At 46.6% G+C, this 209572-nt stretch overlaps 2 protein-coding genes and 1 long non-coding RNA gene across 5 annotated transcripts; all 3 read left to right on the top strand.

The window, feature by feature from the left end:
- Positions 1-30306: 30306 nt before the first annotated feature.
- Positions 30307-33687, top strand: LOC137423997 (myeloid-associated differentiation marker-like protein 2). Its single transcript, XM_068111495.2, has one exon. The coding sequence runs from the start codon at positions 30438-30440 to the stop codon at positions 31431-31433; it is 996 nt and encodes a 331-aa protein (XP_067967596.1). The 5' UTR covers positions 30307-30437; the 3' UTR covers positions 31434-33687.
- A 43436-nt stretch (positions 33688-77123) lies between these two features.
- LOC144891144 (uncharacterized) lies at positions 77124-77559 on the top strand. Its single transcript, XR_013622739.1, has 2 exons — positions 77124-77158; positions 77383-77559. It is a non-coding gene; the product is annotated as an uncharacterized LOC144891144 (long non-coding RNA).
- Positions 77560-89809: 12250 nt separating this feature from the next.
- On the top strand, positions 89810-205562 carry ARHGDIA (Rho GDP dissociation inhibitor alpha). Of its 3 annotated transcripts, none has more exons than XM_068110484.2 (6): positions 89810-89971; positions 175924-176121; positions 187694-187777; positions 199502-199578; positions 199757-199820; positions 204472-205562. In XM_068110484.2, exons 2-6 carry the CDS (start codon positions 175929-175931, stop codon positions 204666-204668), a joined length of 615 nt encoding a protein of 204 aa, XP_067966585.1. In that variant the 5' UTR covers positions 89810-89971; positions 175924-175928; the 3' UTR covers positions 204669-205562. The 3 variants fall into 3 exon arrangements, with proteins under 3 accessions (XP_067966585.1, XP_067966584.1, XP_078630385.1); XM_068110483.2 differs by lacking the exon at positions 89810-89971 and adding an exon at positions 148142-148507; XM_078774259.1 differs by lacking the exon at positions 89810-89971 and adding an exon at positions 155726-155832.
- The last annotated feature ends 4010 nt before the right edge of the window (positions 205563-209572 follow it).

Raw genomic sequence — 209572 nt, forward strand, 5'->3', positions numbered from 1 at the left:
TGGCCACCCAGCGAACCGAAAGGACGAGATGATCTCACATGGCGACAACCTAACCAAGGAGGAGTTTTTTTTTTTTTTTTTTTTTTTTTTTTTTTTTGTATACAGAATCGAGGCTCGTGAAAGAGCTAACATTTACTTCACAAACAAATCAACCAGACAAACAAAATATATAAAAAGAGGGAGCGGAAGACAAGATGGGGAGAGATGGGGAAGCACACAAACACAACATTTGAGAGCAGGGAGATGTGTGATCTCTCTTGGAGAGATCATTATGAGTTGGAGGCCATTATGACGGTTTCCGTTGAGCAGGAGGAGGAGGTGGGGAGTGATTAGGAGGAGGTGCCGAGGTCTAACCTTCCAGTCCAGTTCCTGGGTGAGTTGCTGCATAGCATGCGGGCACTTGTCGACAAGTTGGAAGATGCTGACCCAGTCATGGAGAGGTACCTCACGTTCAAGAGGGGTTTGGATGATTTGCCTCTCCCCTACAAAGAGCTGCATCAAAACCTGTGGCAATCTGCCAGGCAGCTCTCCATTACCCATTTCTTTCACCCTGCTCCCTCCACCTCAACACTACCAGCATCCTCCTCTCCTGCCGCCCTCTCAGTGTCCTCACCAACAACCTCAACTGCTGCCTCTCCCTCAGTGCACGACGTTGCAGGACTATCATTTGGGTCATCCTCGGAGTTCGAGGAATTCATGGGATTTTAATTCATCACCATCATCATCATCACCATCACCATCATCATTTGAAAGTTGTGTGTGTTTGTAAAATAAACAAGTCAGGAGACGACTATGGTTCACGAGCGAGCGGTATTCAATGACAAAGGTCAAAACCGACATTGAAAAAATATAAATAGGAATGTATTATCTGTTATGAGACTAGTTAGCTAAACAATACCGAAAATTTGGTTCGATTCCGACAACTTTGAAAATTTGACCTTTGTGACCTTGAAATGTCAAAACGAAGGTTACTGACCTTGAAATGAGATAGAAAATAATGTATAATCAGTTATGAGGTTAGTTAGCTACACAATACCGAAAATTGGGTTCGATTCTGACAACTTTGAAAATTTTACCTTTGTGTCCTTCAAAGGTCAAAGGTCGAAGATTCTGAAATTTGTTGGAAAACTTGTATTTCATGATGTATGTGATAATATAAGATTATGTACGACATTTCAACCTATCAGGAAGCGAACAATATAATAAAACCATCATAAATCGACTTTGCTAAATTTTGTGACCTTGTGACCTTGACCTTGAGGCGAAAATGAAAAATCGAGCTCAGTGGGGCTAGACACATGACATTGGCCTAACCAAATACCGAAACCGCTGTCAGATTCCACCAAACCCCTCGAAGAAGATGTGGCTTGAAATCGATTACCCCCTAAAAATACATCTTTTTCGGGCGTGGCTCCACCCACGATGGGCGCAATACGCCCACTCTAGGCAGGACACAACTAGATCATGATATCAACCTCCCACCCAAGTTTCATCAAGATCAGATGATATCATCGGGTAGTTATGCTGCGGACAGACAGACACACAGACACACACCCATGACGAATATAGTGGTCACTCTGTTTGATAACTCGTGAACCAAAATTTTTAACGGTACAGGATGGTGTTGTGTTTTTTTTTTACTTTCACGGTACGGTATGCTTAAACACTTTTAATAAACTGTAAGCGCATTCCTTCAATAAATTGGAAATGGTACCTGGTGTTGGTTTTTTTTTTTTGTAGGCATTTTTTGTGAAACTGTAATCATGTGCATTTGCAGTTGCAAACATTTTAATCGTTAAAACTTTCCTCTATGAATCAGGAACCGCTGGGAACCTATAAAGTATCCCCCTTTTCCCCATTGAAACAATGCCGCGGCATTCATTAGCGGGATTTCCATCGACCTTGGTGGGATTTTCATCGACCTTCGCGGGTTTTCATCGACATTCGTGGGTTTTGTCTCGTCATTTCCGGGACTTTCATAGACCTTTGCGGATTATTGTCGACATTCTCGCGATTTGCGTCACCACTCGCGGATTTTGCCTCGCCGTTCGTGGTTTGGTCCTCTCCATTTGTGGATTTTCGCGACTCGGGAACCTATCTCCCCTTTTTCCATTGAAACAATGCCCCGCTATTCCCGGGTTTCGCTATTCGCGGATTTTCCAGGAACGTATCCCCCACATATAGTGGGGTCCGACTGTATATATATTTGCTGTGAAGAAATATGCCACGATATATTTTCTGTAAAGAGATATGCTAATTTTGGAATTTCACAATACTCCATACAGTGTATTTAATAGGCTAATGTTGTCTGTTCCTCCCTGAAACCAGAAATTATCATTGGAGACAATAAATTATGTAAAATTTGCTTCTAATTAATCCACACTTAGGGTAAATTTCTAATTATTAAGTCAAGGATGCTTCAAATTAATCCGCACCTACGGGAAATTTATAAAACTGCCTCAATTTGGCAAACGGTAAAAAGGAAGTAAAGGCAGAATGGTATTTGGACCACGTGACTCAACATTCTTCTGCATTCAAAATCGTCAGTTGAACACCTGTATGAAGATTGCCAAGGTTTATGACGATCGCGTCATGGGCCTTTGTAACAGTATGGGCCTCATTCTTCAGGGAGACATCTGGTTTGAAGTGCATTTGGAATTTATCCGAGCTGGATAATATAACCACCATGATCGATACATTATATAATTTTAAACAGTGAAAGTGTTTTTGCTTCAAACATTAAGCTGTCAGTTTCCGACTATTTTCTCTTTAAAATCTCGACAGGGACCACACCAGAAAACCCGTCATTAATGATTATATGGTCTTTGTCCATGTAATTCAGGGAATCTCGCGACTGCTCTTAATAAACCTCTTATTATTTACTTTTAACGACGTGTATAAAGAAAGTTTCTGAGGCAGGCCCCACTGTGCTTCGGGCAATTTCTGAGCCGGCTATGTGACGTTCTGGCACTCCCTCGCAACACGCAAATGGCAGTTCAAGCACGAGTGAGCACAGCACCGAATGCGGTGTGCAATCCATGCGCACACTCACTGTTCTGATTAAGCCGTTTGCATAGTCGTCAACATTGAGAGAAGACAATGCGTGGGAATTGAAGGGACCCGTAATGTGAGGGAGGGGGCGGCAGAGGGGAGTGGGGTCTGTGTGATGTGGGGAGTGGGGTGGCAGATGGGGTGTGGGTTCTGGCACAACAGGGAGATGGTCTGGGAAGGGGGGTTGAGGGTCTGGGAGGGGACAGATGGGGTGTGGGGGCAAATTGGGTGTGGGGGCGGATGTGGTGTGTGGGTCTGGGAGCACAGGGTGACGGTCTGGGGAGGGGGATTGAGGGTCTGGGACAACGGGGTGATGGTCTGGGGAGGGAGGTTGAGGGTCTGGGAGGGAACAGATGGGGTGTGAGGGCAAATGGGGTGTGGGGGTGAATGGGGTGTGTGGGTCTTGGAGGATGGTGAGATGGCCTGGGGAGGGCTTGGAAGGCCTGGGAGGGGGTGGATGTGGTGTGTGGGTCTGGGAGCACAGGGTGACGGTCTGGGGAGGGGTGTTAAGGGTCTAGGAGGGGATGAATGGTTGGGGACGAGTTGGAAGTTCTGGGAGGGGCGGATAGGGTCTGGGAGCTCAGGGTGATGGTCTGGGACAGGGGGAGGGGGGGGGGGGGGGTTGAGAGCAAGAAAAATAAATTTCAATCAGTGCAAGAATAAAAAAAAGTGTCCTTTTTTTCTATCGTCACATTTTACCATGGGCTTCCAGCTAGTTTATCTATAATTTACTAATAATGGCAGCATATATACGAGTACAGAGATTTAGTGTCCATATGGATTTGGAGATTAGGATTAGCAAGCAAATCTATGAATGGGGAATAGGATATTTTTTTTTTTTTTTTTTGGGAAACCTATCAATGGGAATAGGATGTACCAGCTAAATAAATCGAACCAATCACAGGTGCATTAATGTCACCACTGTCTGAGAAAATGGTGCCGAGGTAGTAATCATTGTCTGTAAGGTCTCTATAAGGTCTCTATAAGGTAAGGTAAGGTCTCTATAAGGTCTCTGTAAGGTCTGGGCTTCAATCCCACCACAACTACAAATTGTCAGATTGGTTCTTTGCAGACAGGGTGTCGCAGTGAAAAGTGTGTCATCCTTTGGATGGAAGTTAAACTAGGTGTCCTGTCTGCTACCGTTATCTTGGCAGGGCGACCCATGAAATATTTGGGCCAAAAACGTTCGCAGGTCAATCCCCAAAAGAAGGTGGGATATTAGGTAGGGTCATTGAAGTAGAAGTAAGAGTAGCAGTTGTAGTCGAGGCAACTCTGAACGAATTTGGATCAAGGTGAGTAGTTTGCATAGCGCTCAGAGGCAGTGATGGAAAGATACCTGTGCGCACCTGATGGGCTAATAGATTAATGAATTCTCACTTTTCCAGAATACAGTAAAGCTTTCTTTGCGATCACACTTTTTCCGGTAAAGATTGCATCAATAACCAGATGATTTACAATGCAACACATGATTTTTTTATGTCTCCGCAGACAAAGTCGCCGGAGGTAATATGTTTTCTGGTTGTCCGTCCGTCCGTCCTTCCTTCCACCCAGGCTAAACCTCGTTTTTCTCAGCAACCATATGTCCGATTGAGACGAAACTTTCAGGGTGACACCCATGCAGAATGTTTTTATGGTAATTGTGACGTCATAGGTAACGTGGTATGGCAGCCATCTTGGATTAAAAGCAAATAATTAAAAAATTCTTTCTCGGAAACCACTGAATGGAAAAATTTGAAATTTAACACATTGTCAAGTACTCCCAATGGAGAACAAAATCATGACAATTATATCATAGGTGATGTGGTATACCAGCTAAAAATGTATTAATCGAATTCCTTATCCTAAAAATCTGAAATTGCATGCACATTATCTATGACCCATTTGTATTGAAATATTAAATTTATGACATCATAGGTCACATGGTTTGGCAGCCATGTTTGATTGAAGGAAAATATTAAATAATTATATCTCTGAAACCGCTCAACGTATCGATGCAAAATTTTACAAACATCATCTAACAGCATTGTTGCATATAGTTTGAAAATGATGATGTCATAGGTCACGTGGTTTTGCAGCCATCTTGGATAGAAAAATGAACCTTATCCGATCAACACGAAACTTCACAAACGTGATCCCCTACCCACACATATGCAGAGTGATGGCATCCACCCGTTGAGGGACTATGCGGAGGAATATTGGCGACACAATCGCATTGTTCTAGTTTTCTGCATATGATCAAGTTTGTCTACCTATAAGAATCTCGTACCACGAAGGGCATCACATTTTCAAATCATTTAATTATTCGTAGTGGTGAGAATACGGCAATCGATTTTCATTTTGAGTCATTGAACCTGTTTATCATCCCAGCCACTGCCACCATGCAATGGACGCGACGTTACGTAATGCCAAGGAGGCTTCGCATCGACTCGTGTGACAAGAGCAACAAGTCCTCGGAATGTCACCATACTTTCGATAAACCACTAAGACTCACCAACTTACAAAAACATTTATGCCACACAGTAACGCCTTGAAGACTCCTTTGGCAAAAGGTTTGCTTTGTCTTTGATTCATCACTTATCCGATACATCACATCGTTAGCCCGCTCCATGGACATTCCAAAAGGAATCTGTGAATCCATACCTGCGTGTACGCCATGCTCAGCGTCCACTCGAACCCCTCTTGTTAGTATTCATGACGGCTCTGAGCTTGTGCGCTGTACTGAGGGCATCAATGCTGGGCTGCTGGCCAGGGCAAACGGAATCCCGTGGCGCCTCAGAAGCCCTGCGGGGAATTCTCGGGCACGCGCATCGTCTCCCCCTCCGGGCTCTGGGAGCGCGCACGAGGCGCCGCCGCGTGGGGCGAATGAGATTCGCTCGCAGTTTGGGGTAGGTCCTGCCCACAGGTTGTGTCTCGATGCCAGGAAGAGTTTTTGACTCCGTTTGACCCAAACATCCTCAACCCACGGGTTTCGTGAAATTCTATATAGTATACATCCTTGCTTTAGTTGCATGCAGGATGTTGTACGGGGCACTCCTTTTCTCCTAAAGGATTTAAAAGGTGTCACTTTGGAGATTACTTTGGAGAATTAGTGCTCACTGCTGATATGGAGTGCGAGCGGGAGAAAGTGAGATGTTGTGATGATGTACCATGCCTAATATACTACACCTACCAGACTGCAGCTGCCAGCTGGTGAACCTTCAATTACAATTAGGCCTAAAACAGTATCCAAAAGAAAATATTAATTTATCCCCAATGAAACCCATTTCACTATATTTGATCTTGGTGTTGTTCGGGTTAGGGTTAGGGTTGTTAATGTGGTTAATGATTGCTTATTTCTCCACTCATGCCCAGTGTTGGCTCCATTCTTACGGTTGATCACTCTTGCCAACCTGTTCTGAGCAACCATCCCTCAACATGACCCAAAGGAGACCTTCTTCCTACAGTGAACAAAATTAGTTGGTATTTAATTACATAAAAATTATTTATGCCAATAGCATAATTACTGTGCAGTCTCAAGACAATCATACTTGAATACTCAGATGATTATTTAAATAGTGGCGTTTGCTCAAAAGAAAGAAGAGTAAAATATGTTGTTTCCAATATCTATCTGAAAGCAAAGGTTGTTAATTCTCCTTGCTTGTGCTAAGTCGGAGATATGGTCTTATTGTGGAAAATAAAAATGTTCTGAGCCGACTGTACCAGGTGCTTGATGAGCAACGTGGGCAGAGTAGCGGAAAATCGGGCAGAGCACTAATGCTTTGAGATCTTCGCTTGAGCGGAACAGCCAGAACAAACAGGGCTTTTTTCGACAGTCTCTGGTCAAAATGACAAGGTATAAAGATGACTGATGTAACAGGTGAAAAATTGTAATTAAAGAGGCTTATGTAGTTGTAAAGTGGGCAATGTGTCCACACCTTGATTTTGTAAATTGATCTGACAGGATAATGCAGAGGTAGCATACTTACAGCACAGCTGTCTAGTCTGAGTTGGATTGCTGATCTGACTGTGAATTGTCAGATTGGCCCTTTCTCACATGGATAAGCTCAGTGTCCCACGATGTCTTTTGTGTAGAGTAGTTGAGACATCGCAGGCACCTTTAACAAATTCTAAGTTCCTGCTGAAATAACCTTCAGTCGACTGCCAGATCTGGCCAGCTGGTTCATGAAAGATTTGAGCTGAAAACTTTCTCTAGTCGACCTAGGGAAAAGGTAGGTTTAAAGGAAGAGAAGGAGGGATTGCAGGAAAGAGAAAGGAGTGTAGGTAAGTCTGGGAAGCGTTAGACAGAAGGGAAGGGTGTTTGAGAGGAGATAGGAAGTGAGCAGGCCAGTTTACAATGGTGCCAGGGCATCAAGCCCACACTCAGAACGGGCCCATAATGACCAAAATTGTACACATCGCGATCCATTTTAATATATCTATTAGCAAGGTACCATCACTGACAGATTTGTAGATGTCTCACCTGAAATGAGCAATGTTTTTGGATTGTGTATTGGTAGAAACAGGAATTAAGTGTAAATATTCAGTGAACAGATAATGTAATGGGTACAGTTGGTAACCTTGGCAACCTCGTTGCATTCCACCAGCGAAGATTTCCAATCCATGCTTGTTGTACCTCATAAATACTGCTTGGGAAGAAGGATGATATTATGAAAGCTTGGCTGGGAAACAGATTTAGGCACATTTTGGGCCTACTGCCTGATGGAAGATCACCCAAGTTGTTTCCATTCCAACCGACCACCTCCAGGCACCTATCCCTCTGCACATCACTTATTCAGTCCCCAACTGCTTATCTGAGGCATAAAGCTTATCTCAATAATAATAATAAATCTTTATTGTCCCATTTTTATTCTTTGATGACACCGTAAGTTGACCATCATTAAAACATGAAACACAAAGGGAATAAGAAAATAATATAAAAAGATCTAAAATATAAAATAAATATAAAATATGAAGATTGACTACACAGCAAAATGTCTAGGAATTTGAATTTAGCATTTGAATTGCACATGGTACAAATGACCTTTTGAAAATGTTCTTCTTCATCTTCCTTACACGAAAACGTCTCCCTGATGGCAGTATTTCAAAAAGCCCGTTCAAGAAATGACTTTCATCAGTACACACCTGCACCGCCTTCCTTTTCAATGCTCGCAAGTATAGAGACTCCAGACTGGTTGAAGGCCCACCTACAGCTTTAAATGCCAGTGTAATGACCTTTCTCAATCGTGACTTATTCCGCACATTAAGATAACTGTACCAGGAAATCAAATTAAATGATAAAACACTGATCAGTAAGGAATTTGTTAACATCCGCATCACACGAGAGTTAACACCAAATGAATTCAACTTCCTGAGAAGATACAATCTTTGCATTGATTTCTTGTACACAGCATCAGTATTTCCATCAAAAGTTAGCTTGTTATCAATGAAGGTACCCAGGTATTTAAATTTGTTAACAATTTCCACCTTATCACCATTTATGGTTACAGGCTCATGATTGTGACCTTTCCGAAAGTCCAAAATCATCTCTTTAGTTTTGTCCACATTCAGAGGAAGACAAAAGTCCCCACACTACTTATTCAATGTGTCAATCTCGTCGAGGTACGATATAAAAGATGATTGATCGGAAAGACAGCCAACAATGGCGATATGGTCTGCATACTTAATAAAGTTACAAACTTCGTTAAGAGCCACACATCCATTGGTGTACAAACTGAACAGTAGAGGTGACAATACACAGCCTTGTGGATCTCTATACTCCCCATAGCTTTCCTTTTGGCAATTTCTATTTGTTATTTCTCACAGCATTTCATTCTGGTTTCCCATTCGATGATCCATAGATCAGTAGTTTCAGTTTCACTTTTCAACATCAGTTTTGCTTTGGGATATCAGTTTTGATTCGTCATTGCAACTTGTAGTTGATGCGAATAGTGCATGAAAAATATCGTCTAAAATTATTTTTGGGGAATTTTTTCGATTTTCTAAGGGTCTAAAGTGGCTTAAAGGTCTTAAAAGGTCAAAAAGTGTCAAAAGGTCTGACGGGTCGAAGGGATCTAAGTAGCATAAAGGGTCTAAGGGGTCTGAGGTGTTTTAAGGGTCTTTTAATGATCTAATGGTCTTTCAAGGCCCTAAGAGTCTAAAGGTCTGAAAGGGTCTAAGAGCGAAAGAGGAAAGGTGTTTAAAGTGTCCAAATGGTCATCAATGTGTCCAAACGGTCTTGAATTGTCTAAAAAGATTATAGGTCTGAAAAGTGTCAAAACGATCGAAGAAGATGTTTAGGTCTCAAAAGAGTCTAAATGGGCATGAAGGGGTCTAAAGGGTTTTTAAATGGTCTAGATGGGTATCAAGAAGGTTTAAACGGTTTAAAGGAGTGAAGCTGTAGTAAATAAATAACCTCGGGTTCATAAATAAATTAACTTGGGAGTGCAACACGGCAATAACGGGCCAAATGACCTCCTTGTGACTGTTTCAAACCCCTATTCAGAAGATGTTTTACAATTCGGCTCCGAGGGTCTCAAGATTTGGTTCAATAACAATTATAAGTCTGACGGACTGCTGGGTCTAGTTTCACACCCTCCCCCCATCCTCCCCCCTAAGATATTATGTAACACTTGCAGACACTCTTCCCCCAACCTCTTCCAATAAAGACTGGACCCAAACAAAGCCAATGAGAATCTAACGCAACAAACCCTGGCAGTGTATAATTAGTAGACACAAACAGGCCTCATGTCTTACCACCAGAAAACCAAGATGGCGGCCATATTATTTAATTTGAGTGCCATGGTGGGTGGAGTCAAGGGACCAATGTGGGTGGGGTCCGGCAGCGGTCCGACCAAGGGGTGCACATTTCAAAAATCGACCCCCAACAAGAACCACAACAACTCTGTGGAGTTCTTGTAGACCCGTGACACATCGCAGGTAAAATATATTAATGACACAAAGATAAAACATACACCATTGGGCAGACGAAAGCTAAAATTTTGTTTTATGTAACAGGGTATTCCAAAACGACCTGTACAACCTTGGTTGTTAATATATTTAGAACCACATATGATACCCTTTAGTTTATAATACACAGAAACTCATAAAGTTTTGTGCACGCCATCAATACACTTAAATGTGCGCTCCATTTGTCGCACACAGGACATCAATGTGGTACACGAGTTCTTGCCATGTTCGGCTCAGCAGGCCCGCATCCACTAGTGCACATGCAGCTGGTTTGTGCACACGAAGATCCTGCAGGTTTGCCACCTTGGTGTTGTAGATAACATCTTTGACAAACCCCCTACAGAAAAAAATCAAGGAGGGTTATGTCTAGTGGTCGTGGGGGCCAGGCGGTTGGTCTGTCTCGACCAATCCAGCGACCTGGAAAATTTTCATTAAGGACCGCTTGAACGAATAAGGCCCAATGAAGGGGACTGCTGTCCTGTTGAAAAATGATATTGGGTTGCAGGTCTTCAATCTGTGGGAAGGCGAATCCTTCCAACATGTTCATGTAAATTGTTGAGGTCACTGGATCCTCCGCAAAGGAAAACGGATCCACCAGATGGCCATTGAGAAGGCCACACCACACATTGACCTTTGGACTGTTGTGTATGTGTTCAATGACCACATGGGGGTTTTCAGAGCCCCAGGTCCTCACATTGTGCCGGTTGACCCTCACCGATACTTGAAAGCAAGCTTTGTCTGTGAACATGACCTTTTTCACGTAATCTTCATCATCCTCTATGCGATTGAGCATTTCCAAGGCAAATGCCTTGCATTTTTGTCCGTCATTTGGTTTGAGTTCCTGAAGAATCTGCACCTTATATGCATAAAGCTTCAGTCTTTTATGCAAAATCCTGTGTACAGTGGTGGTTGGTCGTCTCGGGTCTCTGGAAGCACGTCGGATTGATTTTCTGAGTTTGGCTTCTGACCAAGATTTTCTGAGTCTTGAATTTGGCACAAGATGCCGGTGTAGCAGGATTCTCTCACTCCCCTAAAATCTCACTCTAGAGTGATTCTGTCCTAGGATAAAATCACTCTAGAGTGAACTATTCCTAGGACTGGCACACTCTAGAGTGTAATTATCCTTGGACAGAATCACTCCCCCTGTCAGGATCAACACACTCCCTCCAGGATCAAAGCACTCCCCTTTAGGATAAAGTCAATCCCCCAGAAATAATGGAAAGATATTGTTACAGATTTGGGAACCCCCCCTTCACTTGTAAATATCCCCCTTTGTAATATAATCCCCTTTTATTAATTATTAAATATCGCACCCTAGGCCATCGCAACACGCAGCCAATCTTAGAATCATCTTGCTAATTATTTCCTATTCTATGTTTAATTAAGGCTCTGTATCCACTAGATTGACACCACGTTGCATTAACAAATAAGGATAGCTCCCCTTCAATGATTCCATACCCCAGCAAACTCTCTCTCTCTGCAAAGCAGCTCGACAAGCATGGGGTGCGCGCCCTCTCAACTGGCCTGGGTTTGAAAGCGGCCGCCATTTTGCCGCCATTTTGAACATGTGCTCCATGCTCTGTTTGAACAAGAAGGGCGGGGTCGCCGAGAAGAGGCATGACCGTGGCTCGCTACGAGGACGGATAGGCCTAATACCCTATTCAGCGCTGACCGGGCGTGACGTCATACCCCCAGGATCGACGACGGCCAGTATACAGGACAAGGGGTTAACCCCCCTTGGCAAGGGGAGCGCCGTCATCCCAGATCCGTAACAATTGGTGTCAAGGAGTTGGGATTTGGACCTGAACCAAATTTTGAACATCTAAGAAATTTGGTCAAAAATTACGAGTGGCCGAAATTTTATTTTAAAAAAAAATCCAAATTAAAATCGTGCCATGGATAATCAAGGCGACCGGATGCCGGTAGGGGAGCTAGAAGAAGGGGTAGAGTCGACCCAGGACCCCAGGGAGGAGATGGGAGAGAGAGAGGAGGAGCGCAATACGCATTGGGTAGCGGAGGTTTCAGGTGCACAAGATGGCGGCCTCGCGCACGAGGTTTCAGGCACACAAAATGGCACCTCGCGCGTGGCTGCTGCAGCCGCGCCTGCGCAGCCGATGGACTGGGGCCTATTTATGGAGCAAATAAGGGCCTTTATGGTCAAGTCGGGTGAATACATGGAAAATAACAGGGAGCAGATGGGAAACCAAATTGAAGGGATGGAAAACAGAATGGGGGAGCGATTGGAAAACCAAATTGGGGGATTGGGAGACGGGTTAAGTAATATGGGAAATCAAATCGGGGGGCTCGAAGCCAAATGTGAGGGATTAAACAGCAAATTGGGAGGAGTAGGAAGCAAGTTGGGAAGCAAATTGGAGGGATTCGGAAGCAGATTAGGGGACAAACTGGGGGGCATAATTGGCCAAGCCAAATAAATTAATGAGGGGTTGGCGAGGGGGCAAGCCGCACATGAGGTAAGGGAAGCCGAGAGGGAGGTTAACCGCAGGTTGAGCGAAGAGGTCGCACGGGTGCATGACGAGGTAACGCGAGTTGAGAAGCGCGGGGTGAGCGAGTGTGAGCAAAGCACGGCCGGGTGGACCGGGGTAGAAATCGCGACCCGGGGTGTGGGGAAGCCGGCGACCGCTGAGGTGGAAGAGGGAATTTTAATAAAGCCAGCGGTCGTCGAGGTGAACAAAGAAAAATAAATAATGGGTATAGTTGAAATTGAAAAGACGATGGAGGTAGCCCAGGAATTGAAGGGAGAAATGGATTGTGCACAAAGTCTAAGCTCACATCATGATGTCGTGCTGCATAATCCTTATAAAGATTTGCAGGTGCGTGTGGAGCGAAGAAGAAGAACCCCGAAGGTGAGACGGGCTGTGTATGATGCTAAGAGGTTTTTCGGCAGAGTGTTTGGCGCGAAAAGAGTTGTCGCGCGATTGGGGTCGACATGGCACCCGGGCGTTTGTGGAAGGTCCGTGGTGCATGGTGTGAGAGGAAATGGCGCGCGTGTAAGGAAAAAGTGTGCGTCGGAGAGTGAATGTGTCACAGAGTGTGGAAGTGAGAATGAATGTGACACAGAGAGTGAGAGCGATACAGAGTGTACGTGCGGTGATGAGAGTGATACCGAGTGCGAGCGAGAAGGCACATCGGAGCGTAAGTGTACGGAGTGTGACACGGAGAGTGAGTTGGTGGTGGAGCGGGTGCGAGAATGCACATCTGGAATGGTCGAGCGTGTGCGGGAATGTACACCTGAGTTGGTGGTGGCGCGAGTGCGGGAGAGCACATCGGAGCGCGTGATGGTGAGTGTTACAGAGGATGTAACAGGAGAGTGTGCGCAAGAGGGTGCGCGAGAGGTGTGGTGTGTAACAGGGAGTGCAGTGGTGGAATGGATGGAGTGTGTGGGATGCACGGGAGGTGCCGAGACGCTGGGTTTTGTGAGTGTGAAAAGGGTCGCGTATGCGTGTGAGCCTGCAAGTGAAGCATCGACGTTAAACGGGATAGCGGTTAGACCAACGGATAAAAAATGATTGGCAGATGATTGACAAAGTGATGGGCAGAATTGGAATTTGATGGCAAAATTGATAGTAGAAGATGCCCGATGTGGAGGGATGGCAAGTCCACCATCCCTCTCATCCCGGGCACATGAGCACTAGTTATGGGGTTATGGCAGTGTAAGTTCGCCGAGGGAGGGTTTGGATAATGTATAGGGATGTAGAGAAATGACCATAGGTGACATGAGAGTTAAGTAGCGACATGATACCTGTAGTAGGGGACGTAGGTAGATTAGTTGGATGATAATGACAAGGGGGCGCAATAATATAAGGGGCGACTGGGAAGCGCAAGTTTTAGAAGGGAGTAGTCAGCTTAGATGATGCAGTGTGTTTGTGGTTTATCGAATGAGGAATTGGTATGGAAGTTTTTGCGGGTGAGCATGTTGAGCAAATGAGGAATTGAGGGGCAATGCTCGGGAGAGATGTGTGTATGAGCGTGGGAGAATTTGGGTGCCTGAGGCAATGGTTTGGAGAGTTGGAAGTGTATGGTGATAAGTGCGATTGTGGGTTGTATTGAGCGTGAAAGTGATGCAGCAGTGTATGAGTGAATAATTGTGATTGTGCATTGTATTGAATGAATGAAGAAGCCTGGGAGGAAGGAGGGTGCAGGAGGCACCAGGTGTGATTGCACAGGTGTGCAAGTGAACAGGTGTATGGAGAATGGTTGAATAAATGGTCTGGGATACATGGAGTATGGAATGGATGGTGTGGAGTGAGTATGGTGGAAAATGTGGAGTGGAGTGGTTGGTGTGAAGGGAGTGTATGGGGAGGATGGACCCCTATCACGAATACCCGGGGAGGGTAGTTTAAGAGTTAGGTAGCGGGTATAGGTAAATTGTGGTTGGATATTGGTATCAGTGGTGCAGGTAGTGGCAAGGAAGTGCTTATATGGGTGCACGAGTCTGTGGAAATGGCTGGGCGTGTGGGCTTAATTGGTACGTATGGTTATTCGGGCACTCCGCCACTGGTAGTATGTCGGCCAGGTGAGGCTGCAGGTAGGCTCTGGGAGCTAGTCAGAGTAGTGTTCAGCGGAGCCCGAGGATCCAGGAGAAGGACCCGTGTAGCCCAATGCCAGAGAGGGCATCAGAGGGGTGAGAGAGCCAGGAGCGGCCTTCCCCAATTTAGGGGAGTGGTAAGGAGCATGGTAAGCTCGGGTGGCAACTTCAGTGGCGGAGGTGCGCAGGTAGGTAGACCTGCTGGTAGAGCCACACGACCCAGCTCCGAAATTGTGCGAAGGCACAGTAGTGAAAACTTGGGGGAGTGAGACCCCAAATTGAATGGCATCACAGTTTGGTCAATGGGAATTGGTTTTTAGAACCGCATAGAGTAAGATGGCCAATAGATTGGCAGGGAAAGACCCCGGCTAGTGTAAAGTGTGTTAAAGTCATTTAGAAGGTAGATAGGATTGAAATCTCCTCACACCATCTGCATCCACTCACCTGGGGTGACAGAACTCCACGCCATGCCATGGGTTGTTATTGTTGTTTTTTTTGTGCAAATGTTTTGGATTGTGAGACGCATCATGACGTGGGTGTGACATTGTGCTTAATGTTCCATCTCTTCCTCCTTATGAGGAATTGATGAGGAATTTGGATGATGGCAAATTTGGTTAGAGGGATTGTGACGAATTTGGTATTAGGAGATATGGGGAAGACGTGACGGTAGTGACGAATTTGTAAATTGTTTTGTAAATATGGGGTAAGGGCAAGGGTAGAGTAGGTGACAGGGAGGGGGGGGGGGGTGACGTATGGTAGGGACGAGCTTTCTCACTTCACTCTCCGTGCGCACCTCGTTCTGCATTACATGTGTTGATGTGTACCCTTGCGCCCTTGCCCTCGCTAACTCTGCGGCTTTGTCTTCCTTCCCCGACCCATGGATCGTGCTCTCTGGGCACTGAGGGGGAGCGTGCGGGAGGCCGCGTCTGTGTGCCCGGATCCCCGCAACTAGCTGCCTGCATCGATGCACCACTTTATGGACCACCGTTTTGCGGCCAAGCACCACAATATGGACCACGGTACTGTGTCCGAGCACCCCTCATGGACCCCAAGTTTTGGGGCCTGGCCCCTCTGCTGGGACCGGCCATTGTGGCCAAAAGCCTTGCTTGCGGACCTCGGTGAGGTGGCACCAAGCCATACAGGTGAACCACCCATAGTCGGCCCCTGTTGGCCATAAATAAACACATGGACGCATTTTGAGCCTTTTTATTGTGTCCAAACAGGCCGCAAGCAAAGAAGACCAAGAGGAACAACAACATCAAGAACATCGGCCAGCAGAGCAGGAGCTGAGAAGATCCAGATCATCAGTGTGTTTGTTTTATTATTGTGATGACTGTGCACTGGTTGGTGCGTGACTTTGCTCTTTATTGGTGCTTTGGTGTTTATTGGTGCTGGTGCGTCGATGCAGTGCATGCTGTCTCTCTCCTCCCTCCCACAGGATTTTCCTTTTGTTTCCCAAAAGAACAGGTCCTGGGTTGGTGTTGCAAATACCAAATAGTGTAGTCTCTTGTAAATAAGCTCCCCACCGTTAATGTGTAGTTTGAAATTAATTCCGCAATTCGGTTAGTTTGTGGGTGTCAGTCTGTTAGACAGAATGCAATGTGGCAGGGGGACATATTTAATTCCCTGGTAAAACTGTCACACTCAGGGTCAGTGTAATATCAGAGGGTTTTACATCTAAGTGCCACACTAAAAGTAAAGTTGTCGGGCCAGGGTCGGCCCTGGGAAAGAGAAGGGTGCAGTGTTACAGATTTTGGAACCCCCCTTCACTTGTAAATATCCCTCTTTGCAATATAATCCCCTTTTATTAATTATTAAATATCGCACCCGAGGCCATCGCAACACGCAGCCAATCTTAGAATCATCTTGCTAATTATTTCCTATTCTATGTTTAATTAAGGCTCTGTATCCACTAGATTGACACCACGTTGCATTAACAAATAAGGATAGCTCCCCTTAAATGATTCCATACCCCAGTAAACTCTCTCTCTCTGCAAAGCAGCTCGACAAGCGTGGGGTGCGCGCCCTCTCAACTGGCCTGGGTTTGAAAGCGGCGCTCGCCGCCATTTTGAACATGTGCTCCGTGCTCTGTTTGAACAAGAAGGGCGGGGTCGCCGAGAAGAGGCGTGACCGTGGCTCGCCACGAGGGCGGAGCTGTTCAGCTCCATTGCCTAATAAGGCTACAAACAGAGCACGGGGGCGGGACCCAAACGGCCAAGGGCGTGTCACGACCCCGCTTAATATATGCGTTTGAGGATCGCGCAAGAAGAGAGAGAAGGGTTGAGACCAGCAGAGGTGACGAGCGCGCAGCAAAAAGAGATCGTGCCTTGCCTGCGAGGGAAAATCCCAGTATAATTCCCAGAGAGAGAGAGAGAGAGAGAGAGTCGTGGCGTCGACGCAACCACATTCGTTCCAGCGGTTGGCGGGTTCGCTCCAAACCAACGGCGCGAGGTCGGTGCGGCACCTCGACGGCTGAATGAGCCAAACCGGCCGCTTTTGCCAGCTGAACGGACCTTCTCCTGCCATTCCTGTCATCATCCCCGTGTGAGTCTGTCTTTGTTTGTTCTGTCCTGGGTATAAGTAAGACTGTATAGATAAGGCTGCCCTGTGTCTTTTTACATCCATCTATCTTTGTACAGCTTTGATCTTTCTTTTCCTCTGGTGTTGTTATAATAAATGTGTGTTCCTTCTCCAAGCTTTGGTTTCATCTTCATCCAGTTGCTTTAGTCTTTTCTTTCCATTGGTCTACATGGCACGATTAAAACCGCTATAATCGGGTTAGTCATTGTTAACGGCCTGGGTCGTGACTCGCTTCGCTCGGCGTGTCCATTACCGTCGCGACTCGGGCGGGACTGTCTCCTCACTGGTTGGGAGGTCACGGTAAGCAGGTATTCGGGGGGTCTTTTTGGGGGTCTCTGGCCCGATTACCCTGGTCGTGGCTGACCACCAGTGACGTCACACCCCCAGGATCGGTGACGGCCAGTATAACGGACAAGGGGTTAACCCCCCTTGGCAAGGGGAGCGCCGTCGTCCCAGATCCATAACAATATATTTAGTTACTTTGGAAATATAACTCACAGGATGTTAGATATCGTTGCAATGATCAACAGAGCTTTTACTATGTATTTTAGTGTATACCGTGTGAGCATGTGCATCATATTGTGGGATCAGAAGATGAAGACCAGAAAAAGCACAGGGCCCAGAACACTGCCGTGGGGAACTCCAGCCTGAACAGGAAGGGGGAGATGAGAGAAACCCATTCAGGGCCACACGTTGACTACGACCAGAGAGGAAGTCCGCCAGCCATGCATGGAGATTTCCATGGATACCAAAGGAGGAGAGTTTGGTGAGCAGAGCAGGGTGCCAGACTGTATCGAAGGCACGTGAAATGTCAAGGGAGACAGCTCTAATTTCATGTTTGGCGTTGAGGACCTCCATCCATTGTTGAGAAAGCAGAAGCAACATGTCCAGAGTAGAATGACCTGGTCTGAAACCAAATTGATGATCGGAGATCAAGCCATTGGAGAAGACGAAGGATTTGATATCCGAAGCAATGATGGATTCCATGACTTTGCTGATAATTGGGAGAAGGACGATTGGTCTATAGTTGCAAGGATCTGTTTTTGCACCTTTTTGTGTAAAGCGGTGATGTTGGCTGATTTCCAAGCTTTCCATAAACAAGATGGACACTGTACGGACGCTTTATGGTTCACGAGTTATCAAGTGACCACTATATTCGTCGTGTGTGTGTGTGTTTGTGTGTGTGTGTGTGTGTGTGTGCGTGCGTGCGTGTGTGTGTGTCCGCAGCATAACTACCCGATGATATCATCCGATCTTGATGAAACTTGGGTGGGAGGTTGATATCATGATCGAGTTGTGTCCTGCGTAGAGTGGGTGTATTGCGCCCATAATGGGCGGAGCGGCGCCCGAAAAAGATGTCTTATTAGGGGGTAATCTAGTTCAAGCGACATCTTCTCCGAGGGAGCTGGTGGAATCTGACAGGGGTTTCGATATTTGGGTAGGCCAATGTCATATGTCTAGCCCGGAGCTCGAATTTTCATTTTTTTTTCATTTCATTTTTCACCGAATTTTCGGTGTTGTGTAGCTAACTAACCTCATAACTGATTATTTTCTATCTCATTTCAAGGTCAGTAACCTTCGTTTTGCCATTTCCAGGCCTGGCCTGTCCGGGCCTGTTACGGTTATAGTCCGTCCTTTGTCATTGAATACCGCTCGCTCGTGAACCATCGTTGTCTCCTGACTTATTCTTTTTTTCATTTATGGCCATTATTGTCATATTTATTTCACAGTTTACAGTTATAGAAATTAAAATTTTCAAATGATAGGTATTGCTTGACGTTTTTATTTACAAATGCGTTTTCGGTTTTTTATGAAAGATTTCATTGAAGGACACTTTCTGACGGTTCTGTGATTTTTCCCAGAGTACCAGCTTCAATATCCGTTCTTTCTTGTATTTATTAGTCATAAAGTTCGAAACCTGTCTGCCACCTGCCGTTTGACCCATTAAACTCTAATATGAACCTAGACCCCTGTACAGTAGAAAATAGCCTTTCTTCATTGTCTTTCAAAATTCAAACTGACAAGGTTATCTTCTTCGTTCGTATGCAGCACAAGTTGCGGGGTAGCATCATTGACTGAGGGTGTGACTGTGCTGCCATGTTTATGCAATACCCTCTTGCTGGTTAGGGCAGGAATTTGGAATTTGGCCATGGTACTGGCGATAGCTCGCCGACTCTTTGCGAAGGACACCATGGGATCTTTAACATCCACCAACGAATACTGACAGATGGACACCCGGTTAACGTCCATCTGAGGGACGGCACATTGATGAATCACCCTGCCTAGGAAACACCAGGATGACAGTTTAGAGCTGGGTCGGGATTCAAACACACGCTAGACAGCTTAGAGGTGACCTTCTTGACAGCACCGGCAAAGTTATGAAGCAGATCTATTTGGATAATATTGGTGGAAGAAAATGTTAATGTTCGGATAATGTCATGCAAAGTACTTTGTTGAATATTAACTACATACATACAGAGCATTCAGAAAGTATTCAGACTCCTTCACTTTTTCATATTTTGTCATGTTGCAGCCTTATGCTGAAATCGTTTAAATTCATTTTTTCCCTCATCAATCTACACTCAATACTCCATAATGACAAAGAGAAAACAGGATTTTAGAAAGTTTTGCAAAGTTATTAAAAAGAAAAAACTGAAATATCACATTGACATAAGTATTCAGACCCTTATCTTAGTACTTAGTTGAAGCACCTTTGGCAGCGATTACAGCCTCAAGTCTGCATGGGTATGACGCGACAAGCGTTGCACACCTGGATTTGGGGATTTTCTGCCATTCTTCTCTGCAGATCCTCTCAAGCTCTGTCAGGTTGGATGGGGACCGTTGGTGGACAGCCATTTTTAAGGTCTCTCCAGAGATGTTCGATTGGGATCAAGTCAGGGCTCTGGATGGGCCACTCAAGGACCTTCACAGAGTTGTCCCGAAGCCACTCCTGCGTTGTCTTGGCTTGCGCTTCGGGTCATTGTCCTGTTGGAAAGTGAACCCTCCGGCCCAGTCTGAGGTCCTGAGCGCTCTGTTTCAGGTTTTCAATAAGGATATCTCTGTACTTTGCTCCGTTCATTGTTCCCTCAACCCTGACCAGTCCCCCAGTCCCTGCTGCTGAAAAACACACCCACAGTATGATGCTGCCACCACCATGCTTCACTGTTGGGATGGTATTGGGCAGGTGATGAGCGGTGCCTGGTTTCCTGCAGACATGACACTTAGAATTGAGGCCAAACAGTTCAATGTTGGTTTCATCAGACCACAGAATCTTGTTTCTCACATTCTGAGAGTCCTTCGGGTGCTTTTTTGCAAACTCCAAGTGGGCTTTCATGTGTCTTTCACTGAGGAAAGGCTCCGTCTGGCCACTCTGCCATAAAGCCCAGATCGGTGGAGTGTTGCAGTGATGGTGGTCCTTCTGGAAGATTCTCCCATCTCCATACAGGATCTCTGGTGCTCAGCCAGAGTGACCATCGGGTTCTTGGTCACCTCTCTTACCAAGGCCTTTCTCACCCGATTGCTCAGTTTGGCCGGGCGGCCAGCTCTAGGAAGAGTCCTGGTTGTTCCAAACTTCTTCCATTTAAGAATTATGGAGGCCGCTGTGCTCTTGGGAACCTTCAATGCAGCAGAGATTCTTTTGTGGGCTTCCCCAGATCTGTGCCTCGACACAATCCTGTCTCTGAGCTCTGCAAGCAGTTCCTTTGACCTCATTGCTTGGTTTTTGCTCTGATATACATTGTCAGTTGTGAGACCTTATATAGACAGGTGTGTGCCTTTCCAAATCATGTCCAATCAATTGAATTTACCACAGGTGGACTCCAATCAAGGTGTGGAAACATCTTTAAAATGATCAAGAGAAATGGGAGGCACCTGAGCTAAATTTCAAGTGTCATAGCAAAGGGTCTGAATACTTTTGTCAATGTGATATTTCAGTATTTTCTTTTTAATAAATTTGCAAAACTTTCTAAAATCCTTTTTTCTCTTTGTCATTATGGGGTATTGAGTGTAGATTGTTGAGGGAAAAAATGAATTTAAACGATTTCAGCATAAAGCTGCAACATAACAAAATGTGAAAAAAGTGAAGGGGTCTGAATACTTTCTGAATGCACTGTATATATACAGTTCAGTCTACCACCATGAGTTATTGCACATTAAAGATCCCAGTGTTCTCAGTGAGGCTATTGCCTGGACCATTATTCATGGTCCAGGCAATTTCAGCAAAACAATTTTCAGCTTTCTACGACACCCGGAAGGTACCGAACATTAATATCATTTATATATAAATATATATAAATATATATATATATATATATATATATATATTTATATATAAATATATATATATATATATATATATATATTGTTACGGATACGGAGTACGGCTCTTCCCTCTTAGCAAGGGGTGGTTAGTCCCTTGTCTTGTTAAGCTGACCGTCTCTGCTCCTGGCACTTGTAACGCTATCCCGCGGGATGGAATGGATCAGGGTTATGGGTCCAGGGTTTATCCCGAATACCTTTATCCGTCCCTCCGCAGACTAGGGAGACAAGCACCGCTCGAACCCCGATTTGGATAGTCTAGTTGCCGAGCGGTTTTTTAGCAACCCGAAGTTCGAGTCATTAGCCTTCACTAAACCCGATCCTGAACGTTGGCCGAATCGCGCCACGTACACTCAATATTGAAACCACTAAAGCGACCGAACGAGAATGAAGAAGAAGAAGAAGACGTACGGAGGAATAACAGGATTTATTAATTATTTACACAAGCCAAAGCAAAAAGAGCAGTCCACGTTAAATACAGGGAAATGGAAGGAGCAGGAGACACAGTGAAATCATTAGCTTACCTATACAAGCTTAATTAATAAACCCCAGGACAACGTGGAAGACGGACGAACATTCACACTTACACGGGGAAATGCAGGCAGGAACGAATGGCTTGGAGATGGATGGCTTTGAGAGGCAAGGAAGGTTCAGCGGGGACTGGGCACAGTCGGGCCAGAAGGCACCGCCGTCAAGAAGCCGAGCCGCGGTCGTGCGAACTCCCGCGGTCCCAAACTGCGCGGGCGAAGTTCCTTTCTCCGCCTGCTGCGTCGCGCACTCCTTGCGTTGCCTCGGTCCGTTTTTCCTGCAGCGCGGCACGTATCACGGCGGTTTGGACACCCCTGCTCTTCTCCAGCGCATCTCTTGGACTCAGAACTCATCTGAGGTGGGGGAGTCTCCCGCGGGTTTTATAAGCCCCACCCTTGAACCTTTGCGAACCTCCCCCAAGTGTTCTCTCTCCGCCCTCTCAAGCCAAACCCCTCATTCTGGGTTGGATGAGCGGGGCCGACTCACTCCTCCCCTCTATGACGAGGTGGAGACCCGCCTTTCTTCTTCGTGGTTACCTCGTGCGTAATGGAGTCAATTGCAGCAAAGTGGACAGGAGATGAAAATGCAGCAGCAAAGTGGCTAAAGGAGTCAATTGCAGCAAACCTGGCACTTGGAAGATGCCATGGGGCGTCGGAGGGACCTACTCTTATTTAATTCGGTGCAATGAAGAGTCAAACTATTGGGAAACACATCCTTAAACTACATAGAATAAGGGACTAACTATTTAAAAGGATATATGGTGCCCTGTGTGTAGGTTTATGGAATTAACTAAGAGGACGAGCTTCGACCTTTCTTTACATTACGGAGGTTGACAGTTACACACAACAAAACCATAATTCTCACATTCTTTACACTTTCTCAAATTCGTTATACTGCACCCTCCGTCCTTCAGGCCCGTTCTCGGGCCTATAAAACTTTACTTTTAGTGTGACACGTAGGTGTAATTCCCTCTACAATTAACCTGACCCTGAGTGCGACAATTTTAAAACACAAATAAATATGTCCCCCTGCTGCATTGCACCCTGCCTAACAGATTTGTGCCCACAGGATAACCGAATTGCGGAATTGTTTTCAAACTATACATTTATGGTGGGGAGCATTATTTACAGTGACCTTATTTCTTATTTACAACGCAACCCAGGACCTGTGTTTTTTTTCTTTTTAGGGAAACAAAGAGAAGGAAATTCCTGTTGGGAGGGAGGAGACAGCACGCATTGCATCGATGCACCAGTACCAATAACATCAAAGCACCCAAAAGCACCCAAAAGCACCAACCAGTGCAGTCATTACAGTTTGTAATAAACACAAAAAAAAACAACTGGGGTGGTCTTCTCCTTCTCTGCTGGGCTGATGTTCTTCCCGATGTCTTCTTGCTTCATGCGGCCTACTTGGAAATAAAAACCACAAAGTGTCCATTTTTTATTTAGGGCCACAGGGGCCAACTAAGGATGGTCCACCTGTTGGGCATAGGTGCCACTTTACCGAGGTCCGCAAGCAAGATTACCTGGCCACTATGGCCGGTCTCCAACAGAGGTGCCCTGCCCCAGAACCTGGGGTCCATTAAGTGGTACTTGGCCGCAGGACAGCGGTCCATAAAGTGGTACATCAATGCAATGCATGCTGGTTGCGAGGGTCCTGACACACAAGGCGACCTCCGCACGCTCCCCTCGATGCCCAGTGGCGCACAGTCCTCGGGTGGGAGACAAGGGGGGCGGGGGGGAAAGACAGGTGAGTGAGGGGGTAGGGTCACAAGGGTACACATCAAACAAGGTAATGCAGGACGAGGTGCGTACGGAGAGCGAAGTGAGAAATGCTGGTCCCTACCGTACGCCCCCCACATGTGACCTACACTACCCCCCCTTGCCCCTCCCCAAATTTACAAAAACCTACACATTTACAAATTTGTCACTACTGTCACGTCTCCCCCATATTTCCCCTATACCAAATTCGTCACCACAATCCCTCTAACCAAAATTTGCCATCACCAATTCATCATCAATCCTCATAAGGAGGGAGAGATGGAACAACAAAGCACAATGTCACACCCACGTCATGATGCATCTCACATTCCAGACATTTGCACCACAAAAATAATAAAAACCAACAAACCACGGCATGGTGTGGAGCTTTGTCACCTCAGGTGAGTGGATGTAGATGGTGCGAGGAGATTCTTAATCCTAACTACTTCCTAAATGACCTTAACACACTTTACACTACCCGGGGTCTTTCCCTGCCAATCCATTGGCCAACTTACACTATGGGTCCTAAAAACCAATTCCCATTGACCAAACTGTGGTGCTTATCAATTTGGGGTCTCACTCCCCCGATTCATCTCCCGGTGCCCTTGCACAATTTCCGGGCTGAGTCGTGTAGCTCTCCCAGCAGGTCTACCCACCTGCACACCTCCACCACTGTAGTTGCCACCCGAGCTTACCTAGCTCCTCACCCTAACCTATCTAACTGGGGAAGGCCCCTCCTGGCTCTGTCACCCCTCGGTGACCTCTGGCACTGGGCTACCCGGGTCCGTCCTCCGGATCCTCGGGCCCCATCCACAACACTACCGGCTCCCAGAGCCCACCTGCGGCCTCACCTGGACGACATCCTCACAGTGGTGGAGTGCCCATTCAACTACACACACTAACAGGCTACACGCCCAGCCATTTCCACGACACTAATGCACCCATTCAACCATCATTCTTCCACCACGCACCACAGATGCCAATATCCAACCACAATTTACCTGTACCCTCTACCTAACACTTACACTACCCTCCCCGGGTATTCGTGATGGGGGTCCATTCTTCCCCCATTCACACCTTTGCACCATCCACTCCACTCCAGTTTCCACCATACTCACTCCACGACCATCCATTCCATACTCCATATATTCCACACTCCATGTAATCCACACAACCATTCTCCATTCACCTGTAGTTGCACACCTGTGCAATCACCTGGTGCCACCTGCACCCTCCTTCCTTCCTGGACCATTTGGTCAACACAGCACACATCACCATCACTCACTTATACACTGCTCCATACACCTGTTCAGTTGCACACCTGTGCAATCTCAATCGTTCCTCACCCTCTGCTCCATACACTTCCACGCTCAATACACTTTCGATCCTCAAAACCATTGCCTCAGGCACCGAAATTCTCCCACGGTCACACACACATCTCTCCCGAGCATTGCCCCGCAATTCCTCATTTGCTCGATATCAACACTCACTCATACACTTTTCACAATATACTTCTGAATACACCTCCAACACTCACACGGCATCATCTAATCTACCTGGTGCCCTGCTAAAACTCGCGCTTCCCGGTCGCCCCTTACATTATTGCGCTCCCTCGTCATTATCATCCAACTACCCTCTCTATGTCCCCACTACCGGTTCAATGTTGCTAACTAACCTTAACGTTACCTATGGTCATCTTCTCTAGATCCCTACACACTATATCCTAACCCTCCCGGGCTAGTTTTCACTGCCAAACCCCATAAGACTAGTGCTCCTTTGCCCCCGTTGTGAGGGACGGCAGAGTTGCCATCCCACCACATCGGGTATCTCTCACTACCAATTTGGCACATCAAATTTCAGCCAATTAAAAATTTGCCAATCACTACCAATCATCTCTCTGCCAATCCTTGCCAATCATCAAATTGTGTTTTTCAATTTCGGGTCCAAAACACTATCCTCATCACACGTCTACTAACTTGAGCCTCTCGGTGCGCCAATTCATTTCCAAAGCTCGGCTTTATGAATGCGGGTGGTTTGGTGCCGGCAGTTGGATGCGTCCGGCACTCGGTGCAGGGAAGGAGGTTTACCCGGGCCGAGATCCCACGCACCATCTCGGCACGGAGCCGTCCAATGGCCCGATCTCGCCCTGCCGGAACGCCTCACCAAAAAGGGGTGGCCATGACGACCCTTCTTACTGGGCCGCCCGTTCCGCCTAGCGGAGCACGGACGCGGCCGTTCAGAGCGCGGCCCGGTGTGGATCGCATATGGCGGTTCTTTCGAAACCGCCGCGGTCACGATCCCCGCGGGTCCCCGCAGCACACGAAGCTGCCCGGCATGCACCGAAGGCCCGCTTCGGCTATAAGTCGCTCTAACCGCTAACCCGGTTAGCGTCGATGCTCCACTTGCATGCTTACACCCCGCAGCCCGTTCCTTGCTCATACATCTAGCCGTTCCCATACTCTTTGTCATTGCACCTTCCCTGACACACCCTCCAGGTTCACTCATACCGCTCACAGACTTGGTCACACACCTGACCACCGCACACCTTTGCACACACTCGTCGTTCGCACACCTCACCAACACACCTCTTCGCGCTCCCTCCTCGGTCACCTCCTCTGTGACAACCACAGGTGTGCTCTCCTCCGTACACCCAACCATGTGCCTCACTACCAACTCCAGTGTGCATTCCCATACACGCTCTACCATTCCAGGTGTGCATCCTTCCATTCCAGGTGTACATCCTCTCTCACCTGCCACAACCAACTCACGCTCCATGTCACTCTCACTACTCTCACCTCCACTCTCAGTCGCGCATTCACCCTCACTCTTGACAGCGCACTCTGTACTCATGCACCCGTCCGTTACACACCTTTCTTGCGCATCCTCTTGCGCACACTCTCCCGTTACACCCTCCGTAACACTCACCACAGGTGTGCATGCTTCCGTCACATCCCCTGTAACACTCCCCATCCCGCGCTTCCATGTGCCCCCCCGCACACGCGCTACGACCAACTCACTCTCGACAGCACACTCACTCCTTGGCGTACACCTTTTCCTCACACACCCCATAGTCGGACATTCTCGCACACCTCCTCTGTCCATACACTCCGTACCTGTCGCACACTTCACCAGCAGCCTCTCACGAACACCCGGGTCAAAACCAACCCCCAAGCCGACTGAATCTCCTCTCACACCATATACATTTCCGCGTATATCGCCACTCACCTTGGCACCTCGTCTCCGCACCTCCTTCGCCACCTGCAAACTCTTTATTTGGTTAGCAAGCACACCATCACGATTTGAGCACCGACCTTGTACATATTCCATCACCTCCTCCTTTATCTCCCTCTTAGTTTCCCTCCGTCTCTTCTTAATTTCACTCACCCCCTCTTCCACTTCCTCTAAATTTTGCTTCACCTCTTTTATTTCCCGGTGCGTCTCCTCAATTTCGTCCTCTAAGGCCACCTTGACCGTTTCTATGTGCGTCCTCACCTCCCGGTCCTTCGTCTCCATTACTTCTGTCACCTCGTCCAACCTCGTTGTCAGTCCCTCACGTACCATCTGACATTCCCTCTTCGTCGCTATCAAGTCATTTTTGATTTCGTTTTGTGTCGCTTTCAACCCTCCTAGTACCGCAGTGTTCTTTTCTACTTGATCCACTAGTTCTTTTTGTCCCACCGTCAGCTGCTCTACTTCCCGTGTCAACTCCTCTATGCCCCCCTGTAACCTAGCCGTATTATTCCTCACCTCTTTCTCCATACGCTTCTCACCTCGCTTTACGTCCTCGCGTACACCCGAGACCTCCTCGCTTACACCTCGTCTGATCTCCTCTCCCATTTCTCCCATCTCTTTGGTAGATGCCACCCTCATCTGTTCCAACTCATCCCTCTGGGCATCCAATTTGGTTTCTACCCCGATTTTCACCTCCTTTATCTGCTCTCCCATTTGTTTAATTTCCCGGGCCGATTGCTCCCCTATTTCCCGCAATTTGTTTTCCATCTTGTTTTCTAACCCCCCTAACCCATTCTTCATTCCTTCCATCTGGTTCTCCTGGGCAGCCATTCTATTTTCCAACCCCGTTAACCCATTCTTCACCTCTTTTATTCCGTTGTCTAACCCTTCAAATTTCTTGTCTAAACCCTCAAATTTACCCTCAAATTTAGCTTCTAGTCCCCCGATTTGATTTCCTAGTCACTCCCCCATTCTGTTTTCCATTTTCTCACTATCAGCCCTCGCTCTGTCTTACATTTCTTTCATTTCCCTGCTAAATTTATTCCATTCTTCACTCTGCTCTGTCATGTACGCCAGGCATTGTGTCATGAACTGCTGCATGTTAAATGGCTGCATGTTAAAGCCCGCTGGTACAGCGGGCTCGGCTGCCGCGCGCTTGTGCGAGGCGCCATTTTGCGCCTCTCCAACCACCATGTGCGAGGGCGCCATTTTGTGCACCTGAAACTCCCTCAACCACCTCCTCATTGCTCTGCTCCATTTCTTCCCTGTGGTCCTGGGTTACCCCTAACCCCTCTTCTAGTTCACCCACCTGCATCCGATTGCCTTGATTGTCCATGGCACGACTCAATTTGGGATGTTAAACAAAATTTCGCCCAGGTTCGAATCCCAACTCCTGACTACCAATTGTTACGGATACGGAGTACGGCTCTTCCCTCTTAGCAAGGGGTGGTTAGTCCCTTGTCTTGTTAAGCTGACCGTCTCCGCTCCTGGCACTTGTAACGCTATCCCGCGGGATGGAACGGATCAGGGTTATGGGTCCAGGGTTTATCCCGAATACCTTTATCCATCCCTCCGCAGACTAGGGAGACAAGTACTGCTCGAACCCCGGTTTGGATGGTCTAGTTGCCGAGCGGTTTTTAGCAACCCGAAGTTCGAGTCATTAGCCTTCACTAAACCCGATCCTGAACGTTGGCCGAATCGCGCCACGTACACTCAATATTGAAACCACTAAAGCGACCGAACGAGAATGAAGAAGAAGAAGAAGTACGGAGGAATAACAGGATTTATTAATTATTTACACAAGCCAAAGCAAAAAGAGCAGTCAAGGTTATATACAGGGAAATGGAAGGAGCAGGAGACACAGTGAAATCATTAGCTTACCTATACAAGCTTAATTAATAAACCCCAGGACAACGTGGAAGATGGACGAACATTCACACTTACATGGGGAAATGCAGGCAGGAACGAATGGCTTGGAGATGGATGGCTTTGAGAGGCAAGGAAGGTTCAGCGGGGACTGGGCACGGTCGGGCCAGAAGGCACCGCCGTCAAGAAGCCGAGTCGCGGTCGTGCGAACTCCCGCGGTCCCAAACTGCGTGGGCGAAGTTCCTTTGTCCGCCTGCTGCGTCGCGCACTCCTTGCGTTGCCTCGGTCCGTTTTTCCTGCAGCGCGGCACGTATCACGGCGGCTTGGACACCCCTGCTCATCTCCAGCGCATCTCTTGGACTCAGAACTCATCTGAGGTGGGGGCGTCTCCCGCGGGTTTTATAAGCCCCACCCTTGAACCTTTGCGAACCTCCCCCAAGTGTTCTCTCTCTGCCCTCTCAAGCCAAACCCCTCGTTCTGGGTTGGATGAGTGGAGCCGACTCACTCCTCCCCTCTATGACGAGGTGGAGACCCGCCTTTCTTCTTCGTGGTTACCTCGTGCGTAATGGAGTCAATTGCAGCAAAGTGGACGGGAGATGAAAATGCAGCAGCAAAGTGGCTAAAGGAGTCAATTGCAGCAAACCTGGCACTTGGAAGATGCCATGGGGGCGTCGGACGGACCTACTCTTATTTAATTCGGTGCAATGAAGAGTCAAACTATTTGGAAACACATCCTTAAACTACATAGAATAAGGGACTAACTATTTAAAAGGATATATGGTGCCCTGTGTGTAGGTTTATGGAATTAACTAAGAGGACGAGCTTCGACCTTTCTTTACATTACGGAGGGTGACAGTTACACACAACAAAACCATAATTCTCACATTCTTTACACTTTCTCAAATTCGTTACAATATATATATAAATAAACACAGACAATTCCTGTTGATATCCGTTTCCCTTAAAAGGTGTTAAAAAAGGGGTGATGTCAATAACTTTTGAACCTCTTTCCTTCTCCACAGATCTATCTATATCATACACATTTATCAGATTGTTTATGTACAAGTAACTATAGACTGAAAAGAGAGTAGGTTTTTAACTTCAATAATTTTTTGCTTGTCTGGAAAACCGGAATGGGTAAACCGTCACTACTTCTCACAATGCTCCTCTGTTTCATTAGCAGCCTCACAAGCCAGCTATACCGACCGACTTGGCAGCATCTCGACGTACAATCTATGAGACCCACAGTATCTGGATTTGAATAAATGTCTTTGTCTATTGTATATTTATTGATTGTTTAAATAAAATGCGACTTTGGGATTTGAAAGTATTATCGTAACATAACGTTTTCTATGATTCAGAATCTTTCTTCTCGTGTAATGGAAAAAAGTATAAACAAAGTACAAGTTGCACAAGTGTGAATATATATATATATATATATTTCTATTCATAGCTCCTGGAAGGCTGTTGGTGTGCCAGAAATGAAAGCCAAAGCGAGTTTGTCATTGAACCCCCAACCCTTCGCGAAGAAGCAGTGAAGGGAAATGTGAACGCATTAGTTCATCGGAAAGCGTGACTTTAAGATTCATCCAGGCGGTGAAACTCCTGATACCATGAGGGTGATGAGTGGTGGTGATGGAAGATCGAATGTTGAGTCTAGCCACTTGGACTGCAACGCCATTTGCTCAGTCGTGGGTATTGCTCGGCTGCTCCAACTGGCTCTGGGTTGTGTGACCCTGAGCCTCATGGCACACATGGAGGAATGGGTTTCCTCGCATTACGGCCATTGGTGCATGTTCGTTTCGAGCTTCTGTTTTGCGGTAACCCTGCTTATTGTGCTCATCGAAGTGTCGCGACTTTCCACAGGGGTCTTTCTCACCTTTTGGAGCAACATCACCGTATCATTCTGCACACTCGCCTGGCTCATGTACATCACGGTAAGCATTCTGTATCCACTTGAGTACCTCCATCTCGAGTGTCACCAAAATGCGTTTTGTCCACATTGGCGATTTCGCCTTGCAGCCTCTGTGCTGTCTGCAATCAATTGCTTCGCGTATGGCTTTGAGCTGTTGCTCTCACATCTGTATCATCCAGAGCCACCTTCCTTCATGGCTACCATTCCTGGTCTTCTCAAGATGTTGCAGGTTTTTGTAGCATGCATCATTTTTGGTGCTCTCAATAAAGGCAGCCATTATGAGCGCTATGCTGCCACACAATGGTGCGTGGCTGTATACAGCCTTTGCTTCGCCTTCAGTACGTTTGTGTTGGTGCTCAACCTCAGCGGACTGAAAGTTTCAAGGTGGACCAATGTTCAGCGAGTCCTAGCAATGTGCTCACTACTCGCAGTGCTTTTATATGCCTGTGCAGCTGTTGTCTGGCCAGTGTTTTCCTTTGACCATAAATATGGCAATCCAGAAAGGAATATGAGCTGCGTATATAGAGAAACCTCATGTCCCTGGGACAACCAACTTGCTGTGGCCACTCTCACATTTGTCAATTTGGTCTTGTACACTGCCGACCTCCTAATTCTGGGTCGTAAAGGATCTATGGACTTCCACAATGTACAGACAGCACCAGTGGCACCGGATTATGTCACAAATGCTTTGTGATGGAAGGAAATCAACAACTCTACTCTCCAGGCAGCTACAGTGAGAGAAACCTGTTTTGTTAATATACAAAAGTATCAAACCTGCAAAGATAGAGTGGTGATCTGTCCAAAATTGGTTTTATCCTTCAAACGTTCACTTTTTTTTTCCTGTTTAGCATCACCGCCCACCACTCCGGGTAGTATGATTTGTCGTGATACTCTCCGGAGTTTTTTTTTTTTTTAATAGCTCGGATTAAATTAGGAAGTTTTGCTCTGATATACATACGTCCAGTCGATTAGCCAACTTAGCCAACTCATACTCTTTACGTCCAGTTGATTAGCCTACTCGAAATTCAACATTGTTTGTTATAATTTTCAATTTTACATTTGTGTTGTTTTGATCCATCCAGGTGGACAAACTCCTGATACCTGATATTTATTAAGATAAATTCAAATTTTTAACGATCTCACAGATAATATGTAGTTCAGTGATTTTGTATTGATACTCATACGTCTTAAATTCAATATTTAAAAGTTTATGGCACTTTGTAGCAATTTTGGCGGCCATTTTTTAAAAACAATGGCCGCCATGTTGAATTTTGATTGGGCTAACTGATTGGATTTTAAGACTATCTGCATAAGAACATCCCTCCTAAGTTCCAGGCTTGTATCACAATGTGAATGGTTATTTGTGTTGGCCACCTTGCTCTTTTAGCTTAGGGTTAGGGTTAGGGTTAGGATTCGGGTTGTGAGGGTTAGGGTTTGGGTTTGGGTCTTTTAAGAGTATGGGCTTAATGCATTATTATGAAGTATCAAAAATAAATATAATGCTATTTGGGTCGAAAGTTATTCATACAATCATATTAAAGAAAGTGTAACTTTACGCAATGTGTCCGTTATATGCACAACCTATGAACTAGGCTATAGTATTCAAAGTATGTGCTCTTTATTTTTGTGTTTGGGACAAATGATTTACCAGAGGTTGTATTTATGAGTCATAAAGTTCGAAACCTGTCTGCCACCTGCCGTTTGACCCATTAAACTCTAATATGAACCTAGACCCCTGTACAGTAGAAAATAGCCTTTCTTCAGGGTCTTGCAAAATTCAAACTGACAAGGTTATCTTCTTCGTTCGTATGCAGCACAAGTTGCGGGGTAGCATCATTGACTGAGGGTGTGACTGTGCGTGGCTGCCATGTTTATGCCATACCCTCTTGCTGGTTAGGGCAGGAATTTTGAATTTGGCCATGGTACTGGCGATAGCTCGCCGACTCTTTGCGAAGGACACCATGGCATCTTTAACATCCACCAAAGAATGCTGACAGATGGGACACACGGTTAACGTCCATTGATGTATCACCCTGCCTAGGAAACACCAGGATGACAGTTTAGAGCTGGGTCGGGATTCAAACACACGCTAGACAGCTTAGAGTGGCCTTCTTGACAGCCCCGGCAAAGTTATGAAGCAGATTTATTTGGATAATATTGGTGGAAGAAAATGTTAATGTTGGGATAATGTCATGCAAAGTACTTTGTTGAATATTGTCGCGTGACTCCCCTTGGTTAATACCGGGAGAGTCACGGATAGCCAACAGCAAGCTATAACTCGGAGGCGATGTCCAAATGCGGATTTTATATACGCGGGGGAAGAAAGGGGAAGAGGAAGCTGAAGCTTACCTGTTGCGATTGCCGGCAGTCCCAACCTGTAGGAAATAAACTCACACGAAAACGGATTTAGAATGTACAGAAAATAATGAAAGGATTTATTCAAAAGAAATGCCGATGCCGTTCAGTCTACCACCATGAGTTATTGCACATTAAAGATTTAAGTCTCATCAGTGAAGCTATTACCTGGACCATGAATAAATTCCAAAATCCTGCCCTAATTTCTGCTGGGAAGGCAATGGCAAACCACCCAATATAACACTTGCCAAGAAACTGCTTCGGCTACACCGACTCTCTGTCACGGACTATGGTACATCAAAATCAGGATATGTGCAAGAATATACTGTAAAACAAAAGGCTTTGCCAACGTTGCCTTTGTATTGACTATAAATGGTGAAAGACACTTTGGATTTCTTACCTTTGTTCCGATTAGGATAAATTATTTTGCAACAGCTTAAAAGTGTAATTTTAGGAGATAAATCCATTATATTATCCTGAAAAGTTCCATGGTTGATATATTTGTGTTTCACCAAAATGAACCATCGGTGATGTTCTTGGATTAGTTGGATCGTTTTGCTTTCCATCCAATCAAGATTAAAGTTAAATGTATATTTCTGCCTCTTTTTCCACCTCTTTTCACAGAAAATAGTTATCTTGCAGTCCTGTTTAACAATATGATTAATGTTGCCTCACCTCAGAAGAAATAATTTTAAAAATAATTTCAAATTTATGTTCATAGAATGTTAGAACATAACATCTTGAATAGGTCAAACCACAATATTGTCGCGTGAATCCCTCGGTTAATACCGTAGGATCGCGGATGACCAAACGGCTTTAACTCCGAGGCGGTGATCAATTGCGGATTCGACTATAAAAGCACGGGGGGAAGAAGGAAGAGGAAGAAGCGGTGAGCCCTTACCTGTAGCGATCTGACGGCAGCTCCAATCCTGGAGGAAATGAACTCAAACGGGAATCCGGGGTAAAATGTGCAAAAATAAACAGGTTTATTATACGGAGCCCGAGAGCAATGGACGCGACGGAAGAAACGAAATCCTAAGTTGGGACGTCCCCACACCAGACTTAAAAACAGGACAAAGGAGGAATCAATAAAATAAAATGGTCATTATGTGGGAGCTGTGCTCGTACGATAAAATCGGACAAAATGGACGACGCCAGGAATTAGGTTTCTCTGAGCTATTTATTCCCAGCTCACTCAAACGAACTCCAAAGCACTGAATCAGCCCATCAAAAGGGCGGCAATATATACACAAAGAATTAAGTTAAGCACCCCCCCCCCCCCCCGTTTTTTTACAACCTCGCACATTACAAGTTTGTTGTCGTCAAAACAGTGTAATATACCCATGATATTGCTATATTTTCTGGAGAAGTGATATTATGGTCACATAAAAACATAACAATCATGCCGTTTTCAATATTTTATTCTGAATAATTTAAGGTGAAATTTTTTGGGAATTTTAGGCATATTTTCACCTCAATTTAAGTATGGAGCTATAGGTCCATCACGGACAGTGTGGATGACGTTTATGTTTTCTAACGTACAGTCATTGTTCTGAGAAGACCTCTAGCGATCTTTGCGTCAATAACGTGTGTAGGACCCACGTGATCGGATCACTGACTCAACCAATCACTTTTTTTCACTTTGATCACTCAATTTCATCAATGGATAATTGCTAATGTCATACCTATCATTATTTGATCTCACATACCTTAGAATATATGCCAATGTATACATATACACAAAGAATATATATTAGGGGGTGCTTACCTTAATTCGTTGTGAAGGGGTGCTTAACTTAATTCTTTGTGTATATATCAGAAACTCAACACACAAAAGCCACGCCTCTCAGGCGGGGCGTGGTATACAAATAGATAAGCCACGCCTCTCAACGGGGCGTGGTATGCAAGGCAAGCGTTCACCCGGTAAAGGCAAGTCTCAACACGCCCGGGCGAGTCCGGACACGTGACCGCTCGCCGGTTGCGTCGCGGCCGGTGCAGGGTAATTGTGTCATGCTACCGGTAACCGCTACACGAGCCCCCCCAGAATTAACATGCACCGGGAGAGTCAGTTTGAGGGGGGTCTTGATGACCCGGCCGAAACGACCCCTGACGATTCGTGTGGGGGTGGTAGGTGGCGGGGCGGTGGATGGTCGGGCGGGGGGCCTGGTTGACGGGGGCAGCCCCGACATGGAGGAAGGGCCAACCGTGGAGGTTGGTCGATGTCCAAATGGGCCGGCTTGAGGCGGTCCACGGAGATGCGGTCCGCCTTGCCGCCGATGTCGATGGTGAACGACTTGTCATCCCTCTTCAGGACCCGGAAATGTCCATCGTACGGCGGCCGGAGTGGTCCCCGGTGTGCGTCGTGCCGGATAAAAATGTACTCCGCAGTGCGAAGTGCTGGGGGGACATGGGGTTGGGGGCAGCTGTGGTGGGACGTGGGCACGGGGGCAAATCTCCTGGTGGCCTACTGGAGGACCGAGCATTGGCGAGCCGCGGACCAGGGGCCAGTGGCATCAGGGATGAATTCGCCCGGCAAGCGCAGTGGCTGTCCGTAGACCAGCTCAGCGGTGGAAGCCTGGAGGTCCTCTTTAGGGGCCGTTCGGAGGCCCAATAGGACCCACGGGAGCCTGTCGGCCCAACCGTCGTCCTGGAGGCTGACCCTGAGAGCGGCCTTCATCGAGCGGTGGAACCGCTCGCACAAGCCGTTGGCTTGGGGGTGGTAGGCCGTGGTGCGGTGAAGCTTGACCCCCAGGGCCTGGGTGACCGCGCCCCAAAGCTCGGAGGTGAATTGCGGGCCTCTATCGGAGGAGATGTCCGAGGGGGCGCCGAAACGGGCAATCCAGGTGCCAATGAAGGCCTGCGCCACATCGGCGGATGTTGTTGATGCCAGCGGGCCGGCCTCCGGCCACCTGGTGGTCCTGTCCACCATTGTGAGGAGGTGGGTGAAGCCCCGCGAGGAGGGAAGGGGTCCCACCAGGTCCATATTGACGTGGTCGAAGCGCCACACGGGCACGTCGAATGGTGCCAACGGGGCCTGGGTGTGCCGGTGGACCTTCGCGCGCTGGCAGGCGACACAGCCATCGGCCCAGTCGCGGACGTCTTTACGGAGCCCGTGCCAGACGAATTTCGCTGCCACGAGCTTCTGTGATGCTTTCCAGCCCGGATGGGAAAGGCCATGGAGGGCATCAAAAATGTGCCGCCGCCATCCGGGGGGCACGATGGGGCGAGGTTGGTCCAGGGAGACGTCGCACAGGAGAACTGTGCCTGTGTCCTCGAAGTGGACGTCGGCCAACCGCAGGCCTGTGTCCGCTGTCCGGAGGGCTTGCACTGTGGGGTCGGCGGTCTGGTCGGCTGCCATGCGGGCGAAGTCCACACCCAGGTGGACGGCGTTTGCGCCGGACCGGGAGAGGCAATCGGCCACAGCATTGTACTTGCCCGTGACGTGCCGGATGTCCGTCATAAATTCGGACATGGCGGAGAGGTGGCGCTGCTGGCGGGCCGACCACGGCTCCGTAACCATGGCCATGGCGAAGACCAGGGGTTTGTGGTCCACAAACGCCATGAACGGGCGGCCCTCCAAAAGATGGCGGAAGTGGCGAACAGCCAGGTAAAGGCCGAGGAGCTCGCGTCGAAAGCGCTATACTTGCGCTCGTTAGGGCGAAGCTGCCGGCTGAAGAAGGCCAGCGGTTGCCAAGCTCCGTTCACCCACTGTTCATGCACGGCGCCCACCGCATAGTCGGAAGCCTCCGTGGCGAGGGCGATGGGTGCGTCGAGCGCCGGGTGCGCCAGCATGGTCGCGTTGGCGAGGGCCAGCTTAGCGCCCGTGAACGCCGCATCCATCTCTGTGGTCCAGGCGATGACGTGCTTGGCCGGCTTGCCCCGGAGGGCTTCGTATAGGGGGCGCATGAGTTGGGCGGCGCAAGGCACGAACCGGTGGTAGAAATTTACCATCCCCAAAAATTCCTGTAGGGCCTTGATGGAGCGAGGGCGCGGGAAACTTGTGACTGCCTCCACCTTGGTAGGCAGCGGGATGGCCCCGCGCTTCGTGATGCGGTGCCCCAGGAAGTCGACGGGCGTTACGCCAAACTGGCATTTCGTTGGGTTGATGATGAGGCCGTGCTGGCCGAGGCGCTCAAAAAGCGTGCGCAGGTGGATGAGGTGCTTCACCCGGGAAGTGCTGGCAATGAGAATGTCATCCAGGTAGATGAACAGAAAGGTGAGATCACGCAGCACGTACAGCGGAGAGGTACTGCACAAGTAAGATGGTGGGGGCGCTTCAGGTTGTGGTGCCCGCAGCCCAAAAACAAGTCACTTGACTTACAAATTAATTTACCCCCCCCCCCCCCCCTTTACCTCTTGGCCCCGTGACAGTCAAACAGCCCTTTCCGCCGTTACCCCGCCGGTGGGGGTCTCCACACACCAGGCTCCGTGGCCTCCTGCTTCAGCGCAGCTACACGGGTCGCCGGGAGTCTCCCTTACCCCAAGGCACCCGACGAGCTCCAATGTCCAGATACCACTGGCTGCCAGGGGTAATTGTCACAGAGGGGGGCCGCGGGCATCGCTCCTCAGAGCTTGATCTGTACCTGCGGACACACACATCTTCCCCACCCACAAAATCCCAAAACACATTTCCTCCCCCGCTGCCATTCAATTTTCCAACACATTTCCAGAGAATATGTTACAAAGAGTTGCCATGGCCTGCCATTGTGTGAAATCCCATTTCACATTTAAATCACATATTTCCCAAAAAAAACCAATAGTCATCACTCACACTCCAGTTCATTTCCATTCTCACGACCACATGGAAACACAACACCTCTACACATAAACACACGCCACCCACAAGACGCTGTGTGGGACACATTCCATCCCCCTCACCGGCCATGTCATCTCGCTCACCTGCCCCAACTCCAAATTACATGTCCCCACTTTCTATAAGCAAGTCCTGAAGCCGGGGACAGTAAACATCAAGGCCTTACCCCTACCTTGATGTGCAGGTAATTGCGGGTTGGTCAGGTCCAAAGTGCCATCCACCCGACAGAATCCCCAAATTTATCATTGGGCCTGCAAAATTTTCACCAAATTTCACTTTTGTCCCTACTATACTGGCAGTTATGTGGATTCGCATCCAACGGTGAACTGTTCGAAACTACTACATGTGGCTATGACAGCTCCGCACCTCCACCGTGGCAAGGGTCATCGGGACAAGCTGAGCAGCAGAAACGCCAACAATGCCCATGAGCATCCATAAGGGTGCGACCCACCATCCATCCTTTGGCCCCCCTGTGAGGAACATGGCTGCACCAGCCCCAGCTGGCCAATGTGGTGAGCACCTGCTGCCAACAAACACTACCATACCCACAACCTCGGCCCTGGGGGAGACGGTTGCAGTGCGTGGCATTCCCCTCACGTCACCTACGCCGCCCTCATCCCCCAGTCCACACAACTGCAGCCCCCAGTGCCCACCCACACTTGACCACACCAAAGTCCAGTCGACAGCCATGCTCCACCAGAAGACCCACACAGAACACAAGGTCCACACACCTCGGACACCCATAGCACCACGTTGACCCGCAGACCCCCAACTCCATCCCCATGACCCCGCGTCCCAAATATTGGCGCAGTCGCCCCCGTAACCAGTTGAAGGCTGTGTCCTGCTACCCTATGAATTTTTATTCCAGCCTCCAACACTTTGGTCTAACACACCTGGACCAATAATGGTGCCACTGATGTCAGTGACTACCATAGCATTTCAAAATTCACCCTTAAATTTGCATCTAACCCTCAGATTACCAGTGCCAATTATTTTTCACATTTCACTAATCTCACCAAAGGATGCTTTGCCATACACATGCCAGCCGAGCATGGCTCATATGCTCGGCACGTTACCAATTCCCGATTCATCAATCCCATGGCTCTCTTCCCAAACCGAGAGTCCACGAATCATAACGAGACATCTGTGGAAGATCATTCTCACACCATCATGTTCCACAGATGCCCGAATGGTTGTCCAGTAGGCTATGTCCATCCCTGGCCATTCGGTTCCACCCGCGGCCATAGACCAGCACAGCATGGCAGGTCACCACATGCTGGCTGTCCCGGAATCTTAGGGAGAGGGTGTCAGGCCGCATGCCCGGGCGGTCACCACATCAGGCCCAAGTTTGCCGTCCATGATGCCACCACCAAAGCGCGACCCACAACACCTCCCCTTAGTGGTCCTCATAATACGCCATCCCAGGCCTAAGGAACCATCTCGGACCCCCTGGAGGTCTTAACCCCCCACCAGGGTCTGGTGACCCTGCCAGCCCGAGCCACCCGCTTGGGCAGCGCCGTGACGGACAAGGGACGCCACACTCCACCAGACCCCCCGTGGGGCCCAGGTCGTACCATGACACCCATGGCTGGACCCCACATCCAAATCTCGACAGCACAGCTCCTCAGCTGGCTGGCATAACAACATTTTGAAAGGGGCAACTTTTCCCCGAGGCCATCCCCAATGACCTCTCCTGGTCCACATTCCGCAGCCCGGGGATCAACTCCCTCCATGGCTGCTCCACATCAAATTCCCATTTCCATTTAATTTTAAATTTCCTTTTAACAATTTTAGCCTCGTGCATCCAATAACCGCAGCTACAAGTAACAACCCCCTCAGGTTGTTCTGCCCCTCCCTGCAGCTGTTCCACATTCCCTACTGAGACCAAATTCTCCGAGGCTCTATCTCCCGACTCTCCAAAGTCCAAATCCAGCTCGGAGCCAACACACTCCCCCAACTGGGTATTCAATTTCGGAGCCTCCTGTACCCAATTATTGTGCACGGTGAGGGTCCCCTCGGTCACCTCAACCGCCTCCTCAGACCGACTCACCGCCTCCCCAAATCTCCTTTGGGACTGGTCAACCTTTACCTCGCTGGTATTGTCCCAGGTCTACAACTGCTGTGTCACATCATGCTCATCCCCATCACCAATCAGTTCTGGCCCCGACAGGCCTTCCCCAATAAATACCCGGTCCGGCTCCATTACTCGGACCCCCCCCCCCTATTGTTACCCCCTCTTGCACTGCACAACTGCCCTTGTGCTGCACCATTCCAAATTCATCCCCCTGTTGAGGTGTTGTGACATCCACCCGGCCCCGATAGCCTTCCAGGTCTCCATTTGCTTTGTCAATTCGGGCATTTGTGGCACTAATCCTATCCTCCAACTTTTCCCCCATTCGGACAGCCTGAGTCGTGCCCTCTTCTATCCTTGACATTAATTCTTCCCGTTTAAGTTCAATTTGTACCCGCATGGAGTTTTCCATCTCCCCCACTTTAGTTTCTACTTTAGCCTCAAATTCCCCCAGTCTGTCCGTAATTTGGTTCTGCACTCTCCCTTCTATGCCATCAATTCGTTCCCCCAGCTGCTGTGCCATTTCTCCAATTTTTACTTCCAATTGTTCAATCCTTTCCTTTATTTCATTCCCTTGTTCATTCATTTGCTAATTCATCCCCTCCATTTACCCCTCCAATCCATCAATTTGCCCCTCCAATTCTCCTTTTAATCCCTCAATTTTGTTTTCCATTCGCTCACTCTGAGCATCCATTTTGTTTTCCATTCGCTCACTCTGAGCATCCATTTTGTTTTCCAGCCCCTTCATGTCTCCTTTCAATTCATTTCTCATTCCCTCCATCTTTCCTTCCAACCGATCAATTTTATCACGAATGCTGTTATTCAATCGCTCATTCTTAGCATCCATTAATTCCTTCATAAATTTCATCAAGGCATGGTTGGGTATCGCGGCCGTCCCTACGGCGGGGGAAGTTCCATCACTATGCTCAACCCCCCTCCCCCAACTACCTCCGACCCACTTCCAAATGCTATCCACACCTTCCACCCTTTCTTCCATATCGCGTACCTCTTCCATCTGTGGAGAAGAGGTAGCTTTCCCGCGCGGATTTTACCTCAGGAACCGATTTAGATTTAATGACGCGCCGTTCGCGCCTCGCTCACCAATCGACCATCACAATTTTAATCGCCTCCAACTACGAAAATTTTGCGTCCAAATTCTCGACACTCCTTGACACCAGTTTATAATAGGGTTCAAATCCCACTCCTTGACAACACTTGTTGCGCGAATCCTTCGGTTAATACCGTAGGATCGCGGATGACCAAACGGCTTTAACTCCGAGGCGACGATCAATTGCGGATTCAACTATAAAAGCATGGGTGGAAGAAGGAAGAGGAAGAAGCGGCGAGCTTCTTGTATCCTGTAGCGATCTGTAGCGATCCGACGGCAGCTCCGATCCTAGAGGAAATGAACTCAAACGGGAATCCGGGGTAAAATGTACAAAAATAAACAGGTGTAGCAGTTACCGGAAGCATGACACAATTACCTTGCACCGGCCGATGATGCAACCGGCGAACGGTCACTTGTCCGGACTCGCCCGGGCGTGTCCAGACTTGCCTTTCCCGGGTGAACACTTGGCTTACCTATTTTCATACCACGCCCCACCTGAGAGGCGTGGCTTTTGTGTGTTGAGCTTTACTTATAAATTGCCACCCGTTCGATGAGCTGATTCAGTGCTTTTGAGTTCTTTCGAGTGAGCTGGAAATAAATAGCTCAGTGAAACTTCATTCCTGGCGTCGTTCATTTTGTCCGGTTTTATCGTGCGAGCATAGCTCCCACAATTGGTGACCCCTTTTCAAGAACATGGCGATGGAGTCATCTGTCGCTTTGAAGCTCCCGGGCTTTTGGGAATCGCACGAGGCCATCTGGTTCGCCCAAGCGGATTCTCTCTTCGCCCTGCGGAACATCACGGAGGCCACGACGCGCTACCACCATGTGGTCTCCGCGCTCAACGCCTCCACCACGGCCCGGGTCCTGAGCTTCCTACAGAACCCGCCGAACGCCGACAAATACGGCACGCTCAAAGGCCTACTCCTCAGTGCGTTTGGACTCACGGAGACCGAACGCGCGCGACAACTACTCGACCTCCCGGAGCTGGGTGAGGCCCGTCCATCCGAGCGCATGGACCACATGCTGGCTCTACTCGGCGACCACAGCCCGGATTTCCTCTTCCGCGAGCTGTTCCTCCGGCAGCTACCTGGGCAGGTACGGTTAGCTTTGGCTAACTCACCCATCACGGATCCTCGCGCCCTGGCCAAGGAGGCCGATAAATTTTTCTCGGCCAGGCGACACGTCGGAGCGGCCGCCTGGAACCCTGGGCCGACCGAGGCAATGCCCGCGCCATGACCGGCGCCACCACTGGCCGAGTCAGCACCTCTGGCGGCAGCGGCCGCCGCGACGCCCCGTCGACCGAACCCGACGCGACCGCCGGAGCCTCCACCAGAGCGGACCATGTGCTATTACCACGCCAGGTTCGGGCAGAAGGCCAGAACGTGCCGCCCACCGTGCACTTTCGGCAGGTCGGGAAACGACCAGGCCGGCGCTCGCTGCCTGCCATGAGCGTCGGCCATTCAGGCAGCCTTCTGTTTATCACGGACACAGCGTCCGGGCGGCGTTTTTTGTGCAACACCGGCGCTCAGCTGAGCGTGATACCCGCCTCGGTGCAGGACAAACAGGCCGTGCTTTGCGGCCCCGCCTTGGTCGCCGCAAACGGCTCCTCCATCCGCACCTTTGGTTCACGCAGCGTCGCATTCTGCTTCGGGGGCCAGCGCTTCAGGTGGGACTTCATCACGGCGAACGTGCCCATGGCCTTGCTGGGTGCAGATATTCTTTGCGTGGATGGGCTTTTGGTCGACGTCAAATGGCGTCGGCTCATCAATGCGGAGACCTTCAGCTCGCTCGCTTGCTCATTGAGCGGCTCCGCTCCGACCAAGCCAGCCTGCGCGCTCCCGGCCGTGGACGATTTCACGCGCCTACTTGCCGAGTTTCCCGCCCTCACGCAGCCGACGTTTTTGGCTGTCGCCGTCAAGCACGGCGTCGAACACCACATCCCGACCACAGGTCCACCGGTCTATGCCAGGGCTCGCCGCCTCGACCCGGCCAAACTCGCCGTGGCGAAGGCGGAATTCGACGCGCAGGAACGATTGGGCATTGTGCGGCGCTCGAATAGCACGTGGGCCTCACCCCTGCACATCGTTCCCAAACCGGGTGGCGGATGGCGACCATGCGGTGATTACCGCCGCCTCAACGACGCCATCACCCCCGACCGGTACCCGATACCACACATACAGTACTTTTCCACCCGTTTGGCGGGGCGGGTGATCTTTTCCAAGGTCGACCTCATTCGGGGCTACCACCAGGTACCCGTCCAGCCGGCCGACATGCCGAAGACGGCGGTAATTACACCTTTTGGCCTCTTCGAGTTCCTTCGCATGCCGTTCGGCCTTAAGAACGCGGCCCAGGCCTTCCAACGGCTGATGCACAGTGTGCTGCGTGACCTCACCTTCCTTTTCGTCTACTTGGAGGACATTCTCGTCGCCAGCACTTCCCGGGCGGAGCACCTCATCCACCTGCGCACGCTTTTTGAGCGCCTCGGCCAGAAAGGCCTCATCATCAACCTGGCGAAATGCCAGTTTGGCGTAACGGCCGTCGACTTTCTGGGGCACCGCAGCACGAAGCGTGGGGCCGTCCCGCTGCCTACCAAGGTGGAGGCAGTCACAAGTTTCCCGCGCCCCCACTCCATCAAGGCCCTACAGGAATTTTTGGGGATGGTAAATTTCTACCACCGGTTCGTGCCTCGCGCCGCCCAACTCATGCGCCCCCTGTACGAAGCCCTCCGGGGCAAGCCGGCCAAGCACGACGTCACCTGGACTACAGAGATGGATGCGGCGTTCACGGGCGCTAAGCTGGCCCTTGCCAACGTGACCATGCTGGCGCACCCGGCGCTCGACGCACCCATCGCCCTCACCACGGACCCTTCCGACTACGCGGTGGGCGCCGTGAATGAACAGTGGGTGAACGGGGCTTGGCAACCGCTGGCCTTCTTCAGCCGGCAGCTTCGCCCTAACGAGCGCAAGTATAGCACTTTCGACCGCAAGCTCCTCGGCCTTTACCTGGCCATTCGCCACTTCCGCCATCTTTTAGAGGGCCGCCCGTTCACGGCATTTGTGGACCACAAACCCCTGGTCTTCGCCATGGCCAAGGTTATGGAGCCGTGGTCGGCCCGCCAGCAGCGCCACCTGTCCGCCGTGTCCGAATTCACGACGGACATCCGGCACATCGCGGGCAAGGACAACGCTGTGGCCGATTGCCTCTCCCGGTCCGGCGCAAACGCCGTCCACCTGGGTGTGGACTTCACCCACATGGCGGCCGACCAGACCGCCGACCCCACAGTGCAAGCCCTCCGGACAGCGGACACAGGCCTGCGGTTGGCCGACGTCCCCTTCGAGGACACAGGCACGATTCTCCTGTGCGACGTTTGCCTGGGCCAACCTCGCCCCATCGTGCCCACTGGATGGCAGCGGCACATTTTTGACGCCCTCCACGGCCTTTCCCACCCGGGCCGGAAAGCATCACAGAAGCTCATGGCCGCAAAGTTTGTCTGGCATGGGCTCCGTAAGGACGTCCGCGACTGGGCCAACGCCTGTGTCGCCTGCCAGCGCGCGAAGGTCCACCGGCACACCCAGGCCCCGTTGGCACCATTCGACGTGCCCGCGCGGTGCTTTGACCACGTCAATGTGGACCTGGTGGGACCCCTTCCCTCCTCGCGGGGCTTCACCCACCTCCTCACGATGGTGGACAGGATGACCAGGTGGCCAGAGGCATCCCGCTGGCATCAACAACATCCGCCGACGTGGCGCAGGCCTTCATTGGCACCTGGATTGCCCGTTTCGGCACGCCCTTGGACATCTCCTATGACAGAGGCCCGCAATTCGCCTCCGAGCTTTGGGGCACGGTCACCCAGGCCTTGGGGGTCAAGCTACACCGCACCAGGGCCTACCACCCCCAAGCCAACGGCTTGTGTGAGCGGTTCCACCGCTCGATGAAGGCCGCTCTCAGGGCCAGCCTCCAGGACGACGGTTGGGCCGACAGGCTCCCGTGGGTCCTATTGGGCCTCCGAACGGCCCCTAAAGAGGACCTCCAGGCTTCCACCGCCGAGCTGGTCTATGGCCAGCCACTGCGCGTGCCGGGCAAATTCATCCCTGACGCCACCGGCCCCTGGTCCGCGGCTCGCCAACGCTCGGTCCTCCAGGAGGCCGCCAGGAGATTTGCCCCCGTGCCCACGTCCCACCACGGCTGCCCCCAACCCCACGTCCCCCCAGCACTTCGCACTGCGGAGTATGTTTTTATCCGGCATGACGCACACCGGGGACCGCTCCGGCCACCGTACGATGGACCTTTCCGGGTCCTGAAGAGGGACGACAAGTCGTTCATCATCGACATCGGCGGCAAGCCGGACCGTATTTCCGTGGACCGCCTCAAGCCGGCCCATTTGGACCTCGACCAACCTCCACGGTTGGCACTTCCTCCACAACGGGGCCGTCCCCTGTCAACCAAGCCCCCCGCCCGACCATCCACCGCCACATGACCTACCACCCCCACACGAATCGCCAGGGGTCGTTTCGGCCGGGTCATCAAGACCCCCCTCAAACTGACTCTCCCGGTGCATGTTAATTCTGAGGGGGCGCATGTAGCGGTTACCGGAAGCATGACACAATTACCTTGCACCGGCCCATGACGCAACCGGCGAGCGGTCACTTGTCCGGACTCGCCCGGGCGTGTCCAGATTTGCTTTTCCCGGGTGAACACTTGGCTTACCTATTTGCATACCACGCCCCGGCTGAGAGGCGTGGCTTTTGTGTGTTGAGCTTTACTTATAAATTGCCACCCGTTCGATGGGCTGATTCAGTGCTTTTGAGTTCTTTCAAGTGAGCTGGAAATAAATAGCTCAGTGAAACTTCATTCCTGGCGTCGTTCATTTTGTCCGGTTTTATCGTGCGAGCATAGCTCCCAGACAGGTTTATTATATGGAGCCCGGGAGCAATGGACACGACGGAAGAAACTAAATCCTAAGTTGGGATGTCCCCACACCAGACTTAACAACAGGACAAAGGAGGATTCAATAAAATAAAACGTTTGTTGTTTATTTGTGTATGCATCTTATCTGTCTCTGTCGTCCAGGCCCCAAGCTTGTGTCCGAACGCGGCTCCATGCTTGGTGGAAAGGAGGCCTCAGTCTGCCTCATTCGTGCGCTCCGCTAGTCCAGCGCACGCCGTCAGGTAGGCCCCCCTCGCACCTCGGCACCAGCCTCGCCTCAAGCACCACTCCAAGCACCAAGCCTCAAGAGCACCAAGAGCACCAAGCACCAAGAAGAACCCAGGAAGCGAGCGCAAAGGAAAACCAGGGAAGAAGCCAGCCAAGAGCTCCGAGCGCCAAGAGATCTCGAAGAGTCCAGCGCAGAGATTTCAAAAATGCCCGCGAGCCCGTCGTTTTGTCACTCGCCCTGTGACATCAGTTCTCTCCCTCTACCAATCCGTGCCTCGTATCTTATTGGTCTTTCGCGCCTTCCGCACTGATTGGCCGAATGTTCGTGCCTTTCACACTGATTGGCCGAGGTGTCACCGGTTGGTGGCCAATCAGTGTGCCACTCCTTCCACCTTCCTTTCCTGGCTCCGATGTTTGTCGCCCATGGTGGCGTTCTGCGCAGCTGCTGCCCGCTTGTCTTTCCGGTTTATTTTATTGTAAGGGAGGGGATTTAATTATTGTGGTGCACTAAGGGCCTATCTAAGTGTCTATGGGAGTGTGTTGCCATAAGGGACACTGGGTTGGCGACAGAGGGAACGACAAACGAGGGAATTTTACCCGTAAACCCTGTACTAATTAGCACGCCCCACCCCATCGCAGCGGGGACACAGATACACACTTATTCTGACATTCGGGCTAAACATAGAACTTATTACAGGTGGATTCCCTATCAAGACAGTCTTGTACCTACCTATGCATATCTACCTGGATCTAGATATTCCTCTACCCACCTACCGACATAATAATATTGAAGGGGGTTTGGGAATGTACCTGATTGGCACAATTCACTAACGTGCCTTCAGCAACGCTTAACAAGGAACAAGGGCCCCTTGGGTATGGAAGGCAACAAGGGCCCCTTGGGTATGGAAAGCAACAAGGGCCCCTTGGGTATGGAAAGCAACAAAGCCCCCTTGGGTATGGAAAGCAACAAGGACCCCTTGGGTATGAAAAGCAACAAGGACCCCTTGGGTATGAAAAGCAACAAGGGCCCCTTGGGTATGGAAAGCAACAAAGGCCCTTTGGGTATGGAAAGCAACAAAGCCCCCTTGGGTATGGAAAGCAACAAGGACCCCTTGGGTATGAAAAGCAACAAGGACCCCTTGGGTATGGAAAGCAACAAGGACCCCTTGGGTATGGAGGGCAAGAAGGACCCCTTGGGTATGAAAAGCAACAAGGACCCCTTGGGTATGAAAAGCAACAAGGACCCCTTGGGTATGAAAAGCAACAAGGGCCCCTTGGGTATGGAAAGCAACAAAGCCCCCTTGGGTATGGAAAGCAACAAGGACCCCTTGGGTATGAAAAGCAACAAGGGCCCCTTGGGTATGGAAAGCAACAAGGGCCCCTTGGGTATGGAAAGCAACAAAGGCCCCTTGGGTATGGAAAGCAACAAGGGCCCCTTGGGTATGGAAAACAACAAAGGCCCCTTGGGTATGGAAAGCAACTAAGGCCCCTTGGGTATGTAAAGCAACAATGGCCCCTTGGGGGAGGCCATACTGCTGGCTTCAACTCAAAAATACTCAATAATGACTGTAAACAGTTACAAAATGACAACGAAGGGACGGACACAGTCCCTTCTAAAGCTCAAACGTAAGTTTATGTGCTAGCAAAGAGCAGCTGGAGCATGTACCAAAATAATCAAGACAACTCCTTCCCTAGAGAGAAGGAAGATCTCAATCTCACGATGAGACATATATAGCTACACATCAAATTAAAAAGCTGAAGAAGTTCCGTTGACAAAAAAAGTAAGCTCCAGAGATACAAAAAGGGATTTGGAGCTATAGAGGTGGAGATCGTTTTCTTGCAAATACTATTCCATGCATGAGCAATGGGGGATAGAAAAGGAAAGCATTACGGACATGTATGGGCAACCCATTGGCAAATGTCCATTTGTGGCTATTTCACAAAAATGTGGCCAACTTGTACAATCATCAATAGGGTGTTCCTTTAGTTGGATTTCAAGGTTTTACTGTGTTGTATGCCTTTCAGTGAAACTTTTTATGTTGCTAAAGGCAAAGTAGATTGAAGAAACTGGTGACGTTTGCTAGCTATAAAGCTGCAGTCATCCTGGCCAAAAAGAAAAGAAAAGAAACCGTTTGTGGATGCAGAATTGGTGGAGGCGTCATCTCAGTCATGGAAATTTTGCTGCAGGAAAATGAACCAAAAGTGAGAGCTAGCATCATGCAGAAGGTGCAAAACCTTCAAGTAAGTCGGAAGGTGCAAGACCTTCAATAATTCAGGATTTGGATAGAAATTTGGAAAATTCGTTGCGTGATCGATTGAAAGCGTGTCGTTGTTATTCGTTTGCGTTGGACGAATCGACCGATATTAGCGACACTGTGCAGCTTGTTTTCTGGATTCGATATGCGTCAAGTGATCTTACGATACGTGAAGAAATGCCGGTGATTTATGCTCTGAGAGGACAAACATGTTTGGTTGGTTTGGTCAACACTTTCCTGGAGGTAGCGAAAATTTTTGGCCTGGATTTGACCAAGTTGGTTTCAATCGCAAAAGATGGGGCTCCAGCAATGATTGGCAAAAAATAGGGGTTTGTTGTGCTTTTGTACAAGTACTTGAAAGATCTTGGCACCATCGTTTCCAGTATTCTGTTGTCCTTCCACTGCATACTTAACCAGGAAAGTCTGTGCTCAAGTGACGGGCAATGACACGTTGCTCGACTTGATGAACACAGTAATTAAAATCATGAATTACCTGTGCAGCAACAGTGCTCTTGTTCATCGGCAGTTCGTTGAATCCCTCAAGGATTTGGATGACTGCGATTTTGATGGCTGAGTCATGGAAAGGTTCTGGAATGTTTCACTGTCTAGTATCCACAAATTCATGAGTTTAGGGTGGAAAAAGGGCAGGCTGAAAAGTTTTCAGGTATTGAGAGTGAAGGATGGCAATGCGATTTGGGGTTTTTACCCTGCGCTCGTGAAGCAAATTTTCGGGGTTAAGCATTCATCTGCGTATGTACATACGTATGCCGTGTGCCGTACGTGTCTGCATTTAAAAAATGATTTTTCTCGGCAACCGTTGGTCTGATTGACATGAAATTTTCACCATAGGAGCACCTCCTGTTGAGTATTTTGATGATTATTATGACGTCATAGGTCACGTGGTACAGGCGCCATCTTGAAAAAACTTCGCACCTCTATATCTCTGAAGCAACTCCATGGAAAAAACATTGAGACCTGGCTCATTGTCAAGTACTCCCCATGCGGAATAAGATATTGTTACGGATCTCACCGTTGGCCCTTTCCCCCCTACCAAGGGGGGATTAGTCCCCTTGTGTGTGACTGACCGACGTGAGTCCTGAAGTTGCCCAGCTCCCTCCTGGGGAGGCAGGTGAGCAACCTCGTTCGCGACCGCGGACAAGATGTTAATTGCCGAGCGGATTAGCAGCCACGGCAAGAACCATTAGCAAGTACTAGACCCGATTCTTGAACGTTGGCCAAATCGTGCCACAGGTATTCAATTGGGAAAAGACAAGGACGAACGGATGTGAGGAAACCAGAAGGTAAGGAAGAACAAATATAATTTATTACTACTATTTACAAGACCAAAGGAACGAAGGAGAAGGAAAGAAACGAAAATAATTTACAGAAGGATGGAAGGATCAGAAGACACAGCGCAATACTAACTTATCTAAACAGGCTTAACTTATACCCCAGGACAACACAGAAGACGGACGACAATCAGACTTACACAAATGGGGAATGAAGGCAGGAACAAATGGCTGGAAGGGGAGGAAGGTTCAGTTGGAGCTTGCTCCCGCAAGAGGACGTCGGGCTCGACCTCGACGGCCACCGATGCCACCGATCCCACAGCTCTCTGGTTCCCGCGTAGCAGCGGGTCGAAGCTGCGTGTCACAGGGGGGCTGGACTACAGTTGGTGTCAAAACCTGCGGTTTGTTCAGCTGCGGTAGACGCCTTCCACTGAACTCTCTCACAGCTCCTCCTCCACTGAACTCAATTTCCCTGCTCCTCCTCCACTGAACTGAACAACTCCACTCAACTCTCTCCCAGTGGACTGCCTGGTTGGAGGCTCCGGGCGACGGGTTATATATCGCCACACCCTGGAACGTTCGCGAAACTGCCCGATCGTTCTTTCTCCGCCCTCTCAAGCCAAACCCCTCGTGCTTGGTTGGTTGATCGGGGCTGGCTCACTCCTCCTTCCTGTGACGAGGTGGAGACACGCCCTTCTTCTCCGAACTGACCGCGTGCTCAATGGACGGCGAATGCAGTTGGCAATGCAGTTGGCAATGGAGGTTTTTGGCAATGAAAGGGAATCTATCTTATTTCAATTCGGTGCAATGCAGAGTCAATTAATGGGAGACAGAGCCTTATACTGACATAGAATAAAGAGATAACTATCGAGGGAAGCCTATTATTTGCTATGTGCATGCGATGGACTAGCTACGGTGCACTCATATCAATTAACAGCCAATTAGAGGGGAAATGTACATAGGAAATTTTAATACTAAATTTACAAAGTGAAGGTTCTAAAAACCGTAACACAGCACCTTCATTCCTCACGGCACGTCTCGGGCCGACAAAACTTTAACTTAGTGTGGCACGTAGGTGTAGTTCCATCTACAATTAACCTGACCCTGAGTGCGACAGTTTTAAAACACAAATAAGTATGTCCCCCTGCTGCATTGCACCTTGCCTAACAGATTCACGCCCACAGGATAAACGAATTGCGGAATTGTTTTCAATCTAAACATGAACGGTGGGGAGCATTATTTACAAGTGACGCTACTTGGTCTATTTACAAAACACAACCCAGGACCTGCGATTGTTCTTTCTGGGGGGGGGGGGGGGAAGACAGAGCCTGCGCTGCATCGACGCACCAGCACCACAAAGAGCACCATAAAGCACCAGAGTGCACAGTCACCACAGTTCATAATAAAAAAAACAAAACCCTGTTGGTGTCTTGTTCTTCGGCTCCCTCTGCTGGCCAATGTTCTTCCAGATGTTGTCTTTCTTCGTCTTCTTGCTGGCGGCCTATTTGGACATAAAAAGCACAAAACGTGTCCACTTTTTATTTATGGCCCACAGGGGCCGATTAGGGGTGGTTCACCTGTGGTGTGGCATAGGTGCCACGTCACCGAGGTCCGCAAGCAAGATCCTGGGCCACCGTGGCCAGTTCCAGCAGAGGGGTCATGCCCCAACCCGTGGGGTCCATGAGTGGTGCTCAGCCACAGACATGTGGTCCATAAGTGGTGCATCGATGCAGGCAGCTGGTTGCGGGGGTTCGGGCACACAATGATGGACTCCCGCACGCTCCCCTCAGTGCCCAGAGAGCACGATCCATGGGTCGGGGAAGGAAGACAGAGAGGGCAGGTTAGCGAGGGGTAAGGTCACAAGGGTACACATCAATAAAGGCAATGCAAGGTGAGGTGCGCCTGGAGACCGAGCGGAGAAAAGCTCGTCCCTATTGTACGTCACCCCCCCTGTTACCTACTCTGCCCTTGCCCTTACCCATATTTACAACAATCTACACATTACAAATCCGTCACTACGTCTCGTCCTCCCCATATCTCCCCTATACCAAATTCGTCACCACAATCCCTCTAATCCAAAATTTGCCATCAGCAATTCATCATCAATCCTCATTAGGAGGAAAAGATGGAATATCAAAGCACAATGTCTCACCCACGTCATGATGCGTCTCACATTCCAAACATTTGCACAAAAATAATAAAAACAACAAACCATGGCATGGCGTGGAGCACCGTCGTCACCTCAGGTGAGTGGATGTAGATGGTGCAAGGAGATTTCATCCTATCTACCTTCTAAATGACATTAACACACTTTACACTACCCGGGGTCTTTCCCTGCCAATCCATTGGCAATCTTACTCTATGCGGTTTTAAGAACCAAATTCCCATTGACCAAACTGTGGTGCTTCATCAATTTTGGGTCTCACTCCCCCGATTCAACTCCCTGTGCCTTTGCACAATTTCAAGACTGGGTCGTGTGGCTCTCCCAGCAGGTCTACCCACCTGCGCACCTCCACCACTGCAGTTGCCTCCGAGCTTACCTGCTCCTTACCCTACCCTATCTCCCTGGGGAAGGCCCTCTGGCGCTCTCCCCACTCGGTGCCCTCTCTGGCACTGGGCTACCCAGGTCCGTCCTCCGGATACTCGGGCCCCATCCACAACTCTAACGGCTCCCAGAGCCCACCTGTGGCCTCACCTGGCCGACATCTTAACAGTGGCGGAGTGCCCATTTAACTACACACACTAACAGGCCACACGCCCAGCCATTTCCACGACACTAATGCACCCATCCAAACACCATTCTTCCACACGCACCACAGATGCCAATATCCAACCACAGTTTACCTACTCCCTCTACCTAACTCTTAAACTACCCTCCCCGGCTATTCGTGATAGGGGTCCACTTTTCCCCCATTCACACCTTCGCACCATCCACTCCACTCCACAGTTTCCACCATACTCACTCCACACCATCCATTCCATACTCCATATATTCCATACTCCATGTATTCCACACTCCATGTATTCCACACAACCATCCTCCATACACCTGCATTTGCACACCTGTGCCATCACACCTGGTGCTTCCTGCACCCCCTTCCTCCCAGGCTTCTTTAATCATTCAATACAACACACAATCACTATTGCTCACTCATACACTGCTCCATACACCTGTTCACTTGCACACCTGTGCAATCACACCTGGTGCCACCTGCACCCTCCTTCCTCCCAGGCTTCTTCATTCAATACAATACACTCACCCACACATTTCACAATACGCTACTGAGTACACTTTCAACACACACACACGGCACTATTCACGAGCATTGCCTCATTTGCTCAACATGCTCACCCGCAAAAACTTCCATACCAATTCCTCATCCCATAAACCACAAACACACGGCATCATCTAAGCTGACTACTCCCTTCTGAAATTCGCGCTTCCCAGTCACCCCTTACATTATTGCGCTCCCTCGTCATTATAATCCAACTACCCTACCTACGTCCCCACTACCTGTATAATGCTGCTACTTACCTCTACCGTTACCTATGGTCATCTCTAGGTCCCTATACATTATCCTAACCCTCCCTCAGCGAGCTTTCACTGCCATAAACCCCATAGCTAGCGCTCATGTGCCCCATGTTGTGAGGGATGGCAGAGTTGCCATCCCACCACATCGGGCATCTCCCACTATCAATTTGGCCCTCAAATTTCAACCGAATCACAAGTTCCCTATCCCAAAATTTCGAATCCAAAACACGATCATCATCACAGTCCGCTATATCTGAGCCTCGGTGCGTCGTCACATCATTAAAACTCGGCTTCGCAAAGCCGAGCAATGAATTCGGGTCGTTTGTTTGCCTGCAGGTTGAATCCGTCCGGCATTCAGTGCAGGGAAGGGGGCTTACTCGGGCCGAGATTCCACGCACCATCTCGGCACGGAGCCGTCCGATGGCCCGATCTCGCCCTGCCGGAACGCCTCGACCACAAGGGGTCGCCGTGCCGACCCTTCCTACCGGGCCGCCCGCTCCGCTTAGCGGAGCACGGACGCGACCGTTTAGAGCGAGGCCCGGCGTGGATCCCGCATGGCGGTTCTTTCGAAACCGCCGTGGTTACGATCCCCGCTGGTTCCCGCTGCACACAAAGCCCGGCACGAACCAAGGGCTCGCTTCGGCTCAAAGTCGATCGAACCGCTATCCTGTTTAGCGTCGATGCTTCACTTGCATGCCCACACCCCGCGTTCCGTCCCTTATTCACACATCCAGGTGTCTCCATACACTCCGTCATTGCACCTTCTCTTACACACCCCCTAGGTACACTCATTATGCTCACAGCCTTCATCACACACCTGGCCCCCGCACACCTCGGCACACACTCGTCGTTCGCGCACCTCATCACCACACCTCTTTGTGCCCACTCCTCGGTCACATCCTCTGTGACAACCATGGGTGTGCACTCATCGGCACACCCAATCACGTGCTTCACTACCAACTCAAGTGTGCATTCCCACACGCGCTCGACCATTCCAGGTGTGCATCCTTTCATTCCAGGTGTACATTCTCTCTCACCTGCTGCAACCAACTCGTGCTCTGTGTCACTCTCACTACTCTCACCACCACACTCGGTCGTGCACTTTTTCCTCACACACCCCATCGTCGGACCTCCTCGCACAACTCCTCTTTCCATACACTCCAGACCAGTCATACACCTCACCATTGGTCCCTCACGAACACCCGGGTCTAAACCAACACCCAAGCCGACTGAATCTCCCCTCACACCATATACATTTCCGAGTATATCGCCACTCACCTCGGCACCTCGTCTTCGCTCCTCCTCCGCCACCTGCAAACTCTTTATTTGGTTAGTTAGCACATATCCACGATTTGAGCACAGACCTTGTACATATTCCATCACCTCCTGATTTATCTCCCTCTTAGTTTCCCTCCGTCTCTTCTTAATTTCACTCACCCCCTCTTCCACATCCTCTAATTTTTGCTTCACCTCTTTCATTTCCCGGTGCGCCCCTTCAATTTCTTCCTCTAAGGCCACCTTGGTCGTTTCTATGTGCGTCCTCACTTCCCGTTCTTTCGTCTCCATTGCTTCTGTCACCTCATCCCACCTCTTTGTCAACCCCTCATGTACCATCTGACATTCCCTCTTCGTCGCTACCAGTTCCTTTTTTATTTCTTTCTGCGTCGCCTTTAACACCCCGATTATCGCAGTGTTCTTTTCCACTTGCTCCACTAATTCCTTTTGTCCAACCGTCAGCTGCTCTACTCCCCTCGTAAGATCCTCTATGCCCCCCTGTAACCTAGCCGTACTATTTCTCACCTCTTTCTCCATACCCCCTCACCTCGCTTTACCTCCTCGCGTACCCCCGCGAACTCCTCGCCCACACCTCGTCTTATCTCCTCCCCCATTTCTCCAATCTCTTTGGTAGATGCTGCCCTCATCTGTTCCAAATCATTCCTCTGGGCATCCAATTTGGTTTCTAACCCGATTTTCACCTCCTCTATCTGATCTCCCATCTGTTTAATTTCCCGGGCGGATTGCTCCCCTATTTCCCTCAATTTGCCTTCCATAGTGTTTTCTAACCCCGTTGACCCATTCTTCACCCCTTCCATCTGGTTCTCCTGGGCAGCCATTCTATTTTCCAACCCCGTTAACCCCTCCTTCATTTCCCCCATTTGATTACCCATGTCCTTCAGTTGTCCCTCTAATTTACCTTCTAGCCCTTCCAACCTGTTGTCTAACCCTTCAAATTTATTGTCTAACCCCTCAAATTTGGCTTCTAGCCCCCCGATTTTGCCGTCGAGCCCCCCGATTTGGCTTCCCATATCATTCCTCAATTCCCCTATTTGATTTTCTAATCCCCCAAATTTACTGTCTAAACCCTCAAATTTAGCTTCTAGCGCCCCTATTTGATTTCCCAATCGCTCCCCCATTCTGTTTTCCAATCCTATATTCCCCATTAGTATGGCTGCATTAATCTGCGCCATGAGGTCCCGCACATCAATTCCCCCTATTTGTGCAGCGGGCGCGGCCGCCGCAGCCATATGCGAGCCGCCATTTTGTGCGCCTCCCACCTCATGCGAGGTGCCGCCATCTCGTGTGCCTGGACCTCCGCTACCACATCCTCATTGCTCTCCTCCTCAATTTCTCCCACATACATTTCCCTGGGGTCCTGGGTCGACTCTACCCCCCCCCCCCCTTCTAACTCACCCACCAGCACCCGATCGCATTGACTATCCATGGCACAATTTTAAATTTGGGATATAAAATAAAATTTTGGCCACTCGTAATTTGAGTGCGTTAAGCGCACTTCAGGTCCGAATCTCGCTCCTGACACCAATTGTTACAGATCTCACCGTCGGCCCTTTTCCCCTTACCAAGGGGGGATTAGTCCCCTTGTGTGTGACTGACCGACGTGAGTCCTGAAGTTGCCCAGCTCCCTCCTGGGGAGGCAGGTGAGCAACCTCGTTCGCGACCGCGGACAAGATGTTAATTGCCGAGCGGATTAGCAGCCGCGGCACGAACCATTAGCAAGTACTAGACCCGATTCTCGAACGTTGGCCAAATCGTGCCACAGATATTCAATTGGGAAAAGACAAGGATGAACGGATGTGAGGAAACCAGAAGGTAAGGAAGAACAAATATAATTTATTACTACTATTTACAAGACCAAAGGAACCAAGGAGAAGGAAAGAAACGAAAATAATTTACAGAAGGATGGAAGGATCAGAAGATACAGCGCAATACTAACTTATCTAAACAGGCTCAACTTATACCCCAGGACAACACAGAAGACGGACGACAATCAGACTTACACAAATGGGGAATGAAGGCAGGAACGAATGGCTGGAAGCGGAGGAAGGTTCAGTTGGAGCTTGCTCCGCACGGGACGTCGGGCTCGACCTCGACGGCCACCGATGTCACCGATCCCACAGCACTCTGGTTCATGTGTAGCAGCGGGTCGAAGCTGCGTGTCACAGGGGGGCTGGACTACGGTTGGTGTCAAAAGCTGCGGTTTGTTCAGCTGCGGTAGACCCCTTCCACTGAACCCTCTCACAGCTCCTCCTCCACTGAACTCAATTTCACTGCTCCTCCTCCACTGAACTGAACAACTCCACTCAACTCTCTCCCGGTGGTCTGCCTGGTTGGAGGCTCCGGGCGACGGGTTATATATCGCCACGCCCTGGAACGTTCGCGAAACTGCCCGATCATTCTTTCTCCGCCCTCTCAAGCCAAACCCCTCGTGCTTGGTTGGTTGATCGGGGCTGGCTCACTCCTCCTTCCTGTGACGAGGTGGAGACACGCCCTTCTTCTCCGAACTGACCGCATGCTCAATGGAGGGCGAATGCAGTTGGCAATGCAGTTGGCAATGGAGGTTTTTGGCAATGAAAGGGAATCTATCTTATTTCAATTCGGTGCAATGCAGAGTCAATTAATGGGAGACAGAGCCTTATACTGACATAGAATAAAGAGATAACTATCGAGGGAAGCCTATTATTTGCTACGTGCATGCGATGGACTAGCTACGGTGCACTCATTTCAAGTAACAGCTAATTAGAGGGGAAATGTACATAGGAAATTTTAATACTAAATTTACAAAGTGAAGGTTCTAAAAACCGTAACAATATGTTAATGATGAGGTCATCGGTGCCTTCGTTATGACGTCATAATTCGACAAGTACAACACTTATCCAATCATTATTTTTTTTAAATCAGCAACTATTGGTCTGATGGACACTAAATTTTCACCATAGGAGCGATAGGTTTCATGAACTTTCACTGTCATTGGTGCAATAATTATGACGTTGAAGGAACTGCGCTCCAACGCGAGTCGAAAGAATTGACGCGACCAAAGACGGAATTCGTCCGAGTTGCTTTATTGAAACAAAACAGCTCAGGTATTCTGACAAGCCCGTTTTTCGGGCAACAATATATATACACATTTATGTCGGGAAGTTTGCCCGGCAAAAGCTATACCGGGCATGCCCAGGTATCAAGGGCGAGCCTTGGAAAGGCGAGTCTGGACCTGCCCGGGCGTGTTTGGCTGCGGCCTGGCAAGTCGAGGCTGGGCGTGCCCGGGCGCTCTGGGCGAGCACTTGAAAGGCAATAGCGGGCATGCCCGGACGCTCTGGGCGAGCCCTGAAAAGGCGATAGTGGGCATGCCCGGACGCTCTGGGCGAGCCTTGGAAAGGCGATAGCGGGCATGCCCGGACGCTCTGGGCGAGCCCTGGAAAGGCGAGAGCGGGCATGCCCGGGAAAGACAAGACCGGGCGTGCCCGGGAGGTTCGGGCGTGCCCGGGAACAGTGAGTCCGGGCATGCCCGGGAGAGGCGCGTCTGGCCGTGTTCTGGCCGGTGCAAGGCGATTATGTACATCCAGCGGTAACCGCTACACACGCCCCTCCAGAATCGACCTGCACCGGCAGGGTCAATTTAAGGGGGGTCCGGATGACCCGGCCGAAGCGACCCCTGGAGGGTCGTGGGGAGGGGTCTGACGTGGTGGTGGGTGGTCGAGCGGGGGGAACTGTGGACGGGGGGCGGCCTCGCCGCGGAGGAAGGGCCAACCGTGGTGGTCGGTCGACGTCCATGTGCGCCGGTTTGAGGCGGTCCACAGAAATCCGGTCCGGCCGCCCGCCGAAGTCGACGATGAAAGACTTGTCGCCCCGTCGCAGGACCCGGAAGGGCCCGTCGTACGGCGGCCGGAGTGGCCCCCGGTGCGCGTCATGACGCACATAGACGTACTCCACTGTGCGAAGCGCCGGGGGGACGTAGGACTGGGGGCCACCGTGGCGGGACGTCGGCACGGGGGCAAATCGTCGGGCGGCCTCCTGGAGGTCCGAGCGCTGGCGAGCGGCGGACCAGGGACTGGTAGCGTCAGGCACGAATTCGCCCGGGACGCGGAGTGGCTGGCCATAGACGAGCTCGGCGGCGGACGCCTGGAGGTCTTCCTTGGGGGCCGTGCGAAGGCCCAAAAGGACCCACGGCAGCCGGTCGGCCCAACCGTCGTCCTGAAGGCCGGCCATGAGTGCGGCCTTCATGGAGCGGTGAAACCGCTCGCACAACCCATTGGCTTGGGGGTGGTAGGCCGTGGTGCGGTGCAGCGTGACCCCCAACGAACGGGCGACCGCGCCCCAAAGCTCAGACGTGAACTGTGGGCCGCGGTCGGACGAGATGTCCGCTGGTGCGCCGAAGCGCGCGACCCAGGTGGCGATGAACGCCTGCGCCACGTCGGCGGTGGTGGTGGAGGTGAGGGGCACGGCCTCCGGCCACCTGGTGGTCCTGTCCACCATGGTGAGCAGGTGGGTGAACCCCCGCGAGGGGGGCAGGGGACCCACCAGGTCCACGTGGACGTGGTCGAAACGCCGTTCAGGCACGGCGAAAGGTGCCAGCGGGGCCTGGGTGTGGCGGTGGACCTTGGCTCGCTGGCAGGCCGTGCAGGCGTTGGCCCAGTCGCGGATGTTTCGTCGAAGGCCGTGCCAGACGAAACGCGCCGACACCAGCTTCTGAGAAGCTTTCCGGCCCGGGTGAGAAAGGCCGTGGATGGAGGCGAAGATGCGGCGCTGCCAGGAAACGGGCACGATGGGGCGAGGCTGGCCCTGGGAGACGTCGCAGAGCAGGACGGTGCCCGCGAAGGGGATGCCGGCCAGGCGGAGGCCCGTGTCCGCCACGCGGAGTGCCTGCACCGAGGCGTCGGTGGTCTGGTCGGCTGCTATGAGCGTGAAGTCCAGGCCGAGGTGGACCGCGTTCGCGCTGGCCCGCGAAAGGCAGTCGGCCACGGCGTTGTCTTTGCCGGCGACGTGCTGGATGTCCGTGGTGAACTCCGACACGGCGGAGAGGTGGCGCTGCTGGCGGGCCGACCACGGCTCTGTGACCTTAGCCATTGCGTAGACCAACGGCTTGTGGTCGACGAAAGCCGTGAACGGGCGGCCCTCCAGGAGGTGTCGGAAATGGCGAACGGCCAGGAATAGCCCGAGCAGCTCGCGGTCGAACGTGCTGTAGTTTAACTCGTTCGGCCGGAGTTGCCGGCTGAAAAAAGCGAGTGGCTGCCAAACCCCGTCCACCCATTGCTCATGGACGGCGCCCACCGCGTAGTTGGAGGCGTCTGTAGTGAGGGCGATGGGCGCGTTGAGCACCGGGTGAGCCAGCAGCGTTGCATCGGCGAGGGCCCGTTTGGCACTGGCGAAGGCCGCGTCCATGGCCGCGGACCAAACAATGTCATACTTGGCCGGCTTGCCCCGGAGGGCCTCGTAAAGGGGCCGCATGAGCTGAGCAGCGCGGGGCACGAATCGGTGATAAAAATTCACCATGCCGAGGAACTCTTGGAGGGCCTTGATGGAACGGGGACGCGGGAACGTGGTGATGGCCTCGACCTTGGTCGGCAGCGGCACGGCCCCGGTCTTGGTGATGCGGTGGCCCAAAAAGTCAACGGTCGTCGCGCCGAAGTGGCATTTGACCGGGTTGACAATTAAGCCGTGCTCGCTGAGGCGACCGAACAGTGTTCGGAGGTGGAGGAGGTGCTCGGCGCGGGACGTGCTGGCGACGAGGATGTTGTCCAGATAGACGAGAAGAAACGGCAGGTCGCGCAGCACGCCGTCCATCAAGCGCTGGAACGCTTGGGCCGCGTTCTTGAGGCCAAACGGCATCCGCAAAAATTCGAACAGGCCGAACGGCGTGATGACGGCCGTCTTCAGGACGTCGGCCGCCCGGACAGGTACCTGGTGGTAGCCCCGTATCAGGTCAATTTTCGAAAAGATGACCCGTCCCGCCAAACGGGCGGAAAAGTCCTGAATATGCGGGATCGGGTACCTGTCGGGGGTGGTAGCGTCATTGAGACGGCGGTAGTCGCCACACGGGCGCCATCCACCCCCCGGCTTTGGCACGATGTGCAGTGGCGAGGCCCACGCGCTATCGGAGCGCCGCACGATGCCGAGGTGCTCCAACGCGTCGAATTCGGCCTTTGCCACGGCGAGCTTGGCTGGGTCGAGGCGGCGGGCCCTGGAGTAGACCGGCGGGCCCGTAGTGGGTATGTGGTGCTCGATCCCGTGCCGCACCGCGACGGCCGAAAACGTCGGCCGCGTGAGGGCCGGGAATTCCACGAGCAGGCGAGCGAACTCGTTCGTTGCCGGGAGGGCGCACGCCAGTTCGGTCGGCGCGGAGCTGCTCATTGTGCACGCCAGGGAGCTGAAGGTCTCGGCGTGGACAAGGCGACGTCGTTCGACGTCGACCAGCAGCCCGTGCGCGCAGAGGAAGTCGGCGCCCAGCAAAGCCACGGGGACGCTGGCGGTAACAAAAGTCCATTGAAAGCGCTGGCTGCCGAAGCAGAGGGTGACGACGCGTGGGCCGAAAGTGCGTATGGCCGAGCCATTAGCAGCGACCAAAGAGGGGCCGCAAACTGCGTCCAGCCTGTTCTGCTCGGAGGCAGGTATGACGCTCAGTTGGGCGCCGGTGTCGCACAGGAAACGCCGTCCAGACGCTTTGTCCCGAATAAACAGCAAGTTGCCCGAGTGGCCGGCGCTCATGGCTGGGAATGAACGCCGGCCCGGCCGTTTCCCGACCTGCCGAAAGTGCACGGGGGCCGGCACGTCCGAGCCTTGTGTCCGAACCTGGCGTGGTAATAACACCACGCCCGGTCAGGTGGAGGCTCCGGCCGTCGTGTCGGAAGCGGGCGGTGCGGCGTGGCGGCCGCCAGTTGCACCGGCAGTTCGGCCTCCAACCGCGCAGGGCGCTCGGGCATTGTGGGCGTCGCCTCGGACGGCGGCGGGCTCCAGGTAACCGCGCCGATGTGCTGGCCCGCCGAGGAGATCTTATCGGCTTCCCTGGCGAGGGCGCGGGAATCCGTGATCAACGTGCCAGCCAGGGCGAGGCGTACCGGGTTAGGCAGCTGACGGAGGAACAGCTCCCGGAACAGGAATGCCGGAGAGTGCTCGCCGAGCAACGAGAGCATATAGTCCATGCGCTCGGACGGGCGCGTGTCGCTGAGCTCGGGCAGGTCAAGCAGGCGCCGTGCGCGTGCTGCCGGTGAGAGGGCGAAAGCGCCGAGGAGGAGCGTCTTCAGCGCGTCGTATTTGTCAGCAGCCGGCGGGTGCTGGAGGAGGCTCAAGGCGCAGGCCGCGGTGGCGGAACCGAGCGCCGCCACAACATGGTGGAAGCGGGTGTCGTCCGCGGTGATGCCTCGCAGGGCGAACTGGGAGTCCGCCTGGGCGAACCAAACAGCCGCGTGAGTCTCCCAGAAGGTAGGCAGTTTAAGCGTCACTGCCGTATCCATGTCGGTAGGTCACCAATGAAGGAACTGCGCTCCAACACGAGTCGAAAGAATTGACGTGACCAAAGACGGAATTCGTCCGAGTTGCTTTATTGAAACAAAACAGCTCAGGTATTCTGACAAGCCCGTTTTTCGGGCAACAATATATATACACATTTATGTCGGGAAGTTTGCCCGGCAAAAGCTATACCGGGCATGCCCGGGTATCAAGGGCGAGCCTTGGAAAGGCGAGTCTGGACCTGCCCGGGCGTGTTTGGCTGCGGCCTGGCAAGTCGAGGCTGGGTGTGCCCGGGCGCTCTGGGCGAGCACTTGAAAGGCGATAGCGGGCATGCCCGGACGCTCTGGGCGAGCCCTGAAAAGGCGATAGCGGGCATGCCCGGACGCTCTGGGCGAGCCCTGGAAAGGCGAGAGCGGGCATGCCCGGGAAAGACGAGACCGGGCGTGCCCGGGAGGTTCGGGCGTGCCCGGGAACAGTGAGTCCGGGCATGCCCGGGAGAGGCGCGTCTGGCCGTGTTCTGGCCGGTGCAAGGCGATTATGTACATCCAGCGGTAACCGCTACAACGTCATAATTTGACAGGGTCAACGCTTAGTCTGATCAGTTTGAAATGTATTGAGCGTGATCTATGCAACAATTATATTAGAGAATATAACTGTATGATGTCATCGCTCACGTGGTCTGGCAGCCATATTGGATCAAAGAAAAAAATGTTCAAAAACAGAAGAGTTGACTCGCAATAAGTTGACTGCGCAGGGTAAGTATTCTATGAATACCATCTAGTTGACTGATGTAATGGGTCACTTGAATGAGCTAAAGAAGAAACTGCAGGGAAAAGGAAAACGCATTTGCGATCAAGCTCAAATCATTGGAGAGTTCAAATCAAAACTGAATCTGCTGCTGGTACATGTCCAGAAACAGGAATTTAACCCACTTTCCATACCTGGAAGGATGTCTGGAAAAGACTGAAGAGATCGATTTTGAACTGGAGAAAATGCAGCAATATGTGGATTGACTCAGGAATTTGATGCTAAAATGTGAACAGCGCTTCGCTCACTTTGACGGTTTCAACCTCACACTTCAGTTCTTAAAAGATCAATTTAGTATCAGTGTTGAAAAGTCATCCGAAGAACTTAACGTGAACAAGCGAAAGTTCGAGACTGACATTCTGTTTCTACAGAGCCAGCAGCTCCATCCACAAATTCGCAATGAAATCTCTGGCAGAAATGTGGTAAAACCTCTTGGAAGATGAATTGTATCCTTCCCTGAAAGCCGTTGTTGCCAAACTGTTCGAGTCTACATGGCTGTGCGAGTCAACGTTTTCTTCTGTGACACAGATAAAGTCGAAGAACCGATCTCGCCTCGTCGATATGAATCTGGAAGTAAAACTGAGATGTGCGTTGTGTTCGAATTTTGAGACGCAGTTTCTTCAATTGGTACGAGGTAAAGAATGCCAAACCTCTCATTGACATTTCACGCTTTTGTAATTTTGAAAAAGTATTTTGTGTACTTTTGCGTTGTGTTTATAATTGACCTTGACTGTCATTAGAATCGTGAAATAAATTTATTCAGTGAAATTTTTCTGTTTTATTAAAAGTGTGTCCATTTCTGTGATCGACTGGCCACATCCAGGGCCAGGAATTTTTTTTGGCTCAAATCGAATCCATGCCCACCCGAATTATGAGAACCAACTGAAAACTTCAAAAGATCCACAAAACATCACCTGAGTTGCAATGCAGAGTTATCAGAGTCAACAGATATCAGGATCGACACAGTAAGTTCCCAGGCAAAAATAGCGTCTCTTTTCCATCTGCAGGTTTGAGCTTTCGTTCAGTTTTGTTACATTGGATGGGTGCTACTTATCTACACTTGAATAAGTTTCAGAAACATTTTCTCATTAAAGTAAAAAGTTTGCATGGTGACACTAAGTAGTTACCCTGTGCTCGCGAAGCAAGAAGCAGGGTTAAGCATTCGGGTACGGACGTGTGCCGTGTGCGGTATGCCGTGTGTCGTACTTGTGCCGTGTCTACATTTTTAAAATTCATTTTCTCGGCAACCGTTGGTCCGATTGACACGAAATTTTACCATAGGAGTGCCTTCGCCTGTATAATTTTTTTATTCATAATTATGACGTCATAGGTCACGTGGTACAGACGCTATCTTGGAAAAAAGTTACACCTCTATATCTCCCAAACTGCTCAATGGAAAAAATGGAAACATGGCTCATTGTCAAGTACTCCCCATGGGGAATAAGATATGTTGATGATGATGTCATCGGTGCCTTAATTATGACGTCATAATTCAACAAGTATAACGCTTGACCTGATCAGTATGAAAAAAAAAAATCCTCTGCAACTGTTAGTCCGATTGGCATGAACTTTTCAGAATGTGAGCGGCTCCTCCTGTGGCATTTGAAAAATAATAATTATGACGTCATAGGTCACGTGGTACAGGTGCCATCTTGGAAAAATCGAAAAAACGTTCCACCTCTATATCTCAAACAGCTCCATGGAAAAAAATTTAAACATGGCCCATTGTCAAGTACTCCACTTGGGGAATAAGATATGTTAATAATGATGTCATCGGCACCTTAATTATGACGTCATAATTCGACAAGTACAACGCTTGATTCGATCAGTATGAATTTTCTTCTTTGCAATTCTTGGTCCGATTGACACGAAATTTTCACCAGAGGAGCGCCTCCTCCTGCAGAATATTTTAATGATAATTATGACGTTATAGGTCATGTTTTACAGGCGCCATATTGGAAAAACCGAAAAACGTTGCACCTCAATATCTCCAAAACCACTCTATGGAAAAAATTGAAACGTGGCTCATTGTAAATAACTCCATATGGGGTATAGGTGTTGTTAACGATGACGTCATTGGTGCCATAATTATGATGTCATAATTTGACAGGGACAACGCTTTGTCTGATCAGTTTGAAATTTATTGAGCATGATCTATGCAACAATTATATTAGAGAATATAAATTTATGATGTCATCGCTCACGTGGTCTGGCAGCCATATTGGATCAAAAAAGAAAGAAACGCTCAAAAACAGAAGAGTTGGCTCGCACCAAGTTGACTGCGCAGGGTAAGTATTCTATGAATACCATCTAGTTGGCGTTAGTGATCAGCACTATTTTCTTATGGCGTAGCCGCTCATGGGTGCAGTGAGTTGGTCACATGCCATAGTAGTATTGACACTCACTCAATCAACCAGTACTGTCATATCAAGCGCTATGTTTATTCAGCAATGGCCGACCTCCATGAAAGGGGTGCATTGCGACATTGTCCTTAGAAAAGGCGTCAAAAATCGCACAAGTATACAATATATAGACAGACTTCCGGGTTCGGTTGCGAGAGGACGCTGGCGTTGCATATTCGCCGCTTCTCCGACTGGATGGATGTACAGGGTCTGCTTCTACTTTTCTGACCTGACATCTCACACCTGTCCTGCCTTTTCACACCCGCACGTGCCGCGTGTTCTCCGGCTGGATAACGGAATCTGCTTTTGATGGTACGGAATACGGAATCGAAAGGCCCGCTCCCGTTGTTTGTGGCCGTGGCCTTGTTTGCCGGTGGCCTTGTGGTCTTTGTGGCCTTGTTTGCCGCTGTGGTCTTGATTAGCGGCTGCAGTCGTTTGCCGCTGCGTTTGCCGCTGCGTTTGCCGCTTTGCCTCCTCGACCTTGGCCTCGTACTCGTCCCTTCGCTCCTGCCTGGCATGGCTCTGAAGTACTCCGCCGCAAGGCTTCTTCTGCTCAATACCCGCTCCACCCCATCATGCATCTCTGCCATCAAATCAAATGGACTCCTCCGACGACCCAGGTACATTCACCGTGGCTCCGGTCGCAAGTTTGTTTATTTGCAATCAGGTCACTCCATCCCCGTCCTCTGGTCGGCTCAGCGCACTCTCACTCTTCGTCCCAGCGCACCTGGTCACAGCAACCCACACGATCGCACCTCTTGCCTACGAACCCTGGCTAAATCACCTGAATTCATCCCTGCTGTTCAAAACAACATCAAGCTCACCCTGTTCAACACCCGGTCCCTCAACAATAAATGCCTCATCCTGAACGAATACATCCTGGATAACAAACTGGACTTTCTCTGTCTCACCGAAACCTGGCAACAACCTCTGGACTACTACACACTCAACCTCACCACACCCAATGGATATTCCTACGTCAATAAACCACGCTCGGAGGGCCGAGGTGGTGGAATTGCCGTTATCCACCGTCAAGACATCAAGACCAACCTCATCTCCATCTCATCTGCTCCATCATTTGAACACCTGGCTTTAAAACTCTCTGGTCACACGCAGTCAGTCATGGCTGTCGTCTACCGCCCTCCCAAACCCCACCCATCATTCCTGTCTGACTTCTCCTACTTTCTGACCCAGCTATGTTCCCTCTCCCCCTCAATCCTCCTCCTTGGTGATTTCAATATCCACATGGACTCCACTGACTCCACAATAACCACTGACTTCACTGATTTACTCACCTGCTTTAACCTCACTCAACATGTCGACTTTCCTACCCATATCCGTGGTCACATTTTGGACCTTGTCTGCTCCACTGGATTAAATTTGCACCATCTCTATGGCTCCGACCTCACCCTCTCTGACCACTTAGCCATCACTCTGACCATCAACATCCCCGCCCCAACACCAAGGCATTATCGCACAATCAACTTCCGTAAGCTAAACGCTCTTTCACCTACCTCATTCTCATCCACCCTCTCTGAAAAAATGTCCACTTCTCCCTTCATTGACCTCCACACCCCTTCCGACCTCACTGACTACTACAACCACACTCTCTCCTCCTGCCTTGACCAGCTTGCGCCTGTAAAAACCAAAACAGTTTCTTTCACCCATTCTGCTCCCTGGTTTACCCCTGAACTCCACCTGATGAAAACTCGTGCTCGCCAACTTGAAAGACTCCGCAATAAAACGGGTCTCACAGTTCACTCCCAAGCCTACAAGGACCACATACAACACTACAAAGATGCCCTCTCCCGCGCCCGCTCTGCCTACTACTCTCAAATTATCCACTCTGGCTCCGGAAACCCAAAAGCACTCTTCTCGACAATAAACAAACTCCTCCGCCCCCTGAACACCACCACCCAGTCATTCACAGTAGACAACTGCATCTCCTTCCTCTCTTTCTTCCAACGCAAAATTGACAACATCTACAACAGCTTGACCACCGCCGCACCCGCTCCCCCTCCAACCACCTGCCCCCCCTTGTCCTGCCATCCCCTGTCTCGGTTCTCCCCAATCTCTCCTACTGACCTCTCTGAACTCCTCATAGGAATGAAAACTGCCACCTGCACTCTTGACCCCATCCCCTCCAGCTTTGTCAAAGCCTCCCTCCCTGCTCTCTCTCCACTTATCATTGCAACAATAAACTCCTCCCTGTCTACAGGCATCGTCCCACCTTCCCTCAAAATTGCTGCTGTTACCCCCATTCTAAAAAAACCTGGTCTAAACCCTGACACCCTAAACAACTTCAGACCCATCTCCAACCTACCCTTTCTGTCAAAAGTTTTGGAACGCGCTGTAGCCACTCAACTCAAACATCATCTCTCTGCCAATAACTTGTATGAAACATTCCAATCCGGATTCCGCTCCAACCACAGTACTGAAACTGCTCTCCTCAAAATCACCAACGACCTTCTCCTCTCCTCTGACGCTGGCAACCTCAACATTCTCGTCCTCCTCGACCTCAGTGCTGCCTTTGACACCATCGATCACACTATCCTCCTCACCCGACTTGAATCCACCTTTAACGTCACCGGCACTGCCCTCTCTTGGATTAAATCATACCTCTCTGACAGATGCCAGTTCATCTCCATCAATAACTGCAAATCCCCCACTGCTCCCCTCCCCCAAGGTGTCCCCCAAGGTTCAGTTCTTGGCCCCCTCCTCTTCATCCTTTACCTGTCCCCGCTCGGTCACTTAATCCGCCGTCATGGTCTCCAATTCCACTGCTTCGCCGATGACATCCAGCTTTTCATCTCCACCAAGTCCGTCTCCACCGACACCCACTCTATCCTGACAAACTGCATCACTGAAATAAAATCCTGGCTTCAAATCAACTTCCTCAAGCTTAACTGTGATAAATCTGAAATAATCATCATTGGCCCAAAAACGCTCACAAAATCCACCCATAACTTTGCCCTCAACATCGACGGTATCCCAGTATCCACCTCCCCTCACATCCGGAATCTTGGCGTCATCTTTGACCAAACCCTTTCCTTCGACAAATACACTAAACAGATCACAAAGTCAGCCTTCTTTCACCTGAAAAACATTGCCCGTCTCCGCTCATCCCTCTCCTCCACGGCTGCAGAAACCCTCATCCACGCCTTCATCACCTCCCGTCTGGACTACTGCAATAGCCTCCTCTATGGTTCACCCTCAAAAATCACCAATAAACTCCAATACATTCAGAACTCCGCTGCCCGTCTACTCACTCATTCCCGGACCCGTGACCACATCACCCCCGTCCTTTACAAGCTTCACTGGCTCCCCATCCCCCAGAGAATCCAGTACAAAATCCTCCTCTTGACATACAAAGCCCTCCATAACCTGGCCCCATCCTACCTGGCTGACCTCCTCTCCAGACACACTCCCACCCGCAACCTCCGCTCTGCTGGTACCAACCTCCTGACCCCCTCCATCCGGACCAAATTCAGATCCTGGGGGGACAGGGCCTTCTCCATCGCTGCTCCCACCCTCTGGAACTCACTACCTCACACCATCAGAGACTCCTCCTCACTCACCACATTCAAAACATCACTAAAGACCCACCTGTTCAACGCTGCATTCAACATTCAACCCACAGCATTTAACCCCTGACTATCTCTTCTCCTTCTCCCTCCTTTTGCTTTAAATATTTCCCTATTGATTCTTGTCTTGTCTTTTTGATTCTTGTCTTATATATATGCCGTATATCGCTGCTGTTTGTTTTCTTGATTCTTGTCTTTTTGCAATTGTTGTTTTCATGTATTGTTATGCATTATGTTTTCCACTCTGTCAAAGCGCCTTTGGGCTTCTGGAAAAGCGCTATACAAAATAAATGAATTATTATTATTATTATTATTAAGTGTCATTCTCATATAATCTGTTAAGAAACAAGATATTCGTACCTTCACACAGATTGGGTTGGATAAGTACCATGAATATATCTACTATAAATGGATGAGGTGTGTGTGTGTGTGTGTGTGTGTGTGTGTGTGTGTGTGTGTGTGTGTGTGTGTGTGTGTGTGTGTGTGTGTGTGTGTGTGGGGCACACTTTTTGGGTCTATTAATTACCAATGTCTATTAATTACATACATACTATTGAAATGTACCTTTTAAACCTTGAGACTGCTGAGACCCCTTCCACCTTTGAAGACCCTTTTAAGACCCCCAATATCCTTAAGATCCCAAAGACCCATAAATACCCTTAAGACCCCAAATCCCCAAAGGACCCAAAGGACCAAAATGTCCCTGAGGAACCAACAGACCCCAGCGTACGGCAAGCAGGTATGCAACAACGAGGTGAGGACCAATGGAAATTTCGTCCAACAGACCAACAAGCCCACAAATAAATAGAAAGTGTGGCAGATAATGATCCCTTGAATAAATTGCAATACTCCAGACATAATTATTCCCTCCGTAATTGACGGTCGACATTCTTGCCTCCTCTTTGAAAACCCTGTTCAGACAACTCTCAGAAACCACAGTTTAGACTGTCTAACTTGTTTAGACTTGAAGCAATGGGTGCATGGAAAAGGCTGAAAATGGAAAATGTATATGAAAATGTCAAGGCTCTCCAACCTGGCCAAACGCAGTAACACTGCCATCAGGACGACTCATGACTGCAGCGACGACTCATGACCTCTTGCAGTGCAAATATGCCAACATCAAATTTTGTCACAAAGCACTTGAAAGGGAAAGCTTTTGACTAGTTTTGCCCTTTTTGGGGCTCGTCAGGGCAACATATCGCTGTTCCATCCACATAGTGACTTTGAAGCTCTCAACTGAACAATCACCCCAAGTGGCTAGGATTTCCATAATTAACCCCCATGCTCTTCCAATCAAAGAATTATCCCTAAAGCAAGCAATAAAAGCTATACAATGTAAGACAGTTGCTGTTTCAAACTCTACTAGGTTTCCTCTACAGCTGCAGACATTCACAAGGAGCACATACATGAGAATCCCAATCCTACATGAACTGGTTTTATCACTTATTGTTGAGTCATCAGCAACAGCGAACCCAGAAATGAGCAACACCGAAGCTCACAAGCAGTACCATGTGCAATAATAATAGCAGTTAACATGTGACAATCCCAATGCTACATGGACTGGTTTCATCACTTGTTGAGGCATCAGCAACAGTGTATGCAGAAATGAGCAATATCGAAGTTCCCAAGCTGTACCATGTGCAATACTAATAGCAGTTAACATACAAATATCAAGCCCCAATCACGCCCTTCATCAGCGAATTGGGCTGAAATGCCGTGCTTCTTTAGGTAGACATTTTAAAAAAGTTTGACCCGATCGATAGAAGACCTGTGTCCTTCGTGGCACTATCGCTGAATGATAATAATTCAGCATGAATATATTAAGGCATTTGGGATGCTTGAGTATCCCAATAAATTTTCAATAAGATATGCAACCACAGATACTTTTGAAAGAAAATATCACAACTGTATTTCATAGTCAGTTTTTCTCCGTTGGGAATGGAATTTCGTTTTGTCCCTCATATGCTGGACCAGAGTCACCAACTAAAAAAGTAAGGATTGATTGTATTACACTGACATCTAGCGTCAGAACCTGACACTAACTAAATTCTATTTTCTCTCACGATTTCACATGATTATAGAAATAAATTTCATATTTTCAAAATACTATTTTATTTATACTAGGGCATGCCCGTACTATATATAAGCTAGGACGTGCCCGTACGTGGGTGCCCGTTCCTTGCCAAAAAAAAAAAAAAAAAAAAATTTGTGTAGGGGTGTGTGTGTGTAAACATCCTAGGGCGTGCCCGTACGTGGGTGCAAAAAAACATGCGTGCAAACAACAACAACAAAAAAAAACTTTGAAACCACGTGGCAGTAACGACCACAGAACCCCCCCCCCTCTATTTACATGAATGGTTTGGTCCATTCGCAACGACCACAGAACCCCCCCCCCCTCTATTTACATGCAATGGTTTGGTCCAAAGCGAACGGTTTGGTCCATTCGATGTGATTCGATGATTCGATGTGAATGGTTTGGTCCATTCGCAACGACCACAGAACCCCCCCCCTCTATTTACATGAATGGTTTGGTCCATTCGCAAAGCCCTCTGCAAGCTCTCTGATTGGTTGAATCGTTTTTTGGACATAGCTCGGTAAGTAATTGTCCGATTAATATGAAACCTTGAAAAGGCACATCCTCGGGTCCCCAGCAATATACCTGGCAAGTTTAAAGTATATCGGACCCGTGGTTGTCGAGAAACAGCGGTCACAGACAAACGTACAAACGTACAGACAGAGATTACTGGAATTATAGATAGATATATATATACAGACTTGGCATTTAATATGGAATATTTTTTTTGTGGGGGTGAACTTACTTTTCAAGATGTCTTAGAACCAAAAGTTCATTGGAATTATGAGGAAATTATTCTAGATTTTGTTAATGTGACCTTTAAAAGAAACAAAAACCACATTTGACATTTCGAAACAAATAAATTGATCCTTGAAAGTGATGTAAACTGTTATCGAACTCAATTCATGGACAGTACTGTGTTAAACTTCTGTACGTTTTCCAGAAGTATCTCTTTATTTTGCACATTAGCCAATTTTTTTTTTAACAAAACAAAAGTTAAATTACGACTGGGATTACGGACAGTAAAATTACAGTTCAGTACTTCGTGTAACCCCCACGAGCATTCAGGAGAGCACGTACACGTTGAGGCATGCTGCTCACGAGATTTGCCAAGGTTTGGACAGGAATCGCTTGCCATGCAGTGACAATAGCCTGCTGCAATTCACGCACAGAGGTCGGCTGCTGGTCCAAGTGGTCGATTTGATGCGTTAATTCTGCCCACAAGTTCTCTATCGGATTCATATCCGGGGACATGGCAGGCCACTCCATATGCTCTACACCACGGTCAGCAAGAAAATGTTGGATCATGCGAGCACGATGAGGCTGTCTGTCATCTTGGAAGACAAAGTTTCCTCGAAAGTCTGCACGAGCAAATGGAAGCAATGTTTCTTCCAGAATCGCCCTGTACTTGAACTGGTTCAGGTTTCCATTCAGAACAACCAGGTCAGTTTTGCCCCCTGCATGAAAAGCAGCCCAAACAGTCACCCCACCACCTCCAGCTTGGGCTCTTGGCATGATACAATCTTTGTTGTAGGCTTCATGCACTTGTCTGCGCACTCGGACGCGGCCATCTTGACTATATACCAGAAATCTAGACTCGTCACTGAAGGTCACGTGATTCCAGTGTCCTGGCTGCCATTGACGGTGCTCTCTGGCCCACTGCAATCGGCGCTGGCGGTGTTGTCTGGTCAGGCGTGGCTTTCTCAGGGGACGCCTGGCAAGATAGCCTGCTTGAACCAGTCGTTGGTTGACTAGCCTTCTGGATACAGGCACATTTGTCAGTTGCTGCCACTCAGCCCTAAGCCAATTAGCTGACTTGGTACGGCCATTGCGGACTAACCGGTGCAGCTGGCGATCATCCCTCCTTGTGGTTCTGCGGGGACGTCCTAGCCTTGGTATTGGAGTAGGGACATCCCTCTGAGCATTTCGTTTCGGGATCTTTGACACCTGACCTTGAGTGATGCCATACTGCCGAGCAATAGCACGCTGTTTCATGTCGTAATTTCGTAAAGCCACCACTCCATGACAAACAGCATTGTCGAGTTGACGGACCATCTCCAGAGTAGGGCTGTCAACCGAGCCGAGACCGGGACGAAATCCCGGCGGTTTAGGCTTTCGAGACGTTCTCGGGACGGTCCCGAGATAAATTGATTGACGCAATTTCTCGGTAAAAAAATCCCGGTTAAAATTCCAACTTCTTGCAGATCTTTTCCATAATAGAGGCATTTATTGAGCCTTGCTTTCATTACTCTGCTTCTGCACAAGCATCATTTTTCGCAAGTGCAGCTGAACTGACACAAACGATGATAGATAAAGTAAACTCACTGTTCCAGGATTTTCCCCTCGTCAACAAACAATGCACTGCAAACGAATCCGAATTCCGAATCCGGATCTTCACCAACATCTAATCATGTCGTCCTTGTCACACACGCTGCATCTCCACAAAATTTCGTCCGAATCCGTCCACAACTTTTTGAGATATTGTGTTCACAAACAAACGGACAAACAGACAGGAGTGAAAACATATCCTCCATCTACCTTTGGTGGCGGAAGTAACGAAATCAGGATAAAGGTCCCAATGAAAATCCCCCGCATCGCGACTTTATTTAAACCGTCGAATCCTTCCGCTGTATCACTCCGCCTCGCCCCGCCCCGCTGCGGTCACGTGTCCGTCCTTGGAGACGAGTTACAGGATGTGGTTGCTATGGTCTTTTGCACATTAATATCGAGGGACTCGCTCGAGGCTCCGTGATTGGAGGGACGATGTTTATTTAGATTAAAAACACGTTTATAACGGATTATTCTACACACAATGTATTAATACAAGTACAATACATTATGTAGTTTTATGAAATGAGTTTTTGATGAACGTTTATGTTTAATTGCAACGCTAAATCTATAAATTGTAAGAATCCCTCGGGGTTTGGTGTGACGGTTTGAATGTGAAAGTATTTTGGTTATCTTATCTCCACTTTAGGCCTGATAAGTTGATTACGTTTACTTTAGTCACAGAGTCAAAATAAGGAGGGGGGGGGGGATCACTACACCGCCTGCTTTATAATTTACTAGCAGAAGTACCCGGCATTCCCGGGCGGGGAACGGGGGGGGAGCGAGCCCCTTGGCGATCACAACTCACAAAATGATAATGAAACTCCAACCTGGACTCAAATATGCCTGGGCAGAAACATTTTCTCCCTCTCTCTGACATTCCGAGCAAGAAATTACACGACAATACAAACTGTAATGAGATAACCCGGTCCCAACGGTGGCCGATCATCTGCATGTAGGCGGTGTATTTTATTTCATCCCGGTAAATGGAAGCTAAGTCGGAATTTAAGTACTCAACATCAGAAATGAATTTTTTTCATTGTTGTTTATATATTGTAATGAAATTCCATTATTTTTGAAGCCTTATTATTTATTTATTTATTTTTTAATTTTTTTTAATTTTTTTTTATTTTTTACTTTGCCGGGAACCGAGCCGATCCGAGATCCCGTTATGAAAATTGAAAATTTATCGAGACGGTTCCGAGACGGGATTTTGAATCTAGCTAACAGCACTACTCCAGAGGAAGCGGCAATAACTTTTGGAGACGTGCAGCAGTTGTTTTCCACTAATACAGAACGCAACAACCCTTGTATACCCGACTGTGAAGCCAATCATCAAATGCACCTGTCTGTACATTTTGCCATGCCACCTGTGATATAATCCTGTTGTTGACTTCTTGCTGCGACAGACAATCAGTGACATGGTTCTTTGAACAAATAAATCATCAAAGTGTAAAAGAAACTCACCAGATTGATATACTGAGTTAAGAAAGTAAACCCAAGTCAAGAAAAAAAAAATATTGCATATTAAATGCCAAGTCTGTATATATATATATATACACAAAGAATTAAGTTAAGCACCCCTACACAACGAATTAAGGTAAGCACCCCCTAATATATATTCTTTGTGTATATGTATACATTGGCATATATTCTAAGGTATGTGAGATCAAATAATGATTGGTATGACATTAGCAATTATCCATTGATGAAATGCAGATGAGTGCACTCATCTGTGACGCCCATCGCTCGTGCAGCACGTGTTATCATCCACGTGGTCGTGATTTTCTGTAAATGCACTATCATCACGGGTTATTGCAAGTCACGCCTGAGCTCGTGTGGGGGTTACATGGTCATTTTCTCGTAATGGTGGCTCGTAGACGGTTGTCGGACGGAGAACGATGGCGGATAATAGGCATGATCGAGTCCGGAATGTCCAGAAAAGCTGTAGCTCGAACGTTTGGTTACCACCATTCGGTGATCAGTCGGTTGGTGCAGAAACACCAGGAAACGGATGCGGTGAAGGACCGCCCAAGGTCTGGAAGACCTCGCGTGACAACAGTCCGCCAAGATAGAGCGCTTTCGAGACTGGTGTGACGATATCCCTTCGCCTCGAGCCATTTCCTGAAGGACAACTGGCTGCCCAACAGAAGGCTATGTCACCGTACCGTGAGGAACCGCCTGAAATCGGCCGGTTTAAGGTCAAGACGAGTGATCAAGCGTCCAAGGCTACTCGAACGACATCAGAGGGAGCGTTTGGCATGGTGCCTAGCGCGACGTGGATGGAACATCCGGTCTTGGAGGCGAGTTCATTGGTCGGATGAAAGCCGGTTCTTGCTGTACGTGACAGATGGGTGTGTTCGGGTGTGGCGCCACAAAAACACCGCGTATGCACCTAAAAACATTCAACCAACGGTACCCTTTGGTGGTGGCTCGATTATGGTCTGGGGATGCTTCTCCCATGACTGTAAGTTGGACCTGATAACTGTGCGAGGTAACCTCAACGGAGAGCGATATGCCGAGGAAATCCTGAATACCACCGTAATCCCGCACTTCGATGACCACACCCTCGCCAGCAGACCCATCTTCATGGATGACAACGCCAGGCCTCACCGTGCGAGACGCGTCCGAGCCTTGCTGGAGCAAGGTGCTGTGACAACCATCCCCTGGCCTGCGTACAGTCCTGACCTGAACCCCCTCGAGCACGTTTGGGACATGTTGGGACGACAAATTGCGAAGATGGTCCCTCCAATAGCCAATCTGGATGAATTGGAACGTGCATTACATCGGGAATGGAACAACCTGCCACAGCAACGCATACGACGGCTTACAGGGTCTATGAGACGTAGGGTTGAGTCAGTGATCCGATCACGTGGGTCCTACACACGTTATTGACGCAAAGATCGCTAGAGGTCTTCTCAGAACAATGACTGTACGTTAGAAAACATAAACGTCATCCACACTGTCCGTGATGGACCTATAGCTCCATACTTAAATTGAGGTGAAAATATGCCTAAAATTCCCAAAAAATTTCACCTTAAATTATTCAGAATAAAATATTGAAAACGGCATGATTGTTATGTTTTTATGTGACCATAATATCACTTCTCCAGAAAATATAGCAATATCATGGGTATATTACACTGTTTTGACGACAACAAACTTGTAATGTGCGAGGTTGTAAAAAAACGGGGGGGGTGCTTAACTTAATTCTTTGTGTATATATATATATATATATATATATATATATATATATATATATATATATATATATATATATATATATATATATATATATATATATATATTGTAACGGTTTTGAGAAGTGGGTAACGAATTTGAGAAGTGTAACGGTTTTTAAGAAGTGTAACAATTTTGGAGGAAGTGTAACGAATGTAAAAAAAGTATGGTTTTGTTATGTGTAAACACCCTCGTAATGTAAATAATGGTCGCAGCCGTCCTCCTAGTTAATTCCATGAAACTTACACGCAGGTCACGATATATCTTTTTAAATAGTGTATTTCCTTATTCCATGTAGGCTAAATATGTGTTTCCCACTAGATTGACTTTGCATTGTATCAAACAAAATAAGCGTAGGCCCTTGCAATTTCCCCAAACATCTCCGCTCTCCAAAGTTCCTTTCAAAAGGGTGCGAGTTGTGTTCAATCCCGCAAGCCGCCATTGCCCATGTGCTAATCTCGGAGAAGAAAGGCGTGTCTCCACCTCGTCATAGAGGGGAGGAGTGAGCCAGAGGGTCGCATGTCCAATCAGCACCGCGGTGAGCGACCCGGTAGGCGTGCCCTCGCACCCGGCGGCTTGATTCCGCCCCGAGTTATAAAAGCGACTGTAAGGGACTGCTTTACCAGATGACCTGGGAGATGAGCGAAGAGGCGACACCAAGAGGAGTGGTGAGATGCGAAACGCTCCAAGCCAAAGAGGAGAGGTACTCAGAAAGGGAACCAGCTTTGGAGAGACGCGCTGAAAGGAGGGAGACGGCTCCACCAGAAGGAGAGGAGCAGGTGTGCCGAGCCAGCGCGTGACGTCTACAGCAGCGGATACGCGACGGAGGGTTTTCCCGCCAAAACCGCAAGGAATTGAGAGCTGCTGCCTCCGACCTTGCCTCCCTCTCCAGCAATCCACCTCAAGCCCTACCTGCCTGCAATATCCCCTGTGTAAGTGTGAACGTCGTCTGTCCTACTCGTTGTCTTGGGGTTAAGTAAAATGAATAGTGTAAGTTAACGATTCGCTGTGTGACTGCTTCTTCCATCCATTGCTTGTGTGTGTATAATAAATCTGTTCTTCCTCCGTACTCTGTCTTCTCTTTTCATTCTCTTTCGGTCGCTTTAGAGGTTTCCCGATTGAATATCTGCGGTGCGATCTGGTCAACGTCGGGTGGAATCGGGTTCTAATCGGGGAGTAACTGTTCGGACGCGGTAATACCAACCGCTCGGTAAAATAACATCTAAAACCGCGTCTGCAAAAATTGGTTGTCAGGAGTTGGATTCGGACCTGGGACTAAATTTGTTAGGCCCAAATTTTGGGACACCAATTGTGTTATATCAGTAACAATTGGTGTTGAGGAGTGAGATCGGACCCGAAGCGCGCTTAACGCGCTCAAAATTACAAGCTGCCGAAATTTATTTTGTTTTATAAAACCCGAATTTTGAGATCGCGCCATGGACAATCAAGGCGATTGGATGTCGGTGGGAGAGATAGACAGGGTGGAATCGACCCAGGACCTCGGGGAAATGTATGTGGAGGAAAGGGAGGAGGAGAAAAATAGCAATGTGGTTGCGGAAGTATCAGACGCGCAAAGTGGCGTCCTCGCGCACGTGGGTGTAGCGGCACCAAATTTTGCCGCGCCCGCGACCGTAGCAGCGCCGTTGGTGGATTTGAACCTTTTTTTTATACAAATGAAGGCCCTTATGGACAAGAATAGCGAAGAAATGGAAAGCAGAATGATGGGGGTAATGGGGAACCGGATGGATGCTCAGAGTGAGCAATTGGGGGTAATGAGGGACGAAGTGAGGAGTACCGGTGAGAAGTTAGACAATAATTTTGAGGAGTTAGACAAGAAATTTGGGAAGTTAGACAATAATTTTGAGGGGTTAGACAACGGGATAAAAGAGGTGAAAAATGGGTTAATGGGGTTAGAAAATAGGATGGAGGACAAATTGCGGGAAATAGGGGAACAATCTGCCCGGGAAATCAAACGAATGGGGAACCAGATAGAGGAGGTGCAAATCGGGTTAGAAATTAAACTGGATGCTCAGAGGGATGAATTGGGACAGATGAGGGTGGCATCTACAAAAGAGATGGAGGAAATACGACGAGGGGTAAGTGAGGAGGTTTCGGGGCTACGCGAGGAGGTAAAGCGAGGTGAGAAGCGTATGGAGAAAGAGGTGAGAAATAATACGGCTAGGTTACAAGGGGGAATAGAAGATCTGACGGAGGAGGTGGAACAGCTGACGGAGGGACAAAAAGAACTAGTGGAGCAGGTTCAAAAGAACACTGCGGTACTAGGAGGGTTAAAGGCGACACAAAAAGAAATTAAAAACGAATTAATAGCGACACAGAGGCAATGTCAGATGGTACGTGAGGAACTGACAATGAGGGTGGACGAGGTGACAGAGATAATGGAGACAAAGGACCGGCAGGTGAGGATGCACATAGAGACGGTCACGGTAGCCTTAGAGGACGAACTTGAGGAGACGCACCGAGAAATAAAAGAGGTTAAACAAAAATTAGAGGAAGTGGAAGAAGAGGTGAGTGAAATTAAGAAGAGACGGACAGAAACTAAGAGAGAAATCCAGGAGGAGGTAATGGAATTGGTACAAGGTCGGTGCTCAACTCATAATGTGATGCTCACTAACCAAATAAAGAGTTTGCAGGTGGCAAAAGAGGTGCGACGACGAGGTACGGAGGTGAGTGGCAATGTATATGATGTGAGGAAAGCTTCAGTCGGCTTGGGGATTGGTTTGGATCCGGGTGTTCGTGAGAGGCTGTTGGTGAGGTGTGCGAGCGACGAATGTGTGCCAAGGTGTTCGGTGGTCAGGTGTGTGACCAAGGCTGTGAGTGGAATGAGTGTACCGAGGTGTGTGAGGAAAGGTACGAGGAGCCTGGAAACGGCTGGAGGTATGAGCAAGAAGGGGGTAGCGTATGCATGTAAGCATGCAGGTGAAGCATCGACGGTAACCGGGTTAAAGGTTAGAACGACTTATAGCCGAATCGGGCCCTCGGTGCGCGTCGGGCAGCTTCGCGTGCCGCGAGGACCAGCGGGGATCCGAGCCGCGGCGGGTTCGAAAGGACCGCCGTACGCGATCCATGCTGGGCCTCGCTTGGAACGGCCGTGTCCGGGCTCCACTAGGCGGAGCGGGCAGCCCGATAGGAAGGGTCGTCATGGCGACCACTTTCTATTGAGACGTGCTGGCAGGTCGAGATCAGGACATTGGATGGCTCCACGCCGAGGTGGTGTGTGGGATCTCGGCCCGGGTAAGCCCCCGTCCCTGCCCCGAATGCGGGACGTATCCAGCCGCTGGCACAAAACGACCCGCGTTCATTGCTCGGCTGTACGAAGCCGAGCTTTGGAAGGGAATTGGCGCACCGAGAGGATGTAATAAGTAGACGGGTGATGAGGATAGTGTTTTGGCCCCGAAATAAAAAAAAAGCAAAATTTGATGATGGTATGGTGTTAAGCAGTAAATGGCAAGTTTTTGATTTGTTGGAATTTGGTAAGCAAAATTGATAGTAAGATATGCCCCATGTGATGGGATGGCCAATCCACCATCCCTCACAGTGGGGGCAAATGCGCAATAGTTTATGGGGTGGCTATGACAACCGAGCCAGGGAGGGTTTGGTTATATTGATAGGGATCTAGCGAAGATGACATTAAGTAACGTTAAAGTTTAGTTAGTGACTGATACCTGTAATGGGGACGCAGGTAGTTTAGTGTGGTTGATAATGACGTGGGAGCGCAATAGTTTAAAGGGACGACTGGGAAGCGCAAGTTTCAGAGGGGAGTAGTTAGCTGAGATGATGCCGTGTGTGTGAAGATTGAACAGGTGAGAATTGAACAGGTGTGATTGCACAGGTGTGCAACTGAACAGGTGAATGGAGCAGTGTATGAGGGAGTAGTGGTGATTGCGTGTTGTGCTGACCAAATGGTCCAGGAAGAAAGGAGGGTGCAGGTGGCACCAGGTGTGAGGGCACAGGTGTGCAACAGCAGGTATGGAGAATGGTAGTGTGGAATAAATGGAGTATTGGAATGGATGGTCGTGGAGTGAGTATGGTGGAAATTGTGGAGTGGAGTGGATGGTGCGAAGGTGTGAATGGGGGAAGAGTGGACCCCCATCACGGATACCCGGGGCGGGTAGTGTAAGTGTTAGGTAGAGGGTACAGGTAAATTGTGGTTGGATATTGGCAACTGTGGTGCGGGTGAAAGAATGGTCTGTGGATGGGTGCATTAGTGTTGTGGAAATGGCTGGGCGTGTAGCCTGTTAGTGTGTGTAGTTGGTTGGGCGCTCCACCACTGTGAGGATGTCGGCCAGGTGAGGCCGCAGGTGGGCTCTGGGAGCCGGTAGTAGTTGTTGTGGATGGGGCCCGAGGATCCGGTGGACGGACCCGGGTAGCCCAGTGCCAGAGGGCACCGAGTGGGGTGACAGAGCCAGGAGAGGGCCTTCCCCAGTTAGTTAGGTTAGGGTGAGGAGCTAGGTAAGCTCGGGTGGCAACTACAGTGGTGGAGGTGTGCAGGTGGGTAGACCTGCTGGGAGAGCTCCACGTCACAGCCCAGAAATTGTGCGAGGGCACCGGGAGATGAATCGGGGGAGTGAGACCCCAAATTGAGAAGCACCACAGTTTGGTCAATGGGAATTTGGTTGTTAGAACCCATAGTGTAAGTTGGCCAATGGATTGGCAGGGAGAGACCCCGGGTAGTGTAAAGTGTGTTAAAGTCATTTAGAGGATAGTTAGGATTGAAGTCTCCTCACACCATCTGCATCCACTCACCTGAGGTGACAGGTACTCCGCACCATGCCATGTTTAATTATTTTTGATGCAAATGTTTTGGATTGTGAGACGCATCATGACGTGGGTGTGACATTGTGCGTAATTCCATCTCTCCCTCCTTATGAGGATTGATGATGAATTGGTGATGGCAAATTTTGAAGTCGAGGGATTGTGGAGACGAATTTGGTATAGGGGAAATATGGGGAAGACGTGACAGTAGTGACGAATTGGTAATGTGTAGATTTTGTACATATGGGGTAAGGGCAAGGGTAGTGTAGGTGACAGGGGGGTGACGTACGGTAGGGACGAGCTTTCTCACTTTGCCCTCCGTACGCATTTCGCCTTGCATTGCCTTATTGATGTGTACCCTTGTGACCTTACCCCTCGCTCAATTGTCTCTTTTGTCTCCCACATGACCTGTGCGCCATTGGGTGCCGAGGGGAGCGTGCGTGAGGTGGCCATTGTGCGCCCGAGATTCCCAGAACCAGCATGCATTGCGTTGATGTACCACTTTATGGACCGCTGTTCTGCGGCCAAGTACCACTTGATGGACCCCAGGTTCTGGGGCAGGCACCTCTGTTGGAGACCGGCCATAGTGGCCAGGGAATCTTGCTTGCGGACCTCGTAGGCCGCATGAAGCCAGAAGACGTCGGGAAGAACATCGGCCCAGCAGAGAAAGAGAAGACCACCACCAGTTGTTTTGTTGTGTTTATTATGAACCATGGTGACTGCGCACCGAGTGGTGCTTTTGGTGCTTTGTGGTGCTTGTGGTGCTTTTGGGTGCTTCGGTGGTATTGGTACTGGTGCATCGATGCAATGCGTGCTGTCTCCTCCCTCCCAACAGGAATTTCTTTTTCTTGTTCCCTAAAAAGAAACAAAAAAACACAGGTCCTGGGTTGCGTTGTAAATAAGAAATAACGTCATTGTAAATAATGCTCCCCACCGTAAATGTAAAGTTTGAGAATAATTCCGTAATTCGGTTAGCTGTGGGCTTGAGTCTGTTAGACAGGGTGCAATGCAATAGGGGGACATACTTATTTGTGTTTTAAGATTGTCACACTCAGGGTCAGGTTAATTGTAGAGGGAATTACACCTACGTGTCACACTAAGTTAAAGTTTAGTAGGCCCGAGCACGGGCCTGAAGAAAGGAGGGTGCAGTGTAACGGTTTTGAGAAGTGGGTAACGAATTTGAGAAGTGTAACGGTTTTTAAGAAGTGTAACAATTTTGGAGGAAGTGTAACGAATGTAAAAAAGTATGGTTTTGTTATGTGTAAACACCCTCGTAATGTAAATAATGGTCGCAGCCGTCCTCCTAGTTAATTCCATGAAACTTACACGCAGGTCACGATATATCTTTTTAAATAGTGTATTTCCTTATTCCATGTAGGCTAAATATGTGTTTCCCACTAGATTGACTTTGCATTGTATCAAACAAAATAAGCGTAGGCCCTTGCAATTTCCCCAAACATCTCCGCTCTCCAAAGTTCCTTTCAAAAGGGTGCGAGTTGTGTTCAATCCCGCAAGCCGCCATTGCCCATGTGCTAATCTCGGAGAAGAAAGGCGTGTCTCCACCTCGTCATAGAGGGGAGGAGTGAGCCAGAGGGTCGCATGTCCAATCAGCACCGCGGTGAGCGACCCGGTAGGCGTGCCCTCGCAGCCGGCGGCTTGATTCCGCCCCGAGTTATAAAAGCGACTGTAAGGGACTGCTTTACCAGATGACCTGGGAGATGAGCGAAGAGGCGACACCAAGAGGAGCGGTGAGATGCGAAACGCTCCATGCCAAAGAGGAGAGGTACTCGGAAAGGGAACCAGCTTTGGAGAGACGCGCTGAAAGGAGGGAGACGGCTCCACCAGAAGGAGAGGAGCAGGTGTGCCGAGCCAGCGCGTGACGTCTACAGCAGCGGATACGCGACGGAGGGTTTTCCCGCCAAAACCGCAAGGAATTGAGAGCTGCTGCCTCCGACCTTGCCTCCCTCTCCAGCAATCCACATCAAGCCCTACCTGCCTGCAATATCCCCTGTGTAAGTGTGAACGTCGTCTGTCCTACTCGTTGTCTTGGGGTTAAGTAAAATGAATAGTGTAAGTTAACGATTCGCTGTGTGACTGCTTCTTCCATCCATTGCTTGTGTGTGTATAATAAATCTGTTCTTCCTCCGTACTCTGTCTTCTCTTTTCATTCTCTTTCGGTCGCTTTAGAGGTTTCCCGATTGAATATCTGCGGTGCGATCTGGTCAACGTCGGGTGGAATCGGGTTCTAAACGGGGAGTAACTGTTCGGACGCGGTAATACCAACCGCTCGGTAAAATAACATCTAAAACCGCGTCTGCAACAATATATATATATATATATATATATATATATATATATATATATATATATATATATATATATATATATATATATATATATATATATATTGTTACGGAACCCAACGTTGGCCTCTTTCCCCCTTATCGAGGGGGGATTAATCCCCTCGTCTATGACTGACCGACGTGGTCCTCAAAGTTACTCGGCTCCCTCCGGAGAGGCAGGTGAGCAACCCCGTTCGCGACCGTGGACAAAATGTTAATTGCCGAGCGGATTAGCAGCCGCGGCACGAACCATTAGCAGAAACTAGACCTGATTCCTATTGCGTTGGCCAAATCGTGCCACAGGTATTCAATTGGGAAAAGACAAGGACAAACAGATGTGAGGAAACCAGAAGGTAAGGAAGAACAAATATAATTTATTCCTAATATTTACACAATTAAAGGAACCAAGGAGAAGGAAACATACGAAAATAATTTACAGAAGGATGGAAGGACCAGAAGACACAGTGCAAATACTAACTTATCTAAACAGGCTTAACTTATACCCCAGGACAACACAGAAGACAGACGACAATCAGACTTACACGAGTGGGGGAGGAAGGCAGGAACGAATGGCTGGAAGGAGAGGAAGGTTCAGCTGGAGCAGGAGAATGGTCAGGCCGGGAGTGAGCAGCCGCCGCCCCTCCGCAGGCGTGTTCGCACGGCGGCGTCGCTTTGTAGCCGCGGCCGAAACCGCTGTCGACGCTCAAAGCTGCTGTGGTCAAAACTGCGGTTGGTTCAGCTCCGGTTTGTTCAAAGCTGCGGTTTGTTCAAAGCTGCGGTTTGTTCAAAGCTCCAGTGGACTCCTTTTTGGTGAACTCATCCCTTCTCTGAACTGCGGTGGGGGGCGCCGCGTGACGGGTTTTATAGCGCCACACCCTGGAATCTTCGCGAACCTGCCCCATCGTTCTTTCTCCGCCCTCTCAAGCCAAACCCCTCGTGCTTGGTTGGTTGATCGGCAAGGGCTCACTCCTCCTTCCTATGATGATGGGCGGGCTACGCCCTTCTTCCCCGAGTTAGAGCACATGGCAATGGCGGCGATGCAGTTGGCAATACAAACTTACAAACACAAATCTCACACTCTTACGATGTCTCTCCGAAAAGACCGACTGGACAACCCTCCCATCCACTTTCTGAATAATCCTCTCCAAGAAGTTCTGTCACTCAAGCTTTTGGGTCTCACTATCTGCCATGATCTTTCCTGGGAAAACCACATTTCAAATCTGGCCTCCAAAGCCAGTCGCCGACTGGGCATCCTCCATCGTGCGAAGTCCTTCCTTGGCACACCTGAGCTCCTCACCACATACAAGGCTTTTATCCACAGCTCAATGGAATACTGCTCTCCCCTCTGGGCTGGTGCTCCTGCCTCACACCTAGCTCGCCTTCACGCTGTTGAAACCAAAGCATTCAGAATCATTGGAATCTCCCGCGATGAAGCTAACTCCAAGGGCCTCTCACTCACTCACCGCAGGCAGGTTGGTGGTCTTTCCGTCTGCTACCGACTCCTCTCTGGCCTTGCCCCCCAGCTCTCTCTGGGCTCTGTCCCGCAAATATTCCGACAGGTCGCACAAGATCTGCCTGCAACCCTCTTATGGTTAAACTGCCAAAATCAAGACTCTCTGCTCACCTTCACTCCTTCATTCCTCTTTTCTCCTGCCTCTGGAACAAACTCCCTCACTCTCTTCAATCCCACTCCACCCTCCAAGTCTTTAAAACAGCTGTTCACCACCATCTCTTATCTTCCCCCATCCAAAACCTTGATCTTTTCTACCCCCGCTAATTTCACCCCAATTCCACTTATTTGAAATACCAACTTCTGTCCAGGAAGTCGTTGGTGTCCTTGTGTTTTATACTTCTCCCTCCTCCCCCCCCCCCTTCCCATGCTTCCTGCCCCCGGGCCCTCTCCCTTCCACACATCTCCCTGCTCTCGGATGTTGTGCTTGTGTGCTTCCCCTTCTCTCCCCATCTTGTCTTCCGCTCCCTCTTTTTGGGTATTTTGTTTGGCTGGTTGATTTGTTTGTGAAGTAAATGTTAGCTCTTTCACGAGCCTCGATTCAGTATACAAAAAAATAATAATAATAATTATAATCCTCTTTTCTCCCGCCTCTGGAACAAACTCCCTCACTCTCTCAATCACACTCCTCCCTCCAGGTCTTTAAACAGCTGTTCACCACCATCCCTTATCTTCCCCCATCCAAAATCTTGATCTTTTCTGCCCCTGTTAATTCACCCCAGAACCACTTTTATTTTTGAAATACCGACTTCTTTCCTGGAAGTCCTGGCAGTGTCCATGTGTTTTATACATCTCCTTCCCCCTTCCCACGCCTCCTCCCCCCAAGCCCTCTCCTTCCTGCAGATCTCCCGTTGTCCCTCTTCTCTGCTGTTGTAGTTGTGTGCTTCCCTCTCTCTCTCCATATTGTCCCGCTCCTTTTATTGTATGTTTTGTGTCCGTTTTTTTTTTGTGATTAATGTTAGCTCTTACACGAGCCTCGATCTTGTATACAAAAAAATATATAAAAAAAATAGAGGCTTTGAGGGAATTTAAAGGGGATTCTAACTTATTTCAATTCGGTGCAATGCAGAGTCAATTAATGGGAAACACAGCCTTAAACGAATACACATAATAAGGAAATAACTATTTAGAAGGGTATATGGTGACCTACGTGCATGTATATGGACTAACTAAGAGGACGACCTTTGACCTTTACACACAAAACGGAGATATTTACAAGAATTCATTACACTACTTAGAGGGTGATATTTACACACAAAATTCTCAAATCCAGAACAATATATATATAATTTATATAGCTTCTTTGCCAAGGGATACAAGACACTGATATATACAGTGCCCTCCATAAGTATTGGAACAGTGAGGTCAAATTTGTTATTATTGCTATACAATCAAGAAATCTGGATTGGAGATAAATAAAAAAAAGAATATGAGACAAAAGTACAGAAGGTTAGCTTTTATTTGTTGGTATTTATATGTATATATGTTTTACCACCGTAGAACAATAGCACTTTTTATGTTCAGTTCCCCCATTTTAGGTAAGTATCAGACCCACCCCAGTGCCGTCGCGTGATGGATTTGGGCCGAACCCGGTCCCACTCTATGCCGAGTAAGCCGGAGACCCAGCCCCTCTACCCCCCACCCCATCTCCCCGTAGATCCTATCTTCCCCCGCAGCAGTGCCACGCCGCCGCGATGCAGCACCGACTTGCCAGGTGACAGCATCCAGATGGCCACCTGGGACAAGATCTCCTTGTGCCGCCGGAGGAGCTTGAGGATGGGGACATTGGCATTGTTGCCACGCTCCCACTTCCACTTGCCCCAAAGGCAGTTTAGGTATTCCTTTACCTGCTTGGCCACCATTCACGGGAACATCTTCCAACAGTGCCCAGTGTCCGGATCGTCAACAGATCGCCCTCATAAGAGGGTAACCCCAGACCGCTGGAGAGGGAAAGGTGATCAATGAGATCGTCATACGTCCTAGCGAACTTGTGTGCCCTCCCCCAAACAGTCTGGATGTCTGGATGTACCGCCGCCTAAACAGCTCCTTGGTACTTGCATTAGTTGCCTGGTGGTGGGATCTACTGGCCATCACTTCGTACGACTTGGACAAAACTGCCAAATAGGCTGCCCAATGGGACCCAAAGAGAAGCGATGCCAAGCTGCACTGAACATATGGAACCAGCCCCATTCCCTGCAATTCCCTTGGCACGTAGGGAGCATGTCCTCTTTTGTGCGCCCACATGGGTAATCCTGGGTGGATGGTGGGGAGGACCTCCGCTATGTGTGTCTCACACACGGGATGCCTCACGGCGAGGTTCCAGGCAGCAGGGCTGAGCACAACCCACCAGGGTCGGAACTGTCCCGAGACCAGCTCCCTGAAGGGAAAGGCTCGAGCCCAATGCCCGAAGACCATCACTCTGTGAAGTGTGTCTCTGTGGAGGCCCACAACAGCAGGAAGCTCTGGTGGAAGCTCGTCAGATGACTAGTCGAGCTTAGCTGGGAAACGGGGAGGCTGAATCCGGACAGGCACCCCCACCCAGGGAGGCCTGAGGTACCCAGCGCACAATAAAGCTCTCCTTTAGGAAGATCCTATAGTGTGCTGAGATAAAGTGCTCACCCTTCGAGAAGCAGCCACCGCACGTGGTGACCAGCTCATGGTAGGCCTGCATGATGCTCGGGTGCGAGAGCATGGTATGATAATCGCCACAAATCCGGAACGACTGCGGGTCAGAACAGTATTTATGCATATTGTCGTGTCGTTGGTGATTAAGATCATGGGCAGCAGATAGCCGAACAATTTGCTTTAACCGTGAATGTGAAAGTTGAATAAGCCAAAAATTGGAGGTCAGTCCGTCATGCGCAGGCAAAGAAAACCAGGGTGCTTACCTCAGACGGTCGCCACACGGGTTTTATTCCTCGAACCCACAAACACAGAAACGAGACAAGGAAAATCAACAATACAACAATGAAATGCAACAAATAATGGTTTATGAAAATAAATGCAATACGATAAAAAAAAGTGAGGTAAAAGAAATATCCGCTACTTTGAGGGATACCCCATACTGACACAAATACAAACAGGGGAATGATAAAGAAAAACAAATGTTTTAAAAGCCGGCCAGCTTTATCTGTCTCCAAAGGGGTCTCTTCAGTGAATTCGCAGAATGACGTCGGCAGCACAGGTGGGCCGAAACCGCTCGCGTGGGAACCACACAAGATGGCGCAAAGCTCCTCTTCACTGTGCCACAAATGTGTGGCAATCCATGTGGCTGGTCCCCTTTCGCTCTTGTCTCCCTCTGAAACGCAATGCGGCTCCACAAAGTTCTCCTCACGATCCACCCGAGACAGGAGCCGCCAAGCCAGAAACAAATAGTTCCAACAAAAGCTCCAACGACGTTCCTCATGAGTCAAACGAGCCAAAATGCGACCGCCCATGACCAAGCCAGCACGAGAGAGAGAGAGAGAGAGAGAGAGAGAGAGAGAGAGAGAGAGAGAGAGAGAGAGAGAGAGACAGATTCTTCCTCTTCGTTATCGAACCTTCTCGCTCTGACATCACCTATCGCTCCATGGTCGGCTCGACAAATAACGAAGCTCGGGGCGTGGTCTGCCTGCTAAAAATGAACGAAATGTATGAGTTTAGAAACTTCACCTATGTTGACCTTTTGACCTATGTTGATCTCAAAAACACTTGGCGGTTGAATTTATTGACCAGATATGCAAATCCACTTCAAATTTCAAGTCAATAGGATGAAAATTGAGAATTTTAGAAAGTTGACAAAGTTGACGACCTTTGGCCCATGTTGACCTATTAATCTTTTGACCCCAAAAACAATAGGCTTATTGCTTATGATTAACTCTACCATTTGGTGACGTTTCGTGAAGATCGGTTGAAAATTGTGACCTGTACACATGAAACAGAATGTGCCCTCCATAAGACCTATTGGCCTATGTTGATTTCAAAAATTGTTGGTGGTTGAATTCATTTAGCCGATATGAAAATCACATTCAAATTCCAAGTCAATTGGATGAAAATTGAGGATTTTAGAAATTTGAAAAAAGTGGTTGACATTTGGCCTATGTTGACCTTTTGACCTCAAAAATATATAGGATTTTGTCGGACCACGAACTCTACCATATGGTGAAGTTTCGTCAAGATCGGTTTCAAATTGTGACCTGTAGGCAAGTGAGCGGACAGACAAACACACACACACACACACACACACACACACACACTGGAGTGATCAACATACTTGCAATCAATTTTCATGCAGTTGACTTGAAATTTGAAGAATTTGCATATTGGGTCACTGAATTGGTTCACCAATCAAAAACTACAAGCCAACTATTTTTTTCTAGATCAAAAGGTCAAAGGTCAAGGCTGCATAAAATCAATTTTTGTTTTTTAAAACTGTTTTCGTTATTTTGGGAATACGGAAGGAGAAGATGCCTGCGTACAAACGGATGCGGACGGGTGGGGCGTTTGCATTATTTTTCAGATGCTTTCTAGTTGATTTTTAAATAGTGTATGGCGTCCACAGCAGTATAGTTCGCAGCAATGCACATACTACATTAAATATATTTTCGTGATGTGTTGCTTCATTGCAAGGATATTTGTGGTATTCAGGCGTTGCATAATTGGTTGTGCACATGGTGTACATGTATTCTTCGTATCATTTCATTTATCGTCCAAGTGTACACCACCCTCCCAAAATTCTGGAGGACAGGCAAAATAGCGGCAGCATTCTCATGACGCAATTTCCGGGTAGCTCGCGGAGGCGATTGGTCGCGCGACAGGACCTGCAGGGACCGTGTGAGAGTTGAATCTGCGAAGCTGAACGAGGCACGAAGCACGAGGTACGAGAACGAGACAAGCGGCATAAATGGGTTTGATTTTTATTTCGAATGAATTGTAAGTCGTTGAATGCAGCTTACGCGGAAGTTGTCGACAGTGTTCCCACCGCTGGCTCTTGTGCGATTCCGTGTTACGGGAGTCGGTCGCCGCCCATCCGGCTTCTGCTCCTGCTCTATGACTATGAGAGGCGCGCCCCGCGCTTTCTTTACTTCAATTGCTCTACGGCTCTTGGAATGTCCACCTCGATTAACTTTTCGTCCTTCTACCCGTTTGTTGAACTTTATTTATATTCCGATTAATTTATTTATTTTTTCAATCCACTCGTTCCTTGACATTTTTCATTAATTCTGATTCTTAGTTCTTCCCCCAAGTATTTATCCCTCCGTGATTTTGTTTTATCCCCCAACCCCCTTATCGACCCACCATCGTCACGTGATTCACATTTCGCCCCTTTCCGTTGGCCGTGGAGGTTGTGAAAGTTTTCCACACTTCCTTGTCACTTGTGCTAATGCCGAAAGGGTTGACTTCCCTCACTCTCTGTGGTTTCTCGAACACTAAACCACTGGAAACTTGTGGTGCTGCGTTTTTAACAACCTGCTCCTGCGCTTTCGATTCATTTATTTTCTTCCACAAGTAAAAAAAAAAAAATGGCGTTGGTGACATTTGCATGGAGGTTTTCACCTCTGTCTGTTTGTGAGCAGAATATCTCAAAAATGAGCTCTGTCTGACCGACCGATTAATCCGTCCATGTACTCTTTGCGTACGCGATATTTCAAAAACAGTTGAACATTTTGACTTTCATGTTGCAGATTTCTATTCCTGGTGACATTGGCTCAACCTGATTAGATCACGACGGTGATTGGCTGAATTATGTTGCCGTGGCAACCATCCCGTGTCCCCGGGTGTTGGTTACCGTCTGTCCGGTGTTACGTGTTCCTCCCCGACCTCATGGTCTCGGTATACCTCCGAACCCCGGGAGGAGCCACGGCAGAAAAAATATATGTTATTCCGTGTTGAAATCAATATGGAAACCACACCAAGAGTTATCCAAAACCAAAGAATATATTAAAGAGCACACAGGAATCACGATACAACAATAATAGCAATCGACCATACAATGAATATCTTAAGATGGTACCATCTTATCTAGTAACTTAACTCAAACTCACGGCACTCCCAGGGAATGGAACCGAGCACTCCGCAATGTCTCTATAACTCTCCAAGGCGAAGTTGATTCGCTCCAGCGATCGTTGGAACAATGTCCGATCAAGATCAATCGAGGCGTAGGCGGTCGAAGCGACACAGAAGTCACGTGGTCCAACACCCAGCAAACTCGCGGTAGAATGGAAAATCCCCAAAGACGCGCCGACGTACACGTTCGCCGTTCAATCAGCGAACCGCCGTGTAATCTTCAAACGCCGCTTTAGTGCACAGCCCTCCCCGGCAGACCACCGGAGGGTCAGACCAGCCGACGCGACAAAAACCTTGTCCGATGAACGCAGCGCGCGGGGCAAAATGGCGGATGGCTCTCACTCGAGCCGGAGCCTCTAGGCAAGGATTCTCTGGAACCTCAATGCCGATACCTGACTACGCAGGTTCCTCAATACTCCGGCGATAACACCTATCGCACGAACTTCCTTTCAAGGTCTCAAAGTTCACTCGCGACGTTCGCTCGACCACGCCCGTTACAGAGCTTCGACATGCGTCTTCCCCGACCTTTTCCTCACGACCTCTTCTTCCTCGCTCGACGTCTTCCGGTGCACCATCCGATTTCCTGTTTCATTTTTTTCATGAGCGCTTTTAACCTTTTAATCACAATAACCATTTCCTTTGAACAACAATAATCGCCATTTCCTTCCAACCCCGATAAGAATAATAATACCTAACCAGAAATGTTTCACGTGGATGAAAACCACCACCACGGAAGGGCTGAATCCGTAACACCGGGCAGCGACCAACACTCATCCACCAAGTTTTATTACAAACTCAACATAAAAATTTGACTTGTGTACGCGATATTTCAAAAACCGTTCAAGATTCAGCTTTAACATTCGGCACAGATCTGTTCCACATGCCACCTACAAGGTGGTTGGACTTGGAGTCATGCACATACCCATGAGGGCAGGGCGGCATGGGGAGGGGGATTGCCTCTCCTTGCTATAATTTCACCCCCTTTAGAATCTGACCGACCAACAATAATAGCTTGAGCCTTTCACATGAACTAAGGCCAGACCATGGTATAAAACCTAAACTTCATTAATCTGATAGTAATTTAACACGAAAAATAGGGCCAGTATTGGATGATATTTCAGTTACGGACGGATTGTAATGAAACTAGGTGGGTGAGTTTGGTAAGGTGACAAGAACAACCTGATTAGATTTTGCTTCAGGTCCGAATCCAGATCTGGCCTATCGGTGGATACAAAACGTAAACTGTTTAAGGTCCGGTCCGCGTGTCGTTCTAGTTCAACAATGTTATCTCCAGTCGGTGGGAGAGAATAAGAAGAGTTTCCTTACAAGGAGTTTCAATGTCGGAGGAAGCCATTTGGGCCCATGAAGCCTACACAATGTTTAAGTCTTTAGTGTGACTGCCGGGGTCGGGCTCGAACCGCTGATCTCCCAGATCGATTTGGAGCAGGCGCTTAACCTTTGCCCCACCGAGTCTGCTTGAAATAACAGGATCTTATTTTATTGTGAAAAGCAATTTACATGGTCGGTGATTTCAACTTGTGTTAGCTGTCTTAGCAATGCACGTTCAGGTTCGACTGCATTAGATGACTAAAAATGGTTGGGGGGGGGGAGGAGGGGGGGGGGGGGGGGTAATGAAATGTCATCTTTAATATGTTCGGCTAAATGTGAAGCTCCCCTCATCCCTGTACCACACCTCCACTCCTTTGTTCCTCTTTGTTTCACGTTTGTGGAGCTGCTTTCCAGAGGCTGTGATACTCTTTCCTCAACGGCTTTACGTGTACTGTACTGCCATCTCCCATCCATACCCGCAATGCTTATTACCCACATTAACACTTCCTAATCCAATGCTTGCAGGTTACTGTTTCCTCCCCATCTCCGCTTTTCCTGTTCATCCATTACCTTGCTTATAGCCTGGTGTTTGCTTAGCGGTTATTGTGCTGGCTTGGGATCCTAGGATCCTGGGTTCGAATCCCGATTGATCGCTGAATTAACGCCAAGGGGGTTGACTCAGCGTGTCATCCTTCAGGGGTCTGGAAATTGAGTACCAGTTCACTGGTAATTCCCTGTGTGTCGCAAGAGGCTACTAACAGGGTTGGTGGCAAGAAGGGCATCCGGCCATAAAACATTGCTTCAAAAATGGGACCACGTTGCCCGAAAAAGGCCAACCCCTACTCTGCGGGGAAAATGGCCTCTGAAGGTGGTTCCATTACATTGCTCGTGTCCAAGAGTTGCTTTAAGCCCTATTGTTAATTCATACCCTACAGCCTAGGTCACCTCGCTTTTCAATGAGCCTCGATATTTTACAAGGAGGAGAAATAAGGCTGTATGCGGAAGCACTTGCTGTTAAATAATGGGTGAGATAAGTTTGTCTGATGTTTGGAAATGTGTTTTACAATCAGATTAATTGTTGTTCTCAGAGTTATCAGAGTAATTGCTTCTGCCACCAAAGGTGAAACGTGGTTGTCTTCACCCCTGCCTGTTTGTCTGTCTGTGAACAAGATTTATCAAAAGATCATGGACAGATTCGGACGAAACCTGGTGGACAGGTTGGTTGTGCGAAAAGGACGAATTGATTATATTTTGGTGAATATTCAGATCTGAGAATAAAAAATTTTTTTCCCGTGATTCTTCATAAATAAGAGATGTGGTCCAAAACAATATATAGCATGATATCTCAAAAAGTTGTGGATGAGTGATGACAAAACTAGGTGGACGAGTTGGGTAGGTAAGAAGACCAAGCCGATTGGATTTTGGTTCAGGTCCGAATCCAGATCCGGCCTATCCGTGGGATACAAAACGTAAACTGTTCAGCCTGGCGGAGGTATGCGCTCTACCGAGTGCCGTTCTAGTTTGAATTGGAATCGCATGCATTCACACGCGAATACTTAACCAATGTCAAATCAAAGGGAAAACACCAGACCCATGTCTATTTGCTTTCGACTGAAAGGAGTGTGGAAATGTATGTTTGGACCAAACGCTGCCTGGATTGATTGAAATATAGAGGCATAGCAAGCCAAAAGCATTAATATTTCAAGCGATTTTAAATTTTCATACCATTCCTTCGTTTCTGAGCCAATCTTCTCCAAACCTGGCATTGAGGTACCTTGGGCCCAATACATCCAAACACATTTTTAATTTTTCCATTTAGGGCCCGGTCTGATTTCCAGGTGTCGAAGGTGAAACCTGAAAAGTGATGAATTTTTATTTTGCCATTCCCTTGTATTTGAGTTGATAGAGATGAAAGGACTTTTGTGCCAATTTTTCAAGTACAACCTGTGGTGGTAATTTGTACTGTTTCATATTGGTCTGTTTCAGAATTATACAGGGTCAAAAGATAAAATTTGTTGCAAAATGGATGTTTTTTTACTTGCCATGTCTCCGTGTTTCCATTAATCTCGACAGGAATTGGGAAAATGACACCTTATCACAGACCATATAGATCAAAATAGACCTGAAAACCTTGAGTATTCTGCTGCACACTTGGTGTGACGACCTTCTGCTTGGTGTAACACTGATGCATGCATCACGTCTGGAGTCAACGGCCAAGAAAATGAAGAAAGAGGAAGGCTTAAACATTGTGGTACAAAGTTGTGAACACTGATAGGCAGAGATGAGGAATGAAAAATTAAGCCACAACAGAACGGACCATCTCACCTGTCAGGTTGACCCAGCTTGTTCATGACTTGATTGTCACCAACACCATTTGTTTGTTTGTTTCTGATAATTTGGTGGCCTTGCCAATTCCCTCGCCAAATTGTAATCTGTATGTGAGTCAGCTGCACATCTACTTTGGTGTATATAGTTAATTCTCAGATCTGCTGTAATCTATATGTACCCTGATGAGGCTCTGTATTGTGAAAGCTTTTTAATAAGTACCATGTCATTCGAGACAATGATTTGGATGTTCTAACTAAAGAAACACATTTTGTCAACTTGTATTATTGTTTGCTTCTATTTTTATTACCTCATTACCTCATTACCGAAGGTAGATGGAGGTTGTTTTCACCTATGTCTGTCTGTGAGCATGATATCTCAAAGTTTGGACAGAACTTGATGGACAGGTAGGGTGGGCGACAAGGAATAATTGATTCGAATTTGGTAAAGATTTGAATATGGATACGAGAATATTTTAATTTTTATCGTGATTCTTCACCATTGGAAAATGGGGCCTAAAACAATATGCAGTGTGACATCTCAAAGTTGTGGATGAGTTACAGTGCATTCAGAAAGTATTCAGACCCTTTCACCTTTTTCACCTTTTGTTATGGTGCAGCTTTATGCTGAAATCGTTTAATTCATTTTTTCCCTCATCAATCTACACTCAATACCCCATAATAACACAGAGAAAACAGGGTTTTAGAAAGTTTTGCAAATTTATTAAAAAGAAAAAACTGAAATATCACATTGACATAAGTATTCATACCCTGTGCTATGACACTTGAAATTTAGCTCAGGTGCCTCCCATTTCTCTTGATCATCTTTGAGATGTTTCTACACCTTGATTGAAGTCCACCTGTTGTAAATTCAATTGATTGGACATGATTTGGAAAGGCACACACCTGTCTATATAAGGTCTCACAGCTGACGATGCATATCAGAGCAAAAACCAAGCCATGAGGTCAAAGGAACTGCCTGCAGAGCTCAGAGACAGGATTGTGTCGAGGCACAGATCTGAGGAGGCCTACGAAAAAAATTCTGCTGCATTGAAGGTTCCCAAGAGCGCAATGGCCTCCATAATTCTTAAATGGAAGAAGTTTGGAACAACCAGGACCCTTCCTAGAGCTGGCCGCCCGGCCAAACTGAGCAATCGGGGGAGAAGGGCCTTGTTAAGAGAGGTGACCAAGAACCTGATGGTCACTCTGGCTGAGCTCCAGAGATCCTGTGTTTAGATGGGAGAAACTTCCAGAAGGACAACCATCACTGCAACACTCCACCGATCTGGGCTTTATGGCAGAGTGGCCAGACGGAAGCCTCTCCTCAGTGAAAGACGCATGAAAGCCCGCTTGCAGTTTACAAAAAAGCACCTAAAGGACTCTCAGACTGTGAGAAACAAGATTCTTTTGGCTTGCATGTGTCTTTCACTGAGGAGAGGCTTCCGTCTGGCCACTCTGCCATAACGCCCAGATCGATGAAGTGTTGCAGTGATGGTTGTCCTTCTGGAAGTTTTTCCCATCTCTACACAGGATCTCTGGAGCTCAGCCAGAGTAACAATCCGGTACTTTGTCACCTCTCTTACCAATGCCCTTCTCCCGCAATTGCTCAATTTGGCCGGGCAGCCAGCTCAAGGAAGAGTCCTGGTTGTTCCAAACTTCTTCCATTTAAGAATTACTAGGGCATGCCCGTACTATATATATATCTAAAATTATATCCCCCCCCCTCTATTTACATGCAATGGTTTGGTCCAAAGCGAACGGCTTGCGAGTACGGTGACAATCCCCCCCCTCTATTTACATGAAATGGTTTGGTCCAAAGCGAACGGCTTCCGGAGTTTGGTAAAGAAATCGCCATCGCGTGCACAAATGCGCAGGAAAGCGAATGAATCGCAAATTCGTTTTTATTAGTTTTAAAACATAGTTTAACGCCAACATAGTTTGCAAACGTGAAATAAATGAATACGCTCTCAAATGTGCCATCCGAGGCAGAGTGTGTCCGCCACGTTCGGCACACGCGATAGTTCGCTGCTCTCTGATTGGTTGAATCGTTTTTTGGACATAGCTCGGTAAGTAATTGTCCGATTAATATGAAACCTTGAAAAGGCACATCCTCGGGTCCCCAGCAATATACCTGGCAAGTTAAAAGTATATCGGACCCGTGGTTGTCGAGAAACAGCGGTCACAGACAAACAGACGTACAGACGTACAGACGTACAGACGTACAAACGTACAGAGATTACTGGAATTATAGATAGATGGAGGCCACGGTGCTCTTGGGAACCTTCAATGCAGCAGAAAATGTTTTGTAGGCTTCCCCAGATCTGTGGCTCGACACAATCCTGTCTCTGAGCTCTGCAGGCAGTTCCTTCGACCTCATGGCTTGGTTTTTGCTCTGATATGCATTGTCAGCTGTGAGACCTTATATAGACAGGTGTGTGCCTTTCCAAATCATGTCCAATCAATTGAATTTACCACAGGTGGACTTCAATCAAGGTGTAGAAATATCTCAAAGATGATCAAGAGAAATGGGAGGCACCTGAGCTAAATTTCAAGTGTCATAGCACAGGGTATGAATACTTATGTCAATGTGATATTTCAGTTTTTTCTTTTTAATAAATTTGCAAAACTTTCTAAAATCCTGTTTTCTCTTTGTCATTATGGGGTATTGAGTGTAGATTGATTTAGGAAAAAATGAATTAAAACGATTTCAGTATAAGGCTGCAACATAACAAAATGTGAAAAAGTGAAGGGGTCTGAATACTTTCTGAATGCACTGTATGAAAAAACTTGGTGGATGAGTTGGTTAGGTGACAAGAAAAACTGATTAAATTTTGGTTCATGTCTGAATCGAGATCCAGCTTGTTCGTGGGATACAATGTGTAAATTAATTAGCCTGTGGCGGAGGGATGTGCTCCAACCGAGTGCCCTTCTAGTTTTATGCTGTCATAACAATTGGCTAGTTTTGTTAACTGTAGTTGAGACCAACAATGTTCATAACTGAAGTCTCCACCAACTTGATTTGCATATCTGCCCATCACACAAGCCCATGCGGAATATCGGGGAGAAAGGTAAGAGGAGGGGTTGGATGGTGTCTGCTATCCCCCAAGGCCCTTTTGGACTTTCCTGAAGACGACCGGTTTATCCAGTTGCATTGTTAGCTAGTTACATGGAGGCTAAGTTGTATTATCCTTTCACTAAATTGCTTACCAAACTTATCATTAATCAATAAAGGACCGGTGGAATCGAGCAATGTATTTCCATTGCAAAAATCGAGCAAAAATCGATTGATTCTGACTTGAAATCAAAGGATCATTCATAAAATCTTTAATAAGTGTATGGTGCATGAATGCAGGGGACATCAGTCATCATTTCATATTTGAATCGTGCAAAAAAACTAAAATATATTTTCATTTCAATTGGTACAGTGGTCAATTACTTGCAGTGAAACATTGGAAGAGAAACACAAAACAAAGTACCAGACTGCCCCAGAACTCACTATAAAGAACTTAGGGACCTCTTTCTTTCTAGATGCTTCTGTGCAAACACGGCCTTTAACTTATGGTTAAACTAACGTCTCCATGACAAGCAGGGACAATGTTTCTCGCTCAGATTGCTTGGGACTCGTATAATGTGTGGTGGACTGTCCAATGCAATATTAATCTCTGAGGAAGGCATCATCTGAGTTGGAAATCTTACACAGGTTCACAATGTAGGCTTGTTAAGCCTTTCCTCTCGAGGGTTCTCACTGCCTCATCTACGCTGCTTCTCTGCATGCAAAAAGCAAACTTCACCTTGTTGTCCCTCTCATCAGGGCTAAGTTTACTCGTGTTGCTTCTCTCTCCAAACCAAGGCAATGTTTTCCATTGTGCTGCCTCTTATCCAGCATTGAAGGAAGACAATCACAGCCACATAGTTGGATCGAGTGATCAACAAACACAACGGCCTATGGGATCCACTTTGCCAGATGAATTCCCTGGTCGTCAGGTTTTTATTTGCTTAATTTTTTTCAGTTCACACCCACATTCCGAAGGGGTGTTTGTCGAGGAACACCCGGTGATGAACACCCGGCGATGAACACCCAGCGATGAACACCCGACGTTCGAAGTCTACAATTCGAACCAACAATACTGCAGACTACAATTCATATTATATCCTTTTTTTTTTTTTGTCTCCTGAATCGAGGCTCGTGAAAGAGCTAACATTTACTTCACAAACAAATCAACCAGACAAACAAAATATATAAAAAGAGGGAGCGGAAGACAAGATGGGGAGAGAAGGGGAAGCACACAAACATAACATTTGAGAGCAGGGAGATGTGTGGGAGGGAGAGGGCTTGGGGGGAGGAGGCGTGGGAAGGGGTGTGGGGGGGGGGGGCAGAAGTATAAAACACAAGGACACCAAGGACTTCCAGGACAGAAGTTGGTATTTCAAAAAAGTGGATTTGGGGTGAAATTAGCAGGGGTAGAAAAGATCAAGGTTTTGGATGGGGGAAGATAAGAGATGGTGGTGAACAGCTGTTTTAAAGACCTGGAGGGTGGAGTGGGATTGCAGAGAGTGAGGGAGATTGTTCCAGAGGTGTGAGAAAAGAGGAATGAAGGAGTGAAGGTGAGCAGAGAGTCTTGATTTTGGCAGTTTAACCATAAATAGGCTAGTGGCCAAATGAGGTTTTGGGTGGCATACCCCTACCCAAGGTAGAACAAGTCACAACCTATTTTTTCTTGAAGAGGGATGTTTGGGGAGTTAGAAAATCATGGTTGTGAACCTGAGATCATTGCACAACATTTTGAAAATCACGTTTACATATGTACCACTGCAGACTGCAAAAATGGATTTAATCGCCACAGATTTTGGCTCATATTGGCTCATATATTTGTTAATACTGGTGCTACAAACACAAATTTGGTACCAAAATGTGTGGAATGATGACATATATATCTGTAAAAACCATTTGTGATGTAACAAAGGCTTTTGTGTGACCTACAGGCAAAAATAGTGGAATTTTACTCAACAAATCAGCTTCGGGTTTACCAATAAATATCAACAAAAACATTAATTACTTCAAAAATATTGGACTTGCAGTCATACTTGTTCCATCAACATAATCCAAGTTTATTTACCCTTTGAAAAATATATCTAATGATATAATTGTCACTGAAATGATATAGTTATAACTGAAATCATATGTCACCCCACTAATGCTGACCGATAGAAATCCCGAAGCAGATATGCAACATGAAGAATTGACTTAAGATTCTGACACAATTGTGAAAGTGACTTTTATAGACATCATGTTGATATAAGCTATTTCACATATGACGATAATGAATTCATAACATGCACTGTAACTTATGTACATCTATTACATGAAGTAATACATGTAATACATTTAAAAGTTCAGTCACGCTCTTCATCAGTGCTGTCGTCAAAGACAACAGAATCATCAACATTTGGACAATCGTCTGCACTACACGAGCAGAATTCAGTGCAGGTCAGTCCTGCAGAGATACAATGACATGTTCTGCTCTGCATACAGTCATCGTCGGTTCAGTAGAGATGCGTGAGATCTCGAACCTCCCTTGGGGCTGCATCCTTTTGGAACATGACAGGCTCAAGTTTGTTGTCTCTGACCTGCCATCCATTACCATCGGGGTTCCAAAGTACAGGCTTCGCTACATGGCTGTGGGTCCATATCGCCACCTGGTAATTTGCTCGCTTCAGATGTTGTTCGAAAGCATCGTCTGTTGGTGGGCAGAGAGATGCTGGTTTGTCACTTGTGCAGGCATAAACATAACGAAGTTGGTCGAGTGTGTGACTTGACTTTGAACCATACAACGACAGAGCATATTTTGTGGCAGTGCTGACTGTTGTGAAAATCAAGATACAACAGCAACCCAAAGTAGGTTTAATCGTAATTCGTTCTCAACATCATCTAGAGAGAAACCAATAAACATGGTATTAATAATACATACAGGTGAATACAGGTGCGGACAGGCTGTATGACTATAAAAGCTTTGATACATATTGCAGACACGTTACCTTTCTAAGGGAAGCCCAGAGAAGCTCTAGAGGTACATCGCTAGGGTTACATCGTGGTGACGGATCTACATCGCCTGTCCGCGCTGATATATATATAGGAACCGAGAAAGGGTCGCGTAGCGGCCATGAGGCGAATAACATCAGTGTCGTAATTTGGATGACGATTTCATTACATTCTCCCCGCGCTTAGATCCAAACTCGGCGGTGAAGAACAGCAGACACATACAGAGGAATACATAGGAATGCAAAGAACGAAATACATTGGAAAGATGTCACTGCCGGTCGAACGTCCAAGGGGCCATCAATCCCGATGGCAGGGTTACTGCATTTCAGCCAGTTAGCCCGGTTAGCAATCAATCTCCAGCTATAGATATAGCCCTCATGATAATTAGAGATGATGGATGAATTGTATGTATACATCTACCTCTGCAATCGAATAGAAAACTATTATTATGTATGGTACTTTAATGTTTATGGCGTAGCCCATTGGGCAATGCTGTCAAGAACAGTGCTGGTCCATCTGTATGTATGTATGTATGTATGTATGTATGTCCCCTCAAACGTATACCAATCAGAACTGAGGATCTGGTCACATGACATGGCGATGTGTTACATCTGGAGGAAGTCCCAGTCAAGAAGATATCGGACCGAGCATGCAGTGGTCATCCCAGGGAGAAGACGTTGAGCCGTGGGTAGTAGTAGTCTTCCTGTGGGGTAGTCTGAGTAGATAAGTGTACCTCGTTGAACAGTGAGAAACGGCTCAGTAGCTAGATGGATAAGGTGTACCTTTGAGATTCGCAACTCATTACATAAGGTGTGCCATGACGAAGAGCGACTGGCCATACGACGCAAAGCAACGCATTACAGGCAGATGTCGGTGTGGCAGATGTGTAATTCAGTAAACCATAACAGTAAGTAAGAAGACCATTACAGTAGGTCTGTACCCGCCCTGGCTCCCAAGGGTACATACGCAGTACAAGCGCATGTAGCGGCACGCGAATCTACCGTTGGCAGCGATCGCACGAGTCACGAGCGGCCTCTGAAGGCTGCCTGGACGACCGGCATGGCCGATTACGACGACGCACAAACGGTCGAAACGCGCCTCTCCAGCGAAGCGCGCAGGACTGCCGGGATGCATATGGCAAGCTTGTCCATCTGCACCACGCGCGGAGGATCGGAGAAGATCGGCAGACCGAGAGAGTCCCGGCTGGACAAACCATGTTTGTCCCAGCGTCGTCCCGGATCGTTATGATTGATTGTCATGATTGTCACGCGGATCGGAGAAGATCGGCAGACCGAGAGAGTTCCGGCTGGACAAACCATGTTTGTCCCAGCGTCGTCCCGGATCGTTATGATTGATTGCCATGATTGTCACGCCAGATGACCCGGATGGATTGGCCATCCCGGATGTCCGACCGATCCATCCAGTTGACGCCATCGTTGCATGGCACGGATCCAGCCGGACCGCGGATGGATCGACCATCCACGGACGCAATGGCACAGAGAAGGCCCGGATGGATTGGCCATCCCGGATGTCCGACCGATCCATCCAGTTGACGCCATCGTTGCATGGCACGGATCCAGCCGGACCGCGGATGGATCGACCATCCACGGACGCAATGGCACAGAGAAGGCCCGGATGGATTGGCCATCCCGGATGTCCGACCGATCCATCCAGGTAACGCCAACGTGGCATGGCACGGATCCAGCCGGACCGCGGTTGGATCGTCCATCCACGGACGCAATACCGCAGTGCAGCTCATTGAGGCTGCATTGGGAGGGAGAGGTGTACTCTATTTGATTGATTAATTGTATATTTAAAATCAATAAAAGATTATCACAAAATATTGTCTAATCAATTGGCGCATCGCATAACTAACCCACAAGGGGCGAGGAGGGAGTCGCCACCCGGGCGAGCAACAAGAACCTCCCGGGTCCCCACAAGAGTCGAGGTGGCCCGATCACAGGGATGGGCCATGTCGAGAAAACAAAAGGTCGCAGGGGCCATGGGTCACGGTGTACCCAGTGAGACCAGCGCGACCTCACGGGAGCGCGGCAGATTAGCAACATGGTCATATCCCTAGGACATACTATCCACAAACCGCAAGAATAACGAGGTAGACAAAACATCTGTTAAAGAGGTGGCTGCAGTGCGCTGCATACCGAAGACAGACGACCTTCACAGTCTGGGTCAGGCTGAGTCACAGTCAGACTGGGGCATAGGGAAACGGAATCAGACGAGGCGTCTCGCAGTCTCGACTGTACGAGGCAAGAGCTCTGTCCGATAACAACGAGCCCAGAGTCAAGGACGAGCACGCAGTACGGTGTCCTCGTTACATGCGCAGGCGACGAGGGAGTCGGGCGCGACGCTCAATGTCACGAGGTCACCGTGTACTCCCACCGCGGTGACCCTGAGGGAGCGCCGCGGTACGTTGTACACGTCGTTACGTAAAGGACAATTAGTACATAGAAAGGTAACGAATCCCCGATGAGACCGCGGGAAGCACGCCATTACGCAAATGACGCCGCGAAGCGAACGCGTCTAAGATGCTGTAAAGCGTACGCGTGATACAGTCGATGACGTCATCAAGTAGGCCGGGCGGGTTTGACGGCGAGCTCCAGCCGAGCGGCATCCCCAGACGGAGCAAAGCAGCACACCGAAATCCAACGTCTCGCGCGCAGCAGCACCCGAGCGAGCCCGAGATCGGCACACGGCACACGAACCCGGCCGACGGCGAAAGCATCATCTAGGGCGCACCGCGTACGAGGGAAACCGAAAGCCGCGTCTCGGCCCGTTCCCGTTGATCCAGAGCGGGCGAGCCCGCCGAGCCGAGGGGCGAGCACGCCGAGTCGAGATGGCGAGCAAGCCCGGCAGCGACAGACCGCACGACCCGAAGCAGCGCCCCGCCTGCCTGGCTGTCGGGTCTAAGGAGCGATCACATACAACGCCCTGAAGTAGCATCTCATATGAGGTGCATCGAGCATGAAGGATGAAGAGGAGGCCTTTCAGTCCGACAAGCCTGCTCTACACCAACACTACATAAACGCAATATAACGCAATCCAACAGCTTATCAAATTAAATAATTGGGTGAAACGCGGGGTGTAAAAAAAAAATGAAAGCATTCGGTCCACATACATTCCATGCACAGCATTTTTACAATGGTCGCAGGTGGTTAACGCATACGCCGTTTGATCAAGTAAAACAAAGGACGAAGAAGAACGATCACTTATAGAATACACATGGTAGTCAGGTATACGATCAACCATTAGAAGCATATGCCCGTGTGTCGTGAAAGGCTATGAAGGTCCCGCTCGACGTCCATAGAAACTCATCCGTGCTGCGACGAGTCGTCGCATGGTGCCAAGCGAGCCTCCATTGAGGCGAATCCGGGCAGCGGAGTCGCCGGCCTCGGGGGAGCAGCTGCTATCGCAGGTGGGATTGCGACGGCCGCGATCAGAATCGCCGGCCTCACAGAGTGCCCGCGAGAGGAACCGCATGCAAAGGGGTCCATCCAGTGAAGAGGCGGCGCGCGCAACTGGCGCGTCGTGCATTTGTAGTGATTCCTTCCAGCGACGGTGCGGTGCCACGCGAAGGGTGCCACGTGTAGGAGGTGATCGGAATCAGGATGGGATCGCGGGCCTCCCAGAGTAGTAGCACGCGATGGGAGCAGTGCACGTCGATTCGCGTGGAGGAGGTGGTTCCACCGAGTATCGAGTGGTCGGGGTGAGCCGGTCGTGAGAGGCACGGCGTGCTTCCGACGAGCAGCGCGCGTTCGCGCGGAGGAGATGGGCCACAGAGTAGCGAGTGGTCGGTGTGGAGCCGGTCGTGAGAGGCACGGCGTGATTCCGACGAGCAGCGCGCGTTCGCGCGGAGGAGATGGGCCACAGAGTAGCGAGTGGTCGGAGTGGAGCCGGTCGTGAGAGAGAGATGTGACTCGGAGTAGATGGGCCACTGAGTAGCGAGTGGTCGGAGTGTGCCGTCCGTGTGGAGGCATAGCCGACATGGGAGACGTGATCACTCGCGTAGGAATCTCAACTCGGGCCGAGGCACGCATATCTAGGATGAATCCCTCGGACGGAGCCGTTAGTGCTTCCGAGCTGCGATCGGACGGGTAGGCCGGCGGCTCCAAGCGGGTCCGTCGTTCCGACGGGGTCTCAACCGCGGGACATTGCCCAGTAGCATCGTGCTCCAGGCATCGAGCCGGAGTCCGTCACGCCTGCTCTGGCGTTCGGGTCTCATGAGAGCAGGTCGCTTTTTGTCGACGCGGTCCCGCGAAAAGGCTTGCGACGTCCCGTCTTTCGAGGCAGGCCGGCAGCGAGAGTAGTCGGAGCTCCGTTGCTGGAGCTAGCTCGACGGGTCCTCCGCTGGGCATTCTTCTCCGAGGCGAGCAGTGCAGGAGCGATGTCAGGAGAGGAATTACGATTAAGTGTTGTGAAAATCAAGATACAACAGCAACCCAAAGTAGGTTTAATCGTAATTCGTTCTCAACATCATCTAGAGAGAAACCAATAAACATGGTATTAATTAATACATACAGGTGAATACAGGTGCGGACAGGCTGTATGACTATAAAAGCTTTGATACATATTGCAGACACGTTACCTTTCTAAGGGAAGCCCAGAGAAGCTCTAGAGGTACATCGCTAGGGTTACATCATGGTGACGGATCTACATCGCCTGTCCGCGCTGATATATATATATAGGAACCGAGAAAGGGTCGCGTAGCGGCCATGAGGCGAATAACATCAGTGTCGTAATTTGGATGACGATTTCATTACACTGACGACATTGGTTGTATCTCTGGTTTGGCCTAACCGTGACAGTGGTGCCAAGTGTGCAATGTTTTGCTTGAGTTTCGAATATGCAGTGCGTTTCCCGACTTTGAACAGCGAGGAGGTTGTGTCACAGCCACTTATAGCATGTGATGCTGGCAAGCAACTTGACGTATCCTGACCGATGTCGTCCGTTATTCTGTTGACAGGAATGAATCTCTTGACGATTCGTTGTTTTTGTACAGTGACCTGCATTCATGTACACTTTGGTGTCCCCAAACATGCCTTTCCCACAGTAATAGATGAGTAGGACCAACACGTCAGTGTCATCACATCGTACAATGACCCTTGAGTGTGCTCTGGCGAGATGGATAGCATGTAGCAGGAGCCGTGTGTCAGCCTCCTCATGTGTGCTGAACAATTCAGGTAGTTCCCGGATGCCTCTATGATCCACAACTTTAACTAGCAGGCCATCGTTAAAGCCTCCTGCCAGTGTGACAGATTGGTTTTCCTCAAGCTGCAATTGGGCGGCTACTGTCAAGTAACTGCAGAGGAAATCGGCAAGCGCTGATTTGTTTGTGGTGTTCTTCAGGAACTTCCTGTAGTTTGGAACTGTGCGTTGTCCATCGATGACATATCTGGGTGTTGACTCTCCACCAGTGCGACCTTCTCTTTCCAGCTGCTTGATAGAGAGTGGTACATCATACCTGTCAAAAACCAATGTAACTGATGTCACACCTTGGTTACTAGCAAGCAGTGACTGAATCTTCTGCATTATGGTACGTCCGAGATCGTCAAATGTGTCAAACTGGGCTTCATCAAGTGCCTGAAGTAGTGTCATCCCATCAATGACATAAGCAGTATCATGTTGGTCAGAGGGTTCGAGCACCTGGACTTCCTCGCAATTAGCTTCTAACTTCTTTGCCAGATCCGCCTTGTTGGTTTTTCGCATTGTCCCATCATTGTTGAAGAGGGACGGTGGCACAGGAGCCAGTTCATGTCAGGACTTGTTCCAGACTGACATCGCGTTTCTTTGAGACAGCAAGCAGCCGCCGGGAAAGTACTTCTGAATCCACCATCAATTTATCTCGTTTGTTGGTTTTCATGGGTTTTGACATGTCCGCAAACGTTGGTGTCTTTGTTCGTGAGTCTGTTTCCCAGAAACTCTTGGTTTGGTCGGCAAGAAGTCGCTTTTCAATAAAACTTTTGTTGCATTTCTGGGCGTCTGTTAAGAAATGTCCAAGTCCGTTTGATACTTCTTGTGAAGCAACCTGGCCTGTGGCGATGTTGACCAATTCGTCAGGTACAGTACGTAGGTCAAACGGATTTTGTGCGTTTGATACAAATTCCGTGATCTTGGTAACATCTTGTTCATCCCTTACCATCCTTGTCTTTCCATGCTCAGCGTGGTTTGTGGAAGCTACTTCAGTGTCCCCATCACAGAGTTCTTTAAAAGCCTCTGTATATTGTGCTGTGACATGTCGAGTGACCATCCATCTGGTAAGGGCACCTTTCCTCAAGGTAAACCCGATGACACCTCCCTGGCTCTTCCCCTCACGGTTAATTGTTTGTTCAAGTGCTTGGTCACTAGCAACAGCATTGAACCGGCGCAAAGACCTATGGACCACAAATCCACCTTCCTGCAGATATTGATAGGATTTTGGGTGCAATTCCTGAAGTGATAGCATATCATTCAAATATCCTGGCAAATATTTGGCATAATTTCCTCTGTCTGCAGATCGGCACCAGGGTATAGTCTCACAGATGGCGATGAGATGGAGTTCGAACAGTCCCTCGCGCTCTGCTCTCAGAAGTCGCAGCAAGATGTTTACTCCCTGCATAAATGTATCCCAGTAGGCAAATGTTGCAGACTGTGTCCTACCTGCATTTGTGAACTCTTGTTGTAGTGCTTGCAAAGGTGCTATGTGCTCTGATTCAAGTTGTTTCGTCAGTGTTATTGCGGATTCCCTGTCTCCTGCATTGAAAGCATTCTGGATCTCTCTCACAAGCCTGTACATGTCGTCTTTGGGCAACATGGTGTGTTCCTGTTGTTGCAACCATGTCCAAAATGCTTCCTGATAGAGGCGGTATAAAGCCTCCAACACAAGCTTCATTGCTCTGTTTCCTCTGGATACTTGCTTTCCTTGGAGCACCAGCTTTGCAGTTGCGGGTGCATAGACGTCTGAGTCCACCAGCATTGAAAGGAGACCACCATCGCCATACAGTTTTCCAATACTTGCTACAAATGACATTGTTAAATGCATGCCACCCAGTCGCATTGTAAGCTTTCCATCTAGAGCTGCAGGCTTATTCCACATGATCTGCTGAGCCTTGCTGTAGATCGCACAGTCAGCTGTTACTAGGATATGTGGTTGTCCGAGTTTAGCAGCGATCTGGACCAACCTCAGGAGGATGGTGTATATGGTGGAAAGGTCTGTTGGAGGAGCACGGATAAAAGGTAAGTAACACGTGGTTGCAACTGGTAGGTTTCTTTCTGACAGGAACGCATTGGATGCAGTCCACGATGGAACAGCCTGCTTCTCATCATTGGCAATACGGTAAGCTTTCCATGCTAGATCTTTGGATTCAGCTGCTTTGAGTTCCGAACTGTCCTTGTCAACGTCGATTAATGACACATCATTGACAGGCGGTGGCTCTGGTCGTTTGGCAGGTTTGTTATACCTTAAAGGAATACACAAAACATGTAAGTTACTGGGAGCATAAAATATGCACTTTCACTAAGTTTGTGATGCCTGCACCCATGTGTTCAAAGACGTACTACATACTACACCTATAACTACTGACAAGCAAAACCAACACCATACACATAAAGGTTCTCACCAATTGTAGAATCATGTATCTCATTACCACTGCAATTACCAAAATACATGTACATACTGTAATACTGTTCATAATATATATTGGATTTGTTAACATGATTATGTAAGTTACTTGCTTACCTCTGCAGATCTTCAGACCATGGCAGAGCTCTTTCACCCACGGACAGCGATTTCCGTGGCAATCGTGGAATGCCTTGACCTTCACCGTTGTCATGTTGGATCTTTCCTCTGTAGAACAGCACAGCTGCCATGGCATGAGTAGTGGATTTTCCGTCCAATGTAGCTTCATTCTGATCAAAATTATCTATAGCAGCGTCGACGATCGGATACTCATCGATGCAGCGTAGGTTTTGAAGAACTTTGGGGATGTAAATATCCTCCGAGGCAGTTTGATCAACAGCCACAGACGTGAGGAAACATCTCACCTCATCATAGGACACACAGTGTCCTAATTCATGAAGCATGTCAATGAGATGCTTGCTTCCCAATTCATGATGCACCTGCAAGGCTAAACAAAGCGTTATTGTGGAGTACACTCGACGGCTCTGTGATATTATATTGTGACAAATGGCGATCGTCCTCAGGTTGTTCTTCATAACACCTTCATCACTACAGCTGGTTACATTCGTGTGTGATTTCTCACTGGTGCACCACTGAATAAAGTCGTAGAGTGTATTAGGAACGAATTCTGCACAGTGCTGAATATCTGTTTCCTCGACAGGTGCATACATATTTCCAACATGCTCGATATCAGCCATGTAGTCTAGTAGGAAGACTAGGTCCCCCTGCACCCCCCGGAGATATACTTCTAATCAGTGTTTCTAGATTGGAAAAAATGTGTAGAAAATGACTAGCTATGGCCCCAAGCTGAAAAAATGTCCCACATACCATTTTTATGCAAATTACTGCTGCCATTATCAAAAAAACGATTTTTGACATATCTCAGCCAATATTGCAGATAATTGAAAAATGAAGGTGTCTAGACCCATGTTTTGAAGGGCATAGATCATGATAGAACTATTCATAACATGATTACATGTGTCTATGGTATACTAGTATGCTAATTAGTGCTTTATTTACAAAATAATCACAGTTTTACGAAATAATAGACTCATATTAAGGTCCGTCTACACAGACGTTAACACAAAGTTTTATTTTTCTAAATACCCTGTGAAATTCACCGAATGCCCTGTGAAACCTGGGATTCTTCTCCAGCTTTTTCAAGGGCCCGACTTTTCCCTTCCCTTTGAAGGCACTGGTGCAGTCTTCTCCGCTGAACACATAGTACCCCAGGAGAGTGGCACAGTAGTCCTCTCCCAGGGATTCTGCCAGCTCAGAGACGTTGACAAGTTGGCGATGCTTCCCTGACCCTGTATCCAGGTACACCGTCAGCTTGATGTTGTGGGCATGGTGGAGCAGGATCAGGAGGATGTCTGTGTCCGGTGTTCTGACTACAGCGTTCTTGTATCCGATGGTAGCAGCATGATGGAGGTACAGAACCACCCTGGTATCAGTCTCTTCCTGGTTGCTGTAGATCGTGGGGAGTTCACGTACCTCGACCTGAAACACAAAAAGGCACCGCATTTCAATCACCAGTCACTGCCAGTTTCAGTATATCTCCGGGGGGTGCAGGGGGACCTAGTCTTTTTTTGATAATGGCAGCAGTAATTTGCATAAAAATGGTATGTGGGACATTTTTTCAGCTTGGGGCCATAGCTAGTCATTTTCTACACATTTTTTCCAATCTAGAAACACTGATTAGAAGTATATCTCCGGGGGGTGCAGGGGGACCTAGTCTTTTTTTGATAATGGCAGCAGTAATTTGCATAAAAATGGTATGTGGGACATTTTTTCAGCTTGGGGCCATAGCTAGTCATTTTCTACACATTTTTTCCAATCTAGAAACACTGATTAGAAGTATATCTCCGGGGGGTGCAGGGGGACCTAGTCTTTTTTTGATAATGGCAGCAGTAATTTGCATAAAAATGGTATGTGGGACATTTTTTCAGCTTGGGGCCATAGCTAGTCATTTTCTACACATTTTTTCCAATCTAGAAACACTGATTAGAAGTATATCTCCGGGGGGTGCAGGGGGACCTAGTCTTCCTACTAGACTAATGTGCTTCCTCAGGATACCAGCTGCAGCATGCAAAGTATGCATTTCACTATCTATGGCTGATGGTACATCAGACGGGATGTCGTCATATTCTGGTTCATCAGTCATGCTCTGCAGAATCGTGGCTTTTCTCAGGGCATCACCTAAGGTCACAGAAGAAGAGCATATGATGTCAGTGTGGCCATCAAATGTTACACAGACTATTTTGTCACCATAATATTTAGTTAATCGCTCCTTCAACTTCCAAGTTTTATACTGTTCTGCATTCGTGGTACCCAGTGAAACCAAATATCCAACGTATTCATCTTTCAGATGAACGAGGGGTCACTGTCTTGGTTTTGGAGAACACAGTTTGTTCCAGATAACATTTCAGTTCATCAAAAGCTTCATCATGTAATGTGCCCATTGTTTCCTCTCCTGATTTACGAATTGCAGCAGTGATGTTCCGTTCTGAAATATAGTGTGAATAGCATAACCTGTGGTACTTGGCATCATAGGCGAACAAATCTGGAAAGGCAAGCATGCGCATGTGTATTTTATTGTCTTGTCTTTTGTCAGCTGCTGCCAGAACTTTTTCTCAGGTGGACTGTCCAGTTCCTGTAGATACCGGTGTAAGCTTGTTTCTGGAAGTGTTGGATTTTCCACAAATGAAGCAGTTAGTCCTGATGTCAGACCCAGCTGTTTCATTTCTGCTGATTCTTGTGTGTTCTGTTGCCGCAGACGTGCATGGTTGCTGGTCACTCTCACTGGGGTTGGATGTGGAGATATTTGACTTGCTGGTATACTTGGCCCGACACGATTTGTGGAATGATACTTTCAAATCAAGACTCAATATGTCTTGTTGCAAAGGCCAGATACTTTAATAAACGTCATCTTTTCTGATTTGACTTGCTTTGAAGATTGCACTCAAACCATTAAATGTTGGGTTCTTTACAACTTCTTGCTTTTTAGGGTTGAGGGGTTTAAAGCATATGATGCAGTGGTCAGTGTCAATTTTACGACACTTCACAACAGGTGGTTCCAGATCCATAATTGCAGATCAATTGTCAGCACAAGCATCTGAAATGAAATAATTAAAGATAAGTATATATCAGTAGTTTTAGAAAAAGGCAATCAAGCTCGAAATTGATTTTCTGCAACTGGATTTAAAATCATTCTTGTTTGGTTAATGCATATACATGTATTATAAATTAATCAATGTCGGTTACTTTTAGGGGGGGTGACATATGGTTTCGGTAATAACTCTATTAATTCAACTGATTTATCTTTATGAGTTATATTTCTAAAAAGGAGAATGATAGAGGGTTATTTTGATGTTATATGTAGTAATACAACTCAAATACTTATGAAGAAATTAATTGTTTAGTTGATATTTATTGGTAAACCCGAAGCTGATTTATTGCGCAAAATTCCACTATTTTTGCCTGTAGGTCACACAAAAGCCTTTGTTACATCACAAATGGTTTTTAAAGATATATATGTCATCATTCCGCACATTTTGGTACCAAATTTGTGTTTGTAGCACCAGTATTAACAAATATATGAGCCAATATGAGCCAAAATCTGTGGTGATTAAATCCATTTTTGCAGTCTGCAGTGGTACATATGTAAACGTGATTTTCAAAATGTTGTGCAATGATCTCAGGTTCACAACCATGATTTTCTAACTCCCCAAACATCCCTCTTCAAGAAAAAATAGGTTGTGACTTGTTCTACCGTGGGTAGGGGTTTCTCACATTTTAGGCCCCTTTTTTAATTTGGCCACTAGCCTAAAAAGGGTTTCAGGCAGATCTTGTGTGACCTGTAGGAATATTTGCGGGACAGCCCAGAGAGAGCTGGGGGGGCAAGGCCAGAGAGGAGTCGGTAGAAGACGGAAAGACCACCAACCTGCCTGCTGTGAGTGAGTGAAAGGCCCTTGGAGTTAGCTTCATCGCGGGAGATTCCAATGATTCTGAACGCTTTGGTTTCAACATCGTGAAGACGAGCTAGGTGTGATTCAGGAGCACCAGCCAAGAGGGGAGAGCAGTATTCCATTGAGCTGCGGATGAAAGCCTTGTATGTGGTGAGGAGCTCAGGTGTGCCAAGGAAGGACTTTGCACGACGGAGAATGCCCAGTCGGCGACTGGCTTTGGAGGCCAGATTTGAAATGTGGTTTTCCCAGGAAAGATCATGGCAGATAGTGAGACCCAAAAGCTTGAGTGACAGTACTTCTTGGAGAGGATTATTCAGAAAGTGGATGGGAGGGTTGTCCAGTCGGTCTTTTCGGAGAGACATCGTAAGAGTGTGAGATTTGTCAGGATTGAAAGACATGTTCCACTTGTTTGCCCAATACCCAGTCTGTAATTTTGTCCAGGTCTGCAGAGAGTGAGGAGGCTGCAGACTGCCGATCTGAGGGATGAGGAATGGAGCGGCAGAGAGTGGAGTCATCAGCAAAGAGATAGAGAGGATTTTCAAGAGAGTCAGAGAGATCATTGATGAAGACCGGAAAAAGCACAGGGCCCAGAACACTGCCTTGGGGAACTCCAGCCTGAACAGGAAGAGGAGATGAGAGAAACCCATTCAGGGCCACACGTTGACTACGACTAGCGAGGAAGTCCGCCAGCCATGCGTGGAGATTACCATGGATACCAAAGGAGGAGAGTTTGGTGAGCAGAGCGGGGTGCCAGACCGTATCGAAGGCATGTGATATGTCAAGGGAGACAGCTCTAATTTCCTGTTTGGCATTGAGGACCTCCATCCATTGTTAAACAAACAAACAATGTTTGTTTGTTTGTTTTGTTAAACAAACAAACAATTTTAGCTTGACATGGCAATGTTTAGGTACCATTTTGAAGACCGAGTGGTCGTCTTCCTTGACTGCATAGGCATAGAGTGCCAAATGCTCAAAGGTGAGCACTAACAGGTGAAAAGGTGTGGCTTTAGTGCTCTCATCAAAACAACTGGTTCTTAATATGGGGAACCAAGATTCAATTCTCCTCGACGTCTACCATAATCTTGCATGCTTGTCCATTGTCAGGGGATTTTGGAGTGGGTGTGTGGTTTGTTGTGGTGGAGTGTCTGGAATGTTTTTGGAGGGGTGGAGGAAGGGGTTCGGGGGAGGGGGAAGAGGCGTTAAAAAATTTTTCCTTTGTCCCAGTGGTTCAGTGTGACAGGAGAGGGACTCTTGATTCTATGTTAATGTAACGTACAGCACTATCTGGTGGAAGCTTGCATAATAAAATATGCCATCGATGTCATAAATGTGGGGGAATTAACCTGTCCTTAAAGGCGGGTTATTTGCTAGTTTATTTAATACCAACTGGGGTACCCGGCATTTCCTGTTGGCCTTTTGAAGAAGAAGTGCTGTTGTAATCCTGTTGGCATTTCAAAGAAATGTTGTTTTTGTTGTTTTTTTCAATTTTTTTTTGTGGGTGCTTAATCAAATAACTGACAAATACAACGCTGGCGTATCAGGAGGAACCCCAAAAGACAAATATGGAGTCTTCAGGAGAAAACTGGATAGTATTCGCGGTTAGACTCATACTCCTCTATCCTCAAACCCATCAAGGCGCAGTCAGGTCACCTCTACAAAAACTATTTGCAAGATTCACCCCTAAAACACTTCTCTACACACACTAAGGAAGGAGGTTGCTGATCATTTGATATTACCTTTCATACTGCTACAAAGACTTCGGCACTATAGATCGATTTTATTTGTTTGTTTCTTTGTTTGGTTCTTTGTTTGTTTCTTTGTTTTCTTTATTTCTGTGTATTTTTCTTGTTTGTTTCTTTGTTTGGTTCTTTGTTTATTTTTATTTTTGCCTGAAATACTCCCTGACACTGATGAACCTGTGAAAGTTTGACAAAGATCCGTTTGGCCATCTCTGAGAAAGATGGCAACAGTGCACAGACAAACATATCTCTTATCATATAGATGTGGTGTGTTGTTAAAGTCCAAGTTTGGGAATTATTTTCTTACTGGTATAAAGCCTGTCAAAAATGACGGATTGGAACTGTTTTTGACTGTACAGCCATGTGAGCATGCCAAAGTCTGAGGTCTGAGCCTAGTGGAAATACCGACTTCTTTCCTGGAAGTCCAAGCAGTGTCCATGTGTTTTCTACCTCTCCCATCCCCACCCTCCTTCCCACGCCTCCTCCCCCCCAAGCCCTCTCCCTCCCACAGATCTCCCGATGTCCCTGCTCTCAAATGTTGTACTTGTGTGATTCTCTCTCTCTCTCTCTCTCTCTCTCTCTCTCTCTCTCTCTCTCTCTCTCTCTCTCTCTCTCTCTCTCTCTCTCTCTCTCTCTCCCCCCATCTTGTCTCCCGCGCCCTTTATTATATGTTTTATGTGTCTGTTTGTTTTTTTGTGATTAATGTTAACTCTTACACGAGCCTCGATCTTGTATACAATTAAAAAAAAAAAGAAAAAAAAAAAGAATTCTCTTGGGCATCTTTACCCTGTGCTCATGAAGGGAAAAGCGGGGTTAAGCATTCAGTTACGTACGTGTGCCGTATGTGTCTGCATTTTAAAAATACATTTTCTCGGCAACCGTTGGCCCGATTGACACGAATGTTTACCATAGAAGTGCCTCTGCCTGTATAATTTTTTTATTCATAATTGTGACATCATAGGTCACTTGGTACGGATGCCATATTGGAAAAACGTTACACCTCTATCTCTCAAACCGCTCAATGGAAAAAATTGAAACATGGCTCATTGTCAAGTACTCACTATGGGGAATAAGATATGTTGATTGTGATGTAATCGGTGCCTTAATTATGACGTCATAATTCAACAAGTACAACGCTAGATCTGATCAGTATGAATAAAACAAAAATTCCTCTGCAAATGTTAGAGCAGTGTTTCCCAACCTTTTTTCGCTATGTGGCCCAACTGGCTTTTGACCTGACCTCACCACCACATGTCATGGTCCAGTGGGGATCACAGCAATTTTTGGAGACCAAAGAAATGTCAAGAAGAACCACAACTTAATTCAATTTAGACTTTGAGTATTTAATGGAACAATATTTCTCATTTGAACAATTTATTTGTGAAATGAATTAATGCGAGTGAAGTAAAGCAAATTTATTTGTGACAAAGGGTCTTGCGAGAAATTTTTAGAACAGAACATCAAGAAAATCAATTGAAAAGGCAAATGAACACTTCAGACTTTCAGGCTTTTCCATTAAAAAAACAAATATTTATTTTAAATTAAGAAATGAAACTCTATTAACACATTGCAATAATAACCAGGAAAATAAAAAATATTTGAGAACTCATCTCCAGGGTGCTTTGCTTGTGGGCTGTAACACAAAACATTGCAGTATCTGCCAATTGAAAAAAAAACTCAAACCAGTTTAACCTAAAGCTACTTTAATGAGAGATGTTCTCCTGAATTTTCTGCACCAGTTTCCAAATCCTAGGATCTGTTGTAGAAAGCGCACATCTAAGATCTGCCTCACATTCAAGGTGGTTCCGTGCCTGTCTTCAGCTGCACAAACATTGAGAAGCCTGATTCACAAAGGGCAGGAGACATCTCTGCATCCAGAATCATTTTGAAATTCAATCAGTTCATTTTGCAAGTCATCCTGGACGTCACTGACTTTAACAAGAAAAGGATTCCTCATGAGCCAGTCCTTCTCTCCCAATTTCTGGAAAGTACTGCAGAAATTCTTCTCGGAGACAGCTGAGGTGTGTCACAACATCCTTTGCAACGCCAGGATCCAATGGCTCATTAATAGTGACTTCTGAAAGAGATTCGAACATGGTAAAGTTCCCTTCCTCAGCCTTTCGTTTCCAGTTTTCAAGCTTCTGTATAAATGCACTGAGAGTGTCAATGAACTGAATGATAGTTGTTCCCTTTCCTTGCAGCTTTAGATTCAGTCTGTTCAGTTGATCAAAAATATCCACAAGGTATGCGAGGTGAAAGACCCACAGCTTTTCATGGAAGGAAGCTTCAAGTTTGTGCTTTTCTTGCATCTGTAGGAAACTCTGCGTCTCTTCTCGGAGTTCAACCACTCATGTCACAACATTTCCTTTTGATGGCCAACACACCTTGGTGTAGTAAAGCAGGTTCTTATGCTCTGAATCCATTTCTGTGCACAATTGCTTGAACAGTCGGGAATTCAAATCACTGCTTTTCACGTAGTTCACAATTTTGATGACTTGTTCAAGAACATCCTGAAGATTAGATGGAAGGGTTTTTGAAGCAAGAGCTTGCCGATGAATCAGACTATGAACAGAAATGATGCCTGGAGATAGATTTCGAACAAGCGCTTGGAAGCCACTTTTTGCTCCTAGCATAGCTGGGGTGCCATCGGTGCACACTCCACAGAGATTGTGCCAGTTCAGTTCCTCATGGTCAAAGAACTCTGTTACTTTTTTCCATCACATCCACAGCTCTGGTATTTCTTTCGAGGAAACGACAGAATAAGAATTCTTCCTTGATGGAATCACCCTTCACATACTGAACGAAGGCAAGAATCGGGGAACAGGATGAAACATCTGTGGATTCGTCCAACTGAATTGAGAACAATCCAAATGCAGCGTCTTTGATTTCAGCAATCACCTGTTCTTTTATGTCGCTAGACAAGTCAGCAATCCTCCTTTGAACCGTATTATTTGACAGGGAAATTTTGTTGAACTTTTTTTCAGCCTCTTCTCCAAGCAGAATCCTAGCCATCCTCAGAGCACATGGCTTGATCAGAGTCTCTCTGTGTGAGGTTTCTTCTGTTGCGCAATGAGGATGCTGAAGGCATAAGAAGCCTCCCTAAGACGCTTGTTTTGCTGAAATAATGTTCCACTTTGATCTAAGGGCTGGCGCTTCACGTTCTCTTCCATTCGCTTGAAGAATTCCACATCCTTATGTTGATGATGTGGATGAATCTTCTCCAAATGGAGCATCAACTTCGATGGCCACAAAGATTGATTTCCGAGAACTTTCTGGCACAGGACGCATTGTCCCTTTAATTCTCCACGATCATGTAAGGATGTGAATCCAAACTTTATGTATTGCTTATCATATCCTCGTTTTGTCATTTCAGAATGGTTTCTGAAAGAAAAAAAAGGAAAAAAGTAAAAAAAACAAGACTAAAAAAATATGCAGGGAATAGTGGTTGGCTACCACTGGCCACCACCAACACACACAGAATTGAACTCTTGTTTTAGGCCTTGTGCGTGAAAAGATTATATTATTTGGGCAAATATTGGGCAGTCTGTGGCCCACCTGGAAAACGTGCTGTGGGCCATTGCCCACTGATTGGGAACCCTGTGTTAGACCGATGGACACAAAATTTTCAGAATATGTGTGGCTACTCCTGTTGAATTTTTTTAATTATAATTATAACGTCATAGGTCACGTGGTACAGACGCCATCTTGGAAAAAATCGAAAAAAGGTTGCACCTCTTTTCTCCGAAACCGAATATTATTATTTCTCCGAAAAATCTCCGAAACCGCTCCATGGAAAAAATTGAAACATGGCTCATTGTACAAAATTGTACAAATTTTAGCTCTTACACGAGCCTCGATGTTGTATTCCCCAAAAAAAAAATTTTTTGGAAAGAACTCCATATGGGGAATAGGTGTTAACGATGTCATAATTATGCCACCAATGATGTCGTCATAATTCGACAGGGACAACGCTTAGTCTGATCAGTCTGAAATGTATTGGGCATGATCTATGCAACAATTATATTAGAGAATATATATTTATGATGTCATCGCTCACGTGGTCCTGCAGCCATATTGGATCAAAGAAAAAAAATGTTCAAAAATTGAAGAGTTGGCTCACAACAAGTTGACTGCATAGGGTAAGTATCCTATGAATACCATCTAGTTTTCCAGAAGAGGCTAGTCTCGTCAGCGTTGAACACCTCTGGGAGGCATCCCTTTTTGATCAGCCTCGTGAGTTGAGCAGGGATCGCTTTTGCCACCTAGTGGTCCACTGAGGCAAGCTCCCCTGTGAGCTTCACATTTTTCAGACAGCATCGCTCCTTGAAATGATGGAACCATCCCCTGCTTACAGTGAATGAAGTCACGCTGCTTGCACCGTCATCGCTTGGCGCATCTTTCGTGCTGGCACCACCCGCGCCAGCGCCAGATAGATGATCGTAAATTTGTTTGGCCTTTCCGTCAATGAGAGGTCCACTCAAAGGCATACTTTTCTGCGTGTTGTCCTCAATCCATATGCTGAGAGCCTTCTCCATCCTTTCTATGTGGACATCCTGGACATGGGTGACCACCTCCGTACTCGATACAGCGCTCGCTGAAATACTCTCATGAATCACCTTTTCGTTCTTCCGTATTTAGTGAATGGTGGATTCGTTGCCGCTATAATGCCTGCCCACAGAGGCTGCACTCTCTCCTCTCAAGCCGGTCGAGCAGCTACACTTTCTGGCTCACGCTCATCACTTTCTTCTGCCTCTTTGTAGTCGACACTGGTCTTGTGATTGGGAGCCATGATTGAACGATTAGCAGAGCAAGAGTCAAAAACGCAGGTCAAAGCAACGGGAAGAGAACAATGATCGAGATCCAGGACACAGTCTGTTATTGTGGGAATGCGAGCATCGTGGGTAGTTGCAGGAGGGGTGAATACCCTGGACATTTTTTGTGGGGGATGTTATTGGATAATGTCGTATTGAGCCTTTCTGCTACTTTCAATAATATACAGTGCATTCAGAAAGTATTCAGTCCCCTTCACTTTTTTCACATTTTGTTATGTTGCAGCCTTATGCTGAAATCGTTTAAATTCATTTTTTCCCTCATCAATTTACACTCAATACCCCATCATAACAAAGAGAAAACAGGATTTTAGAAAGTTTTGCAAATTTATTAAAAATAAAAAACTGAAATATCACATTGACATAAGTATTCATACCCTTTGCTATGACACTTGAAATTTAGCTCAGGTGCCTCCCATTTCTCTTGCTCATCTTTGAGATGTTTCTACACCTTGATTGGAGTCCACCTGTGGTAAATTCAATTGAATGGACATGATTTGGAAAGGCACACACTTGTCTATATAAGGTCTCACAGCTGACAATGCATATCAGAGCAAAAACCAAGCCATGAGGTCGAAGGAACTGCCTGCAGAGCTCAGAGACAGGATTGTGTCGAGGCACAGATCTGGGGAAGCCTACAAAAAAATCTCTGCTGCATTGAAGGTTCCCAAAAGCACCGTGGCCTCCATAATTCTTAAATGGAAGAAGTTTGAAACAACCAGGACTCTTCCTAGAGCTTGCCGCCCAGCCAAACTGAGCAATCTGGCGGTATGATCTCAAAGGCATAGTGAAGGAGCCCCGATGGCACCAAAGCCCACATGTTTGTGCAGTGGATTCAGGCGACAAACGTTGGGAGCATATAAACAGCACAGTGAAACCAGTGCTGCTTGGGTGTTTGCTGCTTTCCCTAACCAAAACTCTGAATGTTGTCGTGACCGTCTTTCTCTCGATTGTACTGTACTGTGTCTCACTTGCTGCTCAACCCATGCTGAATCTCTAACTCATCTGGCACTGTCTCGGTATCACTTCATCTCCAACATTTCCTGGCACACCCTCTTAAATTGTCTCGCTTTCTCTGTGGTGAAGTTGCTGACAGGAAGAGCCGAGCAAAAGTCCCACTTCGAATTGGTACTTCAATCGTGTGTGGGCTTTATATTTTTCAATCGTGTGTGGGCTTTATATTTTTATGTTTTTCTTCGCAGAAGCTAGACTCATGGGAGAGCTAGGTAGATCTGGCAGTATGCCAAACTTCAAGGGAATGAACAAACACGATAAGAGAAAGCACAGTGGGATTGCTCAAGAAACTGAGTTTTAAAACTAGCCAAAGGAAATAAATGTAAGAATGCATGTTCCAATGTCTTACTTTCACTCCCCTCACCTCCCATTACTCTTATGATGGTAGTTCACACAAGCTGAGGAGGAAAAGCTGACAATTAAATAACTAGTTACCATATAAAATACCATTTGCTGACCATCAACTACTTATTTGCACAGCCTATTTGTATAATATATGATTATTTGAATAACTCCAACAAAGGTCCATTGTGTGTATGTATGTATGTATGTATGTATGTATTCTCCCTGGTACTTCAAAGTATTCTCCCTGGTGGTTTATACACGCTTGCCAACGTCGCTGCCATGCTTCAAGGCACCCTTGGAAGTTTTTTTTTTCTTTTTTTTTTTCTTCTTTTCTTCTTCTTTTTTCTTCTTTCCCATATACTGGATCGAGGCTCGTGAAAGGGCTGACATTTACTTCACAAACAAATCAACCAGACAAACAAAATATATAAAAAGAGGGAGCGGAAGACAAGAGAAGGGGAAGCACACAAACACTTGAGAGCACACAACATTTAAGAGCAGGGAGATTTGGGGGGAGGAGGCGTGGGAAGGGGGGTGGGAGAAGTATAAAACACAAGGGCACCAAGGACTTCCAGGACAGAAGTTGGTATTTCAAAAAAGTGGAATTGGGGTGAAATTAGCAGGGGTAGAAAAGATCAAGGTTTTGGATGGGGGAAGACAAGAGATGGTGGTGAACAGCTGTTTTAAAGACCTGGAGGGTGGAGTGGGATTGAAGAGAGTGAGGGAGTTTGTTCCAGAGGCAGGAGAAAAGAGGAATGAAGGAGTGAAGGTGAGCAGAGAGTCTTGATTTTGGCAGTTTAACCATAAGAGGGTTGCAGGCAGATCTTGTGCGACCTGTAAGAATATTTGCGGGACAGAGCCCAGAGAGAGCTGGGGGGGCAAGGCCAGAGAGGAATCGGTAGAAGACGGAAAGACCACCAAACCTGCCTGCGGTGAGTGAGTGAGAGGCCCTTGGAGTTAGCTTCATCGTGGGAGATTCCAATGATTCTGAATGCTTTGGTTTCAACAGCGTGAAGACGAGCAAGGTGTGAGGCAGGAGCACCAGCCCAGAGGGGAGAGCAGTATTCCATTGAGCTGCGGATGAAAGCCTTGTATGTGGTGAGGAGCTCAGGTGTGCCAAGGAAGGACCGCACAACGGAGGATGCCCAGTCGGCGACTGGCTTTGGAGGCCAGCTTGGAAATGTGGTTTTCGCAGGAAAGATCATGGCAGATAGTGAGAGCCAAAAGCTTGAGTGACAGAACTTCTTGGAGAGGATTATTCAGAAAGTGGATGGGAGGGTTGTCCAGTCGGTCTTTTTGGAGAGACATCGTAAGAGTGTGAGATTTGTCAGGATTGAAAGACATGTTCCACTTGTTTGCCCAGTCTGTGATTTTGTCCAGGTCTGCAGAGAGTGAGGAGGCTGCAGACTGCCGATCTGAGGGATGAAGAATGGAGCGACAGAGTAGAGTCATCAGCAAAGAGATAGAGAGGATTTTCAAGAGAGTCAGAGAGATCATTGATGAAGACCAGAAAAAGCACAGGGCCCAGAACACTGCCTTGGGGAACTCCAGCCTGAATAGGAAGAGGAGATGAGAGAAACCCATTCAGGGCCACACGTTGACTACGACTAGAGAGGAAGTCCGCCAGCCATGCGTGGAGATTTCCATGGATACCAAAAGAGGAGAGTTTGGTGAGCAGAGCGGGGTGCCAGACCGTATCGAAGGCACGTGATATGTCAAGGGAGACGGCTCTAATTTCCTGTTTGGCATTGAGGACCTTCATCCATTGTTGAGAAAGCAGAAGCAGCATGTCCAGAGTAGAGTGACCAGGTCTGAAACCAAATTGATGATCAGAGATCAAGCCATTGGAGAAGAGGAAAGATTTCATATCTGAAGCAATGATGGATTCCATGACTTTGCTGATAATTGGGAGAAGGCTGATTGGTCTGTAGTTGCTGGGATCTGTTTTTTGTGCAAAGCGGTGATGTTGGCAGATTTCCAAGCAGATGGCAGATGACCTTGAGCAAAAGAGAGGGTGAAGAGAACAGAGAGAGGGAGTGAAAGAGCGGAAGAACAGGATTTTAGGACCCGTGGGCTGATGCCGTCAGGTCCAGTTGCAGAATCAGAGTCGAGGGTTGACAGAAATTTTTCCACCTTGTCAGGAGGAAAGGACACAAGGTCCAGGAGCAGCTGGTTATGACTGGGTACGGTGGGTACAGAGAGGGATGGGTTTGGGACACAAGATTTAGAGGCAAACACAGAGTTGAGGCATTCAGCTTTTTCACGTGCGGAGTCAGCCGTGTGGCCGTTTGAGGTGAGGGAGGGGATGGAGGGGGAACAAACACCAGAAACAGATTTGACCAGACGCCACCAGGATTTGGAAGAGGGAGACAGATATGAGAGTTCTGTCCTGAGAACGGAGAGATTTTGTTTCCTGGCTCTCCTGAGGGTGGACACACACTTGTTTCGGGCTTTGTGAAAGGAAATGAGATTTCCTTCCGTTGGATTTGCTTTCCAGGAGACGAAAGCAAGTTGTTTCTGGGCAATAGCCTCACCACAAGATTCCGTGTACCATGGACGGGAGGAAGGGTATGACAACTGAAGACGAGATGGGATAAATCTGTGCATGAGAGAGAGCAATTTACTTTGGAAGAATTCCCAGGATGAGTTGATGTCAGAGGCGGTCGAGATGGGAGACCAGTCCAGATGATTGATGGCTGCTTGAAGACCGTGCCAGTTGGCCTGAGTGAAATGCCAGACTCGTCCGCTGAGGAGGCTCTCTGAGAATGGTCAGAGAGATGTCCACTTTAACAAGCACATGATCAGATGAGCCGATTGGAGCAGAAGAAGAGCAGCAGACATTTTCAGGGAAGTTAGTCATAACCAAGTCCAGAAGAGAAGATGCTCCATTGACTGAGATCCGGGTCAGGAAATTGACAGATTGTGTCGGTCCCAGTGAGTCACAGAAGTCCTTTGCTGAAGAGCCATGGCTGGTGAGAGAGGTACCCACACCCAGCCAACTGGCATGGTGACAATTGAAATCACCACATATGAGGAAGAGAGAGTTGGGATGGGTAGATAGAAGTTGGTCCATATTATCAGACAGCGAGATGTAGATGGAGTCATCACTGTTTGGTGGACGGTACAACACACATATGAACAAAAGGTGGGAGCAAAGGGGAAGCCATAGCCAAAGGTATTCCTGGGGGTGAGGTGGAGAGAGGGCAGTGCAGGGCGAGTGAGGAAGAGAGTTTTTTATAAAGATAGCAACCCCCCTCCAGGACGAGGCTCAGGTCTATCATACATGAGGAGGGAGTAAGCTGGGAGAGATACCAAGGAATCAGAGACATCATGAAGGAGGAAAGTTTCTGTTAAGCAGATCACGTCTGGTTTGTCAGAAGCAACCTGTATGGAGAGATCAGTCAAGTTTGAGCGAAGGCCCCGGATGTTTGAGGTCCATACTGTTAAAGAAGAGGAAGGGGGAGCATCGGATACAGAACAGGGGGGGGGAGTGGTAGGGTAAGATGTGGAAGAGGAGGAAGAGGTAGGGAGAGCTGTTGAAGGTGTGTCAGAGATTTCAGAATAGCTTGGAGAAAGGGAAGAATGTGGCGGATAAAAGGTTTGATGGTGATTGGGTGAGGCGCAGTGAGGTGTTATTTGAGGAGGGGGAAGAGTGAGGCAGAAGGTTGAGGGAGATGAAGGTGAAAGTTGGAAGGGGGAAGAAGCGGGGAGGACGCTTTGAGGAGGGGTGAGGGAGAGTCTCGGAGGGGGGGGGGGTGTGGGGGGAGTTTAGGAGGGAAGGGGCAAGGGGGAAGATCTGAAAGGGATGGGTGATGGGGATGATTTGGAGGGGAGGGGAAAGGGGTTAGATTTAGAGGGGGAGGGGTGATGGGGAAGTTTTGGAGGGAAGGGGTGATGGGGAAGATTTGGAGGGGAGGGGCAATTGGGAAGATTTGAAAGGGATGGGTGATGGGGAAGATTTGGAGGGGAGGGGCAAGGGGGAATATTTGAAAGAGATGGGTGATGGGGAAGATTTGGAGGGGAGGGGCAAGGGGGTGGATTTGGAGGGGATGGGTGATGGGCACGTTTTGAAGGGGATGGGTGATGGGGAAGTTTTTGAGGGAAGGGGTGATGGGGAAGTTTTGGAGGGAAGGGGTGATGGGGAAGATTTGGAGGGGAGGGGTGAGATTGGATTTTGAAAAATGTACGATTAATGGGAAACGAACATTTCTTGCAAAATGAGTTTCTTGAGACCTTCGAGTCAAAAATACGTTTGAGGACGCTGAACGATGGGTGGAGTTCTGGAGAGTTTAGGGAATGTATGAAAGAGGCACTGTAACTGTCAGAGATGGAATTTTTTTTTGGAATGAATAGATTTGGTGAGCAAGTCGAAAGCATCCTTTTATAGAAGAAGAAGAAAAAGGTGTTATCGTACATGACAGTACAGTTCTTCAGGGGACAGTCTAAACATTTTTTAACGACGTGAACACGTTTGGCAGGCCATTTAGCTCAGGATCTATTCTTGTGATGCAAAATGAGTCGCTTTCATTGAAGTTTCGGATGTCGGTCACACTGGAACAACATTCTCATTCTTTCAACATTTTCGTCTGTTTTGGAAATCTTTGATCAAATCGACCGCATCATCATTCACGTCCATTCAGATTCTCCCTTCCACAAACCTCTTGGCTCACTCAAACACGTGTGATCCTGACATTGCTTCTTCCCCGTACACCAGTTTAAACTTGTCGAAAATTTCTTAAACCGTCATCCCTTTTGCCCTATGGAATCCCTCATTTATGTTATTTTAAACTTTAAAGCACCCATGAGGCCTTAGGCGGTACATTTTGCGACTAGGCAGGTGTGCACCTGTCAGTGCAGTCGTGTTGATTACCTCAGAGTTTGCGGTAATCGGATAATGATCACAGCAACCCCTCGGCACTTGTGACAAGTGTCGAGGGGTTGCTCCTCGAGCCCAAACATGAATAAAAGGGGTGGGGTGAAGTACGTCAGGGCTGAGGGGGGGGGGGGGGGAATTTTTTACGCCCACCCAGCAGGAGTGGGGTGGGGAAATGAAGTTTTCCCAGAATTGGCTGTAACGGGGAGTTTGTTTCCGGGAACCGCCTGAGCAGCAGTTCCCAGAATAGGCTGCATCATTTTTCCAGGCTGTCTTGCAACACACAGGCCCCCACTCGACCAGCCACGCCTCTCACCGTCATTCTGTCTGTGTGCTCCCAAGCCCCAGGATGGGAAACTGACTGCGCGGTGAGGGAACCAACCTGCATTCTGACTAGCTGTGGCACACTGACACTGACACTGACATGGCTCGGGTATTTCCGTGTTGTCTGCCTCTATCTGTCTAACTCCTGTGGTGAGCTTGATCGGACCCTAAGGCATAGGATATTTAAGGAATCGCATTTGTCAGTGAAGGAATCCCATTGAGTGTGCCTACGATCGGTATTGGGTACGAGGTTTATTATTCCCCGTTAGCCTTGGTCCAAAATGAGGGCTTATGGATTGGGTTTCGTGCATGTGTGCATCCGTCCACAGCCATATCTCGGGCATGCATGGACCGATTTTGTTCAAACGTGGCAGAAAGACAATTCATAATGGTATACATATGCACATCATTTTGTTTTGCGATTCGATCAAAGATGGCTGACTGGTGGCCATTTTAGTTGTAAAAACTGTTTAACACGTCCTCAACCATTTCTCAGACATGCATTTACTGATCTTGTTCAAACTTGGCAGACAGATAATGAAGGATAGCTTACATATGCACATCATTTTTTCCCCGAGATCAGATCCAAGATGGCCGACTGACAGAGGAAACTTACAGGAACAGCTGATTTTATTCTGAAATAATCAGAATCACTACAATTTAACACAGGTGGAGGCCAATTAACTTGTTGTGTGATTTTAAATGTGATTGGTTACAACTGCGCTAATTTACAATTGATATTATATGGGGTGTGGACACTTATCCAACCAAGATGTTCTAGTTTTGTATTTTTAATTAATTTTCTGAAATTTGTAGAATTTGATTTTCACTTGGAAGTTGTGGGTTACAATCTATAATAATAAAAGGCAGTGTCCGTCCGTCTGTCTCCTCGATAACACCAAAACCATGAAACCCAGCGGCCCCAAACTTGGACCTCCAACATGCATACACCTGGACCTCCAACAGATTGCATTGATGAAAACTGGGTGTTTCGGTGTGTTATAACACCCTTTTTGAAGATTATCAACGAGGTGCTCATAAGAAAAAACCCAAAAAGGCTCACCAATATGGCGGCCCGCCATCTTGGTAAGCCCACTGCCACTTGCTGGGATCTTAAGCCACCATTTTGTTTCGGCATACTCAAACGTGCCTTGCCTTGGAAACACGATTATCATTGCATAATTGAAGCATATCATCAAAATCTGGATTCGGATATGAGGATTGGATGCTGTAGACTAAATAATCTCAAAATCTGGAGTGAAATCTGACAAAATTTACCATATCTTGCGATTTTATAACTAAGTGTATATATGCATTTACTTAAGTGAGGCTGTCATTCTCATTCTGGGGTTAGTTTTTTTATTTATTTAACTTGATAATAATTTTTCACTTAATTCATACTTCCATGGGATAGGGTGTCACTCCACATTACCTGCGATATGTTTTTAAAATTCCTCGGCCATTTCAACCAGAAGCAATCGACGTGCTATCCCTTGCCAAGCAAGCTGTTCCTTATATCACCCATTTCGTTGGAGTGCTTGCTGGGGTACTTAAGCCGTTTCATGAGGGCTCTTAATTAATTGGTCACAAGGCCGGGGAAGTTTTTGAATATGATTAACCACCAATTGGGGAATGCTAATCAGGCTGCTTTTGCAAGCCATGGCGTTACAGTAGACAGAGCTCCCTTGTTTTTAGGTAACCATTTTTTTTATTGACAACATTTTTGTGCGATTATACTAACCCTCCCCTCCCTCCCCCTCCCTTCCACCCTCCACCTTGTCTCTCTCTCCTCCCCCTCCCCTTCCCTTCCCTTCTCCTCTCCCTCCATCCTCTCCTCCCCCGCCCCCCCCCCCCACCCGCCCCTCTCCCTCCCTCTTCTCCCCGCCTCTTTTCATATTCCCATCAGGAAGTGACTCGTTGCCGGGTACTTTTGCGAGTTTGTAAATAAAGGTGGAAAAAGCCTGATTTGATGCATTTTTATTCCAGGATATAAGGCAAAAAAAAGGTGAAAATTTTGAAAGTGGGTGTAGACTTTCTAGAGGCATTGCATATTGTGTCGCAGGTTGTGACCACAGTTAACTGCAGTTGTTTTCCTTTGCCGAATTCTTCCTTTTTCAAGATATTCAAAATTTTTGTACTATGGTTCTAATTGAATTCTTTTCTTTCAGCTTCCAAATTACTTGCGTTTATTTCATAGAAGGTTCTTTGGTCTTCATGTTGGTTTGTGCCTACTGACTTCAAAGGCAGACTCCCAAGGCTAAAGCAAAGGCTAAACAAAGACTAGCTATTCTCAGCTCTTTTATGTGTGAATAAATCAATGCAACAAACACCTGAGCAACAAGAAACATCTGTCAGTCATTTGTTCCAATACTTGTAATTACCTAAGATGGGGGGAGGGGCTGAATGTAAAAAGTGTATTTGTTCTATGATGGTAAAACATGTATGCATAGACATACCAATAAATAAAAGTTGATCTGTACTCTTGCCTCATATTCATATTTTGACCTCAAATCCAAGTTTGTTAAGTATATTGTAATAATAACAAATTTGACTTCTGATCCTGTTCTCATGGCACATCCTCTGTACAATGTACAATAATTACAATGTACAATGTACCACTCTACAATAATTACAGCATGTAATACATTTAGTAAGGCAGTTATGTGTTATGATTGTGGCTTTTGTGGTAAAAGCACCAAAATTGGCACAGTTGATGATCATGACATACTAAATAATTTCAGATATAGGGCCAAGCACATTTTTTCCTTTTACACCCATAAAGTGGGAAAATCCAAGATGGCCGCCATCTGAATCTTGAAAATCTATTTTACGTCATATCTTTCTGAATATATATCACATAGACATGAATAACATATCGTTTTATATGTTTTCACACACAAGGAAGCCAATGGCACCACTCATTTGTCGCTAAAAGGCATTAAAATCCTGATTAAGCTGATATTCATGATAAATATGTCGTGGCCAATGCATAAATATGACAATTTATCATGTTGTACGACTTTTTGTACATGCTTTCAGATAGAATATACATTATATATTATAATATATATATATAATATATATTAATAATATATATATAATATATATAACATATATATATATATATATATAATATAATATATATTAATATAATACTTCTCTTATTTCAGGTGACTGATCACGTAGACTACGGATTTTTATGTTAAGAAAATAGGCTTTTTATGTCTTGAAAAGCGGAATTTTTTTTTTTTTATGTGAAAAAATCCCAAAATATTTTTTTCCCCCGTTTTATTCATTTTTTATTATTACCAAGTTTTTCAGAAATCAGTCAAAAAAAGAACAAAAAATGGTAAGCTTTTTCCTGCACAACATTAAGCACTCTGGGCTAGTAAACAGGTAAAAAATGATGTTCAGGTACCTTTATTGCAACCGCATTGTTTGATAAGTAGAGGACTAGAAGAAATTGATAAGACCCTTTTAGGAACGGTTAAAGTAGGTGTTTGAAATCATTATCTTGGTAATGTTCTCCTTGGTGAGGCGGTGTCGGCGGTCGGTGAGGACGTTTCTGTAGATGGAGAAGGACCTTTCCACGTCGACGCTGACGATGGGGCAGTACCTCAAGAGGGGGATGTCGGCAAGCTTGACTCCAGCCGGCACACCAACCTCAGATCCGTGCTGATCTCCATCCAGGATCAAAGCCACTGTCCTCAGCACACCAATGTCGGGATTGCGCTGCAGCACCGCCTTGAACTTGGTGAGCAGGATCTCCTTACGGCAGCCTCAGATCTTTTCGAGCTCCTCCTTGGCCTGATCAAGGAGCTGGAAGGCCTTGGCCAGCTCCATGCCGGCCTCCTCCAGCTGCTTAAGGATCTTCGGGATGAACGACACGTGGGCATTTAAGAAGACCAAACTGAGCTTGATGTCCGCCTTTCCGAACAGGTCCTTGGCACTCTGGATTGCCATCGCGTCGTCATCGTTCAGCTGGTCCACAATGTCCTTGACGGCCTCGAAGTGCTCGGCGTAAAACACCGCGGCGTCGATCCACGTCCCCCACCGAGTCAAAATGGGCTCCGGGGGGGAGAGAAAGATTGGGCTGCTGCTCCTTCCAAAGGACAACACGCGACGGGGCTTTGACGAACACCTTCTTTGTCGTGGCAATCAGGTCGTTGACGTCCTTGAACATTTCTCGGACTGTCTCGCAGACACGGTGGAGCGCGTGGGCAACGCAAGTCACATGCAGCAAATCCGGGAAGAGTTCCTTCAGGGCATGGCCGGCCTTGATCATATAGGCCGCGGCGTCGCTGACGAGGACCTTGAGGCACTCCGGCTTGAAATCAGGCCAAAGGTAGCGCAGCGTGTCATTGACTGCGTGCACGATCTCCCCGGAGTTGGTCTTCTCCAGAAACATGCACTGGACGAGGTGGGGACGAAAGTACCCCTCCTTGGACAAGCGTCCCGCGATGATGTTGGCCACATATCGACCTGCCGAATCGGTTGTCTCGTCGACGGACAGCCAGATGGGCTGCTGTCCGAGGTCGGCACGGATGCCCGCCAAGGCCTCGTCGTAGCACTTGTCGAGGTAGTGCTTTCGAATCCAGCTTTCATCGGGGATCTGGAGAGTGAAGTGCTTCTCCAGGAATGACCGGAGGGCAGGGTTTTCCAATTTCGACCATGGGATGCCAGCGGCCAGCATGGCCTGGCACAGCTCCTGAGCCACGACGTCGCACTTGTGCCTCTTTCCGCCACCAAAGTCCTCCATGGTGGCTTGTGTGACCGTCCTCTTCTTCTTCAAGGCCAAGTTGCTCTTGTGGCGGTCTCCTCGGACATGTTGGGCCAGCTCAGACTTCTGCTTCGCCCGGAAAGTCTTTTCACAAGCTCGACAGAAAGCCGTGTCACTCGACACGTACTTGAAGGTGGCCCCATCGCCGCCAGCGTTGAATTCCTTCAGCCACTTGTCACGAAGAGCAGCACTCATCTTGATAGGAGACTTGTTCACACTTTGTGTACACTCTCTCACTGTAGTACACCGCCTCACTGCTGTACACGCTGGGGACGCAACGCACGCAAGTGGACGCAACGTTTTGTTTTTGAGATCGATCGCAGTTAAAAATTTCGATCGCAGTTTACAATTTCGAAAAATTCCCTAATTTTTTTTAGCGTTGCCAGACATTTTCGACCAAAAAGGGCATTTTATTTTATTTTTCCCGAAAAAGGGCGAAATTGTTTTCTTCTCCGAAAATAGCAAAATAATTTTTTTGCGCGCAAAAAACCCGTTTTATGTGAAAAAATATTTTTTATTTTTTCACATAAAAATCCGATGTGCACTGATCACTAATCAGAAGTAGAATCCACCATGCCGGCGAAGAAGCGATGTAAGATCGTACAAGATGTCAGTCTGCAACCATCTACATCGGCAGTTGGCTATCCTCCCATCGATTGGAGTCGTTGTGCCCTTTGCCAAGAACATTCTTCAGAGCCTCTCCAGTGCCCAGCAAAATCGAAGAGGACAGATGTTGGGGCTGGGTATGACCGTGTGGGTGACAATTTAACAACGTTTCGAGAATTAGGTGAACAGCCAGTTGGCGTGGACATAGCACAATTAGATGATGGCGATGGTATCCCTCAGACACTTGCCAAACATAGCGCTCAGTGGTACTCATCTTGCCGTTTGAAGTGTTCTTCAAGTCGTCTAGCACGACTTCAGACAGCTGCAATACCTCCATGTGAAAGTGACACCCAAGATCGCCCTTACACGCGGCGACAGTTTTCACGAAAAGACCTACCTTCTCAAGGTGATGTATGTTTCTTCTGTGATGAAGTTGCAACGGAACGTGCCTCTCTGCATGATGCCATGATGCCCAAACTGACCTATCGAGTTAAGCAATGCGCCCTGAAGCTTCAAGATCAAGAACTCATTGCAAAACTTAGCTCCGGCGACCTGGTGGCACAGGATGCCAAATATCATGCACCATGCCTTGTGAAATTGTACAACGCAGCCAGTAGGAAAACAGCCGTAGATCGACAAAGGAACACAGATGGAGTATCTCATGGCATAGCATTGGCGGAACTCTTAGGCTACATAGAAGACACAAAGATGGTAGAGCAATCGGTTGCCCCAATATTCAAGTTGTCAGATCTTCTCGAGTTATACACTGATCGACTGAGACACCTGGGGGTTGAGGTAACTGGCCGTATCCACTCTTCAGACTTAAAAGATCGAATACTTGCTAATGTCCCTGGAATCCGGGCCTACAAGCAAGGCCGAGACGTTCTACTCAGTTTTGATGATGATGTCGGATTTGCACTGATGAATTAGAGTGTGGATAACTGCGACGACGAAGCTATATGTTTAGCTAAGGCAGCACAACTCATTCGTCGAGATATGTTGGAAATGCAAGCAACATTTGATGGGTCCTTTAGGAAAGGCTGCCAAGAACAGGCTGTTCCCAAGTCACTGGTGGCACTAGTTAGCATGATAATGGACGGCCCAAACATTATGAATAAAGAAACTGAGAAGGTGAGACAAGCAACGCTCAGTATGGCACAATTGCTGCAGTACAACAGCTACGTGAAAAGACGCCGAGGTTCCACTGGTACTCATCACAATAAGAACAGAGAGACGCCACTGCCAATATACCTCGGTATGATGATTCATGCACACACACGAAAACGTGAACTTGTTGATACCTTGTTCCATCTCGGACTATCAATATCATATGACAGGGTTATGGATATATCCATGGATATGGCCAACGAAGCAGCCAGCCAATATGAAAATGATGTAGTTAGGTGGATATGTGGCCAAATATAGGAGGATTGTGGCTTTGGTGGTAAAAGCACCAAAATTGGCACATTTGAAGGTTATTATATACTAAACGATTTCAGATATTGGGCCAAGCTTAATTTTTTCCCTGGATGTCCAGAAATGGCAAAATCCAATATGGCCACCGTTCAAATTGTGAGAAATTATGAAGTCTAATATCTTTGCCAATAAATGACATAACAAGACGAATATAGTATCTATTTATATGTTTTCAGCTATGATGAATTCAATGGAATCATCGTTTTGATGATAACATGTACACAAATCAATATGTCAGGCAAAATATTGTCGCGTAACCGTGGTTAACACCACAGTTACGGATGACCGATTTGCGAGACTTTAACTCCCGAGGCGAACACTCAATGGCGGACTCAAGTTCAACACCAACGCGCGGAATAGCGGGACGCAGCGAAGGCTCCGCAACCTTATCTATTAAAATCAAACACCCAGGAAAACTGCGTTCAGATATTATGTACAAAAAGTAATATAAGGGTTTATTAGGAAAAGTAAAGCCAGTGAAAAAGCCCGCCGGTAAATCTAATAACTCTAATAAACCTAAATCGGGACGTCCCCACACGACTGACAGCAAACACAAACGAGGGAGATTAATCACGAAAATAACACGTCCCGTCGTTCAAAATATACGCGGAGATCGGGCTTATCTGTCTTTGTCGTCTTGTATTGTTGGTGTCCAGCACCGCTCCTTCCGGCCCGATCGCACACCACGAGGCCCCTCGCTCCAAGCACCACGCGTCCGACGCAGGCCAGCGGCTCCACTTGACCAGGGACAGGAAGGACTCCTTTCAACTCCACTCGACTCGACGCGGGAGTGCTGGCAGCCAAGTGCCAACGAACTGCTCAGTGCCAACTGGGTGTGCTCTCGTGTGTCTCCTGCGACTCCCTACAACCCGAACTGCACTCGAACTGCGACTGGAATGGCGTGTCCTCTCCAACTCTCCACCACCGCTCAACTCTCTGGTGCCTGCCTGCGTCTGCCAGTGCCTGCCACGAACTCAACTCAACTCCTGAAATGGCGTCCGACCGTCGCCTATATTGGTGGCCGATGACGTCACATTGCGCACTCCTCAGCCAATCAAAGCCTCCCGCGACTCCTGACATCTCCCCCGTTACGCGACCCTGCGGTCCTGGCATAACACGTGCCGGCCAGGTTTGTAGGCCTTTGGAGGTGTACACGGTGGCGGCCAATTGTGGTGGTGTTTTTGACCTGGTTTCCTGTCAATTTAATACGAAGTCCTTGTCAGGGAAAGGGGATTATTTAATGTTGCGCTAAGGACCTAACTAATGTTTATGTGGTTTGCAGTGCCATAATGGACAAAGGTTTGACTACTAGGTGAGACTCACAGGGGCGTTACCTTTAATCCCTCACTATTTAACACTCGAATCTCCAGGTAGATCCACACTCATACATCTTACCCCGACAACCGCCTGAACATCAATAACTTATTACATGTAGAGTCCCTGTCACGACAGCCGAATACCTACCTATTCAGATCTACCTAGCTCTAGATGTTGCATTACCAAATTCATAACACAGCCCCCCCCCTGGAACCGTAGCTCCTGCAAGGTTCACCGCAGGGCTACCATTCCAGCCTTCACACTTACTGTCACACACTTAATTAACCTATGAAATAAATCAGGAAGGGCTGTGGGAAGTGAGTCGGACTACCTACCTACACTTCCTTAACATGCTGAACCCCTTAACCATCATGCAAGTATGTACATCTTCTTCGTTGTTCCTGTGGAGGGAGGAAACAACAACACACAACACTAACTTAACCACAAAACTTAACCATCTTTCCAAACTCAAAACTCTAACCTTTGTACATACCCCGGTCTACAGACCGCGTCCCCCGGTGGATGCCACAAGACACAACCTCACCTGCGGGGCCATCCCCAATGCATCCCACTAAATTTCCACGGGCCCTGTCCAGATGTTACAGGTGAGTGACACGGCTCGGTGGATTTCGCCCACATTCATGCAACACAGACCCCTTAACCACTCATTCTCATTCCATAGGTCATCAAGGCATTGCAAAAATCAACGAAGCACTTATTCCCAATACACCCCCTGCAGGACCATGGCATTGATGTCATTCACGTGTGTGTGCACTCCTCAACTAGGCAGCGGGGAGGTACCGCACAAAAAGATGGTGGGGGCGCATCAGGCTGTGGTGCCCGCAGTCCCAAAAACAAGTCAACCGACTTACAAGTTCATTGCCCCCCCCCCTTCACCTCTTGGCCCCATGACAGCCCAACAGCCCCTTTCCGCCGTTACCTCGCCGGTGAGGGTCTCCACACACACCAGGCTCCTTTGCCTCCTGCTTTCGCGCAGCAACACGGGTCACCGGGGGACTTCCTCACCCCGCGGCGCCCAACCAGACCCTCCACCGACGAGCTCCAATTTCCAGTTACCACCGGCTGCCAGGGGTAATTGCCGCAGAGGGGGGCCCGCAGGCATCGCTCCTCAGAGCTTGCTCTGTACCTGCGGACACACACACCTTTCCCACCCACAAGACCCCAAAACACACTTCCTCCCCCGCTGCCATTCAATTCTCCACACAACTCAGCACAATTCAGTACAATTCATAGATGGTGTAAAAGGTGTTACAAGGCTTGCCATGGCCTGCCAATGTGAAATCCCATTCACAGTTCGAATCATTGAATCCTTACACATTTCCATTAGCACATTTCCAAAAAGCACAATTTATCGCCCCTCATTATCTCCAATAATCATCACTCACTCTCCAGGTTCCACTCTCACGACCACATCAAAACACCTAACCACAATACAAAAACATACGCCACCCACAAGACACTGTGGCTCCCATTCCATCCCCTCACCGGCCATGTCATCACTCTCACCCGCCTCCCAACTCCAAATTACATGTCCCCAATTTCCCAAAGCAAATCCTGAAGCCTGGGACAGTACTCCTCAAAACACTCACCTCAAGCGCAGGTAGTTGCAGGTTGGTCAGGTTCAAGAGTGCCATCCACCACACCTAATTTCCCCCTCACCCTTCCAATCCACTCCGGAGCCTCCCGACCCATGTAGGAGCTCAATCTATCCCCGTGAACTATCTGTGGAAGGGCATGCGGGCCCATCTGAATTTTGAACACCACATCAGTCACCTGCCGAAGCACCACCCCAGGGCCCTTCCAAGGTGAAGTGAGTTTTGGGCACACCCCCTTCCTTCTCCGGGGCCAGTAGAGCCAAACAAGGTCTCCAGGAAGGAAACGAGGTGTGTGAGCCCGAGCGTCATACCGCGTTTTCATCTGCGAAGAAGCCAAGCCAATTTGCAGAGCGTGTCATCATGTCCCGCACTCCCTCTGACCAATCACATTTCCCCAAATTTTGCCCTCCTTCCGGCTGTACTGGCAAGCATGTGGATCCACCTCCTCCGGTGACCTCTACTACACTACTGCATTTGGCTACGATGGCTCCGCCCCTTATAGTGCGGGGGCTGTCGGACAAGTTGAGCAGCCTGACTGCCAGCATAGGCCCACGGGTGTCTATGAGGGTGCGACCCACCATTAATTCCTCCGTCCCCTGCGAGGACCACGACTCCACTAGCCCCAGCTGGCCAATGGGTTGAGCACCTGCTGCTAACTCTGCCATCACGACTCTCTCGGACCTGGGAGGCACGGTCACAGTGCGCGGCACCTCCAGCCACGTCCCCTGCACCTCCTCGTCATCCCCCAGTCCCATTAACTGCAGCCTCTCGGTGCCCAACCACATATGACCACGCCCAAGGTCTAATTGGCAGTCATGTTCCACCAGGAAACTCAGTCCCAACAGACACTGATCGCACACCCCCGCCACCCACACAACCACGCTGACCTCCAGGCCACCCAACTCCATCCTCACCACTCCGCGTCCCAATATTGGTGCCGTTGCCCCCGTAGCCAGTTGAAGGCTGTGTCCTTCTACCCTATCAATTTTGTCCCAGCCTCCAACACTCTGGTCTAGCACACCCGGATTGATAATGGTGTCACTGGCTCCAGTGTCCACCACAGCCTCACAAAATTCTCCCTCAATTTTGCATCTAACCCTTAGATTACCCTTGCCAATTTGTCCGCAATTCACTACTTCCACCAAAGGAGGGCGCTTCTCCACACACTTGCCAGCCGAGCATGGCCCCGTATGCTCGGCTCGTTCTAGTTTCCCGCACACTCTACCTCTATTGGCCCAGGCGGAGGTGGTGGTCCTCTGTCTGGCATCTGTGGACCTACTGGGGGCCCCCTCCTTTCTGGACTGCGAAGCCTGTCAGGAGGTGGGGGCCCATATGGTTGCCGACAATTCCTCTGACTGTGCCCTCTTCTCCCACATCTAAAACAAGTCCCCAAGAACGGACCCCTCTGGTAGCCAGGTGGAGCCCCCCTTTCTCCCGGCCCAGCCCGATAAAAATCAGGCCGTCCTGATGGCCAACCTGGACCACCCTGTCGTGACTCGCTCCCTGCAATTTGTCCCCCCATCAAATTTGTCAGCTGGCGGCTGATTCCCCTTAACATTCGCCCGATGTCATCCTCTGGCTTTTCCCGATCCCGCACCTCGGTCTGCCGTACCGTCACAGGTGCCCTCTCCGATGCGCGGTTCGACCTTCTCAAAAAGGTCAGTCTCGCCGCGCATTCCGCTGCCCGGTGCACCGTGGGTGGGTCCTGTAACTCCACCAACGTCCGGACCTCAGGATCAGGGAGAGCCGCCATAAATTTTTCTATCGCCAGCTTGTCCCACGCCTGTGCTGGTAGGTCCCTGTATGCTATCCTCACAGACTGGTATATATCCTGGGCCAGCTCCTGCAACGTCTCATTAGGCTTTTGCCTGCGATGCAGCAGCTGTGCCCTGACCAGGTCGCACCTTGCGCCTGTCCCGTACCTGTTATTTAAGGCCTCACAAATGGCCTTGCTGGTCAATATTCCCTCTGGGACTACGTTCAACACGTCGGCGGCTGACCCACGCAGTGTCGCCACCAGATTCCCCATGCGCTCCCGCTCTCCCCAACCATTGAGCTGAGACACGCACTCAAATTGTGTCAGGAAAGCCTCGAGGCTCCCTGATCCGTCAAAATGTACGAGGGGGATTGTTTTTCCAGAGACTCTATTCCCCGATTCCTCTCTGTCCAAATCCAGTCCGGGGCCAAAACACCCCCCCAACTGGGTATTCCGTTTCGGAGCCTCTGGTGTCCAAATGTGGCTCGTGGTGAGGGTCTCCTGGGTCACCTTAATCTGGTCCTGAAAATGTTTAACCGACCTACTCACCTCTTCCTTCAGGCTCTCTTGAACCCGACCAACCTCCTTCTTGATGGTATTGTCCCAGATCTCCAGTCGCTCCTGCATAAAATCACTCACCCTTTCATTATCCATTAGTGGCCCCCACAGGCCTTTCTCAATTAACCCTTGCTCCTGCTCTTTTATGCGGGTTTCCAACCCCCTCACCTCCTCGGCCAATTTGCCCCCTTGTCGGTTGAGCAATCCCCATTCCTCACTCTGCTGTAGCATTCTGGCATCCACCCGGCCCCGATAGCCTTCCAGGTCCCCATTTGCTTTATCAATTCGAGCATTTGTGGCACCAATCTGACCCTCCAACTTTTCCCCCATTTGGACAGCCTGCGTCACGCCCTCCTCTATTTTTGACATTAATTCTTCCCGTTTCAATTCAATTTCCACCCCTATGGCTTTTTCCATCTCCCCCATTTGAGTTTCTACTTTACCCTCAAATTTCCCCAGTCTGTCCGTAATTTGGTTTTGCACTCTCCCTTCTATGCCATCAATTCGTTCCCCCAGCTGCTGTGCCATTTCCCCAATTTTTCCTTCCAATTGTTCATTCCTTTCCTTTATTTCATTCCCTTGTTCATTCATTTGTTCATTCATCACCTCCATTTTTCCCTCCAATCCATCGATTTTGCTGACCATCCCTTTGATTTGTTCTTTCAATCCCTCCTTTAATCCTTCAATTTTATCACTCTGGGCATTCAGTTCCCCTTTTAACCCATCAATTTTATTTCCCAACCCACTTTTCATTTGTCCCATTTGTTCCTCCAATCGATCACTCATTCCCTTCATTCCTTCCCTACATTCCTTACTCATTTTATTTTCCAGCCCGTCAATTTTTCGAAGCAATTGACCCAACATCTGGTCGGTTGTCGGGGCCGTTCCTACTGCTCCCGACTCCCCGGTGGGGGAGGGGGATAAGTTGGTGCTCGGGACGAGGGAGGTTCCAAGGCTCACCTCTGCATCTAATTCCCCTATTTCCGGCTCACTCCCGACGCTGACGGAGGCCTCGCTGCGTACTTCCATCTCATCAATTTCCGACATCCGCTTTCCGGAAGATTGTTTCCCGCGCGCGTATTTATTTTAATACCAAAAACACAATTTAAATTTGACGAAGACGCGATATCGCGCTCCGTATGCCCAATTGATTATTAAATTTCTCCGCCTCGCCTATACAAATTTTGCGTTCGAACGTCGGACGCAATGTACGCCCGACCGTGTCGATGTCTCGCCGCGGACAAAAAAATTTGTCCGACGGGTTCAAATCCCACTCCTGACACCACTTGTCGCGTAACCGTGGTTAACACCACAGTTACGGATGACCGATTTGCGAGACTTTAACTCCCGAGGCGAACACTCAATGGCGGACTCAAGTTCAACACCAACGCGCGGAATAGCGGGACGCAGCGAAGGCTCCGCAACCTTATCTATTAAAATCAAACACCCAGGAAAACTGCGTTCAGATATTATGTACAAAAAGTAATATAAGGGTTTATTAGGAAAAGTAAAGCCAGTGAAAAAGCCCGCCGGTAAATCTAATAACTCTAATAAACCTAAATCGGGACGTCCCCACACGACTGACAGCAAACACAAACGAGGGAGATTAATCACGAAAATAACACGTCCCGTCGTTCAAAATATACGCGGAGATCGGGCTTATCTGTCTTTGTCGTCTTGTATTGTTGGTGTCCAGCACCGCTCCTTCCGGCCCGATCGCACACCACGAGGCCCCTCGCTCCAAGCACCACGCGTCCGACGCAGGCCAGCGGCTCCACTTGACCAGGGACAGGAAGGACTCCTTTCAACTCCACTCGACTCGACGCGGGAGTGCTGGCAGCCAAGTGCCAACGAACTGCTCAGTGCCAACTGGGTGTGCTCTCGTGTGTCTCCTGCGACTCCCTACAACCCGAACTGCACTCGAACTGCGACTGGAATGGCGTGTCCTCTCCAACTCTCCACCACCGCTCAACTCTCTGGTGCCTGCCTGCGTCTGCCAGTGCCTGCCACGAACTCAACTCAACTCCTGAAATGGCGTCCGACCGTCGCCTATATTGGTGGCCGATGACGTCACATTGCGCACTCCTCAGCCAATCAAAGCCTCCCGCGACTCCTGACATCTCCCCCGTTACGCGACCCTGCGGTCCTGGCATAACACGTGCCGGCCAGGTTTGTAGGCCTTTGGAGGTGTACACGGTGGCGGCCAATTGTGGTGGTGTTTTTGACCTGGTTTCCTGTCAATTTAATACGAAGTCCTTGTCAGGGAAAGGGGATTATTTAATGTTGCGCTAAGGACCTAACTAATGTTTATGTGGTTTGCAGTGCCATAATGGACAAAGGTTTGACTACTAGGTGAGACTCACAGGGGCGTTACCTTTAATCCCTCACTATTTAACACTCGAATCTCCAGGTAGATCCACACTCATACATCTTACCCCGACAACCGCCTGAACATCAATAACTTATTACATGTAGAGTCCCTGTCACGACAGCCGAATACCTACCTATTCAGATCTACCTAGCTCTAGATGTTGCATTACCAAATTCATAACAATATGTAAATTAGTTCGCGAAAAAATGTGAAATGCAGCAATTTTTCAAGGTTTAGAAAATAATTTAACACACATGTACAAACAATCACATACTTTATTGTCAAAGAATATGACACCATAATATATAACCATGTGTGTATACCTTATCACATACATGTATATCGTTATTCAAAACACTAACAAAGAAATGAACAATATTTTTTTAATGTGACCAGACGAGGAACAAAACAGCATATCAACAAAATAAGCAAAACAAAATGTTGAATAGACCATATATATCAAAGAAAAAATCTAGCACTGAGTGGCACACTTATTGACACATTTACTGTATAAAAGAAATTAATTTTTGTATATAATTATAACATACCAATAACTGGACAAAACCTACACTACGAATCATTTGGTAATTACATACGTGTAGATCTACGTGTCCACACAAATCAAGAATAGTTAGCAACGGAACAACTAAACAACACAACTTAATGGCTATCATTATGATCACAATTACCAGCGCAGTTGCAGAGTGACGTGCACTTCAGATCAGCTTTGACACATTTGCAGAGTCCCCTGGCCTGCGTCCCTTCTTACAGCCACACTGTAGCAACTCTGAACAGGACACTGCTGCTTCTGGCAACAATGTCCACAATGGCTCCCATCCTCATGAAGTATTCTTTTTCCATCCCCATGACTCTGGCGAAGGAACATCTGGAGCTCGTATGTGTGCCTGCCCCCAAACATGTTCTCCCTGGTAAATGGCAGGTTTTGCGTGCTGCAAAAGCGCTGCGCTAGTTGGTGGGATGGCATCGATGGATCTTGCTTTGGTAGTGAATAGATGTCTCCTGGCTGAGTCAGCAGTAGCTTCAAAACTCGTTCTGTCATATAGCAGCACTACATACGACTCTAGTACTGACATACAATCATCATTGAAGCTTGCTGGCATTGCAACAAGTTTCGCAAATACTGCAGTAACTGCATTGAATGCTTTCCATGTGTCAAAGGCAGTTGTCTTGCCCCTTCCAGCAAAGGAAGAGACCGTGTCACAACCGGTGAATGCGTGGAACATGGGAAGAGCTCGTGCCTTTTCTGCACCCAAAGATGTGGCGATTTGATGAGCTGGGATGTATCGAAGGTGTTTGCCAGTACCAAACGCTATCCAAAGTTGCATGTTCTCGAGTTGCACAACAGTCGAGACAGCCAGGATGACGACATCCGTGTCCACTGTACGCAACATCAGCCTGCGATAACCTTTCTCTGCTGCATCCATGACGTGCAGAAACATTCTGGTGTCGGCCTCTTCGTGAGTACAAGGTGCCAACGATGAGACATCCTGATGAACACGAGAACAAAGCACATTCTCGCCGCATGTTGAGAACACTTCCTTCTCTGTCGAAAGATTTTCCTCCACTTGATGTGCCAAGAAATCAAAGAGCTCAGTCTTGTTGTCATCTATTCTCAGAAACTCCTGCTAGTTTCCTGGGATTGAGTTGGCTGTTGTGACACGCCTTCTGACGCCCTTTCCTCGTTTCTCTCTTGTTGTATACTTTAGACTATCTTGGCGATACACATCCCAAATAATGTCAACTCTGTTGGATTTTGCCAACTGTGCCTTGATGTACAGCAGGACAGGAACACTAGTGTGGCGTAGTCTTGGAAGGTTTTCGCTCCCACTGGCCTCAGCATATTGACGATAGCAGCTCCATCCAAAATGATGACGTCGACTGTTGGCGCCTCGCCTTCAGATGTACAAAGCTTCTCTAGACAGTCGGTTCGAGCCGCTTTGGTACCAAGCCGTAGTTTTCCCAACTGAGACAAGGCTGGCGGGTATGCATGGTTTTCATGCTTGAAAAAGTTTTCCAAATCACCGTCACGTGTTTGGCATGCGATGTAAAGCCTGAAGAACAGTACACAGTCACTCTTGAGTGATGCTACCATCTGTGTCGCTTTGGATGGAGTCCTTGTGGGTGGCCGGCTGAACAAGGCCAATCTGTTTTTGGGAATCGTATCCGATACAGGTGTTGTTCGCTCAATTAACCGCTGAGTGACATAGCTGTCATATTGGTCCTGACCCAGCTTCTCTATCCCACGAAAAGTTTTAGCTACAGCTTGTTCTGGGATGTCTCTGGTATCTAGAACCAGAAGGTCGCCACTGTCTTCCATGAATGGATTACCGAGGTCTTTGATTACTTGCACAAGAGCCCTGATCTCGCTGGCAAAGGAGACTTGTGCGGATGGTGTATGCTCATGATGCCTGACTTGGTCTTTCCCAGTGTTGTTATCTGAGCAAACTGTTTCGAAACTGTCTATAGCCCTCGCGATTTCTGGTCCAGCTACCATCCACCTCAGTAGAGCTCTAGGATTTTGCATCAACCTGATTGCCCCACCATCTCCCTTGACGATTTTGTTGTTTTGTTCATGTGCCTGGTCGATAGCCATGGCTGAGAAGGGGCGAGTCGTCTTATGAACAATGAAGCTGCCTTGATCGAACTCCTTTGCTACTTGGGGAAGTCGTTGGTGTAGTGTTGTCATATCACGTATGTGCACGGGAACCCATCGAGCATAGTGAGTGTGGTCCAAGTCAAAGAACCAAGGAGCTAATGCCTTCAGCACAGGAACGTAGAGTGAAAAGTTACCATCACGAAGTGACCGGACATAGACCAGGAGGAGACATTCCAGGTGCATGACCATATACCAGTAGTGGAACTGTGGAGAAACCTCAGCTTGCTTCACACACCAATCATCAAACGACAGTGGTGCACTTGTTTCCATGCTATACACATCATAAGCTGTGTGGAGCAAAATTGATAATGCACTGGAGGTGACTTGTTGTGCATGTCTAGTGCGCTTGACATGGGCACCTTTGAGAAAGGAGTCAGCCGTTCCTGCTGTCGCAATACCTGCTTGGGTAAGAACATTTGTCCAGCCACTGCCATCCAGCAAATCCCCGAGAGTGGTCAAAGCAGCCATTTCTATATGCAACCCTCCAAGTAGGATGACAAAGTTCTCTTCGCCGTACACTTCTGGCCAGTTCCATTGGATGAGCTTTGCGATCGCGAACAAAGGCTGATCTACTGTGAGCACAGGAATCTGCCCAGGGTTCAGATGTTCGACAGCTTGTTTGATAACATCCATCGAATGACGAATCATGGCCACTGACTTTGAGTCATCCGGGAACAATGGCAGAAGTGATGTGATGGTGACATCGAAGTTACGTGATTGGTTTTTATTCGAGTGGAATGCAGCCCAAGCAATCGGATCATCAATATTTTGGACCTGTTGATTTATGAGTCGCTGTGTGTTTTTCTGCCATTTCGTCTCGTCTTCAAGAGCAGCCTCCAGAGGAGCAGTGTTACTTGTGAGTGGACCTGTCGTCTCTGGGATTTCTGGATCTTTCTTTCTAACTGCCACTGGAGTCAGGATCGTGTAGGTTTCCGGAAGTTGTGGTATCTTCTTGTTTGTTGTCCCTGGTTGTAAGTTAGCTCTTTCTCGCTTGGTGCCATCAGTCTCTTTTTTACGATTTTGGAACAGCGATATGCCAGTGCCATGAAAGGAATCACGAGCAGTGTTCGAGCTGGGATTGTGGTCAATGTTATCCACCGCCGCAGTCGTGAAGAGACGATCTCGAAGAATGAGGGGGCATACAACACCATTATATACTTTGTCAAATGGCACAAACCTTTATATAAAGGGGCCTTTTCTATGCCCCTAGCATTTTACCCAAGAATATGTATATTGTTGTGGAAATGGTGCCTCGGAGTTAAGGCCGAAAAAAATATATTGCTTGTCTCTGATCAGACCAAAGTTCCAGAATTGATGCGGCCATGCGTTTTTTTTTTTTTCTTGTTTTTTTTTGAAAAGCATGGATTGCACATATAAAGGTGTTGTTTTTTTGTGCCCTCATGCCTTGCGGTCCTCCTCATCTGCCATGGCGCCGTCCAGAGAGAAATTAAAGACAGCCAATGGGACAGGTCGGCCTTTTTGTAAATAATGAACACAAGCTTAAGTTATTTTAAAATGTATTTATTCTGAAAATCATTAAGTTCTTCAAGCATATTATAGACTGCCATTTCATTCTCGAGATCGCCTCGCCGTACTGTCAAACATTCCAATGCGTCGAACGCGTCAACACTGCGCATGCGCAAGTGGTCTAACAGGCCGATGGTCTCCCACGATCTCTTCTCCCAGTCCACCAGATTATCACGGACACTTACAACTTCATGACAAAGGAGATAGAAACCAGGCCTAACGAGACCACCCGCAGCTCTCTCGACATTCTGGTTGCTTCACACGAACCCAACAAAGATCGTCATCGTTTCAATAAATGACAATATCCAGCCGATTGGATTCATGACGTCACGGCACACAAAACTACTCATATCTCTGGAACGGCTGGTTCGATTTGGACAAACTAAACGTACTTTTGTAGGGGAGAACCGTGCGCGAACGTCGATACCAATGGCGACCCTCACAGACCCGTATTTCCCGAGATAGTGCGCCGGCCCGGCAACAACAGGTGCGCCCTGTTGTAGATAGGCCTACCGTTGGAAATTAAAAAAAAAAAAAATTTGTTGACGTGCAGGGTCAAAATCGATGCGCGCGCTGACCAGAGACCGGAAATAAATTTTTCTCGGCCTAATACTGCTTGGTATCGTTCAGTTATATCCTTGTATGTCTCAGCATTATTGTGATATTCGGTATGCGTCGCTTATGTAATAGACAATGTCTTTTCCTAATGTGTTTTTAAAATCTCAACTCTCTTGACCCCATTTTTAATGTCCTTCCCTCTGCAATCTGTCTTTATGTTCCTTTTTGGTGTTGTACTAGGCTTTGAGGTGCTAGCTGGGCGCGGTGCTAGCCAAAATACTTTTGAGGTCTGAGCCAAAATACCCCCAAATGATGAAAGTTGCAGTGGAGTCGGTGGAGTCATCAGTAGCGTTCAATGGCTCAGTGGTCACAGACTGGTTTGCCCAGCCCATGGACTAGGCCACATGCCAATGATGAGTGAGAGAGGCGTGGCATGTCATCAGTGACATATGGGCCTGAGGGGACAAAAGGATTGCGTAAACAGCCAAAGTGAGGAGAGTTATCCTGAATTGACGAGGGTGAAACCACAGTTTGTACCTCTCCGATTCTGGGCTGAGCTATGCCCTGCTGGAGCTTCTCTAGCCTCTTCTCTCCTCAGCCCATCTCCGAGCCTTGACACTACGTCCCAAAAAAAGACGACTGAAAACCCTGTACCGCACTTGCAAAAGGATGCTGACCCTACAGATCATACATCCACCCTGATTTGACCACCATTGTGCAATTGATGGTATTTTTTCATTTGTAGCATAGAAAGAAGACCGTGTTAATATGCAACTTCTGCCTTTTGTTAGTCTGTGAAAGATGCAGAACCACTGCTAAAAGCAGTAGCAGCTGCTACCTTCTCCACAAGCTTCAAAAAGAGTTAGGTTTGTGCTGTGAGAAATTGTTATCCATTGGTGCCTTCTAACAGGGATGGTGATTGGTGGCACATGTGCCACACCAGCATGATGCATATAATATTTAGTCTGCTGGTTATTAATTTGGTGAAAGCTTCTACTTGCTTTTGTAATTTTTCAAAATTACTGTCGGTTGTTCAGCAAATCTGTGCAGGTCTTGGATAAGCTTCCCTTTCGTTTAGCAATTCCTGTAATGCTGACTCAACAATAGCTTACGATCTGCTAAATGACAGTTTTCTGTTTTACAACACTCTCGTTCTATTACTCATTTGTGTCTTACACTTTTATTCAATTCCCCGTTTGCTTTGACAACTCGTATTTGTGTTTTCATTTCTGAATTTTTAGCCCGCAGCAGGAGACAGGGTTTTGCAATCACTTTTGTGTTTCTGTCTGTCTGTCTGTGTCTCTGTGTCTGTCTGGGCTGTAACATCTTTACCATTTGAGCTTTTGTCATCAAATTTTCAAAAAGCTTTATTATGCGTATGCGAATATGGAGAAGACAAATTCATAATTCGGTCAAAAGGTCAAAGGTCAGCATCACATAAAATTGTCAATTTTCATCCACTTTACTTTAAATTTAAAGAATTTGCATATTGGGTCACTGAATTGGTTCACCAATCAAAAGCTAGATGCCGTTTGTTTTTTAAATTATTTTTAAATGTATTTATTTTTAATTGTTTTATTATTTTTATTTTTTTGGATTAAAAAGTCAATGTTGCATAAATCGTCAATTTTTGTCCGATTGACCTGAACTAAGCTCGAGTTGATGTGGGATTTATGAGTGGTGATATGTTGTAGCCACCTTTTTATACCGTGCGTGCGGAGGAAAAAGTGAGGTTGAGCAATTGGATCATGTACATCTGTTCGTCTCTTATTAGTTAATGATAATCAGTTTATGATCGAGGAACAGCTTATTTAAATTGAATGTTATATTCTGAACACCAGTGGTGGTTCGTTTGCAGCCTATGGCTGCTGGTTGCATCATTTTCTGGGGGCATTGCTGCCGGTGATTCAATGCCTCTCTATCACCAGTCATCTGGTACTCATTTTGCTGACCTTGCAGGATGACAGGCTGAGTCTACCCATCTGGTGTTAATTCAACGGCTGACAGGGGCTCCAACTCAGGACGCTATCATCTCAAGCCAGCCATCTTAACTGTAAAGCCAACACCAGGCTTTTGAGCACAAATTGGAACGCTAATCGGAAGACCAGTCTTAATTTTTTTTTTTGTATCATAGTTTGGCTCCGAATTTGTCCCGATTGCACATGCGCAGAGAGGAGCGAGTTAATATTTTTGCCTGCCTGGCAGTCAAACAAAATTGAAAATCATTTCAAACAGAAAAGTTGCTGTTTTTAAGGATGTCATAAATGACAAACAATAGGCATGAATAACTAATATTATGTGATATGGTGATGTAATCGACACTCTTGAAAATGTCGTTAAAACTGAAATTGATCAATTTATACGACTTTTACAATCTTTATTCTATTTAAATTGAATTATATATTTGAAGACTAGAACATAAATCACCTTATCACTTCCAAGAACCTACAGCTTTGCAGTATTTCAATTCGTATAAAGGGTCAATGGGGGTAATGTTCGGGATTTCTTCTAAACCACTTCAATAGCACTAAACTTCCGGATTTAAAAAAATTGATCATTAAAATCATTATATGTTATTAAAATTGAAGTAGCAATGTGTATGGTATCGTGTTCTATGAGCTTTATGGTTGAAGCTGGGGGGGGGGGGGGGGGGGGGGGTTGGGCAGCAGGCTGTGGGCGTGGTTTCATAATTGCATATAAAAGGAATCGGAGATGAACAAAGGTTGGTGGGAGGAGGCTATATGGAAAGAGTCAATTTGAAAAGGTGAAGGTTAGGTCACACGGTTGTACTATTGCACAAAGTTGAATTGTCTCTTCACCATTGACCCGTAATTTTACTTTGCCTCTTTCATTGTTCTTCTTTCATTGCCGGTGCCATGATGGTGAATTTTTTGAGGGTGTTGATCCTCATGGTTCGGCTTTGTTTCAGAACCCTATGTTGCCAATTTGTGAATGTTGTTGTATGAACGTGTGTCACAAGTTGCTTTAATTTATTTTAAATTGGAGGTGGTAGAGTAAGGAATTGGTGTTTTTTTTCCTGTAGTTTGTCTCTAATTTGACGTAGCTGCTTTTTTACTGTTTGAATGGTGTGTTCAGGCTCTTGAAATGCCAAATTATTGTCGTTTTTTTTTTTTGTTGTTCATCCTCCTCCTCCCAGCCCTCATCAATATGGTAAAAGTGATTTGTGTATGGGGTTCATCATTATGCGGCAGACAGTAGCTTTGAGCAGAAGGCCATGCAATGCCGGGCGTGGTGAGTGGGAAGGGATTGGATGCTCGCGATGAGGTAATGCTTTTAAAGCTGAGCTCACCGAACGCCTTGTGCTCGTCTGTTTCAGATCGATTGCCTTCCTGATTGCGGATTATTTTTGTATTTGTTTTCGCACATTCTCTCGGTTTTTTTTGTTCGTCTTTCTTGACATCTTTCCGACTGTTGCTGTTTTGTTATTTTGGGGGAATCCTGTTGTTAGTGTGTTTGTGCGGAGCCTCGTCTCTAGTCTGCTCTTGCTGAGGTGTGGAGCCTCAGGTTGGGTGGAGCTGATCAGATTTGCTGCCATGCTTGGCTTCACTGCATTCCCAGGCCTGGAGCTGGTCCTTTGTGGCATTCCTTCACAGATTGTGGAAGTTGTGCAGGTTGTTCTTTGTGGTAAAGGTAAGAAGCAGTTATGCTAGCCAGTTGCTTCTCCATTTTAATTTTTACCCCAGCAACCCCATTCCACCCGATGTTGATAATTCTCCCTCACCCCTCAACCCCCCCCCCCCCCCCCCCCCCATTTACTCTTCCACCGCTCCAACATTTTGTATCTATCGCCCTCTTTCTTACTCAATATTCTCTCAGCTCTTGTCTTGGTTAATTGTGTGCATTTAAGATTAGTGGTATCCCTTTGATCTCATTTTGGCCATAGCTTTCTTCACTTCACAATGTGTGTATGTGTGTGTATGTGTGTATGTGTGTGTATGTGTATTTGTGTATTGTATGCAATTATTTCTTTATTTTGTGCCTATGAGATGCTGCATGAATTGGGTGTGTCCCACAGTGTGCAGCGTACTCATCTTAATGCTATTATTCCTTCATGGCTAATGCAAATAATTTATTATTACCTCCACCATCGAAGGTGGGTGGATGTTACGTTTTCACCCGTCTATTTGTCTTTGTCTATTTGTCTGTCTGTGAATAGAATGTCTAAAAAAGTTGTTTTTTTTTATTTTAATTTTTTCAAGAATTTTTTAAGTGATTCTTCACCATTGAGTGTTAGGGCTAAAACCGAAATATAGCAAGATACATCAAAGTTATGGACGGGTTCGAACGAAACTTGGACAGGTAGAGTTGTCACAAGGACGAATCGATTCAATTTTGGTGATTATTCGAATACGGATACGTAAATTTTTACATTTCTCAAGTGATGCTTCACCATTGAGAGGTGAGGCCAAAAACGATATATAGCATAATATCTCAAAAAATTATGGCCAATTTATGACAAAACTAGGTGGATGAGTTCGTTAGGTAAGAAGAACAAGCCAATTAGATTTTGGTTCAGAACTGGATTCAGATCCAGCCTCTTAGTGGACCAGCCAAGTCACACACAAAATCTTTGGGTGGCATTTCCTGTTAAAAGCAGGCATCCATGCTGGATCAATTGCTTGGGGGATGTGGAAAAAAATGTGGGTGGATGCCACCCTGGATTTTGACCTTGAATGTCATTTTCAAGGTCAAATGCACCAGAAAAGGGTAAAAACAGGTATTTTCTCTGTTATTTTTTTACAGCATTTTCTGTTGCATGTCCAAGCAGGCATCCATACTAAATCAATTGCCTGTGGGATGGCCAAAAATATGAGGGTGGATGTCACCCTGGATTTTGACCTTGAAGGTCATTTTCAAGGTCCAATTGAACAAAGAATAATGTTTAAAATAGGCATTCTCTCACTAACTATACTAACAAGTACACATACATTCAAAGTACCTCCACCCCCATGCAAAAGCAAATACCCCCATGCCAAATAATTAAATATCCTACAGCGCGGCATTGCCGCCTTCGGCGCCCGGCAATACCGCAGTGCAGCTCATAGAGGCTGCATTGGGTGGGAGAGGTGTACACTAATTGATAGATTAATTGTATAATTAAAATCAATGAAAGATTATCACAAAATATTTTCTTAATCAATTGGCTAAAAGCATAACTAAACCACTAGTGCTTCATCCGAAGATGTATCTTTTAGAAATTTAATTAAATAAGTCATTAGTAAAAAATTAAATAATTAATTGATAATAAATAATTAATCGATTAATCAATAAATAATTAATCGATTAAATGATTAATCAAAAATATCCTTGATAGCCACATCACTTGGTCACTGTCATGTCCAAATATTAGCTTCCCAGCTCAAAAGGTGCCTGAGATATTGGCCAAATGAGAAAGAAAATAAATAAATGATTAATAATGCAAATAAATAAATAATAATCATGAAAAAATTAAATTATTAATCAATTCGGTCACAAAACACATAAACCACCACCATTTCATCAGAATCTGTAACTGATTTTTTTTTTTTTTTTTTTTAGTAATTAATCGAATAATTAAATAATTAATCGATTAATTGATTAATCAATAAATCAAAAGTATCCTTGATAGCCACATCACTTGGTCACTCATGTCCAAATATTAGCTTCCGAGCTCAAAAGGTGCCTGAGATATTGGCCAAATGAGAAAGAAAATACATAAATGATTAATAATGAAAATAAATAAATAATTATCATAGAAAAATTAAATTATTAATCAATTCGGTCACAGAACACATAAACCACCACCATTTCATCAGAATCTGTAACTTAAAAAAAAAAAAAATTTAGTCATTAATCGAATAATTAAATAATTAATCGATTAATTGATTAATTGATTAATTAATAAATCAAAAATAGCCTTTGCAGCTAAATCACCTGGTCATTGGCATGTCCAAATATCAGCTTCCTAACTCAAAAGGTGCCTGAGTTAATGGTCAGAAGAGAAAGGAAATTTCATTAATTAAATAAGTACTTAATTAATCGCTAATAATTAAATAACTCCTTAATTAACTGATTAATCAAAAAACAAAAAATACTGTTTTTGACAAAGGACTTGCTCACTATTGTGCCGAAATTTCAGCTTCCTAGCTCAAAGGATGGCTGAGATATCGTCCGGACAAACAAACAAACAAACAAGAAAGCAAGAAAACAAACAACGAGAGTGAAAACTGAGTACTCTCTTTCAGCGTGCGTCACTGCCGAGCCCCCTTCGGTGCCCGGCAATGACGATTTGCAATGCCTGGAGACGGCATAGGAAAGGTGCGGTGTACAACAACCAGAGTGAAAACTGAGTACTCCCTTTCAGCGTGCGTCACTGCCGAGCCCCCTTCGGTGCCCAGCAATGATTATTTGCAATGCCTGGAGATGGCATAGGAAAGGTGCGGTGTACAACAAGAAAACAAGTACACATACATTCAAAGTACACCGCCCCCATGCCAAATAATTAAATATCCTACAGCGCGGCATTGCCGGGGCGCCTACGGCACCCGGCAATACCGCAGTGCACCTCATAGAGGCTGCATTGGGAGGGAGAGGTGTACGCTAATTGATTGATTAATTGTAGAATTAAAATCAATAAAAGATTATCCCAAATTATTTTCTTAATCAATTGGCTAATAGCATAACTAAACCACTCGTGCTTCATCCGAAGATGTATCTTTTAGAAATTTAATTAAATAAGTCATTAATAAAAAATTAAATAATTAATTGATTCACCAATAAATAATTAATCGATTAAATGATTAATCAATAAATCAAAAATATCCTTGATAGCCACATCACTTGGTCACTGTCATGTCCAAATATTAGCTTCCCAGCTCAAAAGGTGCCTGAGATATTGGCCAAATGAGAAAGAAAATAAATAAATGATTAATAATGAAAATAAAGAAATAATAATCATTAAAAAATTGCATTATCAATCAATTCGGTCACAGAACACATAAACCACCACCATTTCATCAGAATCTGTAACTGGGGGAAAAAAAAAAAATTGTCATTAATCAAATAATTAAATAATTAATCGATTAATTGATTCATTAATAATTGATTAATCAATAAATCAAAAATATCCTTGATAGCCACATCACTTGGTCACATGTCCAAATATTAGCTTCTGAGCTCAAAAGGTGCCTGAGATATTGGCCAAATGAGAAAGAAGATAAATAAATGATTAATAATGAAAATAAATAAATAGTAATCATAAAAAAATTAAATTATTAATCAATTCGGTCAAAGAACAAATAAACCACCACCATTTCATCAGAATCTGTAACTGAAAAAAAAATAAAAAAATTGTCATTAATCAAATAATTAAATAATTAATAAATTAATAAATTAATAAATAAATAATAATCATAAAAAATTAAATTATTAATCAATTCGGTCAGAGAACACATAAACCACCACCATTTCATCAGAATCTGTAGCTTAAAAAAAAAAATTTTTAGTCATTCATCGAATAATTAAATAATTCATCGATTAATTGATTGATTAATTAATAAATCAAAAATAGCCTTTGCAGCCAAATCACCTGGTCATTGGCATGTCCAAATATGAGTTTCCTAACTCAAAAGGTGCCTGAGTTAATGGTCAGAAGAGAAAGGAAATTTAATTAATTAAATAAGTACTTAATTAATCGCGAAAAATTAAATAACTCCTCAATTTATTGATTAATCATAAAACAAAAAAATACCGTTTTTGACAAAGGACTTGCTCACTACTGTGCCGAAATTTCAGCTTCCTAGCTCAAAGGATGGCTGAGATATTGTCCGGACAAACAAACAAGAAAACAACCAGAGTGAAAACTGAGTACTCTCTTTCAGCGTGCGTCACTGCCGAGCCCCCTTCGGTGCCCGGCAATGACGATTTGCAATGCCTGGAGATGGCATAGGAAAGGAGCGGTGTACAACAACCAGAGTGAAAACTGAGTACTCTCTTTCAGCGAGCGTCACTGCCGAGCCCCCTTCGGTGCCCGGCAATGACGATTTGCAATGCCTGGAGATGGCATAGGAAAGGAGCGGTGTACAACAAACAAACAGAGTGAAAACTGAGAACTCCCTTTCAGCGTGCGTCACTGCCGAGCCCCCTTCGGTGCCCAGCAATGACGATTTGCAATGCCTGGAGATGGCAGAGGAAAAGTGCGGTGTACAATAGGTGAATACACAAGTGTCTTTGGGCATGATTTGATGTGCTTGATATCCTGCAAATGTTTAAGTGTTCACTGGCCTGCAGGATTGCAGCAGTCAATGGCGTCACAGCCACAGGCAGTGGTGCACTTGAGGTCCTGTCTGTAACAGCTGCAACGAGCAGTTCTGCACTTTGATTTGCATCCACAGGTGACAAGTTGGATGCCAATGGTATGGTTGGCGGCATGGAAAAGATCTAGCAGAGCCTCAGATCGTGTAGCTTGGTGAAGAGCCATCGCCAGCCCAATGTGCTTTGGTGTCAGTTTCCGACTGTTGGACACTGCATACACAATGTCCTGAGCTATGCTACAAGCTTTCCGCCTGATGTCGCCATCATCCACCAGACCCTCATTCACGACATCTGCGCCTCCAAACAGGAGCCGGAGGAACAAGTAGAGGCTATCTGGGATCACCTGTGCCACATGCTCCTCATCAATACCTCGCCACATGCTGGGATGTCCTGGGGTGTCAAGAAGGTCTTGCTTTATTTGGAGCGCAACGTGCACCATGTCTTGGAAGATGTTGTTCTCTTGGAAGCCTATTCTTTCGCTGTATTCTCCTTCATCTCCTGTAGACTCCGAATCAGATAAGAACATGGAATGTTGAGATGACTTTGTGAGATGTTTCGAAATGATGACATCTGATTGCTCACCAGGATACATCAGCAAGTGCCCTTGAGAGAGGGGTCGGACGTAGCTGGCTTTCGGTCCGACTGACTGTTGGACTTCTTCATAGAACGTTGATCGTCTCTTGTACCTCAGAGGCACCTGTGCACCCTCTTCCATGCAGATGCTCTCATACCGGACCCATACTTTCCCCATGTCGTATGCATGACCCTGGGACAATCCTCTGGTTAAGTCCACACATAGCCTGCCCATGCACCAGTCTCCGTCTGCTCTTTGTGATGTTGATGTTGCTTTCTACCTTTTGCATCTCTGCTCAAAAGCAACCCAGCAAGGTAGATGGTAGCATCCCTCAGCTGCAATCAAGTCACTAACCCCTGCCAGTCGTGTCCTCATTACCAGATCCGATTTGGCATATTCAGTTATTGTCCCCCGTCGCACAGCGTAGCGAAAGGGGGACTATGGCTTTCCCCTCCGTCCGTGTGTCCGTCCGTCCGTGCGTGCGTGTGTGTGTGCGTGCGTGCGTAAGCGAAGGACCGCATTCAAATTTGGTGTGTGGGTGCAACCCACGTCAAAATCCAAGATGGCCGCCGCCATGTATGTCTGATGCCATGTATGTCTGAACCTTGTGAGATGAATATCTTGAAAAATAAGCGAAGTACCAACTTCTAATCTGGTGTGTGGGTGTATCTAGGCATAAGGAAGAACGCTATTGAAAATTGGGTCGCCACGTCAAAATCTAAGATGGCCACCGCCATGTATGTCTGAACCTTGTGCGATGACTATCTTTTAAAATAAGTGAAGTACCAACGTCTAATTTGGTGTGTGGGTGTATCTCGGCATAAGGAAGAACGCTATTGAAAATTGGGTCGCCATGTCAAAATACAAGATGGCCGCCACCATATATATGGCTGAACCTTGTGAGCGAAATATCTTGAAAAATAAGCGAAGTACCAACTTCTAATTTGGTGTGTGGGTGTATCTCGGCATAAGGAAGAACGCTATTGAAAATTGGGTCGCCACGTCAAAATCCAAGATGACCGCCACCATATATATGTCTGAACCTTGTGAGCGAAATATCTTGGAAAATAAGCGAAGTACCAACTTCTAATCTGGTGTTTGGGTGTATCTAGGCACAAGGAAGAACGCTATTGAAAATTGGGTCGCCACGTCAAAATCCAAGATGGCCGCCTCCATGTATGTCTGAACCTTGTGAGCGAAATATCATATCATAGCATGTTTTCTGCGTCTTCCACTTTGTCAACTCACATCACTTCCCCGACGGGGGACCGAGGCGTAACGCTTGTTTCTGTTGACTTCCCCAGCGTGGTCACTCTGTGAAGTGGTACCTTGCTTTGCTGCTGGCAAAAGATGCATTTCTTCCAGTCAACAGCAGGTAAGGAGCTGCGTCGTGTTGGTTGTAATGCAGTACTGCTGGAAGGGCCTGCATGAACATCAGTACTGGTACTAGATGGCAGACGTTGTGGAGAGCTTGGATTCCGAGGTAAATACACTGTAGCATGTCTTGTGCCACTTGACTTCTAATCCTTCAAAGTCTGATTCAGATAGTGCCTCGAGTCTTTCTATGATGTCCACGTTGCTTCTATCACACAGTTTTCTCCACTCCGCTGCAACCACTTTAGCTCTCTTTTTTCCCTTGAGATGACCCTGTGCGAAGGTCAGCAACTGGCGTAGTGTTCTCACAGAAAAAGCATGATGCAGATTCTGTGACTCTCTGTCCACTTTTCCGCTTGAGTATGGCCACTGGCTCCATCGCGTCAACCAGGGCTCAACTGCAAAGGCAGGATGCTGAAAAAAGGAAGCAAAGCAAATATTAATTACTTTACACAACACATTTGACAAACATTTTGAGACAATATTTTTTTTCACATTTTTTCATACAAAATTATGTGATACCTTTGTACAATTAAAGTATAAATTCACGATTATTTATTTATAATTATTTATTTATAATGATATCACTGTGTTTATCTTCAGGTCTGACAAAGAACACCACTTTTTCACAAGCTTTCCACACACCCCAAGCATTCAACATGGATGCCTGTTACTAGTGTTACTACACACAACAGAAAATGCTGTCAAAACATAGGTGAGAAAATATCCTTTTTTTTCTATTTTAGGGGGTCAATTGACCTAGAAATTGACCTTGAAGGTCAAAAACCAGGGTTGCATCCAACCACTTATTTGTTCCCAACCTACAGGCAATTGATGCAATGCAGCTGTCTGTTTCTACATTCAACAGAAAGTTATTGTAATATAAAATATAGGCTCGAAAATACCAATTTTTAGCACTTTTTGGTCAATTTGACCTTGAAAAGTACCTTCAAGGTCAACATTGAGGGTGGAATCGACTCACATATTCTTCTACATCCTACGGGCAATTGATCTAATAAGGTTATAAATTTATAAGTGCAACAGAAACTGTTATGAAAAATAGGCTAACGGTATACCCATTTTTGCATGTTTTAGGTCCATTTGACCTTGAAAATGACCTTCAAGGTCAAAATCCAGGGTGGCATCCACCCACATAATTTTCCACACACCCCAACCAAGTGATCCAGCATGGATGCCTGCTTTTAACAGAAAATGCCATCCAAAGTTTTTTTAGAGCACTTTTTCATAACTAGCTGGTCTACTATCTGAGTGGAATACAAAACACAAACTGTTCAGCCTGGCAGAGGGTATGTGCTCTACCAAGTGCCGTTCAAGTTTCTCAGGGGGTTCTAAATTGGATTGAAATGGTAGATTTTCAAGTTTCAGATTCCTTTATTTTTACAGCGTAGCCCATAGGGCAAAACCGTCTGGAACAGTTTGTCCGTCCATATGTCCCCTCAAACTTGTACCAATCAGAACTGAGGATCTGGTCACATGACAGGGTGCTTTGATTACGTCTGATGTCATTACAACAGTACGGCGGCTGACTCTCCACAAGCCGGCATTTTTATTCCAATTTTGTTCAGGCCGAACATGTCGTCGAACCGTCAAACCATGCCTTCAATCGCCATGCCCTTCATTGTCCCCCGTCGCTCAGCGGAGCGAAAGGGGGACTATGGCTTTCCCGGGCGTGCGTGTGTGTGTGTGTGTGTGTGTGTGTGTGTGCGTGCGTGCGGCGTGCGTGCGTGCGTAAGCGAAGGACCGCATTCGAATTTGGTGTGTGGGTGCAACCCACGTCAAAATCCAAGATGGCCGCCGCCATGTATGTCTGAACCTTCTAACCTGCATATCTTGAAAAATAAGTAAGCGAAGTACCAACTTCTAATCTGGTGTGTGGGTGTATCTAGGCATAATGAATAACGCTATTGAAAATTGAGTCGCCACGTCAAAATCCAAGATGGCCGCCGCCATGTGTGTCTGAACATTGTGAGATGAATATCTTGAAAAATAAGCGAAGTACCAACTTCTAATTTGGTGTGTGGGTGTATCTCGGCATAAGGACAAACGCTATTGAAAATTGGGTCGCCACGTCAAAATCCAAGATGGCCGCCACCATATATATGTCTGAACCTTGTGAGCGAAATATCTTGAAAAATAAGCGAAGTAACAACTTCTAATCTGGTGTGTGGGTGTATCTCGGCACAAGCAAGAACGCTGTTTAAAATTGGGTCGCCACGTCAAAATCCAAGATGGCCGCCGCCATGCATGTCTGATGCCATGTATGTCTGAACCTTGTAACCTGCATATCTTGAAAAATAAGCGAAGTACCAACTTCTAATTTGGTGTGTGGGTGTATCTCGGCATAAGGAAGAACGCTATTGAAAATTGGGTCGCCACGTCAAAATCCAAGATGGCCATCGCCATGTATGTCTGAACATTGTGAGATTAATATCTTGAAAAATAAGCGAAGTACCAACTTCTAATCTGGTGTTTGGGTGTATCTCGGCATAAGGACGAACGCTTTTGAAAATTGGGTCGCCACGTCAAAATCCAAGATGGCCGCCACGATGTATGTCCGACACTTGAGATGAATATCTTGACAAATAAGCGAAGTACCAACTTCTAATTTGGTGTGTGGGTGTATCTCGCCGTTAGGAAGAACGCTATTGAAAATTGGATCGCCACGTCAAAATCCAAGATGGCCGCCACCATATATATGTCTGACCCTTGTGAGCGAAATATCTTGAAAAATAAGCGAAGTACCAACTTCTAATCTGGTGTGTGGGTGTATCTAGGCATAAGGAAGAACGCTATTGAAAATTGGGTCGCCATGTCAAAATCCAAGATGGCCGCCGCCATGTATGTCCGAACCTTGTGAGATGAATATCTTGAAAAATAAGCGAAGTACGAACTTCTAATTTGGTGTGTGGGTGTATCTCGCCATATGGAAGAACGCTATTGAAAATTGGGTTGCCACGTCAAAATCCAAGATGGCCGCCACCATATATATGCCTGAACCTTGTGAGCGAAATATCTCGACAAATAAGCGAAGTACGAACTTCTAATCTGGTGTGTGGGTGTATCTAGGCACAGGGAAGAACGCTGTTTAAAATTGGGTCGCCACGTCAAAATCCAAGATGGCCGCCGCCATGTATGTCTGAATCTTGTGAGAAGAATATCTTGAAATATAAGCGAAGTACCAACTTCTAATTTGGTGTGTGGGTGTATCTCGGCCTAAGGAAGACCGCTATTGTAAAGTGGGTCGCCACGTCAAAATCCAGGATGGCCGCCACCATATATATGTCTGAACCTTGTGAGCGAAATATCTTGAAAAATAAGCAAAGTACCTTCTGGTGTGTGGGTGTATCTAGGCATAAGGAAGAACGCTATTGAAAATTGGGTCGCCACGTCAAAATCCAAGATGGCCGCCTCCATGTTTGTCTGACCCTTGTGAGCGAAATATTATATCATAGCATGTTTTCTGCGTGTTCCACTTTGTCAACTCACATCACTTCCCCGACGGGGGACCTAGGCGTAACGCTTGTTTACCTTTATCACCATGCCTTTACGTTTTTCATTCAGTGTGAATCACAAACAAACGATTGTTAAAATGACCATCAAATATTGAAAGCATCGGTGTTACGGCTCTTCCAACAATACGGTACGTTATAGGCCTGAGGCTTCATGCCTCACCCTTCGGACAAATTATGCCCAGGTTTCTTAATACAGTAGTGTATCGTTTCAGTCGTATCGTTTTCGTATTAGTAATAATAATATTATCGTAAATATGTCCATAACACTTTAATCCCAATGTCGTAAATACAAAGTTAATGGATTGAAGTGTATGGTTCATGAATCGATGATAAGCAGTGTACGGACTAACACCCGCGGAAGTAATGAATTCGCCTCGATTTTTTGATAGCATGTTATTAACCCAATCATTGTGGGGTATATAGATTACAGTAGATCTTCACTCAGTTCTCTAAATAGAACTTACCTCACTCGCGATTCCTCCAAATGTATTTGTTTAATGTTATAAACAGCATTAGCGACTGTTTAAAAAGCGAATCGTATGTGTTTGTGGTTTATAATATTTTACAAGCCCAGATACACCGCTGTTAGACTTTCGGTCTTATTTTTCTTTAACAGCAGTGTCTGGACTGGTGTCGTTCTTCAAGGGAGTCTGCACATACAAGTACTGACTAACACTTGATGTGGGTTATTTTGTACATCTGTGTATGTATGTTCGGTGGATGTGTGGAGTATCGTTGAGAGAGAGGAAGACAAATGATGAATTGCGAAAGATGATGGGAATAGAGCCTGTGATGGATGCTGTGAAGAGAAACAGTTTGAGATGGTTTGGTCATGTGTTGAGGAAGGAGGAAAGTGACTGGTTGAGAAGAGTGATGGAAATGAATGTAGAAGGCAGTAGAGGACGGGGAAGACCGAGAAAGACTTGGCTAAAGATGGTGGAAGAAGAAATGCGGGAAAGGGGGTTAACAAGGGGAGATGCAGAAAATAAGGCAAAATGGAGAAGATTGTCATGGGGACCGCAAGGCTAACCCCCGCTCTTGCAGGGAAAATGGCCTTAAAATGCATGTTGTTGTTTGTTGTTGTGTATGTAAAGCAAGGAACGGTTGAATGAAAAAGGTAATTTTGCCAGTCTCACCTGTGCTCAATCACTGTGCTGTGATTCGTATGCCCTATAATTAATACAATAATACATGGTGTGGTCATTTAATGGCTAAGGAGATGGCAATCTCTGTTTCTGTAGTAGGATAACCTAACCTTTTTGGATAACCACTTTGATGATGTCTGCCCTGTATATAATATATGATGTGAAAGCCATTTTATCCCCCACCACTCTGACAAGGTCGGAGATGTGGGACAATAAAATGAGCTCTGTCCTTGGGGATTTAGGATTGATAGAAGACCCCAATTCTCTCTAAATAGATGTGTAGCGTATAGCATCACCTGGTGGGAGTGGATCTCCTGAACCAATGGATGAAATGAGTTGATTAATTGATGGTTGTACTCAGGATGTATACGGGAAGCTTTTAGGCGGTTCAGATTTTGTTTTGCACTCCCTGAAGTGAGGACTGCCATGCCAAACTTGTGTTTTAATATTAGCATCGTCTCCAAAGAGAACACAACAAATTAAAGATGCTAAGCATGATGAACATTGTGAAGATATACGTGCAAAAAAAACCATTTGTACTCCAGAAATTGTAACTGCCCTTCAAACTTGGTTTAACATTTTATGAGAAATGCTTGTGTTTGATTTCTATGCAGTCTTGAACTTCTGGATGGAATGAGATGTAACCTGGTGGTTGTATTTGGGGTGTTTGTTTTAGGCAGTAAAAAAAAACCCCATAACTCTCAGGGGCTGGTTTTGGGGGAGGACGCAATTCTCTATGCAAATGTGTATCGTTTAGCACCGCTCATGGTGTGAGGGTGTATGAGAAGTCCATATAAAATACGGCAATTCTCTGAAAAACCATAGACCTCATAGAAGTGGATGAATTGTCATTTAGATTGAGGATTATTTGTTTATTTGCTGATATCCCACAATTTTTACTTCAGCAAATTTACCAATGCTTAAACTACTAAATTTGCACAAAAGGTCATGTGATCCTACTTTCACTTTTCCTAACAAATATTTCAAGAGTTGTTGATCATAATTTAAACTGTGCTGTTGGGCTTTATGTCAACATGTTAAAGATGGTGCATCAGTGGTGGTAAACTTCCAAACAAATGTTTTTTTGTTTGTTTTGTTTTTAAACCACACATTTTCTTCAATATTTGAACACTGTACAATACAAATCGCCTTGTTTGCACTTTCCAAAACCTACAGTTTAGCAGTACTTGGGAAAAACTTTACGCCATCTCAACCAATAAAACTTACCGCACGCTCAGAGGAGTGTAACGCAAGATTCAGACAAAAATGGCAGCTTATGATCGGAAATATAGATCATGCTCAAAATGCAAAGCTACAGTTGAAAAGACCCTTCTCATGTCCTTTTTGTCAAGACTGCTTGGGGCAAGGTGTTGGTCTGAGAGCCCATACTCTTTTAATTAGACTCTTGCACACAAAAGGTTTGTCCTATCTAGGGTATAAATGGTGATTGCCCAATCCAAGAATGTGGATTCTTGCGTATCCTGAGGTAGACTCAAGGGGTCCTGGTTCCTTGAAAAAGGGTGCCAAAATCGATCTTAGTTTTGTGCACAAGAATATAGGCCCAGTTTTATAAAATTCCCTTAACCTTAAGGGAAGATTTCCCTTAAGGTGCGTTGTAATTCCTTAGGTAAGGATTTATTTAAGTGCTGTTGCATGAACAACCCTTAAGGATAAGGATTCCCTTAAAATTAAGGAAATCCTTAGGAGCCGTTGCTGTGCCAGGCATCCAATGAGATTAGAGATAGGAAGAGACGTCCGAAAGAAAGAACATGTAATGAAGATGTAATTTTAAATGACACTTGTTATATGTTGCATGTGGAACATGTGCTTGCGGAAGAACAAGGAATATATATAAAATGGTTCTTGTGTAAATAATTCATTCGATTCCCATTGAGAATTTTATTACTTCCGCCACCGAAGGTGAGTGGAGTTTAAGGGCCCGGTTGCATAAATCATCCTTAAGGGAAAAGATATGGATTCCCTTAAGGACATCCTTAAGTTGAGGATGGTTGCACATACAAATAATCCTTAACTTTCTCCTTAAATACTTTAAGTTAAGGAAGCATCTTTCCTGTCCTTAACCTGGAACCTTTGAGTTTAAAAAATGTGCTCTTCATGAAAATTGACGTCGCGCTGCAATAATCGTCCACTTCGTGACCAGAGACTGATATTGCAATACTTTCACAATTTTCACGTTTTCATGACATCCAGAACATTGTACACCGCTCCTTTCTTATGTCATATCCAGATGCTGCATGAGGAATAATCGATTAATCCATGGGGGGGGGGGGGGGGGGGAGCCGAGATAGACCAGGCCGTGCGATGTGCGAACAGAAAACGACTAATGACACACAAGTTTGCAATAATTACAAAACCAAAACTAATTATAAACACAATAACACAATCGCAATAAAATAACCCGTGAAAATTTAATGGGAAAATACTCAAACTTCGATGTCGTGGAGAGATCGAAGCAAGCCTCCTTGCTCAAGGGTCCGGAAGCCCAATGAGCTTCAAAATGAGCTTTTTATCGTAAAAGGGCCCGCAAATACATCGACCTGCCTGACGAGGTGGCATCTTCAGCTCTTAACTTGAGTGATTGTGCTGGACCTGAGGGAAAATTCCCTGGAGGCCTTGCATGCATCAGGGATTGAAAATTGTGAATCCAGCTATGCACGAAAATAAATAGATCCACAAACAGGGGAAAAAAAAAGAAAGAACAACAAATAGTTGAGGTGTGCAGTCCACCTGCATTTTGGGAGTTCAACGAGGTGGTTTACAGATTGTTTTTTTGCCAGATTATCTCAATTTACCCACACATGGATGAATGTGAGCCAGTCAGCGAGTGAGAATTATAAAACCACATAGAAAACACTTATTCACAGAAAAGGCAAAAAGGAAAGGTTTGGTTCAAATAATGTAAAATAAATAAACCACAAGGACAAGGCATTTTTTCTAATTATCTTCCCTTGTTATTAAATCTTGTCACCTACGAAGTGTTTGAGCCATGCAAATGGCAGATTAGAGATGATGATGAAGCATTGTGGATGGGTAAGGCCATGTGAATGTAAGATTAGAGATGATAATGGAAGGGTAAGTGTAAGTCCTTGTATCTCAAATGACCATGTGCAGCCCAATTGTGCCAATAAACACAAAACTAATTATCTTCTTCCTGATGTATGTATGTATGTATGTGTATGTATATATATATATACACAGTCACTTGAAAAAGTAAGTACACCCCATGTAAAGTTTCGACTTTTTCAACATATTTCAACATACAGCTATTTGATCTTCATTTAAACAATATTGATCGATAAAGGTGATATAATATAACAAATATCATGAAACATTTACATTTTGTAGTCCATTGTATAATTTAAATAAACATAATGCAAATTTCGCATGTGGAAAAAGTAAGTACACCCCTACATTTATCACTACTTCAAATACCTAAAATTAGAATCAGGTGCACAAGCTCAGGTGCAAATGATTAGAACATCGTTGGAGAGGATCTTGGAGGAACCTGTCTTATTTAAACCTCAGAGATTTAGTTTGGTTTGCTCTTTGTTGTTGAAGTGTGCGGCGTCACCATGCCTAGATCAAAAGAGCTCTCTGAGGCCTTCAGAAAGAAGGTTATAGATGCCTACGAGTCTGGGAAGGGATTTAAAAAGATCTCCAAACAATTTGAAATCAATCATTCGACTGTCCGGAAGATCATCTACAAGTGGAGAAGATTCCAAACAACTGCCAACTTGTTCAGGCCAGGCCGCCCCAGCAAGTTCAGCCCGAGAGCAGACCGCAAGATGCTGAAAGAAGTCTCTAAGAACCCCAGAATGTCATCACGGGACCTACATGTAGCTCTTGCCACTGTTGATGTCAAAGTGCACGAGTCTACCATTAGAAAAAGGCTGCACAAATTTGATCTACATGGGAGGTGTGCCAGGAGGAAACCGTTGCTGTCCAGAAAGAACATCAGGGCAAGACTCAGGTTTGCCAATGAACATCGAGGCAAAGACCAGCACTTCTGGAACAATGTGCTCTGGACAGATGAGTCAAAGGTAGAGCTATTTGGCCACAGTACCAGAAGACATGTTTGGCGAAAACCAAAGACAGCATTTGACCACAAGAACCTGATACCAACTGTAAAGCATGGTGGTGGAAATATTATGGTTTGGGGCAGCTTTGCTGCATCATGGCCTGGGCATCTCACCATCATAGAATCCACTATGAATTCTTCATTGTACCAGAGGGTGCTTGAGGATAATGTGAGGCCATCTTTCGGAAAGTTGAAGCTCAACCGAAGGTGGACCTTGCAACATGACAATGACCCTAAACATACCAGTAAATCCACCAAGGAATCGCTGAAAAGAAAGAAATGGAGGGTTCTGGAATGGCCAAGTCAAGGCTCGGATCTAAATCCCATCGAGATGTTGTGGGGGGGGGGGGGGAGGGGGGGGATTTGAAACGAGCTGTGCGTGCAATTGTGCATGCTGTGCAACAACTTTTTTGTTGAATAAATTATTGCAAAGTCAATTTTATCATTGTTTTTTGTTCAATTAGATCACCTTTATCTATAGATACTGTTTAAATGAAGATCAAATATTGATATGTCCACATATGTTAAAAAGATTTTAAAAAACATTTAATGGGATGTACTTACTTTTTCCACATGCGAAATTTGCATTTATGTTTATTTAAATTAGACAATGGACTACAAAATGTAAATGTTTCATGATATTTGTTATATTATATCACCTTTATCTATCAATATTGTTGAAATGAAGATCAAATAGCTGTATGTTGAAATATGTTGAAAAAGTCAAAACTTTACATGGGATGTACTTGCTTTTTCACATGACTGTATATATATATGTATATATATATATATATATATATATATATATATATATATATATATATATATATATATATATATATACACACAGTGGAACCTTGACTTACGAGTTTAATTCGTTCTGTGACCGAGCTCGTAACTCAAATTGCTCGTTTCTCAAATCAAATTTCCCCATTAAAATGCATTGAAATGCTATTAATCCGTTCCAGCCCGCCAAAAACCACACCAATTTTTTTTTAAATATACAGTATATATAAAAATATCTCGCGCTTTATATTTCACCTGTATGCAGCATACAAGTTGGCAGGATGGCCTGGACTGGAGGTACGCACACTTGACTCTAAAGTCTAAACTGTCCAGCCTGGGTTTGAATCCCGACCCAGCTATAACCTGTCATGGGTGAATCACAGGCAGGGTGATTCATCAATGTGTGTACCGCTAAACTGGGCGCCCCGTTTGCGTCCCATTAGTTGTTGGATGTTAAGGATCTCACCGTGTTTTCCACAAAGAGAAGGCGAGCTATCGCCGGCACTCTGAACAAGTTGTGGCCTGGCATGGCATGAACATGAAAACATGAACATGAACATGAAATGTTCGACATGAACATGAAATTTTCCAAAATAACCAAAATGCGAAAACAAAAATGCAGCGCTATACGGCAGAGATACTGTACGTGTACGGCAAGATAACCACGTGACCGGAACCCACCTGGCGGCGTAAACTCAAAATAACCAACATGCGAAAACAAAAATGCAGCGCTATACGACAGAGATACTGTACGTGCACGGCAAGATAACCACGTGACCGGAACCCACCTAGCGGCGTAAACTCAAAATAACCAACATGCGAAAACAAAAATGCAGCGCTATACGACAGAGATACTGTACGTGCACGGCAAGATAACCACGTGACCGGGTGGCGAAAGCTCGTAACTCAGATCTCGGCTCGCATCTCAAAGCAATAAACCGCGCCGAGCGACGCTCGTATCTCGAAAAACTCGTAAGTTGGGGCACTCGTAAGTCAAGGTTCCACTGTATATATATATTGTTGTGGATATGAGAATGTTTTTTTATTTTGTTGTTGTGGTAAAATGTTGTTGTAAAAGGTTGTTGTAAAATATCACCCCTCCTCCCTCCGTTTGTGGTTGTATAAAGGTCAAAGGGCGTTTCCGTAGTTAGTCCATAAAACATACATGCAGGACACGATATATCCTTTCTTTTGACAGTTATATCCTTATTATGTGTATTAGCGTAAGGCTGTGTCTTCCATTAATTGAAATACTCCATTGCACCAGTGAAAGAGATAGATTCCCTTCATTCCCATTCCCAAAACCTCCATTCCCCCTCTCGTCACTGCTGAGCCCTCGATTACCAATTACCTCCGATCCAATTGCCGCCATTAACCACGAGGCATTGAGTCGGAGAAGAAAGGCGTGTCGCACCTCGTCAGAGGGGAGGAGGGGCGCGCCCGCCCGTCGTCATCCAGGGCGGAGCCCGAGGGTCGCGCGACCAACCAGGGCCGAGGTGAGCACCCCCGATGGGCGTGTCCAAAGCGCCGGGGGCGTGATCGCTGGGGGCGCTATAAAAAGGCAACCGGAAGTGGTTGAGGAGGAGAAGAAGAAAGAGAGATGCACTCTGGGTTGGTCGGAGAAAGAGAGAGAGAGGAGGAGTTGGTCGCACCGAGAAAGAGAGAGAGAAGAGTTGGTCTGAGTCGGTTGCAAAAGGAGGGTCAGTGGTCACAGTTGGTTGCGGTGGTGAGGAGTCGGTGGTGAAAAGCGAGTGAGACAAGTCCTGGGAACGCAGCGGACGGAGGCCGCAGCCGCAAGACCACCCAACCGCCAAAGGGGGCCTGAACGGCGGTTTGGAGCAGGGCCAAAGAGGAACGGCGGCTGCTGAACGCGCCGGTTGTGCTGCGGGACCCCCCTTGGACCTCTCCCTCTCCCTCCAGCCATCCACCTTCTGCCATTCCTGGCATCCCCCGCGTGAGTCAGCGTTCTGTTTGTTCTGTCCTGGGATAAGTTAAGCCTGTAGGTAAGCTAAATTTGCACTGTGTCACCTGCGTCTTATGTGTTGTAAATAAACTTGATTGCTCCTTTTTGCTTGTGTGTGTAAATAATAAACCCCATTACTCGTCTGTACGTCTTCTCGTTTTAATTCCTTTTCCTCTTACATTGCGTCGCTTTTGTCTTTTCCCTCATTGAGCAGCTAGGGTGCGATACGGCCAAAGTTCTGGGTGAATCGGGTGAGTTTTGTTAGGTCGCGGTTTTACACCACCGCTCGGTCTATAACATCCAAACCGCGATCTGTAACAATTGGTGTCTGGGAGTGGAATTCGGGGCCCGAACCAAATTTTTAAAACATCTAGAAAAAAAATTTTGGTCAAAATTACGAGCGGCCGAAATTGGTTTTTTTTAAAGCAAAACCCGAATTTTGAAATCGCGCCATGGCTGTTCAAGGCGACGGGATGCCGGTGGGAGAGATAGACGGGGTAGAATCGACCCAGGACTTAGGAAAAAAAATGGTGGAGGAGAGTAAAGAAGGTGTGGTTGAGGGTGTATCAGGTGCACAAAATGGCAGCCTCGCGCACGTGGTTGAGGGGGCAGCTGCGGCCGCACCCTTTGTACTACCAACGATGGTCCAAATGCAAGCCTTCATGGCGCAATTCGCCGAGATGCTGAGAATAGACGGGGACCAATTGATGAAAAAAATGGATGCTCATAGTGAGCGGTTGAGTAACCAAATTGAAGCAACAACGAACGGAATGAGGGCCGATAGAGAGGCACGGGAGCAGAGGGACAGAGACCGCAAGTTGGGCGAAAGGGTCCCAGGGGTGCACGAGGAGGTAAAGCGGGTCGAAAAGCGCTGGTTGAGCGAAGCGGAGAAAAGCACGGGTACAATGACGGGGGTAGAAATCGCGACACGGGGTTTGAAAAAGCCGGCGACCGATGAGGTAGAGGGAATTTTATTAAAGCCAACGGTCGTCGAGGTGAACAAAGAAATTATGGGTATAGTTGAAATTGGAGAGACCGGGGACTTAAAGTTAAAAGAGCAACAATCGGAGGAAGGAATGGAAATTGCTCAAAGTCTAAATGCACATCCTGATGCTGTACTCGCTAACCCGAATGGAAGTTTGCAGGTTCGCGTGGAGAAAAGGATCCCCCAGGTGAGTCGTGCTGTATATTGTGCGGGTAGATTTTGCAGGAGGATGTTTAGCGACAAAAGAATTTTCGCGCGCTTGGGATCGAGGAAGCACCCGGGCGTTGGTGAAGGGTCCCGTGTGAGTGGAAATGGCACGCGTGGGAGAAAAAAGTGTGCGTCGGCGAGTGGGTGTGTTATAAAGTGTGGGAGTGAAACCGAGTGCGAGCGAGAATGCACGTCGGTGTGTACGGGGTGTGACACAGGGAGTGAGAGCAATACGGAGTGCACGCCCATGGTGAGTGTTACGGAGGACGTAACGGAGGAGAGGTGTGGATCGAAGTGTGCGCAAGAGGTGTGGTGTGTAACAGAGAGAGCGTTGGTGGAATGTACGGACGGCGTTGGAACGCCAGGTTTTGTGAGGGTGAAAGGGGTAGCGTATGCTTGTAAGCATGCAAGTGAAGCGTCGATGGTAACCGGTTTAGTGGTTAGAGCGACGGATAGCCGATGCGAGCACTCGGTGCGAGGGGTGCTTGGTTGGGTGCGAGGCCCGGCGTCGATCGAAGCTGCGTCGTTTCTCTTCGAAGCGTCGTTGCCGATTCGGGCTTGGCCCCGCCCCGCACGGTCGAGTCCGGGCTTTGTCGGGCGAGGCGACCGGTCCGGTTCGAGGGCGAGTGGGAGGAAGCGGAACGGTGCCCCCTCGTGGGGACGGGGTTCCGACCGGGGGAGATGGAGCCATCGGGCCCGGGACCGCAAGGTGCCGCGCCGAGATGGTGCGTGGAATCTCGGTCCAACCAAACCACCTCCCTTGAACCGAAAGCCGGACGGATTCAACCTGCAGGCAACCAAACCACCCGAATTCATTGCTCGGCTTTGCGAAGCCGAGTTTAATGATGTCATGGCGCACCGAGAGGATGTAATAAGTAGACGGATGATGATGGTAGTGATTTGATACGAAATTAATAATAGTGGGTAGAATTGGCAGTAAATGGAAAATTTTTGAATTGGTTGGAATTTGGTGTGCCAAATTGATAGAGAGACCCCCGATGTGGTGGGATGGCAAATCCACCATCCCTCACAGTGGGGGCAAAGGAGCACTAGCTTAGGGGGTGTATGGCAGTGGAAAACTAGCCCGGGTGGGTTAGGATATGGTGTGTAGGGATCTAGCGAAGATTGACATTAGGTGACGTTAAGTTTAGTTAGTGACTGATACCTGTAGTGGGGACGCAGGTAGATTAGTATGGATGATAATGACGTTGGAGCGCAATAGTTTAAAGGGACGACTGGGAAGCGCAAGTTTCAGAGGGGAGAAGTTAGCTGAGATGATGCCGTGTGTGTGAGGATTGAACAGGTGAGAATGGAACAGGTGTGATTGCACAGGTGTGCAACTGAACAGGTGTGTGGAGCAGTGTATGAGTGAGTGATGGTGATGTGTGTTGCGTTGACCAACTGGTCCAGAAAGAGGAGGAGGGTGCAGGTGGCACCAGGTAGGATTGCACAGGTGTGCAACAACAGGTGAATGAAAGACAGGTGTATGGAATAAATGGTATGGAGTAGTGGAATGGATGGTAGTGGAGTGAGAATGGTGGAAATTGTGGAGTGGAGTGGATGGTGCAAAGGTGTGAATGGGGGAAGAGTGGACCCCCATCACGGATACCCGGGGCGGGTAGTGTAAGTGTTAGGTAGAGGGTACAGGTAAATTGTAGTTGGATATTGGCATCTGTGGTGCGGGTGACAGAATGGTATGTGGATGGGTGCGTTGGTGTTGTGGAAATGGCTGGGCGTGTAGCCTGTTAGTGTGTGTAGTTGGTTGGGCGCTCCACCACTGTGAGGATGTCGGCCAGGTGAGGCCGCAGGTGGGCTCTGGGAGCCGGTAGTAGTTGTTGTGGATGGGGCCCGAGGATCCGGAGGACGGACCCGGGTAGCCCAGTGCCAGAGGGCACCGAGTGGGGTGACAGAGCCAGGAGGGGCCTGCCCCAGTTAGATAGGTTAGGGTGAGGAGCTAGGTAAGCTCGGGTGGCAACTGCAGTGGTGGAGGTGTGCAGGTGGGTAGACCCACTGGGAGAGGTACACGTCGCAGCCCAGAAATTGTGCTAGAGCACCGGGAGATGAATCGGGGGAGTGAGACCCCAAATTGAGAAGCACCACAGTTTGGCCAATGGGAATTGGTTTTTAGAACCCATAGTGTAAGAGGGCCAATGGTTTGGCCGGAGAAAGAACCCGGGTAGTGTAAAGTGTGTTAAAATCATTTAGAGGATAGTTAGGATGAAGGATCTCCTCGCACCATCTGCATCCACTCACCTGAGGTGACAGGTACTCCACACCATGCCATGTTTAATTATTTTTACTGTGCAAATGTTTGGAATGTGAGACGCATCATGACGTGGGTGTGACATTGTGCGTAATTCCATCTCTTCCTCCTTATGAGGATTGATGATGAATTGATGATGGCAAATTTTTGAAGTAGAGGGATTGTGGTGACGAATTTGGTATAGGGGAAATATGGGGAAGACGTGACAGTAGTGACGAATTGGTAATGTGTAGATTTTGTACATATGGCGTAAGGGCAAGGGTAGGCTAGGTGACAGGGGGGTGACGTACGGTAGGGACGAGCTTTCTCACTTCGCCCTCCGTACGCATTTTGCCTTGCATTGCCTTTTTGACGTGTACCCTTGAGACCTTACCCCTCGCTCATCTGTCTTGTCCCCCCTTTTTGTCTCCCACATGAGGACCTGAGCGCCGTTGGGCGCCGAGGGGAGCGTGCGTGGGTCGGCCATTGTGCGCCCGAAATTCCCAGAACCAGCTGTCTGCATCGATGCACCACATTATGGACCACATGCCTGTGGCCGAGCACCACTTATAGACCCCATGGGTTGGGGCATGGCCCCTCTGCTGGAACCGGCCATGAGGGCCCGAAATCTTGCTGGCGGACCTTGGCCACAGGGCACCGATGCCCCACAGGTGAACCACACTAGTCGGCCCTGTGGGCCATAAATAAAATAAATAAGAAGGACACATTGGGCACACTTTATTGCAAATAGGCCGCCAGTAAGCAAAGCAAAAGAGAATGACAACATCTGGAAGACAAATAATAATAACCAGCAGAGGGAGCCGAAGAGCAAGAGACACCTGCAGGGTTAGGGGTTGTTTGGTTATTTTTATTCATGAACAGTGATGACTGTGCACCGATTGGTGCTTGAGGGTGCTTTGGTGCGTTTTTGGGTGCTTTAATGGTGCATTGATGCAGAGCAGACTGTCTCCCCCCCAGAAAGAACAATTACAGGTCCTGGGTTAGTTTTGTAAATAAAAATAGCGTCAGTGTAAATAATGCTTCCCACCGTCAGTGTATAGTTTGAAGACCATTCCGCAATTCGGTTAACTGTGGGCGTAAGTCTGTTAGGCAGGGTGCAATGGAGCAGCGGGACACATTTATTTATGTTTTAAAACTGTCGCACTCAGGGTCAGGTTAAAAGTAGAGGGAACTACACCTACGTGCCACACTAAGGTAAAAGTAATAGGCCCGGGACGTGCCTAAGGGGAGGAGGGTGCAGTGTTGTGGATATGAGAATGTTTTTTTATTTTGTTGTTGTGGTAAAATGTTGTTGTAAAAGGTTGTTGTAAAATATCACCCCTCCTCCCTCCGTTTGTGGTTGTATAAAGGTCAAAGGGCGTTTCCGTAGTTAGTCCATAAAACATACATGCAGGACACGATATATCCTTTCTTTTGACAGTTATATCCTTATTATGTGTATTAGCGTAAGGCTGTGTCTTCCATTAATTGAAATACTCCATTGCACCAGTGAAAGAGATAGATTCCCTTCATTCCCATTCCCAAAACCTCCATTCCCCCTCTCGTCACTGCTGAGCCCTCGATTACCAATTACCTCCGATCCAATTGCCGCCATTAACCACGAGGCATTGAGTCGGAGAAGAAAGGCGTGTCGCACCTCGTCAGAGGGGAGGAGGGGCGCGCCCGCCCGTCGTCATCCAGGGCGGAGCCCGAGGGTCGCGCGACCAACCAGGGCCGAGGTGAGCACCCCCGATGGGCGTGTCCAAAGCGCCGGGGGCGTGATCGCTGGGGGCGCTATAAAAAGGCAACCGGAAGTGGTTGAGGAGGAGAAGAAGAAAGAGAGATGCACTCTGGGTTGGTCGGAGAAAGAGAGAGAGAGGAGGAGTTGGTCGCACCGAGAAAGAGAGAGAGAAGAGTTGGTCTGAGTCGGTTGCAAAAGGAGGGTCAGTGGTCACAGTTGGTTGCGGTGGTGAGGAGTCGGTGGTGAAAAGCGAGTGAGACAAGTCCTGGGAACGCAGCGGACGGAGGCCGCAGCCGCAAGACCACCCAACCGCCAAAGGGGGCCTGAACGGCGGTTTGGAGCAGGGCCAAAGAGGAACGGCGGCTGCTGAACGCGCCGGTTGTGCTGCGGGACCCCCCTTGGACCTCTCCCTCTCCCTCCAGCCATCCACCTTCTGCCATTCCTGGCATCCCCCGCGTGAGTCAGCGTTCTGTTTGTTCTGTCCTGGGATAAGTTAAGCCTGTAGGTAAGCTAAATTTGCACTGTGTCACCTGCGTCTTATGTGTTGTAAATAAACTTGATTGCTCCTTTTTGCTTGTGTGTGTAAATAATAAACCCCATTACTCGTCTGTACGTCTTCTCGTTTTAATTCCTTTTCCTCTTACATTGCGTCGCTTTTGTCTTTTCCCTCATTGAGCAGCTAGGGTGCGATACGGCCAAAGTTCTGGGTGAATCGGGTGAGTTTTGTTAGGTCGCGGTTTTACACCACCGCTCGGTCTATAACATCCAAACCGCGATCTGTAACAATATATATATATATATATATATATATATATATATATATATATATATATATATATATATATATATATATATATACACTGTATATATATATATATACTGTATATATATATATATATATATATATACTGTATATATATATATATATACACACTGTATATATATATATATATAATAGTCCGTGGGCAATGACCTTTACAATGACATGGGTGTTATGGATTTTGGTTGAGTCGTTTAAAGGAAAATAGTCAGTAATAAAAGCAATGGCCTGTGCAACCTTTCCAGTAAAAGCCCTGCTTCAGGGTATGACACATAGTTATTTTGGCGGTGTATCGACAACAGACTGTTGTCAAAATCGCTGAGGCCTATGTGTACAGTGATCCTCATAAGGCCCAAGGTGCATATCAGCTCAAACTTTAAGATATTTGATGATATTTTTTCGAGTCGTTTTATCCTGACGTAAAAATTTCGAGAGAGAGTCTGGCAATTGTGATTAAGACAGGTCTGAAGATGTATTGGCTTCGTATAGCAGTAGACACCAGAATGGCGGCTGTATAATCTTTCAGGTTAAAATTGTGTGTGGAGTCAGGCCAGCTGTCAACCAATGTGTGGAATGGAATGTTCCGTACAGACGGGCGAACAAGAAAATTATTATGTCGATTACAAGCTGGGGTACCCGGCATTGCCTGTTGCTGTTCTAATTGTGTTGGCATTTTGAATGAATCAAATTTTGGATCATAACCCACTATTTGGGCTATCTTGGTATTCTTGTATATTTATACAGTCGTGGAAAAATATTGCCACCCTTGCACTTTTTTCAAATAATGCACCATTTCTTCCAAAAAATTGTTGATCGGTTGGTGGATAGGCGTGCAGTAGTCGACTGTTGATTTGCTGGGTGGGGGAGAACCAGTTGCAGAGGTGAAACCCCCTAGCCCAGGCACAGGCTGCAGGCCATTGCCATGCCATGCAGGCACCAGGCACAGACCGATCACAGACAACGCAGTTGTTCGTGAGCTACTGAAGCGTTCCGAGGCAGCAACTGCTGAGGTGGGTCAGAGATGGGTCCTGAATACATTTGATCTGGGTGTCTGCATGAAAGCCCTTCCCATCATCTGGCGCTGGCCAAATGAATTTGCTAGTCATGTAGTAACGATTGGACCCTTCCACACATCCATGAACTACATCGGGATGCTCACTGGACACAAGATGCGTGGTTCTGGATATGCAGAGATTCTCTTTGAGGCACAACTAGTAACAAGTGGATCTCTCAAAGGTGTTCTCAGTGGAAAGGCCTACGCAAAGTCCCTCTTTTGCCTCAAAACAGTGTGTGAGGCAATGGAGAGGCTGTTGATGGAGAGATTCACTGAGGAGGAGAACATCATGATCTCTGACCCTGCTGTGCTTCTCAGAATGACCCAGTCTTGCAACCGAGAGCACCTCGATGAAGCCCTCAAAGACCCCTCAACTCTACTCCTCATCAAAAATTTGCATAAAATTTGCATAATTTTGCATAAAATTTGCAGCAGTAATTTGCATAAAAATGGTATGTGGGACATTTTTTCAGCTTGGGGCCATAGCTAGTCATTTTCTACACATTTTTTCCAATCTAGAAACACTGATTAGAAGTATATCTCCGGGGGGTGCAGGGGGACCTAGTCTTCCTACTAGACTATTAAAAAATATTTTGGGATCCACATATGTATTTCTTTGGTTTGCAGTGGAACAAAAAAAAAATCTGATAAATTACTAAATCTTAGCTTATTCCACACAGAAATCCTAAAATGGGCCCGGCCAATATTTTTGGCACTTTTTAGAAGTTGTTAGAAATAATTAGATTTCAAGCAGGTGATTCTCCTTTACTTTGGAATTGAACTCACCTGTGGGGAGTTGCAGGTGCCTGCAATATAAAAATCACTCATTCAACCAGTTTGAATGGAGAAAAGGAGCCATTCTGCTGTTTTGTGTCACTGTGTGCCGCAATGAGCATGGAGAAAAAGAAAACCAGAGAATTGTCCAAGGAGGTCAGACACAAGATTGTAGTCAAGCATGGACAATATCAAGGCTACAAGTCCATCTCCAAAGACCTTGATGTTCCTGTGTCCACCGTACGCAATGTTATCATGAAGTTTAAGGCCGATGGCACTGTAGCCAACCTCCCTGGACATGGCCGCAAGAGACAACTTGATCGAAGATTGCAGTGAAGGATTGTTTGAATGGTGGACAAAGCACCTCGATCAACTGCCAAACAGATTCAATCTGACCTTCAGACACAAGGTACGACAGTTTCAACTCGATGAAATGTGGTTCTGTGGTGGGATACCCAGGAGGACTCCACTGCTGAGAGAGAGACATAAAGCCTGATTTGACTGGATTGTCCAAAACACACCTAAACAAGCCAAAATCATTTTGGGAGAATGTCCTGTGGACTGATGAGACCAAATTAGAGCTTTTTGGTAAAGCACATCATCTCTATGTTTACAAAAAACAAAATGAAACCTTCAAATAAAGGAACACTTTCCCTACAGTCAAACATGGAGGAGGTTCAGTGATGTTTTGTGGTTGTTGTGCTGCCTGTGGCACAGGGTGCCTTGAATGTGTGCATGGCATCATGAAATCAGGAGATTACCAAGGCATTTTGGAGTACAATGTTCAACCCAGTGTCCTAAAGCTGGGTCTCCATCGACGGTCATCGGTCTTGCAGCACGACAATCACCCCGAACCCACTTCAAAAAGCACCTAGAAATGGTTCAAGACAACATGCTGGACTGTTCTGAAGTGGCCAGCAATGAGTCCAGATCTAAATCCCATTGAACACCTGTGGGGAGATCTGAAAACAGCAGTTGGGAGAAGGTACCCTTCAAATCTGGGAGAACTGGAGCAGTTTGCACAAGAAGAGTCGGCCAAACTGCCAGTAGAGAGGTGTCGGAAGCTCATTCATGGCTATTGGAAGCGCTTGACTGCAGTTATTTTGTCCAAAGGCCGTGCTACCAAATATTAAGTCTAGGGTGTCAATAATTTTGTCAATGCCATTACTTTTTATTTTTGATTTGAAAGGATATATTAAGTTCTGAATCAAAAGCAAAGTGAAATAAAGAATTGTGGAGACCAAATACTTTTGTCAATTTCAACTTATTTTTAGAGAAAATTGTGAGTTATTTGAAAAAAGTGCAAGGGTGCCAATATTTTTGGCCACAACTGTACGAGCAAGGATTGATCTGTGGATTATTAATGTTTAATTATATCATGCATAATGTTTCAATATTTTTGCTTTTCTCCCCTGTCTTTGCTCTGATTCTGATGGCTACCCCCATTTTCCCCACAGAGGGCATGGCAGAGCAGGATCCCACTGTAGAGCAGTTGGCAGCAGTAGCTGCAGAGAATGCGGATGAGGAGCAGTTGGTGAACTACAAGCCTCCAGCGCAGAAATCCATTCAGGAGCTCCAGGAGTTGGATAATGATGACGAGAGCTTGCGCAAGTACAAGGAGACTCTTCTTGGCAGCAAACCAGCGATTCTAGCTGGTCAGTCGACTGTTTTGTATTTATTACTTGCAAAATCGAAGATTTTTCAAGTATATTGGTCGGTTGCGTTTGTGGTTCTGTCTGTCTGTCTGTCTGTCTGTTTGTTTGTTTGTCACCTACAGGTCACAATTTTCAACCGATCTTCACAAAACTTCACCAAAAGGCAGAGTTGGTCAAAAGCAAGAAGCCTATTGTTTTTGGGGTCAAAAGGTCAACATAGGCCAAAGGTCACCAACTTTGCTAAATTTCTAAAATCCTCAATTTTCATCCGATTGACTTGAAATTTGAAGAGGATTTGCATATCTGGTCACTGAATTCAACCACCAAGTATATTTGAGGTCAACATAGGCCAAAAGGTCAACATAGGCCACATTTCTAAAATCCTGAATTTTCATCCGATTGACTTGAAATTTGAAGAGGACTTGCATATGTGGTCACTGAATTCAACCACCAAGTATATTTGAGGTCAACATAGGCCAAAAGGTCAACATAGGCCACATTTCTAAAATCTTCAATTTTCATCCAATTGACTTGAAATTTGAAGAGGACTTGTATATTCGGTCACTGAATTCAACCACAAATTATATATTTTCGGTAAACATAGGCCAAAAGGGTTCGATAGGGTTCCACGCAAAGTATTGACATGGGCATTCAGGAAGGTAGAAGTGGAGGAATGGTTGATCAGAGTAGTGATGGCAATGTACAAAAGAGCACGCACAGCTGTAAGGACGAAGGACGGGAACAGTGGTGAGTTTGAGGTGAAGGTGGGAGTGCATCAGGGGTCGGTACTAAGTCCACTACTATTTGTAGCTGTGATGGAGGTGCTGGCTCAGAACATAAAGGAGGGTTTACCGTGGGAGTTGTTGTATGTAGATGATCTGGTATTGATTGCGGAAAGTATGGATGGACTGAAGGAAAAGATGAACAAGTGGAAGGAATGTATGGAGTCAAAAGGTCTGAAGGTGAATATAGGAAAGAAGAAGGTGATGGCAAGTGGTAAAGCATGTGGTGAGGTGGAAAGAACTGGGAAGTGGCCACGTGCTGTGTGCAGGAAGGGTGTCGGAGTGAACTCCATTCAATGTACAATGTGCGCTGAGTGGGTTCATCAAAAATGTAGTGGTCTGAGAGGGTCATTAACCAGTGTGGCAGCTACATTCAAATGTAAGGTGTGCACAGAGGGAGCTGCAGATGGAGGAAATGTTGAGTTGGATCTTGGAGACGGCGTGAAGCTGGAAGGTGTGAAAACATTTTGCTTCCTTGGAGACATGCTGAATGGAGAAGGTGGATCAGACACGGCAACGGTTGCTAGAGTGAGATGTGCATGGAAGAAGTTTCGGGAACTGAGTGGCGTGCTGATGAGGAGGGGAGTGTTGTTGAAGCTGAAGGGAAAGGTGTATGCTGCATGTGTGAGAAGTGTTATGATTTATGGGAGTGAGACATGGGTCATGAATGTAGAGCAGCAACGAAGGCTGGAAAGGGTGGAAATGCGAATGGTTCGGTGGATGTGCGGAGTATCGTTGAGAGAGAGGAAGACAAATGATAAATTGCGAAAGATGATGGGAATAGGGCCTGTGATTGATGCTGTGAAGAGGAACAGGTTGAGATGGTTTGGTCATGTGTTGAGGAAGGATGAAGGTGACTGGTTGAGAAGAGTGATGGAAATGAATGTAGAAGGAAGTCGAGGACGGGGAAGACCGAGAAAGACTTGGCTAAAGATGGTGGAAGAAGGAATGCGGGCAAGGGGGTTAACAAGGGGAGATGCAGAAAATAGGGCAAAATGGAGAAGATTGTCATGGGGACCGCAAGGCTAACCCCCGCTCTAGCAGGGAAAATGGCCTTAAAATGCATGTTGTTTGTTGTATAGGCCAAAAGGTCAACATAGGCCGAATTTCTAAAATCACCAATTTTCATTTGATTGACTTGACATTCTAAGAGGATTTACATATATGGTCACTGAATTCAACCACCAACTATTTTTGAGGTCAACATAGGCCAAAAGGTCAACATAGGCCAAGTTTTTCAAATCCTCAATTTTCATCCGATTGACTTGAAAATTGAACAGCATTTGCACATTGAGTCACTAAATAGGGAAACTAACTATTTTGAGGTCAAAAGGTCAACTCAAGGTCAACCTTCCAAAATCATTTTTCATCTGAAAAATCGTCACTTTTCTTCCTATTGACCCAAGCTTTGATCAAGATTGTCAATTTTAATCTTGATGAAATGGACAATTTGCTGTATCAATGGAATTTTTTTTCTTTGGGGTGGGGGCGGATTTTGCAAGTATCGTGCTCCGCATGACGTCTTCTTGTTTATTTATTTTTGGTTTCCAAAGTCTCGGCTTATGGAAGAGCTAGAATTCTGAATTGCTCAGAAAGAAACAGTACAAGCAAACAGTAGAGAGAGAAGGGGGCAGGGTGGGGGGCACCAACAGCGAAGCTGAATGACAAAATAGAGGGAGACTTTGACAAACAATGGGTGTGGGGAGGAATTGGAGGCAGGGAAGTACGCATGGGGTGGACAGGATGGATACGGAAGGAAACTTCAGGAAGGAAAAACTGGAGGGAAGAATAGGATTGAAGAGGATGTGGAAATTGGTTCTACAGGTGGTGGTGGGTGGGGAGGAGAGAACAATGAATGAGTGGAGGTGATCAGTGATCCTGGATATAGGTAGTTTCACCAGAAGGGGGTTGATGGTGGACCATGTGTGCCCTGGAGAGAGGGACAAAGCACAGAGCAGAGGGTGCAATACCAGAAAGGAGGCGGTAGAAGACAGAGAAACCTCCGACCTATCTGCAATAGATAAATGATAGGCCCATATACTCTGCTTCATCATGGGAGATTCCAATAATCTTTAAGGCCTTGGTTTCCACAGCGTCAGGCAGAGTTTTGAAGCAAAGGTGTCAACCCAAAGCGGGGAGCAATACTTCATCAAGCTGTGGTTGAAGGCTTTTTTTTAATATAAACTCAGGTGTGCCAAGACAGGCCTTTGTACGACGCAGGATGCCCTGTGGACTGCTGGCTTTGCAGGCCAACTTTGAAATGTTCTTTCCCCAAGAAAGATCGTGGCTGACAGAATGAGACCCAGGAGTTTGAGTGAATAAACTTCCTTGAGAAAATTGCTCAGAAAATAGGAGAGGGCTTGCCAGACGGTCCTTTCGGAGAGAGATAATGAGAGTGGGAGATTTGTCAGGATTGAAATACATATTCCAAGTGTTTGATCAGCTTGTGATTTTGTCATGGTCTGAAGAGAGGAAAGAAGCTGCATCCTGCCTGTCTGAAGGATGAGGGATGTCATGGCAAAGGGTGGAGTACTCTGGAGTCATCAGCAAGTAGATAATGGGGATTTTCCAGACCGTCTGGGAGATCATTGATGAAGATCAGGAATATAACTGGCTCCAGAACACTGCCTTGGAGTACTCCAGCCTTGACAGGGAGAGGAGATTAAATGATTCCAGTGGGTGCCACGTTGGCTACGAGAGTAGAGGTGGTCATTCAGTCATGTGTGGAGTTGGCTTTGTTGGATGTCATAGGTAGAGTTTGGAGAGCAGGGCAGGATGCCAAACTATAATCCAGACAGACGGCCCTGATCTGATTCCTGACGTTAAGGCCCTCCATCCATTGTTGGGTGAGTAGAAGCAGCATGTTCAAGGTGGAGTGACCTTGTCTGAAACCAAATTGGTGATCTGAGATGATGTTGTTGGAGAAAAGGAACGATTTCATATAAACTGCGATGATGGAATCCATGACATTCTGATGATTGGAAGTGAGCTAGTAAGTCTGTAGTTAACGGGATCAGTTTTTGCACCTTGTTATGTAATACAGTCATGTTGTCTGATTTCAAAGCAAATGCAAGATTACTTATGGGAGAAATGACCGGGTGACAAGGGCAGAAAGAGGATTTGCAGGAGCAACTGACATGTGAGCTGATGTCTGGTCCAGTAGCAGAGTCAGTTGAGAGTTGAAATAACCTTCTTCGCTTTCTCAGATGCAATAGACGTGGTCCAGCATCAGTTGGGTATGACTAGGAAGAGTAGGCATACAGAGTAAGGGGTTGGGGATTCAATATTTGGAAGCAAACCCAGAATTGAGGTATTTGACCTTCTCACGAATGCAGTCTGCTGTGGTTTCATTTGAAGCGAGGGTAGAGTTGTATGGGGAGCATACACCAGAGACAAACTTAACAAGGCACCGCCAGGTTTTCAAGAAGGGAGACCAGTTTGAAAGTTCATTCCTGAGGTTGGACAGATGTTGTTTTCTGGTTCTCCTGAGAGTGGAAACAGTTGTTGCGGACTTTTTGGAAAGCGATGAGATTGCCTTCAGTTGGGTTTGCCTTCCAGGAAGAGAAGGCAAGTTGTTTCAGAGCAACTGTCTCACCACAGGATTCAGTATACTATGAGTGGGAAAAAGGGTTGGATAACTGAAGATGAGATGGGAATAATCTGTGTATGAGAGAGCAGGTTTCTGTGGAGAAATTCCCAAGCTGAGTTAATTTCAGGGGCAGTAGCTGTAAGAGAGGAGTCCTGATGAAGGTGGCTTAGATAGATGGCTGCTTGCAGACCCTGCCAATCTGCCTCTTACGCACAGATTAATCTTCCCTGCCAATCTTCACTACTCACTGGTGCTGAGGCAGCTCACTGAGAATAGGTGGAGATATGTTGACTCTCGCAAGCATATGATCAGATGAACCAATTGGAGCAGAGGAAGAGCAAGAGATATTTGCGGGGAAGTTAGTCAGCACCAACTCCATAAGGGAGGATTTTTCCCATTGGGAGAAATCCCGATGGGAAAGCTTACAGATTGAATCAGTCCCATGGAATCACAGAAGTCCTTTGCTGAAGTGTTATGGCTGTTGAGAGAGGTACCAATCCCCAGGCAATTCGCATGGTGCCAATTGAAATCAGCACATATGATGAAGAGAGAGTTTTGGTTGTTAAGGAGGAATCAATTTTGTAGAATTTGGAGCTGAAATGAGATCATAATTAGAAAGGAGAGGGCTATAAAGATTGGGGGAGTGGCAAGGTGAGAGGAGGGAGATAATGTATGATGAAATGGGAGAATAGGTGTGGTTGTTTGGAAGGTTGAGATTGGAGGATATTAGCTTGTAGGTATAGTACAAGGCAGAGTTGTTGACTTGGACTCGAGTCACATTCAAGTCGCAAAATTTGTGTTTATAATGGCTTGTTGACAGTGTTTGGAAAATAATCGTTGAATAAACATAGAATTAAAACGGGGTTTAAAATCAATGGTAAATGATTTTCAGTCGGTTGTGTGCCCAGTTCAGTCAATGACAACATATAAATACCGTGTTCATGTCCATGTGCAGAGTGCCAGCCCTCACGGGTGCCTGGTTGCATGCCGTTCGCCGCTAAGGTGAAAGTCAGTGTCCACTCTCCGGACAGCACACAACACCCAAGTGGCAAACACCAGTCTTACCAACATGGGGAACACAACTTTGTTCAAACCAATAAACTAACATTGAATGCTAATTGGCTATACGTGTCCACCATTTTTTTTTTTTTTTTTTTGTATACAAGATCGAGGCTCGTGTAAGAGCTAGCACATTAAACACATATTAGCACATAAAACACAAAAAACATAAACGGACACATAAAACAATAAAGGGAGGGGGAGACGAGATGGGGAGAGAGATGGAAGCACACAAGCACAACAGTAGAGCACATGGACATCGGGAGATCTGTTCGAAGGGAGAGGGCTGGAGGGGGAGGGGGAGGGGTACGTGGTATAAAACAAATTGACACTACAAGGAATTTCAGGAGTGAGGTCGGAGATTGAAAGATGTGGATTTGAGGTGTATTAATGGGGGAAGATAACATATGGTGGTGAACAGCTGTTTTAAAGACCTGGAGGGAGGAGTGAGATTGAAGAAAGTGTGGGAGTTTGTTCCAGATGTGGGGAAAAAGAGTGAAGGTGAGCAGAGATTCTTGATTTTGGCAGTTTCACCAGAAGAGGATTGCTGGCAGTTCTTGTGCATTCTGCAGGAATATTTGCAATATTTTGTTTAAATATAATATTTAAACACAAGCTGAGGTTACTGACTAGTTTCATGTACATATATTAATTAGTCGGTACACTAGATATGAGAAGTAAATAAAACAATTTTATTTTTGCTGGGAACCAACCCAAAAATGTCCACTGGACAAAGTTGGTACAACTTGAGTTGAACATCTGTTCAGAACATACATTGCAATAAATTAAGCCCTGTGTCTTAATTCCTTGATGGCTTGTATTCACTCCAATGTTTATAAGTAAATGTGGGACTTGATACAGGGCTTCATTCAAATTTGTCATAACTTGAAGTAATGTGACAGTGACTTGAGACTTCACTTGAGACTTCACTTGAGACTTCACTTAACTCGAGACTTCATGAGACTTGACGAGACCTGACAAGACAAGACAAGACATGACTTGACTTGACTTGACTTGACTTGACTTGACGAGACTTGACTTGACTTGACTTGACGAGACTTGACTTGACTTGACTTGACGAGACTTGACTTGACGAGACTTGACTTGACGAGACTTGACTTGACGAGACTTGACTTGACGAGACTTGACTTGACGACTTGACTTGACGACTTGACTTGACGAGACTTGAGACTTGCTCTCAAATACTTCAGACTTTGCTCAAGTAACTTGTTGACATCTCTGGTATAACATCTTCCTTATTCTCCTTGCCAGAGAAGAAGGTATTGCATTTGAGTCCATTTGTTTTTTATTTGTCTGTGCAAAACGTGAGTATGTGTATTAATTGCATTAGACCCTTTCTAACCACGAGACCTCTCATGACCCCTAAAACACTTTTGAACCTTTACAACCCTGAGACCCATTAAGACCACAAAGACTCTAAGGACCATGAAGAGTCAAACACCCTAAGATCCTTAAAACTCTTCGGACCTCTAAGATCCCAAGAGCCTTTAACACTCCTAAAACACTTTGTCTTAAAACCCAAATACCCAAAGGACTTAGAGCCCCAAAGGACAAAACCACACACGTCCTGGTGAGGGTCTGCCATCTCTGATTGCTCTTTCTTGTTTGCTTTTACAATCAGACGTTTCCAAAGGGAGAATTCAAAAGGGAATTGCTCTGTGCAAATTAAGGGTGTGCTCCTACATGGAGATGAATAAATGAATGAATGATCGTTTTAAGGCCATTTTCCCCGCTGGAGCAGGGGTTAGCCTTGCGGGCCCCATGACAATCATGGTTCCCTGTTTGAGGCAATGTTTTTATGGTCGGATGCCCTTCCTGACGCCAACCCTTGGTCGCCTCTTACAATGCGCAGGGATACGGTGTACCTATTCTAAACCGGGGTACACACCGTGATCATTCATCCCAGCAAGCTGGTACTCAATTTGCCGACCTCGGAAGGATGACAGGCTGAGTCAACCCCCCTGGCATTAATTCTACATGGAGATGCACGCGTGAAATGTGCTGAATACTTCTGGAAGTATTATTTGTTTACTTGACTGTGGTAATGCCACAGTAATAATTACGAAACTGATGAGGTAATGCCTGACAAGACTGACACAGGAAATGCCTGACTGACAATTGGAACAGGCCACGCAAGATACCCACAGGGCAACTTACTGGCCCTTTGATTATTTGTTTGGATTGAGAATACCAGGGTGCATTTGCTGCACTCTTTTTTGGGCTTGCTTGACCTTTAGTCTTCGATTTGTAAGTGTGGCTGGCTCTTCGGGTAAATGTTTGATGTACAGAGACCCATGGAGAGTTCAATTGGGGTTGAGAGGGATGGATGGAGAAAAGGTTATTGGCAAAAGAGTCAGTGTTGCCTTTGACGTAGACTTGAATTGCTTTCCTGAATTTTGTCTTCTTTTTATTAATTTATTTATTTATTTTTAGTCGCCTTTGTGGTCATTGAATGCTGCACAAGCAAACACAGTAGCATTGCTATTTTTTTTGTGTTTTTGTTCATTTTGTTTGTTTATTTATTTCCATCAAAATATCACACAACTGTTTCAGCCACACCCATTACTGACGGATATATATAATCAAGCACACAGCAATGCAATCTCCATAGACAAACATTGGCAGTAGAATGGGCCATACTGAAGAGCTCAGTGACTTTCAACGTCGCACCGTCGTACGATGTCACCTTTCCAACAAGTCAGTTTGTCAAATTTCTGCCCTGCTAGAGCTGCCCCGGTCAACTGTAAGTGCTGTTATTGTGAAGTGGAAACGTCTAGGTGCAACAACAGCTCGGCCGCAAAGTGGTAGGCCACACAATCTCACAGAACGGGACCGCCGAGTGCTGAAGCATGTAGCACGTAAAAATCGTCTGTCCTCGGTTGCAACACTCACTACCGAGTTCCAAACTGCCTCTGGAAGCAACGTCAGCACATCTGTTCGTCGGGAGCTTCATGAAATGGGTTTCCATATTACTGCCCATGATTTTGGAATGAGATGTTCGATGTTCGGGTATCCGCATACTTTTGGTCATCTAGTGTATATACAGTGCATTCAGAAAGTATTCAGACCCCTTCACTTTTTTCACATTTTGTTATGTTGCAGCCTTATGCTGAAATGGTTTAAATTCATTTTTTCTCTCATCAATCTACACTCAATACCCAATAATGACAAAGAGAAAACAGGATTTTAGAAAGTTTTGCAAATTTATTAAAAAGAAAAAACTGAAATATCACATTTACATAAGTATTCACACCCTTTGCTATGACACTTGGAATTTAGCTCAGGTGCCTCCCATTTTTCTTGATCATCTTTGAGATGTTTCTACACCTTGATTGGAGTCTACCTGTGGTAAATTCAATTGATTGGACATGATTTGGAAAGGCACACACCTGTCTATATAAGGTCTCATAGCTGACAATGCATATCAGTGCAAAAACCAAGCCAAGAGGTGGAAGGGACTGCCTGCAGAGCTCAGACAGGATTGTGTCGAGGCACAGATCTGGGGAAGCCTACAAAAAATATTCTGCTGCATTGAAGGTTCCCAAGAGCAGTGGCCTCGATCATTCTTTAATGGAGGAAGTTTGGAACAACCAGGACTCTTCCTAGAGCTGGCCGCCCGGCCAGACTGAGCAATCGGGGGAGAAGGCCTTGGTAATAGAGGTGACCAAGAACCCGATGGTCACTCTGGCTGAGCTCCAGAGATCCTGTGTGGAGATGGGAGAAACTTCCAGCAGGACAACCATCACTACAATACTCCACCGATAAGGGCTTAATGGCAGAGTGGCCAGACGGAAGCCAAACAGTTCAATCTTGGTTTCGTCAGACCACATAATCTTGTTTCTCACAGTCTGAGAGTCCTTTAGGTGCTTTTTTGCAAACTCCAAGTGGGCTTTCATGTGTCTTTCACTGAGGAGAGGCTTCCGTCTGGCCACTCTGCCATAAAGCCCAGATCGGTGGAGTGTTGCAGTGATTGGTGTCCTTCTGGAAGTTTCTCCCATTCCGCCCCCCCCCCCCCCCCCCTGCCCCTTTGGATCTTTCCACCTTGGAAAGATTTTAATCGCCAGGAACGCAACATTTGGTGTCAAGAGTGTAGGATTCGAACGTAGCGGACACTCGCTGTCCGAAGGTTGCGAGTTCGACACCGGCTGAGGGCAAATTGCGCCCAGCATTCGGATTTGAAATTTTTCAGAGGTTGCCAAATTTTGTTGCAGTAAATTGGCGTACCAAGCGCAACATCGCGTTTTTTGAAAAAATTTAATATATATTTTTTCCTGAGGTACAAATACGCGCGTGGGCGAACTGCTTTCTCACCGCAGATGGCGGAAGCGAGTGAGATGGTTGTGCGGGTTGGGGATGCTGGAGAATTTGGAAGTGAGCCGGGGATTGAGGGGTGTGAGAATAGGAGTGAAACCTCCCCCATGCCATGCATGCTTCCCATGGGGGAGTGGGGAACAATGGGAACGGCCGCGATACCCGACCAGGCCTGGATGCAAAGCTTAATGGAACGATGGGCTGAACAATTAGGTGGTCAAATTAATGGATTGAAGGGAGAGATGAATGGAATGAATAACAAAATGGATGCTCAGAGTGAGCGATTGGAAAACAAAATGGAGGAACAAAATAATGAAATGAAGGGAATGAGTGAGCAAATTAATGACCAAACTGACAAAATTTATGGATGGACGAGTGAATTGAAGGAAGCACAAAAGAATGATACCGTTGGAGCACAGGAGAAGAAGCCCTGGGTGGCAGAATTTGAAGCAAAACGGGGGGAGTTAACAGTGGGAATGGAAGAGTTTGAGACCCAAGCTGATGCGCTTGGGGCACAGGAGAGGGAAAAATTAAATGGGGAATGTTTGGAGGTAAATGGGGAGTGTTCGAATGTAAATGGGGGAAACTAATTTAAATGGGGAATGTTTGGCTGAGGAAGACCTGGAAGGTTGTCAGGCTGGTGTGGATGCTGCAATGCACCAAGAGGGATAGGAATTGGGAATTGTGCAGTGCACCAGGGTGGTGGTGTGGAGCAACAGGGGGTAAGAATATTGGAAGTCCGTTTAACGGAACCGGACTGGGTATGTATAAATGAAGACCTTTTGGGGCCAGAATTGATTGGGGATGATTATGTGAATGAATCTGGACCGGAGCGGCTGGACACCTGTGACAGTCTCATCAGGGAGGAGGTTGCTCAGGTCCAACAGAGTCTGGGGGATGAGGTGAGTCGGTCCATCGAATATCCCCAGGATGAGGTTGAAATGACCGAGGGGACCCTCACCACAAGCAACAACCTCACCCCCCTCCTTCCCCCCCCCCCCCCCCCCGCGTGTATTAACTCCACCACATTTGATGAACACCTTGGAGTAACAGCTTGTCCGGCTTATCCGTTCCTTGGAAATATTTCAATCGCCAGGAACGTGACAATATCATTTGTGGTCCTATCTCTCATTGGTGGAGAATCACTTAAATTGCGGTATCCAGATCTGCCAAAATCTAACCAATTCGTCCTTGTCACATGCCCAACCTGTCCACCGAGTTTCGGCCGAATCTGTTCATAAATTTTTGAGATATCTTGCTCACAGACAAACAAACAGACAGACAATCTAAACTCACAAACAAGGGTGAATACATAACATCTGTCCACCTTCGAAGGTGGAGGTAAAAAAATGTGTAGGTATCGAAGGACCTTACATATTTTCTGCTACCATCCCAAACTTGTTTGGATACCTTTTGGATTATATCTCTGTGATTTACTTAGTAGATTTCATGTTCTCGCGAGTAGATTGCATGTGTAACTTCTTATTTGAAAGATTGAGAGGGGAGGGAGCGTGTTTGTGTAATGGCTTTGCCTTTTGGAATACTGTACTTGTTTTTAGTTCAAGCATGACATGAATTTCCTGGTAGGAAAATGGGAGCTGGCTAGCCTGGCTTTTGTTGATTTGATTTAAGGAACAATGATTGGGTTGTTCAGGATATGTAAAAAGCTAACCTTTTTCTATTTGTATTTTCATTACTTGGCCCATGTGTACCATATTGATACATTAGTGTTTTAAATCTTCCATGATGCTTAAAATAAACATTAATCCTTCCTTCCTCCGCTTTCCACTTTGATGTCGTTTTCTTTTAGACCCATCACTGCCGAATGTTCAAGTGATGCGCCTTACTTTGGTTTGTGACACTGCACCAAAACCCCTCTCCATCGACCTCACCAGTGAGTATCTTTGCCTCATTACCCTGCGCTCCCGAAACGAAAAGCGGGGTTAAGCAATCGTTTGAGTACGTGTGCTGGATGTGTGCATTTTAATAATCCATTTTCTCGGCAACCGTTGGTCTGATTGACATGAAATTTTACCGTAGGAGCGCCTGTGCCTGTAGATTTTTTTGATGATAATTATGACTTCATAGGTCACGTGGTACGTACGCCATCTTGAAAAAACGTTACACCTCTATCTCCCAAAACGCTGAATGGAAAAAATTAAAACATGGCTCATTGTCAATGTACACCCCATGGGGAATAAGTTATGTTAATGATGATGTCATAGGTGCCTCCATTATGACATCATAATTCGACAAGTACAACGGTTGATCTGATCAGTATGAAAAAATACATTTCCTCTGTAACTGTTAGTCCAATGAACACGAAATTTTCAGAATATGAGCGGCTCCTCCTGTAGAATTGTTTTAATGATAATTATGATGTCATTGGTCACGTGGTACAGGCGCCATCTTGGAAAAAATCGAAAAAAATTGCACCTCTATATCTCATAAACCACTCCATGGAAAAAAATTGAAATATGGCTCAATGGCTAGCACTCCCCTTGGGGAATAAGATATGCTAATGATGATGTCATCAGTACCGTAATAATGATGTCCAAATTTGGCAAGTACAACACTTGATTCAATCAGTATGAATTTTTTTTCTCTACAATTCTTGGACTGATTGACACGAAATTTTCACCATAGGAGCGCCTCCTCCTATAGAATATTTTAATGATAATTATGACGTCATAGTTCAGCGGTAAATGTGCCATCTTGCAAAAGCCGAGAAACTTTGCCCCTCTATCTCCAATCCTGCTCCATGGATTAAAAAACAGAAGAGTTGGCTTGCACCAAGTCCTTCTCAAGACTTCGCAGGGTAAGTATTCGATGAATACCATCTAGTTTGACACTGCATCTCACCCTGCCTACCCAGAGATACTTTCTCCCACCATTGCTGCATCAAGCACCTACCTTGCTACTGACAATTGCAATACATTGGCCTTGACTGTATCGACGTTGCGGCAAGAAAGACTTTAACTGTTCTTTTCTGTCTAAAATGTGGTGCTTCTTGTCCACTGACTTGTTGTCCAGCCCCAAAGAGTGGGGAATTCAAACCGTACATCGATTAGAATTCTCCGAATCATCTCGTTATGTTGGTGATTTCTAAAGTAACAGATTTTCTTTGCAGGTGTGCATATCTGCTCATATATACACAAAGAATTAAGTTAAGCACCCCCCCCGTTTTTTTACAACCTCGCACATTACAAGTTTGTTGTCGTCAAAACAGTGTAATATACCCATGATATTGCTATATTTTCTGGAGAAGTGATATTATGGTCACATAAAAACATAACAATCATGCCGTTTTCAATATTTTATTCTGAATAATTTAAGGTGAAATTTTTTGGGAATTTTAGGCATATTTTCACCTCAATTTAAGTATGGAGCTATAGGTCCATCACGGACAGTGTGGATGACGTTTATGTTTTCTAACGTACAGTCATTGTTCTGAGAAGACCTCTAGCGATCTTTGCGTCAATAACGTGTGTAGGACCCACGTGATCGGATCACTGACTCAACCCTACGTCTCATAGACCCTGTAAGCCGTCGTATGCGTTGCTGTGGCAGGTTGAACCCCCTCGAGCACGTTTGGGACATGTTGGGACGACAAATTGCGAAGATGGTCCCTCCAATAGCCAATCTGGATGAATTGGAACGTGCATTACATCGGGAATGGAACAACCTGCCACAGCAACGCATACGACGGCTTACAGGGTCTATGAGACGTAGGGTTGAGTCAGTGATCCGATCACGTGGGTCCTACACACGTTATTGACGCAAAGATCGCTAGAGGTCTTCTCAGAACAATGACTGTACGTTAGAAAACATAAACGTCATCCACACTGTCCGTGATGGACCTATAGCTCCATACTTAAATTGAGGTGAAAATATGCCTAAAATTCCCAAAACATTTCACCTTAAATTATTCAGAATAAAATATTGAAAACGGCATGATTGTTATGTTTTTATGTGACCATAATATCACTTCTCCAGAAAATATAGCAATATCATGGGTATATTACACTGTTTTGACGACAACAAACTTGTAATGTGCGAGGTTGTAAAAAAACGGGGGGGGTGCTTAACTTAATTCTTTGTGTATATTTTGTTAAATAATCCTCTTCTGTTTGTAGAGATCCAATAATGTGAGCAAATAAATAAATAAATAATTTTGTGTTAACTAATCAGCCCTTCATCATCTTCCTCGAGTTGTGTATCCATCTGGCTTGTTATATCAAATTTGTTGCCAAGTAAGGTAATTAACGACTCTTCCTAAGCAAGGGTTTGCCCCACTTGGTTAGGCTTGGGTTCTGTTATCGTTTTAATTTATTGTGTATTAACTGTTGCTCTTCATTATATTTGGCAAGAGAGATTTGGCAGCATTTTAAAATCCCAATGATACATTTGCTAAGGAGGTAGAGGGGTAGACCTGATATTGTCACACTTGGTAATCATTGCGAACATCTTGACGCATTTTCACAATGTATTCCATTTAGCTATCATATGGGAACAGATAGCCAACAATGCTGTACCAAAAACCAAAAGCCTGTACCAAAAAGCTGAACAACTTGTGATGTTTAAAAGTAATAATGTGTGGACATTGATGTCATCAAAATGGTCACTCGAGTACCAACTTTGCACCAGCAGGCTTCTCGAGTGGTTTTATTTATACTTTTTTTTTCTTTTTTTTAACAAATATGTACGCTTTTACAACGCAGCCCCATTGAACAAGCACAAATCTGTCATTTTGACCACAAAGCATAAGTTACATGAAGTAGATTCTGAGTTTGCTATTCTGCCATGCAAAACCAGTTCGAGAAAACTTTTGTAATTATAATTGACTGGCAAAGCAAATTTTCTCATGTAACCACTTTCTCTTTGATATGTCGGTCGTAGTGGAGCTGCGAGCACACACAAGCGCACACACACACACACACTGATTATATGTGGTTATACACACACACACACACACACACACACACACAGATTATATGTGGTTATGCACACACACACACACACACACACACACACACACACACACACACACACACACACACACAAACTGTTAAAGGGCGAATGAGCTCCCTAAGGGAGCCAACGGCCATCCAGTAAGTAGATGGTGTCTCCTAAAAACACCCATCTGGTTGGACACTGTTTTTTGGGTAGTAGGTTGCAGACAGCAACCACCCAGGAGGGTATTCCCACTACTGTTCAGACTTAGGAGCGTTAAAGTAGTTTATGGAACCATCTTACACTCAGTGTGCACTCGGAACCATCTATATACGTGCGCAGTGTCAGGATTGCTGGTCTTACTTACTTTGTCTCACTTAAACTATATCTACCAACCTAGCTTTATTCTCTCTTCCTTACAAACAAACATCAGACACTTTTCTTACTTATTTTCACTCCTCACCTTTACATTCTCTCTATTTTATTTCTGTTTATGCGTTAATTATTTAAGGCTTGGCCTTGATGAGGCCTATATAGTTCGTGATTGGAGCCTTCAATATATATATATTGGTATTTCATTCAAAAATCTTCTCAGAAACCGACAACTGAAGCCACACACACTGGCACACATAAATAAATTGACGATCAAACTGACCATGTGACATCATGACCATGGCCTAACCTTAAGAGTCGTGCTCCTCATGGCCGTATCTTCCCCGTAAAGGGGGCACGGGCTCCCTCCACTAATCCCTTGTATTCACTAAAACGTATTTTCCTCACAAATTACACGACCAATTATGGACCAAATTTGGTACAATACATCAGAACATTCAGGTCTCATGGAGTTGTGCTCTCCATCTGGATCTGCCCCCTATAAGAGGCTGCAAAGGGGGGTTTGTTTTCAAATTTAGGTAATTTATTTTAAAATCTTATTGGAAACTGTGGGGAAATAGCTGTCCACGAGGCTATTTTTTGTTGCTTCACGTTTTTGACGCTTTGAGTTATTCTTCCGTTTTTAGTACTACTCCCATTGCAAATTATGAAAATAGCTTCCATTGAGGCATCTCTTTCATTCATTCTTCCTTTTGTATTGTGCAATGTTTTGCTTGCAAAATCTGTTATTTTTGAAGTGTGAAACAGCTGCACAAAAACAAATTTCAGGATTAAATCTCCTTTTGCCATTTCCCCTTTCTATTAATCTGGTGATCATGCTGTTTAACGGCTAACTGTTATTGCGGTCATTTTTATTTTTCCGGAACATTTTAAACTAATGAACCAATATCGACATAAACTTCTGCCTGTGTTTATACATTCTTAGTTAAAATTTAAATAACTGTGCTGCATTCACTTTTTACCCAACAGCAGTTATTGTTAAAAAAAAAAAACAACATTAAGGCCACTAGCCTCGTGTTTTGATGTTCCATCTCGTTTCTTGGCCCGTGTTCGACAGGTCTGCTTCTTCATTCATTCCTTGTTAAACTATCTTTTGTCACTCGGCCTTTTATATCTGGCTTAACAATCACTCCCCTCGATTCTTTCTTTCTTCTCAAAACGATGACAAATAATAACATGAAGTCCTTCACTATCACCACTCATTTTGAGCTTATTCCTTAAGTCGAGCTGTCCCAATATTGGGTTTTTTTCCTCATTAACCCTTTCTTCCTCCTTCCTCACTCTACGAAGTACCAACTTGAATCCTTTAAATGACATTTTTCTAATATTTAATATTCCCCTCGTTTCCAAACATGAACAGAAATAATTGTGTAATTTGTCCCTTGCGGGTGCCTCGCATGAACATTAAAATTTGCTGATTGACATGACCTGCTTCCTGTAACCGTGTGCAGTTGTATATTTTGGATGTGACGAGTGCTATGTGCTACTTCGTTCACCCTTGTATTGTAACAAAACAGAAAAACACAGCATATTTAGAAAATCTATATACAGACTTGGCATTTAATATGGAATATTTTTTTTGTGGGGGTGAACTTACTTTTCAAGATGTCTTAGAACCAAAAGTTCATTGGAATTATGTTGACATTATTCTATATTTTGTTAATGTGACCTTTAAAAGAAACAAAAACCACATTTGACATTTCGAAACAAAGAAGTTGATCCTTGAAAGTGATGTAAACTGATATCAAACTCAATTCATGGACAGTACTGTGTTAAACTTCTGTACGTTTTCCAGAAGTATCTCTTTATTTTGCACATTAGCCAAAACATTTTTTAACAAAAACAAAAGTTAAATTATGACTGGGATTACGGACAGTAACATTACAGTTCAGTACGTCGTGTAACCCCCACGAGCATTCAGGAGAGCACGTACACGTTGAGGCATGCTGTTCATGAGATTTGCCAAGGTTTGGACAGGAATCGCTTGCCATGCAGTGACAATAGCCTGCTGCAATTCACGCACAGAGGTCGGCTGCTGGTCCCAGTGGTCGATTTGACGCGTTAATTCTGCCCACAAGTTCTCTATCGGATTCATATCCGGGGACATGGCAGGCCACTCCATATGCTCTACACCACGGTCAGCAAGAAAGTGTTGGATCATGCGAGCACGATGAGGCCGTGCATTGTCATCTTGCAAGACAAAGTTTCCTCGAAAGGCTGCACGAGCAAATGGAAGCAATGCTTCTTCCAGAATGGCCCTGTACTTGAACTGGTTCAGGTTTCCATTCAGAACAACCAGGTCAGTTTTGCCCCCTGCATGAAAAGCAGCCCAAACGGTCACCCCACCACTTCCAGCTTGGACTCTTGGCACTATACAATCTTTGTTATAGGCTTCATGCACTTGTCTGCGCACTCGGATGCGGCCATCTTGACGATAGACCAGAAATCTAGACTCGTCACTGAAGATAACGTGATTCCAGTGTCCTGGCTGCCATTGACGGTGCTCTCTGGCCCACTGCAATCGGCGCTGGCGGTGTTGTCTGGTCAGGCGTGGCTTTCTCAGGGGATGCCTGGCACGACAGCCTGCTTGAACCAGTCGTTGGTTGACTAGCCTTCTGGATACAGGCACATTTGTCAGTTGCTGCCACTCAGTCCTAAGCCGGTTAGCTGACTTGATACGGCCATTGCGGACTAACCGGTGCAGCTGGTGATCATCCCTCCTTGTGGTTCTGCGGGGACGTCCTGGCCTCGGTATTGGAGTAGGGACACCCCTCTGAGCATTTCGTTTCAGGATCTTTTGACTTGACACCTGACCTTGAGTGATGCCATACTGCCGAGCAATAGCACGCTGTTTCATGCCGTAATTTCGTAAAGCCACCACTCCATGACAAACAGCATTGTCGAGTTGACGGACCATCTCCAGAGGAAGCGGCAATAACTTTTGGAGACGTGCAGCAGTTGTTTTCCACTAATACAGAACGCAACAACCCTTGTATACCCGACTGTGAAGCCAATCATCAAATGCACCTGTCCGTACATTTTGCCATGCCACCTGTGATATAATCCTGTTGTTGACTTATTGCTACGACAGACAATCAGTGACATGGTTCTTTTAACAAATAAATCACCAAAGTGTAAAAGAAACTCACCAGATTGATATACTGAGTTAAGAAAGTAAACCCAAGTCAAGAAAAAAAAAATATTCCATATTAAATGCCAAGTCTGTATATAAAACACAGTTTGTGTGTGTGTGTGTGTAATGTTACCGATAGACTCCTAAACGGAGAGGCTCACGAACTTGATATTTGGCACAAACATGGCCATTGAGCCTGGTACGAACATGGTCGACCTAAAAATTTATTTCATAATATTTTTTAACCATATTTTTACCTCGGCGCATTTCAGCGAGGAATATTATGACCGGAATGGCAGAGCAGCGCGCTGATTCGCTCAGAGTGATCACGTGATGTTCCAACTTTGCCGCCATAATCTTACAGTTATGCGTTCGCACGTAATTCAGTTTTTTCACATTTCAGCGAGGAACATTGCCATTCACACCACATAGGTTTTTTTTTCTTTCATCTTTAGATCCATATTTTTAGCCATAATGTAGCGAATGTAGCGTAACGTAGCGTAGCTAACGTAGCGTTAGCATAACGTCGCGATCCTTGCTCAGGATCTTCGTCAGGTTCGCGAGCGAGTTAGCCAAAACGTAAAAGTGAAAATATATCGAATTTTTTATTCATATTTACCTCAGTGCATTTCAGCGAGGAACATTATACACGGAATCTCAGCTGGTCGCAGAGCAGCGCGCTGATTCGCTCAGAGCGATCACGTGATGTTCCAACTTTGCCGCCATAATCTCACAGTTATGCATTCGCACGTAATTCAGTTTTTTCACATTTCAGCGAGGAACATTGTTGCCATTCACACCACATAGGTTTTTTTTCACTTTCATCTGATATTTGTGATTTATTTCAAACAAACTGTATTTCCCATCTACACGGCCATGTATTCCTATTAACGTTATGTAAAGTACATAAATTGTGTGGATTACATCATTTGTGGATGTGATCAATTGCCAGTAACCATCTATATCCCTCCCCTCCCCTTCCCTGCTCCCCCTCCCTCCCGCTCCCCCTCCCTTTCCCCCCCTCCCCTCCCCCTCCCTTTCCCCCCTCCCCTCCCCCTACACTTCCCCCTCCCTTCCCCCTCCACCCTACCCTCTCCCCTTCCCCCCTCCCCTTTCCCCTCCCCCTCCCCTCCCCTCCCTTCCTCTCCCCCTCCCCTCCCCCTCCCTTTCCCCCATGCCCCTCCCTTTCCCCCCTACCCCTTCCTTTCCGCCTCACCCCTTCCCCATCCCCCTCCCCCTCCCCTCCCCCTCCCTTTCCCCCATGCTTCTCCCTTTCCCCCTACCCCTTCCTTTCTGCCCTACCCCTTCCCCACTCCCCTCCCCCCTCCCCCTCCTCCTCCCCCCTCCCCCTCCCCCTCCCCCCACTCCTCTCCCCCTCCCATCCCTCCCCCTCCCCCTCCCATCCCTCCCCCTCCCCTCTCCCTACCCCTCCCCTCCCCCTCCCCCTCCCTTTCCCCCCTCCCCTCCCCCTACACTTCCCCCTCCCTTCCCCCTCCACCCTACCCTCTCCCCTTCCCCCCTCCCCTTTCCCCTCCCCCTCCCCTCCCCTCCCTTCCTCTCCCCCTCCCCTCCCCCTCCCTTTCCCCCATGCCCCTCCCTTTCCCCCCTACCCCTTCCTTTCCGCCTCACCCCTTCCCCATCCCCCTCCCCCTCCCCTCCCCCTCCCTTTCCCCCATGCTTCTCCCTTTCCCCCTACCCCTTCCTTTCTGCCCTACCCCTTCCCCACTCCCCTCCCCCCTCCCCCTCCTCCTCCCCCCTCCCCCTCCCCCTCCCCCCACTCCTCTCCCCCTCCCATCCCTCCCCCTCCCCCTCCCATCCCTCCCCCTCCCCTCTCCCTACCCCTCCCCTCCCCCTCCCCCCCCCTCCCCCTCCTCCTCCCCTCCCCCCTCCCCCTCCTCCTCCCCTCCCCCTCCCCCTCTCCTCCCCTACCCTTCCCCCCTCCCCCCCCTCCCCCTTCCCCCTCCCCCTCTTCTCCCCTCCCCCCTCTCCTCCCCGCCCCCCCATTCCCCACCGCTCCCCTCCCCCTCCCACCCTCCTCCCCCTCCCCTCCCCCCTCCCACCCCCCCTCCCATCCCTCCCCCTCCCCATCCCCCCCTCTTCTCCCCTCTCCCCCTCCCCCTCCCCATCCCCCCCTCTCCCCTCCCCCTCCCCCTCTCTCCCCTCCCCCTCCCCCTCTTCTCCCCTCCCCCCCCTCTTCTCCCCTCCCCCCCGTTCCCCTCCCCCCCGTTCCCCTCCCTTCCCCTCCCCCGCCCGGCAATGCCGGGTACTTCTGCTAGTATACTAATAATATACTTTGTCCAATCACACCTGCAATTTATAATGATGTGACTTTGGGGAGAAGAGCAGGATGTGTACCAAAGCCAGTTGAACAGAGATGCTTGCAGTCACAATGGCAGCAGTAATGGTGTCAGGGTTCTCAGCAGGATTTTTATGCAATACAACAACAACACAACATGCATTTTAAGGCCATTTTCCCTGCTAGAGCGGGAGTTAGCGTTGCGAGCCCCATAACAATCATCATGGTTCCCTTTTTGAGGCAATGTTTTTATGGCTGGATGCCCTTCCTGACGCCAAACCTTTAGTCGCCTCCTACGACATGCAGGGATACGGTGTACCTATTCTAAACCGGGGCTCACACCGACACATTCATCCCAGCAAGCCTGGTACTCAATTTGCCAACCTCGGAAGGATGACAGACTGAGTAAACCCTCTCGCATTAATCCAATGATCGACCGGGATTCGAACTCAGGATCCTCAGATTCCAAGCCATCACCCAAATCGCCAAGCCAACACCAGGGGAAAAAGAGGAGTAAATTATTAGACGTGCGCAGTGATTCTGGATTTTGGGAGTTTCCCCCAGAAGGGGGTTGCTGGTGGACGATACAAAAAATCGAGAGAAAAACCGCATCAATCGACAGCAGAGACAAATCCAGAACGGTTTACTCCACTTTGGAAGTGGAACACCCAGAGGAGAGAAGAAAAGCTGCCACCACAAGAAAGCTGGCAGTGGGCGGAATGGTGTGGGGAAAGCTGAGAGGAGGTGGGATGGCAGGGTGATGCTGAGAAGGAGTGGGGGAAGCTGAGAGGAAGTGGGGCGAGGGCGTTGCTGTCCTTCCAGGACGCAAGCCTTGTTTGTCTGGAATTTTCTGTCTTGCTGTTGCTATTTTTTGTGATATATCCCCTTACCCACCCCATCAACACAGTCTTTTGTCTTGTAGAGATTGTAGGTGTGAAAGTAATCCATACCTGGCCCTTTTTTATTTTTTTATTTTTCAGGCATGGTTAATCTCGCAATTCCATCAGTGCTGTTGCCTGCTTCCGGCCTGATTCGCAAATGCCATTATAGCCATTTGTTCCACCTTCCTCTCAATCCACCTTGTTTATAATTGGCTTATACAATGCCCATTTCTAGAGATTCTGTTTCCTGCTGCTTTTTACCACTCACAACAAAGGGAAGGTTTGGGAAACATCCATTAATGTTGGTGCTTTCATGAGTTCTGACCTTTGTACATTAATGAGTCCTGACTGGGTTTATCTTTCTAAGTTCTAGAGATGGAAAGAGTGATAGAAAAATATTGATATTGTGAAAAAATACATTCTTGCCCGCTTGATACCTTTTCAACCTTAACTCCTGAAATTATTTGATTTATTTATTTATTCTGACAGTGACCTCACAGGATGTTGTGCATAATTACATGCACAGTACATCATTTGCTCTTAATTGCACTATTTCTTTGCAAAATGGTCATTCCTTTTCATTGAGATTTCTTCCCCTCCCCACGACGAGATTTGAAACAGCACAAATGATATTTGCTGCCACCTTTTGCTTGATGCGTCACATATTGTATTCAAACTCATGATCGAGGCTGTTCTACCAAGAACCCTTGCAGATTGCTTATGATCACATGCAGTGGATCAACAGCTAAATTATTGTTTTTAGAGAAGGAAATTGTGCAAGTAATCTGTGGGGCCTCTGTTTTAAACATAGCTCTATTCTTTTTTAACACTTTTAAACAACTCGTGCTTTTTATTTTTCTTCCTCTTCTTTACAGGAGAGAGGCTCATGGAGGAGCAAGGTAGATCTGACGGTGGAACAAATATCAAGAGAATAAATGAAAGTGATAATAGGAAATGGAGGAGGGGAGGGAACACTTAAGCTGAGCAAGTTTGTCTTTTTGGCATGGCCATTGTACCATTCAACTTGTTATGTGCCGCCCTAATTTCTGATTATTTGTAGAATGAACTTTGAAACTGTAGGAAATGTTCCAAGTTGAATGCAGAATAATTTTATGCCATTATATCTCTGCGCTTTGTCCAATATGGTGTTGTGGTTTTTCTGCTCACCATTTCCTCCACGTAAGTATTGCTCTAAATTCCCCATATTCCTTTATTTATTTATTTTCCTTTATTTTTTTTTTGGCGCCACTTTTCACCCATCACTAGCCTATAGTTACATAGCAACGCAACAAAAAAAAACAAACAAAAAAAAAAAAAACAACAACAACACTTATGGTATCCCCTTTATCCATCAGCCTTAAAAGTTGTCTCAATAAGTTGTGGAAGAATTAGGACGAAGCTTTCTGGACAGGTTGGTTGTGGGACAAGGATGCATTGATTCGATTTTGTTGATAATCTCAATTTGGATCTGCATGCGTGACGTTAAAAAAAAAAAATCTTTAATTGACATCACTATTGAGAGATGGGGCCAAAAACGATACGTAGCACGATATCTCAACATGGACAGATTATGACAAAACTAGGTGGATGAGTTTGTTTGGTGACAAGAACAAGCCGGTTAAATTTTGGTTAAGGTCCAGATGTAGATCGGGCCTATCGGTAGATAGAAAACGTAAACTGTTCGGTCTGGCAGAGGTATGCTCACTACCTAGTGCCGTTCATGTCGCACATTCTTTGGGATATGACGATCAAAACGACCACATTCAGGAAGCAGGAGGATGCTGCTTTAGCGGTTCTTTGTTAGTGGGTGAGATAATTTTGAACACCGGTTGGCTTGGATCTTATCATATTTAACTGTGTTGCATCATATTTCATATTTAACTATGCTTGCTGTACAGCACCCAGAGAGGCTACAGACAAAACTTGGCTATTCATCACCCACGGCCTGTTTTTATTTTGCAGAAAACTTGGAGACTTACAAGAAAGAACCTTTTATCCTCAAGGAAGGCGTGGAGTACAAGATAAAAATCTTTTTCAAGGTGGCCATTTTACAGATTATAGTGAATGCATGCTTGCTGTATTTACTTCGTCAAATGGAAAGTTTCCTGGCGGTTGAGTTGTGTGTGATAAAATTTGCAGCATGCAGTTGTATATTGCACAGCAGATGCCTCATTGACATTGAATCAACATTCTTTCGAATTCCTCATCTCTTCTCAGGTGAACCGAGACATTGTGTCGGGTCTGAAGTATGTGCAGCAAATCCAACGAAAAGGCATCAAATGTAAGGCATCACTACATTTGCTGTTTTAACATAAGTCTTGCACTCTTCTGACTTGTTACCCTACGCTCGCGAAGCGAAAAGCGGGGTTAAGCATTCAGTTGTGTACGTGTGCCGTATGCCGTGTGCCGTACATGTGCTGTGTCTGCATTTTAAAAATTCATTTTCTCGGCAACTGTTGGTCCGATTGACACGAAATTTTACCATAGGAGCGCCTCCGCCTGTAGAATTTTTTTTATTCATAAGTATGGCGTCATAGGTCACGTGGTACGGACGCCATCTTGGAAAAACGTTGCACCTCTATCTCCCAAACAGCTCAATGGAAAAAATTGAAACATGGCTCATTGTCAAGTACTCATCATGGGGAATAAGATATGTTGATGGTGATGTCCCCATGGACCGGCCATTTCTGTCTCTGTCTCTGTCTCTAACTGTCACTGTCTCTCTCACTGTCTCTCTCACTGTCTCTCTCTCTCTCACTGTCTCTCTCTCTCTCACTGTCTCTCTCTCTCACTGTCTCTCTCACTCCATCGTGGCCCCAACTTCTGGCAGGATAGCCTAGAGGCGATCGCGTGACAGACGTCTGGCAGGATAGCTGGCAGTATAGCCGAGAGGTCGTGAAGGTGGGGGTACGCCATCCTAGATGTGAGAGATCTCTGGGTCGCTCCTGGGAGATCACTTGGCTGTCTCCATGCCACGGGCTTGTTCAAGAAGACTCCCCGGGTCGATACTACAACAACAACAACACCACCAACAAACATGGTGCAAGAACACATCCTCTTAACAAAACAGATCCTCTTAACTACAGACCTATTAAATTAAGGCTGGAGTACCCCAAGACAGTGTCTTGGGCATAGTCCGATTTCTCATCTTCATCAATGATCTTTTTGTCCCCCGTCGCACAGCAGAGCGAAAGGGGGACTATGGCTTTCCCCTCCGTCCGTGTGTCCGTCCGTGCGTGCATGCGTAAGCGAAGGACCGCATTCGAATTTGGTGTGTGGGTGCAACCCACGTCAAAATCCAAGATGGCCGCCGCCATGTATGTCTGATGCCATGTATGTCTGAACCTTGTAACCTGCATATCTTGAAAAATAAGCGAAGTACCAACTTATAATCTGGTGTGTGGGTGTATCTAGGCATAAGGAAGAACGCTATTGAAAATTGGGTCGCCACGTCAAAATCCAAGATGGCCGCCGCCATGTATGTCTGAACCTGTGGTCCCCCTGTGCTGTCTTTCCCTCGTGGTCCCCCTGTGCTGTCTTTCCCTCGTGGTCCCCCTGTGCTGTCTTTCCCTCGTGGTCCCCCTGTGCTGTCTTTCCCTCGTGGTCCCCCTGTGCTGTCTTTCCCTCGTGGTCCCTCTGTGCTGTCTTTCGCTCGTGGTCGCCCTGTGCTGTCTTTCACGAGCCTCGATTCAGTATCCAACAACAAAAAAAAAAAAAAAAAAAACTTTGTGAGTTGAATATCTTGAAAAATAAGCGAAGTACCAACTTCTAATTTGGTGTGTGGGTGTATCTCGGCATAAGAACGAACGCTATTGAAAATTGGGTCGCCACGTCAAAATCCAAAATGGCCGCCACCATATATATGTCTGAAAATTGTGAGCGAAATATCTCGAAAAATAAGCGAAGTACCAACTTCTAATCTGGTGAGTGGGTGTATCTAGGCACAAGCAAGAACGCTGTTTAAAATTGGGTCGCCACGTCAAAATCCAAGATGGCCACCGCCATGTATGTCTGATGCCATGTATGTCTGAACCTTGTAACCTGCATATCCTGAAAAATAAGCGAAGTACCAACTTCTAATCTGGTGTGTGGGTGTATCGAGGCATAAGGAAGAACGCTATTGAAAATTGGGTCGCCACGTCAAAATCCAAGATGGCCGCCGCCATGGATGTCTGAACCTTGTGAGATGAATATCTTGAAAAATAAGCGAAGTACCAACTTCTAATTTGGTGTGTGGGTGTATCTCAGCATAAGGACGAACACCACTGAAAATTGGGTCGCCACGTCAAAATCCAAGATGGCCGCCACCATATATATGTCTGAAAATTGTGAGCGAAATATCTCGAACAATAAGCGAAGTACCAACGTCTAATCTGGTGTGTGGGTGTATCTATTGGGTCGCCACGTCAAAATCCAAGATGGCCACCGCCATGTATGTCCGAACCTTTTGAGATGAATATCTTGAAAAATAAGCGAAGTACCAACTTCTAATTTGGTGCGTGGGTGTATCTCGCCATAAGGAAGAACGCTATTTAAAATGGGGTCGCCACGTCAAAATCCAAGATGGCCGCCACCATATATATGTCTAACCTTGTGAGCGAAATATCTTCAAAAATAAGCGAAGTACTAACTTCTAATCTGGTGTGTGGGTATATCTATGCATAAGGAAGAACGCTATTGAAAATTGGGTCGCCATGTCAAAATCCAAGATGGCCGCCGCCATGTATGTCTGAATCTTGTGAGATTAATATCTTGAAAGATAAGCGAAGTACCAACTTCTAATTTGGTGTGTGGGTGTATCTCGGCATAAGGAAGACCGCTATTGTAAATTGGGTCGCCACGTCAAAATCCAAGATGGCCGCCACCATATATATATGTCTGAACCTTGTGAGCGAAATATCTAGAAAAATAAGCAAAGTACCTTCTGGTGTGTGGGTGTATCTCGGTATAAGGAAGAACGCTATTGAAAATTGGGTCACCACGTCAAAATCCAAGATGGCCGCCTCCATGTATGTCTGAACCTTGTGAGCGAAATATCATATCATAGCATGTTTTCTGCGTGTTCCACTGTGTCAACTCACATCACTTCCCCGACGGGGGACCTAGGCGTAACGCTTGTTCACTTTGGAAAACCCTCTTTTTGTCTTTGCTGATAACTTCACCCTCTGTGTAGCATCCCTTGTCTTCAGATAGACAGGCAGCAGCCTCTTACTTCTATGCAGACCTTGATAGAATCACCACCTAGCTGGTGCCACACTTGGATTATGTTTCTGAAATATTAATTGCAATAACAGAAAACAAACAAACAAGGTTTCATTCTTATTCTTGTAGTTTATTCCAATGTCACTTGTTAGTTGTTACGTAAACCATTTATTTTTTAATGTGTGCTCATAGGACTGTGCTATCATAACGCTAAATTAGTTTACACAGGTAGCCTCCAGGCTGGCAAGATAGCCTAGAGATACACACACTTGCCTCTAAGCTGTCTAACCTGGGTTTGAATTGCGATCCAGCATAAACTGTCATCCCGGTGTTTCACAGGCAGGGTGATTCATTAATGTGTGTGCCGTCTCTTGGATGGACACGTCAAACTTGGTATTCTGTTAGTTGGTTGATGTTAAAGTTCCCACGGTGTCCTTCCCTTGTCGAATTCCAAATTCCTCCCCTAACTGACAGACGTCAGAGCATCAGCGGCACAGCTACACCCCCAGCCTTGTGCTGCATATGAATGAAGGAGAATAAGGTAGCCTCTGTCATTGTAGGTCCTGACTTCAGGAAAATTAACTACACCTTTAAAGGCAGCTGGTTCTTTCACAAAACTGAGCCCACATGCCATTGAATCCTCACTGTATACATTTCAGGTGTTCTCAATGTCATCATGTGACCTACTACCTTAAGGGGACCACTACATTCTGCCACCCTTTCTGGGTGGATTTTAGCACATATTGAACCGCATGAGAAAAACTTATCCTGCATTTTGTCCACCATTTTACAATGAATGGCAGCATTGCACAAAAGTTGTCTGCCTTGCACCTTGATGCTTTCCCAAATAGACTTGCATGAGCATGGTTTTCTGGCCATTTCCAAATGAAAATGTATCCGTTTGCACAAAATACTCCTCCAACCTATGTCAGAGGAGTAATTACCCTCGCCAGTGGAGAGGGTATTGCATTTGGGTCTGTTTGTTTGTTTGTTTGTTTGTCCTCACGGAACGCGAGTCTGCTTTTCTCTGCAACTGTTGGTCCAATTGATGAGAATTTTTCACTATAGGAGCGCCTTCTCCTGTATAATTTTAAAATAACTATGACGTCATAGATCACGTGGCGTGGGCGCCATTTTGGAGAAACCAAATAACTTTGCACCTCTATAGCGCCGAAACTGCTCCATGGAAAAAATTGAAACACGACTCATTGTCAAGTACTCCCCATGGCGAACCACATATATTCATGATGATGTCATCGGTGCCTTCATTATGACGTCGTGATTAGACAAGTAGAACGCTTGATCCGATGAGTTTGAAATTTCTCGAGCATGATCTACACAGAGATTGTATAGGATAATTAAATTGATGACGTCATCAGGCACGTGGTTTGGCAGCCATATTGAAATGAACATAAATCTATGTCGTCAATAAACCACACAAACACAGCAGCTAATAAACACCACACAAAATACATCACACAAACACATCGTGTCTGCAATCGTGGTGAGGGTCTGCAATCTCAGATTGCTTTTTGTTGCTTGGCTTGTTGTGCAAACGTTGCACAAATGATGGGGAAAGATCATGCAGTTGTTTCATGAAGCAAGTATAGTAATGCTAATGTCAAATTTAAACTTTTATAAATGTTTATGTAGTGAGTTTTTTTTTTGATTATCCTCAATATCCTCCTTCCCCTTCCCACTTGCCCCTTTCCCTACCCACCAAATTCCAGTGGATCATGGTGTTTACATGGTGGGAAGCTATGGGCCACGAGAAGAAGCATACGAATTCTTGACACCTTTGGAAGAGGCACCCAAAGGATTGCTTGCTCGAGGCCTCTACACTGTAAAATCTCAGTTCACGGACGATGACAAGCACGACCACCTCTCATGGGAGTGGGGTCTAAATATCAAAAAGGATTGGGACTAGATTGTCATAAGGGATGGGGATGGGCTTTTGGGGGTGTTAGTTGTAGGCTGGTGAGAAAGAGAGAGAGAGGCTTGATTGTGCTCTCACGTGTGACTAGTTGGTTTCCCATGCATTCTTTGTTGCTCTGAGACATAATGGATGAAGAAGAGGACCGTCGTGCTTTGGTTTTCAAATCGGTGTCTTCAGCTTTGCAGTTCCATTTTTGTTGCTTTGCTGTATCTTGCTCAATCACTGCGGTAAATTGCCAGTTGGATTTAGATTGATTTCATTCCAATTTTTTTAAAAAAATTGAGAATCATGTCAAACGTGCACTGCTTTTTTTGTATCTTTTGCTGATTGCAAGGTTTTTCAAACCTCAATCGGTTTGCAACTTGGAGAAATTGTAATAATGTTTTAATAATTTCTACAACTTATGGTAGCCAAAAAAGTCAAATGTTATAAAACCTTGATCGTGAGCCCCATGGAAGATTTTTCCGGTGTACTCGTAGTGGTCATCAGATATTGTTCTGTCCCGGTGCATGTCCGTAATAATTGTTTAAAAGATTTAGTGGAAATATTTCCATTCCACACTTGCCTATGATAATTATGAGACGAAGTATTAAACATAAGTTTGTACGATTACCAACGTGTGTATTCTCTGCCTTTTACTGACCTGCCAATGAGCTCCTGCTGAGACCTGTGTTTGGTTTGATACCAGGCACGTCGTGAAGCATCTCCGTTTACGTTTATGGACTTGGGATCATTTGTGTTGATAAAGGTACCTGTCTGCTGTCTCCTGCCACCTGGCAGCAGTGTAGATGGTTATGAAATGTGCCGTAGTGTGGCGGTGATGTTTGCTCGCGTGTTGTGCTGCTTGAAAAGATTCAATAAACGTCAACAAGCTGTAATGGTGAATATTGCTCGATCCCCCTTCCTCTTGTGCCATTTAATCTTATATGTCTTGGCCTCATATTGTTTGATTTGGGTGTAACCATGACAACTGCATCTTCATCATCATATCTTCTTCCTCCTCTTCTGCTTCTTCCTCTTCGTCTTCTTCCTCCTCTTCTGCTTCTTCCTCTTCGTCTTCTTCCTCTCCCTCTTCTTCTTCATCTTCATCTCCATCTTTTTCATCTTCATCAGCTTGATCTACTTCTGCATCAGCTTCATCTACTTCTTCATCATCTTCACCTACTTCTTCATCAACTTCAGCTTCGCAACATATGTGATTCCTTGTCTTAAATTATTATTCGTGTGTTCTCCAAAATGTACGTACTCTTGACATCTGACTTTTTTATATTTGCTATTGGCACCATAATTTATAAAAATAATATTGATTGGCGATTTTAAAGTTAAATAAATAATGTTGGTGTTAGCTTAACGGTTAAGATCTTACGGTCTTGGATTTGAGCTTCTGTCGTGCAGTTGAATAACACCAAGTGGGTTGACTCTGCCTGTAATCCTTCTGATGAATGAGTCTGATTAAAACATGAGTACCAACTTACTAGAAAAGGGGCACTGCATCAGCGGTACAGCAACCCTCCCAGCAATGATACAACCAAATAATAAAAGTTATGTAAATATTTTTTGTTGAAAGTTTGGAGAAAAAAAAAAAAAGTCCTGAAAGTTTTCATGTCTGTCATTTGATCGAATTGTTCCATAATTGGAATGCGTCATTAAAAAACTAGAAAGCATCTGAAAATGCAAAGCCTGTCCACGCCTGCTTTGTATTCAAACTTCTTCCGTATGCTAAACATGACAAAAACAGCAGAAAAAAAATTTGACGATTTTAGGTTACCTTGACATTTTGACCCCAAAAGCAATAGGCTTCAATGACCCAATATACAAACTGCTCAAATTACAAGTTAATCAGATGAAAATTGATGATTTTATGCAACCTTGACCAGTAACTGTAATGGCATTGACCTTTGGACGGAGGCCCTGACCTTTTGTTAAAATAAATAAATAAATACTATTGGTTTCTAGCTTTTGTTTGGTGAACCAATTAAGTGACCCAAAATGCAAATTCTTTAAATTTCAGGTCAATTGGATGAAAATTTACTTTTATGTGACACTGACATTTGACCTTTTGACCAAATTATGAATTTGTGTTCTCCATATTCTCATAATAATGCTATGTTGAAAATTTGATGACAAACCTCAAATGGTAAGACAATTACGGCCTGACACACAAACACGCAATGCAATGCAGCACACAGGCACAACACATACACCATGCACACCGCACACACCCACAAAACTGCGGGGTTAAACTACCGTCAAATACGGTACCCATGAGTTCAAACACTGCGTCGTTCTGAAATCTACCAAGGCAAGGTAGGTCAGGGAATAGTAGATCAACGTGTACAAAATCAGCCCAACACTGAAGTAGAATGAAGAAATAATCTTGTTGATAAAGGCTAACTGAAATGGCAGGATGGTGTGAAATGGATGAAAGAAAAAAAAAATCTCTTTTGCTCCGACGAAGGGTTCATGCCTGAAACATCAGCGTCTTGGTTTCCATGGCAGCACTAAAGTGCTCAAACATTGGCTTTCTTTGGCTTTTCTTTCTTGGCTTGAGTGTGCGTTCATTTGGTTCTAGTTAAAAAAAAAGCAAGGATTCCTAAAATACAGACTGAAACACAAAGGACTATAGTTATTTTTGTTGTAACTTGTTTTTAAATTTGACATCAGAATGACATAAAACTGGCTTAATATTGTGTATAAAATAATGGAACAACTTTTTATTTAAACACAGATTAAAGAAAAAAAATTCAAGTTTAAAAAAAGAAAAATGTTCGTTAATAATTCATGTGAAAAAGTTAGGCATTCATTTTGTACTGAATTGCTTTATAAAGAACTGTTGGCAATGATTTATAATGGGTCTTCTTCGGATTTCCATTTCATCACATTCACACTGACAACTAGAACGGCACTCAGTAGAGAGCTGGCCACATCACTCAATGGTGAAGAATCAAAATTTCGGCAAAAATTAAATAACCCCCATATCCGAATCCATATTCAGATCTTCACAAAAATTGAACCGAATCGTCCTTGTCACACACAACCGGTCCACCAAGTTTCGTCCAAATCCATCCATAACTTTTTCAGATATCCTGCTATATCTTGGATCCTGCTATATCTTTCAGATATCCTGCTATATTTCAGATATCCTGCTATATCTTTCAGATATCTTGGATCTCGCGAGATCTTGTCAAGGCGGTCACGGTTTTTCGAAGCTGTTCCACGATCCTCACGCACGCTCGAAGTTAAGTAATTGTCACATTTGTATTTTTGTCGAAACTGTATTTATCTTACGTGTGTGTTCCTTTTGCGTGTCCCTGGGAAGATTATTATCGGTGTTAATCTTTCATACCTGTAAAAAATGTCAAGTATTTCGCGCCACGTGGCCTAGTTGTTGAAGCTTCCGACCTTGAGGCTTGGTTCTCTCCGGGCATCCAAAGCGGTTATTTTTTCATTCGTGTGTTTGTCAAATTTCAACTCGTTATTTTATCGTCCATGCGTAATATTGTTTGTTTATAGTTAGTTTTGGTTTGAATTCCTGTAACTCGTAATTAATTAATCGTGTTCTGCTCCGCGTGTGCGGCCTTGTACCCCCATCGGTGTTTGTTTACTTAACTCCCCTACATCGTGTTTTGCTTGGCTCTTAGTTTTTTTCCCTTCTACCCCGAACATAATACTCTTTGTCTAACGTTTTAAATCCCCACCCCCCCTCCCCCCCCCCCCCCAAAACGAAAAAAAAACAAAAACATTTATTTTTCCTTTCTCCACGTGTGCTGTTTGTCTCATCCTGTACTTTCTGTCCAGGTGTGCTGTTCGCCCCGCCCCCATTATCTCCTTGCCATCCACCTTTTGCCCTGTCCACGTGACTCGTGGTGGTCCCTCTCGGCTCTCCCCCCGTTGGTACTTTGTGCATATAAGATTGTTTACGGTTCTGTTTTAATATTATTTAAATATGTATAAACTTTCCCCTTCAGTGTTTTATTCAGTGGTATATTACAACACGCTGTTTTTCTTCCTATTTAAAAGGCTTTTTTTCAAATTCCTCTCCATCTCATTCCATGTCAAAAAAAAGAAATTCAATCTCTTATACGTCTCCTTCACTACATGGTCTAAATTCACATTCATTCCACCCCTCCTCCATCGTTCTGAATCGGATTGCTAACTTGAAAATCACAACAAACCCAATTTGTTATCAATGTTCGTCTTTCATTAATCATCCACTTTCGAAACTCCCCTCTTGTGCCTCCCCTCCAAATCCCCCCCCTTGCACCTACACTCCTAAACTCCCCCCTTGCCCCTCCACTCCTAAACTCCCCCCTTGCCCCTCCACTCCAAATCCCCCCCTTGCCCCTACACTCCTAAACTCCCCCCTTGCCCCTCCACTCCTAAACTCCCCCCTTGCCCCTCCCCTCCTAAACTCCCCCCTCACTCCTCCCCTTCAAAACTCCCCCCCCCAACCCCTCCCATTCAAATCTCCCCCCATACCATTCCTCTCCAATTCTCCCTCCTCCCCCCTCCTCCTCAAAGCTGCCTCCTCCCCACTTCGTCTCCCTTCTATCTCATACCTCCACCCCCCCCCCCAACCTTCTACTTTCCTCTGCCCCCCCCTCAAACAACCCCTCACTGTGCCTCATCCCTTCACCATCAAACCTTTCATCCTCCTCATCCTTCCCTTTCTTGGAACTCTTCTGTAATCTCTGACACACTATCAACTGCTCTCCCTACCTCCCCCTCTCATCCTTCATCTTACCCTACTCCTCCCCTCCCCTCCCCTGTACCCGATGCTCCCCCTCTCTCTTCATTAACGGTATGGACCTCAAACATCCGGGGCCTTCGCTCAAACCTGACTGATCTCTCCATACAGGTTGCTTCTGACAATCCAGACTTGATCTGCTAAACAG

This window comes from Myxine glutinosa, chromosome 3, assembly GCF_964187855.1.
Source record: "Myxine glutinosa chromosome 3, kmMyxGlut1.1, whole genome shotgun sequence".
In the NCBI taxonomy this organism is placed as follows: Eukaryota; Metazoa; Chordata; class Myxini; order Myxiniformes; family Myxinidae; genus Myxine; species Myxine glutinosa.

What these genes read in the sequence shown, in the direction of transcription:
- LOC137423997 (XM_068111495.2), top strand. Translation starts at nt 30,438, where the DNA reads ATGAGGGTGATGAGTGGTGGTGATGGAAGATCGAATGTTGAGTCTAGC.
- ARHGDIA (XM_068110483.2), top strand. Translation starts at nt 148,411, where the DNA reads ATGCTTGGCTTCACTGCATTCCCAGGCCTGGAGCTGGTCCTTTGTGGC. An exon ending in GGTTGTTCTTTGTGGTAAAG is followed by an intron (nt 148,508 to 175,923) that starts GTAAGAAGCAGT and finishes TTTTCCCCACAG; the next exon opens with AGGGCATGGCAGAGCAGGAT. An exon ending in CCTCTCCATCGACCTCACCA is followed by an intron (nt 187,778 to 199,501) that starts GTGAGTATCTTT and finishes TTTATTTTGCAG; the next exon opens with AAAACTTGGAGACTTACAAG.